The sequence below is a fragment of the Phocoena sinus genome, chromosome 15, assembly GCF_008692025.1.
Source record: "Phocoena sinus isolate mPhoSin1 chromosome 15, mPhoSin1.pri, whole genome shotgun sequence".
NCBI lineage: Eukaryota > Metazoa > Chordata > Mammalia > Artiodactyla > Phocoenidae > Phocoena > Phocoena sinus.
Genome location: NC_045777.1, coordinates 79,474,556 through 79,725,100, shown reverse-complemented (window position 1 = coordinate 79,725,100; position 250,545 = coordinate 79,474,556). Strand labels below are relative to the sequence as shown.

The window sequence follows — 250,545 nt, the reverse complement described above, 5'->3', positions numbered from 1 at the left end:
CCATCTCCACTGTGTCCAAGGAATCTGGGTGTGCCCCTTCCCCACCCCAGTCCCTGCCCTGAAGCCAGGCTGTACTCCTGACAACAGAGGATGTGTCCCCAGAGCACCCTGGGGAGGGGGCTCTCCTGTCAACTCCTCCCTTTCCCGGGAGGACCCTTCTCCAGACCTCCAGCCCATGAACACAAGCGTGGGGAGGTGGCAAAGGTAATCAGGTCATGGCTGGAACAAACTAGAAGCCCTCCCTGTGCTCCCTGCCCAAGGGGGTGCGGCTGGGGAGTAAGGGCCACAGGACTGGGAGATGGCCCCTCAGCTCTAGGGGCAGGTCACTCATTCATGTCACAGCTATTCGGTGAGTGGCCAGTCTGAGGCTCACCAGAGGAGATGCAGGGGGGGAAGCACTGTGAGGTAGCAAGATAAGTGCTGGGATGGGAGACATGCAGCAGAGACATCAACTGAGCTGAAATGTGTTTGGGGAGGATCAAAGCTGGGAGGTCTTCCTGGAGGAAGACTTGAAGCGTAAGTAGGAGCTGGTGGATGTAGAAGGGGAGGAAGGATGTCTTGCACAGAGTGTGGGGCATGTGGGAAGAAGGTTTGGAGAGGAGAGAAGGAAGAGCATGGGCTCATGCACAGGTAGGCAGAGTGGGCCAGGAGGGGCTGGAGGAGCTAGGCCCACACCCTGCAGGCAGTTGGGAGCCAGTGAAGGCTGCTGAGCTGCGGAGGTCACAGTCAGCTTTGCATTTCAAAAAGATCGCTCTTGCTGCCTGGTGCCCTCGATTTTGGTGGCCTCTGCCCTGGAGAAAGGTCTGCCTCTCAGAGATAGCCCGGTCCACATTAACCAAGACAGATCTGTACGGATCAGCAAGTGACAGAAGAGCCAGGCTGGGTTCAAATCAATTACTATGTGCCGTAAAGTGACTTGACCTCTGTGCTCAGTTTCCTCATTTGTAAAGTGGGGTTAATATAAGCACCCCCACCATTAGGGGTGAAGGAATTAACATATGTATGTACACTGCAGCAGTGCCCAGGAATGTAGTAAGTTCTGTGTTAACTGTTGGTACTACTCATAAGCAACGCCAGCTAGTCTAAACCACTACAGGCATGAGTTAACCAGGAAGACGTATAGATCGGTATAAATCAGAACACAGAAGGTAGATAATGTACCAAATCAGTGCCAACTTGTGAAGACTAGTAGATACCAACCCCCACGGACCCATAGAGACCAGTATTCGCGGGTCAGAAGTTGCTGCGGGGAGAGGCCTGGGAGGAAGGCGCTCGGCAGGCCGGCAGAGAGAGGATTAGCAGAGCAAGCGTCCTCCCTCCTTCTTGGAGTCTCTCTCAGGAGGCGCTGGCACTGCTGTTCGTTACCCAACCCTCGAGAAGATGCTGCAGCGGGGAGGGAGAAAGCTGAAAGCCTTCTTTTCAATTATTCAGCAGCTGGAGCTTCCTGCCGCCCGGATGGAGCCGGAGGAAGGCCCTGGCCAGAGCCCCCGGGCTGGGTCTGGCTGGGCTGGGGGGAGAGCTGGTTGCAGGAGGGACGGGCAGCCTGGCCTGCACACAGCCTGGGCCTGCTCCTGCCCTTCCTCCCCGATGCCCCCAGCCCTGGGCTGCGGGGTTTGGCGGGGTGGGGTGGGGGGCAGCCGTGCCTGGGCAGGCTTGGAGCTATCCCCTTCCCTGCGGACTCAGACTGTGCTGTGGAACGGAGGTGGGGGCGGGCTGGCCCAGTTCCCAGAGCCAAGGTGGGGTGTCTGGGGGTAGGCAAGGGAGGGAGGGCCTGTCCACAGGAGAAAGCCAGGCAGCTTAGCTGGCACCTGCGTCCTGGGCAACCTGTCCAGCCCCCTGTACGTCAGAAACACGGCACTCGGCTTCACTCAAGAACATGCTGGCCCAGACTGCTCCCTTTGCCTGGAATGCCCTTCCCCTTCCATTCATCTTGTAGTACGCGGCTCAAGCATCACCTCCTCTGTGAAGCTCTCCCTGACCTCCACTGTGGGATATGCCTCCACGCTGCTTCCAGAGCCTTACCTTCTGGTTACCACTCTCAGTGTTCCCCTTGTCCTGCTGTGACTATTTGCTCCCTAGCCGAGTGAGGGCTCTCCAAGGGCAGCGACTGGGCTGTGTCCATCTTTGTGTCCCTACCGCCTAGCACAGAGCTTGGCACAAAGCAGCCATCTGTGAATATTTATTGAAACCTGGCTTGTGTTTGCACTGACGGGGAGCTCACTACTTATTTTTTTAACCACCTCCATCTCTGGGGGCCTCAGTGGGAAAGGTCCCTGGTTACCACTCTCAATATGCCCAGACTTGATGTGTGTTAATATTTGCAAAGGCCACATTGTCATATACTTTGTAAGCCCTGGAGTCCAGCTCTGTCATTGAATGGATAGGAAGGACTCACCTGGCACCTAGGTTCCTGCCCATCAAGCCAGGGCCCTGTCTTTATTCCTGTTGGCTCTGATTTGGGTTCCCAGAGCAGAGGATCTGGATGGCAGGTCCCCAGGGACAAAGAGGCCTTAGCTGTCTGCTCCCTACAGAGGGGCCCACAGTATAGGCAATATAGCCTAAATGAGACTGGTGCAGCCCACTGCAGCCCAGGACAGGCCATAGAGGAACCAAGAATTCAGACTGGATACATCAGGGAACCCACAGACCAATGCAGACCAGTATTCTAGACCAGTGGAATAGAGCAGAACACACAGTACTGGTCATTGAAAATAATACAGACCAGTTGAACTCAGGAGGCAGCCTGTATAGACCAGTACTGATATCAAACAGCAAGCGGTGTTTTAGTCTCCCCTCCCCTGCGTTCTGGTGGAACAAAGGAATCCCTGCACCCACTCAGCCCACTCTGTTCCTTTTTAGGGCCCTCTGGCCTTCAGGGAGCTGTAGCCTTCCAGCTAGGGAGCAGGCAGCTTCCCTGTGGTTGCCTGAGCTCCAGTGGAGATGTGGGATTGCGGGGAGAAGACTGCGAAAGAACATTTTCATGGCTGAGCTGTCACTGATGGCCTGGGCTGCCAGGGAGGTGGTGATCTCTCTGTCCTGGGGAGGGGCCAAGCCAGATGGCCTTGGGGAGGTGTCTTAGAGAGAGCCACCCAGGTGTCATGCTCTCTGAGGACTCTCCCAAGCTGGCCTTTAGGGCTGAGGCTGGAGTAAAATCAGAGGGGCCCTGTGCTGTCATCAGCTTCATTACATCCTTTACCCACTTCTCCTCCCGGAAAAGATCAGACCCACCCAGGTTCATACCCGGGAGCTGGGCTGAGGAAGGGGAAGATGGGCTAGAAGCTGTATGACCAGATTTCTTTCCCTTTTCAGGTTTCAGTTTCCCCATCTGGACTAAGTGCCAGGGCCTGGTTACTAGTGGGGCCAGGGTAGGGCTGGGCTCTGAGTCCCTGGCAGCCCAACACTTGGAAGAATCCAAGTTGGGTGGTGATGTGCCTGCCCTCCCAGGAGCTATCAGCAGGAAGAGTGTGTGCTGGACAGACAGACAAGCCCCTTCCACCTGCTGGGGAGGGTGAAGTGGGGAGACAGGGCAGCTGCCTCCACTGCCCACACAATCTCATTATGGAAAATTCCCTCTATTGACTCAGCTTTAATCAGGCAGGCTGCCCTGGGCTTCCCCCCCACCAGGTTTCTGCTGGGCTGGGTGAGATCAAAGAGAGAGCCGGGCTGGGGGCTAGAGCCTCATCTGCCATTCCCATCGATCCAGATGCGCCTCTTGTTGCTAGGCAACAGTCTCCAGTCTCTCCTGGTCCTTCCTCCCCCAGGGGCGGCAGGATCGGGCAGTAAAGGGGGAGAGAGACCCCACGTTCATTCTCTAGCTCTCCCCTTACCAAGCTAGAGATCTGTCACCAAGCCGGGAGCCCTCTTCCTGCCCAGGAAGGGCCCCCCATCCTGGGAACTTGAACCTCCCACCAAAACAGACCCCTTTTCTCCCCTCACATTTGTATTCATCTCCAGAATACTCGAAATCCACACCTCCTATGTCCCATGTAAGCACTCTATCAGGAAGACAGGCCAGGGATTCACCAGAGAGGGGAAGGGACCCTTGGGGGTGTGGGGTAGGAGTCAGTGAAAAAGTCCAGATGGGGCTGCAGGCTACCGTCTTCCAGCCCAGCATTGGACTGGATGTGGGAATCATGTAATCTTGAGAGAATGGCACTGAAGACAAATTCACACTCTCAGTTTTGAGTGGGTTGGCTTTTTTTTTTTTTTCTTTTTCCAAAACGTAGGATGCATTTCATAGTAGTTTTTTCTTTTTTGTTTCAAGTGCTATAATTTAAAACTGTAAGTTGTATTTTAAAACAGGCATAAAAATGTACTGTGGGTTTTGGGGGCTGTAATTGACTAAATAATGCAGATCATTTTATCACAGTTTAATATTTTGCATATTTGATCTACCCTATACTGCTCATCTTTCTCTTTTTAAAAAACTGAGTGTGTGCAAGTCATCCCCACAGTTGTTATGTGGTGACCTACTTATATCGTGGCTTATTTAGGATTTTAAGGTCTCTCCCCTCTCTGAGGTCTTTACAGCCCTTGGGGATAGAAAGTATCTCACTCTTACCTCTGGTCCCTCATCAGACCTTTTTTTAAAAAATGCAGCTAAGGGATAGGAAGAGTTGATGCACTTCCCAAAGCATAAAGACCCAGAACTCAGGAGTCTGAGGACCCAGCCCTGAGAGCTGCTGGGAGATGCACAGTCCCTGGGCAGCCGTCCTGGTGCCCTCGGTCCTGCCACTGCCTGCCACCTGCTCCCCCCAGCTCCACAGCGCAATGACAATTCCTCTCTGCCTCCCCTGCCCAGACCCAGTCACACACTCCAACTCTGAGAGGCATAGCTTTCCAGGGTCCTTGACAAATGGTAACCAATTAATGTCAATTAATCTGATTAGCCTAAATAATTAAGCAGTTAATTAACAACATCATTGACAATAACCTATGGCTCCCGAGGGATTGTGGGTGGGCGGTAGGAATGGCAGGGGGCGGGGGCCCTCCTTGCTCTGGGTAGAGGCGAGCCCCTTAAGTTCAGGTTGAGAGTGGGGGGCTACTCGTGCAGCTGTGGCCTCTCTGAGTCTCTGCCTTGCTCTGCCATCAGGCCCAGAATCTTCAGCAGGGCCTCCGACCCCACCCTGGCCACAAACCCTTCCCCGGCCCCTGACCAGGTTTGAGAGGGTCTCATTTCTATGAGAAAGGCTGAATCTCAGCACAGCAGAGGACGGAGAAAGACCTCCTGTTTGGGAAGTTGTTCCACCCCAAAATCCTAGCGAGGAGTCCCTGCCCCTGCTGCCATCCCAACCCCCCGCCCAGACCGCGCACCTCATAGCCTAGCACCCCCACCAGGGCCATGGACTTTCCCAAGCTGCAGAGCAGCCCTGGAGGGGACTTGTCATCCTTAAGCCCCGATGAGGAAACGGCACCTCTCATGCCAGGCCCTGTGCTTGCAGCCCAGGGCGGCTGCCGTCGAGGAGCTCCTCGTCTGGGGCGCCACAGAACACTGCAGCCTGCTGCATCTTAGCTGCATGGTGCCGGCGACGCTAACCACCTCTCTGTGCCTCGACATCCTCTGCTGTGTCCTGGCTCCGTCATAAGGTGCTGTGAGGACTAAATGAGTTAGGACACATGAAGCCCTTGTAGCGGTGCCAGTCACACGGGAGATTCCAAATGTTTGTGATGGTTACCGAGGGAGATGGAAGGGTAAGCGACCATCGGGACAGAGTATAAAAGCGGCTGAGAAAGAGGTGGTCCCAGGCACCTGGGGGCACACAGAGGGAGCTTGGAACGAGGCATCGCACAAAAGACGTGGGAGTAGAGGCTGAAGGTCAAGGAGGTAGAGGAAGAGGGAAGAAGGGCATCTAGGCAAACGGAACAGCATCTGCAAAGCAATGAGGCACCAGTTCTCCCTGCTAGCATGGGTAGTCACTGCGGAGCTTTCAAAAATCCTGACCTCCCAGGCCCTACACTCAGATTCTGAATGGGTGGGTCCCAGGAACCTGCTGTTCATGGACTGTTTTGGAAATACCAAGGCAGGTAGGTACTCTGCACCTAGAGACCGTGGCTGCCGTGGTTCCTGGGTGTCCCAGGCTGGGAGGAGCAGAGCTGCATCAGGAGAGGCCCCAGGCCATGTGACCCATGTCCCGAAAGCATACCGCAGGCCCCCCTGTTCTCTCCATCTGTTCAATCGTGCTCGCCCTTCATGGGTGACCTTCCTGAAACAGCTCTGGCCGTGTGCTTACCTGCTGGAAACATCCCTTGGTTTCTCTGCTGCCTTCAGGAGAAAGGCCAGACTCCCCTGACTGGCGTTAAGGCGCCTCACGAGGCCTCCCTCTCCAGCCTGCTCCTCTGTTCCTTGGACTCTCCAGCCGCACTATTCCCTAAGTGCTGGGGCTCTTTTCTCCTCCGTGACTCTGCTCATGCCGGTTCTGTTCCTTCTGGCCAGAAATTCCCTTCCCCTTTTTCTCCCCCTGGCAAACCTGTACTCATCCTATGAGGACCATCTGTGATGCTGGCTCCAAAGTCAATCAGGCAGGCAACTACCCACCCCCAACCACCAATGCCCAGGCAGCCCCCGGGATGGTCCCACATAACCCACATTCCATCCCTAAACATTCACCAGCTCATGGGCCTTGCTCCCCACTGAACTGAGGGCGGCTTCTCCCTTTCTCCAGCGCTGAGCACAGGGCTTGGGGATGACAAGGATAATTGAGTTTTCAGTTTAGAGGAGCTGCTGAGCAAATGTTTAATGAATGAAGGAATGACCGTCTCTGCTTTCTCATGTATGAGGAGCAGAGGACAGAGGAAGAGAGAATTCGGGAGGCAGATAAGAGAGGTGTTCTGGGGACAATATGGGTCACAGGGACCAAGAAGCATGTGCTAGACTATGCCAGGTAGGGAGGGGGGACAGGGCTGCCCGGAGGCAGGACCTGCTGAGTGTCCCAGCTTCCCTTCCATCCCGGAGGCCCCCTCTGGCCCCCTGTTGGGAGAAGAGGGGGCTGGGCCCCTTTGCCCGTCCTGAAGCCCACTTCCCCAACCTGGTTCTCTGGTGCCGACGGCTGTGCCAAAGCTGCGCTACCTCTCACCCTGCCCCTGCCCCGGGTGAGCCCAGCCTGGAGCACGTGCACATGCCCTGTCAAACCTCCCAGCGGTGCATCTCCGGTACCCGTCTCACCTGCAGCTGTGCCATCACCTCCTCCCTGGCCTCTCGCCCTTGGTCTCTTTCTCTTCATCCTCTTCCTCCCAAAGGCAGCCAGCGTAGGCTTCCTTACGCGCAAATCTGATCATCTCATGACACTGCTCCAATGTCTTTCCATCACTTGGCTCCCATCACTTTCCAAATAAACTCCCAGCACTTACAGTGGCTTTTGAGTCCTTCAAGGCCTGACCTGGCTCACCACTCCGGGGCTGCGCTCTATCCTTGGGCACGCCCTCTTTGCCATGGCTCTGTTAGATCACTGACTATCCCCTTAGTTCACTAGGACTTTTCATACCCCTGTGCCGTGGCCCACGCTGTTGTCTGGAGTGCCCTGCCTCTACCTTCTCTGTCTGGCACCTTTCCTGTCATTCTCCAAAGCCCGGCTTAAAGGTCTCTCTCCCCAGTCTCCTCTGGCTGCCCACGTCACATCTTAGTCCTAGCAGAACCTCAATGGTCATCACTGTCAGTTAACTCACGCCTCCGCTTCCCACTAGTCTGGGAGCTCCTCAAGGTCAGGGTTGGTGTCTGATTCACGTCTATGTCCCCGGTGTTCATACAATGCCCGGAAAATCAATAGATGTTAACGGTGTGACCTCACACATTCAAATGACCGCCACCTCCGGGCAGCGCACTGGGTTTCATCTCTCCTTGGGTGTCTTCACACTCATTACCTGAATCACTTGTCAGCGCACACCTGGAGGTGGGTATTATTATGCCCATTTCACAGGAGGGAGAAACAGATCTGATTGTGGAGGTTGGGGCCTAGCTGTGATCAGAGGCCAGGACATTGGCAATCGCCTGATTCCCAGCTCTGAGCTCCTTCTTCTAAGGTCTGGGTGGGTCCAAGTTCTCACCCTGTCCAGGGGATGTATGACTCTCTCATGCTTCCCCTCCCCTGGCAGCGTTGGCCCTCCCCACCTTGGTCCCTGGTGGAGGGGTGTACTGAGGAAGCAGGCCCACCTCAGTCCCTGGCTAGCCCTGTCACAGGCCTCAGAGCCATCCTCTCCAAGGGAAACCCACAGCCCACAGCAGATCCCCAAGGTGTGCCCTACCCAAGAGGGCAGGGGAGGGGCGAGTTCTCCCCCCAACTCTCGCTGGCTCCCTGGGAAGTTGGTCCACCTGTGCCCAGTGTTCATATGGCCTTGAAAAGTATGCTTTTTGCAGAGTCTTTAAAGACATCAGAGAATTCTCACTATAGAGTAAAAAACAGCATGCCGACTTCCCTCAACAGGGCGTTCCCAGTTATTTAATGCTATGTATCTATGAACGCATGGGCAAAATCCTGGTAGGAAATACCCCTCTGTGTTCACAGTGGCTGTCTCTGGGTGGTGGGACCACACATGACTTTTTTCTCCTTGGTTTTCTATTTCCCAAGTCTAGCACGGTGAGGACGTGCCATTCTTAAAATCAACAGAATTCAATGAACCTCACTTGTCTCCATCCTAGGGAGTTCTGGGGAACGGTGGTGGGAATGGGGTTCAGTACAGGGAGAGGTCTCAGAACCACGGGCTACTCCGAACACTAGAAACAGGCAGGCCAAGAGCGCCCCAGCTCCGTAAGCTGCCTGGCCCTCAGGGCCTGTTTCCCTGGGCTCAGGCCCCCCTCCAGTCCTCACAGGCCCCGGCAGGACGCTGAGCGAGCTGTGGTCCTGCCCGCCAGCTCCAGCTGGCACAGCAGCCTCTGCAGTGGGCAGGAGGCCAGGGCGGGGGCGGCAGGATGCCGAGGCCAGGCTGACTGCCTAGGAAGCAGCGCCACAGACGGATGGGCTGGCGGCTTTTGGCTATAAGCGGGGAGACCCTGGAGGTTGGGGGCTGCTCTGGAGCCCAGGCACACGTGTCCGCTGAAGCCTTTCTCCCAGATCAGCGGGCAGCCTGGGCAGCCTGGGCCTGGCTCACCTGCCCAGGCCCCCTGAGAGCCCCGTTCTGGATGACACAGAGTCAACAAGGGCTTGGCCTCTGGGGATGGAGCTGTCACCCTCCTGTGCTCATGACCCAGAAGAACGTGAAGAGACAGGAACCTAGAGGTGTCAGCAGCACTAAGCCACAGTGAAGACCTGGGCTGGGCCAGGCTGGGGTCTGTAACTGTTGGTAATGGTCCCTCCCTGTCACGGGCTCCTCTGGGCCTCCCACGCTCTCATGCTCCTGTCTCTCCTCTCTAACGGCCTCGGCCTCGTCCTCTCTGAGCTCACTCCCCCCTACTGAGCCCCCATACCCTCTTCTAACTCCATTCCACTCGTCGGTTGCCCTCCCTTCTCTGAGTACCACCTCCCTGAGCTCCTTCCCCTCCCGGAGCCTCTAAGACCCCACGGGGCCCCTTCCTTCAGCGAGTGACCTCTTCCTTTCTTTCCTTAAGCGCTTCCCCCTCTCCCTGAGCCCAGGTGTTAGAATTGAGCAGGAACTTCCCCATTTCTTGCCTGGCTGCTCCTCCCCCAATACAGCCTGGACTAGTGTCCATACCGACCCACTCCCGCGGCAGGGCCCTGCATCTTCTCTTTAGAGCATCAGCTGCAAAAGTCCCCCCTCTCCCCAAGACTCTATGAATAAGTTTCCACCACCGTACCGCTGCTGCTTCCCTGGATGTGGGACCTGAGCATATGTGTCCTGGGGGATTCCTGGACATTGCTGAACAACTCTGGGAGGTGTGTGGAAGGCATCTTCAGTGTCCCTGCAGGTCACCTTAAATCTTGGGCCAGGAGGGCTTACTCCTGACTCTGCCACAGAGTCCTGGGATCTCTGGGTGAGCCACTGGGCCTCTCCAAGCCACATTTTCCCGTTTTGAGTTAAGACCACAAGTTTGTAGTTAGGAGGGATGGGTGAATTTTAAATCTCAGCGGCAATTAATAAACCTACGCTTCAAACATTGGAGGTGAATTCTATCTCTGCTGATGGAAACACAGGCTTCCTGACGCACAGATTTATGGAGCAGAGAGATCTTAAAACCTTAATGCTGGCAGGGCCGTTGGGGGGGTCATCTGATCAAGCCCCATCGTTTTATGGTTGAGAACACTGAGGCCCAGAGACAGGAAGAGACCTGTTCAAGGTTACACAAGGAGCCAGGGTCAGAGATGGGCCCAGAAAGAAGGTCCTGGGACTCCATCTCATGCCACCCTCCAACCCCTACTGGCCCACAGCGCCCTGGCTCATCCTCACTCAGGAGAGCCTGGAGAATCGAGGGCAGAGAGGTGTTGTGGAAGCCACACTGGGGCCCTGAGGCAGAGGGCTAGAGTTGCACCAAGACCTTGCTCTGTGACCTTGGGAAAGTCGTGTCACTTTCAGGCCTGTTTTGCTCCCCTGTGAAAGGGAGACAGTAGCACCTTTGGCACCAGGTCATGTGAGGATGAAATGAGATACTGTATGTGAAGTGACAGGCCCATGGCAGGGGCTCAGAGTGTGTGTAGGAGTTAAGAGAGAGAGGGTGGGCTCTCCCCCGTCTCCTCAGCAGCACCCATGGCTGGCTACTGGGACAGGAGGAGCTGTGATTCTGCCCCACTGGCAGCGAGAAGCAGGCAGAGGAAGAGTCAGTAGGCGAGGCTGACCCCAGCTTTGCTGACAGTTACTTGTGCCCGTGGCCCCATCACAGAGGGTGAGGGCTAACTGCTCAGAAAGGAACAGGCAGTGACCGGCTTGCCAAGGTCAGCAAGAGGCTGGCAGGCAGAGAAGGTGAGAGTGGGTGCGGAGGTGAGCAGGCGGGGCCTGCCAGACCCAGACTCCCCCTCTGGCAGGCGTGATTGTGGCGGGGGTGGGTTGTGATGGGAGCACCCAGCTGGATAATTCAAAGCACATTCCACCTCCAAATATCCCAGTGACCTTGGGGGAGTCAGCGCCTCACTGCACTGCACACCCTCACCCATGTGCTACAGGCTCCTCACCTGGAAAGCTGGCCTCATGAATCAAGAAACTGGCATTTAACTGGGTCTTGATACCAAGGGGCCAGGACAGGTTATCAGCTCCACAGCTGCCCCGGGGAAGACAGCTTGGGTGGCTTCGTGACCTTGGGAAAGTCATTCAAGTCTCATTTCTCAGTTGTGAAATAGGGACATTGATGGCTTCCTTGGCACGTTTTCGTGAGGATGAACTGAGTTAACTGTAGCCTCATATGTGCCTATTATGGAGCCTGGTACGAGGGCCTCAGCCAATGTCCACCTCCTTCTGGGAAGAGAAAGACGTACTTGAAACAGTGCTGGAAACTTTTCCACCTTTGTCTAGCTCCTCCATAAGAAATTCTTACTTGTGTTTGATTTGCTAACACCTGCTCAGCATTTTACAGCTTACAGCTAGTTTCCTATCTAATAGCTGGAGTATTTCTTTGACCGCCAAAGTAGATACTGTTAATGCTATACCTGTTTTACAGATTGGGAAACAGGCTCAGAAAGGTTGAGTGGCTTACCTGAAGTCACATAGCTTGGATATGAACCCATGTCTCTCACACTTCAAAGTCCATGCCTCCTTACCCATTCAACCCCACCTTTTAAAATCCAAACCATTCTTTATTCACTCTTCAAGAATTCCTCTTCCATCCCTCAAGGGAGAGTGGGATGGGGCATAAAGTTAAGGAACCAAAAAGCTGATGTGTGGGAGCAATTTGTTAGCCAGCTTGGTCCTATTTCTGCCTGGGGAACGATCTGGCTGGCACATGCTGGGACCGTGACCTTAAGATGCCCCCTAGACAGAGAAACTCTCCAAACCCTGCCCTGCTCTCCACCAAAGTACCTGCCTTTTCTCTTGTCACAGGATGAAAGACCAGCCCAGGCCCCGTGATGCCAGAAGTGGATGAGTGAGTGAGGTCTTAGGAGAGTGAGAAGTTATGGCTGGGATAGAGAACAGGCGTTAGAGTACCAGGTCAGAGCTGGGTGCATTCCTCTTGTTCCCCCTCCAATCCATCCCCACAGTGGACCTGCTGCCAGAAGCAGGAACTGCAGGAGGCTTCAGCACTGTCCAAGCAGGAGCTCTGGGATGGAGGGGGAGGAGGATACAAGAAAGAGGCTGCGTCTCTTCTCTATCTCTCCTTTTTTTTTTTTTGTAACCAGGAATTTGCTCTGGGGTTGGTTGGGCCCACTCTGAGCTCCAGAAACTCTCCCTGGGCATCCAGAGAGACCACATAGAACCTCCCCCCCCCCCCCCGCTAAATTCCTAGTGGCTATTATCTCTTCTGTGCCCTCCATTCTCTCCCCAGTGAGAGTAAATGCCATCCTGTGTGAGACCCAGTTCTCGTTGCCAGCTTCTGCCTCCCCAGGGGCGTTTGGACAGCTGGGAAAGGGGCCAGACTGTCCCTTATGCTGCCACCCTGTGCTGGACAGAAGCCCAGCATTCAGGTGGGGGCCTGCTCATTCCATCCCTCCCAGTGACCAGCATCTCCGCGGGGTCCTTCATTGGTCTTTCCCTTCCCTAGGGAGCAGGTCCTTCTCCTCAGTTGGGGGAGGGCAATTGGACTGCAGTTGGGTGCCTCTCTAGCATCCTTATGGGCCAGGCCATGGTCATTTATGCTCAGTGGAGTCCTGCCCATGACCCGGCAGGGTTCTCACTTTCTCCATCCCTCTCAGCGAAATGAAAAACATTTCTCATCTCTGTTTCCCAGGTGCCTCGCACCCACGACCAAACACACTAACAGTCCCCCAACCTCTACCCTCTGCTCTGAGATCTGTGGACCGTGGGCCCCGGCCCGTCTGGGGAGGCCCAGGATTCCACCCAGCCCCAGCCCCTCTGGGAAATGCCCCCGCCCCGCCAGGGGCTCTCACCTCCCTGCTGATCGTTGCACTCCGCCGGGCGCTGGAGCCAGGCCCTCTGGCCCCGCTTGTTTGGGCGGCCTCCGGGCCGCCTCCTCGGCTCGGCTCGGCTTGGCAGGGCAGCTCTGCCGTCCCCGCGGCCCCGCGCCCTCCGTCTCCCCGCGGGCGCCGCCGCCGATTGCTGAAATGCTGGACAGCGCACCACCATGGAGGCGGCCTCCCTGCCCGCTTGCCGGCCAGAGCGGCCCGGCATCCACAGCGCCCCCTATAGTCCTGGAGGCCGACGGCAGCCAAGCCAAGGGACTGGGCGTCTGTCGGGGGCCGGAACCTCCACGGCAGTGACCTGCTCCACGACTTACGGGTAGCGGGTGGGGGCAGGTGCCTGGGGCAAGGGATCCCGCTGGAATGCCCTCTTTCATCGTGCATCCTGGTGGCCTGACCGAGGCCAGGCGGGGTGGTGAGAGACATCCCAAAGGGGTGAGGATTTTGAGACTGGAATCTCTGGACCTTCTGCGGTGCTGGGTTGGCTGTCTGGAGTCCTGAGTTCAAGTCAGGACCTTGGTAGCCTGTTGTCCTGCAGCTCCCGCCTCCGTTTCCTTGGCTGGACAGTGTAGCCCGGTGGAGTGAAGGGACCTCGGGTGGGGCGGGCTGTGCAAGGAGCACTGAAAGCACAGAGACCTTTCTGTGGTAGGAAGGAGGCCAGGAACGAGGAGGCCTTTGCGTGGAGCCACCAGTGGCATCCCTGTGCTGTCTCAGGAAGCAGGGCTGAAGTGCCAGAGCAAACCTGAGGCAGGGCAGGGGCTAGGATGAAGCAAGTGAGGCACCTGGGGCACAGATTATAAGAAGGCCTTTGCACGACACTGGGAGTCATTCAAGTGAATGTTTGTTATGAATCTGCACGTGTTTATGCGTGTGTGCACCCAGCTGTATATACGTGTGTCTGTTTCTATATTCCCGTCTGTGTGTGCCCTCCTCCCCTCCTCTCTCCTTTCCCCCAAGTTTCTTCACCTACCTGTGTCCTTGGAGTGTATCTTGGGGTCTGTGTGTGTGTGGTTGGGATATAGCACTGCAGGCCCTTTGAGTCTGCAGAACAAAGCTTGGGGTGGGGGAGAGGGCTGGGCTACAGCTGCTGCTGCCATTACTGCAGCCCCATAGCCCCAGGGGTGAGTCCTCTGCTGGTCTCCTGCCGTCTGGCTGCATGAATATTTCATATGCTGGGGCCTTGAGCTGGCCTAGCACCAGTGTGTTTGCTCCCCCTGCCTGAGAGGGGCTGCCCCCTTTGCCTGGCTGGGCCTCCCGAGGCAGAGGGGTAGTAGGCAGATCAAGGGCTGGAAGAGGGCCCCTCGGAGGGCCTGTGGCCTCGCCTTGCCTGGGGAGCCTTGGCTGGGTGTGCGGAGGGGAGGGCAGGGGTGGGGGAGGAGGCCAGAGGAGGTGCAGGGAGGCGGCATCCTCCCAGAGTGAAGCCCATGCCTTAAATGAAATCAAATTAGTTTTTTGAAACCTCACCGCGTGATTTGGTTCCTGATCAGCCCCCACCTCAACTCTGTTTGGGACTAGTGCCTGGGAACACGTTGCCCCGGCTGGGCACACCTCCTCCTGCCCTCTCCTCATCTGCTCTGCAACCCCTGCTCCCTGGCTTCACAGTGGGAGCTGCTTTAGGGGAGAAGGGGAGAGGGGCCTGCAAGCTGGCTGCAAGCAAACCTCCCCAGCTGCCTTGGGCCCTCTCTTCTACCAGACCTGGGATGGGGGAGCCCTGGAAGCCTAGGCAGGCTCTCAGCCCCAGTAGCCCCCTCACCCCTTGCACTCTTGTGCCCTAGCTCAGAGGGATAGACCTCTATCTTGGTTTCCCTACCAGCCTGCTAATTTTCCAAAAAGAGCTCCTTCCTTTGTGTTACATATTTCAACAAATGGCATCACCATCTGCCCTGGTTTTTCTCCACTTGCCCCTCTGGTCCATTCCCATCCTTCTCTGCCCTGTTCTGGGCCTTGGGAGACTGACCTCTGCAGACTGATTACTCAGGTTCCCCTGCTCTTGGCTTCTGGTTGGGTTCATCCAAGGGGAAGCATCACCAGGAGAATGAAGGGCGGGAGGAGAAAGAAGTTAAGTATTTATTCTCCCGCCGAGTTCCTCTCCAGCTCTGGTCCAGTGTCCCCTCATCCATGGCTCCATTCTTCTAGTCAAGCTCTGGCATTAAGTTTCCTCCCTGTGACACTTCAGGCCCAGAGGTGGTAATGGCTCCTGCTGTTATAAGTCTCTGGGTGCTTCTTTATCCCTTGGTGGTCCATTCTCATATCCCCACCCCATCTCAGTGCATAATCCCTTCATCAGGTTCTCTTCTGTTAAACCTTTGGAGGTGCTGTCGACTTCATTCTGGGTCCCTGGCCCATGCACCCTCCGTCTCAAGTCCAGTCTCCAAGCCAGAGCCCTGTGTGTCCTTGAGCCCTACAATTCCCCCTTCTCCCTGCAGACCTTCCACCTACTGGAACTGTGTTTCTTCTTCACCTCCAGGGTGTCTGCCTGGCCCAAGCCTTGGTCCTGGACCCCAGCTTAGTGCCTGCTCCCTCCCCATTCACTCCCCCCTGAAACATACATCTCTGCTTGGATAGCACTCGATCAACGAACTCTTCCAATGAACCTCATGAAATAACGTCTCCCAGACCAGCACTCTTGTTCCCTCTTATTCTCCTTTAGAAAAATTTACTGTGGTAAAATATTCATGACATAAATTGGCTGTTTTTTGTGTGTGTTTTTTTTGTGGTACGCGGGCCTCTCACCGTTGTGGCCTCTCCCGCTGCGGAGCACAGGCTCCGGACGTGCAGGCTCAGCGGCCATGGCTCACAGGCCCAGCGGCTCCGCGGCATGTGGGATCCTCCTGGACCGGGGCACGAACCCGTGTCCTCTGCATCAGCAGGCGGACTCCCAACCACTGCGCCACCAGGGAAGCCCAATTGGCCGTTTTAACTATTTTAAGTGTTTACAGCTTAGTGGCATTAAGTACATCCACAATGCTGTGCAACCATCACCCAAACCCAAGCTGAAACTCTGTACCCATGAAAGTCCCCCAGCCCCTAGTACCCCCCATTCTACTCTCTACCTCTATGAATCTGACAACTCTGTGGGCCTCGCATAGGTGGAATCATACAGTATTTATCTTTTTGTGTCTGGCTTATTTCACTCAGCAGAATGTCCTTAAGTTTCTTCCGTGTCATAGCATGTGTCAGAATGTCCTTTTTTAAGACTGAATAATATTCCATTGTATGGAAGGACTACATTTTGTTTATCCATTCATCTATCAATGGACCTTTGGGTTGTTTTCACTTTTTGGCTTATATGGTAATTCTATGTTTAATCTTTTTGAGGAACTGCCATACTGTTTTCCACAGCGGCTGCACCATTATAATTCCCACCGCAATGCACAAGAGTTCCAATTTCTCCACAACCCCGTCAATACTTATTATTTTCTGCCGCTGTTGTTGTTTAGGATAGCCATCCCAATGGGTGTGAATTGGTGTCTCATAGTGGTTTTGATGCATTTCCCTGATGATCAGTGATGTGATCTTTTTGTGTGCTTATTGGTTATTTGTCTGTCTTCTGTGGGGTACTCTCTCTTATTTTTTATCTTATCCCCATGCGTCGTATTACTCATCCACTTGTGTTTTTTCGTGTTTTCACACTCTGGACCTTGAGCTCCACGAGGGAAGGCCTTTGCTCACTGCTGTCTTCCCAGCTCCAGCACATAGTAGATGCTCAATAAATATCTGTTGATCAAATGTCTAAATCCTCCCCTTGATGCTTTTCTCCATCCATCTCTGCCGAGCCTCACCAACCAAAATTCTGTCTGTCTTCCATTCTGCCATTTGTATTATGAGAACAATAGTGCCGTGAATAAACTTTTCCAGACACGGGATCCAGGGTCTGATTCAGAGCCCTGCACCTGCAGCAGATTCATATTTTCCCATTCCCCGCATAACCAGACTCCCTGGCCTTCAATCTGTCACTGAATTTGACATTGCCCACCTCCCCAGCAACACTTGTCTCCCCCACTGGCCTTTATACGTGCTGTCCTCCCAACGGTAGCACCTTTCCCTACTTCCCCTGTCCTTCAACACTCAGCTCCAGGGGGAGCTCCCCTTCCAGGCGCCCACCCTCCTACGTGCCTGGTCACCCCTCCTAGGGGCCTCATGCCCAGAGGCAAGAGCAGGAAAGACCCTGTGATGAGAGACCAGCCCGGGCCAGGCTGGGGTGCTTCACTCACCAGAGTTCCCAGGCCCAGAGAGTGGCTTACAGTGGCTTTGACCTCAGAATTGGCCCTTCCCTTTCTCTCTTATTCTGCCCTGTCTCTGATACCCTCTCTCTGTGCCAACCTGTGTCTAGAATGTGAATTCTGTGACAGCGGGGATGCATCGTGCCTACCTCCCATCTCCCACCCTAGCACAGAGGAGGCAAGAATCTTTGCCTGTTGAGTTGGGTTGTCGGGATTTCTGCCTGCCTCCAAGCTCTTCTCCGTTCCCATCTCCCACTTTTTTTTTTTTTTTTTGCCTCTTCACTCCTCAGACAATCGACTCCTCCGTTTCTCTCTGTCTCTGTCTCTTTCCACTTATCCTTCTGTATGATGTGATGTAGACATGCAGCTTGGGGCACTTGGCCTTGGAGTCAGCCCCTCTCTTCTGACACTTCTCAAAGTGTTTCCTCTACCCTCTGCATCAGAACCACCGGAAGTGCTTGTTGAATGTGCTGGTATCTGAGCCTCTCCAGACCTACTCTAAGGGTGACCTACTGCTGCGTGACAGCCACCATTTTGCTGTATTTCACAAGTCTGGGGGTCAGAAATTTGGGCTTGACTACGTGATTCTTCTGCTCCACGAGGCATTAAATGGGGTCACTAGGTGCTTTCCAGCTGATGGATGTGTTGTGGACTGGAAGGTCCAGGATGCCAGGATGCCTTCTTTCACATGTCTCAGGCCCTGGTGGGGATGGCTGGAGGGCCGGGCTCAGCTCCGCTTCTCTCCTTCTCTGGGTCATCTCAGGGCTCTCCACATGGTGTCTCCAGAAGAGTCGTCAGACTTCTTACACAGCAGCTCAGGGCTCCGAGAGCAAGTGTTCCAAAAGAGAGGAAGTAGACATTACCAAACTCCTAAGGCAGGCCGAGGCTCAGAGGCACAGCACTTTCCCCGTTCTCTAGCAGTCAAGGCAGTTACGGAGCCCACTTCATTTAAAGTAGTGCTTCCTCACTCATATCCAGAGGGAGGGGACATAGATCCCCTGCTCTTGATGGGAGGAGGGGCAAGGAGTTGGTGGCCATCTTTTTTTTCTTTTTTAAATAAATTTATTTATTTATTTATCTTTGGCTGCGTTGGGTCTTTGTTGCTGAGTGCAGGCTGTCTCTAGTCGCTACAAGCAGGGGCTACTCTTCGTTGTGGTGAGCGGACTTCTTATTGCGGTGGCTTCTCTTGTTGCAGAGCACAGGCTCTAGGCATGTGGGCTTCAATAGTTGTGGCACGTGGGCTCAGTAGTTGTGGCTTGTGGGCTGTAGAGCACAGGCTCAGTAGCTGTGTCGCACAGGCTTAGTTGCTCCGCGGCATGTGGGATCTTCCCGGACCAGGGCTCGAACCCGTGTCCCCTGCACTGGCAGGCGGATTCTTAACCACTGCACCACCAGGGAAGTCCTGGTGGCCATATTTAATCAGCCATACCTACTGAGTCACATCTTAGGGGTAGACCCACAATCATGGCCCCTGAACTTGAAGAATGCTATGGCCCCCATCTGCCCTAGAACTTGTACTCATCATCCCCTGGGTTGTTCCTTTGCCTCACGGTTACCGAAGCAACCTGGGAGGGAGAATCTTGAGCTGAGTCCAAAGGGTGGGGAAGGTATGACTGACCCAGTGGGAGGAGTGGGTTCTGGAGTCAGGACCCAGGTCTGACGCCCAGATGTGCTGCTGACTGTGGACTTGAGAAAGTGATTTAGGCCTCACTGGGCCTCAGTTTCCTCATCTGTAAAATGGGGCTAGTAATACCTGTCTCTGAGGGTTGTGCTCCTTTTCTAGTTATTATCGATCGTCTCGTGGTCATAGCTTGCAGTGAATTGGTAATGCGGGTGACAGGCCAGTGATGTTCTGCTGTCTTTTATCTGGAAAATGACAAAACCTGGGTGTCGGGGTCCTGAGACCTTAGTGATTCAGTCCTTTCCCCTGGTTCAACCCAAAAGTGTTTTCCTCCTGTTATCCTGTCTGTCTCCTCGCTCCCTTCCCTGTCGCATGGGGGCCCCCTCAGAGCCCAGAACTCTGCTGGGTCCGCTCTGCATTCAGGAACCACCAGGCCTCTTTCTCTCGGTGCCTCTCTGCCTGGCCCACTCCAGGCCTCTTCCTCTCCATTTCCCTCCCCTCCTCGTAGCGCATCACTCTCATTTTCTCTGCAGAGCCTGGGAAGTTGAGGAGTCCCTTGTGGCAGACGGGCAGGGCTGACCTTGAAGCAGATCTTTAATAAAAAATGAGCAGAGACAGCAACCTCCCCCATTCCTCAGCTTGCCTCCCCTGACACCCCTCCTCCCTCCAGCCCCGGCTCTCCTCTCCTTCCCCTGTAAACCTACGGTAAGGGGCTACTGCTCTGGGTTAAGCATCGCCTTCATCAGGGTCCTTTTAGAGGGTGCAAATCCCTGGGCTGTGGGAGTGCGAAGGAGGGAAGTTTTTGTTGGGATGTGGGGTGGGGGGGAGGGGGGCGGGAGGGAGTGGTATAGGAGGGGAGGGGGGTATACTCTGAGGCTGTGGGCCCTGCCTGCCTCTGCCTTAGAGCTTTACACAAGAATCCCCCTCCCACCGAGGCCTCACGATTGTCTCAATGGTTCAGCCCCACCCCTGGCCCAAAGCCATCCTGGGCTGCAGTTGGGGGCATCGGCAGCAGCCTAGGCCTCACCCACTTGGGTACTCGGAATCAAGTCCCCCACAGACCCAGGTCCCACTCAGCCTGAGCGCCGGAGTGAGAGGGACCTGCACCTTGAACACTGCCTTATCCCAGCAATTGCATTCAGCCTCATTACCTCTAATCCTCACAATGAGCTCCTGAGCTGGGGATCACTGTCCCACCTCACAGATGGCAACACTGAGGATCCGAGAAGTTCAGCGCTGCCCACAGCCACCCAGCCCATCGGTGACCTGGGCGATGACTTGAGCCACCATCTGTCTGACGCAAAGCCAAGCTTGTCCCCGAACCACTGACCTCAGAGCTGAGCACAGTCTTATTCCTTCTTCCTGCTCCTGACCGGGGCCCACAGTTCCTCCGCTTCCCTGAGGCTGCACCTCACCCTCCAGTGTGGGCCCTGTGGGAGGGACAGGCCTCCCAGAGCCAGGTTGCCAACTCCCTGGCTCCTCAGTGCGTCCCCCTTTCCCCCTGGACCTTTTGGGACCCCAGAGCCTAAACCCACCCTGAGCTGTCCACATGGTGGGTGTGACTCTGGCTGGCCCAGCTACTTTGCCCCTTGGGGTCTTACAGGTATACAGGAGGTGTAAATATGTGTGTGAACAGATGGGTGGATACAATGTGTGTCAAGGGCCTGGGAAATAGATGAGTGAGTAACTTAGTGAATAAATTTGCAAACGAGTGAATGAATGAGAAGTGATTCAAATGGATCCCTGAATGAGGCACTGAGTCAGTGAACTCCGTCCACCAGGCAAGGTCAGGGCAGGAGCAAAGAGATTGTGTCCTCTCTGGGCTCTGCCTCCCCATGAGGCCCACTGCGACAGAGATGCCCACCAAGTTGTCAATGGGATGTGAATGCCCATCCAGGGACTACATCTCCCAGCATTCCCTGCATACAGATAGACCATGTGACCAATTCTCACCAATGATGTGCAGGCAAAGTGCCATTTTCCTGGAAGAGGCACCTAAGAAGCAGGTGTGCGCTCTCCTTCCTCTCTCCCCTCTCTTCCCCCATCTGCTGGCAGGTTGTACAGGACTCCAAGGCCCTGGGGAGGGGAGAGGGAGCCGCAAGATGGAAGGAGCCTGAGTCCCTGTCTCATCATGGGGAAGAGAGCTGCCTGCTGACCAGGAGCATCAGCCTAGGACTGTTAGAGAATGAGAAGTAAGTAGCGATAAGCTACTGAAATTTTAGGATTTATTTGTTATAGCAGCTAGCGTTTCCTTAAGTGACACACTCACAGAAGCTAATTATTCATTGCCAAGCTATGGAACTCGTCCCTGAAACACTTAGGTGGGGGCTGTGGAGACCCTCGACAGGCATCTGTGACAAGGGCCAGTAGGGGCTCCATCCTTTGCCTGCTGGTGGTAGGGATAGACAGTGTGACCTCACAGCTTTCTTCTCACCTCTCCCATTCAGGGAGGAGTTAATGTTGCTCTGGGGTTGGGGGAGGGACTCAGGCAGGTATTGGGAATAAAAGTGGCCACTTAGACAAAACTATCTTTCTAGAAGTCAGGACAGTGGTTGTCCTTGGGGAGGGCGTGACTAGAAGGGGTATAGGAGGGCTGGTTATGTTGTTTCTTGATCTGGGTGGTGGTCCATGGCTGTGTTCAGTTTGTGAAAATTCATTGAGCTGTATATGTATGATTTCCATACTTTATGTATCATTGTGTTTTAATAAAAAATTTTAAATGCCCAGGAGAAGGGAGGGTTAGGGTGAGGAGACAAAAAGAGTAAAAGAAGACAGGAGAATGTCAGCAGAGGGACAGGAGGGGTGCAGGTGGGCAGAGGGCAGCCCTGCCCCTTCACCCATCACTGTAGCCTGGGATGTACACCTTCCTTCTTTTCTTGGCAAGTCACCATAGACCCTCACCCAACACCCATTGTCTCTCCATCCTACACTGGGCACCTACTGCATCCAGGTCCAGGAATAATCCAGGTTGTCCCAATGGGCAGGTCCCCTGTCCTGGGAACCCCCATCCCCAAGGAGTGTGCAGTGAGCTCTTCTTAAAGGCCTTGAGCGCCACACCTGGGTCCATGTGTTCCGATCAGGACAGGGCGGGCGGGGAGGGGATGCAGAGATGGCAGCTGAGGCTGTCTTGGAGGCTGTGACCCAGTTTCATCTCCAACATTTGTCTGCCAGCAGAAGTGACCCCAGTCACCTGAACCCACCATACACTAAGTCCCATATACAGCCCCATACACATGTCAGATCCACTCATACACACACACACTCAGGAACACACCTGGACAACCCAAACCTCAGACACACACAGCACACACACACTCCTGCATCAACATGGGCCCCACACATGTGCGTCCATGCATAAATACTCCCACCAACACATCAGACTCTGGGACAGAGATGGCTAGAGACAGCTTATAGGAGGCGTGCACCCACACTGAACCTGACCCCCGAGGCACCCAAAGGCGATCAACTGAGGGTCTCTTTAGGGGGGGTCTTAACCTGGGCGCCATCTCTTTCATGGATGCTTTCCTGACTGTTCAGTGGCCCAAGAGAAGCCCCCCAGCCCCACCCCAGCTGGAGTGGCAGCCAGAGAGAGCTGGGGCCAGGGCTGGAAGGCAGAGCCAGGTGGGAGCAGCTGGGGAACTCCAGGGACCTAGACTGGACCAACCTGGGCCTGCCCACTCCGACCGCTCTGGGGAAAGGGCAGCTGGCCTGGGACAGGCTGTCAGGCGGGGACGGTGAAAGAGCAGGCTGCTTGGGAAAGGCCTGCACCTGTGTGTGTACATACACGCAGAGACTGGTATAAATGTGATGCATTTAACTGCACGCTACCAAAAAGCCTCCCTCTTTCTCTCCCCTGGCCGTGTTTAATGATCCCTCCGGGGACCCCAGCAGGCTAAATTTGCTTCCTGAGCTGAGGCCAGCTCAGACATAAGCCCAGGCTGGCCCAGCCCTGCGGGGTGGGAGGGCCCTGCGCATGTGCTCTGCCTGGGGCTGTCCCCAGGACCCTGGCTTCCTTATCTCTGGCCAGAGCCCTCCTCCCAGTAGCCCTCACCCTCAGACCTGGAGCCCCAGCAGGGCCCTGACCTTCAAGTGAGGAACATGGCAAGGATGGTCACTATTTATTGAGTGCCTACTGTGTGCTGGGGACTTTATTTATTTTTTAAATTAAAAAGAGTTTTTGGCCGCACCGCGGGGCACGTGGAATCTTACTTCCCTGACCAGGGATTGAACCTGTGCCCCCTGCCGTGGAAGGGCGGAGTCCCAACCCCTGGACCACCAGGGAAGTCCTTGCTGTGGATTTTAGACACTAAATCCTCTCAGCAAGCCTGGGAATGGGCATAATTTTACTAGTGAGGAAGCCGAGGCCCAGAGAAGTTAAGTAATTTGCTCAAGGCTGCACAGCCTTGGGGGCTTGGGCATGGGGAGGAGGTCTGGGGTCTGGAGTGAGGTGACCCCTTGTTGGCCCTCAGCAGCCTCACCTCCCAGGCTGTCCTTCTAGACTACTCCAGCCCTGTTGGACTCTCCTTCTGGAAGGTTCTGTCGCACTGGGAAGCGTGGAGTCAAATTTGCAACGTAGCACGGTGCCACCGAAACTTCCGCAATTCCTGTCCTGTCTCCACATTTCTGCTCCTCTGTGTACCTTCTGTGCTATTTAACTCCTTCTTGAAATCAGTTCCTGTTTGTACTCAGCCTTGTCTGAGCCGTGCTGCCCAGGGTGTGGCAGGCTTGATGAGCTGGTTTCCGACATTGAGACACTCGTCACAATAAACGTCCCTAAGTCAGGTCAGGGCCCCTGGGAGAGGCCTGGCCTGGGCAGTGGCCTCCTCCTTCAGCCTCTCCCACAGCTGCTGGGACAGTCCCCCCTCCAACAGCTGGTCACCTGACTCGAGCCTCAGTCTGTTAATTATCTTACACGTACCCGTGCCCAGGAGGTGCCTGGGACACAGCAGCCATCCAGTAAAGGCGGTTGAAGCCGCACTGGGCTCGCATCGGGAGGGGGGGAGTGGGGGGTGCTCCTGGGCAGCCCCTCCCTGCTTTCCCGTTTGTAACAGCTGTGAGATGTGAAAGGTTCCAGGTGAGGACAAGATGCTCTGTGATGCAAACAGGCACTGCCTGGTCCGCTCCAAGCGCTCAGTGGGAGGCGCTTGAGGGTCCCATTGCCCCCCACCCCTTTCCTGAGCCAGAGCTTTTCCCTGAGCCCAGGCCAGGTACATCTGGCATCGGTCACCGCTTTCAGAGCTTACAGTCCCCCAAAACATACACCCCACATACACACACTGCCCACACATACACACACATCACGCAGAATCACCCCGGCCCGTGAAAGAAGCACTCCCAATCACCCCTACCCCAGCCGCAACCAGCCGACCTCCATCTCTGGCAGGAAGGGAGTTAACCTAATTACTGGCCTGCGTCTGCCCGGCAAGAGGCTCTCAGCCTGGCTGGGAGAATGTTAGCATCAGCAGGAGCCTGGGAGGGAGAGAGCAGGGCGGGGAGGAGTTATTTTTAGGCAACGGAGGTGGGGTTTGTAGTTGAGCTGGGTTGGTGGCTGAGGGGGCAGGGGGCAGTCTTCACGGAGTGATGGAGGGCTCAGGTCAGGGGGTGAGGCAGCCTGGCTGTGGCCCCTCCTAAGAGGGACCAGGCCAGCTCTTAGGAAGGAGGGGAGGGGACAGCGAGAAGGAAGGAGGGACTTGCCGAGCCTTCCTACCAGAGTTGTCCCACTGGGCTGGGTTGCCAGCTGGGAGAATGTGAAATGGCTCTAAAATGGGGAGAAAGCTTTGCATGAGCTGACAGCCCTTCCCCCACCACAGACAGACACACAGGGTGGGGGCGGGGCTTCTGCATCAGGCCTTGAGAGCAGCTGGGCAGTGGCAGGGTCTGTGACTTCCTGAGGGCACACCAGCTCCTTTGTGACTGGCTGGTCCCCTCCATTCCCGCTCCCTATCTGGGGTCAATGTTCCCCCCATCCTCTGTGGAGTGCCCCGAAGAGCCTGTCTGGCAGGGAGGGGCACACGGGGCAACCCCCCAACTCCCAAAGCACATGAAACATCAGAGCATGGTGAGCCAAGAACCCAAGAAATCCAAGGGTCTGGTTTCACGGCACAGAACCGCCCCGCATTCAGACAGCCCTGCCCGCCCCGAGGCTGCAGGCACCTTGCTGACTGGGGCAGGGGAAGCTCTGCGGCCAGAATGCCTAGGTTCAAGTCCCAGCTCCCTTCACCTGCTGTGTGACCTTGCAAAGTTACTCAACCTCTCTGGGCATCACTTCTCTTGCTAATGTAGCCACCTTAGAGGACTGTGATGAGGATAAAAGGGAATATGTGTGCAAAATGCCTAGGAGGGTGTACCAGTTTCCCGTGGCTGCTGTAACAGATGACTACAAGCTTAGTGGCTTAAAACAACACACATTTATTATCTAACAGTTCTGGAGGTCAGACTTTCTAAAATCAAGGTGTCAGCAGGGCTGCTTTCCTTCTGGAGGCTCTAGGGGAGAATATTTCCTTGCCTGCCTTTCTGGAGGCTGCCTACACTCCTTGGCTTGTGGGCCCTCCCTCGCTCCCTCCCTCCCTCCCTCTTCAAGGCTTGAGACAGTAGCATCTTCAGATCTCTCTCGCTCTGACCACCTCTGTCATCACAGCCACTGCTTTGATTCTGACTTTGATTCCGCTCTTCCTGCCTCCTTCTTAGGAGGACCATTGTGATTACATTAGACCCACGCAGATAATCCAGGAGAATCTCCCCATCTTAAAATCTTTAACTTCATCATATCTACAAAGTCCCTTGGAAGGTAACATATTCACAGGTTTCAGGGACAAGGAAATGGACATTTCTGGGGGCCATTATTCTGCCTCTGCTAGGAGGCCTGGGAAGTAGTGAGTGCTCAGCAAATGTGAGAGAGGGAAAAGTGCTCACGGCCTGGACAGGGGGACACAGCTTGCACACTTGGGGGATGATTTAGTCGATAGGGGTTTCCAGGGGCTGCCAGGAAGAGTTGGCCCTGGTTCTTGGCTTCCCCCGGCAAAGGCTCAGCCAGCTCATCAAGGTCATTAACACCATCCACTCAGTCCCCGGGTTTTTGTTCCTTGCTGAGGCGGACAGGAGTCGTGTGTCAGGAGGCCACCGGAAGGTAGGGATGACAGCCAGTTCACAGACTGGGAGGTATATAATTGGAGCTTGAAAGTGGGGGTGTGGTTAGTTTAACCCACACTGCCAATGGGCTGATGGACTTCTGGGCGGTAGAGGTGGGGCTGGGAGATGCTGGTGTTTTCTCCGTCATCCTTCCCTTCCCACTCACTGCCACCCCGCTTCGGGCCCTTGTCCCTTCTGCTGTCAAAGCGTCCTGAGCAGTCCCCGCTGCCACATCTTTCCTACTTAAGTGTGGCCAGCAGCAAGGACATCACCTGGACCCCTCCCCAGGCTCCTGGGCCACAATCTGTATGTTAACAAGCCCACGCCTAGGATCGTGTCACCTGCCTGCTCAGCGCCTTTACCCTCCCTGTTCCCACCACCCACAGGACGAGGTCCGAGCTCTGCAGCCTGCATGGAAGAGCCCCACCCCCCCACCCCAAATGGCCTCGCTCCCCTCATCGTGTGAACACTGGCCATTCCTCAAACCCTCCGGAGCCCATTCTCCTAAGCCTAGCCTGATTCTGTCACGGCTGCCTGCTTGCCGTGACCACCCTGCCCTCCTGGCCGGCTGGAATCCTACCCCTCCTGCAGGGCCAGCTCAAATGGCCTCTCCTTCTCTTCCCTCCTGGCTATCTTGATGGAGCAGTCTTCTCTGATCCTGGCCTCTGCCAAGATGTCCAGAAGTAACCTAGTCCTCTTCTGAGTCCTGTGGTACTTGATCTGCATTTTTCTGATTCTCTCATCCCTGACTTACCTGTAAGTCCTGAAAGGCAGGAGGTTTATATAGTGAAGAGCTCTGGGGCGGCCAGTGTCCAAAGTGCAGTCACTGACTACCCCATCCCCCCTCAGCATAATCTGGAGGGATCTGGAATATTATAGGTTCTTGGTCCTTCCTCTCAAGACTGCTAGATCAGAACTTCTGAGGGGTGGGCACAGGAACCTGCATTTAAAAAACTTAAAAAAAAATTGAAGTACAATTGATTTACAATGTTGTGTTATTTACTGCTGTACAGCAAGGTGATTCAGTTATACATATGTATGCATTCTTTTTAAAAAGTATTCTTTTCCATTATGGTTTATCATAAGACATTGAATATAGTTCTGTGCTATACAGTAGGACCTTGTTGTTTATCCATTCTATACATAAAAGCTTACATCTGCTAACTTCAACCTCCCACTCCATCTCTCCCCCAACCCCTCCCCCTTGGCAACCACCCGTCTGTTCTGTTTGTGATTCTGTTTGTTTCATAGATAGGTTCATTTGTGTCATATTTTAGATTCCACATATAAGTGATATAATACGGTACTTATCCTTCTCTTACTTCACTTAGTATGACAATCTCTAGGTCCATCCATGCTGCTGCAGACGGCATTATTTTGTTCTTTTTTATGGCTGAGTAGTATTCCATTGTATATATGTACCACATCTTCTTTATCCATTCCTCTGTGGATGGACATTTAGGTTGTTTCCACGTCTTGGCTATCGTGAATAGTGCTGCTATGAACACACGGGTGCATGTATCTTTTGAAACTATAGTTTTGTCTGGATATATCCCAGGAGAGGGATTGCTGGATCATATGGTAATTCTATTTTTAGTTTTCTGAGGAACCTCCATACTGTTTTCCACGGTGGCTGCACCAGTTTACATTCCCATCAACAGTGTAGGAGGGGGCTGCATTTTAAGCAAACCCCTTGGACAGGCCTTATGCGGTAACCGCTGGTGTATGGAGACCGGCACCGACATGACCACCCTAAACCAAGACCACTTGTGGAGTCATTGCACTAGGTCCTGCCTGTCAGGGTTGTGACAAGGACGCCAGGAAGCAGCAAATGCACCCCAGAGCTGGCACAGTGCCTCAAGTACAGAACCTCCAGGAGGCATTAGTCCAACAGCACCGTGCCGTTCAGAGCCATGGTCTTCATAGTAGTGAAAACCTAAACCACCTAATGATACAACAGTGGAATACGTTTTATAGTACATTCACCCTAAGGGGCATCCAGCTATTAAACAAGTGATATGGGAAGACACGGATACACTTAAGGAATTGTGCACGTGTGGTAGAGAATCTCCAGAGCTGGCTCCCAAAGGACCCTTGAGGCCCCTCCAACCACGGACCTGGGCTTGCCTGGTGACTCGCTTTAGCCACGAGGATCTGGCAACCGTGATGCTGTGCCGGTTCTGAGCCTAAGCTTTAACGCCTGGCAGCTTCTGCTTTTGCACTTTTGGAAACCCCAGGCCATCAAGTAAGAAATCTGCGTGCCCTGCTGTAGGGCCTCGTGGAGCCCAGCTGTCCCACCACCCCCTCAACAGCAGCCATGCGCCGGAGCCATCACCTTGAACATGCCTGACTGGCCAGCCCCCCACGCCTGGAGGAACAGAAACTTCCAGCGGAACCCTGCCAACCACAGAATCGTGAGACGTAATAAAATACTGGCTTAAAAGCAACTAACTTGGGCTTCCCTGGTGGCGCAGTGGTTGAGAGTCCGCCTGCCGACGCAGGGGACACGGGTTCGTGCCCCGGTCCGGGAAGATCCCACGTGCCGGGGGGCGGCTGGTCCCGTGAGCCATGGCCGCTGAGCGTCCGGAGCTTGTGCTCCGCGGCGGGAGAGGCCACAGCAGTGAGAGGCCCGCGTACCGCAAAAAAAAAAAAAAAAAAAAAAAAAAAAAAAAAAAAAAAAAAAGCAACTAACTTGTGTGTGTTACACAGTAATTAACCAGGACAGGTTGCAAAACGGCACAAGCAGCTTTATCTCAACTTTTGAAATATGCAAAATCAGGAGCACAAATACTATTATCGGAGATAATTTCCTGTATTTGGCTACATTTTAGTTTTTAAACGATGAACATTATCACTTATATAAGAACGCAATGATGTCATACTTGATAAAATCCACTGCAGTTTAAAAAAAAAAAAAGCTGCAGATAAATGGGTCTCTGTCTACTGGGCGTAGCTCGAGCACCACCTGCCCTTTCACCGGAAGGTCATCACCTGTCGTCAGAAAGTTCTCAGGTATTGAGCTCTCAGTTTCCACTTCAGAGGCCACGGCTTCTGGGGAGCAAACTGTACCCGAAGGGAATCAGGTCTCCCTTTAATTCCCCACATGTATCCTCAGCCCAGCTAATGCAACAAAGTCCCTTCTGGCCACTGATGAAGACACGAAGCCACCTCCCCTGTGTCCTCAGCCCTGTGGCTGCAGCTGGTGTTTTGGTTTGGTTGTTCCTGCCCCTGCCCAGCCCTCCTCACAATTCTGGCTTTGGCTAGTCATTGCCACTGAATATCAGGGCTCGATCAGAAGAGGACGAAGTCCAGCCAGCGGTGCTGTCTGCTTGGCCAGAAAAACCACACAGAAAGAACCTGCGACAGAAGACAGCAGCCCAGCGTCAGCCACTGAGCTGCCACCCGCACAGGCGAGAGGACACCGAGGAATCAGACCCAAGCTGGCCCTTCCTTCAGCTCACACACCTGAGGGACATGATGGTGCAAAGAGCAGGGTTGGGAGAGCAGTTACTGATGAAGATCACAGGCTTGAAGCTACTGATGAGACCATGATGTTTCAGTCTTTTTTTTTTTTCTTTTTTTTAAACTGTACGCGGGCCACTTACTGTTGTGGCCTCTCCCGTTGCGGAGCACAGGCTCCGGACGCGCAGGCTCAGCGGCCATGGCTCACGGGCCCAGCCGCTCCGCGGCACGTGGGATCTTCCCAGACCGGGGCACGAACGCCTGCACCGGCAGGCGGACTCTCAACCACTGCGCCACCAGGGAAGCCCAAGTCTACTTTTTAAACACCTGATTCTAATTCGTGATGGAAGAGATGTCAGACACACACTCTGCAGTCAGCTCCAATGGGGCTCTGAAAGCACAGTATTTAATTGGAGACCTTGGAAAAGAAAATCAAAGCCTGCTTTTATTGATGCACCGACAGACTGACCCGAGATTTGGAAGGGGTAGTTCGCTAATACAATACTCATCATCAAAGCAAACTGAGAAGACCACGGTGTCTGAAGTGGCTTTGCAGCGACACGATGCCTTAATAAGTTATGGAGACGGCCTGCTTGCTAACCGCCTTCTCACTTCATGCTCTTTACAAACTCCTCTCCTTTCTTGATGGAGGCTTTCAGCTCAGGAATGGCCTCGGCAATCATCTTCTCTTCGAAAGGGGAGATTTTGCCAATGCCTAGATTCTTCTCGATGCCCTTTTTCTGAAGGAGAGAGGGGAGGTGGTAAGATTTTACAAGAAAGTTTCCATGAATGGGTTTGTTACAGAAAATCCCACTTGTAACTTCATCAGGCCTGCCTTGCCTGTCTAACCGGTGGCTCCTGGGCAGCCTGCTGAGGGAGCCGCACGCCCTGGGGACGGGGCAGGACGGGGCCGGACGGGTGTGAGCCGTGCCAGGAGCTCAGCTTCTGTCATTCAGCCCTGGGCTGGGAGCCGGGCTCTGGCACTCACTGTGTGTGCACCTGTCACGCACCCACCAAGTGTGTTTCCTTATCGACCCCACAGGAGGCTGTGAGGACACATGTGGGTTGCTTGGCACATAAAGAACTCAATAATTAGTAGCACCTGAGTTATTCTCCCTGACACGGAGCGTACTTTTGGGATCTAGTTTTTTTCCCAAGTTGGTAAAGGACTGAAGAAACACTTTCGTAGCCATCTGAATCCAACGTAATTAAGGAGATACACGTCGGACGTTAGGAAAACACCAGGCTGGCGTCCAGGCTGCCTCCTCGGAGCCTCCCTGACCAGGACTATCAGCCTTGGGGGCCTCTCCTACAGGCCCCACCATGCTGCACACACCTGCACTCAGCTGGCTCTGGAGCTATAACCACAGGTAGCTCTGGAGACCAGTGTCGGTCTCAGGGATTTTGGACACCAGGGTGTCTGTGGGAAGGGCTTCTTTCTGGGCACGAGAGGAAGGCGAGCACACATTTGCCTGATTCCAGCGGGTGCCCACGGCTAAGACGTGGAAACCTGCTCACTGAAGACTCGGTAGGAGTCAAGCAGACCAGAGAGCTGCCCCAAAACCAGCCTGGCTGAAGCCAGCAAGGTGACTAGAAGGGCCCCGTCCCAGTGCATTTCAAGGAGGAAAAGCAGTGAGACGAGGAGCAGGGCCCAGGAACGCCTGAGCTGGAAGGTCTAACACGTGTGCACGCCCCGGCAGGCCCTGAGGTCAGAATGAGAAGGAACCAGCACAGCCTGGTGCGGGGAAGCCTCTTCTGTGAGGGCTGTCCATGGGCCGCCTCGGGACACAGCGAGGGTCTCACTGGGAAACATACCCAGGTGGCCGCTGCTGACCGGCTGCTGGGGCCGTGAGATTCCCGTCAGCCCCCACAGACTGAGGTTTCTCCCCGCCACTGCTTCTGTGATGCTTCTACCCTCAAAAGTCCAAGCACAGGCCAGGCAGTGAGATGCAGTTACTGCACAAGGAAATCTGAACCATGAAGCAAACGCACGGAGTACAGCTGCTGAGTCTCAGCTACGGAAAATGCTCCTTCTTCCGGCCAAGACCTGGCCTCTGGGATACATACCCCCAGCAGCAATGGCGTGGAGAAGTACGGACAGTCCGTTTCTTGGGACTTAACGAAGGAACATTCGACAACTCCTTCCTTTCCGTTCATCGCATCCACGAGGGAGAAGACAAACCGGGCTCCAGCATACGCCATGGATAGGGTGGCGGAGCCTAGGAGGACAAAGGCAGGTCAGCCAAGCTAGCGCTGCGACCGTAAGACCCAGACGAGCTTCCCCGCCAGCTAAAACCCCATCTGCATAACCTCCAGCTTTCCAGTCTCATTAGGAATTTAGGTCAGCATCCCTTGAAGTGACAGACCCGCAGACGGCACGCAATTAGCTCTGCTGACCTCAAACACTACTCCACGCCCCACAGCGAGCTGTGCTGCCCTCTGACCGGGGGGCTGCTTATCGAGCAGATGGACGTGAGACTTAGAAAAGGACCCACTCCTTGCTGGGCCCTCATGAGTCTTCGGCTCTGCCTCTAAAAGCCTGGGGCCGCCTGAGCGCCTACCTGCTCCGGCCTTAGCCTTGACCACCTCCGTGCCGGCCTCCTGGATCCGCCCGATGAGGGTGGTCAGCTGGTCCTGGGGGAAGTCCACCTTGGGGGTGCACTGCAAGTGGAAGTCACAGGGCTCACGTGAGCAGGACCAGGCTCCGGTCACCTCCCAGCCCCACGCCTGGCGGGCCCCGGCATCGCTGCCACGTGGGAAATCAAGACCTTTTCCTTAAAGAAAAAGCCGACTTTGTTGGGAGGTGTAGTGAGTTCTCTACTCGTTAAAAAAAAAAAAAAAACTTTCTCTATTTTGGACTAATTTTAGACTTAGAGAAACGTTGTAAAAATAGCAGAAAGATTTTTCCTCACCCGGCTTACCCTGGTAACACTTTACATAACCACAGTGCAGTTATAAAGAACAGGAAATTAACTAAACCACAGACCTAACTAAACAGTCACCGACTGTTCCACTACCGTCCCTTCTGTTCAGGGTTCTGCCCAGGACCCACCAGCACCCAGGGATCTCGCCTTTGACTGCTTCCTCAGTCCTCCCCTGGCTTTCAGGACATCTGTCAAGGGTACTGAACGCTCGCTTTGTAGGATGTCCATCAACTTAGGTTTAAAAGGTGCTTCCTCAGTATTTTCTCCTGAGGTTATGAGGTGATTCATCTTATTCTCAGTGGTGTTTACCTTGTCTCTCCTCATTTTTAAACAAAGCAGCTTTGCCTGCCCTGACCTAATCGGGAAGGCAGTGATGTTTCCACCAGCAGTTTTCACTGTGTAGGAGCTGGCCCTTTGGAACACCTTCTGACCACACTCACTCCCGCAGCTGTGGACGCTTCAAAGTAACAACAGACGGTGAGATCCGTGTCAGCCTGATCCGAGGGCCCCAAAGTGAACCTCTGAACTGTGTTCGTGGTCTTGAGGCTTCCGGGCAGGGTGACACACGCACCTGAGAGACCAGGGGGATGATGGTCTTCCCAGCATGGCCGCCAATGACAGGAACGCTGACGCGAGCCGGGTCCAAACCCTGGTCACCGAAAGTGGAAAGCCTGATTAACTTTTAACAAGCACTTTGTGTGTAAAACACGTCATATGCACCTAAAGCACCAATACCGGAAAAATCCACAGAACTCGGAAACCAGGTAAGAGGCCGCCTGACTCCAGCTGTGCTCACATGTCCCACTAGGCGCCCCCTGCAGTTTCAACACATGCAGTGAGTAACTCGGTGTCTGGTGAGGTCACTCCGAGGCTTTCCCTTCACAATGCGCTGAAAACTGCCTTCGTGAAGGGTCCCAATTGGTTCCCATCAGTCCGACAGCTTCTTGGAATCAGAGGATGACAAATCCTCTTTCCCACACCTGATGTCATCCCCATGCCTTAGCTCAGACTTACGTGCCTACACTTTGTTACAGAGAACAAACACCTCGTATCAGAGCAAGACTCCAGAACACCCAGGGGTGAGAAGTCTGTCAACTCAAACAGTGATCGGAACAGAAAGAAGGAAACCAAGTTGAAAGGGGTCACAACGCCAAGGTTCATGAAGTGGGGCTTACTGGGACGGCTGATTCATTTGTTAAACCGGGGGCACGATGCCCCCAAGAATCTGCGAACCAGGTATTTCTTAACACAGTCAAAAAAAGAAGCTGGTGGGAGTAACGGGAGGGGGTGAGCAGTCCCCAAATGCTGCAGCTGCTAAAAAGAGACACCGTAAGTTAGGAACCAGCCTTGCCTAGGTCGGGGAGCCCAGCCACGAGGGTGGGCAGACCCAGCAGCACCGTTAACGGACACGCACGGCAGTGTCTACAGGCCAGGGCACCACGCCGGTCACCAGGGACACAGCCACGAACAGAAAGGGCCCCTGCTTTTGAGAAGCTCATTGTCCAAAATGAGACAGATACAAACAGACGCTCCAACGCGAAGGGTGAAGCCAGCCACAGGGTGGCTCTGGAAGGCACCTGAGAGAAGGCCTCCTGGGGCAGACCTAACTTCATCTGGGAAGGAGCAGGACTCCACCAAGGGAAGCGTATTCTAGGCAAAAGGAGCAGAGAGAACAAAGACCTGGGGGTTCACAGGGCAGGTACCATGAGCAGAGCATGAAGTGCAAAGGGCAAGCGCAGTGGAAGGCGGGGGTAGAGACGGCCGAGGGGGGAGCCAGAGGCTGCGAGGTTAAGGGCAGCCTTTCACCCTCCCCGCAATCCAGGAGCTTTTCAGAATGCCAGGCAGCCTGAGGCAAAGGGCGCACTCCTTAACTGGTGGATCCGGGGCGGAGACATGCTTCCCCCCCTCACGTGGCAAAGCTTCAAGGCCAAGCCTCCATGGTCTAACAGAACTCTCTGTGGGAACACAGCAGCCACGTGGGGCTCTGGAGCATCTCGAGTGTGGCTGGTGCAACAGAGGACCACAGTTTCTAATTTAATTCTTTTTTTTTTTTTTTTTTTTTTTGCGGTACGTGGATCTCTCACTGTCGTGGCCTCTCCCATTGCGGAGCACAGGCTCCAGAAGCACAGGCTCAGCGGCCATGGCTCACGGGCCTAGCCGCTCCGCGGCATGTGGGATCTTCCCGGACCGGGGCACGAACCCGTGTCCCCTGCATCGGCAGGCGGACTCTCAACCACTGTGCCACCAGGGAAGCCCTCTAATTTAATTCTAATTAATTCAAATAGCCACAGGTATCTACTGTTGCAGCCGGATTAGGGGCCCAGGGGAAACGCGTGCTTCCCCCTGGAGTTGGCAGCACCACGGGAGCCCTAAGAGAACGAGCACTGCTGCTTCCAGGAACCGGGGGCGTGTGCCTCGGGAAGCTGGAACCCCCGCCTCCCGGCCTGGGTGCGTTCAGACTCGGCTTCACCGAGACCCGCTCCGCAAAGCCTTTCCTGACTCAAAGTCAACCACAGTCTAAACACACGTGCACTGAAACGGTGATTCAGTTGTCTCTGGAATCTCTTTCTGCTTCACTCACAGAGCTCCCAGGCCCCGGGGCCACATCTCAGGGATCCGACCCCACTCGGAGAGCAGAGCCTGAGGAACACGCCAGAGCATGAATCGCAGCGGGGCACCGTACCGTCCACACCCCAGAGGAGAAGTGCTGGGCGCAGGGGAGGAAGAGGAAGGTCAACGGTCCTGCGTGCGCCCTTCTCACTAAGCTGTGTGTGCGACAATTATTCCCGACTTGGGAGGACCCCCTCTTCACAAGTTCACGAAAAATGGCCTGAAGCTCAGGAGGGACACTTATTTGGGCCAGAGGAAGTGGTTCTGCTGGGTCCATAACCCAACAGACTAGACAGCGAGCTGTGAAAGGTACCGAGGACTCCAGACCTGGCGCCGGTGCCAAACCCCCCTCGGGACAAGCCTGGCGGCTCAGGAAGAAGCAGGCAGCCAGCGGGAGCAGAAGTGAGGTAAGTCACTGCAGGCACCCAGGAAGGGAGTCAGAACACAGATCAGGGACAAGAGTTCTGACATGATTTCAGGGACTTTCCCAAGTTCTTCGTGTTTGCTGACTTTATCATTTGTCTAATGGTTAGCGGGTAAAACCTGTTAGGACCAGTTTTCAGAGCCGAGCCGATGAACGTGAAGAGCACAACCCAGTCTAGCCAGTGAGAAACCCAGGGAAAGCCGAACCCTTGCTACAGCAGGGAGAAGAGCGAGCTTGGCCGGTTCCAGCCCGCAGGGGCCTGCTGTCTGCGTTCCCCGCGCAAGCTGCTTCCCACCAAGGAGGCGAGCTATAAAGACACGTAAACCCTCCAGTTACATGTGGCCTGTAAGGGCCCCAGTGTCCTCCAGGCCCGTAAATGAGCCAAGCATAGCCAGAGAGGTTCCAAAAGGGAACCTGAAAGATGCCCGATGCAGCTCTTACCTTCAGTTCTGCAACAAAAGCGTTGGCTCGGACAATGTCCAGGGTTGTCACCCCAAATATTTTATTGGGGTTGTATACTCCGTGTTTCTTGAAAACTTCTGCTGTGATTGGGATGGTGGAGTTAACCTAGTAAATCCAAGAGAGAGGGGCAGAATTTGCCTGTGTTCTGAGAGCAGAGCCTCGCGACAGGAGGAAAAATCTTCTCGTCAGACCGTGAACAAGCTCTAAGCTGTCACAGTAAATTGCCCTGATAAGCGACCCTCACGATGGAAGGCCCCTACTCTAAAAGACTGCTGCTTCTCCCTGCCACGAGAAAGAAGAAACCATTCACTGGGGGAGGCACTCTTCTCCTTGGCGGCCTCCGAGCCCAAAGTTCAAACATGCACGTGACCCTTCAACTATCAACTTAAAAATGTGATGAAGGCTCCACAAGGCACCTTCTGCTCCAGCTGGGACTTAGCCCAAATGGCCATTTAAAAAAAAAAAAAAAAGACAGCCTAGCAAGAAGCTACAAGCTACAAGCTCAGTCCCAGCTCTGTCACTCTGTGTCGTAACCCCGGCCAAGTTACCTCAACTCCTTAGAACTCAGTTTCTTAAAACGGGAGACAACTACCTCATGAGGTGGTTGTGAAGATTTAAGTGATTTAATACATGCCAAGGGTTTAACACATTACCTGGTACATAGAAAGAATAAAAACAAGACAAAACCAGCGAGATTTATATTAGGCACCGGTTAATCTGCCCCCCAAGATCTTCTGACCAGTTGCCCCCGAGGAAAGGTGAGCTGGTTGGAAAGGGCAGGATCCTCTTCTCAGAGGCCACGGGCACAAGCTCTGCGTGTTTATCAGCGGCCACGTTCCTGAGTCCACATCAGTGTCCCTGCACTTTCACCCAGATCCTTCTTGTACTCGCGAGACCAGACCAACCAGCAGGGAGGAACAGAAGGGCTGCTGTCAAATGCAACCTGAGGTCCTGCTAGGGCGGGCGTGGGAGCCACAGCCGACTTCTCAGGAGGGACACAGCACCCGGAGTTTCTGAACTGAAGAACTAGCTTCCTGCAAAAAGCAGCAAGCAGGGCCTGGGGGGCTGCGTACGGGACCATGTGTGAGTGTGAGGAGGGAGGAGGCGCCAGGAAGCAGGAACTGCAAACCCCAAGTAGAACACAGGAAAAGGAGTTAACAGGCTACCACAGTCACGGCTGAAGCAGCCTCAGGAATGGGCTTATTTTCCAGGTGGAAAAACTAAGATACCGAGAGGGGAAGTGATCTGCTCAAAGGCACACAGTCGATGGGAAAACCAGGTTAAAATTCACTTGGTCTATGCCAGAAGGAATCCTTAGGAAATAAATTTAAGGGCCTTTTTCAGCTCACCCACTTTATCCATTTCAGCACACGAACCCGATTATTCCCCCGCTAAGCACAGAAGCACACTTTTGCTAACTGTGGACTTTCATGCGGCATCAGCGGCCGGCACTCACCGGATTTGCAATGATGCAGATCATGGCCTCGGGGCAGTGCTGGGCACAGGCAGCAGTCAGGGTGGCCACAATCGTGGCGTTGGTGTTGAACAGGTCATCCCGGGTCATGCCTGAGAACAATCCAATTCGAGGTGTTCATAAAGCACAAGACAAATTTCCAAACATGTACCACGTTGTGTGTGTTTGTTGTTATGGGAAATTCAAACATGAGTGAGACCGGGTCCCTGTTTCAAGTAAATCCATCTTGTAGGGAAAACGGCCCAGTGTGATAAGTGCCAAGACAGAGGTCTGTGAGGGTGGAGCGTGGGGAGGGGAATGAGGGGGGTTATACCCGAGGAGGATCACCGAGGATCACCAAGGACCAGTACAGCTTCCAAGGTGGAGGCAGGTGGAGGAAAGGGCCTTGCATGCAAAAAAAAAAAAGTGCACACAGAACACAATGAGACTGGGCGAGGGGACCCAGGGACAGGTGGAGGGCTTCATCTGTACCCCACAGGCATTGGGGAGACTTTGGAATTTTTTCTGCAGCAGAGATCTGACCAGATCCATTCTTCATGGAAAACCACATCCTCAGCTGACTTGTGGGGAGATGCTAGGCAAGGAGTTCAACACACACCTGGTTTTCTTGGGACTCCCGCTGGAATCACCACCACGTCGCAGCCCTTCAGGCAGTCTGGCAGCTGCTCAGGTCCGAGGTAACCTGGAAAAAACACCCACGTGAGCAATTTCACCACTTCCGGCTTGGAGAGGCCAGCACGTCTGTGGGGACAGAGCCCGGGTAGGATGGGCCCACCTGAGTCCAAGGCCGGCCACAGGCCTCAAGACAGGCTGGAAGGACCGCCCACGAAGGGGTTCCTCTTCTGGAGAACTACCACTGTGGGCCTGATGACACCGGCTGGCAGGACAGTCTCTTTCACTCCACTTTCCTCCAGCCTCACTGGCCCAGTCCCGATTCGGAACACAGTAACCATCCAGGTTCCCACAGAATCAGCCAAGTCGGCTGCTTTTCCTTATCCAACCCAACTCGCCAGCACTTCTAAGTCCTTCTCGGCTCCCAGTAAGAGCTGCTTATGCCACGTCACGGTCATCCTAACAAAAGCTCTGTCTCGGAGTCAGATCAGAAAGCGTGGTGGAGGCCAGGAGAGAAAAACCCCGTGCTGAGAAGCAGGGATGAAATATTAGCATCCATTCTGTTTACTCCTATCATCCGAGGAATAAAAGGTCCACGTTCAAAGATCTCGGGGAAATCGGCCAAAATCTGCTTTGATTTGACTTCTCCCTTATTGTGGGAGCTTTTGGAAACGCAAATGTACAGCCCAAAAGAAAATGAGCGAACTAATTCAGAGGGACCACGGAAGGCACACGAACAAATGATTTGACAGTCACTCAATCTCCTGTGCTGTCTACACGAGATGAAGATACATGCAAACACCATCCAACAGTCTCACACTGACAGCAGAGACGGAAAGCAGTACAAGTTTTCTGCACAGCAATCTGACACTTTATAGTAAAAGCTTTAAAGTAGTCATACCTACTCATTCTACTTTTAGGATTCTTTTTTTTTTAAGGATTCTAAGAAACAAGATGTAAAGATAAAGATGTTTACACAGCCTAGCTATTTACAGTAGAGCAAAACAGGAAACGGCCCAATGGACAACACTGTGGGTATAAAAATAAATAAGTGATAAATTATAGTACACCTTTAAAAATGATTTTACCAAGAATTTGGTGACATGGAAAAATGCTGCTATAATGTGAAGGTAAGATAAGCAGGATATATATAATTATATGTAATTATGAGTGACTTCTTGGATGACATAGCTAGATGTCCCTTGGATTTTCCTAAGGTGGCCATGCTCTGAAGAAGCTGGCAGAGGAAACCCTGGGGTGGAGGGACGGCCCAAGGTGGGGCGCAGGTGGCAGCATTTCTCACTGCCCCCACGCCCCTGCACGAGGCTGCCTCTTCCCCATCCTCATATTACTTGTTAAATTATAAAAAATTAAAAATGGGAAGGTGAGACCACCGTTGTTATTCTCAAAGACACTGTTTAAATTTTTGTAGACTCAAGTCAAGAAAGGTGCAATAATTTATAAAATTTAATTCTAAAATGAACATGGAAACCCCAAGTCTCTGAACACCTAGTTTCACCTAAGAATCTCACTCTAAACCTGAATCCTGGCCGACGGGGGAGGAGAGATGTAAGTTCTCCAGGGTCGGCGTGCTCAATACCTTTTACTGTCGCTCTGGTCTCTATGTGGCTCAGATCGGCGGCCACTCCGGGTGTATGAGCAATATCGTAGAGGGTCAGGCGGCTCACCAAGGGGCTGTTCTTCAGGAGAAGTGCAAGCGGCTGCCCGATTCCTCCGGAAGCCCCCAGCACGGCTACTTTAGCATTGTTCTAGAAAGAGGCACAGAGAGAGGACTGTGAAGATGGAGTCAGCACTAAAAGGATCCACAGGGTAATGAACTGCAGAGTACCGCACTGGGTCTTTTTAATGTGCAGTTTTATTATTTTTAAAATAAATTTATTTATCTTGGGCTGAATTGGGTCTTTGTTGCTGCACACAGGGCTTTCTCTAGTTGCGGTGAGCGGGGGCTACTCCTTGTTGCGGTGTGCGGGCTTCTCATTGCGGTGGCTTCTCGTTGCGGAGCACGGGCTCTAGGCGCGCAAGCTTCAGTAGTTGTGGCTCGTGGGCTCAGTAGTTGTGGCTCACGGGCTCTAGAATGCAGGCTCAGTAGCTGTGGTGCACAGGCTTAGTCGCTCCGCGGCACGTGGGACCTTCCTGAACCAGGGCTCGAACCTGTGTCCCCTGCATTGGCAGGCGGATTCTTAACCACTGCGAGTGAGGCTGTTTCTAACCTAAACTCGCAAATGAGAAGGGGAGCCTATCCCGGGCAAGCAGGCAGGGAGCTGCCAGGGAAGAAGACAAACCGAGAGAAGAGCAGCCACAAGAACGCAAAGCATGGCGTGTGGTCCGCTAGGGCAGCCGTGTACTCTGGGTCTTTACATTATCACTGCACACTGTGTTCCACAGCAATGGACGCTAGAAATAACGGGCTTCCGTTATCAAAAACAAAAATCAAACCAAACAAACCAAAACTCAAGCCGAACCCAAAACCACCACAAAGTGTAATCTGCTCGAGGAAACTAAAACTCTAAAAAGCATATATTACATCTAAGATTGGAATTCAGGTTTCATTTGTTTGTTTTTAAGTTGGTGCTTTAAAGGTGGACCCTTGACTTCATAGAAAACTAGCTGGACCAACCCAGAACCTGAGGTCTGGCAATCTCACCCATCTCCAGACCTTCAATTATCACTCCCACATCCTGTCCCCAATCCTAAGGACTCCCAAATTCCAACTCCACATTCCCAGTTCTGTTAGGCATACCCACTGGTCCCACAAACCCAACTGTGTAAATAAATCTGTCCTTACTATCTCTCCCATCCCTGTTCCCAAATGGCATCTGTGTTCACCCAAATTCAAGACTCTAGAGCTATCTTCTGCTTCTTCCCTTACTGGAGACACCCAGTTAGGACACGAAAGGACTTGGCATCTCAAGCATCTTCCCGATCTGCCCCCGATTTCCATCCTGATTCCATTATCTAACTTAGGTCCTCAGCTCCATCTCTAAACCACCCTTCCAAAAATTCAAAGTTTTACTCATTTCCTTGGGTAAAAAATCTTCTCAAGTTCCTCACGCCCAGATTACTCAGCCTGGCTCCCAAGGCTGACCAGGGCTCCAATGTGGGGAGCATAAGACAGTTCCCTTGGTGTGCAGGATGTCAGTGTCAAGGCTGTGTCTTTATTTTCACCAATCAGATGAAGAATTAAACTCTACCAAGAAACAGACTGACCTGGTGCTCTCAGTTAGGGTCCTTAAGTGAATCAGTCCCACGTGACACAGAAGATGAACCCAAAACAGGGAGAGGAAAGAGGGGATTGCTCTCAGTGTGACGAGGTGATGTTATTGTTTGTATATTATAAGGTTTCATCAACTTAGTTAATATTTATAAAAACATAACTTGTAAGTGGTGATATCTTTACAGTGAGATGCGAATCTTTGGTACTGCAGGTTAGCTCATGATCTCTTTGTAAACAAGCTGTTTCCAAACTCCATATCTTTTTTTCAAACTCCATATCTTTTTCCACGTTGAGGAGTGGTTGTCAACAGCACACTGTTTAGCAACGGGGCTTTGAAAATGGATGGAGAGTAACACTTCCTTCACTTATAAGTTTGCTTTTTATAATCTGTTATGGTTTTTAAATTTCTGTGTTTTGTGTCATACATATTAGTACATACGGAAAGACATAAGTACACTGAGGTTGAAGTCTCCCTAGGCCAATGTACCATCTGGCTCAAGCTCATCTTTCTGACTTATACACTTATATACTTCAACAACTCCACCTTTATGTCCAATAGGCATTTTAAACTCAACACATCCAAATCTGAGCTCCTGATACCCACCCCCCTACAATCACTCTCTTCTAGCAGTATTTCCCACCTCAGCAAATCTCAACTCCAAAACCCAAAGCCTTGGTTTTCTCCATGTTCCTCTTTCTCTCCATACATCTCATGAAATCGTTATCAGCAAATCCCACTGTCTTACCTGCAGTTAATCTCCCTTCCCCCACTCCTCAGCATCAATCTTCATCACCTCCACCTGTCCTACGTTTGTTTACTCACTGTTGGCTTAAGTGCCACTTCTCACTCATCCTGGTATCACCTGCAGCACCCAGCACAGTTCTGGGCAACACTGATACTCAAATGTACTCATTCGTATATTTATTTTTCGAATGAACTGAATGCACAGGAAACTGATCTGAAGAACAAAAGCTAAGTAAGAAATGTGGAACCTCATTTAATAATCACCTCCCTTTTGGGGTGTGGTACTTCAAGAGGCAATGTGGGCAACTCCTGGATTCTAACTTTGGTTGTATTAGAATCACTTGGGGAACTTGGTAAAAAACACGGAGGCCCAGGTCCTACCTCCTTCGATGAGCCTCGGCCTCTGATCTTTACGAGCTTTCAGGTGATTCTGACACAATAGAGTTTGAGAATCGCTGCCCTAGAAGACGACGGCTAAAAATAGCTTAGGCTTAAGTAGTCTCAGGCCAAGCCGTGCAGTTAACAACAGCCGGGGCCAGTCCGCCCACCGCAGGAAGGAGCCTTCAAAAGGTCCTCAAGAGGAAGCAGAGTCTTCAGGTTCTTAGAGGAAAGGCTTGATGATCCAAAAAAGTCACTGACAGTGGTCAGGAGAGCTGAATTTTAATCCTCTGGCCAAAACACTGTGTAACCTTGGACCAATGCTCTGCCCTCGGTATCTCTGCCTGCCTGCACTATGGAGTTAAAAATTACAGTGTAGGGGCTTCCCTTGTGGCGCAGTGGTTGAGAGTCCGCCTGCCGATGCAGGGGATGCGGGTTCGTGCCCCGGTCCGGGAAGACCCCCACATGCCGCGGAGCGGCTGGGCCCGTGAGCCATGGCCGCTGAGCCTGCGCGTCCGGAGCCTGTGCTCCGCAACGGGAGACGCCACAACAGTGAGAGGCCTGCGTACCGCAAACAAACTAAAAAATTACACAGTGCTTGTACGGACGCGGCAAGAACGAGGTTAGTCTCTCAAAATACTATGGAAAATAAGTTACTTTCGGCTCTAGAGCCCTGGCTTCTCCACCTTGAAGGAGCACAGGTCAAGAGTAGACCCTCTGGGGGGCTCGGGGGCGAACTGGGAGACTCGGAGAAGCGCCCCGGTCCTGGATCCAGCTGGACTACTTCCCCACCCCCGACTCCTGGGCTTTCTCCCCCGCACCTCCTGCCCGGTATCAGGGCCGGCCCAGGACGCCACAGCCGAGGACCAGCACCAGGTGGCCCTGCGGTCCAGGCTGGCCCGGGGGTCAAGGCTGCTCGCGAGCCAGGAGCACACGTGGCCTAGGTCGGGGAGCCTCCACCTGCAGGCAGCCCCTCGCAGGACCTACCTGGGCCGAGGTGCTGAAGCTGCGGCGGAGAGCGGCGCTGGCAGGCCGGGCGAGGGCGGAGAGCATGGCTGAGACGGGCGCGGCGCGGACTGGTCGGCGAAGGAGCTGGCAGTAAGACAGTGACTCCAACGACCTCCACGCTGCACCGGGCCTCCCGGCTCTGCTCCACCTGGCCTCGCGAGAGTGGCCTGGCTTCCGGCACCCCACCTTCTAGATCTCGCGGTATTTCGGCCACATCCGGACTGTCGCGGAGGCCGGCGGAGGGCCGCTCTCCGTACGCAGTCCTGGGGTGGGTCGTTGTGCGGTCGGGCGCCGTGCAGCCTGTCGGGGAGACGCGGTCGGAGTGGGAGGGAGAGTCAGCACCCGAGAGGTGGAAGAAGACAGGCTTTAGGCTGGAAGAGCCCTAGAGGAGCGATTTTGCAGGTGGGGGCCCCAGACAGAGGCTCTGATAGGGAGACCGGCTGAGGTCGCGCCGCAGGACCGAAAGAATGGGTGCGGCCCGAGCCCCCCGAGCTCAGCCCAACCCACCCCTCCTGTCCCTGGAGGCGGGAGGGGCTCCGAACTTTGCAAAGCTCTGGAAAGGAAAGGGGGGAGGGGAGGTTGAGAGTCCGCGGTTGGGGTGGAGGATGAAGGCTTCTCTAATCAGCCCCTCCCGTGCACCCCTCCCCCCCCCGGTCGCACACACCCCGTCCACCCGCCGGTGTCGTCGTCCCTCTTGGTGCCCAGGATCTTCTAGTAGAGTTTACAAAGCTTTAGAGACACCCCTACCAAGAATGGCCGACCCTGAGCACTGACGTGGCGCGAGACACTGTTCTACGAGTTTACAGGAAAGCAGTCTCGCGTTACAGATGAGGAAACAGGTATACAGGTGATAACCTGCGAAGTCACTCAGTCCCTGCCCCTCCGGTCTGCCCAGCCGTGCTGTGAACCCGGCCACACTGTTTCTGCTTTAGGGACCAAGAAACCATGGCTGAGCTCAGTTAAGTGGATTCGTTCAGAGTCTACCAGAAAGAAAGTAAAGATACGGTTTCTCCTCACAAGCGTATTTAAGTTGATCAGTATCCTTATAAGCTTCATTTGCCCCACTGCTGTTTTCTGGGCATACAGAGAATTCCTTGCCCACAAAAAGTTCAGGGTCAAGTGGGACAGGTAGGTGTGTTGCAGGTTGTTAACCTTAGAGGAGTGTACAAACCCAGTGGGGGGGACCAGTGACCGCTTCCCTGGGAACAGTGGTCAGGGAACCAGCGGTGAAAAGAACAGTTAGCACAGGTGCTGAAGAACCTATCCGTAGGAGGGAGTGCATGGTGCCTGACTTACTCTTTCCTCCCTCCTTTCCACTTGTTAATTGAGCTACTAAGATGTGCCAGTCCAATCTTGGAGCTGGGTGTTTAACTATGAACAAGATCCAGACATTTTCTGCCTTCCGGGAGCTCAGAGTCTAGTGGGGAGACAGGTAAACTGCAAGCAGCATGGTATGGCTAACACCAGGAGAATTACGAGGGGCTGTGGGAACACAAAGGAGGTCCATCTACCCCAGATTTGGGGTGGAGGTGGGGGCCACGTGAGAGAGGACTTTGGAGGATGAAACATCTAAGCTGAGATGTAAAGGAAGAGCAGGAGTTTCTCAGTGGGACCATTCACCTCCACAGGAGGGAGAGATCCTTGCCTGGGCTTTGGACCTCTCGAAGCGGGGGCACCAGGAGCTGGGCGTTTAACAATGGGAAGTGTCCAGATGAGAAAGAAAGGGAAAAGAGCCCAAAGAAAAACCTGGAGGAAGGGACAGTGAACAGATAATTTCGGTTGGAGAGGAGACATGAGGACAAACAGTGTTCTTTATCTTATCACTGACTGTGTTCTCTCTAATTGTTTACCCCTCTATCTTACCACTAGAACTAAAAGCATCTTACAGTCAGGTTCTTTCATCTCTTTATTGTCCAGCATCTGACCAGGCTGAGAGTGGGTTTCTGAATTTTGGGAGAGTTGAGTGGTTTTAGATACAAGGCTGGAAAACCCAGACTGTGCAGGACTTAACCGAATGTTAGCTGAGAAGTTTGTATTTTATTCCTCGGGAAGCAGGTGTTTATCAAAGGCTTTTGTGATGCCACCAGAACTGTGTTTGAGGAAGATTAGACTGACTTTGGCGTGTTAAAAGTTCCAAGGGAAAAATGTGCAGGGCAGGGAGATTGTTCAGGAGGCTATCTAATGAGATGATAAATATCTGAGTTACTGTGATGGTTTTAGAAATGGTGAAGTGGGGCCAAATGAGGGAGGGGGAAGAATTGATAAGCGTTTGTGCCCATCTGGGTTTAAGAAACAAATGGAAGTGATGTGGGAAACCAGCCTGAGAGAACTGTATATGTACAGAAATGGAATTCAGGGTGTGTGTGGAAGGAGAGCTGGCTGGAGAAAAAGTAAAGAGTTCTGTTTTAGATGGGCTACATTGGAAGTGATGGTGAGTTTTCCATATAGAAATATCAGTGGACACTTGGGGAATTACTCCAAGGGGAAACATGGGATTGAAACCCCTGAGAGAGGCCAGGGCTGAAGTCATTCCTATAGAGGGGAGAGCTGAGGCCAGGGGAGAGAAACTAGAGTCACATTCTTGTGTGCTCACTCCCACATCTGGGGCTGGAACTCCTCCCCACCCCCCTGGCAAGTCAGTCAGCCCCTGTCAGCATCTCCACGGCGGGGAGTCACTACCTCTACTCGGGCCATCCCAGCCACTTGACTGTTAGAAAAACGTCCTCACATTCAGCTCCTAGTTGCTTCCCTTTAAATCGCAAAATGGTTCATAACACTCTTAGCAGCTACCGTATCAAGCATTGACTTTGTACCAGGCACCATGCCCTGCTTTGCAAGTGTAACTGTTAACAGGGAACATGCACAGCCTCATTCAGGAAGCCTAGTGCAGTCAGAAAATGGCTGTATGTCTTCATCCCCATTCTTCCCCTAAACCTTTGCTTGCCCTTGGATTACATCAAGCCGCCAGGACAGACTTGTTGCAATAGCCTAAATGTCCTGTTCACGTTAATAGTCAAAACTCTGAACTTTAAGTCAGTGTTAAAGCTTCTCCCCTTCCCCTCTTGAGCTTGCTTCAGGCTCCCACCTTGGGAGTGGAGAGTGGTTGACTTCTCCATTTCTCCATCTTACTTCCTCACTACCCCTCATCCCTGAAGACTGAGGCTTCAGGCCCATCAGTGTTGGTGGAGGGGGTTGTGAGAATAAAGATAGGAAGGGTCCATTTGGCATTAGTAAGAATTCTCTCAGCTTGATGGGAGTTTGTGGCTGACACTTCCATGTGGTGCTTTTGTGGGTCTCTCTTACCTGCAGTTCCCTTGACCTGGGTGGTTACACCTCAGCCTTGCTGTTTCCAGTTGCTCCCTCAACCCCTGTTTTCTGGAATCCTCCAGTACCTGAGATTGGTCCATTGTCTGTCCAAGTGGCCCTCTTGGGCAAAGTCCCTTTAAGATTGCTTCTAGTTGGCCCTCTCTCCTGCCTGGCCCACATCTGGTCTACAAGAGACACATAGGTATCCTTCACCCCAACAAATTCTGGGGGTGTAGGCTGTTTCAAATGCAGCTGCTGCTCTTTGCTAACAGCTAACCAGCCTCCGATTTTTCCAGGCAGGGGCCCACCACCAGCCTCTATGCCTGCACAAGCTTCAGAGGGCACAGGCCAAGCTATTCTAGGGGTTTTCTTTCTGGTTTCGTGAACTGCTTCAAGAAAGCTGAGACTTGTGAATATTTGAAATCAGGGAGAAAGAGGCTATAATAGAGGTGAAGAGCTTTGAGATGCTAGAAGTCAAGAGAGAAAAGGATTAGGTGGGAAAAGATGAGGTCAGAGGACACTTATCCCTTTGATTTTGGGAAGAGACTTGAAGGGCACCTAGCGGGCAGTTGGTGAGGTAGGGCAGTTTGCATCCCGTGGCCTTAGCCTTCCCAGGCAAGACCTAGAAAATGAGAGAGGTTGCTGCATGGTGAGGAGGTTTGGTTAACAGTTGTAGCCATTGGGGAAATGCTGGGAAAATCAGGAACGGTGAGAAAGGATTCATTGGCAGCTCTGGGGGCCCAGCTGAAGGTCTGCAGTGTGTCCTTTCTGTGTGCCCAAGCTCATGTGGCTTCTCACAGCCCAGACCCCACACCAAGTTCACGGATGTCCGGGTGGGCCACACAGCCACACATTTGTATCCTTGAACACAAACACATGGTTCTATACGGGGGATTAAAAGCAATTATTGCCATATAGTTTACATACAGTACAGTATACAGATCTTCAGTGTGCAGTTGGATAGTTTTGACAGTTTGCAGTCTTGTAACCACCACCCAAAACAAGCTGTAGAAGCATTTTCATTATTCCAGAAAGTTCCCTTATGCCCCATTCCCCAGACAGCTACTTCCTGACTTCTATCACCATAGATTAATTTCACTAGTTCTTCATTGCATGTTTTTATACACAGTATAGAAATACATTGATGTGCTCCTTGCCACACCCCCACACAAGCAGCACACGTGCGCCTATACTGACCATTTTGTTCCTTACAATAGGCTGAGGCCACAGTCGAGCTGTCAGATTTTTGCTCTTAGGTGCACATATTCTATGCTAACCTACCTTCTCTTCAACCCTAAAATCGTACCTCAAAGTGCAGTGTTTCAAATCTTTCCTTTCAGATCCCTGGAGATAAAATGAAGAATTAGAAAGGTGGCAATCATCCCACCTGCATGAGAGTTTTCTTTATTTTCCTCTAGGGTCTCTAGAATATCGGCAAATGGGGACATAAAGTTTTAAAACAGAACTGTTTAGATATATAGCTTAACTTTCAGTTGTGGCCCAGCTGGAAGTCAAAGGGTGTGGCTTTCCAAGATACAGGCCAGCAGAGCAACTAGGAGACGGTGGACTGGTGACAGCAGAGGCAGCAAGAAACTGCTGGCAAGGAGCTCCCAAGAGCTGAGAGTCGCCGATGGTGGCAGATCTGAGTCGGGAGCAAAGCCTGCAATCCTCCAGGCCAGCCAGAGGTCAGGGAAGTGAGAACAAAGCTGAATCCAGAGGTTGGTCATGTCCAAGAACCCGTGTCAGGTGCAGAAGGTGGGGCGCTAGCCCAGTTGAGCAGAGGAGAAACAAGTGCTGGAGACAGAGTTGGAGGAGGTGAGACCAGACCTGGTGGCCACACAGCCTTTGTGTAGCAGTTCGCCAGCCGCTACCTTTGACATGTGAATTGCTGCATGGGTAGGCCTGTCACCCTCCAGGACCACTAGGGTACCTCTTGGGGGTGTAGTGGGCCTAGGTTTGGGGCGATGGGAATGAAGGTAAGATAGACAAGGGGCAGGGATGTGGTGGCTGAGTCTGGGCCTCTGGAGATACTGCTGCTCACTAGCCACAGGACCTGGAACTTCTCTGAGCTGAGAAATGGTTTCAGGACCACTTCTGCAGCCTCCACAGCTCTGGGGTGCTGCGGCCTGTGTCCTCTAGCTTTGTCAGGGTTCAGGCCACAAGGAAGGTGTCTGGTTGGGATTGAGGAAAGACTATACCAGATCCCTTAGGAGCCTGACCCTTAGGCAGCATCACTGGATCCCCCAGCTTACAAACTTGGCCAGCTCCTGCTCTGGTCTTTGGCCTGAGATTTCTCTGAATGGTGCTTTCTGTCTACTGGACATCCGGAGGCTCCTAGATGAAATTGAAAAGAGAGAGAAAGTAGGAGTAAAGCAGTTTGTTTCCTAAGCTCCTGCTCTGTGCTGGGCCCAGTTCTGGGCAATTTATGTTTGTTATTTCAACATAACATTCCTACAGCCTTTCCAGTGTGTATTATTGCCTCAGTTTACAGGTGAGAGCATTGATGCCTGCCACTGTATTTAAGCCTGGGCCATCCTGGCACAGCCTCAGTTTCCCACACAGAACCAGGGCATAGTGGGGTTGGCTGTGGACCCTGATTCATATCTGTGCAGTCCTCTGGTCCCTGCTCAGCCTGAGCCAGGAACCCAGGGTAAAGCTTACGGTCTGACTTCTCCAGGAGTGTTGAGTGATGCCTCTTTTCCACTAGAAGCAAATGCCCATCAGTTGTGTCCACCTGGACTGTCTGGGCCTGAGCACTAGACCAAGCTCTCAGGACCCTGGAATGCCTGTGAGAAGGATGGGGTCAGGCCCAGCCTCTGACAGTGACGCCATCAGTCAGAATGGAATTGGTCAGGCATAAGGAGGCAAGAAGGCCTGGATCTGGCCAGTTTCCCCTTAGTCTCAGGCTATGATGACCCCTAATGAAACATCCCTTCTCAAAGATAGACACGGTCTTTTACTGGAGCTGAGCTCTCCAGCCCAGCTGTGTCTGGACCGGCGAGAGAGCCCCACACAAGCCCCCTAGGTTGAAGTTCAGGCCAGGTCATTACAGGGAGGGTGAAGAACCTTCCTGCTGGTGGGTGTCTGGTGTGCAGAGATGAGGCCTGTGCTGGCACCCTGCTCTCCTGACGGTAGGTGGCTCCTCGCCACCCAAAAATCTGTGTGGATTTCCCAGATGGGTCAGTTCATAGGAATATTGGTATCCTCTCACCCTATGAAGCCAGATCCCCAGGAGGTGCTCCCTTTGACCTCCCTTCCCACCTGCCTGCCCCATCACCCTTGCAAGAGCTATTGCACTAAATGCCCTGAAAGTCTCTTAAGAGCTGTGCTGTGCTAAAAGAGCCCAAAGGGGGATGTCTTAAACTTGCCATCCTGGCTCCACTGTTTTGAATAGATCACCAGGAAATGAGACTTGGTAGAAATAATCATTACAAATGAAACTCACAGTGGCAGAAGCCATACTCGGTAAAATCCGATACAATAAGAATCTGATTAAAGAATCAGATATTTATTGTAAAATTCACAGGGAAATAAGACTGGATCTTGGGAGAAATAATTTTGGCTAAACAAAATTGAAAGTGAAAAAACTTGGAATTGGTTAACTGAAATATAGAAGATCAATTAAGGGATTAAATTGGCTTAGTGGAATTCATCTAAGAAAAATACTTTTTGCAAAACCTCATTGACATTTGTTTAATGGTTCTATATAAAAGCTCAACATCAGAATATTCTTAGGGCCCAAATGGTGGAGCCAAGAACATCTTCCACCTTTCAGAATTTGGAGTAGTGCTGAAAGGGCTGTTAGCTACATCCAGTCCTCCACCCACCTGGGCTAGTGGCCCTCCTCATCACGGCTCACAGGGATGCGTCTTCTCTCAGAAGTGTGCCGTTAGGTTCAGGACTGTACTTACCCTCCTGAAGTTTACCAGCAGGTGAGGCAGCTCTTTTTTTTAAATAAATTTATTTATTTATTTTTGGCTGCGTTGGGTCTTCGTTGCTGCACGTGGGCTTTTCTCTAGCTGCGGCGAGTGGGGGCTGATCTTTGCTGCGGTGTGCGGGCTTCTCATTGCAGTGGCTTCGCTTGTTGCAGAGCACGAGCTCTAGGCGCGTGGGCTTCAGTAGTTGTGGCACCCGGGCTCAGTAGTTGTGGCGCGTGGGCTTAGTTGCTCCGTGGCATGTGGGATCTTCCTGCACCAGGGCTCAAACCTGTATCCCCTGCATTGGCAGGCGGATTCTTAACCACTGTGCCACCAGGGAAGTCCCAGTGAGGCAGCTCTTGCTTGACAAGGGAGAGTGCCCCCTTTGGGAAGGAGATGTCTGAAGGAGTTGATTGCTGGGGCTGGACTGGGTTTTTACCTGAACGCCCAGAGACAATCCCTTGGCTAGTGAATAAAGAGATGGAGGTTGTAATGGGGAAAGCGGGTGGGAGTGTGAGGATGGGCTCTGAGCAATAGACCAGATAGGTTAGGAGCCAGCTTTTAGGTTGGCTTAGCAAAGTTGTGGGACTAGACACAAAACCCATCCTCTCTCCCCTATGCTCACCACCTCCAGAATGGCCTGAGATCAGGACTTTCAGAGGCAGAGGACCTGAGGGTATGAGTTGGGATGTCCTCAGGAAGGATCTTTATGTAGCATCTAGAAGTATGGCCTCAGGTCAGGATGGCCCCATTGGTGAAGGCAGGAATGGTGGCTAGTAATAATGTAGTCATTCAACACGTGCTTACTGAGCACTAGTCTGCATGAAAAATCCTGGGCACTGGGTGAGGACACAGCAGTGAACAAGAAGGTCAAGGTCCGTACCGTCAGAAGCCGTATATTCCACTGTGGGGAGACTGATGATAAAACAAGCAAACAAATGAGTGCAATAATGCAGGAGAAGACAAACTCGTAGTTTGCAAAGATCACCCTGACTGCCATGGGAAGATCAGACCGTAGGGAGAAAGCAAGAAGCCCAGTTGGGAAGTATTGCATCCTTAGGAGAGAGATGCTAGTACCTTGGTCTAGGATGCTAGCCCTGGACTCAGGTTTGGAACATATTTAGGTAGTAGAGCTAATAGATTGGATGTGAGAGACTGAGGGAAAGAGAGATTAGGGATGTGACCTTGAGTAACTAGGTGGCTAAATGGTGCTGTTTATTGAGACAGGGAAGACTAAAAGACATATTGGAGGTACGTGTAATTTAAACATTCTTTTTTGGCCATGTTTTATTTGAGATGTCCACCAGGTGTCCAAGTGGAGCCTGGAGCTCAGTGGAGAGGTCAAGTAGGGGCCATAGTTGGGGAGTTGTTATTATACAGGGGGTATTCAAGGGACTAGCTGAATCACCTAGACTCTAGGTCTTAGATGCTTGTTCTCAACTGACAGTGACTTTGCCCCTCTTCCAGGGGACATTTGGTGAAGTCTGGAAACATTTTTGGTTGTTATAATTGGAGGGTGGGGTTGCTACTGGCATCCACCCGGTGGAGGCTAGGGATCCTGCTGAACATTCTACAACGCACGGGTCGGCCCCACGACGAAGAATTACCTGGCCCCAAATGTCAGTGGTGCTGAGGTTGAGAAGCTCTGTCCCAGGGTGAGAGTAGATAGAGAAGAAAAGAGATGATTGTGCCAAAGGGCATTCTCATGGAGAGAGTTAGAGCAGGAACTGTCTGAGAGGTAGGAGGGAAGCCTGGAGAGTGGGGTGTCCTGGGAGTGGAGAGTGTTTGGGGAAGGAGGAGCGCTCAACTGGGTTACTGAGGCTCCATGTTTGAGCACAAAGAGAAATGACTAGTGGATTAGGCAAGAGGAGTATTTCTGATGACCTTGATAGGAGCAGTTTCTGTGGTTTGGGGTCAGAAGTTCCAGGGGAGAAGGTTGTACCAATAGCTAACAATTACTGAACACTTCCTCCCTGCTCAGAATGTCTTACATGTGTAATTTCATTATTCCACACACAACAAGTACTATTATCCTTGTTTTACCGAAATGGCAATACTATTTTTACCTCCATTTTACAGAGGTAGAAACTGAGGCACAGAGAGGCTAATTATTCCCCCAAGTCAGGCAGCCAGTAGTAGGTGGCACAGCAGGGGTTTGGACATAGAGTTTGGAGGTGAGGAAATAGAGGCACTGTTAACACCACCTTTTTTTTTTTTTTTTTTTTTTGGTACGCGGGCCTCTCACTGCTGCAGCCTCTCCCGTTGCGGAGCACAGGCTACGGACACGCAGGCTGAGCGGCCATGGCTCACGGGCCCAGCCGCTCTGCGGCATGTGGGATCTTCCCAGACCGGGGCACGAACCCGTGTCCCCTGCATCGGCAGGCGGACTCTCAACCACTGCGCCACCAGGGAAGCCCAACACCACCCTTTTGAGAAGTCTTGGCTGTAAAGGAGAACAGAGACTGGTACAGAGGATGTTTGCGTGCCACTAGGAATGACCTGTATGGAGGATGAAACTGATGATGCTGGAGGGGAGGCTGAGAGCTGAAGTCCTTGAGGAAGTGTGAAGGATCCAGGGCCCAAGTCAAGGGGTTAACCTTTCTGGGGAGCATTGTTCTGGTAATTCTGAAGTGGACCCTAACTGTTTTGAGCAGGATTACCCCTGGACTTGACTGGCCTTCAGAGGTCTTCTGGATGCCCCAACCCCAGCTAAAAGGTAGCCTCCCTGCAGGAAGCTGCTGCACAGGCCCAGCCTTCCCCCTCAGTGTCCATGGGGCACCAGAGACAGTTGTGCCAAGGAGCCAGTCCCAAGAGCAGCCCTGTAATCAGGAGCCAGAGCCCAGGCTGGCTGGGCAGTTCTGTCAGTACAAGTGAGCCATTCTCCTCCTTCCACAGACCGTCATGAGCTTCATCATAACCCTAAAGGCCCCTCACAAGGGCACCTGCGTCGGCCTCCCCAGGTCTTCACTCATTACTCTCTTCCCACTGTTGCCACACCAGGCTCCTTTTGAAATCTCTCAGATACTAAGTTCCCTCCTGTTCTCAGTTCCTATCTCCTCCATCCTCTCCCTCTCCTCCACCTTCCTAGGTCTTGCCTAACCTCCTGTCTCAGCTTAGCAATCACATCTCAGACAGCCCTTCTCTGATCCCAGCTAGGTGAGGCCCTCCCATTAGCACCTCCCATGACACTGGACGCTGACTCTTTTATAACGCTTTTCCTACTTACAATGTATTTTTTTGTCCAGTGTCTGCATTCCATGCTAGGCTGTCACCTTCATGAGGGTAAGTCTAGTTTACCACACTTATTTCCAGTGCCTGGCTTGTGGTAAGTGCTCAGTAGTTATTTACTGAAGGAAAGTGAATTGGTGACTGTTTTACAGCCTGCTTTGTATTTATATGGTTCAGATATGTCGTGTGCAACGATTATCTCCCCTACACGCATTTCAGTATCAATTTTGGAATTTTCCCTGATCACACGCATGATTATTTTCCCCTTTGTTTGAAGGCATGTTAAGAAACAGTTGAATTATCTTACTTTGTGATCATTCATCTAAAATAGAAAGATGCACTAAGCTTTTACATGATTGATTCTTCCCTGTAGGATGAGTGGTTTGGTTTTGTGTGAACCAACAGAGCTTTACAACATCTTGAATCAGGTCACAAAACTATCCAGATTAACTGAACCCAACTATCTCTGTTTATTAGGTAAGTGCTTTAAAAAATGTTGTGAACAGTGTCCTTCAAAGATTATTTTTCATGAATTAACAAACTTTGAAGAGTAATAAATTACTTTAGAAAACTATTAAACTAATTAGGCATAGCTCAAAATGCTACTATTAACTGTCACGTGACTTGGAATATTGCCAGATTAAATAAATCTAGAAGAAAAGTTCCCAGAAGACTCATGTTTGAGTCCTCTTACTATTGTTTTTAGTGAAATATTTTAAACATCTAACAAACACATAGTAATACACATAAGCACTTATGTACACACCATTCAGATTTAACATAATAAAAAGTTACACAAATGTACCCCTCTTTTGTACTCCATCCTGATCCTCTTCCTTTCCCTCCCCGAAGATGACTGCTTCTGTATTTTTACACGTTTACGACATAGGCAGGCATCCCAAAGTAATGTATGGTTCAAACATTTACATAAACAGTACCATAAGGTACAGTGATCCTGCAACTTACTTTTTTTTTTTTTTTTTTGCGGTATGCGGGCCTCTCACTGTTGTGGCCTCTCCCGTTGCGGCATGTGGGATCTTCCCAGACCGGGGCACGAACCCGTGTCCCCTGCATCGACAGGCGGACTCTCAACCACTGTGCCACCAGGGAAGCCCAACTTACTTTTTTTTAATTTAGTTTATTTTTTTTATACAGCAGTTTCTTATTAGTTATCCATTTTATACACATCAGTGTATACATGTCAATCCCAATCTCCCAATTCATCATACCCTCCTGCCCACACTGCTGCTTTCCCCTCTTGGTGTCCATACGTTTGTTCTCTACATCTGTGTCTCAGTTTCTGCCCTGCAAACTGGTTCATCTGTTTCCCCATTTCTGTATATGAAGATCTAGTTTCTTTTAACCGGTAGTTGCAATATATATCCATTCCTAATTGATTGTGATGTGTTGCTTGCATGGTGTTGCTATTATGAACAGTGCTGCAGTGAACAGTTTGTATCTCTCTCCCTATTCATGTGCAAGAATTGTTTCAGGATATATTCCCAGAAATGGAAGTACCAAGTTGCACATTCACCTTCACTACATTATTGTCAAATTGCCCTCCGAAGACATTGCATCAGTTTTATACTCCAATCAGCAGTGTAAGAAACATACCTACCAATACCTGGTTTTGTCACCCTTTAAATTTTTTTCTCTGATTGGCATGAACTTGTATTATGATGTTTTTCCCCACAATTAAAAACATCGTGTTTAAAATACACGTAAAATTTACCATCTTAACCACTTTTAAATGTCCAGTTCGGTGGTACATCATTACCATCATCTCCATAGCTCTTTTCATCTTGTAAAACTGAAACCCTACACCCGTTAAACAATAACTCCCCATTCCCTCCTCCCTGCAACCCTGGTAACCACCATGCTACTTTATGTCTCTGATTTTGACTACTCCAGGTGCCTCATATAAGTGTAATCATACAGTATTTGTCTTTGTGACTGGCTTATTTCACTTAGCATAATGTCCTCCAGGTTCATCCATGTTGTAGTGTATGTCAGGATTTCCTTTATTTTTAAGGCTGAATAATATTCCATTGTATGTATATACCACATTTTGCTTATCCATTCATCCATCGATGGACACTTGGGCTGCTTCCACCTTTTAGCTGTTGTGAATAATGCTGCTATGAACATGGATGTACAAAATATCTCTCTGAGACCCTGCTTTCAATTATTTTCAGTATATACCCAGAAATGTTATTGCTGGATCATGTGGTAATTCTATTTTTAATTTTTTGAGGAACCACCATTGTGTTTTCTGTAGCAGCTGTACAATTTTACATTTGTACCAGTAGTGTACAAGTGTTCCAGTTTTTTGAAATCCTTGTCAACGTTGTTATTTTTCTGGGTTTTTTTTTTTTTTTTTTAGTAACCATCCTAATGGGTGTGAGATGGTATCTCATTGTAGTTTTTTTTTTTTTTTTTTTTGCGGTACGCGGGCCTCTCACTGTTGTGGCCTCACCCGTTGCGGGGCATAGGCTCCGGACGCGCAGGCTCAGCGGCCATGGCTCACGGGCCCAGCCTCTCCGCGGCATGTGGGATCTTCCCGGACCGCGGCACGAACCCGTGTCCCCTGCATCGGCAGGCGAACTCTCAACCACTGCGCCACCAGGGAAGCCCTCATTGTAGTTTTGATTTGCATTTCCCTAATGATTAGGGATGTTGAGCATCTTTTCTTGTGCTTATTGGCCATTTGTGTATCTTCTTTGGAGAAATTACTATTCAAGTTCTTTGCCCATTTTTGAATTGGGTTGTTGCTTTTGAGTTTTAGGAGTTCTCTATATATTCTGGGTATTAATTCCTTACAAGATATATGACTTGTAAATAATTTCTCCCCTTCCGTGGGTTACCTTTTTACTCTGTTAATATTGTCTTTTGATATGCAACATTTAAAATTTTTCACGAAGTTCAATTTGTCTATCTCTTCTTTTGTTGCTTGTCATATCCAGGAAATTGTTGCCAAATCCAGTGTCATGAAGCTTTTGCCTTATGTTTTCTTCTACAATTTTTATACTTTTAGGCCTTACATTTAGGTCCTTGATCCATTTTGAGTTGACTTTTGTATGTGATGTTTAGATAAGCGTGCAATTTCATTCTTTTGCAAGTGGATATCCAGTTTTCCCAGCATCATTTGTTGAAAAGACTGTCTTGTTCATGGTCCCTAGGGAGTCCACATGAATTTTGAATAGATTTTTCTATTTCTGCAAAAAACGTCATTGGAATATTGATGGGATGGCATTGAATCTGTAGATTGCTTTGGGTAGTATTGACATCTTAACAATATTAAGTCTTCCAGTTTGTGAACACAGGATTTTTTTTTGCCTCTAATTCCTTTCAGCAACGTTTTGTAGTTTTCAGAGTACAAATCTTTCACGTCCTTGGTTAAATTTTATTCCCAAGTATATTATTATTTTTAATGCTATTGAAAATGGAATTGTTAATTTCCTTTTCAGATTGTTCATTGATAGTATATAGAAATACAATTGACCCTTGAACGACGTGGGGAATAACCTGTGTATCACTTATAGTCAGCTCTCCGTGTCTGTGGTTCTTTGGCATTCGTGGATTCAACCAACCATGGACCATTTAGCATTGTAGTATTTATTATTGAAAAATATCTGCGTGTAAGTGGACCCATGCAGTTCAAACTCATGTTGTTCAAGGGTCAACTGTACAACTGATTTTTCTGTGTTGGTTTTCTGTCCTGAAGCTCTGCTGAATTCATTTATTAGTTCTAACAGGTTCTTTGTGTGTGGAATCTTGAGGATTTTTTTGCATGTAAGATCGTATCTTCTGTGAACTTAGATGATTTTACTTCTTCCTTTCCAATTTAGATGTGCTTTGTTTCTTTTTCTTTTTTTTGGGGGGGGGTACGCGGGCCTCTCACTGCCGTGGCCTCTCCCGTTGCGGAGCACAGGCTACGGACGTGCAGGCTCAGCGGCCATGGCTCACGGGTGCAGCCGCTCCGTGGCATGTGGGATCTTCCCAGACCGGGGCACGAACCCGTGTCCCCTGCATCGGCAGGCGGACTCTCAACCACTGCACCACCAGGGAAGCCCGCTTTGTTTCTTTTTCTTGCTTAATTGCTCTGTCTAGGACTTCCACCACTCCGTTGAACAGAAGTAATGAAAGTGGGCATCCTTGTCTCGTTCCTTAAAGAAAAGCTTTCAGTCTTTCACCATTGAGTATAATGTTTGCTGTGGGTCTTTCATATATGTTTTTTTTTATTATGTTCAGGTAACTTCCTTCTATTCCTAGTTTGTCAAGTGTTTTTATCTTGAAAAGGTGTGGAATTTTTCCTCCTTTTTCTGCGTTGATTGAGATAATCATGTAGTTTTTTTCCCTCCTTCATTCATTTCAAGTGGTAAATTAAATTGATTTTTGAATGTTGAGCCATTCTTGCCTTGCAGGAATAAATTCCACTTGATCATGGTGTATAATCCTGCTGAATGTGGTTTGCTAGCATTTTGTTGAGGATTTTTGCATCAGTGTTTATAAGGAATATGATCTGTATTTTTCTTGCTGTGTCTTTGTCTCACTTTGGTATCAGGGTCATGCTGGCCTCATACGATGAGTTAGGAAGTGTTCCCTTCTCTTCAATCTTTTGGGAAAAGTTTGAGAAGGATTGATATTAATTCTTCTTTAAATGTTGGGTAGAATTCACCAGTGAATCTATCAGGTTCAGGGCTTTTTTATTTTCAGCCTAAAACATTTATATTTTAGTAAACACATGATAATTCCCTCTGAGAATGAATAGATATCCAGGTCATGAATTACAAGAAGTTTATTATCATTTTTCAAGACAATAAGTGATACACTGAATTCTTAAGTGTTATATTCCCAAGGAGTGGTGGATGAGATCCTTTCCTGAGAGCAGCTATTGGTTAATTAGATGTGGGAAAGGCCCTTTCAGGGTAACAGATTGGGGAGGCTACAGACAAGGGAAAAGCCTCAGTGCCCATACTATATTTGGCTTTTTTTTTTTAATTTTAGTTTATTTTTTTATACAGCAGGTTCTTATTAGTTATCCATTTTATACACATCAGTGTATACATGTCAATCCCAATCTCCCAATTCATCACACACACACCCCCCGCCACTTTCCCCCCTTGGTGTCCATACATTTGTTCTCTACAGCTGTGTCTCTATTTCTGCCCTGCACACCGGTTCATGTGTACCATTTTTCTGGGTTCCACATATATGCGTTAACATACAATATTTGTTTTTCTCTTTCTGCCTTACTTCACTCTGTATGACAGTCTCTAGATCCATCCACGTCTCTACAAATGATCCAATTTCGTTCCTTTTTATGGCTGAGTAATATTCCATTGTATATATGTACCACAACTTCTTTATCCATTCATCTGTCGATGGGCATTTAGTTTGCTTCCATGACCTGGCTACTGTAAATAGTGCTGCAGTGTACGTTGGGGTGCATGTGTCTTTTGGAATTATGTTTTTTTCTGGGTATATGCCCAGTAGTGTGATTGCTGGGTCATATGGTAATTCTGTTTTTAGTTTTTTAAGGAGCCTCCATGCTGTTCTCCATGGTGGCTGTATCAAATTACATTCCCACCAACAGTGCAAGAGGGTTCCCTTTTCTCCACACCCTCTCCAGCATTTGTTGTTTGTAGATTTGCTGATGATGCCCATTCTAACTGGTGTGAGGTGATACCTCATTGTAGTTTTGATTTGCATTTCTCTAATAATTAGTGATGTTGAGCAGTTTTTCATGTGCTTCTTGGCCATCTGTATGTCTTCTTTGGAGAAATGTCTATTTAAGTCTTCTGCCCATTTTTTGATTGGGTTGTTTGTTTTTTTTTTTTTTTTTTTTTTATAAATTTATTTATTTATTTTTGGCTGTGCTGGGTCCTCGCCTCCGCGCGAGGGCCCTCTCCAATCGCGGCGAGCGGGGGCCACTCTTCATCGCGGTGCGCGGGCCCCTCACTGTCGCGGCCTCTCCTGTTGAGGAGCACAGGCTCCAGATGCGCAGGCTCAGTAGTTGTGGCTCACAGGCCCAGCCGCTCCGCGGCATGTGGGATCCTCCCAGACCAGGGCTCGAACCCGCGTCCCCCGCATCGGCAGGCAGACTCTCAACCACCGCGCCACCAGGGAAGCCCTGTTTGTTTTTTTAATATTGAGCTGCATGAGCTGTTTATATATTTTGGAGATTAATCCTTTGTCCATTGATTCATTTGCAAATATTTTCTCCCATTCTGAGGGTTGTCTTTTAGTCTTGTTTGTAGTTTCCTTTGCTTTGCAAAAGCTTTTAAGTTTCGTTAGGTCCCATTTGTTTATTTTTGTTTTTATTTCCATTACTCTAAGAGGTGGATCAAAAAAGATCTTGCTGTGATTTATGTCAAAGAGTGTTCTTCCTATGTTTTCCTCTAAGAGTTTTATAGTGTCTGGTCTTACGCTTAGGTCTCTAATCCATTTTAAGTTTATTTTTGTGTATGATGTTAGGGAGTGTTCTACTTTCATTCTTTTACACGTAGCTGTCCAGTTTTCCCAGCCCCACTTATTGAAGAGACTGTCTTTTCTCCATTGTATATCCTTGCCTCCTTTGTCATAGATTAGTTGACCACAGGTGTGTGGGTTTATCTCTGGGCTTTCTATCCTGTTCCATTGATCTATGTTTCTGTTTTTGTGCTGGTCCCATACTGTCTTGATTACTGTAGCTTTGTAGTACAGTTTGAAGTCAGGGAGGCTGATTCCTCCAGCTCCTTTTTTTCCCCTCAAGACTGCTTTGGCTATTCGGGGTATTTTGGGTCTCCATACAAATTTTAAGATTTTTTTTTCTAGTTCTGTAAAAAATGCCATTGGTAATTTGAAAGGGATTGCATTGAATCTGTAGATTGTTTTGGGTAGTATAGTCATTTTCACAATATTGATCCTTCCAATCCAAGAACATGGTATATCTTTCCAACTGTTGGTATCATCTTTAATTTCTTTCATCAGTGTCTTATAATTTTCTGCATACAGGTCTTTTGTCTCCCTACGTAGGTTTATTCCTAGGTACTTTATTCTTTTTGTTGCAGTGGTAAATGGGAGTGTTTCCTTAATTTCTCTTTCAGATTTTTCATCATTAGTGTATAGGAATGCCAGAGATTTCTGTGCATTAATTTTGTATTCTGCAACTTTACCAAATTCATTGATTAGCTCTAGTAGTTTTCTGGTGTCATCTTTAGGATTCTCTATGTATAGTATCATGTCATCTGCAAACAGTGACAGTTTTCTTCTTCTTTTCCAATTTGTATTCCTTTTATTTCTTCTCTGATTGCTGTGGCTAGGACTTCCAAAACTATGTTGAGTAATAGTGGTGAGAGTGGACATCCTTGTCTTGTTCCTGATCTTAGAGGAAATGCTTTCAGTTTTTCACCATTGAGAATGATGTTTATTGTGGGTTTGTCATATATAGCCTTTATTACGTTGAGGTAGGTTCCCTCTATGCCCACTTTCTGGAGAGTTTTTATCATAAATGGGTGTTGAATTTTGTCAAAAGCTTTTTCTGCATCTATTGAGATGATCATATGGTTTTTATTCTTCAGTTTGTTAATATGGTGTATCACATTGATTGATTTGCATATATTGAAGAATCCTTGCATCCCTGGGATAAATCCCACTTGATCATGGTGTATGATCCTTTAATGTGTTTTTGGGTTCTTTTTGCTAGTATTTTGTTGAGGATTTTTGCATCTATATTCATCAGTGATATTGGTCTGTAATTTTCTGTTTTTGTAGTATCTTTGTATGGTTTTGGTATCAGCGTGATGGTGGCCTCATAGAATGAGTTTGGGAGTGTTCCTTCTTCTGCAATTTTTGGGAAGACTTTGAGAAGGATGGATGTTAGCTCTTCTCTAAATGTTTGATAGAATTCACCTGTGAAGCCATCTGGTCCTGGGCTTTTGTTTGTTGGAAGATTTTTAATCACAGTTTCAATTTCACTACTTGTGATTGGTCTGTTCATATTCTCTATTTCTTCCTGGTTCAGTCTTGGAAGGTTATACCTTTCTAAGAATTTGCCCATTTCTTCCAGGTTGTCCATTTTATTGGCATAGAGTTGCTTGTAGTAGTAGTCTCTTAGGTTGCTTTGTATTTCTGCGATGTCTGTTGTAACCCCTTTCTCATTTCTAATTTTATTGATTTGAGTCCTCTCCCTCTTTTTCTTGATGAGTCTGGCTAAAGGTTTATCAATTTACTACATCTTCTCAAAGAACCAGGTTTTAGTTTTATTGATCTTTGCTATTGTTTTCTTTGTTTCTATTTCATTTATTTCTGCTCTGATATTTATGATTTCTTTCCTTCTACTAACTTTGGGTTCTGTTTGTCCTTCTTTCTCTAGTTCCTTTAGGTTTAAGGTTAGATAATTTGAGATTTTTCTTGTTTCTTGAGGTAGGATTGCATTGCTATAAACTTCCCTCTTATTACTGCTTTTGCTGCATCCCATAGGTTTTGGATTGTTGTGTTTTCATTGTCATTTGTCTCTGGGTTTTTTTTTTTTTTTACTTCTTTATTGGAGTATAATTGCTTTACAATGGTGTGTTAGTTTCTGCTTTATAAAAAAGTGAATCAGTTATACATATACATATGTTCCCACATTTCTTCCCTCTTGCGTCTCCCTCCCTCCCACCCTCTGTATCCCACCCCTCTAGGTGGTCACAAAGCACTGAGCTGATCTCCCTGTGCTATGCGGCTGCTTCCCACTAGCTATCTATTTTACGTTTGGTAATGTATATATGTCCATGCCACTCTCTCACTTTGTCTCAGCTTCACCTTCCCCTTCCCCATATCCTCAAGTGCATTCTCTTGTAGGTCTGTGTCTTTATTCCTGTCTTACCCCTAGGTTCTTCATGACATTTTTTCCCCTTAAATTCCATATATATGTGTTAGCATACGGTATTTGTCTTGATCTTTCTGACTTACTTCACTCTGTATGACAGACTCTAGGTCCATCCACCTCATTACAAATAGCTCAATTTCGTTTCTTTTTATGGCTGAGTAATATTCCATTGTATATATGTGCCACATCTTCTTTATCCATTCATCTGATGATGGACACTTAGGTTGTTTCCATCTCCTGGCTATTGTAAATAGAGCTGCAATGAAGATTTTGGTACATGACTCTTATTATTTTTTTTTTTTTTTACTAAATTTATTTTTTTTAGCATCTTTATTGGAGTATAATTGCTTTACAATGGTGTGTTAGTTTCTGCTTCACAACAAAATTAATCAGTTATATATATACATATGTCCCCATATCTCTTCCCGCTTGCATCTCCTTCCCTCCCACCCTCCCTATCCCACCCCTCCAGGCGGTCACAAAGCACCGAGCTGATCTCCCTGTGCTATGCGGCTGCTTCCCACTAGCTATCTACCTTACGTTTGGTGGTGTATATATGTCCATGCCTCTCTCTCGCTTTGTCACAGTTTACCCTTCCCCCTCCCCATATCCTCAAGTCCATTCTCTAGTAAGTGTGTGTCTTTATTCCTGTTTTACCCCTAGGTTCTTCATGACATTTTTTTTCTTAAATTCCATATATATGTGTTAGCATACGGTATTTGTCTCTCTCTTTCTGACTTACTTCACTCTGTATGACAGACTCTAGGTCTATCCACCTCATTACAAATAGATCAATTTCGTTTCTTTTTATGGCTGAGTAACATTCCATTGTATATATGTGCCACATCTTGTTTATCCATTCATCCGATGATGGACACTTAGGTTGTTTCCATCTCCGGGCTATTGTAAATAGAGCTGCAATGAACAGTTTGGTACATGACTCTTTTTGAATTATGGTTTTCTCAGGGTATATGCCCAGTAGTGGGATTGCTGGGTCATATGGTAGTTCTATTTGTAGTTTTTTAAGGAACCTCCATACTGTTCTCCACAGTGGCTGTACCAATTTACATTCCCACCAACAGTGTAAGAGGGTTCCCTTTTCTCCACACCCTCTCGAGCATTTATTCTTTCTAGATTTTTTTTTTAATTATTTATTTAATTTATTTATTTTTGGCCGTGTTGGGTCTTCGTTGCTGTGCACGGGCTTTCTTTAGCTGCGGTGAGCAGGGGCTGCTCTCCGTTGCAGTGTGTGGGCTTCTCATTGCGGTGGCTTCCCTTGTTGCAGAGCACAGGCTCTAGGCGCGCGGGCTTCAGTAGTTGTGGCACGCGGGCTCAGTAGTTGTGGCGCACGGGCCTAGCTGCTCCGCGGCATGTGGGATCTTCCCGGACCAGGGATCGAACCCATGTCTCCTGCATTGGCAGGCGGATTCTCAACCACTGCACCACCAGGGAAACCCTAGATTTTTTGATGATGGCCATTCTGACTGGTGTGAGATGATATCTCATTGTAGTTTTAATTTGCATTTCTCTAATGATTAGTGATGTTGAACATTCTTTCATGTGTTTGTTGGCAGTCTGTATATCTTCTTTGGAGGAATGTCTGTTTAGGTCTTCTGCCCATTTTTATTGGGTTGTTTGTTTTTTTGTTATGAAGCTGCATGAGCTGCTTATAAATTTTGGAGATTAATCCTTTGTCAGTTGCTTCATTTGCAAATATTTTCTCCCATTCTGAGGGTTGTCTTTTGGTCTTGTTTATGGTTTCCTTTGCTGTGCAAAAGCTTTGAAGTTTCATTAGGTCCCATTTGTTTATTTTTGTTTTTATTTCCATTTCTCTAGGAGGTGGGTCAAAAAGGACCTTGCTGTGATTTATGTCGTAGAGTGTCCTGCCTATGTTTTCCTCTAAGAATTTGATAGTTTCTGGCCTTACATTTAGGTCTTAATCCATTTTGAGCTTATTTTTGTGTATGGTGTTAGGAAGTGATCTAATCTCATACTTTTACATGTAGTTGTCCAGTTTTCCCAGCACCACTTATTGAATAGGCTGTCCTTTCTCCACTGTACATTCCTGCCTCCTTTATCAAAGATAAGGTGACCATATGTGTGTGGGTTTATCTCTGGACATTATGTCCTGTTCCATTGATCTATCTTTCTGTTTTTGTGCCATTACCATACTGTCTTGATTACTGTAACTTTGTAGTATAGTCTGAAGTCAGGGAGCCTGATTCCTCCAGCTCCGTTTTTCATTCTCAAGGTTGCTTTGGCTATTCGGGGTCTTTTGTGTTTCCATACAAATTGTGAAATTTTTTGTTCTAGTTCTGTGAAAAATGCCAGTGGTAGTTTGATAGGGATTGCACTGAACCTGTAGATTGCTTTGGGTAGTAGAGTCATTTTCACAATGTTGATTCTTCCAATCCAAGAACATGGTGTATCTCTCCATCTATTTGTATCATCTCTAATTTCTTTCATCAGTGTCTTATAATTTTCTGCATACAGGTGTTTTGTCTCCTTAGGTATGTTTATTCCTAGATATTTTATTCTTTTTGTTGCAGTGGTAAATGGGAGTGTTTTCTTGATTTCAGTTTCAAATTTTTCATCATTAGTGTATAGGAATGCCAGAGATTTCTGTGCATTAATTTTGTATCCTGCTACTTTACCAGATTCATTGTTTAGCTCTAGTAGTTTTCTGGCAGCATCTTTAGGATTCTCTATGTATAGTATCATGTCATCTGCAAACAGTGACAGTTTTACTTCTTTTCCGATTTGGATTCCTTTTATTTCCTTTTCTTCTCTGATTGCTGTGGCTAAAACTTCCAAAACTGTGTTGAATAAGAGTGGTGAGAGTGGGCAACCTTGTCTTGTTCCTGATCTTAGAGGAAATGCTTTCAGTTTTTCACCATTGAAGATGATGTTGGCTGTGGGTTTGTCATATATGGCCTTCATTATGTTGAGGAAAATTCCGTCTATGCCTACTTTCTGCAGGGTTTTTATCATAAATCGGTGTTGAATTTTGTCAAAAGCTTTCTCTGCATCTATTGCGATGATCATATGGTTTTTCTCCTTCAATTTGTTAATTTGGTGTATCACGTTGATTGATTTGCGTATATTGAAGAATCCTTGCATTCCTGGAATAAACCCCACTTGATCCTTTTAATGTGCTGTTGGATTCTGTTTGCTAGTATTTTGTTGAGGATTTTTGCATCTGTGTTCATCAGTGATATTGGCCTGTAGTTTTCTTTCTTTGTGACATCCTTGTCTCGTTTTGGTATCAGGGTGATGGTGGCCTCGTAGAATGAGTTTGGGAGTGTTCCTCCCTCTGCTATATTTTGGAAGAGTTTGAGAAAGATAGGTGTTAGCTCTTCTCTAAATGTTTGATAGAATTTGCCTGTGAAGCCATCTGGTCCTGGGCTTTTGTTTGTTGGAAGATTTTTAATCACAGTTTCAATTTCAGTGCTTGTGATTGGTCTGTTCATGTTTTCTATTTCTTGTTCAGTCTTGGAAGGTTACACTTTTTTAAGAATTTGCCCGTTTCTTCCAGATTGTCCATTTTATTGGCATAGAGTCGCTTGTAGTAGTAGTCTCTTAGGTTGCTTTGTATTTCTGCGATGTCTGTTGTAACCCCTTTCTCATTTCTAATTTTATTGATTTGAGTCCTCTCCCTCTTTTTCTTGATGAGTCTGGCTAAAGGTTTATCAATTTACTACATCTTCTCAAAGAACCAGGTTTTAGTTTTATTGATCTTTGCTGTTGTTTTCTTTGTTTCTATTTCATTTATTTCTGCTCTGATATTGATGATTTCTTTTCTTCTGCTAACTTTGGGTTTTGTTTGTTCTTCTCTCTCTAGTTCCTTTAGGTTTAAGGTTAGATTGTTTATTTGAGATTTTTCTTGTTTCTTGAGGTAGGATTGTATTGCTATAAACTTCCCTCTTATCACTGCTTTTGCTGCACCCTATAGGTTTTGGATTGTTGTGTTTTCATTGTCATTTGTCTCTAGGTATTTGTTTGATTTCCTCTTTGATTTCTTCAGTGATCTCTTGGTTATTTAGTAATGTATTGTTTAACCTCCATGTGTTTGTGTTTCTTACATTTTTTCCCTGTAATTCATTTCTAATCTCATAGTGTTGTGGTCAGAAAAGATGCTTGATATCATTTCAATTGTCTTAAATTTACTGAGGCTTGATTTGTGACCCAAGACGTGATCTATGCTGGGGAATGTTCTGTGTGCACTTGAGAAGAAAGTGTAATCTGCTGTTTTTTTGGATGGAATGTCCTATAAATATCAATTAAATCTATTTGGTCTATTGTGTCATTTAAAGCTTGTATTTCCTTATTAATTTTCTGTCTGGATGATCTGTGCCTTGGTGTAAGTAAGGTGTTAAAGTCTCCCACTATTATTGTGTTTCTGTTGATTTCTTCTTTTATAGCTGTTAGCAGTTGCTTTATGTACTGAGGTGCTCCTATGTTGAGTGCATATATATTTATAATTGTTATATCTTCTTCTTGGATTGATCCCTTGATCATTATGTAGTGTCCTTCTTTGTCTCTTGTTACATTCTTTATTTTAAAGTCTGTCTTATATGAGTATTGCTACTCCAGCTTTCTTTTGATTTCCATTTGCATGGAATATCTTTTTCCCTCCCCCTCTCTTTCAGTCTGTATGTGTCCCTAGGTCTGAAGTGGGTCTCTTGTAGACAGTATACATATGGGTCTTGTTTTTGTATCCATTCATCAAGCCTGTGTCTTTTGATTGGAGCATTTAATCCATACACGTTTAAGGTAGTTATCAATATGTACGTTCCTATTACCATTTTCTTAATTGTTATGTGTTTGTTTTTGTACGTCCTTTTCTTCTCTTGTGTTTCCCACTTAGAGAAGTTCCTTTAGCATTTGTTGTAGAGCTGGTTTAGTGGTGCTGAATTCTCTTAGCTTTTGCTTGTCTGTAAAGCTTTTGATTTCTCCATTGAATCTGAATGATAGCCTTGCTGGGTAGAGTAATCTTGGCTGTAGGTTCTTCCCTTTCATCACTTTAAATATGTCATGCCTCCCCCTTCTGGCTTGTAGAACTTCTGCTGAGAAATCAGCTGTTAACCCTATGGGAGTTCCCTTGTATGTTATTTGTCGTTTTTCCCTTGTTGCTTTCAGTAATTTTTCTTTGCCTTTAATTTTTGTCAATTTGATTACTATGTGTCTTGGTATGTTTCTCCTTGGGATTCTCCTGCCTGGGACTCTCTGCGCTTCCAGGACTTGGGTGGCTATTTCCTTTCCCATGCTAGGGAAGTTTTCAACTATAATCTCTTCAAATATTTTCTTGGGTCGTTTCTCCCTCTCTTCTTCTGGGACCCCTATAATGTGGATGTTATTGCGTTTAATGTTGTCCCAGAGGTCTCTTAGGCTGTCTTCATTTCTTTTCATTCTTTTGTCTTTATTCTGTTCCATGGCAGTGAATTCCACCATTCTGTCTTCCAGGTCACTTGTCTGTTCTTCTGCCTCAGTTACTCTGCTATTGATTCCTTCTAGTGTATTTTTCATTTCAGTTATTTTATTGTTCATCTCTGTTTGTTCTTTAATTCTTCTAGGTGTTTGTTCTTTAATTCTTCTAGGTCTTTGTTAAACATTTCTTCCATCTTCTTGATGTTTGCCTCCATTCTTTTTCCGAGGTCCTGAATCATCTTCACTATCATTATTCTGGATTCTTTTTCTGGAAGGCTGCCTATCTCTACTTCATTTAGTTGTTTTTCTGGGGGTTTATCTAGTTCCTTCATCTGGTACATAGTCCCTCTGCCTTTTCATCTTGTCTGTCTTTCTGTGAATGTGGTTTTTGTTCCACAGGCTGCAGGATTGTAGTTCTTGCTTCTGCTGTCTGCCCTCTGGTGGATGAGGCTATCTAAGAGGCTTGTGTAAGGTTCCTGATGGGAGGAACTGGTGGTGGGTAGAGCTGGGTGTTGCTCTGGTGGGCAGAGCTCAGTAAAACTTTAATCTGCTTGTCTGCTGATGGGTGGGGCTGGGTTCCCTCCCTGTTGGTTGTTTGGCCTGAGGTGACCCAACACTGGAGCCTACCTGGGCTCTTTGGTAGGGCTAACGGCAGCCTCTGGGAGGGCTCACGCCATGGAGTACTTCCCAGAACTTCCGCTGCCAGTGCCCTTGTCCTCACGGTGAGCCACAGCCACCCCCAGCCTCTGCAGGAGACCCTCTAACACTAGCAGGTAGGTCTGTTTCAGTCTCCCCTGGGGTCACTGCTCCTTCCCCTGGGTCCCAGTGCACACACTACTTTGTGTGTGCCCTCCGAGAGTGGAGTCTCTGTTTCCCCCAGTCCTGTCGAAGTCCTGCAATCAAATCCCACTAGCCTTCAAAGTCTGATTCTCTAGGAATTCTTCCTCCCGTTTCCAGACCCCCAGGTTGGGAAGCCTGACGTGGGGCTCAGAACCTTCACTCCAGTGGGTGGACTTCTGTGGTGTAAGTGTTCTCCAGTCTGTGAGTCACCAACCCAGCAGTTATGGGATTTGATTTTACTGTGATTGCGCCCCTCCTACCGTCTCACTGTGGCTTCTCCTTTGTCTTTGGATGTGGGTATCTTTTCTGGTGAGTTCCAGTGTCTTCCTGTCGATGATTGTCCAGCAGCTAGTTGTGATTCCGTTGCTCTCGCAAGAGGGAGTGAGAGCACGTCCTTCTACTCTGCCATCTTGAACCAATCTTCTATATTTGGCTTATAATTCTGCTTTGTGTCAACTCTGTCAGTAAGAGAGTATGTATTTGAATTATAATAATAAGGTGGTCTGCCCACCCCCTTGGTAGTGCTGTGTGCAGGGTACATGTGTAGCACCCTGCTTTTGCTCTCAGCTCCTCAGAAGTGGCAGTTGGGTTGTTGGTCTTTTTGTATTTTGTTCATAATTTTCCCACCTGGGCATGCATGTAGTTATTTTTAGTCCCTTATAGTTTCTTTGTATTTATTGCTGGAGGAGACTTTTGTCCAGGTGCAAGTACTGCAGCAAAGGGTCCCAGGTTCCAGCCTGTCTCAATGGGACAACCAGGACACGTATTAGTTTGTGGAGATCCCTGGGAAAGTGTGGATTTTTAATCTAGAATGTACTTGAGTTTCACTAGTCTTTTTTATTGTGTTCATAGGAAGTTGCAGCTGGTCTGCCAGCAGTCATACTGTCTCTCTTATCCTGAGTTTGTTGTGAAATTCTGAAGCCATAGGTAGCTATTATACAAGTGAGATTCTGTATAGTTTGAAGGAATAATCATGTCTCCTCATTCCAGGTTTGCACTTTCCAAATATCACTTAGAATTCTTTATTCAGTTCAGTAGCCATATAGACACCAACCGTTTTTCTCAAATATCTGACTTAACACTGTCATTTAGGAAGTAGCTGTACCAAAACAGGCCAAAAAGAAACAAACACAAAAAAGAAATTACTGATGGCTGGTATTTGAGATGAAAATCCTTTCACTATAGAGCCTAGGGGTTGAGTTATTGCAAAATAAAAGCTGAGAGCTGTGAATTTACTACATCCATTCAAAATAAGTAGCATACAAAATACAGACTCTGGCATAGAGAAAAGATGTGAAAATCATCTCAATGGATTGAACTTGCAGATTTTGTGTTTCATTGCTCAAACTCGCACACACTGATATTCTGCAAAAGATAATTGCAGCAAAGAAAAATGACCTTTTGCAAATAGTCTAAAAGCATTCCTCCAAAGAGACCAGAGTAAACATGTGTATATAGGTATAAAGTGTTCAACACATGTTATTTCTAGAAAAAACTACATAGGTTAAAACTATGACAATGTGCAACATCGTTAGCCATTATAGCAGCAGCAACAGCAAAACTGGATCAAAATCACTGTTTTTATGGTGATTAACGTACCCAAATAAGAACTATTGATCAAAACTCAGGAAATAAATGCCTGGACTGATACAATGTCAGTTGTTGGAAAAACTTTTTGACATATTTAAGATCGTTTAAAAGTGAAAATGGAGTTCAGGCATCCAAAATGGATCTGGGTGGCCACTGTGGATGTGGTTTTAGACATGCTCCTACATCACTGAGAGCTTGAATTTTCTGAACCGTATAAAACTCATGGATACCACCAGCCATTTTCAAAACAGTATCTGCTAGCAGCTGCTAGCTTCAACCTTGTAGTATCAAAGTCTGAGCCCCCTCTTCCCGCACTGAAACTATGTAATCATCTCAATCCCCAACCAATCCTTGCTTAACAAGCACCCTTACTTCTTGCCAACTCCAATTCTAATTCTTGACAAACAATGTATGTAACCTTGTGAAGTTTTTTTGCCCTTTATAAGCCTCCCCCATTTTGTAATCTGGCGGAACACAATTCAAGTGCTTCTTGAATGGGTGTCTCTTGGGCTGCGGTCCTAACAAAGCCCAAGTAAACACCTTTTTGTTTCAATCAGGTCTCCATTTCTCACATTTTGGTTTACGTTTACTTCAATTTAAATGTCTTATCATCTCTAAAAATTTTTTAAGTGTTAATATTATAGAAAGCAGGCAAATTCTTCAAATAATTTGCTATTAAGTATGCCAATTTTTATAGAGCTAAACAAGGAACTGAGAATAAGTTAAGGTGAAACAGGAAAAGATAGACATGGGGAAAAACAAGTTGTAGCTGCACAAGGCAATAAAATGCCATCTTGGCCTCCTCATTTCAGTTAAACGCATGAGCTAACAGATTAGATGTCTGCTGGTTTAGCGTACTAACTCCCTTGGATATGCTAAAATTTATACAACAATCAATAGGTATACATAAAGTCCTAAGGAAAAGAGTACCACTTAAAAATCAACATCGGAGGGCTTCCCTGGTGGCGCAGTGGTTGGGAGTCCACCTGCCGATGCAGGGGACACGGGTTCGTGCCCCGGTGTGGGAGGATCCCACATGCCGCGGAGCGGCTGGGCCCGTGAGCCATGGCCACTGAGCCTGCGCGTCCGGAGCCTGTTGCTCCGCAACGGGAGAGGCCACAACAGTGAGAGGCCCGCGTACCGCAAAAAAAAAAAAAAAAAAAAAAAAAAAATCAACATCGGAAACTATCAAAGCAATTTTCAAAATAAAAGATTGTCTATTACTGCGAATGAATATAAAATGTAATAGATATACAAACTAGGAACTAAAGCCTTGTCCAAAGTTTAATTACTTCTCCCTTTAGCTGCTTTTTCAAGGACGTGTACACTAACCAAAGGATGATTGAAATGTTTGCTGGGATCTTTTTCTTTTCTAAAAAAAGAAGCATAGAAGATACAAACAAAATCTCCTTCAGTCCCTTAGACTGCCAAGACTTCCTTTGCCTTTCTTCTACTAGTTTCTTGTGGAACTGGCTGAGCCCTGTGCAGTCCAGAATCATCACTACCCTCTGACATGTTGTCACTTAGGTCACTTCCATCATGACTGTGGATGCATGCATCTTCATCTCAGTATCCTGAGACTCATCTATTGACATGGTAACAGGAGGTGATGCCAGTGTGGTTCTAGACACTGCTCCACATTTTTCTATCGGTGGGAGAAGAAACAGTGGTGAAATTGGTTCTCCACCTGCTGAGTTCTTAGCAGGGAGGTTCTCTGTTGTGTTCTGATCATTTTCCATCTTACAGTGCATAATGTCAGCCTGTTAACTATCTGAAATTTCACCCTCTGGGTGAAATTCAGGTTTTATTCAGAGGATGAAGTACCAGTAGATTCCTTTATGCTGGCAGCAAAACCAGCAAGACTCTTATCTGCCCCTTCTGCTGCTATTTTCTGAAGGGGAGCCTGTTTTCTTCCCTTTGGAGAGTAATTTTTGGTCTTTTGACGCCTCCTCTTTTAAGTTTTCCTTTGGCTGCAGTGGTGATGGTGGTAGGAGATCCTGTGCACCTCCACTTTCCTAGAGATGCTGCATTTTACTTTACATTCACTCTGCATGTTGGACTTTTCCTTTTTGTTATCTTTTTGGAAAGGAGACACTTTTGGGAATTGGCCCCATGTAAAGAAGAAGATCTGTAGAAGGAGTTGTTTTCACCCGAGCAGGCCCCTTCTGAGCAGTCTTGCTGCTTTTTTAACTTGATTTACTTTCCAGAGTTATCATTTTACTTTTTCTTTCTCATGCAGGTACTTTTCTTTTTATTCTCCTCTACTTTGCTGTCACCCTTTGGCACTTCCTGACTATTTTGGTAGAAACCTTTTCTTTTTCTTTTTTGTCATAGGTTTTTCATCATTCACAGGATCATTTATGGAATGGGCTTCAGCTTCTATTTTCTTGTAACTTTTCTTGGTTTTACAGGATTTCTGAATCATTGCTGGTATGCACATCCATCTCTTTAGTCTCTGTTGCTGATTTGCAAGTTTTGGTAGACACTTGGATCATTGAGACATTACTATAAGCCTTTTTCTCTTTTAAAACATTCTCTTTTTTCTCCACTTTCAGACCATTATTGATTTTTAAAATATATTGTATCTAGCAACCTTGATGTACTCTCCTACTAATGCTAATTGTTTGTGATTCTCTTGGATTTTATGTAAAACAATCATTTATCTGCTTATAACAAAAGTTTTATTTCTTCTGTTTCAATTCTTAAGTCTCACTACATTGCTATGCCCTTTGCCCTCCAGTACAGTGTTAAAAAGGAACAGTGTGGGGCTTCCCTGGTGGCACAGTGGTTGAGAATCTGCCTGCCAATGCAGGGGACACGGGTTCGAGCCTTGGTCTGGGAAGATCCCACATGCCGCGGAGCAACTGGGCCCATGAGCCACAATTACTGAGCTTGCGTGTCTGGAGCCTGTGCTCCACAACAAGAGAGGCTGCGATAGTGAGAGGCCCGCACACTGCGATGAAGAGCGGCACCCGCTTGCCACAACTAGAGAAAGCCCGTGCACAGAAACGAAGACCCAACACAGCCATAAATAAATAAATAAATAAATTTAAAACATATGGGCTTCTAAGAAGACCTATGCTTTAAAAAAAAAAAAATGACCTTTAAAAAAAAAAAAAAAGGAACAGTGTGTTGTAAAGCAGAAACTAACACACCATTGTAAAGTAATTATATTCCAATAAATATGTTTAAAAAAAAAAAGGAACAGTGATGATACCAACTCCAAACTCGTACTGCTCACTGCACCACAGGCCAATAAATCAAGAGATGAGTTTTTGGGGCAAGGAATAGTGACTTTATTTGGAAAGCCAGCAGACTGAGAAGATAGTGGACTAGTGTCCCAAAGAACCATCCTACTTGAGTTAGAATTCAGGCCCCTTTTATACTAAAAGGGGAGGGCATGTGGCTGGTTATTGCAAACTTCTTGGTGCTGGCCAGACTGCAGAGGGTATGTAATAATCCTTTCTTCTTGCAGCTGTCCACATAGGTCTGGTCACAATGTTCCTGTAAACCTCCAACAAGACAAATGTTATACCTTTTAAAGGTCAAGCCTGGGAGTCAGAACCTTGAGAAAGGGCTAGTATATATATTTCATGCTATAGGCAACATTCCTTTACAAAGGTGTAGAGCCAGCATGACTAAGCACAGGCAACAGAGCACAAAGATTAGAGATAAAGGAATAGATCCAATATGAAGTCAGGTTTGTTCTTCTCTGTTACAGTAATAGTGAGCATTTTGTCTTGTTTCTCACTTTATCAATCAGTATGATGTTTACTGTAGATACTGAGTAATTTACCTATCACATTAAGGAAGTTACCATATATACCTAATGTACTAAGAATTTTTTTCATGACATGAATTGAAAATTTTCTTAATTTGTTAAAATGAACATAGTTTTTCTCCTTTAATATCTTAAAAAATATATTTATTTATGTTTGGCTGCTTTGGGTCTTTGTTGCTGCACGCAGGCTTTCTCTAGTTGCGGCAAGCGGGGGCTACTCTTCGTTGTGGTGCGTGAGCTTCTCATTGCGGTGGCTTCTCTTGTTGCGGAGCATGGGCTCTAGGAGCGCAGGCTTCAGTAGTTGTGGCACACAGGCTCAGTAGTTGTGGCTCATGAGCTCTAGAGCTCAGGCTCAGTAGTTGTGGCGCACAGGCTTAGTTGTTCCACGGCACGTGGGATCTTCCCGGACCAGGGCTTGAACCCGTGTCCCCTGCACTGGCAGGCAGATTCTTTTTTTTTTTTTTTTTTTAACTTTTTGGCAGCCAGATTCTTAACTACTGCACCACCAGGGAAGTACCTTCTTTAATATCTTAAAGATTTTCTAGTATGATTTTCTAGTATGACAGAGTTCCTACTAGATCATGTTATGTTATTTTTTGTGAACACGGTTAGGTTTAGCTTCCTATTCATTTCAGATTTTCACATCTATATTTATGAGTGAAACAAGCTTATAATATACTGTACTCAGTTTCACTTGTTTTTAAGCCATATAGACCATGTCTCTGACTTCCTTTGCTCAAAATTATATGATTAAGATTCGCTTATGTTGTTGTATGTAGCTATGCTGTAGTTTGTTCATTTTTGTTGTTAAATCATGTTAAAGATAAACAAAGCCAGACACTAGTCAGAGTGGTGAACACAGAGTTTAATCCGTAGTATACTCTTGCCGTAGGGAAGAGTCCAGTGTGAATGGAACTCCACCTCAATTTGCACAGAGGCAGCTGGGCCTTTCAAAGGGAGAGTGAGGGAGTAGGGAGGGAGATGAGTGGAGCTCAGTCAGGGAAGTGAAAAACTGCAAAAAGGGGATGGGAGTTGGACCATGTGAAACCCAGGGGGATTTACTAACTGGTGCTTATCCGAGTTAGGTTCTTACCCTCCACAGGGCCTGGGAGACTAGGGGCCCTATCTTCAGGTGTTGGCTGAAATAAACAGTAAGTTCTTTGGAAGCCTTGAGTTTCCTCAGGCAGGCACTTTACTGGGCTGGAGTCAGCCTAGGGATGTGGTCTTGAGCTGTTTCTAAATGTGTCTCATAATACAGGTATCTTCAGATAAAGATATCTTCAGATGTCTGAATTTTGTAAGTTCTTTATAAATTCTGGATACGAGATTTTCTTAGTTATTTGTATTAGGGATATTTTCTCTCAGTCTCTGGCTTGCCCTTTTGCTTTCTTAATGTTGTATTTTTAAATTTTTTATTTATTTATTTTTTGGCTGCTTTGGGTCTTCGTTGCTGCACGCGGGCTTTCTCTAGTTGCGGTGAGTGGGTGCTACTCTTCATTGTGACGCGCGGGCTCCTCATTGCGGTGGCTTCTCTTGTTGCGGAGTACGGGCTCTAGGCACACGGGCTTCAGTAGTTGTGGCACGTGGGCTCAGTAGTTGTGGCTCACGGGCTCTAGAGTGCAGGCTCAGTAGTTGTGGCGCATGGGCTTAGTTGATCTTCCCGGACCAGGGATTGAACCTGTGTCCCCTGCATTGGCAGGCAGATTCTTAACCACTGTGCCACCAGAGAAGTCCCCTCAATGTCATATTTTAATGAAAAGAGAAGTTTTAAATTTTAATAGGATTAGGTTTATCAATGTTTTCTTTTGTGGTTAGTGCTTGCTTATGTCTTTTTTAAAAAATAGACTTTTTTAGAGAAGTTTTAGGTTCACAGCAAAATTGCACAGAAAGTACAGAGAGTCCCTGTATAACCCCTGACTCCCCGCACACCCCACAGGTACAGCCTCCTCAGCTATCAGCATCCCAAACCAGAGTGGTATAGTTGATACAGTTGATCAACCTACGCTGACACATCATTGTCCCGTAAAGCCCACAGTTTACATTAGGGTTGATGTATTGATACATTCTGTGGGTTTTGACAAATACATGACATATGTCCATCATTATAATATCACACAGAATAGTTTTCCTGACCTAAAAATCCTGTATGTTCTGCCTGTCCATCCCTCTCTGTCACTAATCCCTGGCAGCCACTGATCTTTACAGTTTTGCCTTTTCTAGAATGTCATATAGTTGGAATCGGACAGTGTGAAATGAAGCCTTTTCAGATTGGCTTCTGTCACATATATGCATTAAACTTTCCTCTATATCTTTTCATGACTTGATAGCTCTTTTCTTTTCAGTTTCATTAATATTCCATTGTTTGGATGTACCACAGTTTATTTATCCACTCACCTACTTAAGGACATATTGGCTGCTCTCAAGTTTTGGCAGTTATGAAAAAGCTACTCTAAGCATCTGTGGTCATACGTTTTCCACTCATTTGAGTGAATACCAAGGAGCACAGTTGCTGTTAAGAGAATGGGTTTTTTTTGTTTTTTTTTTTTGCGGTACGCGGGCCTCTCACCGCTGTGGCCTCTCCCGTTGCAGAGCACAGGCTCCGGACGCGCAGGCCCAGCGGCCATGGCCCACGGGCCCAGCTGCTTCGCGGCATGTGGGATCTTCCCAGACCGGGGCACGAACCCGTGTCCCCTGCATCGACAGGCAGACTCTCAACCACTGCGCCACCAGGGAAGCCCAGAATGTTTGGTTTTATTTAAAACCGCCAAACTGTCTTCCAAAATGGCTGTACCATTTTACATCCCCACCGGCGACAAATGACAGTTCCTGTTGCCCTGCATCGGCACCAGCATCTGGTGTCTGTGTTTTGAAGTTTTGCCATTCTGATAGGCAGGTAGTGGTATCTCGTGTTTCAATTTGCATTTCCTTGATGACATATGATGTGGAGCATCTTTCCATATGCTTTTTGCCATTTATCTTTGGTATAGTGTGTCTGTTCATATCTTTTGCCCATTTTAAAGTTGAGCTGATTGTTTTCTTGTTGTATTATAAGAATCCTTGGTGTATTTTGGATAACAGTCCTTTTTAAGATTTATGCATAACGGTTCTTTTTAGGATTTATGTTCCATGTTCCTCCCAACTTAGAGGACATCAATACCACAACTTCTGTCTTCACAGGGGCATTAGAACCTCAACTCCTAGGCTCTAGAGTCTGAATTTGGGTCTAAAATTCCATGGGGCATTTAGTATGAGGCTACCCTGACTTTGATTTCTCCCCTCCCTCTTTTCTCACCTCAGAGAGAACTCCCCCTAAATCATAGATGCGGAGTCTCACTGTTCCTTACGGGGGATATGGGTGTGGATATGAGGGGGCAGGGGAGTTATATGGGCAGCCTAGAATAGGACAGCTACACGCTTTGAATTTTAAATTCACGACAACTTTTGCCTAACTGCCAAACAAATATACGTTAATGCTGATGTAAGTGCTCTAGTTTGGTCATGTGTTCCTTTGCAAGTGCAGTTATTAGTTCAATACTTTTCCTTTTCAGATGTGCGTTCCAAACGGGAGTATGATGAAAGCCATGTGATTACAGCCCGTCTTGTGAAGAAGGTATATGGGCAGAGTCAGAATCTGGGGCTACCTTACAGGAAGATGGGGAGAATGGGAGATTGTGTCCGAGGTCCAGGAGGCAGCACCTACTACTGGACACTGTGGGCGGCAGAGACAGGACTGCCCTTGTGCGTCCACTATGAGGGTCTCCTACACTGTTTCACACTCCTTAAGGTCTCCCCACTGCCCCCCACGGTCAACAGCTTCATTAAGCAAATGTTGCTTTAATTCCTTGACTTGCCAGGCAACGTTCCAGACCCTGGGGATGTAACAGAATACAAGATGCCCTTAATTCATTCTGCCTGCCTCATGGAGCATCTCTTCTACTCGGGCAACAGACAACAAGCCATAGAAATCGTTAGTATAACTCAGAGACGGAAGCTCCTTCCCTCCCCTCCCTTCCATTTCCATCCTGTCTTCTTATTCCCGGTCCAGCTTTTATAATGACTGGGCCCTGCAGGCAGTCACCGGCCTCGCTCCTGCAGTGAAGCCCTTCCCTCCAGCCCCATAGGGAGTCTTCTCTCTCTGGTCACTGCTGAGCCTGGCAGCCTTCACTTGGGCTCCACCTTGACCCCTCCCATCCTGACCACATTCTCTGCCCTTGACTTCCAGGTTCTCCCTTGCTTCCCTGGTTTCTTCTCTACCTCTTTGGTTCAGCTTCATTTTCTCCTGCTGCCGCCTGAAGAAACCACTACCCTGTTCTTGTATATCTGTCGGTCAGTATACTTTCTTCAGAGATTTCATCCAAGCTTACAGCTTCAGCTGTCCACATGCAGTTAGCCATCCTGCCAATTTTACTTCCACAATTCTGTCTTGCAATATGTCCCCCTTCTCCCTGTTCCCATGGCCACGTGCTGCTGCGCGCTCCACCTCTGGCCCTTTCCCACACAACTTGCCAGGGAGCCTGTGCCCTGCCTCAAGTATTTTTCTGGGATAAGCTTGCTCCTAGCACCTCCCTTTCCCCGCCCTAGTGTGTCATTATCTGCTTTTTCCCTCTCTGGAGTTTCAGTTTTCCGGCTCCATACTCTAGCTCTTCATCTCCATTTCAGGCCTTCCTTGGTGTTTTGCAGCTGATTCAGAGCCCCTTCGTCCTGTATGGCTTTCAGCTTCCAACTCACCTCTCAAATCTGTGTGTTCCTTTGATTCTGGCAGTACCCCCGGCTCTGGAAAAGAGGCATTCCCTCTGCCTCAGCCCCTCGGCCAGGCTGACACCTCACACCTCCCCTCCCCTACTTTCTGGCCAGGAGGTTACAGGCCTGAAGGCTGGAAGGGAACCCCAGCATGAGCAGGACACACAGCCACCAAGTCGGTGTTCACACACCGGATCTGGTTCCACCTCCCTCTCTAGCCTCATCCGGCATGCTTCCACTCTCCCCTGACACCTCCACAGCCTTGTCCTGCCGTGTTTCCTGGGTTCTAAGATGCTCATTTGTCCTTGTATTTTAACACTTCTGAGGTTGGAATATATCCTACAATTGATTTGCACCTTAAAGTGACAAAGTCTTTTCCCCCAAAAGTGAATGTGGCCAACATCTGTTGTTTTTCTGCCTGGCACCTCCACTTTTTTGAGGGGAACTCCTCCTCTCTGCTTAAATCATGGGGGTTCTAGTGGTGCTCCTCAGAATAGGATCCAGGCCCTGGCCACGGTGATTGGCCTGGGAAGAAAACAGCAAATCAGAATTGGCATTAGGGAAGGCTGCTCCTTCTACGCTGGTGGTGGGGTTTGGAGGATGGGAGTCTGAGCATCGCTGGTGGTTGTGACTCAGGCTTCAGGACAAAGTGGTCTGAGAAGGTGAACCCAGTGTGCAGGGGACACAGAGAGCAACAGGGCCCAGGAGGGAGGTCTGGGCTTTAGATCACTGATTCGGGTCTTCCCAGGACCACTTGCTCCCCGCCCTGCCTGAAGTAGCGTTATGTGCCAACACACCTCTCCTTCTGTGTACTCTCCTGATTGCAAATGTTATGAAATTGGTGGTGCATCTTACAACCAATGGTCTCTTACAATCTAGGAAATGACAATATGTGTGGTCCCTTGGACACACTGCTCTCTGTGACCCAGGGACGTGTATGCTTTGTTCATCATTGTATCCCGGGTGTTCACTCTGGTCCCTGGCATCTGGTAGGTGCTTGGGACCTATTTGTTAACTAAAAATGAATGACGGGTGTCTGTTCCTTCAGCCTGGAATGCTCCCCCAGCCCTTGTCCATCTGGCAAATTTCCACTTGCCCTCACAGTCTCATCTCAAATGCCTCCTGTCCCATGAGACCCTTCTGAGTCCTCCAGGCCAACTCAGGCATTTCCCTTTTTGTTTTTTTCTTTTTTTTTTTTTGTATCTCCGTATTTCAGAACCTAGCACAGTGTGAGTGCAAAGTGAGTCCTCAACGAATGTTTATTAAGTAAAAGTGGATGTTCGGCCACAACTCTCCTGTGCTCCCACCTGCTCAAGCCTCGAGGGGCTGTTCTCACCTTTCCCCTTTTGCTCGTGCTCTTCTCCATACCCAGAGCCTTCTACCCCCTCATTATCACCTGTCTAAGTCCTGCTTGTCCTCTGAGCACCACCTGTCTCCCAATTCTGTTAGACGAATATGATTTCTCTCCTTAGAATCCTGGAGAACGTCCTGGGTCTGTACTTCCAGGGGCCTTACTGCTCTGCCTTGCAGTACAGTAGATGCACACTCGTCCTATCCCACCTGAATGTCCTCTGTCAGGGCCTCTACGACGGTCAGCTCAGGTCACAAGGGACAGAGCCAGGCTCAGGTTCCCCTGAGTAGTGGGGGCTTTCAGGAAGCATTGCGAACAAGTGAAGACCCACCTCTCTGCTGCTACCAGCTGGGCCTTCCCGAGCTCTGGGACACCCTTTGGAGTCCTGGGCAGTTCTGGTACTGGGAGAGGTCATCACCTCCTTGGCAGAAGGCACCTGTTGTTGCTGCCCTTGTGGTCCAGCATAATGATGACTCAGCCAGTCCCCAGCTCCTCCTCACGACCTCATTGCTGCTGTCTGCCCATTCCTTCCTTTAACCATATTTATGGCCTGCTGTGTGCCAGGCACTGTTCTGGAAGCTCAGGATACATCAGTGGCTATAAAGGGACAAAAGTTCCTGCTCTCACAGAGCTTCCATCTGAGCTTCCAGCCTGCCTCGTGATACCTGCTTGCTTATGACTTCTGTCCTTTTCAAGCCTTCTGCTTACTGCCCTCTTCATGGCAGATTTTGGATTCAGTCCCCAACGCCAACACTGTCCCCCAGACAGAGAATGTTGTTAGTTAAGGTGGCTACGACTGCTCTCATAGCACTCATGCCAGGGCACCTAATGGGCTCTGGGCTGGTCCATAGACCACTGTTCTTTGACCCGGCAGTTATCTCTGGCCCAGTCAGCTGTGGTCAGCTTCCCCCAGGAGGGAATATGGGTGTGGCAGGTCCTTGGAGTTTAGTAGACTCTCTGTCCACTGTCAGTGCTCCCGTGCCTGTGTGTAGTCAGGGAGGTGGACACCGCCCTACCTCCGGCTCCTCCCGGTGCTGGCGTACAGGGAATATGGGTTCAGCTGGACCCACCTGCCAACAGCCTTCTTTTGTGGTTTCTTTAGAGGGCAGGTGAATATCTTATCCCGGAGTCTGTGGATCTGGAGTGTGTGGAATACTGTGTGGTGTATGATAACAACACCAGCTCCCTGAAGGTAATCCTGAAAGGTGACAGCGATGATGACAACACTGATGAAGGCGATCAAGGTGGGTTTTTACGATACAGCAAGAATATGAGTTCAGTTATTGAGCACTTTTGTCACATGCCAGGAGCTCTGCCTGGGTCACCTCATGCAGTCCGCAGAGCAGCCCAATGAGGATGGCAATGCCAGGAACTGGGAAGGGGCTGGGATTTTTCCTTCCTGTGCAAGATGACAGGTGAGCCTGCCGTGGTTCATGGATGCTGGCAAAAGACAGGCTCCTGGGTCAGAGACGAAGGGCTTTATTTCTCAGAGCAGTAAAAGTACCCAGAATGCAGTGGGTGGTATTATGGAGAACCCTGAGCTTAGGGGGCCTGAATCTTTTTTAACAAATGGGCAGAAAGCCTGCCTGCCCTTGGCTCTGGAGGCAGAAACTGTCTCTGTCATCCAAGGCTGTTTGTTATACACATATCCTTGAAAAGCCAGTGCCTTTGTTCAGAGGCTATGTAGAAACACGAAAGACCGTGGAGAATTGTGTCCTAATAGGTAACATCCCCACTTTATTGATGAGGAAACTGGGGTCCAGGAAGATGAAGTAACTCATTCCCCAGGTGTGGGACCATGGGTATCTATTGCTGTGTAACAAATTACCCCAAAACTCTGTAGTATTTTTTTTTTTTTTTTTTGCGGTACACGGGCCTCTCACTATTGTGGCCTCTCCTGTTGCGGAGCACAGGCTCCAGACGCACAGGCTCAGCGGCCATGGCTCACGGGCCCAGCCGCTCCGCAGCATGTGGGATCTTCCCGGACCAGGGCACGAACCCGTGTCCCCTGCATCGGCAGGCGGACTCTCAACCACTGCGCCACCAGGGAAGCCCAACTCTGTAGTTTAATACCATAAACATTAATTATCTATTCGTTTCTGTGGAATTCAGGAGTAGCTTAGCTGGGAGGTTCTAGCCTGTCCTAAGGTTGTAGTCACGACGTTAGCCAGAACTGCTGTCTTGTGAAGGTTTGGCCAGGCCAAGATAATGTGCCTCTGAGATGAGTCACTCACATGGGAATAGCTAGGAGTCCTCAGTTCCTCACTGCATGGACTTCTGCATGGGGCTGCTTAGATGGCCTCACGACAGGGCAGCCGGTATACCCCCGAGCGAGTAATCCAAGGAAGAGGGAGAGAAAGGGACAGCCACGTACCCTTTCTGACCTAGTCTTGGGACTTAAACAGTCACGCTTGCCACTTTCTAGTCATTAGAAGTAAGTCACTGAGTACAGCCTACCCTCAAGGAGAGGGGAATTAAAACTCAACCTTTTTAAAAAAATATATTTAATTATTTATTTATTTGGTTGCACCATCTTAGTTGTGGCAGGCGGACTCCTTAGTTGTGGCATGCGAACTCTTAGTTGCAGCATGCATGTGGGATCTAGTTCCCTGACCAGGGATCGAACCCGGGCCCCCTGCATTGGGAGCACCACCAGGGAAGTCCCTAAACTCAACCTTTTAAAGGGAGGCGTTTGAAAGAATTTGTGGAGAGAGTTTTTTTTTTTTTTATTCAAATGGAAAGTCACAAAAATTATAATCATCCTCATCAGTTCACTCAGTCCCGTGTAATTACTTTTTTTTTCATCTTGATCTTTTGTGAGCACTTTTATGAATTCATCAGTTTTCCATTAGAGTTCTGAAAACGCTTATTCATTCACTTCAGCAGTATAGTCAGTTACCAGAAACCTGTACTTGTCAGAGTCTTTTCCATGAATTCATTGAAGATGAAACCCTTTTACAGGAACGTTTTTGCAAAAGCATCACAGTACACCCAGAACTGTCTGTAAATGGCAAAAGACGTAAAAATGACCACGGTTAAAGATTTGATGAAAGTCCATAATAATGCAATTAACAAGGAAATTTAGTTATTTCTGAGACATACATTTTAAAATAATAACTAGAATTATGACTTATAATATTATACCAGAACATATAAGATTTTTAGGAATTTCATGTAATGTCTGAAACATTTATATTAACATATTTCCATACAAATAACCCAAAGAAAGTTTAGTATCCGTTTTTTTAAAGAACTTTTTTGAATTTTATTTATTTTTTTATACAGCAGGTTCTTATTAGTCATCAATTTTATACACGTCAGTGTACACATGTCGATCCCAATCGCCTGATTCATCACACCACCATCCCCACCCCCCCCGCGGCTTTCCCCCCTTGATGTCCATATGTTTGTTCTCTACATCTGTGTCTGAACTTCTGCCCTGCAAACCGGTTCATCTGTACCATTTTTCTAGGTTTGTGGAGAGAGTTTTTAAACCACCACACCTAGCAAGTGCTGGGGCCAGGATTCAAACCTGGGCAGTTTGGCTCTGTCAGGTCTCCTAAGGCCAGGGTAGTGATGCTGGAGAACAGTGCAGTCACTCCAGCCACACGCTGGAGCGTGGTCAGTTCTAATCTGCTTCACTGAGGCTCCACTGCATTCTCCATTCAGCCCCTGCTTTGGGCTGACCACCCCTTGCTGCTGCTTGTGGCTCAGTGACTAATATATATGCGTGGAGTTCCATGGGTTGGGCATTCACACCAGCGGTCACTGGGTGGCGCTAGGCTTCCACCTTTAATAAAACCAGTCTTCTCAGGAGGTCCTTAGCCAGGAAATTGTCCCCTCTTTCCTAAGCTCATCCTGTTGGTCTCCAGTCTGCAATCCTAGGGTTGTCGGCTGGACCCTGAAATCCTAGGAAATGTTGGTCAGTAAAGACAGCGACGTCTACAGTCTATACCTGACCTCACTTTAGTGCTATGGAGCCCCCGTCCTCACTTGGTAAGAAATCACAACCACAGAACAACAAAAACCAAAAACCAAAAACCACACGCATATAATTTGCCTGCTCATGGAAAATTGCACAGTCAGGGGCAGCTGCAGTGGCTGATGGCTTGATGGCCGCAGCATCCTTTGTTTACTGATATGGCAAGCAACATTCTTTGTCCACAGTGTATACCAAGAGAAATTAAACATGTGCACACAAAACCTTGCACATGGATGTTCATAGCAGCCTTATTCTTAACAGTCACAAAATGGAAACATCCAAATATTCATCAATAGATAAATGGGTAAACAAAAGGTGGAGAGCCACACAGTGGAATATTATTCAGCTACGAAAAAGGATGGAGTGCTGACACTTGCTGCAACATAGATGAACTTTGTAAACGTTATGCTCAGTGAAAGAAAGCAGACACAAAACGCCACATATTGTATAATTCAATGTCTATGAAATGTCCAGAATACGTCAATCCGTAGGAATTAGATTAATGGTTGCCTAGAGGTGGATGTTTGGAGGGATATGAGGAATGAAACCCTCTAACTGGTACATGGTTTCTTTTGGGAGTGATTAACATGTTCTGAAATTGACTGCAGTGATGGTTACACAACTGTGAATATAATAAAAAACATTAATTTATATACTTTAAATAGATGAATTGCATGGTATATAATATGTGATATTGTATACATACATACACATTCCCCTCGTGTTGAATCATCCTTCCTTGCGACAATATGAAAAAAAATGAAATCTCGGAGTTTATAGAAAAAGATCAACTTACTTGGTGGTGAATTGCTTTTTAAATTTTAATTGTAACATTCACCTCTATTTATATTTGCTTCAGCTTTCTAGACAATTGCTTTTCAGAATGGAGTGCCTATCCACTGGGCCTTTAGGCAAATGGTGAGCGCACAGGGGACATTGGTCTCTTTGGTCTCTACTCTTAGGAATTGTGCTTGGAGCTGCCGTTGAGTATGGCAGAACCCTGACTCACCTTGCCCGCCACCCCATCCATATCCTGAGAGGAGGCTACGAGAGCTTCTCGGCCATGTACCACTTCTTCCGGACACAGAAGATCATCTGGATGCCACAGGTAAGGCAGGGTGCTGAGCACAGGCAGGCTTGGATGGGAGCATGGCCTTCCCCTGGGGACCGAGGGCCAGGGAGCAGGGCTGGAGAAAGAGGAGAAGGAGACAGATGACATGGAAAAGATGGAAGAGATGTCAAAGATGGCTTGGGAATGAACCTGGGGCAGCTAGGAGGTCCAGTCCAGTATGATGAATTTATAATCGCCAGGTTCAGGCAAAATCCAGGGCGGTGTTTAATAGATGAGGTTGGTCCAGAGGGCAGGGGGCCGGGGCAGCACGTTCTGGATGGTGGGTCGTGGTCAAAGTCACACGGGCAGGCAGGGCCATCACGATTCGAGGCTGCCTCGCCATCCTTAGCCGTCTGGCCTCACAAACCCTGGCTGGGTCCAGAGGATACAGTAAAAATTGGGAGGCGGGTTTTAATAAGGTGTGGCCAGGGGATGCACCAGATGTCTGGAGCCCAGAGGAGCACTTACTTCCTGGAGCCAAACTGGGTGGCAATGATAGGCAGGCAGGGACTGGTCCCTGGGGGCATTTTATAGTATCTGGTTTCTTGAAGGGTCTGAATGTAGTGGAATGTGAACCTGCAGCAATTGCCTTCGACTGTGCTCTCACTCTTGCCCTTTGCAGCATGATGGGCAGATTCCATACTTTCTGGCCGCTTTCGGTTATGGACAATTTCAGTCTGGTCATATTATAAAACAGCGGGGGAAATGCGCCTATGAACTGGAATTTGATGATATTATATTATTGTTATATATTTCTTTAGGTTGTGATGACATTATTATGGCTATGTTTTTAAAAATATGAGTCCCTATCTTTTAGAGATACATAATGAAATATTTATAATTAAAATGACATGATGTCTGGAATTTCCTTCAAAATAATCTGGGGAGGGTTGGGGAGTCAGGGGTATAGATGAAACAAAATGGGCCATAAGTTGATAATGCTTGCAGAAGGGTGATAGATCCAAGGTTTGTTATACTATTCTCTCTACTTTTGTGTGTTTTTGAAGTAATTTTTTGAAAAGGGCATAAAAACAGTCCAGTACAACCTAGGCTAGCTTAACATTCCAATCTCAACTCAAATCTCCTCTCTTCTCATCTTCCAGAGCTGGGCAGCCTTCCATTTGCTGGGGGCTGAGGGCTGGGAGTGGGGAGGGGTGTGGGGTAGCTTTATGGGCATCTCCTTACGTCCCCTCTTCTGGGTCTGGTCCCTTTGGTGCTGGGGGTCCAGGGTGGGCCCTGTCTTGTGTGACTGCCTGTTTGTCAGTGGTGGGGAAGTGCCTTCTCGTTCTGCCCCAGCCAGCTTCTGTGTGCTGCTGCTGGCCTTTGTTGCTGGTTTTCTTGGGGCTGTGTTCAGGGGGCCCCGTCTGTTACTGAGCATCCTTCAGAGAGAGCCAGCTGAGAATTCCTGACAGGAGTACCCCCAATGCCCTTCCCTTCCCTTGGTAGCTCATGACCTCCCACCACGTCCATATTCTTTCACCTGAATCCCAGAATGAGCCACAGGGGAGTGTGACAGTAGGGAAGGAGGCCCCTTCTTGCCTCGCTGGCTTGGCTGCCCCAGTCAGCCTGTGTGAAAAGCTAGGGACCTGTGTTGGGGGTCATACCTGTTCCCAAATGCAGGGTATATATGTCAAGTTCTCCAAAGGCCTTCTTCTCCTCCTTCCACTGAGCTATGATGTTCAGCTCAACAGGTGTACAGCCAGCCTCCCCGTCCTGCCAGGCACTCCTCCTCGCTCCTAGAGGAGCATCTTACTGGCTTTGCAGTGACGGGAGGGACTCTTTCTGATCTCAAGACGTCACATGCTGATACCTCACCTTCTTTATTTTTCTTTTAAAGCTTTAGGAAGGTGGAATTGGCATAGGATGAACTGCACCTATTTAAAATGTACAGTTTGGTCAGTTTTGACGTGTATACACCTGAGACTTGTCCTTGCCCCCAGTCTTCTTAAGTAGATTGGGAAGAGGGGTAGGGTGGTGGCTGGTGGTATCTAGCAGGGCCTGGATGGGTGAGTTCTACTCTGCTTGTATGTGGCCCTCTTTAGAATGTACGTTCCAAGTATTTGCCACTCCCTACTTTGGGACCTTTGTTATTAATTCAGGGGCAAGAATGAAAGCCCCACTCCTTTCCTGTTACGTGTTCTGACACAGTGTAAAGCAGGAGTGTCCCTACTGCTCCCTAAGGAACTCCTGCGAGGGGAGATGGAGGCACAGAATTTGAGCTCTGAGACTGCCCCTCTCCTTTAGACACAGTGATTTCTAATTTCCCGTTTTATATGTGGTACCCCTTAAATAAGATTTCACTTTGAGCAAAGGGGTTCTGTGACTAGGGCACGTGTGAAGACCACACTAGAGAGAGATGCTGGTGAGCCACCAAGTGGTTTTAAGTCCGGGGAGGGGCACCTGGTTAGATTGCCCTTTAGAAAGATCAACTCTGATTGCAGAGCAGAGCCCAGACCAATGCAGGCAGAGTGGGTCTGGGGAGACCTGCTAGAAGTCAGGGATGAAGAGGAGAGGACAGATTCAAGAAATACATAGGAAACCGCTTTGATTAGACATGGGGCAGGGGGTATGGGAGAGGGAGGAGTCTAGAATAATGCCACAGTTCAGGTGCGGGTGACAGGTGGCCAGTGGTGTGGCTCATTGAGAAGGGGACACAGGAGGAGGCGGTGGCAGTGTCAGGGGAAGGCAGTGGGCTCGGTTTGGGCATGTTAATTTGTGACACCAGTTTCTTTTACATTTGTCGATGTGGTTGTCAAAATCGTGTCCTCTAGAATTAACAGCAGAGCTTGTTTTATCCGTTCCGCACAGCTGTTACAACCACAGGAAAGGAAGCTGGTTCGAAAGCGTCAGGAAGAGTTGACAGATTTGTGGTGGGTATTGCGTGAGATTTTCCGAAAGAAACCAGGAGGATTTCATTTGGCCCCCGGCAAGCTGAGTGTCCTGGGCGGGATCACCCTGAACCCTGGGGAATGCTTTGGGTCACATCCGCAAGTAGTGGGCCTGCCTGCACGTAGAAGGGCCGTGTGTCTCACAAACTTGAGGGTTGGCTCAGCGTGGTGTCTGCTCATTGATAAAGGCTTTTGAGGCTAACAGTTTGGGAGGAATGCGGGCTTGTGGTAGGTTCATGGTGAGGGGAGATGTGCTGAAGCCAGAAGGCTCTGAGAGGCTCAAGTGGACAGCAAAATAGCTTGAGGTACTTAAGATGTTATTTCTGAGTCAGACTTGGAGCCAGAGGCATTTTAGAGCTGGTTTGACCTTTGAAATTATATAGGTTAGCATTTCCCATGGAAAACTGATGGGAACAAAGGGGTCTCTAAACAGATCGTATTAGAAACATCAGTTCATACAATGTTAGTGGATTTCTTTTTTTTTTTCTTTTGGGGTTATGCCTAGGTTTTATTTTACTAAACGTAACAGGTAAGTTTTCAATCCATGACAACAACAAATATGTAGCCACTGCTTTATTACAGACATCTGAACTGTAATAGGTCACCCAAGGAACCGTTAGGGGAATTTCCATTAGTTCTCAGTTTCCTGGAGGCATGCTTTGAGAACAGTCTTCGACTGGCATGCTTTTCTGGCTGTTTTCCAACTTGTTTATAAGATTAGTCTTATTATTTGATGATAATTGTTTCTAAACACCTGATTGGTGCTCTAATAATCTTTCCTTGGAAACAATCAAATTTTGTAATTTTCCCTCTGGCTTTGATATATAATTGACATATAACATTGTGTAAATTTAAGGTTTACAACAAGATGACTTGATACACATATATGCAGAATGATTACCATAAGAGTAACACATCCGTCACCTCATGTAATTACCATTTTTTGTGTGTGTGTGTGAGATGAGAACATTTAAGATGTACTTTCTTAGCAACTTTCAAGTACATAATACTGTATTTAAAAAAAAACATTTATTTGTGGCTGCATTGGGTCTTCGTTGCTGTGCGTGGGCTTTCCCTAGTTGCGGCAAGCGGGGGCTACTCTTCATTGCAGTGCGAGGGCTTCTCATCGCAGTGGCTTCTCATGTTGCAGAGCACTGGCTCTAGGCGCGTGGGCTTCCGTAGTTGTGGTTTGCGGGCTCTAGAGCGCAGGCTCAGCAGTTGTGGTGCAAGGGCTTAGTTGCTCCGCAGCGTATGGGATCTTCCCGGACCAGGGCTTGAACCTGTGTCCCTTGCGTTGGCAGGCGGATTCTTAACCACTGCGCCACCAGGGAAGCCCTGTGTTGTTAACTGTAGTCACCATGCTGTACGTTAGATCCCCAGAACTTATTTGCCTTATATCTGGAAGTTTATAACCGTGACCAACATCTCCCCATTTCCCTCACCCCCACAGCCCCTGGCAACGACCACTCTACTCTGTTTCCATGAGTTTTGCTTTTTAATTTTTATTTTATTTTATTATTATTATGATGATTTTTGGCCATGCTGTGTGGCATGTGGGATCTTAGTTCCCTGACCAGGGATAGAACCTGTGCCCCCTGAATCGAGAGTGTGGAGTCTTAACCACTGGACTGCCATGGAAGTCCCGACTTTCACTTTTTTAGATTCTACATATGAGTAAGATCATGCAATATTTGTTTTTTTCTGACTTATTCTCTTAGCACAATGGCCCCAAGGTCCATTCATGTTGTCACAAATGACAGAATTTCCTTCTTCTTTATGGCTGAACAATATTCCATTGTACATATATGCCATATTTTCTTTATCCATTCATCCATTGGTGGACACTTAGGTCATTTCTATGTCTTTGTGAATAATGCTCAAATGATCCTGGGGCAGGGGGGGCGCGTGCAGATATGTCTTCAAGATGGTGATTTCATTTCCTTCAGATATATACCAAAAGTGGGATTGCTGGATCAAAGGGTAGTTTTGTTTTTAACTTTTTAAAAAAGCTTTATTTATTATTAATTAATTTACTTATTTATTTTGGGCTGTGTCGGGTCTTAGTTGCGGCACGTGGGATCTTTGTTGAGGCATGAGAGGTCTTTCGTTGGGGCGTGGGCTGTTCGTTGCAGCGCACGGGCTTCTCTCTAGTTGTGGCGTGCAGGCTTCAGGGCGTGTGGGCTCTGTAGTTGTGGCTCACAGGTTCCAGAGCGCATAAGCTCTGTAGTTGTGGCCCACAGGCTCTCTCGTTGAGGTGCGTGAGCTCAGTAGTTGTGGTGCTTGGGCTTAGTTGCCCCGCGGCACGTGGGATCTTAGTTCCCTGACCAGGGATTGAACCCGTGTCCCCTGCATTGGAAGGTGGATTCTTTACCACTGGACCACCAGGGAAGTCCCTGTTTTTAATTTTTTTAATTTAATTTTTATTTTATATTGGGATATAGCTGATTTACAATGCTGTGTTAGTCTCAGGTGTACAGCAAAGTGGTTCAGTTATTCATATACATATATCCATTCTTTTTCAAATTGTTTTCCCATATAGGTTATTACAGAATACTGAGCAGAGTTCTCTGTGCTATTCAGTAGGTCCTTGTTGATTATCTGTTTTATATATAGTAGTGTGTATATGTTAATCCCAACGTCCTAATTTATCCTTCCCCCCTCTACCTTTCCCCTTTGGTAACCAGAAGTTTGTTTTCTATGTCTGTGAGTCTGTTTCCATTTTGTAAATAAGTTCATTTGTATCACCTTTTTAGATTCCACATATAAGTGGTATCATATGATATTTGTCTTTCTCTGTCTGACTTACTTCACTTAGTATGGTAATCTCTATGTCCATCCATGTTGCTGCAAAGGGCATTATTTCATTCTTTTTTATGGCTGAGTAATATTCCATGTGTTATATGTACCACATCTTCTTTATCTGTTCCTCTGTCGTTGGACATTTAGGTTGCTTCCATGTTTTGGCTATTATAAATAGTGCCACAATGAACATTGGATTAGTCTCATTCACTGTCCCAGTTTGTCTTTCTAAGCTTGTTTGCTGAGCCACATTTCAAGAGATGAAACAAAAACAACTTCTTCTCTGGGGATTATTATCATAGCAGCCTTTCTCCTTCTCCACCTCAGGAACTGGATGACTTCCAACCGTACCCTGTTGAGATAATGCCAGGCAGGATCTACCTGGGAAATTTCAGGCAAGCCTGCGACCCTAAAATTCAGAAGGATTTGAAAATCAAAGCACATGTCAACGTCTCCATGGAGACAGGGCCGTTGTAAGTAGAAAAACCATTGTTTTTTTATTTTTTTTATATTAGTATTATTTATTTATATAAGATTCCTAGTGGCATGCATTGACAGAATTGAACGGGCTTTTAGAAATCAGCATACACTGGAGTAGGGTCTGCATTTATTTTCATTTATTCCTGGCCTGCACTTCATTGCCTGGCATGGCCATGGCATCCTCTGCCCCTGACTGAGACCCCACACTTGCCCCATACCCCATACTTAAATCTTACCCTAATAATACTTTCTTGGTACTTAACATTCAGATGCAAAATACCCTGGTTTACCCTGCTTCTCCTATCTCAGGCCCTCTGAGAAGTGACCCCTCTCTTGGTCCATCTGGGCTGCTGTAACAGGCACTGTAGACTGGTGGCTTATGAATAACAGGATTTCTCACGGTGTGGAGGCTGGGAAGTCCAAGATTAAGGCAGTGGCAGATTCAGCGTCGGATGACGGCCTGCTTTCTGGTTCATAGATGGCATCCTCACGTGGCAGAAGGGGCAAAGCTCTCTAGGGTCCCTTTTATAAAGGCACTAATCCCACTCATAAGGGTTTTGATTTCTATCCTCATGACCTAATTACCTCCCCAAAGCCCCACCTCCAAATACCATCACTTTGGGGATTAGGTTTCAACATATGAATTTTGAGAGGACAGAAACATTTGATACAGCAACCTTTATGTCGGATTTTCCTTGGTGCTAGGAACATACAGACACACACACACCCTCACTCATCATTGTTCAAAGAGCAGGAAAGTTCTGCACAGCCTTGCTTGTCAGCCTGTGTCTTCCCGGCTGTGTCCACTCATGATCACCAAGGCCCCCGCACTGTACAACCTACCTCTTCTAGCTCCTGATCAAAGCTAATAAAATTCAGCTCAGAGAGAATTTATATAAATAACATGAGAATTCAGTAAGGCATCTGGTAATAAAAAATACTATATAAAAATCAATAAATCTAAAGAAAATTGCGTCTAGGTACTTAGTGAGACTGCTGAAAACCAAAGAAAGAGAGAACATATTAAAAGAAGCAGAGGGCTTCCCTGGTGGCACAGTGGTTAAGAATCCGTCTGCCAATGCAGGGGACACAGGTTTGAGCCCTGGTCCGGGAAGATCCCACATGCTGCGGAGCAACTAAGCCCATGCGCCACAACTACTGAGCCTGCGCTCTAGAGCCCACGAGTGACAGCTACTGAGCCCGTGTGTCACAGCTACTGAAGCCCACGTGCCTAGAGCCCATGCTCCACAACAAGAGAAGCCCCCGCAATGAGAAGCCCGCGCAATGAGAAGCCCATACACCGCAACGAAGAGTAGCCCCCGCTCGCCGCAACCAGAGAAAAGCCCGCATGCAGCAATGAAGACCCAATGCAGCCAAAAAAAAACCTTAATTAATTAAAAAAATAAAAATAGGGCTTCCCTGGTGGCGCAGTGGTTGAGAGTCCGCCTGCCAATGCAGGGGACACGGGTTCGTGCCCCGGTCTGGGAGGACACATGCCGTGGAGCGGCTGGGCCCATGAGCCATGGCCGCTGAGCCTGCGTGTCTGGAGCCTGTGCTCCACAACAGGAGAGGCCACAACAGTGAGAGGCCCGCGTACCGCAAAAAAAATAAAAAATAAAAGAAGCAGAAAAGTAAGACATTACTTTCAAAGGAGCAATAATTAGACTGACAGCTGACTCATCAACAGAAATAAATCACTGCAACTAGAAGGAAATATGGAATGTGTCTTTGTAGTTGGTAACCTTTCTGGTGATTCCCCACCTCCTACCATTCACAGCATTGAATGTGGGCTAGATTTACTGATGTGTGCTAATGGATAGAATAAAGCAAAAGTGATGGGCTGTCACTTCTGATATTGGGTCACAGAAAGACTGTGGCATCAGTATTGCTCACTCTCTCTTGCTCACTCATTCTGAAGGAAGTCAGCTACCATGTGGTGAGCTGTCCTATGGAGAGGTCCACATGGCAAGGACCTGACAGTCTTCAGCCACCAGCTAGCAATGAACTGAGGCCCTCAGTCAAAAAGCCTGTGAGAAACTGAATCCTGCCAACAGTCATGTGAATTAGCTTCTAATTGAGTCTTCAGATGAGACCAGATGACAACAGCTTGTCTATAATTTTATGAGAGATTTTAAGCCAATGGTACCCAAATAAGCTGCTCCCAGATTCCTGATCCATAGAAACTGATAGATAATAATTTTTTATTGTTTTAAGCCACTGAGTGTTAGGACATTTTGTTATCCAGCAATAAATAATAGAACCTTAAAGCACTGAAAGAAAATAACTGCCAACCCACAATTTTGTACCCAGAGAATATATCCTTCAATAATGTAAGTGAGAGGACTTCCCTGGTGGCGCAGTGGTTAAGAATCTGCCTGCCCATTCAGGGGACACAGGTTTGAGCCCTGGTCCAGGAAGATCCCACATGCCATGGAGCAACTAAGCCTGTGCACCACAACTACTGAGCCTGCGCTCTAGAGCCCGTGAGCCACAACTACTGAGTCCACGTGCCACAACTACTGAGTCTGCGTGCCACAACTACTGAAGCCCATGCGCCTAGAGCCTGTGCTCCGCAACAAGAGAAACCACTGCAGTGAGAAGGCCACACACTGCAATGAAGAGTAGCCCCCGCTCACTGCAACTAGAGAAAGCCCACGTGCAGCAATGAAGCCCCAGTGCAGCCAAAAATAAATTTAAGAAAAAGAACGTAAGTGAGAAGAATTTCCATTTCTGGCCATGATAGAGTAAATGGCACCAGATTTACAACCCCACCTTAAACAACTAAAAATACTCAGACAAAGCATCTAAAACAAGGGTTTTTCAGACAATGGCCAACAGACAGCACAGGACAATGATTCCTGAGAGGAAAAAAAATGGTGAGCTCCACAATCGAACCAGCTTATTGCTTGGAAATTGTTTGCAGGTCACAATACAGGGAGGGGGCCAACACGGATCCTATTATTCTTTCTGAGTTGAGGGTACAGAGTTGAGGACTCAGAGCTGTTGAGTTGGCTAGAATTTGCAGGAGACCTGCATGGAGAATAGAGAGCTGAGTACAAAGAAAGACTCTGGACATTTGCAGAGAGTCCTCCCGTGTCTTCAGCTAAGTACTAATAAGCACATGCATGTGAGAAAACTACTCAAGGCAGGGAGAAAAACCAATAGAAATCAACAGGTGGTACAATCCCCAGAGATTATGTGGGGCCAGGAGTAGTTTGTGTTTCCAGTCAGATTAAACAAAACTCACAATATACAGTGCATCAAACAGAGTACTTAGAAGACTACTGCTTCAGTAGTGAGGAAAAACTTAGCCCTATATTAGGGATGAAAAGTACAGTCTGAGATGAAAAATATACTGGATAGAATTAAAAGATTGGACACTGTGGAAGAAAAGATCGCTGAATTTGGAGACATAGCAATAGAAGTATACAAAATGAAACATAGAGAAGAAAAAGACTTAAAAAAGGAAACTAGAGTAGAACTTCAGTGAGACTGAGACAGCTTCAGGTGGCCTAACATATGTGTAATTAGAATCTCCAAAGGAAAGGAGAATGGGGAGACAGGAAACATTGAAGAAACAATGGCCAGAATTTTCCAAATTTGATAAAAACTATAAATGATCACCTACACTGATCTCAATAAAATTTTTAATTAAAAATAGAATAATTTGGAAGATTATGAGCAACTTTATGCCAATACATTTGAAAAATTAAGTTTCCTCAGAAGACTCAAGCTACCAATGCTTACTTAAAAAGAAATAGATTTATAAAAACTGACAATATGATAGTTCCTAAAACAAGATTCAACCAATTTCAGGAGATGCAAATCATATAGAGTTGGCTTTCAACCACTGTGGAGTTAATGTAGAAAGCAATAATTTGCAAATATAGCTAGGAAATTCCTAGAAGCTTAGAAATAAATTTTACAACAGCTCATGGATCAAAAAAGAACTCACAATGGAAATTATGAAATAGTTTCAACTATATGATAATGAAAATAGAATATATCAGAACTTGTGGAGTGTAGCTAAGTTGTGAGGGAAATTTATAGCTTTAAATGCATCTATTAAAAAGGAGAAAGGCTAAAAATCAACTAGTTACGCATTTATCTCAAGAAATTACCAAAGAAACAGCAAACTAAACTCAAATAAGGAAGGAAGGAATAATAAAAGCAGATAAAATGAACTAGAAACAATAAAATAGGATCTAGAAAGTCAAAATAGTTTTACAAAAATAATAAATTCGATAAACCCTTGGCAAAAAAGAGAGAAAGCACAAATAACCATCTGTAAAAGGGGATTCTAGGGCTTCCCTGGTGGCACAGTGGTTGAGAGCCTGCCTGCCGATGCGGGGGACACGGGTTCGTGCCCCAGTCCGGGAAGATTCCACATGCCGCAGAGCGGCTGGGACCGTGAGCCATGGCCGCTGAGCCTGCGTGTCCGGAGCCTGTGCTCCGCAACGGGAGAGGCCACAACAGTGAGAGGCCCGCGTACCGCAAAAAAAAAAAAAAAAAAAAAAATCTTTGCAAACTGAGAATAGAAGGGAAATTCTTTGATCTAAAAATAAAATTCTACAAAAATCTCTATAGCAAACATCACAATGATGAAATGTTGAAAGTTTTCCCTCTGAGCCTGGGAACAAGACAAAGATGCAACTATCACCACTTCCATTTAACATTGTACTGGAGGTTCTAGTTGGTGAAATATGGCAAGTAAAAGAAATAAAATAGGAATCAAAAGGGAACAAAACCTTTCATTATACACAGTCTAATTGTATACACAGAAAAGCCAAAACAACCTGCAGATAAATTATTGGACTTAAATAAGTTTGCTGAAATTTTAAAAGCATATAATTTACAATAGGACAAAAATATTAAATATCTAGGATTATACCTATTGAAAGATGTGCAAGATTTCTACACAGAAAAGTATACAGCATTACTGTGAATTACTAAAGATTATCTAAATAGCTAGAGGATGTTAGTAAAGATCACCGGAATAAACAGAGGATGTACCGTAGTTGTGGATTAGAAGAATCAGTTTTGTAAAGATGTTGATTCTTGCCCGATTGATCTATAGATTCAATGGAATGCCAATAAAATTCCAATGGATTTGTGAAAATTGATACAGTAATTTTAAATTTTATATGGAAATACAAAGGGCAAAAATAGCTGAATAGTGAATAACAACAAATGGGAAAATTGACTTGACCAGTTACGAAGACTTAAAAAGCAAGTAAAGCATTGTGATATTGGTGCAGGATAGAAAAATAAACCAATGGAGCAAAATGGAGTCCAAACACAGACCCATGCGTATACGGACACTTGAATTATGCAAAGATTTTCTCCTATATTTTCTTCTAAAAGTTTTGTAGTTTTAACCTTCACATTTTATGATACATTTAAAAAAAATATTTATTTATTGCTTCAGGTCTTAGTTGTGGCATGTGGACTTCTTCGTTGTGGCATGCATACAGGATCTAGTTCCCCCACCAGGGATTGAACCTGTGCGCCCTGCAATGGGAGCGCAGAGTCTTACCCACTGGACCACCAGGGAAGTCCCCTGTGATACATTTTGTGGTTTTTTTTTTTTTTTTTTTTTTTTTTTTTGCGGTACGCAGGCCTCTCACTGTTGTGGCCTCTCCCGTTGCGGAGCACAGGCTCCGGACGTGCAGGCTCAGCAGCCATGGCTCACGGGCCCAGCCGCTCTGCAGCATGTGGGATCTTCCCAGACCGGGGCACGAACCCGCATCCCCTGCATCAGCAGGCGTACTCTCAACCACTGCACCACCAGGGAAGCCCCCCTGTGATACATTTTGAAATCAGTTTTTGTATATGGTGCCTGATATGGAACAATGTTCATTGTTTTGTATGTGGAAGTCATCACTGTTGAAAAGGTGATCCTTTTCCTGTTGAATTGCTTTGATACCTTTGTTGAAAATCAGTTGACCATACGTGTACAGGATTATATCTGGATTCTTTGTTCTTTTTCATTGATCTATGTTTTTCTTTATACCAGTTTCCCACACTTGTTTTTCTCTTTTAAAAAATTTTTTATTAAAGTATAGTTGATTGGGGCTTCCCTGGTGGCACAGTGGTTGAGAATCCGCCTGCCAGTGCAGGGAACATGGGTTCTTTCTCTGGTCCGGGAAGATCCCACATGCCGCAGAGCAACTAAGCCTGTGTGCCACAACTACTGAGCCTGTGCTCTAGAGCCTGTGATCCACAGCTACTGAGCCCACATGCTGCAACTACCGAAGCCTATGCTCCTAGAGCCTGTGCTCTGCAGCAAGAGAAGCCACTGCAATGAGAAGCCCGCACACTGCAATGAAGAGTGGCCCCCGCTTGCCGCAACTAGAGAAAGCCTGCGCGCAGCAATGAAGACCCAACACGGCCAAGATAAATAAATAAAATAAATTAATTAATTAAAAAAAAAGTATAGTTGATTTACAATGTTGTGTTAATTTCTGCTGTATAGCAAAGTGACTCAGTTATAGATATATATTCTTTTTCATATTCTTTTCTGTTATGGTTTATCACAGGATATTCAATATAGTTCCCTGTGCTATACAGTAGGACCTTATTATCAGTTCCACACTTGATTACTGTAGCTTTATAATAAATCTTGAAGTCAGGTAGTGTTAGTCCTCTAATTTTGTTGTTCTTTTTCAAAGTTGTTTCCTTTGAATTTCCATATAAATTTTAGAATCAACTTGTCAGTTTCTATACAGAAGCTTGTTGGAATTTGGACTGGAACTGAATGGATTCCATAGGGCAATTTGTGAAGAATTGACATCTTAAAAATGTTGAATCTCCCGATTCATTAACATGGTCTATCTCTCCGTTCACTTTGCTCTTTGGTTTCTTTCAGCAATGTTTTATAGTGTTCAGTGTACAGTTCTTACACATCTTGTATCAGATTTCTTCCTAAGTATTTGATATTTTTGATGTGATTATAAATGGTATATTTAAATTACAAATTTCTTGGGAATTCGCTGGTGGTTGGGACTCTGCGCTTTCACTCCTGGGGCCTGGATTCAATCCCTGGTCGGGGAACTAAGATCCCGCAAACTGTGCAGCATAGCCAAGAAAACTCAAATAAAATTTAAATTTCTGATTGTTGCTAGTATATAGAAATCCAGTTGATTTGTATATATTAACCTTGTATCCTTCAGTCTTCTCCGCCCAGATGTCTCCTCCATTTTAAGGCTTTCCCCAGCTCCCTCGACTTTTCCCTGCCCTTCCTCTTCAGGAGCACGTGCAGGTCTCTATCCTAAAACCTAGCCAGTTGGATTGGGGCCATTTGTTTATGTGTCTGCCTCCCCCATCAGACTGGGAGCTCCTTGAAGCTGGGAGGGGCCCTATTTGATTCATCTTGTGTCCACTAGGGTCCAGCTCAAGGTCTGGCACACAGTAGGCATTGAGTGAGTATCTGAGGAAAGAATGAATGGTTGGGGATAGATGGATGAATGGATGGTGGATGGGTGGTCAGGTGTGGAGGGAGAGAGGGATGAGGGGGAAGGGAAGGACGGATAGACGAATGAATGAATGCAGGGTGAATTGCGCTTGTATTTGTCACAGCAAGTGCTCATGCAGAAACTAAACCAGGATATTTTCATTTCTGAATCTGCTGCAGCTTTCTGCATACCACAGTGAATGAATGTCACCAGTAGGCCACAGTCTGCATAAATAACATTTACCAAGTGCGCACTGCACACTAGGCATTGTGCCAAGCTCCTTGCGGGCATTTTCTCATTAAACATGCCACGTACCTCATCTCCCTCCTCTTTCCCCCTTGATCATAAAGCTCTAGCCACTCTGATCTCCCTATTGTTTCTCAAACATATGAAACATACTGCCCTCAGGGCCTTTGCACTTGTATTCTCTACCCGGAACACTCTTTCCTCATATAACTGCCTGGCTTGTTCTGTCACCTCCTTTAAACCTCTGCCCAAATGTTACCTCCTCAGTAAAGCCTTCCATGACCATCCTATCTAAAATAGCAGGCCCACCACTCTCCATCCTTCTCACCTTGCTTTCTCCATTTAACATAGCAGATTCATTACATATTCCTTTCCACCCTCGCTATCTTTGCTGTATTCTAGGAAAGCATCAGGTTTGTTTAATAATAATAATGTCACATTTATTGGGCACTACCTTGTGCCAAGCAGATTGCTGAATGCTTTACATAGATTAATTGACTTAATCTACACAACACCCCTATGAGGTAGGTGCTGTTTTTTTTGAGAGGGGTTCATTTATTTGCCCACATCTCCCTGATGCTAGTTCAGCCTCCTTCCCCTATGATCCCATCGCTGTGGGTGAAGGATGCCACAGTAGGGCTCTGTGTGAGTTTGCCTGATTACCTGTGCTTTTCTTCCATTTAGTTTTGCAGGTGACGCCGACAAGCTTCTGCACATCCAGATAGAAGATTCCCTGGAAGCCAACATTATACCCTTTTTACGCCACATCTGTCACTTCATTGGTAAGGAGCATTCTTTAACCAGGCAACAACTGGTCTGTGCCCAGGGAGCAGAGGGGCTGTGGTACCTCATCCACATGCCTATTGCTGACTGCCACTCCCAGCACTCAGGAGAAAAAGGGCAGGGCCCAGCACATGCCCAGCCAGGTGTGGCCAAGCCCTGGGACAAGCCTGCCCCCCGGGGGGTCCTTGGAAATATGGGCAGCCATGCGTTTACCTTGGGAGCAGTGGGGCCAAATGAGAGCCCCAGACTGTGGATTGAGTGCCCTGTGTTCTGGCCCTGGCTGAATCGCTATGTCCTTTCATGCCTGGCCAAGCTCCAGTCTCGGCATCACTGTGCCTGTTGTGAAATGAGGGTGCTGGCCCATCCTGGGTGCATATGTTCATGAAGGCCTGCTCCAGGCTAGGCTCCGGTGACCTGCAGGTGAATCTCACTCTGTCCCGACCCTCCTCTCTGGTCAGTATGGTGGGGTAGAAGGAAGACTCCAGAGCCCTTCCATCTCTAAATTTCATGGTCCCCAGTGTGTAGGCCCAGTGCCCCTTCTGTTCTCCTACCACACACAGCAGTGCCCACCAGCCGCTTGCCTCACTGAGGGTGGAGTTTTCAGTCATCCTAAGGAGAGCAAGATCCCTGGAGAGAGCAAGGTTGTGTCCGGTTAGAGGCCCACCCCAGGACGGCCTGCTCAGCACCAACACAGTCCCCAGCCTGAGAATGGCATTTTGGCCCAGACATCCTTTATTTTTCTGGGCGGTTGTAACTATCACTTGCCTAGGAGCTGAGACTGAGACCTGCCCTGGGTCCCATCATGGGGTGGCGGAGCCCTGTGGCCCAAAGAAGCCCCCTCTCCAGCTCTACCTCACTGGGTGGCTCTGAGCCAACGCTTAACTTCTCTGTGCCTCAATTTCCTTATCCATACAATGAGGCAGTTGACCTTAATCATTTGAGTCATCCTCCAGCTCTGACAGTCTGTGATTTTGCACTTGGTATATTTATCTTCAGTTCTTGGGGGTTACCAACCAGCCTAAGATGCCAGCTTAGATTTCCTTCCCACCCCTCACTGGGTGAGATTGACAGCCCCAGGGGCGTTATTGAGTGTGGTTAGCTGACACTTGTGTGCCAGGCACTGGGCTAAGCACAGTGCAAAATCTTATCAGGTAGGTAGTGTACTGTTGTCACATTTTCCAGATGAGGAAACTGTGGGTTAGAGTGCCCAAGCCCAACAGCCAGTACTTACTGGTTGTGATTCACATCCAGGCTATACTGCCTCTATCAGCACCCAAGTGCCCTTGGGGTATAGTCCTTTTATCCCTACCTGGGGAGGTCAACTGGTAGCAGACCTTCCTGGGATGGAAGCCTTCATAGCCCAGAAAAGGCCTTTGCATGATAATGCCGAGTGCCCAGGCGTGATTCTCTTGAACTGCCAGCTAAGTCTGAGGATCCCCATTTGCCAGGCAATGAAACAGTATCCTAGAGATGTCATGTGACTTGCCTAGACCATGGTGTGCTGGTTCTGAACCTACTCTTGGACCCACTGAGGCCAGTCATCTTACAGACCCACAAGGAAGGGGGCCACGCACAACCTCACACCTTTCCTTCCTTTTGCAGAAGTTCACCTGGAGCTTGGCTCTGTCATCCTGGTCTTTTCCACCATGGGCATCAGTCGCAGCTGTGCGGCCATCTTGGCCTACCTTATGCACCGAAATGGGCAGACCCTGAAGGTATGTATCCCCTGGCCCAGGAGGTGGGGTCAGAGCTGCGCCTCAGAGGAGTGGGTCTCCAGCACCGACTTGGGGCCTTAATTGGGGGTGGGGGGCTTGGGAGGGAAGGGTCAGGGAGTGGAGCCCCAAGTCCAGGGCTTTACCCAGCATACCATATCCAAGGGAAGGAACCTGAGGTCTGGGTTAGAGACCTGAGGCTGGGCACACAGGGCAGGCCCAGGGACTCAGGCTGGGCAAGGCTGTGGCCAGCAGCACCATCTGTGTGTCCTCCAATGCTGTCAGTCTGTGTACCAGTGTTTGTTCAGGGTTTTCCAAGGGAGGTGCATTTTGGCTGTTGCCATGTACCTGTTGGCCATCTGTATGTCTTCTTTGGAAAAATGTCTATTCAGAATCTTGGCCCTTTTAAAAATCAGATTTTTTGGTTTTTTTGCTATTGAGTTGTATGAGTTCTTTATATATTTTGGGTATTAACCCGTTATCAGTTACATGATTTGCAGATATTTTCTCCCGTTTCTTAGGTTGCCTTTTCATTTTGTTGATGGTTTCCTTTGCTATGCAGAAGCCTTTTAGTTTGATGTAGTCCCACTTGTTTATTTTTGCTTTTGTTGCCTTTGCTTTTGGTGTCAAATCCAAAAAGTTACCACCAGACTGATGTCAAGGAGTTTACCACCTATGTTTTCTTCTAGTAGTTTTATGATTTCAGGTCTTCCACTTGAGCCTTTAATCCATTTTGAGTTGATTTTTGTGTATGGTGTAGGATAGTGGTCCAGTTTCTTTTGTTTTTTGGCTGCACTGTGTGGCTTGTGGGATCTTAGTTCCCCAACCAGGGATTGAACCTGAGCCCCTGGCAGTGGAAGCATGGAGTCCTAACCACTGGACCGCCAGGGAATTCCCACCAGTTTCATTCTTTTGCATGTGACTGTCCAGTTTTCCCAGCACTACTTATTGAAGAGACCGTTCTTTTGTCACTGCATATTATTAACTCCTTTGTCCTAAATTAATTGACCATATATGTATGGGCTTATTTCTGGGATCTCTATTCTATTCCATTGATCTATGTGTATATATATTTTATGCCAATACCATACTGCTTTGATTACTATAGCTTTGTAATATAGTTTGAAATCAGGATGCATGATGCCTCTAGCTTTATTCTTCTTCCTCAAGTTTGCTTTGGCTATTTGGGGTCTTGTCATTCCATACAAGTTTTAGGACTGTTTATTCTATTTCTCTGAAAGATACCTTTGGGATTTTGATAGGGATTGTGTTATTGCTTTAGGTAGTATGGACATTCTAACAATATTCCTCCAATCCATGAGCATGGAGTATCTTTCTATTTATTTGTGTCTTCTTTAATTTCTTTCATCAGTGTCACAGTTTTCAGTGTACAAGTCTTTCACCTCCTTGGTTAAATTTATTCCTAGGTATTTTACTCTTTTTGATGCAATTGGGATTATTTTCTTAATTTCTATTTCTGATAGTTTGTTATCAGTGTATAGAAACATAGCTGATTTTTGTATATTGATTTTGTATCCTGTAACGTCACTGAATTTGTTTATTAGTTCTAACAATTTTTTTGTGAAGTCTTTAGGGTTTTCTATATATATGTTGCATGTAAAGAGAGACAGTTTTACTTCTTCCTTTCTGATTTGGATATCTTTTTCTTACTCTGTCTAGGACTTGAAATACTATGTTGAATAAATGTGGTAAGAGTAGGCATCCTTGTCTTGTTCCTGATCTTAGAGGAAAAGCTTCCAACTTTTCACTGTTGAGTATGATGTTAGCTGTCAGCTTGTCGTATATGGCCTTTATTATGTTGAGGTACATTCCCTCTGTACACACTTAGTTGAGAATTTTTATCATAAATTGATGTTGAATATTGTCAAATGCTTTTTATGCATCTCTTGAGATGATCATATGATTTTTATCTTTCATTTTGTTAATTTGATGTATCACATTGATTGTTTTGCAGATGTTGAACCATCCCTACATCCCTGGAACAAATCCCACTTGACCATGGTGTGTGATCCTTTTAATATATTGTTGAATTCAGTTTGCTAAAATTTTGTTGAGGATTTTGTATTTATGTTCATCAGTGATATTGGCCTGTAATTTTCTTTTCTTGTGGTGTCCTTGTCTGGTTTTGGTGTCAGGGTAATGCTGGCCTCACAGAATGAATTTGGGAGTGTTCCCTCCTCTTCTGTTTTTTGGAAGGGTTTGAGAAGGATTGGTATTAATTCTTGTTCAAATGTTTGGTAGAATTTGCCAGTGAAGCCATCTGGTCCTGGACTTTTGTTTTTTGGGAGGTTTTCGATTACTGATTCCATCTCTTTGCTAGTAACTGGTCTGTTCAGATTTTCTTATTTTTTCATGGCTAAGTCCTGGTAAGCTGTGCATTTCTAGGAATTTATCCATTTCTTCTAGGTTGTCTGATTTCTTACTATCTTTTGTATTTCTGTGGTATCAGTTTAATGTCTCCTTTTTCATTTCTGGTATTATTTATTTGAGTCCTCTCTCTTTTTTTCTTGGTGAATCTAGCTAAAGCTTTGTCTATTTTGTTTTACTTTTCAAAAAACTAGCTGGTAGTTTCATTGATCTTTTCTATTGTCTTTTAAGTCGCTATTTCATTTATTTCCCCGCTGATCTTTGTTATTTCCTTCCTTCTGTTCACTTTAGGCTTAGTTTGTTCTTTTTCTAGTTCCTTGAGGTGTAAGGTTAGGTAATTCATTTGAGATCTTTCTTATTTGTAATGTAGGCACTTATTGCTATGAACTTCCCTTTTAGAACTGCTTTTGTTGCATCTCATAAGTTTTGGTATGTTATATTTCCATTTAATCTCAAGATATTTTTTGAGTTCTTGTTTGAATTCTTCTTTGACCCATTGGTTGTTAAGTAGCATGTTCTTTACTTTTCACATACTTGTGAATTTTTCAGTTTTCTTCTTGTAATTGATTTCTAGTTTCATACCATTGTGATTAGGAGAGATGCTTGATATGATCTAAAAATTTTTTTTGACATTTTAATTAATTAATTAATTAATGGCTGCACTGGGTCCTCATTGCTGTGCGTGGGCTTTCTCTAGTTATGGCAAGCGGGGGCTACTCTTCATCGCTGTGCACAGGCTTCTCATTGCGGTGGCTTCTCTTGTTGCAGAGCATGGGCTCTAGGCGGGCGGACTTCAGTAGTTGTGTCATGCGGTCTCAGTAGTTGTGGCTTGTGGGCTCTAGAGCACAGGCTCAGTAGTTGTGGCACACGGGCTTAGTTGCTCTGTGGCATGTGGGATCTTCCCAGACCAGGGCTTGAACCCATGTCCTCTGCATTGGCAGGTGGATTCTTAGCCACTGTGCCACCAGGGAAGTCTGCTTGATATGATTTTAAACTTAAATTTATTAACACTTGTTTTGTGGTCTAATATATGGTCTATACAGGAGAATGTTCCATCTGCACTTGAGAGAAAGTGTATTCTGCTGCTTTTGGATGGAGTGTTCTGTAAATGTCTGTTAAGTCTATGTGTAGCTTAAGTCCAGTGTTTCCTTACTGATTTTTTCTGAATGATCTATCCATTGATGAAAGTGGGGTATTGCTGTCTACTTCTCCCTTTAGGACTATTAATATTTGCTTTGTATATTTAGATGCTCCTATATTGGGTACATAAATATTTATAAGTGTTATATTCTCTTGTTGGATTGACCCCTTTATAGTGACCTACTTTTGTGTCTACTACAGTCTTTGTCTTAAAGTCTATTTTTGTCTGAATAAATATAGCTAACCCAGCTTTCTTTTGGTTTCCATTTGCCTAGAATATCTTCTTCCATCCTTTCACTTTCAGTCTGTGTGTGTCCATACATCTGAAGTTATTAAACCACCACTTTTACATTAGATTATTTTGAATTTTACTATATATTTACCTTTACCAGTGAGATTTATAGTTTCATATGTTTTCCTGTTACTAATTACTGCCCTTTTATTTCAGCTTAAAGAAGTCCCTTTAACATTTCTTGCAAGGCCTAGTGGTGATGGACTCCTTCAGCTTTTGCGTGTCTGGAAAACTCTCTACCTCTCCTTCAGTTTTGAAGGAGGACAACTTTGCCAGGTGTAAAGCAATTTTTGGTTGGCAATTTTTTTCTTTCAGCTCTTTGAATATATTATGCCACTCCCTCCTGGCCTGCAAAGTTTCTGCTGAGAAATCTGCTGACAGTCTTATGGGGGTTCCCAAGTTGTTTTTCTGTTGTTGCTTTTAAGATTCTTTCCTTGTCTTTAGCTCTGACAATTTAAGTATAATGTCTTGGTGTGGGTTTCTCTGGGTTCATCTTGTTTGGATTCACGGGACTTCCTGAATCTGGAAGTTTGTTTCCTTCCCCAGGATAAGGAGGTTTTCAGCCATTATTTATTCAAATAAGTTTTCTGTCCCTTCCTCTTTCTCTTCTCCTCTGGGATCTCTATAATGTGAATATTGGTCCTTTTGATGTCCCTTAAGTCCCTTAATCTATCTTCACTGATTTTTAAATTTAATTTTAAACTTTTATATTGGAGTATAGTTGATTAACAATGTTGTGCTAGTTTCAGGTGTACAGCAGAGTGATTCAGTTATACATGTATATACTCTTTTTCAATATCTTCACTGTTTTTAATTATTCTTTCCTTTTGCTGCTCTGAATGAATGAGTTCTACTGTCTTTGAGTTTGTCAGCAAACTTTCTTCTGCTTCATCTAGTCTGCTGTTGAATCCTTCTATTGTATTTTTCAGTTCAGTTATTGCATGCTCTGAGACTTCTATTTTGTACTTCCTTATATTTTCTATCTCTTAGTTGAGATTCTCACTTTGTTCAGGCATTCTTCTGACCTTGGTGATCATCTTTATGACTGTTACTTTGAACTTTTGTCAGGTAAATCACTTATCTCCATTTCATTAAAGTGTTCTTGTGAGGGTTTCTCTTTTTGTTTCATTTGGAACATATTCCTATGTTTCTTCATTTTCCTTAACCCTCTGTGTTTGTTTCTATGCATTAGATAAAACAGCCACCTCTCCTAGTGTCTCATGTAAGAGAGGAACCATATTGTCCAACCCTTCCCTATCTCTTTGTTATCTCTCACAGCTTTGTGATTGTTCAAGCAGCCTACTTTGTTCTTAGTGGTTCACAGTAGTTGAGGGTGTGCCAAGACCTGTCAGCCTTCCAAAGGGAAGGATCTCAGTCTGCACCTAGATTCAGGCTGATTGGAAGCCAGATCCTCAGGCAGCAACTTTTAAAGTGTGCAAAAATATCTCTTTAAGGGGAAGAATGGAAAAAGGGTGTTTCTGTATGCTTTCTTTGCACTTAGCCCTGGGCTGATAATCCAGTTAAGAACTGTTTGTTTACTACTGTCCTGTTAAACCCATGAACACAAGCCCCACTGGCCACTTGCTTTCAATTCTTTTGGGTATAGACCCAGAATGGAATTTCTAGATCATATGGTAATTCTCTTTTTACTTTGTTGAGGAACCACTGTTTTCCATAGCAGCTGCACCATTTTACATTCCCATACATAGTACCATAAGGTTCCAAATTCTCCATTTCCTCACCAACACTTATTATTTTCTTTTTTTTTTTTTAATAGTAGCCACCCTAATGGGTGTGAGATGGTATCTCATAGTTATTTTTTCTCTTTTTTATTGCATTAAAATATACATAACAGGGGCTTCCCTGGTGGCGCAGTGGTTGAGGGTCCGCCTGTTGATGCAGGGGACACGGATTTGTGCCCCGGTCTGGGAGGATCCCCCATGCCGTGGAGCGGCTGGGCCCGTGAGCCATGGCTGCTGAGCCTGCGCGTCCGGAGCCTGTGCTCTGCAATGGGAGGGACCACAACAGTGAGAGGCCCGCGTACAGCAAAAAAACAAAAACAAAAAACAACAACAAAATACATAATATAAAATTTACTCTCTTAACCATTTTTTGAAATAATTTAAAAAAAATAAATTTATTTATTTTTTGGCTGCGTTGGGTCTTTGTTGCTGTGCTGCTGGGCATGCAGGCTTTCTCTAGTTGTGGTGAGTGGGGGCTACTCTTTGTTGCAGTACGTGGGCTTCTCATTGTGGTGACTTCTCTTGTTGTGGAGCACAGGCTCTAGGCATGTGGTTTTCAGTAGTTGTGGCACAAGGGCTCAGTAGTTGTGGCTCGTGGGCTCTAGAGCGCAGACTCAGTAGTTGTGGTGCATGGGCTTAGTTGCTCCGTGGCATGTGGGACCTTCCCGGACCAGGGCTTGAACCCATGTCCCCTGCATTGGCAGGCAGATTCTTAACCATTGCACCACCAGGGATGCCCCTGTCTTAACAATTTTTAAGAACATAATTCAGTAGTGTTAAATACATTCATAATGTGCACCCATCACCACCACCTAGCCCCGTAACTCTTTTCATCTTGTAACACTGAAACTCTATATTTATTAAACAATAACTCCTTATTCTCCCCTCCCCCTAGCCCATGGTAACCACCATTCTTCTTTCTGTCTTTATGATTTTGACTACACTAAGTACATTATATAAGTGGAATCATAAAGTATTTGTTTTTTCATGAATGGCTTATTACACTTAAAATAATGTCCTCAAGGTTTAACCATGTTGTAGCATATGTCAAAATTTCCTTCCTTTTTAAGGCTAATAATATTCCCTTGTATGTATATACCACATTTTGCTTATCCATTTATTCATTGATGGACACTTGGATTGCTTCCACGTTTTAGCCATTATGAATAATGCTGCTGTGAACGTGGTTGTGCAAATATCTCTTTGAGACCCTGCCTTCAACTCTTTGGGGTATATGCCCAGTAGACAAATTACTGGGTCATATGGTAGTTCTAATTTTAATTTTTGGGGGGGATCTCCGTACTGTTTTCCACAGTGGCTGTACCATTTAATACATTCCATCAACAGTGCACAAGGGTTCTAATTTCTCCACATCCTTGCCAGCAGTTGTTTTCTTCCTTCCTTCCTTTCTTTCTTTCCTTTTATAGTACCATCGTATCAGTTTGAGGAAGTATAGCATTGTAGTTTTGATTTGCATTTCCCTAATGATTAGTGATGTTGAGCATCTTTTTGCACGCTTATTGGCCATTCATATACCTTTTTAGGAGAAATGTCTATTCAGAGTCCTTTGCCCGTTTATTAGTTGGGTTGTTTTTTGTTGTTGAGTTTTAGAAGTTCCTTATATATTCCTCATATTAACACTTTGTGCATTGAAGAGTTTTGGCACCCTTGTTGGAATCATTTTACTATATATGTGAGCATTTATTTCTGGGCTGTCTATCCTATTCCACTGGTCTTAAATGTCTGTCTTTATGCCAGTACCACATTCTTTTATCATAGTTTTGTAATAACTTAAAAGGTTTGAAATAAGGTTGAAATATAAAACAGGTATATGATTTGCAAATGTTTCCTTCCATTCTGTGTCTTGCCTTTTCACTCTGTTGATTGTGTCTTTTGATGCACAGAAGTTTTTTTTTTGATGTACAGAAGTTTTTTATTTTGATATAAACCAATCTATTTTTTCTTTTATTGCCTGTGCTTTTGGTGTCACATCCAAGAAATATTTGCCAAATCCAGTATCATGAAGCTTTTCCCCTATGTTTTCTTTCAAGGGTTTTATAGTTTTAGCTCTTACTTTATGTCTTCCATCATCTTGAGTTAATTTTTGTACATGGTGTAAGTTTACACTAGTTTCATTCTTTTGCATGTGGATAACCAGTATTCCTAACAACATTTGTTGAAAAGACTCCTTTCTCCACTGAATAGTTTTGGCACCATTGTTGAAATCATTTTACTATATATGTGAGCATTTACTTCTGGGCTGTCTCTTCTATTCCACTGGTCTAAATGTCTGTCTTTATGCCAGTACTATATTCTTTTATCATAGTTGTGTAATAACTTTAAAGGTTTTGAAATAACGAAGTGTGAGAACCCCAACTTTGTCTCTCTTTTTTCACAATTGTTTTGGCTATTCCAGGGTTCCTTGAGATTCAATATGAATTTTAGGATGGATTTTTCTATTTCTGCAAAAAACGCTGTTGGGATTTTGATAGAGATTGCATTAAATCTTCAGATCACTTTGGGTAGTATTTGCATCTTAACAATATTAAATCTTCTATTCCATGTACCTGGGATGTCTTTCCATTTATTTTAGTCTTCATTAATTTCTTTCAACAACACTTTGCATTTTTCAGGGCACATGTCTTTTACCTCCTTGGTTAAGTTTATTCCTGAGTATTTTATTCTCTTGATGCTAGTGTAAATGAAATTTTCTTAATTTCCTTTTCGGATTGTTCATTGTTAGTTAGATACACAACTGATTTTGTATCCTGCAACTTTGTTACATTCGTTTATTCTAACAGTTTTTTGTGTTTAATCTTTAAGGTTTTCAACATACATTAAGTTCATATCATCTGCAAACAGAAATAATTTTACTTCTTCCTTTCCAATTTGGATGCCTTTTCTTTTTTTCCTAATTGCTCTGTCTAGGACAGTGTTGAATAGAAGTGGTGGAAGTGGGCATCCTTGCCTTGTTCCTGATCTTAGAGGAAAAGCTTTCAGTCTTTCACCATTATGATGTTACCTGTGTACTTTTCATATATGACCTTTATTATGTTAAGATAGTTTTCTTCTAATCCATAGTTTGTTGAGGAACTGCTTTTGCCTTTTCCTTTTTCCTCTATCCTCAATCCAGATGGAGACCAGCTGGTCACCTTCCTTCATGTAATAACCTTTCCTGCATTTGGGGGTGGGCACCTAAAAGAAGGCAGCTTCAGTTTTTCTTCTTCAGAGAATTTGCCGAAGTTCTCTTCCCCTTTCCATTCATTTATCCACTTACAATGCAAATCTTTGTTGAGGCAGCAGTGAGTGCCAGGCATGGGCATGGTGCTTTCCTGTCCACAGGAGGTTTCACATATGTTTTCTCAACCTTCACAGGAGCCATCTGACATAAGAATGATTTCTGTCTATATTCAGAATGCAGAGGGGCTTGCCCCAGGCAGAGCCAGCTCCTACAACTCCTTGCCCTAATCTGTTAACCCCAAGCTGCTGCTGTTTCTTTGTCCTGCCCTTAAGCTATGTTTCTGACCCCTGGGCAAGTGCCTCCTGTCCCCTCTGAGCTGGCTGTGATCAAGGTGATCAAGGTGGTAAGGGCCCAGGTCCAATCCTGAAGTCTGCTTTTCTCTTGGGTTCACAGAGGTCCTGGGCCTACGTCAAGAAGTGTAAAACCAACATGCGTCCAAATCGGGCTTTGGTGGCTCAGCTGTCAGAGTGGGAGAAGGTTATCCTTGGAGACATCGTCACAGACATCTTGGATCCACTCTACTGATTTTCTCTGTGGCCCAGCTATGGGTCCAGAAGAACCTGCCTTGGGAGCTTTTTGTGGGTAGTGGGCCAGGGTGTGTAACCAGGAATGAGAAGGCCTTTGCTGCCTGGAGCCTTGTGTCAGCCTCCCGCAGTGCTTCTTCCCAGGTTCCTCATTTGTGCTAGCACAGGAGGTGCTCAGACTCAGCGAGAACCCCCATCCCTGGGGCATCGTGGACCCACCCCCACTGCACTCCTGAGGCTGCCTCTGGAGGAGCATCTGGTGCCAGAGCAGCTGCCCCTCATGCCCCCCATAATGTGGACCCTTTGGAGGCTGCTGGGTGGGAGCTCCAAGGGTTCCCCCAGCCTTGTGTTGTTCCACAGGGGATGTCACAATGCCCACCCATGGACGGAGATCCCCCAGCCCCAGAGATGCCAAGCTCAGCCTTGGCTCAGGCCGCAGGCTACACAGCTTTGAGAGGCTCCTGGCACAAGGGCATACCCTCGCCTCATACCCAGTTTCAGCATCCCTACTGCTCCATCACCTGTACAGATGTCCTTTCCTTGCTCCTCACTCATTTTTGCCTGGCTGTGTTCACCAAGAAGAGACTCTCACCCTCCCATCCCTCACAACCAGGTTTCTAGAAATTCCTCGGGTCTCAAAAGGAATTTTCCTCTGACTGCGCTTCTGAGTGCTGGCAGCACCCACAGAACGGGCCTGGAGTCAGGAGACAAGGGGACTGATGGAGAATTTAACATGTCGGTCCACGTTCATCCAGCAAACATTCCCTGACACCTGGGCAGGGCTGAGGACATACGGGTGAACGCCATGTTGCCTCCTAGGACTCTTTGCCGAGGGTTAGAGTAGCACTCCCCCGTGCCCCAGCAGGAGCCCACGCCCTCAAAGAGTGGGGTTTTGCCAGAGGGGTAAGGGCTTTTCAGGCAGTGCAGCCTTTAGTCGGGACTTGAACTGGAACAGAGCCTGGGATGGCTGCAGAGCGATGGCTTAGGGACCTCCTGGCAGGAAGGGCAGAGCCATTGGAAAGTGTTCAGCAGGGACATGGTGGGGATTCGCCTTGTGTTTTAGTCAGGGCAGTCTGGTGGCTGTGGTAAGGGACACTAACGGTGAACTTGGAGACAGGAAGACAGTAAAGGGGCCCTTGTAAAAATCCAAGCGAGATAAGAGGCTCGTAATTCCCTCCCTGCCAAAGAGCAGCTTCCCAAGGGGGAAAGTGTTTGAGGCAGGTGGCACCTCCTTGGGCCTTGGTTTACTCCCTGCCTGACAGGCAAGGACACTGCTGGCTGCACCACACAGTTGGCGCCACCGGGAGTGCCCCGGTTGGGGGCTGCCACCACCCTCCGAGCTGGGAGCAGCCGAACGTAGGGCCCTCGGAGCACGTGGCCCCGCCCCCGCCCCTGGCCCGGATTGGCTCAGGCAGGGGGCGGGGCCAGCGCGGTCGCCGCTCCAGGCTTTTCCGCATTGGTGGTCGCGGCGGCTCGAGCCCGGAAGCTGACGGGGGCGGAGGCGGCGGAGGCGGAGGCACCTCGAGCCCGCCGGGGTTGCGGCTCTGTCTTCGACTCGGCTCGTCCGGCTCAGGGCACGGCAGCGATGCATCCCCCGCCTCCGGGCCCGTTGGGCGACTGCCTGCGGGACTGGGAGGAGCTCCAGCAGGACTTCCACGGCATCCAGGTAAGTGCTGATGCGGGCCCCCATTGGTTCCGAGCCATGTCTATTTGGCTCTGGGTCAAGGGTCGGTTAGCCCCGGGTCGGGCAGCGGGAGCTCGGGGTCAGGGGTCGGGGACCCTGGTGTCGCTCCCGACGGCGGCGAGACCCCGGGTCCTGGTGTCCTCGGTTGGACCCTCCCCTCGGCCTCAAATGAATGTTCGGCAGCGGGACCTCTTCCCCGCGCGGCCGCCGCGACCCCGGAGTGACCCCACTGACCCAGGCGGACCTCCGGCCTCCCTCTGAGGCCTCGGAAAGAGGCCCCGACTCCGACCCGGTCCCCTTCCAGGAGAGTCCGAGCTGACCGGGGCCAGTCTTGTGTCAGTTACTGAGCAAATGCGCCGCGGGCGCCGGCCGGGCTTATCGGCGAGGAGCGCCTTCCCCGCTCTCGGGCCGCGCGGTCTGGGCTGTGTGTGGCTGGGGAGCAGTCCGGGAGGCAGCCTGGCCTAGGTCGGGGTAAGTGGTGTTTAGGTGAAGTCTCTGGATGGGGGCGGGGCCCATCCAGGGTGAAGGACAGCTCCCACCGAGACAGGACCACGTGGCTGATGCAGAGAGTGAGGGGAAAAGTGGGTGGGCCAGACCCTGCCAAGAGACCTCACGGGCGATGGGGATTGGAATCTGAGACCAGTGGGAAGCCAAGGGAGGAATCGTCTGGATCTGGCTGCTATAGGCCACTGTGCTGTTCTGTGGGAAGGCAGACAGGAGAGTGTGGTGGCTGGGGGTAGGCCGAGGTTGCCCCTCCTGGGCATGAGAAACAAGACCCAGGCAGGGTAGAGCCCAGGTCAGCTGGGCACTTGGTCAGGACTTTGCCTCTCCTGGACTGGTTCCAGCCCTTTCCTGTCCACGTTGAAGCCTGACTGCCCCTGGCCTGGCCAAGCTGCTGCCATTAGTGCTTCCCAGCTTGGTCACCACTGTCCTGGCCTCAGCCCCTGCCTGACTTTCCTCACACTGCTCCTTGCCCCATCTCTAGGCTGTTCCTTCTCAAGACTTACCCATTGGGGCAAAGTGCTCTGGGAAGCCTTGGGTCAAAGGTGTTGGGGGAAGAGTAGAGGAATGGTCTTATAGCAAGAGGTCCAAGGGCTAAAGCCTGATGGCCTTTACTCTGGGAGGAGGATGCTGGGAGTGCCAGAGCAGCAGGTGTCTTGGACAACCTCATCTTCCCCTGCACTTGCAGGCTACCTGGGCAGGAGGATCTGAGCGGGCCAGGGATGGCTTTAGGTAGCCTGCTTGGGCCAGAAGGTAGACCCATGAGCCTAGAATCTGGATTCAGGACAGGCCAGAGAGGGGTGGGAACAACTAGTAGATGGGCTGAGGCTAAGAAAAGCTTCAGAGAACTCCTCTGTTTCTGGGAGAGCGGTACTGTGGGGGCTTCTGGGCTTACAGGGAGACCCCTGCCTCCTTGCCTGCCTTGGAGAGAGAGTACCCTCAGGGAGTTCCCTGGGCTGGCACAGCTGGCCGTCTCTTCTTTCCTGCTGAGACCCTCCCAAGGAGCCCTGGAGGAGTCCATGCCCCACCTCCTTCCCAGCAGGCTCTGGCTCGGGAGCCCGCTAGCCAGCCTGAGCCTTACCCCGACCTGGTTCTCAGGAGACCCACCGGCTGTACCGCCTGAGGCTGGAGGAGCTGACCAAGCTGCAGAACAACTGTACCAGCTCCATCACTCGGCAGAAGCGGCGGCTGCAGGAGCTGGCCCTTGTCCTGAAGAAGTTAGGGCCTGTCCCCATGTCCCCCATGCCCGCCCGTACCTCATCGTACCCGCCCCCATACCCTGTGGCCTCGGACTGCGGGTGCATGTGTCACCCGGGGGGGTGGGGCGCTGGCACTGACTCCCAGATGTCCCTGGGCGTGGCTTCTCCCCTCCCTGGGTTGCCTTTGCTCTCCTGCTGTGCAGGCGTCAGGTGTGATTCACACGTGGGGGTCCCCTGTCCTGACTCTGGCTTCTGTGGCCGCACCTGCAGATGTAAACCCTCCCTCCCGTCAGAGGCCGAGAAAGCTGCGCAGGAGCTGGAGAACCAGATCAAGGAGCGCCAAGGCCTTTTCTTTGATATGGAGGCCTACTTGCCCAAGCAGAACGGGTGAGGTTCCTCCCCCAGCTCAGTTCACAGCCATTTCTGAGAGGGAGGCCTGAAGCGCTGTCCTCCTCTGCTTGGCTTCCTGCACCCGCTCTGGGCTGATCAGTCAGACACAGTCCTAGCTCAGGGACAGACAGTCTGAGTGACAGTGACAGCTCACTGCAATGAGTGCTTTGTGGGGGAAGTATGGGGAATGGGGGGAGCACAGTGAGGGGTACCTAACCACTTGGGAGGTCGGAGAAAGCCTCCTGGAGTAGGTGATGCCCGAGCTGAGTCATAAGGATAAAGAGGAGTGAGCCAGGCAGACACGGGAAGGCGGAAATAGTAGGCGTCACGGCCATAGCTCACAGTAGGAGGTGAGAGGTGGCCATGAGACCAGAGGGGGAGCCAGCCTGCAGAGCTTCCCTCTGGCCCCGTGGGCACGGGAGAGTGACAGGTCAGTCACGCACTTAGATCAGCTGCAGACACAGCAGAGGACACGGCAGAAGCCTAGGCTTAGGGAAAACAATCCCGCAGAGACCCCAGGCAGCAAGACCACCGGGAGAGAGCGTGTTCCAGAAGGCAAGGAAGGGAGGCCCGGCCAGTAGCCTCCGATCAGTCGGCCCGGGGCAGCGTGGGAGGCAGTCAGATGCAATACAGAAGGGGAAATGTTTCCTGGAAGTCAGGGTGACCTTGGAGAGAACCGCTTCACAGGAGCGTAGGGGTGGAAGTTGATACTGGGGATGACAGAAGAGCTGAGGATACAGCCAAGTTTAGGCCTTGCTTCAGAAGCTTGGCTGTGAGTGGAAGGAGAAACTGGCAACGAGAAACCGGTGGCTAGGACTTGGCGTGAGAGTTGAGGAGTGGCTTTTGTTTGAGTGTGTGTGTGTAACTTTGTACATAGGAAAGACTTGAGCATATCTACCTGCTGAGAGGTGGGCCAGCAGAGGGAGGGACCCAGAAGAGGTGCACTGAACAATGGAGGGAAGTCCCTGGGGAGGTGGGAAAGGGTGGGTATAGGCCCTTGTTTTCTGGGATGAGGGGGTGCAGAGATGAGGGTGAGGAGGCAGGCAGGGGAGATGTCACCTGCCCGGACGGAGACAGGATGGAGGATTTGGGAGAGGGTTGGACAAGGCCACTGCTGAGAATGGGAGAGGGAGCCCGTGGCGATGCTGAGAGGCAGCCTGGTCCCAGTCCCCGCTGTGCCCCATAATCTCTTCGCTGCCTCAGGCAAGTCCCTGAACCCCTCTGAGCCTGTGCATACGGCTCGAGTGTGAACAAGAGCCCATGTGGGAACAGCTGCTTAATACGCGACTGTAGCTTTCAGTCACCTCACGGAGTTCCTCTGGCAGAGAAGGACGAGACAAGCTTAGATGGTGGGGTGATGGCAATGCAAGGATTGGCAAGAAAGTGGTTCCGTGTTATGGAGGAGGGCTTGGTGACTCAGCTGGCTCGGGAAGGGAGACCAGGGTCAGGAGGGCCTGGGAGCCTCAGTGAGGGAGAGGGTCCTTGTGGGTGGGAGACTGGGCGCTCAGGGGTCAGAATATAGCCAGGGTTTCCGAGGAGGCCCTTTTGGGTTGGGAGGAGGGTGGTGTGGTCACAGGTGTGGGTTGCTGCGGTGGACTTGGGGCTGAAGGCTACCTCTCCTCACCTGGTGTTCCCTCCCGCAGGTTGTATCTGAGCCTGGTTCTGGGCAATGTCAACGTGACACTCCTGAGCAAGCAGGCTAAGTAATTTGTTGTCGTGGGCGGGGTCTCAACCCTACTCCCCGTCCCCTGCCCCAGGCCCCTTCCAGTCTGCCCCAGCTTCCCCGGCTAAGCTTGGGGTTCAGGGACTGCTCCCCCATGCTGGCCCCATGCCACCACAGCAGTGTGTCCAGAGGCGTGGGTGGGCCCTGCCATCATCCCAGCCTGTCCCATGAGTGTGTACCCCTCGCTCCTCCCCAGGTTTGCCTACAAAGACGAGTACGAGAAGTTCAAGCTCTACCTCACCATCATCCTCATCCTCATCTCCTTCACCTGCCGCTTCCTCCTCAACTCCAGGTGGGTGTCCTGCTGCACGGGGCTGGACCCTGTGCCCTCTCCAGGCTCTGGCACCAACCGTCTGTACCCCTCCCTAGGGTGACAGACGCTGCCTTCAACTTCCTGCTGGTCTGGTATTATTGCACCCTGACCATCCGTGAGAGCATCCTCATCAACAACGGCTCCCGGTGGGCGAGGCCCGGAGCCTGGCTCCTGGGGGTGGGGGTGGGGGAGTGACACTGGAGCTGCCCTAGAAAGCGGGGTGGGGGCGGCGGGTGCCGTGGCCCTCTGAGAAGCGGGAACTGGCTGGGGGACTGGTTTCTTCCCACTTCCTGTCCCGGAGCACTGATCCTGGGGGCTGAGGGGACAGGAGTGACGGTGGCTTCCTGACGCAGGATCAAAGGCTGGTGGGTTTTCCATCATTACGTGTCCACGTTCCTGTCAGGAGTCATGCTGACATGGTGAGTGGCCCAGCTTGGTCCTAGGGTCTCTGGGGGAGCAGGGCAGGGAGAGGTGGCATCCCCGAGCCCTGACCCCTTCCTCTGCTCTCTGCCTTAGGCCCGACGGCCTCATGTACCAGAAGTTCCGGAACCAGTTCCTGTCCTTCTCCATGTACCAGAGTGAGTGTCTCAGAGGTCCTGCTGAGCTTAGGACCGGCCCCCCTAGGAGGGGCGGGAAAGAGACTTGGGACTCCAGCCCAGTCCTGATGTCCCCCCGCCCTCCAGGCTTCGTGCAGTTCCTCCAGTATTACTACCAGAGTGGCTGTCTGTACCGCCTGCGGGCCCTGGGCGAGAGGCACACCATGGACCTCACTGTGGGTGAGTCGGGCGTGGCCGCCCCTCTCTGGAATCCTGACGGGGGAGCTGGAAGGGCAAAGTCCTTTCCTCTTGACCTGGGTCTGAGTGATGGGGTCGTCTCTGTCCTGGTTGTGGTCCCTGCAGAGGGCTTCCAGTCCTGGATGTGGCGGGGCCTCACCTTCCTGCTGCCCTTCCTCTTCTTTGGACACGTAAGTTGTACCTCTGTCCCTGTCCATCGGGCTGTCTGTCCCCGGCTCTGATTCGAGCAGGGACTGTGTGTAAAAACCGCCCTCCCTCCCAGTTCTGGCAGCTTTTCAACGCGCTGACGTTGTTCAACCTGGCCCGGGACCCAGAGTGCAAGGAGTGGCAGGTGAGCTGGGCCCCTGGAGAGGACGCCGGGAGGGCCAGGCCTGGCTTCTGTCCTGACCCCGATTCCTCCCCCAGGTGCTCATGTGTGGCTTCCCCTTCCTCCTCCTCTTCCTCGGCAATTTCTTCACCACCCTGCGGGTTGTACACCAGAAGTTCCACAACCAGCAGCACGGGAGCAAGAAAGAATGAGGCTGGGCCTTCCCTGCCTGCTGGCACAGCTCTCTACGGCACCCCCGGCCTGGAAGGGGCTTCTGAACCCCATGTGTTGAGGGGGTGGGGGCTCCTCTCATCTGGGAGGGTCTGTCTGCTCTTCCCTGGGTTTTGTGGGCTCTGTGGGCCCTGAAGGCGGCGCTGGAGAGGAAGACCCGGGCCTGTGTCCCCGCCTGCGGGAGCCGGGGGCCAGCGGCCTCAATAAAGGGTGAGAGGCTCAGAGTGGCTCGGTGTGTGTCCTCCTGCTGGTAAGACAGGGGTCTGGGGGCTCTGTGCCGCCACAGCATGGGGTCTTGGGGTTCCTGAGGTCTCTCTGGGGTCTGAATTAAGGAGACCCAGGTGGAGGCCCCAGATCTGTGCAAGTAATACCAGGCAAATACAGAAAACAGAACTTTATTCCAAGGGCCAGAGGTTATTAAAAATTATTTACACTCATTGAAAATCACGGGGAGGGGCCAGGCCCCACTCAGCTGAGAGGAGGAGCCCCTCCTGTGCAGCCGCTGAGGGCCCGAGATGTTCACGGAGCGTCAGCCCTTCACCCGTAGCCACGCCCCCTGGGGCTGGCGGGTCCGAGGGTACATCTCAGGCCTGGAGCAGTCTCTGTCAGTCACTGGGCCTGCCTCCTGGGGCAGGGCCAGCAGAACCCACCTAGGCAACTGGCAGAGGGGAGCGAGGAAAGCGATCACGTTGGGGAGCGAGTCTGTAGGGCGTGCGGAGCAGAGCAGGGAGGCCTGGGTGCTCCTAGCTCCACACGTCCAGGGAGTAGCGGCCCTTGGTCATCAGCTTCTTGACATAGTCCACGGCCTGGGCGTGCTCCATGGCCCCCTGCTCGGCCACGATGTCGTAGAAGGTGTTCTGCACGTCCCTCGCCATGTTCCGAGCATCCCTGGGGGCGGGAAGGAGGTGGCACTGGGGGCTGGGCAGGGGCCCCCCTCCCCCCACGGGCAGGTAGGCCCTGTCCCCGCCCCGCCTCTGCCCTCACTCACCCACAGACGTAGATGTGGGCGCCCCCGTCGTGGATCAGCTTCCACAGGTGCTCCCTGTCCCTCTTCAGCAAGTGCTGCACGTAGACCTGGGGGTGGGGGCACCTGTGAGGAGGGCTGGTCACACCACCCTCCGCCCTGCGGGGCCCTGCCCGCGGCCTCACCTTCTGGGGCTGCTCCCGGGAGAAGGCCACGTTGAGCTGGGTGAGGGCGCCGTCCTGGTGGAGCTTGGCCAGCTCCTCGCGGTACAGGTAGTCCTCGTCAGAGCGGCGGCAGCCGTAGTAGAGCAGCGTCTCCCCCACCTCCTTGCCTGGGGCAGCAGCAGTCAGGGGGATGTGGGATGCCGGTCCCGCCCCCGCTGCCCACCCGCCCGCCCGCCCAGGGCCCGTACACTCACCCTGCTGCCTCAGCCAGGCCCGCTCCTGGACGAAGCCTATGAAGGGGGCAACCCCGGTGCCGGGGCCCACCATGATGACAGGCACGGTGGCCTTGAAGGGCAGGCGGAACTGGGACTTGCGCACGAACATGGGCACCAGGGCCCTGCGGCCGTTCTCCCCGGAGGGCTCCTTGGCCCGCAGCCAGCTGGTGGCCACGCCCTTGTTAACGCGGCCAGACTGGGTTTCATACTCCACGGCCACCGCACAGATGTGCACGGAGTTGGGGTGGACCTGGCGGGGCGGCAGGGTCGGAGTAAGCGTGGTGATGCCGGAGGCCCCCTCCCTCCTGCCACCCACCCTACCGCGGGGGTCCCTGCTCAGCGCCTCTTTACACCCTTCGCGGCGCCCAAACCTGTTCAAAGGCCCCTTCCTGGCAGCTCTCCTGACTGGCTCTCGGCACTGGGGCCGGACAGCAGTTTGCAGTCTTACAGTCCAGCCTACTGGACACACAGCCCAGGAGTCTCGAGTGAACTGCCCTGGGCACGGGGGGCAGAGCTGGGGCTGTGGCCCAGGGACCCCAGTCCCTCCAAGGAGCCAACACTACGTCTCCTATAAGCGGGCAGGCCTGGAGCCCACACCTTGGAGGACGAGGCGATGGAGTAGTAGCGGGCCTGGAGACGAGGCAGCAGCTCACACAAGTGGTCGATGGGGGGCCGCAGGGACGAGTAGTCCTGCAGGATGGCCAGGATGTGCCTTCGAGCCTCAACCACCCAGCTCAGGTACAGCTCCTGGGGAGATGCAGACGTAGGTGAGACACGGGGACCTAGGGGACAGGGCTGAAGTGGGGCCCAGGCAGCCTGGGGAATGGCCTGGGGGTGCTGGCTGGGAGCCGCGGTGCAGGGCTGAGGCGGTGGCGGGCGCTGGGGTGTGGGTGGCAGGCCCACCTTGCCCTCGCCCGAGGAGGAGGCCATCTTGCGCAGCTGCTCCTGTTCCGAGGGCTCTGAGGCGTACTGGGCCAGCTCGTAGAGCACGTTGGTGCGGGGCGGGTTGGTGATATCCAGGTAGTAGGTGAGGGCTGTGCGGTAGGAGGTGGGGCAGGGGAACGGGTGCTTCTTGTTGGAGTCTTCTGTAGGTAGAAAGCAGGCAGGGTTCGGGGTTAGTGGCCGCCCCTGGGATGGGCGGGGTGCCACGGGATGGGGTGGGCAAAGCCTCAGGCCTGCTCTCACTAGAAGCAAGACCAGCTCTTTCTGGTCCTTCCTTGACCTTGGGGGCAAAGCCTCGGGCTTCGGCCACCCTCAAGCTTCACGCTGGACAGGTCGTCTTCATCAGAGGCAGGATATTGCCGGGGTAGGCCTGGCAGTCACTGTCCCCACCCAGGAGAATCAGCCCCTTCGGGCACCCTTCCCCTGCCAAGAGCTGCTCAGAGAGAGGGCTGTAGAGGGGGAGCTCCCCAAGTGTGTCCTGCCTGCCTGCGGGCTGGACCTGGTCCACTGTGGTGGGGTGGCGCTCCAGGCTCATGACTGTGCGATGCCAATACCGGGCCTTCAGCTGTGACAGCAGAGCTCCCTCCAGGTCGGTTTTTATGCTTGGACACATGTGGAGGTCTGTGCATGGGTCACCCAAGGGCCAAGCTCTGGGGGCAGCATCCTGTACACTCAGGGGCAGCTGCTGGCACAGACCCCCCCCCCCCACCAGCCCTTGCCAGGGTCCTTCCACTACCACAGTCAACAGGCTGGCTTTACTGACAGCTCCCCACAAGCAGGCTAGAGCTGGACTGGACCCAGGAGCAACTCCATCTCTTAGAGGCATGACTGCAGGGGCGTTTATTCCTGTACACAAATGAGCCCCGTGGAACCGTGAGGCTGCCGAGCCACATGGAGAGGAGAGGGCCTGGCCCAGGACGGCTCAGCCTTTAGGGGTTTGGGTCTATTTTTGGGAGGGGTTTGAACTTGGTACTGAAGTGTGACCTACGTACAGTGTACAAGTCACAGTGCAATGCTTGATGGATTTTCATGAACTGAAAGTCCTCGTGTGCCCAGCACCCACACCAAGCAGCAGGTGTTCCCTGCGCCCAGGCGCCCTCTTGTGTGAGCCCAGAAACCAGGGCTCAGGCCTTGCACTACAGGGGCAGGTGTGGGCACTTCTACAGCCCCACTTCTGCCTCTAGTTGAGCCTCTGCAGCCCTCTCTCTAAGCAGCTCTTGGCAGTGAACGGCTCTTCACAGGGGCCCAGAGTCTCCTGGGGCAGACGGAGCACCAACACCCCTCCTGACCCCCAGCAAGGTCCTGCCTCAGATGGCACAAGAGACATGCCCCCCGGTGCAAGAAAGGCCCGCGCGTGCACTACCGACCGTGAGTGCACTGCCGGCACAATGAGATCTGATACAAATGAGCCCCCTTTCACGCAGCTCCTCTCAAGGCTGACTCGGGAGCTGCTGAGAAGGAGCTGCCCAGGCTCAGGTCACTGAGGACAAGAGTGAGCGGGGCAGGGCCAGGCTGCGCTGGGCCCCAGGTCAGTGGGCAGCCCTGCCCCATGGTAGTGCCCCTTGCACTTTGAGCACCCTGAATGGGCCTGGAGGGCCATCAGGATTGTTGACTCGGATCCCTGGGTTCACAGGTGAGGAGACCCTGGAGCCAGAGAGGGCCTTCAGCAGCCAGTTGTGGCTCTCTTCCCTGTAGGACACGGGCTGGCTCTGTCTCCAGGCACCCACACTCCCTCAAGGGAGTATGGCAGTGAGGGGATGGGGGAACCCCAAAAGGGAGAGTGCCAGACCCTGCAGCTACCTTTTCCCCCAACCCTGAGTTTGTTCTACAACCTGTAACTGGGGTCTTGGTTATGAGGGCTTCTAGGGCACCAGGCTTTAGGCCTAAGCAGAAGTTCAACCTATGGACCTTGCCAAGGGGCCCATTCCCACCAGCCACCTCAGGCCCAGGTAGGTAGGGAGGCCTGGATCCCAGGACTCACCGTCAAGATTGTTCAGGGACATGATAACGTCCAGGTCGGCACCCAGGATCTCGCCGAGCTGGTTGACCAGGGCAGAGTCGTTGGCTGGGTAAACAGCCACGTGGTCTCCAGACTCATACCTGGGGGAGATGCGAGGCTCAGGAGGAGGGTGGGAGACAGCTCTGCACCCGAACAGGAGGCCTGAGTGAAAGGTTTGAGGGGGTGGGGGGCGGCAGCAGCTCATACCTGATTTTGGAGTCTGAGATGTCTAATTCCAGGTGCATGAAGTGTCGCTCGGTTCCCTGGTTCAGCTTCCGGTTGGTGGTGACGACAGCCAAGAAGGGGTTCTTGGCGTCGAAGGGGCTGGGTGGGGAGGGCAGCTCAGTGACTGGCCAGGCCTTCAGTCTGAACCTTCCCACCCCAAGGGACACTTCTGGCCACACAGGACACAGGAAACATCAGAGCTGGCCTCCAAGGGTCACGAGGACACCTCTCCAATTAGGTAGTGGCCTTTCCCAGCCTAATCCACAGCGGTGCTCCTGGCACCCCGCAAGGGGGTAGAACTAGGCTATCAGTGTCCCCACTTACAGACATGGAAACTGAGGCTGGTCCCTAAAAACCTGGGGGACCCTCCACACTCTGCACACGTTGGTGAGCAGAGCACAAGGAGGGCCAGGCCCTTGAAGGTGGCTCCCCAAGATGGAAGGGGCCTGGGTTCCGAGTGACTGTGGGGCAAAGCCCCCTCCGCCCACGTGCCCAGGACTGTACGTGAGCAGGAGAGGCTTTCAGTCTGTGAAGCCACTGAAATGTCGGGCTTTCCGGCCACAGCTGCAGCGGGGCTGCTGGTCTCAAAGCCTGGTGGTTCTAGGAGGTCTTTCCTGGGCGGCTCCAGCAGGATTCTGGGTGGCACCCAGGGGCAAGTCAGGGGCCCCAGAGAAGAACACTATGTTTCTGGACATATGTCCAGACGTCGAGGCAGATTTTTAAGGAAGCGAGCCCTTTTGCCCAAGTTCCACCTAGACCCAGAGCTGAACTCACTGTCCTGGTCCAGGGACTGGTGGGTACCCCCCACCCCAGGGTATTTACAGGGAAAATGAAGTACAAGCTGAGCAAGGGCCAGTCCCCCCAAGGCCACGCCCTGGGCGGAGGGACCGCTGGGAGCGGAGCGGAGGGGTCCCCAGGGCCCCGGGCTCAGAGCAGCCTCCGATCTCTCTCTGCTCCAGGCCTCACGCCCTCCTGTGTGGTGGAGATGGAAACGTAGGTGCCCTCACCCGGGCCCACTCCTGGATGTGGGGGTAAGGAAGCCCCACAGGACAGGGCCTGGGAGGACAGGCCCTGCGGGGACGCACAGGACAGGCAGCTGTCCGGCCCCAGCCACGCTCTCTACTCACGGTTTCTGGTTCTCATAGCTCTTCAGGCGGCCCATTTCGCCCACATACACCTTGGCCGCGTCTATGTCTGTGTGGACCACAAGCTCATACTGGCGAATGCTGCAAAGGGGAGACGCAGGGTGAGGCGGGGGGCGGGAGGAGGCCGGGTCCCAAGGAGGGAGTGAGGCTGTGAGGCGATGGGACGTGCGGCGAGGGCTGCGGGGCCAGACGTGACCCACGAGGAAGGAGACGTGTGAGCATGGGAGACAGATGGGGCCCGCACAGCGTGTCAGCAGGCCCGAGGCTCTGCCCTGAGGAGGCCAGGAAGCCCGCCCTGACTGTCACCTGCAGGCACAGCCCAAGCGCTTGGGCCCGCGCCCCTGCCGCACCCTGACGGAGCCTCCTCCAGCCCCACCACACACGCCAGTCCAGTACCCCCCCTCGGCAAGCAGCACCCGAGGCCCTGGCCCACCTGCACACACTCACCTGGACTCCTCTCCAGTGGCTTCCACCCCTAAGTGCTCGCACACGGCCGGCCAGAACTGCTCTCGCCACGTGATGAAGTCCTCCTCCAGGCTGGGGACAAGAGGGGATGAGCCAGGCTCCAGATGGGGCTGCCGGGAGAGCTCAGACTCTGTCCCATCACCCCTCCAAGCTGGAGGGTTCATTTCACACCAGCCCACCCAGTGACGTAGCCCAGGGCATCAGGAAGTGTCCAGAGGGTCTGCAGTAACCACGGGAGGCCCCATCTGAGCCGGGTGAGCCGGGAGGGTGTGATGAGCACAGAAGGTGGGGACTGGCGATGGGGGGATGGCCTTCCCTCCCCTGTGGTGAGGCGGGTCACGGAGTTGCGCTGACATCATGGCTCTGCCCTCTCCTCCTGTGCCCCGGCCAGCCCTAACCTGTGGCTCCTGACACACGACAGCCCAGGGGGGCGTGCAAGGGCAGGGGCCCTGGAGGGGGGTCACTTACTTCCCGTCGTCGTCGCCCAGCCCCAGATCAAAGATCCGCTGGGCCCCGAGCTGCTCCAGCCGCTTGTCCACATACTTGCCCATGGCGTTGAAGTGCTCATAGGTCTTGTTCCCAAGGCCAAACACCTGTGTGCATGAGGGGCCAGTGGTCAGCGGTCCCCGCCAGACACCTTGCACTGTAAGGCCCCAGAGGCGGCTTGTTTTGGTGACCTGCAGTCCAAGCCCCTCCTCAACCACCTTGGCCTTGACCCTGGCGGCAGCAGGGGGGGTTCACCCTGCCCATTCAAGATTCTCCTTGCCCAGCCGAATCTTGGTCAGCCCACCGCCCTTTTCTTGCCTTCAGTCTCCAGTAGCACATGCTCCCGAGCAAAGTGGGGCTGGGACGTGGGAGGGGGAGCTCTTGGGCCGGGCCCGGGCGCAAGACAGGGTCGCCCCATGAGCGGCCTTCCTGGGATTCCCTGCCACGAGCTCCCTACCAGGCCCTCAGCTCGAAGCCTCTGTCCTGGCACCTGGGCCTGCCCTAGCTGATCAAACGAGGTGAGAACCGGAGGAGTTCCTCTTGGACACGGGGTTCCGGAGGTTGCACAAGCCCACACGGGTGACTCACCGCATACTTGACCCCAGAGAGGTCCACGTCCGTCTCCTGGAGCCAGTCATAGAAGTCCTGGGCATTGTCAGTGGGGTCGCCCTCGCCGTAGGTGGCCATGCAGAACACTGCCAGGGCGTTCTCAATCTCTGACAGGCTGCTCAGGTCGCCCTGGGGAGACAAAGGCAGGGCCAGGCCCAGCAACCAAGACTAAGCCTGCTCCCAACAGGGGTGCAGATGGGCGAGTCAAGGGTTTACGTGGACGGGGTGCATTTCAAGAGCAAAGGGAACAGCAGGTCCAGAAGAGCACAGGTGAGGGCCTGGGGTGTGGACAGAAGTATGCTGGGTTCTAGGCTATGGGCTGGCACTTGGAACACGGTGCCCTGGGCCACCTCCGGAGAACCTCATCACCCCACCAAGCCCCTGGGGCACAGGAGGACCTGGGCTCGCACTGATTCCTAACCAACTGTCCGCCAACCCGAAACCCGGGTCCTAAGACAGATGGGCAGTGGTGCTCGTCCCTAAGACCGAAGGCAGGGGTGTGGAGTAGGTGGGGGATGGTTCGGTTTGGGAGATGGAGTGGCACATGTGGGAAGCAGCTCTAAGGGAAAGTTCATTTATCATGTTGTTGGAGCAGCAAGAGCCCGACATTGCCTCCCCTGCCCGGATGTCTGGCAATGGCCCTTCAGGGGAGAAGCAGGAAGGCAACTCCCTGGGGCATCTTCCCAGGACTACCTGCTCCCTGCCAGCCCTGCCCCTCCTGGGTGCCTAAGGACCACTCCCCACTTCCCTGCCCACTGAGTCCACCTGGGGCCGCTGGCCTGGCTGTCTCAGAAACAGGCAAGCAGACTGCTGGAAGTTTCCTGCCCTTTGGAGAGCCACGACTGGCGAAAGAGCCGATGCGCGGAGGAGAGGTAGCAAGGTGAGCGGGTCCCCACCACCCTCAGAGGCAGGCTGGGTGCAGCTGGGGCCAGGAAGTGGGGACTGCGTCCTGCAGACAGTCCTGTGTTGGCCCGGAGGAGCCACGTGCCAAGGATGGCTGACAGGAGAAGGCTGGGATCCTGCAGCTCCAGATGGGGGCCCTTCCCTCAATTCCTGGGCTCTCTTTGGCCCTCCGCAAGCCCACACATGTGAGTTTACAGCCTCATTTCAAAGCCCAGCTGAAGGGTTCCTGGAGATGGCTCACCCAACATCCTCACTGCCTCTCTGTAGATGAGTTAAGGAAGGCCCTCGGTGGGCGCTCGCTCAGGGTCACACGGGCAGTCAGGGCAGAGCTGCACTAGAGCCCAGACCCCCCCCCCGACGACTCGGTCCAGCTCCCTTGGAACTGCAGTTCTCAGGTGGGGGTTGAGGGGAGATGAGAAACAGTTCCTCTCCTGACTTGCTGAGACCCTTTTCATCTTTTAAGCCACAGCCAATCCACTAGGTGCCCGAGTCCCTTCTGCTGGCACCTGCCCAGCACTTGCAAAGCCTGCAGCGTGGAGAGCTTGGAAGGCTGAGCGTGAGCACTGCTGAGAGCGCACATGCGCACGCCGGGGCCAGGTGTTCTTAATGTCCTTACAACTGGGGCCACCTGGCTGCTGGAACAGATGACGAGACGCCTATTCCTGTCTGTCCCTTTGGCTAACTCAGCCCTTTAAGCGTCTCCACGATCCAGACGTGACTTCCTTAATGCCCTGGGCTGCACTGCATGGGAGGAAGGGGGCAGGGTGTGGCAAGAGCTCACCAGGTCATACTCCTCCGGGTCTGCCGCCATGCCCCGCATCCCGTAGCGATGGGCGTCCTTGGACAAGCGGTTGGCAAACTCCTCGGCGGTCCCCGTCTGGGAGCCATAGAACACGACGATGTTCCTGCCCTAGGGACGGCCAGACACGTGGGATCAGTGAGGGGCAAAGAGCCACAGGCTTCACTGGAGGCTCTAGGTGACCACAGGGGCAGGCAGGTCCCTCAAGGGCACCCTCTTTCCTGCCTGCTTCAGGTCCTTGCTAAGTCGCTCTGGGGCTAGCATCTCACTGCCACAGCCACTGCAGCGGATGGGGTCAGAGGCCGCCTAGCTGACTTCAGCTGGAGCCATCAAGATAATGCTACACACACAAGCTGCTCAGAATCACACTGTGGGCATATTTTTAAAGGACGTGTAAAAATGCAGAAATGACGTTCAGTAAAAAAAAAAAGTGATCAAAGACTGTGTATAGCATAATCCAATTTTGTTACATATCCACTCCACATATATGTGTGTGTTTATACATATAAATGCACAGGGAAAAAGAATGGCGTGAAATATACCAAGAGTCTCTAAATGGAGAATCATGGGTGAGTTTTTCTGGATGTTTACAAAAGTAATGCATATGCTTTATAAAAATCTAGACAATGGGGAAAGGTACCATATAGACTGGCTCACAGGCTCTTCATCCCACCCTCCTCCTACTGTGCCCACTGCAGCAGCTCTGGAAAAGCTGGAACTCCATCCCCCAGACTCCCTCCAGCCAGGGATGCAGCAAATTAGGTCCAGCCAACTGGATGTGCTTTGCAAGATTTGGAAGGTGGAAGCAAGGCACAGGCCACCTCCCCGGTCCCTTTCTGTAGACATGAGGTTTCTCTGCGGCAGCCTTCCAGTGCCCAAAATGCCTGGAGGGGTCTCTGGCCTGGCACAGAGCCTTAACTGACAGGTACAAATGACAAAATAAAACGGAGGGACTACAATTGCTGTAAAGTGTTCTCATACCTTTTACATTTCCTGAATTTTCTACAAATCATTTTAAAATCATTTAAAAAGGTATTTTAAAATAATGCTTATGATGTCAAGGGAACAAAACAGGATATAAAACAGTAGCTAAATATTTATGGTAGCATCAAAATATATAAAGTACCTAGAAATAAGCCATACAAGAAACATGTGAGAAGCTACCGAGTGATAAAGGACTCAACCAAATGGAAAGGCACTCTGATTTTGCACAGGAAAACTCAACGTACAAGATGTCAGCTCTCCCTCTATCAGTACAGAAATGTAACATGATCCTAATAAAAACGTGAACAGCTCTTTTTTCATCACCAATTTGATCCTAAAAATCCTGTGGAAAAATAAGTGCGAATCCATCCACTGGAACATCATCTGGCAATAAAAGGAATGAAGTGCTGACACATGCTATAGCATGGATGAACCTTGAAGACATTACGCTAAGTGAAAGGTGCCACAAAAGGCCATATACTGTATGATTCCACTTACATGAAATGTCCAGTTGCCATATAGGCAACTCTATAGAGATACAAAGTAGATGAATTGTTGCCTAGGGCTCAGGGTGGGGGAATGGGGAGTGACTACATATGGGCGTAGGGTTTCTTTTGGGGATGATGGAAATGTCCTAAAATGGATTGTGGTGATAGTTTGTACAACTGGGAATATACTAAAAATCACTGATGTGATTTTTAGTATATTTATTTTTTAAAATAAACTTTAAATTGGAGAACTGTATGGAATAGGAATTATATCTCGATAAAACTGTTACCTAAAATGAATGAATACGTATGAAGTAATAGCCAGGAAAACTGAAAAATAAGAGTGATGGGGAGGGAGGAAGTGCCTAGTGCTACAGATATTAAAACAAGTTATAATAATTATACAACAATGTTATAATAATTAAACAGTACGATATTGCTTATACACAGAGAGCTAGATCAAAGTACCAGAACAGGAAAATACAGAACTACACTCAAATACCCATGGGAATTACATTTATGATAAAACTAGTGGGGAAAAGATGGACTTTATTACATGGAATTTAGAGAGCTGTGTAAAAAATTGTTGGACCCACACCTTACATCTTACACCAGGATAAATTCCCAACAGATTGAATTTTAAATATGGAAAACAAAATCATAAAAATACTAGAAAAAAATATGGAAGAATTCCTTTATCTCTTTAGAGGGGGGAAGCCTTTCAAATGATGACTCAAAGTCCAGAAGTCAGAGAATAGTTAAATGGACTAGAGAACTTTAACAGGCGAAACGAACAAGTAAACACACAATAAGCCGAATGATACACAAACTGTTAGCTGGGAAAAATATTTTTAACTCATATCACAGACGAGGGGTTAATCACCCTAATAAGTTTAAGGAGTTCCTTGAGGACGATCAATCCCGACAGAAAAGTGGGCAAAAGATTTGAACAAAGAATCTGTAAAAAAAGAGAAAAGAAATGCCAGCATAACACGAAAATTTGCTTAAACTCATTCACAGGAAAAATGCAAATTAGAACTCCACAGAAATATCTTTTTTGTAACCTAGAAAACTGGCAAAATCCCAAACTTGGATAGCAGACTCTGTTGGCAAGGCTTGGGGAGCAGGTGTTCTCACACTGCTAGTGACGGCCCCGCGGCGTGACCTCTACGGGGGTGGGGCACAATCTGGCAGTTTCTATCACAAATGCATATATCTTTTTTTTTTTTTTTTTTTGCGGTACGCGGGCCTCTCACTGTTGTGGCCTCTCCCGTTGCGGAGCACAGGCTCCGGACGCGCAGGCCCAGCGGCCACGGCTCACGGGCCCAGCCGCTCCGCGGCATGTGGGATCTTCCCGGACCGGGGCACGAACCCGTGTCCCCTGCATTGGCAGGCGGACGCTCAACCACTGCGCCACCAGGGAAGCCCTACATGTATCTTTTGATCCAAAAATTCCACTTCTGGGATTTTACTGTATTTTCAAATATGCAAACTGATCTACACAGTCACAGCAGCACTGTCTGTAAGAGCTAAAGATTAGAAATATTCCAAGCGCCCATCAACACGGCAGTATTAAAACAAATTATAGTACTTGTGGCCACACATGGAATCATCACGCAACTATAATAAAGAATGCGGGAGGTATCTTTGAATTGTTGTGAAAGGAGCTCCAAGACATACCATTAAGTGGGAAAAAAATGAAGGTCTATAGCAGTGTATGTAATATGCCACCTTTTGTGTTTAAAAAGTATAAGTCTGTATTTGTTTTTATTATATGTGCATAAAAAAGCTCTAGAAGGATCTATAAAATACTAAGGACAGTGATGGGTGACAGGGATACGAGAGCTTTCCACTAAATAGTTTATGTTTTGGATTTTAACCATGTGAATGAAGCACCTGGTCATAAAATTCAACACTTAAATAAACAAAAATCAAACAGATAAAATTGTAGCTGTGCTAGGATCACAGCTATGTGAGGTTTACATATGCTCACGGACACAGCCTGGTCTGGGAGGGAGGAGATGGGGCGGCATCCGAGTCAGAGGGAGGGTCTGTTCTTACAGTTTGGTTCGTTCAAGAAGTAAACACTCAAAAAGCGGAGTAAACTGTCCCAGCAACAGCAGAGCAGCCTCGAGGCTCTGGTTAGCCCAGAAAGTACGCACACAGGGAGTTGAGCCAGCTTCCCGCCCGCTTCTCCTCCCGTCCAGTGAAGCTGGCCTTCTGCTGGATGCCCCCGCACACCCACCAGGGCCGAGCACAAAGAGAAAACTCACCGTCTTCTTCATCTTTTCCACGAAGGTGCTGTCTTTGACAGAGGAGGTCCTGAAAAATAAAAGTGTCTGCTGGGCACGGAAGGCACATGGCAGCAGCGAGGGGCATTTCCAGCTCCGCCCGCTCCACTCTGTGGTGCCCCCGCCAGCAGCCGCCTTTGGTCCAGTGCCGGGGCTGGAAGAGGCAGGACCCAGGCTCCGGGGCCTGGTAAGTCCAAATACAGCACCTCGCAGGGCCTGGGCTGACCCACCCGGGTACACGAGTTCACGAGAACGAAGGGTCAAGCTCACTCCCCGGCCGCTCACCATCCACAGCCAATGGTCCCCACCTCAAGGCAACCAGGAGTTTCCCAAATAAGATTCTGACCGTGCTACTGCTGCGCTCTGAAACCTTCCATGGCTCCCATGACCCACAGGACCAGGGGTGCACAAGTCCCTTCAGAACCTGTCCCAGCCTCGCCTGCCACTCCCCTCCACACACCAGCCCTCCACGATGGTCCTTAGAATTCTGTCAACACCACCGTCTCCGCCCAGAGTGTCCTCACTCCAGTTCCTTACCTGACAGACCCCTGTTCCCCACCAAGGCCCCACGTGAATAGCAAGTCCCTTGGGATTCCCAAGACACCCCCCCCAGTCCTCCCCTGCCCTGGAGCCACTTTTACTTGCTCCCCTCTCTGTGACCCTGTCACCTTCTAAAGCCCTGAACTGGACCCCATCCCCTCCAGAGAGCAGCCCCACTGCCCCGCATGCCTCTCCACCTCCTAGCTCTGGCCTCCTGCCCCTCCCTCTCCACTTCTGGTCCTTTCCCTTCTCTCTGTCCTTGCCCCAGGCCTGCAGAGCCATCTAAAGCAACCCAGCGAGCCTCCCCAGGGACTCTCAGGCCTAAGACAGCAAGGTGATTTACCTCTGGACGGTAAATATTTAAGATGTTTGAAACACGGCCAGTCTGAACCAAGCGACAAATCTGAACACTAAAATACCGTTGTTTCTGTTTAAAAAGACACCATCAAGGGAATGGAAGGCAAGCCTCAGCACGGGGGAAGGTGTCTGAAATGTACACGTATCTGACTGATGACTAGGGTTGAGAACATAAGAAATCCCTACAAACCGATCAGAAAAGACACATGCTGCGACAGAAACATTGTCAAAAGGCTTGAACGGGTACCTTCTTAAAAAGAGCATCTAAACAGCCAAAGAACATAGGGAAGGGTGCTCGACGTTATTAGATACCAGAGAAAAGGAAGTTAAAACCACAGTGAGATCTATCATACACCCAGTAAGAATGGCTAAAACTGAAAAGACAGACAAGATCTCAAACAAGCGAGGTTGTGGAGCAATGGGAATTCCTACACGCAGCTGGGAGAGGGCGATATGGCACGGTGACTTTGGAACGCGGCTTGGCAGTACCTCCTGTGACTCTACAGCCCAACAATTCACTCTCTGGTACACGCCCCATAGACTGCATTCATACCCGGGGAACGAAAGACATACATTCTTTGCTCTTTCCACTGCCTCCTGTGCACAGTAGGGTGTAACAGAGTGAAGTGCCAGCACGCACGTGCGTGTAGACACACACACACACACACACACACAAACACACACACACACACACACTCATCACAACAGCATGAGGCAGTGTCTGTCAGGGCTACAGGCCTGGAGTCCGTGGAAAAACTTATGTAAGTGAAGGTTTCTTTTTTCAGTACGCGGGCCTCTCACTGCTGTGGCCTCTCCCGCTGCGGAGCACAGGCTCCGGACGCGCAGGCTCAGCGGCCATGGCTCACGGACCCAGCCGCTCCACGGCATGTGGGATCTTCCCGGACCGGGGCATGAACCCGTGTCCCCCGCATCGGCAGGCGGACTCTCAACCACTGCGCCACCAGGGAAGCCCTGAAGGTTTCTTTTAAGGATGCCCCTGCAAAGCTGTTCAGACAGGTATTTCGTAAACATAAGGGTATCAGAAGTTTCATGTCTAAGCCCCTGCTGGGCTTTTCACTAGGTTAGTAGGTGCAGGACTAATGCTATTTTCAGGGTCTTAGCATTAAATAACATCACAGTAGGCAGCAGGGGAAGGTGAGGCCCGGTGCCCGGGTTGGCCACTCCAGCCTCCCTCCTCCGTCCCGAGGTCCCTTTGGTGCAACAGCCCCACAAGGGGCAGCAGGGAGGCAGCGGGGGGCTGGCCACCCAGGCTTTCCCACCCAGCAAGGGCCCAGCTGCACAGGAACCCAGAGCAGGCCATCCCCGACTCCCCAATTATCCCGGCATCCCCGGGCCGGCCCATCCCTAACCTCAGCAGGGCCAGGGCAGGAGCACGAATGAGCAGAGGCGCTCAGGCCTGGCCCCATCTTCCCACGCCCAGCTCCATCTTCCCACGCCCAGCTCCATCTTCCCACGCCCAGCTCCATCTTCCCACGCCCAGCCCCATCTTCCCACGCCCAGCCCCATCTTCCCACGCCCAGCCCCATCTTCCCACGCCCAGCCCCATCTTCCCACGCCCAGCCCCATCTTCCCACGCCCAGCCCCATCTTCCCACGCCCAGCCCCATCTTCCCACGCCCAGCCCCATCTTCCCACGCCCAGCCCCATCTTCCCACGCCCAGCCCCATCTTCCCACGCCCAGCTCCATCTTCCCACGCCCAGCTCCATCTTCCCACGCCCAGCTCCATCTTCCTATGCCCAGCTCCATCTTCCCATGCCCAGCTCCAACCTGCACTTCAAAGGGGTCTTGTGTCTAGCATCTTGGCCACATGTCCAACTTCTGCCCGCGCCCAGCCGCGAATGGCCACGTCTTCACTAACCCTCTAGCTGTGTGCAGACTGAACTACAACACAACCTACAACCTTGTCTTGCTCACCAAGACACACCATCAGGAAAGGAAGCAAGGCACGCGATGACGCGAATTCCACTGAGTGGCTGTGAATTCTGAGTCATGAGAATGTGTTACCCACTAAACATAAAACCAGATGTAAATTTAAACTGATGGTTAAATACCAGCAACCTAGACAAATGTTTCTGATGAAAAATCATGAGAGAAAAAGCAGGTCAAAACTAAATGCAATTCCCATTTATAGGAAACGTCTGGAATAGGCAAATCCATAGTGACGGGAGGTGGACTAGTGGTGCCAGGGGCTGGGGGGAGGGGGTGGGGAGTGACTGTTTCCCTTTGGGGTGACGAAAGGTTTTGAATTAGGCAGTGGTATGCCTGTACAACAGGATGACTGTACTAAAAGCCACTGAATTACACACTGTAAAATGGTGAAAGCCGTGAATTTTAAGGGGTGTGAATTTCACCTCAATTAAAAAAATGAAAACAAAGTAAATGCATTCAGTTGACACCTAAAAGGGGCCAGGCTTGAGTTTTGGAATATTCACTTATATGGAACTCTTCTTCGTCAATTTCTTGACCGTTGCCAGTTCTCCACGTGTGGACGGGCCACAGCAGATGCTCCAGGAGAAATTCAGACGACGCAAAGCCAAGCGAGAAACAAGCCAGCAAGGTAACCAATGCATCTTCCCTCACAATTGCCCTCTTCTAGGAAAAGCAGAATCTGTGTCCTTAGAAGTGGAACGCACATGATTAGTTGTTCATAGAAAAGTGGCCTGAAGAGAAACACACCAGCATCTTAAGACAGAGGACACGGGAGTGTTAGGGTAACGGGTGAGAGGGTTTCCCTAATTTTCCAAATTCTTGTTTTCTGTTACTTTTATAATTAAAAATACATTTTATATTCAAATACACATTCAGACGTCTGAAGACAGGGGAGAGGCTGAACAGCCTAGCGCCTTGTGACGCACGCTGCTCTGTACGGAACAGCACAGACCATCACCTGATGTTCTTGTCAAATGGGAAAGGCAGGCTACAAAGTAACACAGGTGACACAATCCCATGTTTGTGTAAAAGCAAGGTACAGAAGGGTAGATGCCGATGTGTTAAGAGCTGTTCTGTCCTCAGGTTGAGCAATTATGAGTTTGTTGTTTCTTTTTCTTGCTATTTTCTATTCCCAACTCCTCCACTCTTTACAATGAAAATGTAAGGCTTTTGTACTAAGAAGATACAAATTACTTGCTATTTTAAGAAACGCTGTGCCGTGGATATAGATGGGTTAATTTTGAAGGCTCTGGTGAGGATGACTAGAAGAGCTACACCCTGGGTAGAGACCCACATCAGAGAAGCTGTTCTAAGTAAGAGAAAGGGGCCCACCGGTTCAGAATCCACCCCCCTCCACCTTCCAAATGCTCTGGCCACAATGACCAGCCCGCCGCTCCCCGGTTCCGTTGTGCCCTTGGACCCACCACGCCGTGGCCTAGAGTGTCCTTCTTCTAACTCTTTGCCACCGACCCCTGCTTATCCCTGAAGACACTCGGCCTAAGCTCCTCTCCAGAGCCCCTTTCCCTGCCGCTCAGACATAAGGTTGTTTGTCACCGTCTTCAGGAACTCCATCCAGGCACTTGTCTCAGCGTATGCTCATTGCTCAACTTGAGGCCTGGGTTTCACAATCTGGGGGGAGCTATCTGTGTAACTCTTTGCAATCAGCACGGTGCCCAGCACTCAGTACACGACGTTTTATGGGCTTCTCGGGCGGTCAGTCCTGAGTCTCTGCCCAACAGAAGGTTGGCTGAGGCGGCCTGGAGGCCTTTGGAGGCTCCCCTGTCCACCTGAGAGGGTCTGACGTCAGTAGAAAAGCTCTCTTTTCTCAAAGGGCAGAGGTTTCCTCAGAAGCTACATCTGAGCAGATCTGGGGCCTTGCTGAAGAAAGGGACCAGAGGGACCCGCACCGCCCAGGGAGCGCCAGGTTGCCCTTTCTCCATCTCCGGGTGACGTGTGCACTGGGTGGTGCCGAGGGCATGAGACTACATGAGGCAGCCTCTACCTTCCAAGGGCCCATCGCCAGGCTGGAGAAAGAGCCCAGGGTTATCACGGAGGAAGGGGAGGGGCCACACACCATGAGCAGAGACTTGGGTTCAAATTCTGGTTCTGCCACCAAATGGGCCTGTGACTGGACAAGTCGGGCCTCTTGAGGCCTCAGGTTCCTCTATGGAAAACACTGCATCTCGGCGTCTGCGGTCACCCCATGGTCACGCTCAGCGCCTGGAACTTGTTTAACTCTCGAGGATACGGATGGCAGAAGAAAGCTGTCTGGGTCACTCTGTGATTTCAACAGGGTGAGGTGTGCGAAGACCAAATGGACGGAGCGGACGCCATGCCACAGGGTTTCTGAGGGAGCAGGCACTGTGGCCGAAGAACCCAGGAAAGGCCTCGCGGAAGAGCTGGGCTCTATTCTCAGAGAGGAAAAAGGCTCCCAGGAGGGAAAGCCGTGGCAGCCAGCAGCCGAGGGGCTGCTGGATGAGACCCAAGCAGCGGGTGGGAGCTGAGCTCTGGGGAGGAGGTCTGGGGGGCGCCCACGCAGCTGCACGGGGCGGACGATCCAGGCCGGCAGCAAGGGCGGGGGGCGGGGCCTCCACGCAGGTCTCACTGGGGGTGTCAGAGGGCAGGCAGGAGGTGCTAGGGCCCCCCGCCCCCAGGGGAAGGGTGCTCCTGAGAAGGGCGTGCACTTCTGAAGGCAGCACTGGTCCCGTCATTAGCTTCGGCCCACGGGGAAAAGGAGGATCATGCCCATAGCCCCATGAGGGAAAAGGGAAACCCGTGGAGGCGGGGGAAGACACTGTTCGTGCCTCTAGTCACTGCCCGGCGCGGAGCAGCTCCCCACGTTCCCACCGGTTACACCAGGCGGGTTCCGCCGCTGCCCACCGTGACACCCGGCTGCCGGGCCCCGAGCAGGTCCACACATGGGCGCCCTCGGCTGGCTTCACCCCTCCTGACAGCTTCATGCCGGGATCTGCACTCGGAACCCGATCTTTCACAGGCCGAGGAGTGGGTGATGGGGGCCCTTCTGGTTTCCGGTCTAAACCCCTTCCTCTGGAAGCAGAGAAATGCAGCCTGCAAACCAGGACCGAAGGAGCCAGGGTGGCCGTGCCTGGGTGAGCCCCCTGGGACTGCCCCAGAGACTGTGGTCAACTCTACACAGCGCCCTCCTCGTGCCTCCAGGCATCCCTGCCCAGGGAAGAAGTTCCATCCACACTGAGTAGGGGTGCCCACGGGCATCCACACCATCTGCCCGGACACTGTCTGGAACTGACCTTCTCAGGATGGGCTCGTCCTGCAGAGATGAGTACGCGCACCCCATGGTTTCTTACTCTCAACTCTGTTCTGAAGGGAAAAGGAAGCTTGCTGCTCTCCTGGAAACGGACGGGGAGCCAGCAGCTAGCGAGTCGGGCTCTGTCCATTCTCTACCAGTGCTGGCAGCGGGCAGACTGGCCCGCAGACACTGAACATCCTCCCGGACACCCTGGTCCTCTCGGAAGCCCTGCTGAGCCCCTGCCTGCCTCGGTCCCTGCAGCCTGGGAGAGCTGCTGCGTCTGGCGGCTCCAGCAGGGAGGAACCAGGACTCTGGGCTGGAACCTCCCGTGAGCCCCTGCGTCTGGCACACACCCCTCCTCCTTCTGTATGGACCGAGGGAAGGAGGAAACCTCTCCAACCCCGGCTCGGGTCTCCTTGGTAACTGTTTATATCAGAGTCCTTTCTCCCCACATCCTCCTCCTTTCCCATTAAAAAAAAAAAAAAAAAAAAAGTGAGTCGTGCAGGCGGAACAAAGCTCCTCTGGACACCGGAAGGCGGTGGTGCAGGTTGCTATGGCAGGGCCGTTTCCCCATAAAGGCAGCGCAGCGAGCCTGCTGCCGGGGCGCCTCAGGATCATATTAAATTCGACCTGGTTCCCACCTCCCTCCCTACAGAAGAACTGTGGGTAACAGAGCCTACGACGCTGGGTCCAGTCACCTGGGGGCAGAGCGCGCTGTGGAACCAGCACATCTCGGCCTCCTGTCGCGCAGCGCGGGGAATGCCCAGCAAGGTGGGCACCGCATTTGCTGCTGAGACGTTTGCAAGTGAGGAGCCCCCTTCGAAGGCATCCAAGTACAAACGGCCCGTCAGGAGAGGCCGCAGCCGACCCAGGCGCAGAGCCCAGAGCCCACGACGCTCCAGAATGGAGCACAAATGGTTCCAATTAGGGCTCCCGGCCCCCACATTGGGAGCAGGAGTGTCTCCGGTTCAGGCTTCGGAAGTCAACTGCAGCCCGCCGGGTGGGGAAGCGAGAGGGAGGCTGGACAAAAGCACTGAGTCACTTGGACAGAGATGAACCACGATGGCCCAGCACGATTCATTCTGTTTCCAGTCCCAGGCAGGGCTCCTAAGGGTTACTCTGAAATTTAAATTTTCTGCAGAGCGGAACTGATTTCTTCTGAGACATCCCCCTGCCCTTGGCGACACACAGGGCAGTTGCTTTCGAACGGCTCCCTTCCAGAGCCTAGCGTGTGGCGACAAGTTCTCTGGTCCCCAGTGCAGCACAGCAGGAGAGGGGATGAGAGCTGAGCAGGTGGCTGAACCGGGGCAGAGCCAGCCCGGAGCCTCGTGGCAGAAAGCTAATGGTTTGGAAAAGCTGCCTTTGGTGAAGACCAAGTGGTTCGCTGGAGCTTAAACAAAAAACCGCAGCTCTCTCCACGGATGGGGCCAGGAACGGGGACCAGTGCCAACGGAAGGCAGTGAGGACAGGTGGGAGCTTGAAGCAGGTGTGAGGCCACTGGTCAAAGACAAAAAAGGGAACAGGAACTACGACTTACTGAGTACTCCTGTATGCCTTTCATTTTACTTCATTTAATGGTCCCCACCCTGTGAAGTGGCAAAGTGGGATTCTACCCCATTTGACAGCGGAGGGGAGTGAGGCTCAGGGCTGAAGCAGCAACTCCAAGCCTGTGAAAGCCCAGGGCCCCCGCGGCTTCGCATCTGCTCCCGCTGTGCAGAGCAAGGCTGCACCTCCCCTGGCCACCCCATCGCGACCGATGCAGGACACAGCAGCCCCGTTCACACTTCACTGCCCTTCCCAGGGAGCCTCCTCCCTGTCACTTAGGGTGCTCCAAGGCTCGAGGGGGCTGCTGTTCCCCTGGTGGACCCCCTACCCACACAGCCTTCAACACGTATTCACCACTGTGCCTGTCGGGACTCCACAACGTGCCGTGGCCCGGGTGGCCTGCCCTCTCTTGGGCCAGTTGGGTGCCAGGTAGGGCTAGAGCTGCCGTGCAGAGACCGAGGCCCGAGAAACTGCTCAGGGTCACCCAGCCCGTCCAGGACAGAGGAAGAGCCACAGCCTCTGACACGGGGATGACGTGGCTCTAGTCACAGACAAAGTGTCACCCAGCCCGTCCAGGACAGAGGAAGAGCCACAGCCTCTGACACTGGGATGACGTGGCTCTAGTCACAGACAAAGTGTCACCCAGCCTGTCCAGGACAGAGGAAGAGCCACAGCCTCTGACACGGGGATGACGTGGCTCTAGTCACAGACAAAGTGTCACCCAGCCCGTCCAGGATAGAGGAAGAGCCACAGCCTCTGACACTGGGATGACGTGGCTCTAGTCACAGACAAAGTGTCACCCAGCCCGTCCAGGACAGAGGAAGAGCCACAGCCTCTGACACTGGGGTGACGTGGCTCTAGTCACAGACAAAGTGTCACCCAGCCCGTCCAGGACAGAGGAAGAGCCACAGCCTCTGACACTGGGATGACGTGGCTCTAGTCACAGACAAAGTGGCCCTGAAAGGAGAGTGGGGTGGGAGGGGCGGTGACGACGGGGCCGGGGCGGGGGGCTAGCAGGAGTGGCGGCAACGGCATGGGGCGTGAAGTCCTGCTCTGGGGCTTATTCCTTCTCAGCCCTGGGTAAGTTACTCACCTCCCCCCGAATCGGCTTTGCCTCTTGTAAAACAGGGATGCAAGAATTAAAGTGTTAGAAAGCGCCAGCACACATCCTCTCTCTGGGCCACTGGCACGGCTGCTCTCCGTGCCCTGCTTGTCGTCTGTACCACGGGCCCTGGTCAGCGCCAACGCCTCCCGACGACCTTCCTCCAATCTACTCCAAACTGCATTCAGGAATGGCTGGTCTCAGGGCTGCCCTGGCACCAGCCCTCCCGTCGGCTCCCCACGAGGGTCAGATAAAACCCCAAGGCCCTGTAGATCCATCCTCTGGCCTCTGCTCTATCTCAGTTCCCTTCATGACCCCTGACTCCCTTGGCGACTTACACCCAGGCTCTACCAAGACGCGCCCTTCCCAGAGCAGGCCCTTCCTTCCTTGCCCTGGGCTTCTGCACACGCAGCCCTGGCCCAGCTTCCTACTTAGCCTCCCAGACTCAGCTCGGGGGGCACCTCCATCCTGACACAGCGCCCTGCCCGTGGCGCCCTGGGCTGTTCGAGCATCGTCACTGTACCATCCTCACGTGCCCCAACTGCATGTGAGCCCCCGAGGATGCCGCCTGCCCCTGTGCCCTGGTGTCTGGCCCACAGAGATGGAGCCACCAGCACCGAGAGCCCTGGTAATGCCCAGAGAGGTCAGAAGGTCCGATGACACCAGGCTCTGCATCACTTTCCCAGACAGGCCACGTTCAAGGTTTCGAGCACTGGCTAGAACGGCAAAACTACCCCAGTCTCATCAAGGGACAGGAGAGGTCCCTTGGTGGTCAGGTGGCATCAGAAAACCCACGCCTGTGCTTGCAGGGCGGCGTGAATGTCCTGAGCCCACAGCCTCACCGTTTCCACGGATGCAGGACACTTCGGGCACTGTCCACCCTCCACGGCCACAGGGGCCTTTCCCTGCGCTCTTCTCTCTGTAAAACCCATTGATGTTTCTATCGTCGTGCTCGGCAGAGCCAAGGACCCCTCTCTAGAAAGAGTGGCCCTGAGCTGGGTGTGGAAAAAGGAGATAAAGATGGATAGAGATGATGCCGGTAGCCTTGACTCCTGGCTTTCCTGGCCTTTCTGGCAAGAGCAGGCCGTCAAACGAAGGCCACAGAGGAAAATGAGCTCTTTTGTGGCTTCTCAGAAGCAACCCCCAGTGGGATGCAGGCAGCAAAATTCTAGACTGTGGGAAACTTTGGGAAACAAATGATCTGGGTTCTTCAACGAAAATGCCGCGAGGGAATCACAGGGATGGAAGGAAGCCCACGGACTGAGAGAGACCTGACATTATGTTAAGGGGAAGCAGCCTGGCACCAGAGGCTGTGATGACATAACCCCGTTTACATGACAGTCTGGAAAAGGCAAAACTACAGGGACAAAAATCAGATTGGTGGTTGCCAGAGGTGGGGCTGGGGGGTGGCGACTGCAATGGGACCTTGGAGGTGTGTGGGGGGGCGCTTTCTGGGGTGTGGAGTGTCCTGTATCTTGACTGCAACACTGGTTACACAACTGCACACACCTGTCAGGATGCATCAAACTGTACACTTTAAAAAGGTGAATTTTACTGCATGTAAATTACACCTCAATAGACCTGACCTCCGAAAGAGAGAAAAGATTCGGTAGTCAATTGCAATGTGTGGGTTTAGATCCTGAATTAAACAAACAAACAAAAAAAAAGGTTAAAACAAATTGATCAGTCACTCAGGGAGCTACGAACAATGCCGGCTGAGGATCCAATGATACTGAGACGTACTGTGAACTTACGGGGTGGGACGATAGCTCTGTGTTAGGTTTAAAAAGGGGAGTCCCTGCATTGGAGAGGACTGAAAATATTCTCATAGTTCATATTTCCACATAATTTCATAGGAAATATTTCCAATTTCCTATGAAATCATGATTTCTTTATTCATAATTCATATGAATTATAGGATTAATTATGACATTATATGCTTGCTTGAAGATAATCCAGCAACAGTGAGGAAGGGGAAGGAAGCAAGACTGGCCAGGAGCGGATAGTTGTTGAAACTGGGTGACAGGTGCAGGAGTTCCCTCTCCTATGCTCCACGCTTTGGTGTTTGCTTGCAGTGTTCTATAATAAAAAGCTTTGTTTTTCTTTAAAGCACTCAGGCGCTGCAAGTGAAGCAGACTGCAGGGGGGTGGGGGGCTGTGAGCAGAGCCGAGGAGGACAGCTAGGGCTGGCTGGGGGGCACAGGCTGTGGTGCAGGCCCCATCTAGAAGGGTGGCCCCGCTCAGCCTCAGCCCCTGCTGGCAAGTGTCACGGTGGGCTCCGTGGGGTCAGGTCCTCTGTTTTTTTGTTTTTTGTTTTCCAAAAGAAGCTATAAGTGACTTTTATGTGGAATTGCCAGGGTTTTCAATGTTCTAATTTAAAAATTAAAAAATTTTTAACATAAGCCACACCCAGACTGTGAGCTAGTTTGCCTTAGAGGCAGACACACGTGCTGGTTTAGCATTTACTAATTCAACGGCCTTTCTCTGAGTATCTTCACTCCGACAGGCCCTGCGCAGAGCCAGGGACCCAGACAGGAATGGGATGCTCCCTCTGCATTCCGGGAGACAGAAATAGAAACAAATTCCCACCCAGCCAGAAGGGTGTTGCATTACAGGCAGGAACAAAGCGCCTCGGGCCACAGAGAGGCTCCCTGAGCTTCAGACTCCTCTGGGAGCCACCATCCCCCGGGGCTCCCTTCCATCAGGAGCTGCCCTGGCCCCGGTGCTCTGCCCAGAGGTACAAGCTGAGCAAAGGCTGAGAGGCCAGTGGGAGGAGAGATGAAAGAGCGACTTTTAAAATGATTATGACTAAGAGAATGCGCTGCTCGTAACTGCTCCTCTCTAACCAGTGTTTAATTGCTATTATAAACCATTCAAAAGACCTCCCCAGGGGAGAAAATCATGTTCACTGATTAGAAGGCTCACAACTGGAAGATGCCAATTAATTTATAGATTCCACCCAATCTCAACTAAAATCCCAGAAGGTTTTTTTGTTTGTTTTGGTGGACTTTGACAAGCTGATTCTAAAAGGTATATGGAAATGCCCAGGGCCCCAAAAAAGCCCAGAGAATCTTAAAAGAGAAGAACAAAGCTGGAGGACCTAGACTACCAGTTACCAAGTCAAGAGTTACTGTAAAATCACAGAAAGCAGAACCTGTGGTATTGGCGAAAGGACAGAAAACAGATCAACTGAACAAGTAGTCTAGAAATCAACCCCCAGCTATACAGTCACCTGATTTATATCTACAGGGATGCTTCAGTGCAGTGAGAAAATAATAACCCTTTTCAATAAATGGTGCTGGGTCAAGTGGATGGATAACCACAGGAAAAAATGATTTTCGAAGCACCTTGACAATTTGCTGATACCAAAATCAATTTCAGCTGGATGGCAGATCGAAGGATAAGAACTATAAGAGTGAAGCTTCTAGAAGAAAATACAAAAGAAAAGCTTCATGACCATAAGATAACAGTTCTTAAACTGAACACAAGAGCATTAACCATAAAGGTGAAGGCCAACCAAAAGGTTGACAAACTGGGCCAGTTTAAGGCAACAACTTTTGATCACAAGAAGACACTATGAAGAGAGTAAAAAGGCAACTTTACAGAAAGATATTGACAATAACATAGATATCTAACAGGGGACTCAGATCTAGAATATATAAAGAACTGTAACAAATCAACAAGAAGGCCAATAGCCCGACAGGAAAAAAATGGGCCAAGTCTTGAACGTACCATCACAAAAGATACCTCAGTGGCCAATAAACATATGAAAAGGTCACTGGACATAAGAGAAATGCAGTTAAAACAATTACCACCACATGCCCATTAGAATGGCTAAAATTTTATTTCATTTCATTTTAATAAAAAAAAATTTTTTTTGGCTGCACTGCACGGCTTGTGCAATCTTAGTTCCCTGACCAGGGATCGAACCTGGGCCCCTGACAGTGAAAGCATGGGGTCCTAAGCACTGGACCACCAGGGAATTCCCTAGAATGGCTAAAATTTTTTAATTGACAAAAATAAGTGTAGGTGAGGATGGGCAGCAACTGAAACCCCACGTGCTGGGGTGGGACTGGATGCTGGAACACTGGCTATATCTAACAGATCTGCACATGAGCCTTCCCTCTGATCCCCCACTCCACCTCCAACACATACCCAACAGAGCTATGTCCACACGGGAACCACACCCATATGTACCAGGATGTTCCCTGCAGGACTGCTGGTAACAGTGCCCCAGGCTGGAAGCAATCTAAAGGGCCATCACGGTGGGAATAAATAAATTACAGTTCATTCCCACAACAGAACACTATGCAACAAGGAGAACGAGAGAACACACGACATGGAGAAATCTCAGAAAGAACGGCCAAATACTACATATCCCGGGACACAGACAACACTCGTCTATGTCACGAGGGGTCAGGAGAGTGGGTGACCTGGCGGTGGTGGGATTGGAGGGGGAGGAGGGGTCCTTTCTTACATGATTCTATCCGTTTTGTGACAAATAAACTGTGTGCTTATGATCTGTATACTTTTATGTCTGCCTGTTACGTACTTCAGTACTTCAGTAAATAGTTTATGAAAAAAACCCAGGAGGCCTTCCAGAACTGACCTTCCCTCTAAGCCCTCCCTGGGCTCCTGAGGTTCTGAAGCCAAATCTGGCCTAGTGGTGAGGGCCCCAGAGGCCAGCATGCCTGGGAGATTCACTTGTGAACACAGGGACTCCTTCTGAATCTCCTGCACCTGTAAGTCCAGGGTCAGGGGGCTGCAGGTGTGTGTCCTATGCTTGCTGCTCAGACACAATTGTTCCCATTGGCTTGGTTTTTAAAAAACATCCATGCCCCAAGGTTTGGACTCAGCATCCCAGGTGGTGAAGGCCTGAAAAGGCCTTAAAAGACCAACTAGAAGCCACTGGGGGTTGTGGTGAGAACTCCTGATACAACCCTGGGCGCGTACTGTCCCCACACTAATCACCCTCCACTGACCTGGTGGGGTAAGGGAGGCACCGTGCCATGGCCCAAACCACCCGTGTTCACTGAAAGTACAAGTGGGCAGGGACAACAGTGCGGGATTTCCAGCAGGAGGCGGCGGTCACCATCTAGCTGGTGGCCCAGATGTATCAGCTAAGTGACCACTCTGAGTCTCAGTTTTCTCATCTTTGAAATAGGGATATTAACTATCTCTTAAGAGATGGAAGGCAGCATGGCAAACAGGGAAAACAGGGGGTGTGGAGTTTGTAGATCTGGGTTCAAAAGGCAGCTCTGCTACTTGTGAGTTAGGTAGCCTTGGGCAAACTCCTCAATCACTAGTGCCTCAGTTTCCTCCTCTGCAAAATGGGGTAATAATGGTGTTCTTGGAGGGCTCTTGTAAGACTGGGTATGGTATTAGTAATAAGAATAGGTACTTCCCTGGTGGCGCAGTAGTTAAGAATCCACCTGCCAATGCAGGGGACACGGGTTCGATCCCTGGTCCGGGAAGATCCCACGTGCTGTGGAGCAACTAAGCTCGTGAGCCACAACTACTGAGCCCACGTGCCACAACTACTGAAGCCTGTATGCCCTAGAGCCTGTACTCTGCAGCAAGAGAAGCCACCGCAATGAGAAGCCCACGCACCATAAATACATACCATTGGAGGGCTCCAGGACCTGGGCAAAGAGCTCTATGACAGCTTATGCCGTTTAATTTTTACAACCCTACAAGGTAAGTTCTATTATTATCTCCGATTTACAGTTGAGGACACGGACTTCAAAAGATTAATGTCATATTAGGGGCAAATGTCATATGGCTAATACATGGTAGAGTCAGGACTCAAACCTTCATTACCCAGTGTCAGGGCCTAGAACCTAACCACTGCACTATAACAGTTTCCCTGTACAGTGTACACGTAGAACCCCTGGCCATGGGGTATTCAACATGATATAATAAGGGATGAGAAGCGGATTTAAACATATAGGGTTAAAATTTTTAGGATTATGAAGAGGGAAATATCGCTTCAGCATCCTGTCAAGGAGAAACAATTAGAATCCACAAGATACAAGTCCAGGAGTTCTGCTTCAAGTCCATCTTGCAAGGCCAGAGATCTTGGGGACGCGGAGGCTGGCGGCCCCATGCTCTCCCGCGGCTCAACCTCGCTTGGGGATGGGGGTGGGGACACACCTCCATCCTACAGACAAGGAAACGCAGGGCTACCGTAAACTGGGCGCTGGACGCTGGCCCCCTTATCCCGAGTGCCATATCTTTTCAGCAAAACTACTTTGCCACACCAGGAATGGACCTGTCCAGCCCCGAGGGAACAGGCTGGACCCTGCTCACCTGCCCAGCCTCCCAGCCTCTGGCCCTCTGCTGACAAAGCCCTCGAAGCCTCGGGGTGTGGCCCTCCTCCAGCAGCACACCTTCCCGATCCCTCCAAGGGGAAATTCCTTCTTGGAGTCCCCAGAGCCAGTGCGTCCCGGCTGCCTGGCCTCTCCCTCCATCATGAGCGATGAGGCCGTCCCCCCGCACCGAGTGGGCACTGCTGTCGCAGAGGCCCTGATTAGATCACGCACGCGAAAGCATTTCACAAACCATTTTTCAGAAGTATCTTTCAATGTCCTGACTTCTCAGCCTCTTTAACGTAAAGGCCGCCTTTGCATACTTGTAGCGCCCTGCGTAGTGCTTGGTACGAGATCCTTCCTGACACAGGCACTAAGCAGCTGCCTTGAGGCAGGACCAGTGCTGGGTGACGTCACAACCGTCACCCACAAGGGCCCGGTGAGGGCAGGGTCACGGCCTTCATCTAGGGTTACTGACCTCGGGGGAGGGGAGAGGGCCTGGAGGCTGAATTAATCCCCAATGGTCAATGGTTTAATCAATTATGCCTACATAACAAAACCTTCATAAAACCCCAAAAGGATGGGGTTTGGAGAGTTTCGGGGTTGCCGAACACATGGAGGTGCTGGCAGGGTGGCACCCCAGAGGGGGCATGGAAGCTCTGTGCCCCTTCCCCACACCTTGCCCTACGCTGATGACCTTTAATGCCCTGAGCCTCAGGTTACCTGTCTGTGCAAGGTGCCTTCTACTCAGAATGGTTCCTGTGAATCCTGAATAAGAAACAGGTATCAGAGGACCCTGAACACTGTGGAGCACAGTGTAAGCATAAGGGATTATGGAGGTGGGTCCAAAGCGGAGTCCATCAATGAGGCAAAGCCCAAGACGCAGCCCAACACGGCACGAGAGACCCTGCATCTCTCAGCCGGCTCGCTTCTGCCCAGGCACTGCTGGGATGGCAGAGATGTGCTCTAGAGGGAGCCTGAGCGAGTCACTTACGTGGTCTGAATTTTGGTGAACTCGGGGACTTCGTCTTTCTTCTTCCTGAAGAGGAACCAGTATGTCAGGAAACCCACAATGAGGGAAAACATGATCATGTCCGTCGTGCTGAAAAGGGACACTTCTTCAGCCACCGTGTCAGATGCGGTGGCGCCAGCCTCCACACTGGAGTTTCCCATGTTGATCAAGAAACTGTTGGGAGACAGAACGACAGACATCAGCAGGGTCCATCTGAGGCCTGCTGGGAAGCCCCCGAAGGCTTTGGTCTGGGGCTCACGCCCCAAGGGCTGCAGCTGCAGCCTTGGACCAGGACTAAGAGAGCACGTGGTCTGCACGGTGCCTGCACAGCCCTGGGCACACCCGGGTGCAGCCTACGGCCAGAACTAGGACTGGGTCCCCTGCGAACACAGAGAACGGAAGCCACAGACTCCCTATACCAGCATTCTCCGGCCCCACATGGACACAGCAGAGGCACTGCTTCCACACGACAGAGGGGCCGCTTCACAGCAAACCCTTTCCCCAGCTGTGTGGCAGGCCTGGGATGCCCCAAACCCTGCACATTCCAAAGGTCTTCAGGACTGGCCCTTGGATGGCTCCAAGGAAATAACCCCTGAGGCCACGGAATGTGCCGCCTGATAAGATGTCTCCATATGCCTGAGACCTTGGGTCATGCACATAGCTTATGCTAACGATGTGATTTAGGGGAACACCTGGGGCTCTGAATCACATCATACTGGTGTCGCCTCTGGGGTGCTGGAGACTGAGGAGGTAAGCTTAGGCACTTGGGCTCCCGATGCCTCCAAGACTGACCCCCAATAAAAAAACCTGGACACCAAGGCTCAAGTGGGCTTCCACACGTGGCTGCTGGGAGAATCAAGCACCGTCGCGTGACCCCACGGGCAGAGGACAACTGGAAGCTTCTGCCTGGCTCCTGCTAGACTCTGTCCTATGGAGTCTTTCTTTTGCTGATTTCAGTCTGTTTCCCTCTGCCGTAATAAACCGTGACTGAGAGTCAAACAGCTTTTCTGAGTTCTGCAAGTCCTGGTGAATCACTGAGCCAGGGGGTGGTCTTTGGGACCCCAGCACACCAACCTACTTAGCTCCCTTGAAGGGTGCTCAACTGGTCCTTCCACCACTGAAACCTGGCGGGTATGTAGATATGAGTCAACAAAGACCAAGGTGAGAGGAACTAAAACCCCAGCAGCGCATTTCTGCCTCTTATCACCGAGGCCGGGCTCAGCTCTGGAGTCGGCATCGTGCCCTGTCACCAAGTGGGTGGCTCTCACTGAGACCACAGCTCCAGACTCGGTCAGGAATGCCTTAGTCACAGCTCTGCAACTGGGGCAATGGGAGATTACTTCACATCTGACTTCCCTTAGCTGTTACCTCCTCCAGGAAGCCACAGGGTGGGCCCTGCATCCGAGGGCTGGGCATCAGCCCTGCTGACCTGTGCAACCTGCCAGGAACAGGCCATTCAGGACGGCCCTCAGGCCTGGCTCTTGGCTTCGTTATTAATCTGAGGGGCTTTCCTCATGCTGAGTTCCTGAGTCGTCTCAGCTTACGCCCTTTTGTGATATCTGACGTTAAAGGACCATCTTAATTCTAGTGCCCAGAGAGTACTGTCTATGTTTAAGCGTTAACTTATAAACACACTGAATATTTATTCAATGTCAGTCACATCTTTCTATCCAACCCTGGCGGTGGCACTGTCATCTGGCCCACAAGCCTACTGCCATGGAGAAGCAGAGGGGAGGGGACATGTCCCACATGATCTCAGAGCCCGCCTGGAAGCCTGCGGGTTCTGGGCGGGGCTGATGTGCTGACTCCGGAGAGCCCCCAGCTGGCGCCCCTCACATCGCAGCAACGACCGCTGGCTCCCTGTCCAGCCACCTTTCTGATTCAGGCCGCCCGGCCCCCTTACTTTACCGAGGGGTGACTGATGCCCACCAAACGAAATGACTGTTTCTTGACACGCGCGCCAGTCGACCACAGCAATCAGAAGAGAAAGCGCAGCCCTGGAGGAGGCGTCTAAAGCGACGGCGCGCAGAGCAAGGGGAGCTGCATGGCGGCCTTCCCACACGCCCGACCCTGCGAGAGGTGCCTAACAGGCTGTTCTCCACACAGTAGCCAGAGGGAGGCTTTGAAAAAGTCAGTCAGACTCTGTCACCTCCCTAATCAAAACCCTCAAATGACTTCATATCATACTCAGCACAAAATCTAACGTCCTTAACGTGGTCAATTAGTCCCATGCGATCTCGCCCCTGGGTACCACTCCCACCCCGATTCTCACGGCTCCCCTTTCCTCACACTTCACGGTCACGCTGGCCTCCTGACTACTCCTCAAGCCTCCGGGCCTGCTCGTGCCCCAGGGCCTTTGCACATGTTAATACGGCTGCCTGGACCCTCTTCTAGTTACCTGCAGGGTTCTCTCCCTTGCTTCATTCAGGTCTCCGCTCAGAGGTCACCATCTCAGAGAGACCTGGCCTCGCTAGAGTATCTTGTCATTCTCCCTGCCCTTCCCCACTCACAGCCCTGATCACTACCTGATCACTACGTTTTCCCCACTGGCCATCTCCCTGACTACAGGGTCAACCCACAAGGGCAGATAATGAGCATCAGGTATAGCAACTGAATAGAACTGTTCAATGAATGAGCGTCAGATCCTAGAGTAGCTGGGCTGGCAAAGCGTGGCATACAATTATGGAGCGGTTTTAGATTCTGGAAAGCACAACACAGGCACGTGATTACAATGCAGTTTGTGAGGCTATGTTCACTCTTCTCCCCTCTCCCTCTGTCTCGAACACCTGACTTGCTGCTTGCCTTCAGAATCCCAGGCCTCTCCCTTTGAGCTCAGAATCAGGACACCACGAATTCCTGCCCCACTGCAGAGATGACCAGGCGCTGCGCACAGGCAACGTGACTGACCCCCTGCAGCAGGCCCTCACCAGCATGCTAGACACGCCAGCACTCAGACCTGAGGTCTCCACAGACCTGAGAATGTCCCCGGCAGCTTTAACTCTGAGGCCAGACAGACAAAAGCTGAAGAAGGACAGTGGAAAGGACCCTGGAGAGCATCTGATCTACAACCGGGAGTCGGAGGGTCCAAGGGGTAAGCAGCTCACCCAAGCGGCAAACTAGAAAGGAGCGCCAGCTTCCCAGGGGAGGGCTGTGCTCACTACCCATTTAAGTGGGGAGACTGAGTGGACACGTGTATCTGTGTCAGAGGCACCTCTGTATCTGGCACATGGTGGGAAGGAAGGATTGGCAGGCTGGCAAGAAGGAAGTCAACCTGGGAGGAAAAACCTTCACCCTATGCTTCCCACTAGGATCGGAGCAGCGTGCATGGGGGCTGCAGCCGAGAGCAAGCTGTTAAACCATCATCGTCACGTTGAAGTGCACACAAACACGCCTACCCATCTCTCCAGCCGGCGTCACTGCATCCCTGCCCCAGGGCCTTTACATGTGCCCGGCATGCTCCCCCTCTACTTGCTTCCTATTCAGTCTTCAGACCTCGGCTCAACCGTCACTTCCGGGCGTCACACTTTCCCGGCACAGCGCTTGGCACATAATCTAGTGCTCCATAACTCCCCGTGGAATGAAGGAAGGGAGTCAGTGAATTCACTACAACACACAGAATGTAAAATTTGCATGAGCCACTATGTGAAGCCTGCAGATTGAAAAGAACTTCGGGACTGGGAGTGTGCCTGTGTGGCAATCCTCCAGGACACAGGTTCCCAAACTTTCTCAGCTCATGGAATCCCTGACATTTCAGCAAAATTTTCATGGTATCCCTAGGCCAAGAGAAATACCTAATCGTTCCATTTAGGAGTAGTTGGATCCAAACAACCCCTGAAAACCCAGCTTTGCAAAGACACAGAGTATCAAAAGGAATGTAGAAGATCAAAGGAATGCAGACGATCCCATATTGATACTGAGAATCACCCCAAGCTGCACCAATGGCGACAGACGTGGACTCTCCCTGAGCACCTCTGGGCGCCGGCTATGGTGCCTTGAGGCACCTCGGTACGGTCTGGGAAACAAGACTCTGTGACATAAAATCACTCTTCTGCTGTGTGAAATATTCTGATGGGAAATTTTGACCACCCTGCTTGGTGAGTGTCCCTCCATTTCAGGTGTGCTAGGGTGACCATGAGACAGTCTGAGGTCCCCACAGGCCCTCCCAGGAGCCTCTGGGAGCCCTGTGTGATCCTTCTGCCCATTAATCATCCATTCTTTTACACTTAGTGGAAAGGAGGAACGCCAAACACTACAGAGCTCGTGGGGCCCAAAGTAGCATTTGTCAGCAACAGAAAACAAACCAACCAATCAACCCAAAAGGGCCGTGAGCAAGCAAAGTACGTTCTTAACTAGACCAGGCTCTTGCCACAGCTCTGCCTCCAGCTGTGCAAATCCCTTACTTGGCAGTAGGCGTTCATGTCCTCATCTGTAAGGTTAGGCACAGAAAAGGGGGTACATCAAAAGACTAGCCAAGTAGGTCTCGCCCACCCCAAACAGAGCAGGTCTGATTCGATCTTTTATTACAAAGTAGGTCTGTACGTAAGTTTTCACTTTTATCATAAAGACAACGTACATTTGGAAACGGGCATAGATAGATAGATACATAAGATAGGTAGAGAGACAGGGGCTATTCTTCCTGAATTTCACTGATTAGCCAGTTCCCACTGATGCTGAAGGTCAAAAGCAGCCACTCCAGTCCCCAGGCAGCCCGACACCCTGCAGAGCAGGGCGGACAAATTGCTGGTCGCCCAGGCCAAGAGCATGATGGGAGCTTTGCCAGCTTCTGAAAGGGCAAACGAGGCAAGAACAGAAGGGCTCTTTCTCCATCGGATGTTTACAACACCGGGGCGTAAAATCATCCTCCAGGAAGTATTTGTGGCTTTGCCTTCGCTGTACGTAACTTCTGGTCAGTAAATGACTGATCAACCAAGCTGGCACTGACATCACAGCGAGCTGGCCATGGATGCAGCAACAAGAGGGAAGGAAGCCAGCGAGTAAGTCAGTCGGCCCCTTTAGCAAGCACAGAGCCCAGGCGAACAGGCACTGCCACCTCCAGGCAGCCCAGACCCCCCAGCTGCAGCGGGAGCAGGGCCTGCTCAGTCACAAAACTCGTCCGTGGTTCAGTGGCTTTAAGACAGGGGAAACTCCTCAGGGAAACCAAGCCTGCTCTTGCCTAACCGCTCATCCTCCAGGGCCTGAGAGATACTCAGGGGAAAGTGCCTCCCCAAGGCAGCCTGCTGAGAGCACTGCAGCTGGCACACATTCCCCTCTAGCTAGTGTCCACCTCGTCAGTCACCTAAACCGAGACAAGACAGTGCAGCTTTCTTTGAGTTTATCCTGTTTAGAAGTCACTCAGCTTCTTGAATCTGTAGGTTTAGGAACTCTTCAGCCATTATTTCTCCAAATACATTTTCAGCCCCACCCTCTTTCTCTTCTCCTTCTGGGACCACGATGACATAAATGTGTTTTGTTATTAGTCCCACAAGTCCCTGAGGATCTGTTCAGTTTTATCAGTCTAGTTTCTCTCTGTGACTCAGACTGGGTAATTTCTATTGTTCTATCTTCAAGTTCACTGGTGATTCCCTCTGCCGTCTCCATTCTGCCATGGTGCCATATACTGAGTTGTGGTTTTCTTTTCTTTTTTTATGTTATAGTATTTTTCAGTTCTAAGATGTCTGTTTGGCTCTTCTTTATATCTTTTTTTTTTTTTTTTTTTTTTAAATTTATTTATTCATTTATTTATTTTTGGCTGTGTTGGGTCTTCGTTTCTGTGCGAGGGCTTTCTCTAGTTGTGGCAAGCGGGGGCCACTCTTCATCGCGGTGCGCGGGCCTCTCACTGTCGCGGCCTCTCTTGCTGCGGAGCACAGGCTCCAGACGCGCAGAGCTCAGTATTTGTAGCTCACGGGCCCAGCTGCTCCGTGGCACGTGGGATCTTCCCAGACCAGGGCTTGAACCCGTGTCCCCTGCATTGGCAGGCAGACTCTCAACCACTGCGCCACCAGGGAAGCCCGTCTTCTTTATATCTTGTATGATTGTCTCTTCTCACTCAAGTTGAGATTTTCCTAGTTCTCAGTATGGTGATTTTAAAAATTGTATCCTGAACATTTTGGGTATTATAACACTCTAAATCTTATTTAAATTCTCCCTTTTGTCAGGCCTCTTCCACCATTGCGCTGGTGGGAGATGCAGGGCACCAACTCATTGCTGTGATTTGTAGGCATATCCCAATGGTTTCAACACCATGGGGAGGCCAGGCGTAGGGGAAAATGGAGCTCTGAGGAAGAAGAAGGTCAGATAGTCCAAACAGTCAAAGAAGGGTCACCCAGGGGCCAACCTCTGAGCCAGGTGATGAAAAGTGACCAGGTTCCAATAGTCAGGTAAAGGAGGTAAGAGTTGGGACTTCCCTGGTGTTCCAGTGGTAAAGAATCCGCCTTCTAACGCATGGGACGTGGGTTCAATCCCTCGTCAGGGAACTAAGATTCCATAAGCCGCAGGGCAACTAAGCCCGCGAGCCACAACTACGGAGCTCACATGCCTCAGCGAGAGAGCCTGCGTACCACAAACTACAGAGCCCACACACAACTAGAAAGAAGCTCGTGAGCCACAACGAAAAGATCCCGATGCCGCAATGAAGACCCAATGCAGCCAAAAAAAAAAAGAAAAGGAGGTAAGAGTCGTTCCAGACAGAGAAAGCACATGCCAAGGTGTACATGATAAAAGAGCAGTAGTTACAAGAACCTAGTGTGACTCAAGAGTGGTATGAGGAGATGCATGTGTGGGTAAAAGGCTGGTGAGGAAGAGAATGGCCTTTAAAAACAGATTAAGACCAGTTTGCAAAGGGCCCAGGAGCCCTCTACGTGTCTAAGGTCTTTGAGCCCCGGTTGGAGATGATGACAGGGCGAGGGTGTGGCATGATTAGAACCACGTCACAGGGTGGTAACCCTGAACAGTGGTCACACCCAAAGGATCAGTGCAGACATGGAGCTATGACCAAGGCATCCTAGACTAGAACACTCTCAGGCCAACATTCTATGCAGATGCCCAAATGCCCCAGCTGACGACCTCTCCCCCACTTAACAGGGCTTACGGGTGGGATATGGAGACGCATGACTGGCACTGTGTCTGATGCAATGACGTGAAAGAGGAAGGCAGCCAGGCGAGCTGGATCTGTGAAAGCATGACTTGGCGAGAAGCAGGCAGAAGACCTAGCATCACTCAGCACAAATGGAGCTGACAAAGCCCCACAGGCGCTGCCCACAGGAACTGCAGCCGGTCGTGGACAGCCACGTGAGCCTGTTTCTATCAGCCTCTCTGGGGCCCCAGCCACCTGGCCTGAACTCCAAGTGGGGCAAACCCACAGATCCCCTAAGACAATGTACTCTGGGGCATTCTGAGGGTATAACTTAGTAACCCTACTAAAAGTCAGCACAAGGCAATTTATGGATACAAGAGACTGCACAGGAGTTCTGTGAGATAATAGAAAATATATATATATACACACACACATATATATATATGTACACACACACACACACACACACACACACACACACACACACACATGTCTCTGCCCCCAGTCCCTGGCACAGAGCTCCTAAAACTCTTGTAATTTCCTAAGTGATAAGAGCACTTGGAGCATCTTTTGTTCAAATGCAACTCTGGGTGGGCTCCTGCACAGGGGCTGGTTACCAGAAAGCCCAAGCCATGAATAGAAGCTTGGAATTTTCAGTCCCTGCCTCCACCCCTTTCTCTAGAGAGGGGAGAGGGGCTGGAAATGGAGTGAATAACTGATCATGACTACATGAGGAGACCTTCCTAAAACCCCAGAAGTGTGGGGCTCAGAGAGCTTCCAGGTTGGTGAGCACATCCATGTGCCGGGAGAGTGACCCTCACACTACAGGGACAGAAACTCCTGGGTTCTGGACCCTCCCAGACCTCACTCTATGTATCTTTTCATCTGGCTGTTCATCTGTATCCTTCATCATATCCTTCAATAAACTGGTAAACATAAGTGAATGTTTCCCTGAGCTCTGTGAGCTGCTCTAGCAAATTCATCAAACCCGAGCAGCAGGCTGTGGGAACCCACATCTACAGCTGATTGGCCAGAAGCACAGGTGACAACCTGGACCTGTGACTGGCATCTGAAGCGGGGTGTGGGGAGCAGTCTTGAGGGACTGAGCCCTTACCCTGCGCGGTAACGGAGGACAGAGGTTCACACACTCTCCAAGAAGAACTTTCTGACAAAAATATGTAGAAAGAAAATGAGCTGTTGTGAGGCGTGGCCCCCCACCTCCATCACTGGGGATGTGTCAACACAAGGCTAGGTGAACTGTGCTTAATGACAGAGTGCCTGCCACCCCAGGGGCCTGGGACACAGACCTGCCAAATTGATGATCATTAAACTGAACCGGCTGATTGGTGACGATGCCAGGAGGAAAAACCCCTAGTCTCTGACCTGAGTTAATACTTCAACACTGATTCCTGGACCTTCTTTCGCTGAGCGTGTTGAAACACACACACAAACACACACACACACACACACACACACACGCTTCTAGTTCATGTTAAACAAGAGCAGCTATGGAAAGCGAAAGCAGACAATGACGCTGTGACACGTGGTCCGTGGCACATCCTAAGGATTCAGGAAATAGGAAGAGAGACGGGGAGCCACACAGCAGACTCTGAAAAAAGGGGGAAGTACTAACTCTTCCGATTAAGAAACTGGTCCCAAGAACAGTCCGTGCTTCCCACAGAGCCTGGCTTTCGGCTTTTGAGGAGCATCTTCAGGGGTAAATGAGTCTCTTAGCCTCCAAGCACACGGCCATCATGTCTGTATGATATCTTTTCAAACCCAACTCCCTCTGCACAGACACAAGTGCTGCTCCCTGATGGGACTTCACTGCTCCTTCTGGCCCCGAGAGGAAGGACTTGGTAAACCGGGGCAGGGAAGGAATGCCTGCCTCAGGCCTCCTGGACCAGGCACCTCGACAGCCCTTTGTGCCCTGTGATTCCAGTGATTTCTTTTGTGCCTGTACAGCCTCTAGCGACAGGGGACTCAGCACCTCCCATCCCAGTCTCACCCCACTCAAATGGTTATCTTAAAGGATGAAAGGTCAGGCAGAAGCTGACTGCCCACAGAGCTGCTTTCTCTCTAGAGTTTTCTTTCATTTTTTCCATATATAAATACATTATACACACGCATCTACATACACTCATTAACAAAAGTGGATAAAACGTATTCTACTTTGTAACACAGTTTTTCACGTTGCTAAAGAATCCTTTATAATGATATTTTCTTTGGCTGCCTGATGGTCCACTGATTTGACGTACCATTATGTAATGACTTTCCTATTCTGCGTTTATTAAAATATTTTTGAGCACTTAAATCTATATGGGCAACAGAGAGAAAAGATGAGAAAAACATGGCCCGGCTGTGCAGCAGTGCGCAGTCTGGTCAAGGAAGCACAGAAGACACTGCGGTCAAATGTGAGAAATGCTATAAAAATCACTGTTTACGAAGTGCTGTGGGGACAGAGGGGAGAAGTGAGTAGCGGCTCCAGGGAAACGCGGGCACACTGCACACAGGGATGATTTTGGCAGGGTCGTCTCCAACTTCTCACTCTGAGTAACAGATGCACATGTAAGCAGGCACGGGGCCTGGCACTTTTGGGGTGTACATCAATGTCTCAGCCACTCTACATGGAAATTACTATTATCTCCTTATAACGATGACATCAGTACTCAGGTGGGTTTGAGTGGTTTGCCTGAGGTCACACAGCTGGTGAGGGGTGCAGTTTGAATTAAAATGTGTGTCTGTAACTGACGTCCATTCTGATTTCTTCCCTAAATAATATTAAGAAAAGTATCTTTAAACAAAAATCTTTCTCTTAAAAAAAAAAAATCTTTGGGGACTTCCCTGGTGGTCCAGTGGGTAAGACTCTGTGCTCCCAATGCAGGGGCCCAGGTTCGATCCCTGGTCGGGGAACTAGATCCCGCATGCATGCCACAACTAAGAGTCTGCATGCCACAACTAAAGATCCCGCATGCCCCAGTGAAGATCCCGCGTGTCGCAACTAAGACCCGGCGCAGCCAAAATAAATACATTTTAGGACTTCCCTGGTGGCGCAGTGGTTAAGAATCCGCCTGCCAGTGCAGGGGACACAGGTTCGAGCCCTGGTCCAGGAAGATCCCACGTTGCCACGGAGCAACTAAGCCCATGTGCCACAATTACTGAGCCTGTGCTCTAGAGCCCGCGAGCCACAACTACTGAGCCCGCATGCTACAACTACTGAGCCTGCGCTCTAGAGCCTGTGCTTCTCAACAAGAGAAGCCACCACAGTGAGAAGCATGTGCACCACAACAAAGACCCAACACAGCCAAAAATAGATAAATAAAATAAATTTTAAAATTAAAAAAAAAATTAGGGCTTCCTTGGTGGCACAGTGGTTAAGAATCCGCCTACCAATGCAGGGGACACGGGTTCAAGCCCTGGTCTGGGAAGATCCCACAGGCCACGGAGCAACTAAGCCCGTGTGCCACAACTACTGAGCCTGCGCTCTAGAACCTGTGAGCCATAACTACTGAGCCTGTGCTCTAGAGCCCACGAGCCACAACTACTGAGCCTGTGTGCTACAACTACTGAAGCCCACACGCCTAGAACCCAATATCTGCAACAAGAGAAGCCACCAAAATGAGAAGCCCGTGCACCGCAACAAAGAGTAGCCCCCGCTCACCACAACTAGAGAAAGCCCGTGCGCAGCAACTAAGACCCAATGCAGCCAAAAATTAAAAAAAAAAACATTTAAAAAATCCTTAAATTCTCGACTAGATTTGAATTCTTAGAACTCTTGACACATACATTGCTCTCAAATAGATCAATCTCAGGCAGAATGATCAGGAAGAAAAGAAGACATAACTCACCAATATAGGGAATGAAAAAGAGGACATCAGTAGATTCTATAGACATTAAAAGGGTAATATGGGAAATTACGAACAGCTTTATGTCAACATTTGATAACTTAGATGAAATGGACAAATTTCTTAGACACAAACTGTCAGAGCTCATTTGAGAAAAATAGATAAGCTGAAGAGCTCTCTAAAAGAATTCAAATTACTAGTTAAAACCTTCACCAAAAGTGAACTCCAGGGGGCTTCCCTGGTGGCGCAGTGGTTGGGGGTCCGCCTGCCGATGCAGGGGGCGCGGGTTCGTGCCCCGGTCCGGGAGGATCCCACGTGCCACAGAGCGGCTGGGCCCATGAGCCGTGGCCGCTGGGCCTGCGAATCCGGAGCCTGTGCTCCGCAGCAGGAGAGGCCACAGCAGTGAGAGGCCCGCGTACCGCAAAAAAAAAAAAAAAAAAAAAAAAGTGAACTCCAGGAACAGACAGCTTCACTGATGAATTAAATTAAACATTTAAGGAAGAAATTATACCAATTCTGTACAAATCCTTTCAGAAAATAGAAGACTTCCCAACTCTTTTATGAGGGATGTATTACTCTGATACCAAAACCAGACAGCAACAGTACAAAAAAGAAGGCTACAGACCAACATGCTTCGTGAACACAGATGCAAAAATCTAAAATATTAGTCAATCGAATTGAGCAATATGTGAAAAGGATACTATGTCATGATCAAATGGAGTTTTCTCCAGGAATACAAGGTTAGTTCAATATCCGAACATCAATGTAATTCACTATATAAACAGGTTTGTAAAAAACCCACCTGATCATCAATGGATGGAGAAATTCAACATCTATTCATGATGAAAAAATTCAGTAAACCAGGAATAACAGGGAACTTCATCAACCTGATAAAGAGTCATGGACATGTTACTATAATAATAGTAGTACCCACTTCACTGGGTTATTGTGAGGATTAAACAAGCTGAACCTGTAAAGGGTTTAGAACAGTGCCTAGCACAGAGTATGTGCTGTAATAAATGTAGCTGTTACTACTATGAAAAATTCTTTGAACAAGAAGAAGTATTAGGTACCCATAGACATGAAAAAGAATGAACTAGTGCACGCAGTAACACAGATGAATCTCACAGACGTAACGCTGAACAAGGGAAGCTGAACACAGGAGAGCACCTTATTGTAGGATTCCATTTATAGTTGAACATCAAGAAAAGGCAAAAAGTCTATGGTGATAGAGGTCAGAACAGTGGTTACCTTTGGGTCAAGGGTCATAAGTGGAGGAAGAGGTACAAGGGAAGGTTCTGGCATGCTGGATTATGTGCAGTATCTTATCTGTGGTGGTAGTTACAGGGGAGTTTATCTACGTAAGAATTCATCATTAAAGATCGTACTGTATATAAGTATATACACTGTATATAAGTCACACTGCAAAATAAGTATCCACAATACAACAGCATAGGTACTATGGCCCAATGATGTAAAAATATTTATGTATGTACATACATAAATACATAAGATGTATGTATGTACATAAATACATACATAAGATGATATGTGAAAGGATTACCAAAATATTATCTCAGGGGTGAGATTTTAATTTTATCCCCCACTTTATTTTTATTCTATTATTATTATTTTTTAAATAAATTTATTTATTTATTTATTTATTTTTGGCTGCGTTGGGTCTTCGTTGCTGTGCGTGGGGCTTTCTCTACTTGTGGCAAGCGGGGGCTACTCTTCGTTGCAGTGCACACGCTTCTCATTGCAGTGGCTTCTCTTGCTGCAGAGCACGGGCTCTAGGCATGTGGGCTTCAGTAGTTGTGGCACGTGGGCTCAGCAGTTGTGGCTCAAAGTCTCTAGAGCGCAGGTTCAGTAGTTGTGGGCGCACAGGATTAGTTGCTCTGCGGCATGTGGGATCTTCCTGGACCAATGCTTGAACCCGTGTCCCCTGCATTGGCAGGCAAATTCTTAGCCACTGCTCCACCAGGGAAGCCCCCCATTTTATTTTTAATGTATTACTTGCTTCTTTTAAAATAATGGCTATTTATCTAATCAGAAAAATATTTTTAAAGCTGTTTTTTTTTTTTTTTTTTTTTTTTTTTTTTTTTTTTTTTTTTTATGCGTTACGCGGGCCTCTCACTGTCGTGGCCCCTCCCGTTGCGGAGGACAGGCTCCGGACGCGCAGGCCCAGCGGCCATGGCTCGCGGGCCCAGCCGCTCCGCGGCACGTGGGATCTTCCCAGACCGGGGCACGAACCCGCGTCCCCTGCATCGGCAGGCGGACTCTCAACCACTGCGCCACCAGGGAAGCCCTAAAGCTGTTTTTTATGGGGAAAAAAAATGCCCAGATCCTTGGGTCTGGTGACTCTCTTCTTGAACTGTGCCTCTCACTGAGCCCAGCACTGCTTGTACCAGCCCCAAACTGGATGCTTATGTTTTCCATTCCAAGCAATGGAATGCTATGCAACAGTTAAAAAATAGTTACGTGGAGCTAATGGTACTCTCATTGCAAGACTGACAAAATATATTAAATAAAAAAGCAAGTTATATTTTCATTAGGAAACCGTTAATGAAATAAAAGAAAAATTAGGTATTTCTCCAGAAATATGATCCAGGAAGATATATACAATAGTGATTTCCTCTAGGAAACACCTAGAATACGATTGGGGTGTCTAAAGGGACCTTTGCTTTGCCTGTTCTTTATAAGGAGATGGTTGGTATTCATGTGTTACTTCTGAAGTTAAATACATGGGAGATGGATTTCTTACTGCTGAAGGAGGGAGGTACAAATATGGGAAGAGAGACTGGGGAATGAACGCTGTGGGGCTGGACTGAAACTGCAGATATCAGAATACACAATGGTCTCTTAATATATAAAGATGGACATAGAAATGCATATGTTTTGTGTGTATTTCCTAGTTTTGTCTGCTGAGAGGGCATAGAAGTAATGATACCCTAGGAGCAAGGAGCCATCTAGCACCCAAATCTTGGTTTCTAAACATCATTCTCCATCCAAAGAAACCAGGGCTCTTTGGAGAGATGGCTGACTTGAGAATAAGGGCAGGAAAAGTAGTGGATGAACCTGGATCACCTTGCTGTGCGCCAAAGGGTAAGGAAGGGCTTGAAGAATGACAGGTACATGGCTAAAGAACATAGGAGTCTACACGAGGGGGTTCCCACTGGGAAATCTGGGACAACTTGAGCATTAAAATAAACACCGCCAGCGACAGACTATAACCCAAAGGATAGAAGAATAATGCAAGAGTCAATACTGCTATAAACACATAAATGAATAAATAAACACATCGGTGAGAAAGGAAAGTTCTTCCTTAGAGTAGAATGTGAGCTAACAAATGCAGAAAGAATGAAGGGCTTAGAAAATCACCAGCTGGCAACCACCATAGTAATAACTGTTTCAGACAAGAATCATGAGTGCTAAAACCTGTGGGTAAAAGTCTGACGAGAAGCTATTGATTCCATCCGAAAAAACCAGAACTTCCTGGTGGAGAGCCTGGCTAACACCACCATAACCAAGGGATCAAAGTCCAATACTGGGACAAGGACAAAATACCATTTCTGTGATATTCCCTAAAAAACATATAATCTGAATCTTATCATGTGGAAACATCAGACAAATCCACACTGAGGGACATTCTATAAAGAGACGGCCTGACTTTTTGAAAAATGTCAAGGTCATGAAAGATAAAAAAAGACTGAGGAACTGCTCCAGATCAAAGGAAACTGAAAAGTGGTTAGGTTCAGTGCAATCTTGGACCAAGGGAAAAAAAAAAGATTTTTTTTTTTGCTATAAAAGACATTAATGGGAAATCTGAATAACTGTTATGATTAGACAACATAGTATATCAATTTCCTGATATTGATTATTATACTGTGGCTATGTAAGAAAGTGCCCTTGAATTTTAGAAAAGAAACACTGAAGTACTTAAGAGTAATTCCTGTGTCCATATGTGCAACTTATTCTCAAAAAGGTCGGGAAAAGACATGATAAAAAGAGAGAGAGACACGCATTGGCGAGGATGTGGAGAAAACAGAACCCTCGTGCACCGTTGGTGGGAATGTAAACTGGTGCTGCCGCTGTGGAAAACACTACGGAGGTTCCTTAAAAAACTAAAAATAGGACTACCATATGATCCAGCAATCCCACTACTGGGTATTTTCCCAAAGAAAACAAAAACACTAATTTTAAAAAATATATGCACCCCTCTGTTCACTGTAGCATTTTTTACAACAGCCAATATACGGGAGCAACCTAAGCGCCCATCCATAGATGAATGGATAAAGAAGAGACGGTATATGTATAAAATGGACATTACTCAGCCATCAGAAAGAATGAAATCTTGCCATCTGCAACAACATGGATGGACCTAAAGGACACTGTGCCAAGTGAAATAAGTCAGACAGAGAAACAAGTACCATATGATCTCACTTATATGCGGAATCTAAAAAACAAAACAGAAATTGACTCAGATTCAGAGAACAAACAGGTGGCTGCCAGAGGAGAGGGTGGGTGGAGGGGGGATGAATGAAATAGCTGAGGGAAATTAAGAGGAGCAAACTTCCAGTTACAAAATTAACTAGTCACTGGGATGAAATGCACAGCATGCGGAACAGAGCCAATAATATTGTAATGTCTTTGCATGGCGACAGATGGTAATTAGACTTATCATGATGATCATTTTGTAATGTATAGAAATATTATGTAATGTACAGAATATGTCATGCACCTGGAATTGACATAGAGCTATTGGTCAATTACGCTTCAATTTAAAAGACAGAGAGAGAGAGTATAAGGTAAAATGGTAATATTTGAGGAATCTGTGTAAAGAGTATTCAAAAATTCTTTGCACTATTTTTGTAACTTCTCTGTGAATCTGAGACTATTTCAAAATAAAAAAGTTAAAAATAAATACGTGTGGGGCTTCCCTGGTGGCGCAGTGGTTAAGAATCCGCTTGCCAATGCAGGGGACATGGGTTCGAGCCCTGGTCCGGGAAGATCCCACATGCCACAGAGCAACTAAGCCCACGAGCCCCAAGTACTGAGCCCGTGAGCCATAAGTACTGAGCCCACATGCCACAACTACTGAAGCCCACATGCCTAGAGCCTGTGCTCCGCAACAAGAGAAGCCACTGCAATGAGAAGCCGGCACACCACAACAAAGAGTAGCGCCTGCTTGCTCCAACTAGAAAAAGCCCACGCACAGCAACAAAGACCCAACGCAGACAAAAATAAATAAAATAAATAAATTTAAAAATAAATAAATACATGCTTATTGAAGAAAATATGCTAAATTTAAAACCATAAAGTTAAAGAAAACATAACCCAAACACCTATTTGTTTTTGTCCCACCCATTTTTACGTGTATATTGTAAAATATATTTATTTTTAACATTATTGGTTTTATACTACATATAATCTTGTCCTGCTTTTTTCATTTATTAAATTGCGAAGCTTAAAAAATCTCAAATGTTCTTCCAGCCTACGAATATAGAGCAGCTTACTGGATATTTTCACTATTGTAAACAACACCACCATAAACAAGATGACTGATATCTTTTCAAGATAAATCTTTGTGCACCTCTGATTACTGAGTTTCTGAATATATCTTAGAAATATTTCCGAATCAAAGGGAATAAATATTTTTAGGATTCTTGACTCACTGTCAAATTATTTTCCAAAAAGCAAGTTATTTTCAACGTTTCTCTGCAGCCTTCCCTCTGCAAGGCATATTGCTAACCTGGGGAGGTGAGAGTAACTCCACAAAGCACTGCATCCCCAGAAGCCTGGGAGGGAAGCAAGGTAAAAAAACAAAAACATGGGGACTTCCCTGGTGGTGCAGTGGTTAAGAATCCACCTGCCGATGCAGGGGACACGGTTCGAGCCCTGGTCCGGGAAGACCCCACATGCTGCGGAGCAGCTAAGCCCGTGCGCCACAACTACTGAGCCTGTGCTCTAGAGCCCATGAGCCACAACTACTGAAGCCCGTGCGCCTAGAGCCCGTGCTCCACAACAAGAGAAGCCACTGCAATGAGAAGCCCGCCACCGCAATGAAGAGTAGCCCCCACTCAACACAACTAGAGAAAGCCCGCGCGCAGCAATGAAGACCCAACACAACCAAAAATAAATAAAATCGATTCTTTAAAAAACAAAAAACCCCCTACATATAAGAATCAATAAGCACTCCAGGGAGGCCAGAACACCTGTGCCCCAGAAGGACAGGCAGAGAAGAAACTGGAGATATGGATGTATAGACAAGATGGGCCCTCTCGGGCTTCCCTGGTGGCGCAGTGGTTGAGAGTTTGCCTGCCAATGCAGGGGACACGGGTTCGAGCCCTGGTCTGGGAGGATCCCACATGCCGCGGAGCAACTGGGTCCGTGAGCCACAACTACTGAGCGTGCACGTCTGGAGCCTGTGCCCTGCGACGGGAGGGGCCGCAGCGGTGAGGGGCCCACGCACCGCAATGAAGAGTAGCTCCCACTTGCCCCTACTGGAGAGAGCCCTCGCGCAGAAACGAAGACCCAAAACAGCCAAAAATAAATAAATTAATTAATTTTAAAAAAAGGAAACTGCCTACGGGTTCCTGTTCTTAAAAAAAAAAAAAAAAAAAAAAAAAGATGGGCCCTCTCCACCACGGAAACCATACCCAGTAAACGAGACCCTCTGTGGTACTAAGCGGGAAAGGTGTGCAGCGGGAGGTGCTGGCCCAGGGTCACAACCACACACCAACCTGGGGACCACAGCCTGGAGACACACTAGTTCCACCTCTCAGCTCTCCTCCTGCTGTGAGTTACTCATCACCTGCTCCTTAGTCCCCTGAGCCCGCCTCGGTGTGATGGCCGGAGGGGAGACCGTCAAGGCAGAGCAGTGGGTGACTCGGAAAGAAAGAACCAGAGTCCTGGGAAAGCACAGTGTGGGTGACTCCCAGAAACTCCTGGATTTCCTTAAGAGTTTAGTGAAATATGGTCTGGAGACACCCAAAGGCTCTGGAGAAACCCGAACTTTACTGAGAGGAAAGTAAGCATCTGGGTTCTGACGTCTAGAGCTCCCAGAGTCTGTCCCATCCCGCCTTTCAGGGAACCTGAGCCATCAGAGGACTCGTCCAGAGACCTGCCTCAGGCTGGGCTGCAGTGGAAGGACCAGCACCCCTCCCTCCCCCACTGCTCTGCCCCCAGCCCCTGCCAACAGGCGCACACTGAGTTTCAATTCATCATCTTTCAACCATCCTTGATGGGCTCACCTCGACTTACATCTGGGTCCTTATACCTGATGCAATACAAGTCCTCTAACTAAAGGGATGGAAGGCCGGGGGGTGGACACAGGCCCCAGAAACTACTGAGAGGAGACAGGAGACGGTGCCTGGCAGAGGGCAGACCAGAAGAGAGCTCGGAAGGTCTGAAATGACTCAAAAAGGCACAGCAACAGATCTTCTGGGCTTTAAGAACACACACGTTAGGACTTGGAACCCCTGCCAAAGCCCAGTGCTCCTCTGTCCGCATTTTTTTACCATCAGCAGACAAGGTCAGCTCAGTCTTTGTCAACTTCCACCGGCCAGAATGGAAAGGTGATGGCACCTCTATCCAAACTCACCTGTCTGCTCTGGCGTGAAGAGTAACCTGTCCTTGTTCCAAACCATCTTAACAGGAAAATAAAACAAAACAAAATAAATAAAAACCTACCTACCTTTATTTATTTATTCCTTCACAATGATAGTATTACATCAAATTTCAAATTTCCAAATGCCTCCATTTAGTATCCCCTAGAGAAAGGGAGTGACTACTTTTTTTTTTTTATCATCTGTTGACTCTGGAAATATGACTCTACTTTTCAGTCTTATCATAGGAAACCAAGACCACTTTCTGAAAGTAATATTCGAATTTCAACTAAAAATCATGAGTTTTCTAACTAGAAGTGGTTTCACAGAGAAGGGACCATAACATTGAGGGGAACCAAATAGCCCCATCTTTTCTTTGATTTCTCTCCAGTCCACTGGATTATAAAACAGAAAACCTGGAGCAGGGGGACATAGTGAAAAGGGTGTGGGACTTGGCAGCAGTTCAGAGAACCGAATTTGGGGACTGGCTTGACCACTACCTTAGCAAATTACTTCTCACTGAGCCTCAGCCAACAAGGTGGGCTTTTAATCCCTGTTTGGCTTTTGCACAAATGATGCTTGTGGAAGCATTCCGCAAAGTATCCTAGAAATACTGATGGTGATGTTGATTTGAAGACAACTGTCCAAAGTGAAATTGCCTTGAGGAGAAACACTCCACTCATATCAAGAGTGGCTCTTCCACGTTCATCAGGTAGGTCACGTGCCCAGCACGCTGCCACCTAAACGGGCGAAGACAAACTAGGTCAGGGGATGTCCCCTGCCCTTCTATGGAAAGAGACGAGACACACAGTTACTTCCTTGCCAAGATGAACAGTACAGATTCTGGCCAGCGCAGCTCAAGGTTGGGCAGAGGCTGGCTTAGGATGGCTTCTTGATGGGAGAGGGTGCAAAATGGCAGAGATGGGGGTGGGCGGGGGGAGAAGAGGATCCAGAAGGGCCTAAAGGGAAAATGGGGGCATAGGTCTAAAGAAAAATAAAAACGAGTTCAAAATCGCTCTGCCACTTACAGTTCTATGACTTTGGGCAAAACTCAACTTCCCTCAGCTGCTTTCCTATCTAAAATGGAGAATCATCATCACTGATGACTCTGGAAGGGCTGCTGGGAGGATAATACAGGTAAAACTACACAGAATGCAGGGCAGGCACTCAAAGAACCTTGGTGGATTACTTCTCTCTCCCATTCGGGTTCTTCAGGGCAGAAGCAGGTTAAAATAAGCCATGTCAGGACTTCCCTGGCGGTCCAGTGGTTAGGACTCCATGCTCTCATTGCCGAGGGCCTGGGTTCAATCCCTGGTTGGGGAATTAAGATCTCACAAGCTGTGTGGTGTGGCCAAAAAAAAAGCTGTGTCCTCTCTGCTGCATCTACTGCAGGGATGAAGCCCAGTTTTAGCAGACTATTAACACTCCAGAAAACGTGGACATCACTCTGAAGGGACACACGGTTATTGTGAAGGGCCCCGGGGCACCCTGTGGAGGGTCTTCAATCACATTAATGTAGAACTCGGTCTCCTTGGAAAGAGAAAGAGGCTCCGGGGTGACGAATGGTGGGGAAACAGAAAGGACCTCGCTATCGTTGGCACTATCCGTAGCCACATACAGAACACGATCACGGGTGTCACACGGGGCTCCCGTTACAAGGTGCGGCCTCTGAACTCTCACTTCCCCGTCCACACTATCATTCAAAAGAATGGTCTTCTCGTTGAAATCCAAATTTTCTTGGACAAAAAATATATCCGCAGGGTTCGGATGAGGCCAGGCGTTGCTTGTTCACCACCTCGAGCCCAGAAAGATGAGCTAGTTCTTGAAGGAAGTGGCAGTGAACGTGTATCAAACTCAGCTGCTTGGACTCACGAGCCACAACAGTTAAAAACAAGGATATCACGGGCTTCCCTGGTGGCGCAGTGCGTTGAGAGTCCGCCTGCCGATACAGGGGCCACGGGTTCGTGCCCTGGTCCGGGAAGATCCCACATGCCGCGGAGCAGCTGGGCCCGTGAGCCATGGCCACTGAGCCTGCGCGTCCGGAGCCTGTGCTCCGCAGCGGGAGAGGCCACAACAGTGAGAGGCCCGTGTACCGCAAAAAAACACCAAAAACCAAAACCCAGAGAAAACAAGGATATCAGAAAAAATTTTGGATGGTATCTATGTTTCTGAAAAAGGAACAGTTCAGCAGACTGATGAATAGGATCTAAATAATTATCCAGCTACAGAAACAACAAGTCTGTGTCTAAGCTCAGGCTGCCATAACAAATACCACAGACTATGTAGCTTATACAACAAACACTTACATAGTTCTGCAGGCTGGCAAGTCCAGTAGATCTACTGATTAGCCTGTTTAGATAAATAGTTCACCCATTTTTACAGACACGGACTTGAAGACCTAAGGAACCAGAAACTCACTGAAAGCCCCACAGCCAGCAACTCAAAGGGGGAGATTTAAGGGCCATACGAGACCCTCTCTGTCACTTCCTGTCACAGCTCTAGTCATCGTCTACCTGCAGACGAACAAGGGGGTGGCCCAACTCCTGGCTCATCATCGTCCCGGTTGGTTCCCAGGCTGGCCTGTCACCCCAGGTTTGGCCAGCAGGAGTCTCTGCCGGGGGTGGGGGGATGGGATGGCGGGGGGGTGGTGAGGACAGGAGCCGCACAAGGCTGCTGCAGCCAGCAGCTACACACAGTGATGGAGGCGCTGACGGAGGACGGCAGAGAGACACGTGGCCACGCACTTCCCAGGGGCCAGCTTTTATCATGCGGTCAGGCCAGACGGCCGTCAGGCTTGGGCCTTGGATGGCACTGTTTTGATCCCCAGCTCTGCCTACATTTCGCCTTGACATTAGGCCACTGCCATGCGTTAAAGGCTGGTGTCAGTCAAGTGTGTCTGAGCACCAACTGAAGGTCATCTCCGCGATCTCTGCCTGCCGAGTCACACCACGCTTTTAAACGGTAGGATGTGGGCAGTGGGGTTATTGAAGTTCACAACAGAACAGCATGAGCGAGTCGGTAAGAACCAGACCCCATGGGGATAGAGGACTGTCTCATGGCGTCTGTAAAAGTGTCCACGTTTATGACGCCACCCACACTAAACCAGGAGCTACTGAGAGCTTTTGATTGCCTGACCATGTTCTCTTAGGGGGGAGGAAGACAAAATGCTGGCCTGACACTACACCACGCTGTCACTTGAGGCAGGCACACTCAATCACTCGACATGCTCCCAGAGGCTGAGTTTAACGCTCTCGCTGACAGACAGGGCTGTGAACTCGGCTGCAGCCAGCAGTGGGGACACACTCGGGTCCCAGTGCATCGGCTGTGGTTTCGGTTAGAAAAGACCCACGTCACACAGCACGCATGAGGGAGGGGCTCTGAGGACATAGGCCACAGCACTGGGGAAAGGTGTCTTCCTCCCAGCCCTGCCTTATGCCCCAAGTGATGTAATGCATAAGTTTACACGATGTCCAGTGGAGGCCAGGTGTCTCTGCCAGGCTCTTGGCCTCCTTAAGGGGACTTGGCGCTTCAAGCAGCTTTTTCCTTGTGATGCCACCAACTCAACATGTAACTTGCAGGGCTTCTGTGATGAGGAGAAGACTGGGAGGGATTGGTCCCAGACCTTAAACGCTTCAGGGCAGAGGGGACACACCGTGCTCCCACTCACAGGGCGTTAGCTGAGGTTAACTTCCAGAGGGCTAAGGGATGGGAGGGTGGGGACAGAAATACGCCGTGAGCAGTGAATGTGTCTGCCGCAGGTGTGCACAACTTGCTCGAGGTGATGGGGACTCAGTAGCAGAACTAGTGAGAGTCTAGCTGCTCAAGGACTTGAGACCGATAAACCTGATTTTAAGAAATCGAGATATATTGGGACTTCCCTGGGGGCGCAGTGGTTAAGAATCCGCCTGCCAAGGCAGGGGACACAGGTTCGAGCCCTGGTCCGGGAAGATCCCACGTGCCACAGAGCAACAGAGCCCGTGTGCCACAACTACTGAGCCTGCACTCTAGAGCCCACGAGCCACAACTACTGAGCCAGCGTGCCACAACTACTGAAGCCTGCGCGTCTAGAGCCCGTGCTCCGCAACAAGAGAAGCCACCCAAATGAGAAGCCCGTGCACTGCAACGAAGAGTAGCCCCTGCTCGCCGCAACTAGAGAAAGCCCGTGCGCAGCAATGAAGACCCAACGCAGCCAAAAAAAATAAATATTAAAAAAAAATCGAGATATAATTCATGCCCCCCCACGCCAAATTCACCACTTTAAAGTGCACGATTCAGTGGTCTTCAGTATGTTCACCCATTGCACAAGCAGCACCACTCGCTAACCCCAGGACATTTTCATCACCCCCGCCCCCCAAAGGAAATCTCTGTACCCATCAGCAGCCCCTCCCACCCCTGATGTGCCCCACCCCCTCTTTGCTCTGGACATCAGGAAACTCCGGACAAATCCAAACAGCCTTGAGCAGCCATATGCTATCTTATCCCTAGGTCCTCACCTGCCATCGTATCTATTTTTTTCTAAATAAATACTAATTGTAACAGCCGTTAGCAGGTATGAAGCATTCACACTACGACTTTCTACTACTTAATGCTCTCCTTACAGCAGCGCCCTGAGGTACAGGAGCTGTAATTAGCACAGAGATTAGAGTGCCTTGTCCAAAGTCGGGGAGCTGCCAGGCGTTAGAAGCAGGAGTCAAACCCAGACCCACTGGCGTCAGAGCCACTCAATCATCCATTTGCATGCCCTTCGACACCTTTTTAGAACAAGGCCAAGCTGTAGACAGAAGCCGCCTCACTGCCTGGCCTGGGATTCATCTGGCAGTTTAAGATCCTGACTATACCATCAGGTGACAGCATTGTTGGGCTGGTGTCTGGCTGGGGCTGCCCTGCATTTCAGTAGCCCTCATGCTCAGGAGGCCTGGCATGACACAGTGCTCACCACGTACCTGCGGCATGACTGAATCCACAAAAGCTCCAGAATCTCTCTCGCTCCCCACTCGCTGGTACAGAATGCTGGCCGGGAGCACTGAACCATAACCAGCGCTGCCTTCTGAGAACTCCCGGCTCTGCCTACAGTCACCCGATAAGGGGCAAGAAGCCAAGCCAGGCTTTCCAACTTTCACGGCAAAATAGCCGGACACAGCGTGGAGGACGCGCTGAGAGCCTCGGGGCCTCCACTGTGGACTGCCTGCCTTCCACCTCTGGCAAAGGGTCTCTCCGCGCTCGCTCTCCCAGATTCCCCTGCTCTACCCCTGCCTGATAAAATAGACCACTCTGGGTCTATTCTCTGGCTCCCATCCCCCAAAGAGCTGCCCTGACACTATTATAAGGGAGTCTGAAGTTCGCTGCCTTTACCCCAGTGGGCTCCAGAAAGGGTGGCCTGTGTCACAGTCCTCTGTTCTTTAGAACATTCCCTCCACCCTGGCCTAAGCCACCTAGCTAATCCTGTCGATCCTGTCCACACACAGGGCAGTCCCAGCACCTCACAGGGGGCCTGGTACACAGGAGGGGCTCTTCAAATGCCTGTTGAGTATGGAGGCTGCTGCCCCCTGCCTTACTCAGTGACCGTTATACGAAGCCCCAAGGAAAAGCGCTTCCTTTTTTCCATCACGTTTGCTGTGAATCCTGTCCTTCTTTCCTTGCCTTCCACGAGGCTCTGAAATGAATTCTGTGCTCCATCACAGTGACTTCCCTTGACTGTCTTTTGGTACAATTACCTGCCTCCTGGGGCCTTCTCTCAATTACTAGGTTCTTGGTTTTGCTGAGGAGGGTGTGGGCCTTGAAATTCAACCTAAAATAAAACCCAGTTGAGCCATGAAAAGAACATGGGCCTTGTAGGTAGACAGACCTTGGTTCAAACCCCAGATGTGCCACCTCCACACCACGGGTCCCTGGGCACGTCGCTTACTCAGCCTCGGTCTCCTTGCTGACCATCCTCTCACAGTGTTATATGATCACCACATGAGATATGAAATACCTGACATACAACAGACACTCAAAGGTCAGATTAGATCCCTTTTATTCATTTCATTAGAATTTTTTAAATAAACAAATTTATTCATGCTTTTGGCATCCAGGTAACTGATCTAGAACTATCCAGAAAGACATAATATACTATGATGGAGGGGCAGTACACAAGTTCTTGCTCTCCTTCAATTAAAAAATAATTATTGAATAAACTATCAGTGGCAGGAGGAACTTGAAACATTTAAAATTTCACACCTAGATGGAAACTAAAATCCTACAAAAAGTTCATATTGTATCTTAGAATAATCTTAAAAAACATAGATCAGACCCGATATTGGCACCTCAGTCAATATGCAGGAGAAAGCTCGCCAGTACACCTGGGAGAAGAAACCATAAGCACCCACGCGCCACTCATCCAGCTAGTGTTTCTGAGGGCCTGCTTCCTGCCCAGCACTATTCTATGTGCTGGCCTACACTCGCGGAAATGAAGGGACTTCTCTGTTCTCAACGAATCCACATTCCTCTCCAACCCCCATATTGCCATTAGAGATGGGGAGAATAAGACTCCTTTTATTTTTTTTTATTTTTATTTTTTTAAGACTCCTTTTATTATAAGCCACTTCCATATTCTTGGTGGAAGCAGATGGAGAAGAAGGAAAAATAAACAGAAAACAGTAAGAGTGACTGTAAATTCTTTTTTTTTTTTTTTTTTTTGCGGTACGCGGGCCTCTTACTGTTGTGGCCTCTCCCGCTGCGGAGCACAGGCTCCGGACGCGCAGGCTCAGTGGCCATGGCTCATGGGCCCAGCCGCTCCGCGGCATGTGGGACCTTCCCAGACCGGGGCACAAACCTACGTCCCCTGCATCGGCAGGCGGACTCTCAACCACTGCGCCACCAGGGAAGCCTGACTGTAAATTCTTGAGCAAAGGAGGGTTGATAAGAGTTGGGCTTCATGAGCAATGGTACCATGGACAGATCACGAGAAGTGATGGGTTGGGGCAGGGAGGGAGAAATTTGGACTCAGGGAGGCCAATTCGAGAGCTGGCACAGCAGAAAATGACAGGGGCCACAATAAGACCACAGCAGTGGAAGGAGATTCAAAGACTAAACACTTTTGGGACTATGTGGTGGAGGCACCCCAGCGTGAAGACAAGGGGAAAGTGCAAAATGTCTTCTGTCCTTAGAGCTTCGGGGACCAGGGCACGGCGAGGTCACTAGCAGGGGCAGAGACCTTGCTGGTGGGGGTTTCAGATAGGCGGGACGGTCTTGCTCAATGACCTTTCAGAGTTTGCAAATCACATTACATAAGGGACAGTGTCCAACATGTCCAGGTAATGCCATGTGGTTTCTTAACCGCAAAGGTTCTGAAACCAACAAACGCCCTTCTTCAAAAGACCACAGTCCCACCCGAAACCCCACTTCTGAAAGAAGCCGGGCACAGCTGGCTGATCCATTCTCCTGTGTTTTCAAGAACTGCCAGCCCTGTTTTCAGTGTTGAAAACTGACCCTAAGTGACCTATAGATACAGAGTCAGCACGTCGGGTTCAGGGAAGGTGAGCATGAGTTCGTGTGTTCCTACCCAGTCCTCCAACCTTTGTACAGACCCAGCCTACCTGGCGCAGCGATGGTGTGTGCCGTGAGGATCAAAGTTATCTCGGTCACAGTGCTCTTACCTAAGTGTCAAAGGAAGAAGTGATATGAAAGGCTGCTCTGGCAAAAGGAATGGGGTGCACAGGGCCACAGGAAAAGGCACTGAAGACAAGACTAGGGGAGATTTTTTTTAAAAAATGACTAAACATCATTCTTGATTTTCACCTAGAAGCAGATTACACAACCCCACATCAGAGTATCCTCACAGAGTCCATCTTCTCCGTGATTACAACCAGGGGACAAAACTCAGCTTTTTCCATCCTATTTTCCTACTACAGGTCATCTCCCGAAGAATCCAGTTCTCTGAGAAACAGTCTACGGCTGATGGCACCACAGTTTGGCTCACCATTTTATTCTAGTTTAGCCTTGAAACATTAATTTCAGGGAAGCACGTGTACAGCTCTCTCAGCTGTGTACAGACCAGAATGCCTCACCCTCCAGCACTCCAATTAAAGGATAATTCTGAGATGTTCCCCCACCACATCACCTCTTTATAAGTAAAATAAGTAAGCCCCTATGTCAGCAGCTTTCCTCAAGCCACCCAGAAGAAGGACCAGGTCCCCCAGCTGCTTTGTTCACAACATCCCCGAGCGTGTTGCCATGCCAAAGAGCAACAGGCATAACACAGGCTGATGAATTTGGCTCCAGTGGACCCAACCAACAGGAGCCACCAGTCCGCAAAGAGCCATGGTTTGCGCCACGGGACTCCTCCGCCACCTTCACACACACACATCCCAGCAGGCACACAACTAATGTAAACACCTCACTTGGGGAGGGGGTTGGGGAAGGAAAAACACTTTCAGGATGTAGAGCTCTAAAATGGTATGACACAGATTTAGGCAGAGTAAGGTTCCTAAATGATGAATTCATCCAGAGAGAAGTAAGAAAGTCCAAAAACCTAAGAAAAGAATACACTGTTCTGTACCATATATATATATATACCTAATACAAATTTAGCTCAGAGTCTCACATAAATTTTCCTGAAATAAAAGCATCTCTGGGCTTCCCTTGCAGTCCAGTGGTTAAACTCTGTGCTTCCACTGCAGGGGGTGAAGGTTCGATTCCCTGGTCCAGGAACTAAGGTCACATGGCACTCATGGTGTGGCCAAAAAAAAAAAGCATCTCTGCCCTTAGCAGTTAGCAACTGGCCCTAGAATTATGAATTAAAAAATGATGAGTCTTGGGCTTCCCTGGTGGTGCAGTGGTTAAGAACCCACCTGTCGATGCAAGGGACACGGATTCAAGGCCTGGTCCGGGAAGGTCCCACATGCTGCAGAGCAACTAAGCCCGCGAGCCACAACTACTGAAGCCCGCGCACCTAGAGCTAGTGCTCTGCAACAAGAGAAGCCACCGCAACGAGAAGCCCATGCACCGCAACAAAGCGTAGCCCCCGCTCGCCGCAACTAGAGAAAGCCTGCGTGCAGCAACGAAGACCCAACGCAGCCAAAAATAAAATAAAAATAATTAATTAAAAAAAAATGATGAGTCTCTGCTGGTGGGAACATAATATTATCATTTTTGGAGGGAAGTTTGGCAATATCGATTGACATTTAAAGTCACCCCATTTTTACAAGCACACATACTCCTCTGTACTATTTTTCTCCATCTGGAAACTGTCTCAGTGTAAGGCTATGAAGGACTTTTTATAATGAGCATTTAATAATTTTGTAAACAGAAAAAATACATTTTTATAAAAAACAGTCGTTTTTCAATTTTCAAATGAATCTGACATATAGTAAAAAGTTAAATCTGAAATTATATCATCATTTGACAAACCACGTGTCACAGCCATGGAGGACTTGTGTGTTATGTTCACTGCTATAGGCCTAACACCTCAAATAGTGCCTGATATATCACAGGTAATCAACATCTGTTAAATGAATACATTTAAAAGCTCGAAAATGTTCCAGTTCTTCCACTTCTAAGAATTCATTATGCAAAAATATTTGTCTAATTGCTGAAAGATAAAGAACAAGGCTAATCATTGCGGCAGAATTCAAAACAGTAAAAGGCTGCAAACAACAATTTTTTTTTCAATAATATTGGATACTGGGGTATTGTCATTTTTAAAAAGAATGAGGTTTTAAAAAAGGAATGAGGTAGATCTTTACATAGTGCTATAGAAAGACATAATGTTAAGTAATAAAAAGCAAGACTCAGAACAGCATGACTAGTTTCATCTTAATTCTGTGTTTTAAATTTAAATAGTAAAAAATTCCTGCTGTTCTAAGTAAAAAAAAAAAATCTAGGTAATAAATGTTTTTATATGTGAAGAAAAATATCTGGAGAATATATACTACACCACTAGCAGTAATTTTTTTGTCTCAGTGTAAGGCTATGAGGAATGTTCACTATTATATTGACTATTTCTATAAGAGTTTTTTTTTTAACATCTCTATTGAAGTATAATTGCTTTACAATGGTGTGTTAGTTTCTGCAGTATAACAAAGTGAATCAGCTATACGTATTATGTATCCCCATATCCCCTCCCTCTTGTGTCTCCCTCCCACCCTCCTTATCCCAGCTCTCTAGGTGGTCACAGAGCACCGAGCTGATCTCCCTGTGCCATGCAGCTGCTTCCCACTAGCTATCTATTTTACATTTGGTAGCATATATAAGTCCATGCCACCCAGCTTACCCTTCCCCCTCCCCGTGTCCTCAAGTCCATTCTCTACATCTGTGTCTTTATTCCTGTCCTGCCCCTAGGTTCTTCAGAATCTTTTTTTTAATTTAGATTCCATATATATGTGTTAGCATACGGTATCTGTTTTTCTCCTTCTGATATAAGAGTATTTTTAAAAATAATGAGCACTTAGTAATTTTGTAAACAGAATAAAATCTATTTTTATAAAAAGTCATTTCTCCATTTCACTTTTTTCTCATTTTAATTTTTAAATGAATCTGACATGTAAGTTAACTCCCACAGCACTAACCTGAGGTCCCCGGGCCTGGGGTGCTTTGGTGAAAGGCACACAGTGCTAGTGCCTGAGCCGGGACTCAGGTCCCCTGACACCACACCCTCCACCCCATCCAGGGCTCTCCTCCTTCCTAAAGCATGAGGAAGCAGATGTTGCCAGGGCAGCTGGGCCCTCTGGAACCATGAAAAGTCCCACAATTACGGAAGCCTCTATTGGGGGGGGAAAAAAAGTTGCTTAAGAGCTACATTTTTATGAACTTGAAATGTTCCATGAGTTTAACAAGTAAATGTTCTGGATTTGCCAAGCAGTTCTGATTTCAAATAGTCTATCTCCTAAGAACGCGTGAACTTTATTGAACTCGGATCCTAATGTTCAAAGGGTTAAGGAAGGATCAATTCAAAGTCACCGGCATGTCCTAAAATGTAAGGCTTGTCTGGCAACAAGCACCTCATACATCTCATGAGTTGTTTACAAACTCATACCACTCAGGAGTTTCACCTGCCTTACTCATGCTGACTGCAGTCAAGGTTGCTACTTCCAGGTGCTGAAGTACATTCCTTTCACCTCAAACCTACCTGTAACGTTTTCAAGTGCTAGACACGAAGGATCTGGGAGAGTTACGATCACTCTGAAGTTTTCAACACTACAACCCAACTGGAAGCCAATATTCTGTTCTCTGAAATGCAGACCACGTTTTTAGACCTGATTAAACTAGGGGGTATGAAAATCATGAGAAGCTCCAGAACTGACCATTCTCTCGAAAGGAAAATGAGAACTCCATAGAGGGACACAAAGAAAAGAAAGTGGTTTCTTCTGGGTGCACTGCTTTACTAACCGGGACGTTTGGACTTTTTTCCTGATCAAGCCAAGCCCACAACCACTCAAAGGGGACTTGTGTGGACAGAACTTGTCAGTGGTTGATGAATCAATGCTTTCTCCCCAAACAGGTAGGCCTGTGAATTACAGCATTGCACAGTGAGGACACTGGATCCCAGAGGGTTAGTTAACTGCTCAGCTTACGTGGAATGGCACAGTTCTCAATATCACCCTCCGAGACCCTCTCTTCTGAACCTCTGAACCTCAACCCTGTGGGGGCCTACAGGGTGGGCTGTATCACTATCTGGGCTACTGAGTAGGAAACAGAGGCTCCAAGAAGTTGTGTCCTGCCAAGATGCCAAGGTTCCAACCGAGGACTACCCATTCCAGACCTGTCTCCCTTGGACTTGGCACTATTCCCTACTTCGGCCAAGCTCAGAAGGAAGGCTGTATTTTGTCGGTCTAAGAGAGGAGGCAGCCACGTTCTTTGAAATGGCCCCAAACTTCTCAGTACTGGTCACCGGCTCACGCAATGGTGACTCTCATCGAGAAATGAAAAGCAAAAAGTCGAGGTCAAGTGCCCCCGCCGCCCAGAAGACCTCCACCTCTTTCCCAATTGCTCCCACGAGCTAAGGGTGTCACGGTTGCCCAGCAGAGCCCGGCAAAGCACCTGCCAAGGCACCTGCCCGCGAGGAGCATTATCCCCCAGGGATGCCGCCGGCACGCAGAACGTTTCCCAGGAGAGGCCGGGCTGGCGGGCTCCACTGAGCCCACCTGATGCTGCGAGATCAGATTCGGGTCCCACCCACACTCATCGAGCGCGTCCTACGTGAGTGAACCCAATAAGTGGCCGCCTCCTGAGGCCCACTGTACAGACGGGGAACCTGAGGCTCGGAGAGGAAAAGTGGCTTAGCCCAAGGGTGGCGGCGTGGGGTCTGGAGCCCTCTCACGCCGAGACCCGATCCTCCGCCGAAGGGCCGGTAGGGCGCCTTCGGCCGTGGAAACGGCGACCCTCAAGCCTCCGCGAGAGGTCAGCTCGAGGGGAAGGGCCACCCTAAGAAGGGCCGAAATGGGAGCCGCGCTTTCCGCGTCTGGCGAATTGGGCAGTGACCCGGCCAAAGAGCCCGCCCCCATGCCGAGGGCCCGGGCGACCGAGGCGGCCAGAAGGCGTCGGGGCCCGGAGCCCGGGCACCCAGAGTCCTGGCGACCGGACCCCGCCAACCCAGCACCAGCGAACGCACGTACTCACCACGGTCGGCCGGCTGCAGTACGGACACCTGAGCAGGACGCAGGCCCACACCACTGAGGCGCTACCACCGCCCGCGCCGGCTGCGGGGGTGGGAGCGTGGCCGACGGCGGCGCCGCTCCGCCTAACCCGGCCGTGCGCTTGTTTCTGGGGCCAGGCTTCCCCCCTGCGAATCCGCGCTCTTGGTACGGCCCTGAAGGCCACGCCCCCTTAGAGTCCCAGCTCAGCAGTGGGACCCCGGAGCTCCGCGCTTAGGCCCGGAGGGGGCGGCAGTCCCCTCACGCCTTTGACAGTTCCGTGGGGGCAGTAGCCGTGAGCCGCGCCTTCTGGCCTCCTGCTGCCGGCCGCCGCTCGCGTGTGTTCGCGACTCTTTCTCCTCCACGAACCTCAGTGCCCTCGCCTGAAAATGGCGAACCTGCATGAACAGAGTGTCGGGGTCCCTCCAGCCTGGGACTGGAATGCTGGCCTGCTTGGGTCGGGGGGGCAGGAAGTGAGCAGGCAGGGGACAAGGACTGGACCGAAGAGGCAGGAGGGGGCAGAGGGCACTTCGGGTTTGGAAAGATAGGCTGTCTTGGTCGGGGATAAGAAGCCCACCTTTTCCTCCTGCCGTGGTTCCTATATTACAGGGTTATGAGGATTAGATGATATAACTCATGTTCATAAATAATTTAGCTCAGTGCGATAGTAAGTGCTCTAGAAATGTAAGTTGTTGTTACTATTATTACAGGCTCTGCTGCGAATTCCTTTTGGAACAGTGGGCAACTCACTTTGTTCAGAACCCGTTCTCCATCTTTAAAAATGGGAGCCACCAACGACAACCAATTACTTTGAAAATACTAAAGGCCTGTATAAGGAGAGGATTATTCCCGTGGCCCCAGTTTTAGGGTTCCATCGTTCCAGTCTGTCAGGAACATGTCTGATTCACCCCATTGAATCAGTCCCTCCGACAGGTTGAATGCAGTAGCCCTCAGGGTGGGGCGTACCCCTGTCTAACTAAGGGACTGAATGTGTAACTCCTATGCTAGGCCCTCAAGAGAGCAGTAGGGAAATTCATCCCCCAGATCTCTGACACTCCCTGTCACCTTTTCACCACCTCGCTGAACAATCTTCCCTGCGTGTCCCAGAGAGGCTTCAAACGTTGCCTCTGAATCCTTGCACCCTGCTTCTGTGAAGCCAGAACACATACCACTGAATTCTCTCTCTCTGCTAATAGCATCTCTGAGGCAGGAGACAGGCATCTTCTTTTACTTTTTACCATTAAACCAGTAGCTGAGTCCTAGGGATTCTATCTCCAGGACCACCCTCCCCCTTTCTCATCTTCCTTGCTCTCCCTACCCTAGTTTAGGCCTACCTGGGTTCACCTTTCACCTGGATGATTTCAGCAGTTCCTGACTCGAATGCCACCTCCAGTTTCTTCTATACCTATACCAGGGAAACTTCCTCTTATACTGCTCTGCTCAGTGCCCTACCTTCCTGTCCCTTAAGCTTTCCTCCTCAAAACATACTCTCACTAGCCAGCTGGGGAAAAAAATGTAAGTTGGAGACACATCTCACACCTTACATTAATATAAACTCCTGATAGATAAAAGATGTAAACAATTTTTAAAAAGAGAAGAAAAGGGAAAAGTCCTACAAGAAACCATGGGAGAATTGTGTTAATCTCCAAGAGGACTTTCTGAGTTAGAAGCCATAAATGACTGAGAAAACTACATAAAAATCAAAACTTGGGCCTTCCCTGGTGGCACAGTTGTTAAGAATCCGCCTGCCAATGCAGGGGACAAGGGTTCGATCCCTGGTCCGGGAAGATCCCACATGCCGCAGAGCAACTAAGCCCGTGTGCCACAACTACTGAGCCTGAGCTCTAGAGCCCACATGCCACAACTACTGAGCCTGCGTGCCGCAACTACTGAAGCCCACGTGCCTAGAAGCCTATGCACCACAACAAGAGAAGCCACCGCGATGAGAAGCCTGCACACTGCAACAAAGGATAGCCCCCGCTCGCCACAACTAGAGAAAGCTCGCACACAGCAACGAAGACCCAAAGCGGCCAAAATTTTTTAAAAAAGGTAAACTGATTAAAAATCAAAATTTGATGTGTAAAAAAAAAAAAACGATGTGTGACAAAGATCTACAGGCAAAGTCCAAAGGCAAAGGACAAACCCAGGAGGAAATATTTGCCTAATAAACAGCCTCTACTAATTAATAAGAAAAAGACATTAATATAAAGGGGCAAAAGATAGGAATCATCCGTTCACAGAAGAAAACATACAAATGGCTCTTAACCATATGAAAAGTTATTCAACCCCACACGTAGAAAAAATGCAAATTAAAAGTTGACCAAGGGCTTCCCTGGTGGCGCAGTGGTTGAGAGTCCGCCTGCCGATGCAGGGGACACGGGTTCGTGCCCCGGTCCGGGAAGATCCCACATGCCGCGGAGCGGCTGGGCCCGTGAGCCATGGCCGCTGAGCCTGCGCGTCCGGAGGCTGTGCTCCGCAACGGGAGAGGCCACAACAGTGAGAGGCCCGCGTACTGCAAAAAAAAAAAAAAAAAAATGTTGACCAAGATACTGGTTTTCACCTACAATGATGACAAAATCTGAAAGTTTGATGACACAGGGTCGGTGGAGCTGTGTGGAAAAAGACACTGTCATTCATTGTTTCCCCATCCAAACATGAATATCATCCAGCTATAAAGAAGACAAATAAGGAAGCTCATTGCTGATACAGAACAATCTCTCAGATAAATTGATGAACGAAAAATACAAGATGATGGCCAATACAAGGCAGAGAATGCTACTGTTGGTGTTTTTAAAAGCATTGCAGTGGGGGAAAGTGGAGGAAAAAGTGTACATATTGTGTATATATATTTGGTTGTATGTGTATGACCTCTGTGGAAAGAAAAAAAGAGATAGCATTGGTTGTCTCTAGAGGACTGGGAGAACTGGGACCAAGGGCAAAGGAAGCGTCACTGTACACCCTTTGTATCTTTCACATTTTGTGCCTTATGAATGTTTTATTCATTCTAAGTCAAATACATAAATACTTTTAAAAATACTCAAACAACCTTGTCACTGGCCAAAGAACCAACTCTTTTACTGGCTCCCAATAGGTAAAGAACAGTGACTATCCACTTCATTTTTCTTAAATCAAAATTCAGCACGTGTGGGGTTACAGACAACAGTTTCCTGCCAGCTCTCCTCTGTTACGCCTCGTCTTCACTGCCCGGAAAGAATCACTTCTTACCTCGTTTCGCACTTGCTTCTGGTCCTTATTTCCATGCTGGTAAAGAAATGTTTGCGTGGCTGCCTGTTGTCCGAAATTTTAGGTGTTACCTCTAGAGTCCTGCTAATGATGAGTTAGGTTATTAAAACCACAGCCCGCCTCCCCTGCCCACATGTCAACATAATTATTTATATACCTATTTTACTTCCTCTGTTAATCATTTTTATAATTGAAATAATAGCCTTGGACCTTTATTTCTTGAGCCATCCACTGCAAGCAGTATCTTTTCACACCATACCATGAAGCTCTCAGCATCCTTGCCCTTCCCTTTGCTCTGTACCTCCGCCTCTGTCTCCCCACTTAGCTGTCTGAACTTCCATATTTTCATTATTGAGCTTGACAGCATTTGCATTGTACGTATGTTCTTTGCTTTGTCCCTTGAGCCTAAAAGTCCAGCCATCAAGCAGCACCGACTGTTGTCACATTGTACAGGGGATGCACAGCCAAACCAACCACCCCTATGATTACAGGGCTCATGCTGTGTGTCCTCTTTCTGAAAGTTCATTTTTTTCCCCCCGGCACAATTTAAAAGAAACAGATCCTCAATCTCTCCAGGGATCTGGTGTATCAAGCTTTCTCCCTGAGACTCCCTCCAAGGTTCTCAGGCACACCCCAGCCCCCATCCACACTGGTTACTGTAAAGGATGAGGCTGATTCCTATCTGTGTTTCGGTTCTCATAAAGGGGCACAGCAGTTTGTGGAATGAGTGGATTGCCTTAGTCTGGAATGCAGGAAGAGCGTTCAAAATCTGGCCCCAATGTATCTTTCCAGCTCAATCTTTATAACTTTCTTACACAAATTCTACACTGTAGCAAAACTGGATGAATCCAGTTTTGTACATGCTGTGCATTTTTATTCCTCTGAGCCACTAGGAATGTCGTTCTCTTCCATGTTTATATGTCCATCTCCTACCAATGCTTCCACCTCTGGAAGATGCCCTGATCCCTCCAGAAGTGATGGCTCCCTCACTACTGTCCAGCTCTCCAAGGCCCAGAATATTTCCTACTTTAAATCATGTCTCGTCAGTCTTAAGTGTCTCCGGGGCAGGTCTGTCTCAGAAGCCTCTTCTCTCTCTGCCTCCCAAGCCCCAGGTTCTTCCAGATGCAGGCAGCATGGAGGCATTTGCGGGATGAGCCACAGAGGATTCAGGAAAGGCAGCCTGGAGTCGAGGGGCTTGGGCTTGGGTGAACGAGAATGAGGGTCCAAGGGGCAGGGATGCCAGAGCCGGGGCAGGGATGCCAGAGCCAGGGCTGGAATGAGAGGGAGAGAAGGGAAATGGACTGTGGTCTGGGCAGAACAAGGACTTTGTGACTTGTCCAGGCCGCTGCTTTGTTGCTTGTGGAAGGGCTGTGTCCTTCCCCTGAACAGAATGGAAGAAGGTTTGTCCTGGTGAAGGTGCGGGTACCACTGCATTAAGGGCTCATCAGGAAGATGTAGTTTTCTAAGGGAGGGATGGGGGCCATCAGGATACGGCCTTTCTCTGCCGTCCCGCACCCTCTTCCCACAAGGTTCTTCTGAATGTGAACAACCTGAAAGCTCAGAGCACCTACAACAGACAGAAAGCTCAGGGGCTGGGGGGGGCCAGAAAGTGACCCCTAAAGCAAAGCTCCTCTCCACAGCAGAAGCTTTTACACGTATAACATCCCACAAAGCTAAGGACTGTACCCTGTATCAATACCTCTTGATTGCCATGATCCCTTGAAGCCTCTCCCTGCTCTATAGAACCAAACGTTCACTGAGCACTTGCAATGGGCTCCCACTTGCTATGGGACAGAAGGGAGGAGCTAATTACCATTTATTGAGCACCAACTAGATCCCGGGCGCTGTGCTAAGCAGTCTACAGGTGTTACTGCAAATCTTCTCTCAAAAGTATATTCTATGAGTCCCATTTGACAGATGAGTAAATAGAGGCTCAGAGAGGTGAGGGGATGTGTCCCAAGCTCCCCAAGATCCCACAACTAGTAAGTGTTTAAACTGTGACTGGGGCCTGGTACCCACCGGTCAGCGTGTCAAGCACATCCAAACCCTTCCCACTTCACCCCAACCCTGGGAGCCGTCCTTTCCCCCGGGGGAACTCACCCAGCCTAGGAGGGGGGCTTTGTGCCACTCTTGCTTCGGAGTGGTACCATTTCTCATGCTGATGGAGGCTCCCCCCAGCCCCACCCAGGGCAGTTCTGCCTCGGAGGGTTCAGCCTCTCAGGGCCCCTGTCCCAGTCAGCCTGACTCTTCCCTGCTCCCTCTGACTCCGGCTTCCTCCTTCTCGGGTGCATAGTCTCCAAGATCCACTTCACAACCCCTTGCCTTGAGCAGGAACTCACTCCAGGTGTGTTGAAAGGGGCTGCCCTGTCTACTTATAGAGCCAGGGATGTGGCAGTCACCAGAGCACAGAGGCACAGGACCTCCATCTGGAAATCAGGAGCCAAATTCTGCTTTGACTGCTAACCAGATGCACAGCCTCCCTGGATAAGAAATCAGTTTCTTTATCAGCAAAATGGGGAGAAAAACCCTGCCCCGCCACCCCCTCTTCTCCCAGGTGTTCTGAGGTTCGTGGTGATGACCAAAGGATGGATTTGTGACGGCAGGGCCGAAGGCAAGGACCCAGGTGAGACTTATTGTCAAAGAGGAGCAGAGGGAGGGAGCCTGAAGACACACTTCCCCGACCTCTAAGCCTCTGGCCAAACCTCATGCCTGACCTCGTGCCTAGGGGGACTCTGAACTTCCTGAAGTTCTCCGATGAGCACTTGGTCTTGCCCCCGTTTTACACATGAGGAAACTAAGGCAGCGAAATAAAGCAGCTCCATCTCGCTGGTGCACCCAAAGTCTGTTCTTTCTCCATTGATGGGATGGTTCTCTGCCCAAACCTCTTTTACAAAGGGCAGACATCCTAGTTCCCTCTGATGTCAGGGGCAGCTGGCTCAGCCTGCCCAAAGGCTCCCCGGCTGGTCAGGAGCCAGGTCCTTATGAGAAAGAGCAGAGGCCCTGGCTGCGGGGCTTACTAAGCCAGTTGGGTGTGTGTGGGCCTGCTGGCTGCAGGGTGAGCTGGCCAGCGGGGGGCAGCTGTGGATATCCTGTCTGGAGACAGTGTCTGGCGACAACGTGAATTGTTCCCAGGGAACAGCTGAGAGGATGAGAGGGCAGGGGCAGCGGGGAGCTAGAACGAGAAGTCACTGAGACCTGGGGCCTTCCAGAAGGGACAGTGAAAGTACAGGAGAGAGCGGAGGCCCTGGCTGGATGTCTCAAAGGGCAGTTCACGGGTCCCCTACATCAGAATCATCCTGGGGCCTATTAAAACTGCCAATTCCTAGGTCGTCCCTACCCCCAGCTGTTGGACCAGACTCTCCAGAGGCAAGGCAGAAACTGACATTTTAAACAAGCTTCACTCTTAGCCACACTGGAATATGAGAACCACTGCCTTATGGGGTTACCTTGGCCAGAACAGGGGTGAGGGTGGCATGTCCACGGCAAGGCACACCTCAGGTGGATCCAAACACAAAAACAGATAAAGAGGAGGGGGTGGTTGCTTTGAAGGAGAAGCTCAGATGATGACTGGCCTGGCCCCCCCGCCGGGGTGTTAAAATGTCCCCAGACCTTCCTCACAGCCCCCCTGCCACCCTACACTCCTAGTGCTCTAACCTCGTCCAAAGTTCAACAGTTTCAAAGAGGCAGCCCTGAAATGAAAGAACAAACATAGCTCTTGGCAACAGCAGATTGGATTTCCAATCTGGACACCGCCAAGGCCCAGACAGCTGTGTAACCTTGGACGGGTACTGTGGGTCCTTGTAATGCGGCCCCTTGGGGTCTGGGTGAGGATTAAATGGGTTAATGGGCATGAAGTAGCCAAGCGTCTGTTGGCTCTCAGGGACCAGGGTTCCTTCCTCTTTCCTGTTTCCTACATATGAGCCCCTCCCCCACCCAGCCCCCTTCCCTTTGTTCCTTTCTCTGTTATGCAACGAAAGTTTAAATTATTCCTGGGTTTGGGGCCGCTGCAAAGCCAATGGGAGGGTGGCTCTGTAATGGGAGGTTTCGGAAGCCCCGTCTTCCCTTCCTACCTCCGCATTCTTGTCCACGTGCTGCTAGGTCAGGCCCTCCGCCCCTCTCCTCACTATTGCAAAGAGCCGCATGACTAGTTCCCCATATCGCCTGCCTGCTGCTCCAGCTGTTGACACAGCAACCAGAACCCAGTGACAGCCATTGAGAGACAGCCTCTGAGGAGGAGCCTGCTTGGCTTCCATTTACATTCAGTGCAACAGCACTTCCTGAGAGCACCTACCATGGGCCTTAGCAGAAATGGAAATAAGTTAGAGCTGGTCCCTGGCTTTAAGGGGCTGGTGGTCTCCTGGCCAAGATAGAGAATCTACTGGTCTAGTTGAATGATTCTCAAAGTATGGTCCCCAAACCAGGAGCATCAGTATTACCTTTGAATTTGTTCAAAATGCCACATTTCAGGCTCCTTCCAAAGTCTGCTGAATCAGAAATTCTGGGGGAGAGGGGATCCTGAGATCTGGCTTTTAACAAAAGCCCCCCTCGTGATGCTGATGCAGGCTGAAGTTTGAGGACCACAGATCTAATTATAACCTCACCCAATCCCAAGAGCTGGGGTCTATTGTTCCTGTATCACAGATGAGGGAACGGAGGCTCTGTCCTGCTCTGTGTGCAGACTAGCTGAGAGCTTATGAAGGGTTTGGATTCTCAGGTCCCTCCCGGTGTCAAATTCTACCTGTGCAGCACCTGTGATAAGGTAATGAGCAGATATACTTTTTCCTGGATCCTGGCTGGAGAAACATAGAGGTATCTTACACTGTGTCCGGCAGGGTCGGGGTAGAGTGACGATGCAGACAGAAATGAAAACCTCACAGCGGGAGCAGAGAAGAGCTGGGAGTAAAGTCAGAAAGAGCAGCAGCCCTGGCGACAACCACCTGCCCCAACTGTGGGGACACTGGGCTGACATAATGCCCCCCAGCCGAGGCCATCCAGGCTTCTAAGCCCGACCCCAATCCTGAGACCTCCTCTCCTGTGTTCACTCACCGGCACGCTAGGTTGGTTTCTTTCCTCGCTTTCGCCCCCTGCAGACTCTCAGGGTCCCCTCTTACACAGCATCTGCCTCCCTAAATTTGCAATCACCTCTTCAGCAACGAATGACTTCCAGCCTTTCTTTGCCCACATTCCGTGACTGGGCACTCACTGCTTTTTCAGGCAGCCCATCCATCTGTGAAAGCTCTGACGGGCTTAAGTTTCCCTTTGAATGAGCTGACATCCATCCCCGTGTAATTTCCACCTTTTACAATATGAGTTAGTCTAATCCCCCGTAACAGAGATGACAGGCTTATTTTAACGTAAGAATATCTATCCCAGTTATTTCCCATGAATCTACCACCCACCTTTGCGGATAAACAAGGCAAGTAGAACATACCAACACATTACCTTGAAAACAGTAGGAACAACAAGATGAGGTGAAAGTAGAAAGGGGCAGGAGGAAGGACAGGAGGTGGTGGAGGGAAAGATCGCTGACTTGGAGCCTCCGTCTTGCCACTTCCTCCCCAAGAGACACTGGCAGGACCTCAGCAGTTTTCACAGGAGTCCCCTTCAAGAAAAAGAATACGATTTTCCAGAGCTTGTTTCATTTTGTTGAATAAATTCACAGTTGGATGGTTTGTAATGACAGAAAGGTAAAACTCACTTAGTGCATCTTCAGTGATCATTTCACTGTTTTCAGCAAATGGGGATCTTGAAAGTTAAGTGACTTAGCTTCGTGGAAATCTGCCTCTGACTCTGGGCCTCAGTTTCTCATCTGTAAAATGGGGTTGAACCTAGCCACCTTCCAAAGTTGGTCTGAGAATTAAACAAGCTAACGGGAGGGGAAATCATCTGCTGAGATATTATTATGTTCTCTGATTTCTAAAGATGGATGCTTGGAGTCTGGGTATGAGGGAAACTGGTTGATTGTTTCTGTTGAGGGGGAGAGGGGCAGAAGTGAATCCCAGCTTAGCATTCTGCCTGGGGGAGACCACAGCTGGAGCTCTGGGGCAGAACCAGTAGAACCAGTGAGTTTGGAGGACAGCTCTCTAGAAAAAGACAATGGAACAATCCTCTTGTCGCCCATCACTGTTTTGGGGTTTTGCTTTTCAGGCTTACTTTTCACAGGATTCTTTGCAAAGTGGGCCTCAGTGCAATTCCTTGGGTGAGGGGCTTTGTCCACATTTGGGATCAGAGAGACTTTTCAACCCCAGAGGTAGCTCTCCAGGGCCTGTGAGAGACCCTTCTCTTCTGGGGGGTAGTGTCCCACAAGGAAGGAAAGCCTCTTGTGCGGAGCCAGGGGGGTGATAACAGGATTATTTTAATCATTTTAGCGACACTGGCTCTGCCAAGTCTGCCAAGAGAAAAGGATGTGGTAGGTCAGGAAATTAAAACAACTCTGGCCTCATTCCCCAGAACGTGTTTTTCAAGGGGGATGAGTGTCTAGCAGGAAAAGGAAGGAGCCCTAGAAACTCCCTCCTTGCCTTGGGCTGCCTAGCCTGCACGTGGCCACTGGCCCTGCTTTGCAGAGGGTGCCTCCTTTGTCGAGGTCATCCTCCCCCCCCTTTACTTTTTATTTATTTATCTTTTTCGATCAATATTTATTGAGCACTTATTCCCCTTTATTTTTATTTTAAAAATATTTTTTCCTTCGGCCATGCCACGCAGCATGTGGGATCTTAGTTTCTTGACTAGGGATTGAACCTGCGCCCCTTGCAGTGGAAGTGCGGAGATTTAACCACTGGACCGCCAGGGAAGTTCCCTCCTCCCCTTTTTGAAAGGTCTCCAGAGAACACCCTAACTCCCGGCCTAAGCCGGGTACCTGGGGGCCCCCAGTTCCAGACGCTGCTGGTGCCCACCTCCCGGAGAGTCCAGGAGCCTCCCAGGCTGCAAGTGGCACCCCCATCCATCTCTGTAGGGCTGCTTGCAAAGGAGACTCAGTCTCACTACCTACCCCATCCTGGGTCTTCCAGAGCAGTGGCTTCCAAACTATTCGGCAGAGGAATCCCCCAGGCACTGTTCATGCCAAGGAGTCCCATTCAGGAGGCCAGGCGCCGGGGAGGTGCACATATCTGCATGCTGCTGGTGGTCCAGGAAGCACAGAGCTAGAGAAATTCGGGGTGGTTCTCCAGGGACTCAGCCCCATGCCCTTCACAGGCCAGTCCTCGGCCTCCCCAGCCGTGCAGCCTTGGGCATTCCACTCCCCTTCTCTCCGATAAAAATGCCTGCTCAGCCTGCCTCTGGGGAAGAGAGAAGATGACCATGAAGATCTGGGCCCCACAAGGCCCTGAAAAGTTATCCAAAGTCTCCAGTCCTTGGCCTGGAGGCCCAAGGCTGGAAGTCAGAAATGGCTGCAGGATGGGATGAGGGTGAGAGCAGATGGGGCGGAAGGTAGAGGAGGGCGGGGCACCCACACCCAGTCCCACCACGAACTTAAAGCAGAGATGGTCAGCCCTGAAGAGGCTTCAAGATCATCACAGGCAACCTCCCCATGGTACAGATGAGAAAACTCAGCCCAGAGAGGTTGAAGCACTTGCCCAATGTCACAGAGTAAATGAATGGCAGGGCTGTGACTAGAGCCTTCGGTTCAGCATCCGTATCCAGGGCGTTCCCTGCTGCACCCCTAGGTCTGGACACAGGTGGGGGATAGGCCCCCCACCCCCAGACTGGGACAGGACAGAGGGCAGGGCAGAGCCCAGCCAGCGGCTCTGCATCCTCACGCCTCCTGCCTTCAGCCGCTCTCACTCGCAGTTTTGGTTGACCTTCCAGGAGCAGGCAGCCTGCTCTCTGCCCTACTTGACCTGAACCTGGCTTCCCAGGAGGGCCAAGGAGGGGTGGAGCAGCAAGCCTGCCGCCTCTGGGGCTTAGCCTCTGGCCCCCTCCCCCTCCATCCTACCCTGCCCCATGCTGAGAAAGCACCTACCTGGGCAGCTGGAGGTGTGGGTGCCCTGGGCAGGGCCAACCACCTGGGGCAGGTCCTGGGCTGAGGACCGTCCTGCCTTCCCAGGGCTTGAGCCCATGGTGGTCTTTTATGGGACAGAGAGGTATGCTGTGAGGGATTAGGGGTGGAGCCTGGTGTATCTGTATCTTATCTGAGAAACGCCCCCCCCCCCCCCGCCCCCGCCAAGTGCCCCCGTGAGGAGCAGCTGAGGCTGGAGCTGATTCCCAGACAGCTTCTGCCCTGGCTGAGGCCCTGGCCCCTTACAAACAGCATAGAAGCCCCATCCAGCCAGGCCCGGGCTTCCTGGGGGGCTGGTCAAGGCCCCGGGGAGTGAGGCCCATTCGGGACACACACCCTCCCCAGCCCCCTGCGGTCCTGTCTTCGGGGGACTCAGACCTTTGCATCAGGAGCCAGACAGATATGACAATTCCCACATACTCTGGGAACTTGAACAAGTTATGCCATCTCTGGGCCCAGTTTCTTCACTCTAAGATAAAAATAATAATACGCACTTCATAGGATTGACCCAGGACCTAGCACCTAGCTACTCAATCACTATTTGAAGGAATGAATGAATGAATAGAAAGATGACTAAGTTGGGAGGGGTCTGGAGACCCATCCCTAGCAACTTTATTTCCTCAACATCTCACCTTGCTTGATCTAAACATGCCAAAGTCTCTCCCCATTTCCCAGCTCCATCCATAACTGTCCCCCACATCCTCTCATGGTCAGGCTGTGACTCCCTCTCGCTCTGGCTGGTTGCCTCCCAATAGCCCCTGTGCCCAGGTGGTTTCCCTGATGGCAACTGGCTTAGGAGCGACACATGACCTGGCTCTGGCCAATGAAGCAGGAGGGGAGGTCTTTTGGGAGGCTGCAGGGAGGGAGTTCCTGGCTCCCAAGAGAAAGATACTAGAGGAAATGGCCCCTTTCTGCCTCTGGATATTGTCATGTCCACTGGTGACATAGGAACTCGTGCAGCCTTCTTGTGGCCGTGAGGGGAACTGGCCCGAGGACAAAGCCAATGATGGGGACCGCACAGCAGACAGTTCCTGAACTGCTGGTCATACCACACCAACTGCCCACCTGCCTCTGGACTTCTCTCTGTGTGAGATAATGAAGGTCCTCATATGTTAAGCCAATTTGAGTTGGGTTTTCTTACTCACAGCTAAACGTGTCCTGTCTGATCTTCTCTCCAGCCCCTACCTGCATCATTCCCAGCACTAGTCAGCAGATGTGCCCAGTCCTGGGCTTTGTTGTAAGGACCCTGAGATGAGCCAGACTCTGTGCCTCCCCTGGGGAAGCTCATAGTTGTGAAGGGAGAGCCTGGCAGGTAATTATCAATAGATGGTTGCAGGCTTGTGAGCAGAGGCTGAGGGTATCTGGGGAGGGACAGACTAACTGTCCTGGGCAGTTAGAGAAGGGTTATGGGATATGGGTTTTGAAGGATGCCTAGGGGGTTTACAGACAGACAAAAAGAATGTGTTCCAGGCAGAGCTAACAAGGTCAATGAAGGGGTACAACTTTGCTTAGAGAACATTGGTGAAGCTCAAGTTAGGTCCATCGAGGAGTGGTGAGCAGGGGCTGAGTGTCTCGCCCAGGAATCTGTGTATCCTGGGGAGCCAACAAAAGTTTTATGCAATACGTACATTTTGGATTAGAAGAGCCTGGGTGTTCAGGATCGAAGTGACAAGGATCTTACCTGGGTGGGAACAGAGGGGAGAAATGGGGAAACTGGTGAAAGAGGTATTGTAGAGGCCCAATCCTGGGCTTTGGTGACTGAAGGAGAGAGTGAGGGTGAAGGGGGAGAGGAATGTGATGGCCAGATTCCTGGTATACGAGGGAGAAGGGGTGGTTGTATAAATCTTGGAGCAGGGGACTGTGGTAGCCAGTCTCCAGGATGGCCCCCAATGATCCAGCGTCCTGATAGTCACGTCGTCATGTAGTCCCCACCTACACTGTACCAGGACTGGCCTACGTGACCAGTAGAATATGCAGAAAGAATGATTTGTGACTCCCAAAACTGGATCATAAAAGACATCATAGCTTCTGCCTTACTCTCTCTTCCATCACCAGCTCTGGGGGAAAAGCCAGCCGGCACATCGTGGGTACGTTCAAGCAGCCTCATGGAGAGACCTATGTGCTACGGGATGGAGCCCTCTGCCAACAGCCAGCAAGGCACTGGGCTCTCCCACCAACAGCCATATGAGTGGGAAATGGAAACAGATCCTCCAGCCCCAGTCAAACCTTCCGATGACACCTTGGCTATAACCTCAAGAGAGGCCTTGAGCAGAACCACACTGTAAAGTTGCTCTCAAATTTCTGACCCACAAAAACTGTGAGATAATAAATATTTGTTATTTTAAGCTGCTAGATCTGGGAGTAATTTGTTATACAGCAATAGATAATATTGGGACTTAAGCCATCGAGATCTTATTTTCCTACCTGTCCTTCCTAGAGTGAGGGAAGACTATTATTATCAATGGGAGAGGCACTCCCCAGCCCACATGGTCCACGCCTTCATCCACCTCTCTTTACAGCTTACAGACTATTTTTACATGAGCAAATCTTTCGCTGTGGCAACCAACCCCAGGAGGTAGTTATAAGCCCTGTTTTACAGAGGGGGAAACTGAGGCTCAGAGAGTTGGAGTGACTTGCTGAAGATTATACAGGTTGTCAGTGGCAGGGCCTGGACCACAACCAGGTCTGTTCCCAGGCTCTGAGTGGATCCACATCCTACCTGATGTCAAACAAAGAATGTTGCCCACCATCCAGTTCTTCAAGGATCAAGTCATTAGCCACTGCAGTCGCTGACCTACAGTGAAGCCCAAAAGGAATTCAACACCAAGAACAGGATGAGGCACTCTGTTCTTTGCAAAAACAGGCCACTTAGATAGTTAGATACATCTCAGGAAGAATTTTAATGGACCCAGATTCTTGCACGTTCCCAGACATAGAAAAAGCACTAAAACCATTAACTGAGATACCTGTTTCTTGTGACTAGCAGTGACCTTTTACCAAAAGGTATACTTGATTGTATGTATTCTGTAGCCAAAATCATATATACATGTATCCTGGCTTCTTCCCCACTACCTGTTCAGAGCAGTCTCCTCAAAACTACTGAGAGGCTGTTTCCCGGGCTATAGTCTTCAGTAAGCCCCCTGAATAAAAACTGAAACTTACAACTCTTAGGTTGTGTGTTTTTCTTTTGGTCAACAGTGAGCACACAGTAGGCCCTCAGCACAGCCTGGGACCTGACTGGCCAGGTGAAAAGTCTGGAGAGCCCAGCCACAGGAGCCTGTGCTGAGGGAGCTGCTCCAGCCTCCCAGGACATTTCCAGGATGGTGGCTCTGTTAGTGGTAGTCCTGGCATTTACAATGATCTTGGAAGGCCTGCCTGGGTCAGATGGCACCCCCTGTATTATTAGGTGGCTCTTCAAGGAACCCAGCTTCCTCTCCTTTCTGAGACTCAGCTCCAGGCCTAGGAGCCCTTGAGGCCAGGGACTGAGGGGCTGGTCGCACCCTTTGAGAACCGCATGAGCAATGAAGGAGTCAGGGAGGGAGCCCAGGAGCATCCTTAGCTGAGGCTGAAGGAAGCTGGCACTGCATCCCTTGCCTTGGCCTCAAGTTCCACATTTCATCACGGAGCCCTTTATTTTGCACCAGATGGGGGGCCATGAAGAAAGAATCCTCAAGGGACTGGCCGGTACACAGGGAGACAGGCAGACATCCGGCAGCCTGCCAAGCAGGACAGGAGGTGCTGTGGGTTGTATGAGAGGCCCTGGAGTGGGAGAAGCAGGGTGGACCCGACACCAACTCGTCAGTACTTCCAACCCACAGGCCAGTGTGGGGAGGGCTCCGTGCTTGCCTCTGCCAGGGGACATGAAGGGCTTGGTCTCAGCACTGCCCTTCTGGAAAGTCTGATCCATTGTTCCCAACATCTCCATATATCCCACTGGTCCTCCTGGTAATGGCTGTTACTCACAGTGGGGCTTCTCTCCAGCCTCACTCTTACACATTCTGCAGCCAGAAAGCCGGTGAGGCTCCCAGAGTCATCTCATCCCATTTTGTCCAAGCTCTGGCCCCAGGAATAGCCTCTCCCCTTGTGGATAAGGCCCCGCCACCCACGCCCACTGAAGAGCCCCTGAACACAGGTGAGGGTGCTTTGTGGAAAATAGCCCTAAGTAGATTTAGCAAATAAAAATACAGGCTACTCAGTTAAATGTGAATTTTAGATAAACAATAAATAGCTTTTAGTATATCACAAATATTACAAGGGACTTACTTATACTTAAAAATTATTCATGATTTATCTGAAATTCAGTTTAACTGAGTATCCTGTATTTTACCTGGCAACTCTAGTACTAAGACTCTGAAGTCACTGCTGTTTCCACCTCCACCTGGGAGTGGCCTTGGTCCTCAGAAATCTTAAGTTAATGGACCCTTACTGGGCCCCGCCTCACTGCCAAACACCCTACTAAATGCGAAGGCCCTGAAGACAAATGGGGCAGGATCCCTTCTCTCAAGTAGGGAAAGGAGACATGCAACCAAATAAATTGTAAAGTACTGGCTATTAGGGAGGCACTCAGCTGCCAGCAACCGAAAACCCAATCAACAATGGCTTAAATGAAGAAGGCTTTGTTTCTCACACAAAACAAGAAGTCCAAGTATGTCTGCTGCTAGCTTTGGCTCAGCAGTTCAATAGTATCAGAACCAAGATTTCTGTAATGTCCTTGACTTTTCCCTCATGGCCTCAAGATGGCTGCCATGGCTCCAGCCATCATATCTGTGTTCAAGATGGAATAAAGAGTGGAAGGCAAAGGTTTTCCAACCCTGCCTGCTGCAATAGATTTATATTCATGTCTTATTGGGCAGAATTGGGTCATACGGCCACCTCTAACTGCAAGGGAGGCTGGAAAAGTAGACCATAGGATTATCATAATCGGATTAGATCCATCCCAATGTACTGCTGGGCCTGGGACAATTGCTTCCCCGCAGGAAGATGAGGGGAGAGGGCATTGGGCAGGCCCAACTGGTCTGCCATGTATTCCAACAGAGGTTTGCACTAAGTGCTAAGGGAACACCCAAGGATGTAGTGACATGCTGTACCAGAGGGGTGGTAGTCAGGGAAGGCTTCATGGAGGAGGTGGCTTTTGAGCTGAGACTTGTGGGATCATTGGGTATTTGCCAGGAGGAGAAGGGAATTCCAGGCAGGGAGGACAGTGCAAATAACTGCAAGGTAGGCACGGTGACTGCTGCGGCCAGGGGTGGGTGGAGCTCTCAGTGAGGCCATCCTGAAGGGTCTTGATGGCCATACTAAGAAGTTTGTGCTTTACCCCAAGAACAGTTTTCTGTCATCTTACTCAATGTCTCAGCGGCATTTGGCCCCTTTGAATGCCCCTCCACCCTCTCCTTCTGTGGCTTGTGACCCTCTGGTGCTCTCTTCCTCATGTCCTGCTCAGGGTCCTCTGTGAACTCCTGCTCCTCTACCTGGCCAGCCAGGGTCCTCGGTTTAAACCCCCCACTGAACCATGTTCATTTACCCCAGAGCACTTGCCGCGGTTGGTAGTTAGATATTCATTTGTGTGGCTGTGTGATTACTGGCTTTCTCCCCTCCAGCCTATAAGCTGATCCTGTGCACCCGCGCCTGGCACATAGCAGACCCTTCCTAAACATCTGTTGAATGAGCTGATGAACAAAGGGTAACGTGTGTGACGGCGGGGGGAGGGGGGAGGGGGGTGGCATCAAAGGGGTGAGAGCTGGGAAGAGCTGTGGCTTGTTTCCTTGTGTTCTGGTCACTCCGTTGTCCACTGATCAGAGGGGACAGGAATGGGGGATGAAGTACAGGCAGACTGGAAAGGGGAGACCAGATAGGATACTTTCGGGTCTTTGGTTCTGCCTCTGAGGACCCCAGACCAGTACGGGTGGGCCCCCAATGAGTCAAAAACAGATCTGATTCCCCCCTGGTGTTTCTCATCTCTGGGCATCTGGCTTCTTCCTTGCAGGAAGAGGATGGTAACACGCAGCCGCCCCCTCCCCCGCCAGCTTGGGGCAAAGGCGGCCGAGAAAGGGAGAGCATGGTTTTCGAGTGGGCCTTCTTCCTGTGTACACAGCTTTCTCACTGCACCGGCGGGTCCAGGGTGGGGTCCACTTTCCATCCTCAGAGACCCAGCAATTCCCAGCAAAGCCCTGAACAAGGGACCAGAGCCTGAAGAAGGGTGGCATCTTGCAGCTGTGTTTGCTTCCGACCAGTGATCCAGACCCCAGGAGAGGTGAGGTCTGTTGACACCACTGCCCCCATTACCCACCACCCTCCCAGAGCCCTCAGGGAGTACAGCCAGCAAAGGATGACTCGGGTGGTGTTGTCCGAGCGGGGGTTGGAAAAGAATTTCCAGGCACAAGGCAGAATGTAAGGAAGGCAGAGTATATTAAAGAGAAGGGTCGCTGCAAGAACAGTGGGCCGACTTCCTGGTAGCCAGGGAAAGTCGACAGTGAGCATGGGTTGCTGGTCTGGCTTTATAGCCAGGGAACCTCCAAGTCATCTGCTGACTGGACAGAGTATGTATACTTTCAGTGTGCTGAGCGGGAGAAAAACACAGCAAATGTCTTTCCTTATATGGGATGGGAAAGGAACAGGGCATGCTGCTTGGGAGGGCTCTGGGACACTGCGGTGGTCATACTGTGACAGAGTGATAGGAGTCCTGTAAATCTTTGTTCAGGCAATATTGGCCCCTTGAGTTTATCTTGTTCTTTGTCCTTGGAGCTCACCACATCGGGTGTAGGGCGGGGAGGGAGGAGAGGAGAGACAGGCTGGCTCTAGGTGTAGTTCACACAGTAGGGAATAGAGAGAAGCCGAGCAACGGGGAGAAATGCCCATTATGTGAACGAGGCCCAGGTAGACTGTGATCTGCCCCAATTCTGCCCCAATTCTCAGAGAGTTAATGGTCTTCAGGACGCTACAGCACATCACATTCAGCCTTCACAGCACCCCTTGTCTGCTCACCTCGGTGACGGGACCACACCACCTTCCAAGGCAGCCGGTTCATCCTCAGCTGGGCGCCCCCGGCCGCTGTACCAGTCCACGCAGCTCCCAGAGCAGGCTCCGCGGTGGGCAACGTGACCTTCGTTTTGCAGTTGAGTGACCTGAACTGGGAGGCCAAGGGCACACAGTGAAGCCAGCCTCCTGACGACCATGCTGGTGCCCCCCACACCCGAGAGCGGGCAGCACCCCTGTGGTCCCTCCCTCTCCAGAGCTCAGCCCCGCCTGGGCAGCCCCTCCTCCACCTCTCCCAACAGAAGACACACACACACACACACACACACACACACACACACACACACACACACTTCCAGCACCAAGTTCTGCTGCGGAAGGAGCAGATACCCTGGCATACCTTTCTGGTTCTCCCTGTCCTGTACTAGAAGCTGGCCCTTTGCCTTCCACAGGCTTGCAAGGAACCTTCTGGACTTCTCCCCAGGACTTTTCCTTTTGTCTCTCTGTGTCCCCATCTGGGCGCAGCCCTATCCACTCTAAGGGGGCTCACAGCTAGGCTCTCGCTGCAGAGGAGGGGTGAGACCAGGAGGGGCCAGCGGACCCGCAAGAGAGGCTCAGCTGGCTGGGCACCAGCCAGGAATTGTGTCCCCAGCTGATGACGACACTCCCAGCGCCGCCACGTTGCAGCCGAGTGGACCTTGGCCGTACCCAGCGGGCTGGCACGGAGGTTAGAACCCAGAGCTTTGGCATCTGTCTCCTGGGTTCAATCCTCGCTTCTTAACTGTGTGACTTGCGATGATTTACTTTACTTCTCTGCGCGTCGGTTTTACTATATGACGACAGCGATGAGTCATTCCTACCTCACAGGATCGCTGCAATGATTAAACGAGTTACTACATTTATCCAGCAAATATTTGTTGAGTGCCTGCCGTGTGCGAGGACTGGCAGAACAAGAACAGTTTTGGGCACGGCGGATAACGTTGTGAATGAAACCAAGGCTCTGATCTCATGGAACTTAATTTTTGTTGTTGTTGTTGTTGTTTTTTGGCTATGTTGCACAGCTTACGGGATCTTAGTTCCCCGACCAGAGATGGAACCCACGCCCTTGGCAGTGAAAGCATGGAGTCCTAACCACTGGACCACCAGAGAAGTCCCTCATGGAACTTTATATATATGTTGGGAAGGGGTTCGGTGCAAGGGAGGGGCTCCGTGCAAGGGAGGGGCTCCTGAGGGGGGGAGGGGAGGGAGTTCTCTGACCGGGGGGGGGCGGAGCGAGGTTCTGTGAGGGGAAGGGGGAGAGTGGGCTCCATGCAGGGGAGGGGTTCATGGAGGAATCTGGTCCCCCACCCCATTCACACGCATACACACATGTACACAAATGCACACAGAAACACGCGTACATGCAGACGCATGCCTGCACATACACACACACACACACAGAGCTCTGAGAAGACCCAGGTCCGTTCTGCCACATCCAGCAGGCATTTTGGCCACCCTCTCTGCAAGCCCCCTTCCTGGCTGTGAGCAGGGCAGGATCAGTGGGCTGAAGACCTGGGTGCTCAGCAAGACTCTGCTTTTACTGGCCAAGTGGCTTCCTTCCCAGAGCCTCCATATGCTCATCCGTAAAATGGGAGTGAGAGTCCCCGCCTCCCAGTGTGGGGTGCCAGGCTCAGGGACCCTGCAGGGCGGCGGGGGAAAAAGAAGCCAGGTCTCACCATCCTCTGCCCTCATTCTGACCTAGCTCAGCCTCTCAGGACAGGTGAAGGGGGATGGGCCAGCTCCCGAAGGCTGGAGAGGGCTGGAACTGTTACCTAATACCACCCGGAGCCTCCCAGTGAAAGTCGGAACCTGACCCCATCAGACCTTGGTTCTCAGGAAAATTGACCCTCTCCCAGGTGCAGAAGCCACCAGAAGGGCCTGGCACCCTTGAGAAGGGAGGGGTCCAGGCCCTACGGAGAGACCCGGGCTTCTTCCATCAGGACTTGGGACTGCAGCATGAAGGCTTAAGGCTAGACTCCAAGCAGAGAGTTCCACCTCAAACATCCCAGAGGGCTGGCTGAACACCAAGGGGGACTGAGCCACACTGACTGGAGAGGTCTGGGTGGAGGCCGACGCAGGGCAGGGCAGGACCCGGGCAGTTCTCACTCATGGGAGAAAGTCTCTGGGGATGAATGGGATGCTGGGGTGTGGGATTTGCTTCTACTCCCTGTGAAGCCCTGGGAAAGGGTTCTTTCCTCTCAGGACCAGAGGGGATCTAAGGGCCTTTCCCGCACAGCCATCAGTGCCCCTAGGCCGAACCAGCCTGGGAAAGGACCTTTTCCACTGGAGAAATGTCTAATAGGCAGTGTCACCCGCACCTTCAAACTTACCCACCTGCTCCCACGTTGAACACACACAACGATGCATCCACCTTCCACCTGCCCGAGCCGCCATACTCATACACTTGCTCCTCCGCCCATCCCTGGGTTCCTCCAGGGAAGGAAGAGTGACGGGGACGGGATGCTGTTACTGGGGCCAGCGCCCTCTCCTTCAGGCCCCAGGGGAGGTCCTGGTCTCTCCTGTCCCTCCTCACATCCCAGATAAGGAGAAGGGATACTGGATTAGCAGGATTTGACACCTGCAGTTGAGGCCAGCTGATTTCTCGAGGGACGTGGGCTCGGGGCTGTCCCAGCAGCCACAGCCAAGATGGCGGAGAGTTTGCCTCACCCTGGCAGAGCCCTCAGGAAGTGAGGGCTGAAAAACCCTCCTTTTCTCCATTTGCCCACTTCCTCAGACAGCGGAGAGGGGAGGAACTTGGGGCAGGTGGGATCTGGGGAGTGGGACACCTGGGCTCCATCCTTCCATGTGGGGAGTTCGGCTCTGCCCTACCTCACCTGTAATGGCAGGTAACACTTCTGTGCACCTGGAGCCCTGGGAGTTAACAGAAGAGGGACCACAGCTGGGAGTGAACAACGAAGAACAGACAAGAAGGCTCAGGGGTTTTAGATTTCTTCTCTGCCAGCCACAGGAATGTCCTGACGGCATGGGGGGTGGGACGGGGGAGGGGCCGCCCCATCACATGGCCAGGGAGATCCAGAGAGCCAGCTTCGGCAGAGAGCTCAGGCACGTGGAAGGGCCAGCTCTGCCCACCCTTAAATGTCCTCCTCCAGCCCCGTGAGCCCTGGGTACACGAGGAAGGCAGGGGCAGCCCCAGGGGAGAAGCCCGGCTTCAGCCACGTGAATGTGTGCAGCTCCCTTCAGACCCCCGCACAGTGACCCAAGCAGGGAAACCCACGGAGGTCTCCACCACCCACAGGATCCAGTCCAGACTCCTTAGGCTGGCCCTCAGGGCCCTTCTCACCCTGGCCACCACGGCCTCTCCACATCAATCTCTCGGCGCTGGCCCCATGGGCCCTTCCATACCACGCTTTCTGGGCTGGCCAAGTATCTGGGCCCAGGCTGTCCTCTCCTCCTGGAATGCCCTTCTCCACATTCTCTTCTGGGGAGTCCTGCCCTCCAGGCCAGGTTCGGGGATCACCTCCTCTGGGACACCTTCCCTGGGTGCTGTAGGGCTGGCTGCTCCCTTGTCTGTGCTCTGCCAGGGGTGAGCAGATGTCTCTCCCAGAGCTGGGGCCTCCCGGGGTTACTGTGGTTTCTGTCTCCCTCATCAGACCTCGATGGGAGGGGACCGTGGTCCTCTTTGTGCTCCAGCCCCTGGGATGAGGCCCAGGATGTAGCAGATGCTCAGTAACTATTTGGTAAGGGAATGAATGAATGAATGAATGAAACAAATGAGTGAGGGTGGGCACTGTGAAGGCTCAGGCTCCCAGGATCTATGGCCCTTGACAATGAGCTCTCTGTGGGCCAGGTGGACAGGTCATCTGGGCTCAGAGAACCAAGCCGTGAGCATGGGTGTGGCCTCCTCAGCCCAGGATGCCCACATGCAGATTCCCAGGGCAACAAGCATCGATTGAGCACCTACTGTGTGCATCACCCCAGGCCATTCTCCTCCATGCTCCACCCTTCCCACCTGGCCCTCTGCTCTTGTCCCTCTGTCCACCTGGAATGCTTGCACCCTGATCCTCTCATGGCTGCTCCTTGGATTCCATCAAGTCTCAGCAGAAAAGTCACCTCCTCCAGGAGGCCTTCCCTGATCTAAGGTTACCCCTCTCTATGCCTCATTGTCCTGTCTTAATGCTCTGCACCACCCTATCACTAGCTACTATTTTCTGTTTATTTTTGTTTGCTAATTGTCTTTCTCTCCCTCCCTGTCCCTGACACACAGATTATTACACTCTTTGAAGGCAGGCATTTGGCCACCTTGCTCTCTGCTGCATCTCCGCACCTGGAATAGAGCCTGGCACCTAGTAGGTACTCAGTAGATGTTCAGTGAATGAGTGAATGCAGACTTTGGGGATGAGAGCCCAAGCCAGATAGTTCCCGTTTTCATGGAGTCTGAGGTGCAATACACAGGCACCTGCTTGGAGAAGGCCACCTGAATTGGTGCAATTTGCCACAGTTGATAAAAGCCTTTCCCCCACCCCTCGAAGCTGCATTCACATCACGTCAGGTGCCTCTGACAACCTCCCTGAAGATAGGGATGACTGTTTCCACTTGGCAGGTGAGGGAAGGAAGCTCAGGTGAGGATGTGTGCCTTGCCCCCAGGTCAAACACTAGCAAGAAGCATGGTTTGAACCCCCCTCCCTCTTTATTACCTATATAATCTCCCTGTGTGGCGCAGGCAAGTCTCCCTGAGCTCAGGGAAGGCAGGTGACTTGCCCAAGGCCTCATAGCCAGGAGAGGCAGCTGGAGCCTGGAGGCCCCCCTCTGCCTTCTGATCAGAGCTCCTTCCTTGGGCTCAATTTATAATTCCAGCTCTCCCTTCCCTCTCCCTGGGGCCCGGGGCTGAAGTCTATATTCTTCAGAATCTGGGTTCTAGCACCATCTCTTTCCAAGGCCTCAAGCAGTCTCTGCCTCGTGACTGCAAAATCACACGGCCCTAAATGGCACATCCACTCGCACCCCTGCCTGCAGTCCACCTCCCTCTTCCGGCCTCCCTATTTCCAGTAGGGACTCAGTCACCTGAGTTCAAAATGTCATTTCTCTTCTACTCACCTCCCCCCGTTCCTTGCCACCGAATGAGCACAGGATGTTGTGGAACTGACCACGTTGTTGGTGGAGAGATGGCGAGGGGCGGGGTCCGGGGGCCGGGGTAGGGGTGGGGGAGCCGGCTGTGATGGGCTCCTGGGATTCTGAGCGGGATGGTGATGTACTGAATGTAGCCGTCTGGGGAGACGACCTTGCCCGTATTAGCTTCCTAGGGCCACTGTGACAAAATGCCCCAAACTGGGTGGCTTCAAACAACAGACATTTTTCTTTCACAGTTCTGGAGACTGGAAGTCCAAAATCAAGGTGTCCAGGGGGCCATGCTTCCCCTGAATGCTCTAGGAAGGAACACTTTCTCCCATCTTCTCAGCTTCTGGTGGCTTCCAGTGATCTTTGACGCCCCTAGGTTGATAGACAAATCCACCCCCTCTCCGCCTCCGGCTTCACACAGCTGTCTTCTCCCTGTGGGTCTCTGTGTCCCTGTGTCTTTACGTGGCCTTCTTATAAGGACAACAGTCGTTGGGTTTAGGACCCGCCTGAATCCAGTATGGCCTCATCTTAACTAACTACATCTGCAAAGACCCTATTTCCAAATGATGTCACATTCACAGGTACCGAGGTTAGGACTTCAACATATTTTGGTGGGGAGGACACATTACAACCCATGACCCTAACCAAAGGGTGCGCGACGGAGTGGGAGGCCCTGCGGATGACCGAAGTTGGGCCGGGAGGCTGCCGCCCCCGACGGGGTAGGGGCCGAGGTGCGAGCCCTGGGGAGGGGCGATCGCTCTCCAAGCTGCGCTCCGGGGTGCAGCACAGGTGGTGGGCTCGCTGCTGTGGCCACGTGTGTGGGTGCTGTGGGGCACCACCTTGCTGGGGGCTTTCCTCGTCACCCTGACCCGCTTCTTCCCAGGTGAGGCCCGGCGAGGCCTGGCCACTGCAGAGGGTAAGGGGGCAAGGGGCCGCACTGGGGTTCGTGGGGGGGAGCGTTTCTCCTGTGCCCTAAAAGCCTCCCCCGAAATCTCCCTTCAGAAGGATGAGTGTAGGGGGGTGTGGTCCCGGCGAGGGGAGCTAGATGTGGGGATGGTAAGCTTTTTTTTTTTTTTGCGGCTTGCGGGATCTTAGTCCCCCAACCAGGGATCGAACCCAGGCCCGTGGCAGTGTAAGAACCAAGTCCTAACCACTGGACCGCCAGGGAATCCCCTAGAGGTGCGGATGGGATTGCAGGAGAGGTGGAGGTCCGTCCCGTCCAGCCCTGGTAGGGGCGGGTGGGGACTCTCTGCTCTCCTCTCCCCAGGGAGACCCCAGGCTGCAGATGAGGCTGGGAAGGGGTCCTGCATGTCCTGCCTCCAGGGCCTGGCCCAGCCTGATGGGAGAAGGGGTCTCACCTGCTCTTCTGAGCGCCTGATCTCTCCGGAGAGGTGCCACCGTCCTGGAAGGGTTCGGAGCGCTCTCGTACACCGAGGCCACCCCGCCTCAGCAGCAGAGTCTGACTGAAGGGCTTCAGGACACCCTGTGAGGACCAAGACCCCCTGCCACCACTCCTGGCATCAGCACAGCCGAGTGGGCTCAGCTGGGCCAGGTGAGAGCCGCTGCCCGGGCCTGCCTGTGATCCCAGCTGCCCGCCAGCCCATTCCATCCACCGACCAGAACGGCGGAGCAAACAGGAGTGAGGAGACCCGGGTTCGGTGCTGGCCCTGTCATGGATTCACTGGGTGTCCTTAGCCAGGTAACTTGCCCTCTCTGGGCCTCACGTTCCCAAGTGCAATGTGAGGGTTGGCCTCAGGATCTTTTCCAGGGTTACCTAAATGTCGGAGGAGCCTAATCCACAGGAGTGGCTTTGATGGTGGAATTCCGGGCAGTGTGTGATGGGCGCTTGGAAGGGAGGTTCAGCCCGCTGGGCTTTTCCTGCTGCCCTGCTGCTAAAGATGTCACTCATCTCCAGAAGCTTCCTGCCAGCTGTCTGGTCATCGCACGTCGTGCCAGCAGCAGTCTGTTTGCGGAAAGCAGGAGGGTGGTGGGAGATGAGATTGGGGAGGGAGGCTAGGGTCACGTCGGGTAAGGTCGAAGAGTGGAGGTTAGGGGTTCCCACCCGAGGGCTTGCCTTGCTCTGTGACATGTCAGGCGCACGTGCATGTCTGTACAGCATGTACCGGGGCACAGACCAGCCTATGCACGATTTTGTGCGTGTACGGGTGCGAATACATATAGGTGTGTGACTTAACCACATATGTGTGCATTTTTGTGGGTGGGCACCTACCTATTTGAACTTGAATTTATGTGTGGGTAAGGGCCCAGGTTTGTGAGCTCAAAGTGTCGTGTCCGTGTCTACATGTGCCTGTGTTGGTATGTGTGTGTGTTTGCGTGTGTGCGTATTTGTGTGGGCCCTCTGTGTCCCAACTGCCCCGGGCCCTGGGAAGGCCTGAGCTGTCCCAGTGTCGCCTCTATGGGTAGCCCACCAGATCCTTGGCTCTGGGGGTGCTGAAGCCAGGCCCCCAGGAGGAGTTCCGTTAAGGAAGCAGCCTTGGGATGTGACTTGGACAGGCAAGCTTTCTTGGGGAGGGGCTCCAGGCTCAAAACAGAGCAAGATCCTGGGTGGCCTGGGATCTGGAGAAGGTGTGGAGGCGCCTCAGGAGCCGAGCTTTGGGTCCAGGTGGGGCTCCTGCAGCTGGCGGTTGTCCAGGCACAGATGGGCAGAGCAGAGGCCAGGGAGCATCCTGGGATGCAGACTAGGGGAGGTGCCCCTGCGGGTCTCAGGAGTCCAAGGTCCAGTACCCAACTCCGAGGCCAGCCCTGCCCTTCCCCAGTCCCCTCATTCCACGCTTGGGGGAAACTCATCCTACAGGATTGTCCTGCCTCCACCCCTACCCGGGGCACTCCCCCATCCCACCACCTGAGGGCGAGCGGGCGCCTTCAGGCAGGGCAGGAGCTCTGGACTTCGGATGGGAGAGCTGTGCACACGCTCTCAGCTCGGCCACACGCTTGGTGTGACCCCGGAAAGTCACTTTGCGTTCTAGGCTCTGTTTCTGCCTGTCCCACCCCTCGGCCAGGGCCTCAGGACAGGCTCCCATCATGTCCAGCTCTTTCCTACCTGCCCTCCCAGCCTCCGGGCTCACGTCTCCGCCCTGCCTACTGGATCCCCGCCTTCCTGTCTCGGCTCACACCGTCACCCTGCGTCCTCCGGGCCCTGCCCTTGCTGGGTAACTCTCTCCTCCCGGAAGTCTCCTCTCTGACACCCTCGCCGCAAGGTGGGCTCACCTCACCTCTGCACCTGGCTGCTCTCTCTCACTCCATAGAGCACGTCTCCCCTAATGGACTGTGAGTGCGTTGAAGGCTCAACTCCTTCTTCTCCATCTTCACGTCCCCAGAGCCAAGCACAGGCCTGGAACTCAGCAGTTGCTCACAAAGCATTTGTTAAATGGAAGAATGAAGGAGCAGGTGTGTGAAGGATGGAGGCCTCGCAGGGCAGGGCGGCCATGCCTCTCAAGGCCCTTAACTTGAGTCGCGGTTAACCACAAAGCTGGTTCCCTCCCGGGAGGGGCCTCCTCAGAGGACGGGAGCGATCCCTCTTCCTCCTGTTCCCCCAGCGCCGGCCCCAGGGAAGGTTTCAGAGGCAGCCAAGGGGCTGCTTCTCTGCTGCCCCCTGCTGACGAAAAAGGGGAAACTGGATGAAGTCTGGAAGCTTCTCTGGCTACAGTGGCTCCCTCCTGGCCTGGGGATAAGAGAGAGGTTTCTGGCGCGCGGGGAATAATGGCCTTCCCTTTGCCAAACGTGCTGTATTCTTCATCCTCCTAACAGCCAGTGGTTAGGTCTTCCTCTTTCCCTCCCTCCAAAGTCCCCCCTTCGCCCCCGTGGAAGGGTGTGTGCTGGGTATCCAAGACTGACCCCCAGCTCTCCAGGCTGGTCTAGGCGTCTCCTGGGAGCGCCTGAACAGCGTTGCTGAATTACAGTTCTTTAATCATCCACTCCCCCCACCCCCATACTGAGCTCCCCAAGGGCAGGGATCCCAGTTCATTCAATTGCTCAACAGATCTTTACTGCGTGTCAGCCCCGTGTAGGAGGTTCTCTGCCCCCACGGAGCTCACCTTTCCGTTTCCAGGCCCAGCCTGAGGCTTGACACACACTTGGTGTTTGCGGAAGGGGGCACACTGGCGGATCATTCAACAGCAAGTTGGGGAGGGGCTTGGGAGCCCCTCCAGGTCCTGTCATATGCATGTTCAGGGGAGAAATGCCCCCTCTGACCTGGCTCCAGGCTGCCTGCTGTGGCCCAAGCAAAGTCCAGGGGAACGGACTAAGGACCAGTCTCAGCGTAGCAGCTGTGGCCGCAGCCCAAGGTAGCCGCTGCTGTCAGCTGCTCTGCCAGACCCATCCTGCCTCCCTGGAACCCCGTTAAGGAAAGCAGGGGTGGAGGAGACGGCTGAACAGAATGACCCCTGAGGGCCCTTCGGCTTTCTACTCGGGATCGCATGAGGGCCCTGGAGCCTGACCATCCCCAAGGCCCAAGGCCTCCACAGCTCCAGCCAGACGACCCAGCAGGAAGGCCAGACGTGAGGGAGGTGACTGTGCCACACTGGGAGCAGGTGGCCTCCTCACCTGCCTCTGTACACAGGCCGGGACGGGAGGGAAAATGTCTAAGGGACAGGCAGCAGCCTGCACTCAGCGACTGAACATGATGGGAAAGGTGCTGGGTGTGGCTGGAGACACCAGGCTCCGGGACCGCAGACAGGTCTCAGCTGCAGCCTGGGCCCCAGCTCCTCGGCTGGTGAATCCTCTTCACAGTCCCGCTCAGGAGCCACCGTCTCAGCTTCATGCCCTGCCCCCCGCCCCAGCGCAGGCCACTCACTGCCCTGTCCACTGCTGCGGATTTGTGGGTGTGTCTTATCCACCTCTAATACCCAGGGCCTCCCAAAAGGCCAGCCCCGAGCAGGCCATCCAGCTCCAGGAGTAAACGAAGGCCGCGTGTGCTGGTATCTGAGGACACCTGCACGTGGCGTGTTTTCTCAACGTGAGCCCACTTCAAAGAGCTCAGCTGAAGGCTGATCAGGAGCCAGGAGCTCCCCTCGGCCTGGTCGGGCGCCCATAGGCTCCGTCACATCCCTGTCCCTGTCCCATCCTGCGTGGTGTGGGGGGGGGGCCTGACCCCTGCAAACTACATTTCCTGGGCTCACTTGCCAAAGGTTTCCTGGTTTATATGGCCCACAGGACACCCTGCGGGTAGATCAGGCGACAAAGAAGCCAGGGCTCTCCTCCCTGCCTCTTGCTTCAGAGGCCACCGCGGCCGGTGCCTGTGTCACTCCCTGGCGTAAGGTCCCGCGGGCAGCCCTTCTCGTGGTGACCCAGCCTGGAGCCCTGGGAACACCACAGCGGCTCCCTGCTGTTGCCAATCTCAGGGTTGCCAAACTCTCCCGTTTGTCCTTTCAGCTCTCTGGGGACCTTCTCAACTCACGCCCTCACGTCAGATGCCCGCTGGGGAGTCGTCTGCCCGACTTGACCTGGGTGTGCTTCTCTTCGCTGCCCTCTGTGTTCCTCGGCCAGACCACAAAGACACCACACACCGAGGGCAGGTTGGAGGCTGTTTCTTTATACAAAGGTAATCGACACTATGGATCCGGAAGCAGGCTGCTGTGGCTCACGCTGGCCCGGCTCACCACTTCCGGGGCAGAAGTCTGGGTGTGGGGCGGGGGGGGTCACCGCAAGGGAGGAACACCGCACAGGCCTGGGGACTGGCGAGCACACCAGCCGGGAGCTCCCAAAGGGCACGCGCAGTCACACGAACACGGCATAACCACGAGCACGACGTACGAGGACAGGAAGGAAACGGAAAGCTGAAACGAGTCACTGACCGCCAATGCCCTCTTCTCCCAGGTGTCCTGTGGGGGGCGGGACAGTGGGGGGGCGGGGCCTGGGCCTGGAGCCAAGCGCCCCAGCTGTGCCACTACAAGGCCACGTGACCTCACTGCACGCTTTCTGCATCTGTAAACTGGGGACGACAAGCTGTACTTCACCAAGTTGTCATGAGGATGAATGAGAATGAAATAGAGACACATCAAAATACTCAACACAGAGCCTGGCACATAGAGGTGTTCAGTAAGTAACTTTTTGTCAAGAACATCTCAGCTCAGAGAGGACCTTCCTCGGAAGGCCGAGATGGGAGATCGCTTCCCTGGAAACTCTCTCTCAGGGGATCAGGACCCTTGAGCACTCCTTGGAGCCTGTAGTCGCTGAACTGGCCAGGGCCCCGGAATGCACTGTGCCGGGGCAGTTGAGGGGGGCGGGAGGCTGGACCCCCAGGGAGGCACCCGCAGAAGCCGGGTAGACACCAGAGGAGCTGGGAACTGTGCCAAAATGGTTCTGCACGTAACACAGGCCGGACGTGGGCTGGTACGGAGGCAGGCTGGCCGTGTGCCCAGGGACCCAGGACGGCCAGGGGGCCAGTTTCTGGCCACTGGTGTGCTGCATCTGGGCCACAGGGTGGTTCGGGGCCAGGTGAGGGTGGCCGCTCTGTGTGGGGTAGGAGCCAGGCACAGGGTTCAGCCTGGAAAGGAACAGAGAGGAAATGGTCACTCAGCCACTCATGCCGGGGCACGCAGGTGCGAAGCGTCGGTCACTATACTGCTTTCTATTACAACGTGCTGTGGACGGTTCCTATAACCAGCTGTAAAAGTGCCAAGTGGGGAGGAAGGTCAATCTCAACTGGACAGAAAACATATGCCCAGAGGGGGCAGGGCCCACTCACGGTCCTGCAGTAAGTCAGCAGGAAGAAGGGGTATCGGGCCCATGCCTGAGACACCCTGAGGTGTAAGAGCAGCTTGCAAACTGGATGGACCGGATGGAGATGGGGACAGATCACAGCAGTCAGTTTGTGGTCGGCTCAGCAACTGGACCCAGAGAGAATGGATCCACCTCTGTGGGAGGGAGGAGGGGAAGGCTCTAACGGGTAACACAGGGCTTGGGCCCAGGCCTTGTCTGCTGGGAAATATTCTACCTACGTCTTCAGGAATAAAGACTCACAACTCAAAGTCCTGGCAGGCAGGAACCGACATGACAGACGTGGGGAGCTATCTGTGCTGAGGCTGGAGACCCCACCACAGACGCGTGCAGCTGAGGCCACAAAGGGGGACACATTCTACGGGTTTTAGCCTGTGACCTTCGTGCAGAGTTCCAAATATGAAGAACAAATGTCAACACCACTGATACCTGTGTTAGGTAACTAGACTAAACCTGTATACATTTCAATTCAAACCTAAGCTTACAAATCAGCTGCTTCAGTGCAGATACAGGACGCTTAACAGCACCTCTGGCATTTTAAAAATATAGAGGTTTTGGCCGATAAGAAACTTGGCAAGAGCCTCCAGGGAGGCAAGGCTGTCCGGGCAGTCAGGTCCGCTGCCGAAACAAACACGCGTGTTCTAATACTACCTGTGTCCCATTGTCAGGTCATCCGAAACATCACGTTCTGTTCCGGGTGCCTACAGCAGGCCAGGATAACGAGGGATCGAGCACCACGCCATGCAAGGGACACAGAAGGAGCTGAGAGGGTCACCATGGCCCCTGGCCAGATCAGTGCGTCATGAAGCAGGATCACCCGGCACCACGGTGTCACAGTTACAGAGAAGTAACTGCGATTCAGCATGGAAGACCTTTCTCATTAGGGGCTGCCTTGGAGAGCCAGCCCCCAGCCGCCAGGGGTGAACATCGTCAGCTGTCTTAGAGGGGATTCCTTCACGGGAGAGGGCGAGGGAGAGAGCATTTGCAAACGTGGACCCTTAAGTTCTCTCTAGATTCTGTGAGAACAGGAATTAAGAGCCAAAAAGCTACAATACACCTAATTCTAAATTTAAACACTTCCCACCCATTTAGACTCCAGGAATTACTTGCCTGAAACAAAATGGGTGAGTGTGCGTTTCTATTTCTCCCAGTACCCGTCCCTGCCTTTAAGAAATGGTCAGAGTGGGGAATTCCCTGGCGGTCCAGTGGTTAGGACTCAGCGCTTTCACTGTGGGGACCTGGGTTCGATCCCTGGTCAGAGAACTAAGATCATCCTGCAAGCCATGCGGCCTGGTGAAAAAAATAAAAATAAAAAAGAAATGGTCAGAGGGTTCTGAGCTGCTGAAGGCTGGAGTGTCCACCTCCTAAAATAAAGTACAAGGAGCAGACTCCAATTCAGCCAAAGTCCTGCCTCCAGGGCAGCGCAGGGGCAAGATGTACTGCACAGCTGAAGCAGAAAAGGGCCACTGACAAAGCACCTTGACTTTGTGCTCAATCCGTTCTTTGGGAGGGACTTGAAGGAAAGGAAACCTCCTCCATTGTGAACTCTCAGCATCGGCAAAAACCAGTGGAGGCCACCCGAGGCCAGCAGTGTGCGCCCCAGCGACAGGGAGTCAGGAGGACCCGGAAGCAGGAGCCCCTGGCTCTAGACTGGGCTCTTCTGACTCTGTGTTACCTGGAGACAGACTCTTGTCCCCTTTGGGCCCTCTCTCTGAAAGGAGGGAGTCAGGCTACGTGAGCTCTGGTGGCTTGCCCAGGACTTTCCATTGAGAGTTAACGTGCCTGGACTGGAAAACAGTAAGCTTCGCCTTCTCCAGCCAGGTGGCCAAGAAAACCCTCTCAGGTTCGGGCTGTGCCACCTCCTAAGGCTCCCAGTCAGCTGCGTGGACTGTGCTTCTTACCAGCGTCACACGCAGGAGCCCAATCCCACCTGCACAGGGTGCTTGTCAGCGCTGAGGGCTGTTAGTGCCACTGGATGGGGCCACAAGTCACTCGGGATTATGCACAAGAGCCCCTTCCTGCTCAGTCCCTACTTCAGATGCAGCTGGGCAGACGCTAGGGTGCTCGGGAGAAATCTGTGCACAGATTTTTTTGGGCCCAGGCTGCCCACACCCTCTTGCCTATTCCCCAGGACAGTGAACGAGTCACATCCTCGAGAGGCCCAGGAATTGCTTTAGGAATAAAGCACAGAGTTCTATAACTTACTTCCGGCTTTGGGCTGCCCTTCTTTCAGCTGAAGAGCCGGAGATGTACTTGAACATCGAAATCTTCCTCATCAGGCTGAAGGGGAACTTCTGGTCGAGCTTCAGTGCAACTCGCTCTGGAAGGTCGATGGAGTAGCAGTAGGTGAAGCCATCTGAGGTTGGCATATTAAGGAAAACTGGAGGCAGCTAAAGGGAGGAGGGCTGAACGCTCCTCATAGGACACAGGTGCCCACATTGATTGTGCAGGGGAGTTAAGTGCTTATCCCACCATAATATCTGACTGGAGTTTCAAGCTCAGGGGAGACCAAGAGTTGAGTTTCTATGCCCTGTACCTCAGAGGGAACATGACCCAGCAACAGGAGAGGGCAGACAGGTGCTAACATTTCACCTTCCCCTAGACACACCCATCCTGTCTCCTGAGCCCCTCTGGCCCCTTCAATCACAGTCAGAAGCCAGCACACATCTCTGTCTTTCCAGTGGGATGAAGCAGGAGGCTATCCTAATACCCTCTGGGAGGACTGACATCTTCTTGTACTTTGTCCCAACTAGGAGGAACCTTGTCTCAACGTGACCAACTGAGCTTCCTGTGGGCCTCTGTGGCAGCCCTGGGAGGTCCCAGGGATGTGATGGTACTCTGGTCATCCGACCTGTGTCAGCCCATCACTGCCTAGACAGCCAAAGAGTCAGCCTTTATCCAACCATCCACCCGTCCTCTCGCCAAATATTCATTGAACATCTAGTATGTACCAAGTACTGGGGTAGAATAAGTGGCCACGAGCAAAAGCTTATCTATGGATGACCACGCTGGGGACCTTAAGCTAGCCTAGGTAGATCTGAGAAATTTTTCTCTAAGGATGTGATGAGGATGTTGAAGCCTAAATTGTGAGTAGCAATAGCTAGAAGAGGGGTGCTGGCAGACAGAAGACTGTACAGAAGCACCAAAAGAACACTGTTCCTCGCGGCAGTGTTCTTAACTAGAATACTACTGGCGAGATAATTCTCTGCTGGGCTAGACTGTTCCACTCATTATAGGACATTTAGCATTCCTGGCCACCAGCCACCAAATGGTAGCAGTACCTAGTCATTGTGATAAACAAATACACCCTTGCTATTTCTAAATTCTTTCAGGGATGACAGTATGCTTCCAAATACTGATTCCAGGTGGTAACCAATGCTGTCAGGAAGTCAAGAGTTGTCATGGCTGATGACTTCAGAATGGTCTCAAGAATTTGTTCTGCTTCTGACTCTGATGAAGTAATAATACTAGACTAGTCCTCCCACATATATAACTATAAACCAGGATACAATATTTCACACAATTGTTTTCAGACTTTGGACCACAAACACTACCAAACTGTGATACCTAAGAAAAGGGAAACAAATTAAGTGAGCCTCAAGATCAAGCTGGCTTTCTGCCTGGAGGCACTTTCTAAACCACAGCACAGGAATGGGAATCCAAGTATCATTCCAACTTTAGTATATGTGCTGCCAAAGCGAGCACGGGGAATCCAAGCAGAGTACAGTATTTTTTCCTGAGCCGGAGAGACAAAGAGTTCAGGGAGGAAAAAATGCCTGGGATTTACAGGTCAGTAATGGAGAGGAGGGAGAAGCAGCTCCTCCTCTTCTTCTGGATGGGGCCACAAGTCCCTTGGGCCCGAAGAGGTTCCCCGAGTCTTTAGCTAAACACTAATGTAGACGTACATAGGCTGAGACTCCTCCAGTCAGGCAAAGAACAGCTACTGAAGAAACAACAACTATCAAAGAGCTGTAAGATTAACAACTCCTGGAGCTCCCACAGGACAGGGACATGCTCAAGTTCTAACCAGAGTAAAGAGACTTCACTGAACACCCAGGACATTCAGAAGAGACCCCCAAAAGGCAATGCCTTAACAAGTAAATTAACTACCTATTAGGAAAATAAATACTCTTTAAAGGAAGACAACAATATTCACCCCTTGATAACACAGTATTCACAATGTTTATCAAAAAATAAAAAAATTACAAGACAAGGGACAAAGCAAGAAAATAGGGTCCATAATCAAGAGGAAAAACAGTCAAAAGAAACAGGTCCAGAAAGGACAAAGATGATGGTATTAAGAGACAAGTATTTTAAAACAGCTATTATAAATGTGTAAGTGAATGTGTTTAAAGGAAAACATAAACATAACAAACAGATAAAGAATCGCAATACAGAAATGAAAACCACAAAGAAGAACCTCTTGAACTGAAATATACAACACAAGGAATGAAAAACTAACTGGGTAGGTTTAACAGCAGAGTAGACGCTGCGGAAGATGAGACTGCTGAACTTGAAGGCAGTGGGATAGAAATTATCCAAACTGAAATGTAGAAGGGAAAAAAGGCAAAAATTAAAAAAAAAACACAAACAGCCTTAGTGACCCACTGAACAATACCATGTGGCTTATATATATGTAATTGGTAACCCACAAGGAGAAGAGAAAAGAGGATAGAAAAAAAAATACTTCAAGGCATAATGACGATAATTTTTTTAGACTTGATGAAAATTCTAAACTCACACATCCAAGATCAACAAACTCCAAGTAAATAAGGTAAACACAAAAACACCACCTCAAGGCACAAGATAATAGCTAAAAACCAATGATAAAGAAAAAATTGTGACATGAGCCAGAGAAAAACAATGAATTATACAGGGAAACAATAAAAATGATTACTGATTTCTTATCAGAAACAATACAAATCAGAAGTAATGCAAGGACATCTTCAGAAGTGAAAGGAGATCATAGAAGGCTAGAATTCTATATTTAGAGAACTAAAGGCATTTTCAAAGAACCAAAGATGGAGAGAATTTTTCACCAGCATACCTACTGTAATGTTAAAGGAAGTTCTTTAGGCTAAAGGAAAATGATACCAGATGGGAATTTGGATCTACACAAAAGAATGAAGAAAAATAAAGATGATAAATACGTGAGTAAGTGTTGCTTTTTAAAAAAATATAATTGACTGTTTAAAGAGTAGCAAGAGAAGCAGCAATGTATTGTGAGGTTTACAACATACGCAGAAGTAAAACACATAACAACAGTAACATAAAGGACGGAAAGGAGGAAAACAGAAATACAATGGAATAAGATTCTTACATACAAAGTGGTATACTATCTGAATGTAGCCTGTGATAAACTAAAAATGCATATTTAAACTCTAGAGCAACCACTAAAAAATAAAACAAAGAGGCATGGTTAATAAGCAAAGAAGATAAAATGAAATACTAAAAAGAAAAATGCAATTGAAGGCAGGAAAAGAGGTAAAAAGGAACAAAGAACATTTGAGACAAAGAGAACACAAAAAGCTAGCTGGTAGACTTAACCCCACCATATCAATAATTACACTAAATGCAAATGGGCTAAACAAGCCTTTAAAAGGCAGACTGTCAGATAGAGACCACCTATATGCTATCTACAAGAAAGATGCTTTAAATGTAGACATAAACATGTTAAAAATATAAAGATGGGAAAATATATACCTTGTAAATCCTAATTCTAAGAAAGGAGAAAGCTGGAATAAGTAAATTAATATCAGACAATGAAGAATTTAGGGCAAAGAATATTACCAGAGATTTAAAGGGTCAATTTCGTAACAGTAAAGGGTAAATTCATTAAGATGATATAACAATCCCAAATGTGTATGTATCCAATAAACGGAACTTCAAAAACACTTGAAGCCAAAAACTGATAAGAAGTGAAAGCAAAAAAGAGAGATCTACAGTATTAGCTGGAGATGTCAACAGTGTTCTCCCAGTAATAAATAGAATAACTATAAGAATATAGAAGATTTGAACAATACAATACCTTGACCTAACTGACATATACTGAACACTATACCCACCAATTGCAGAATGCACATTCAAGTACACACAGAATACTCACCTAGATGTAACAAATGCTGGGCCAGAAATAATTTTAAAGGACTGTAATCTTACAAAGAATTTTCTCTGACCACATGAAATAAAATAAGAAATCAATAACAAAAAGAAATATGGAAATCACCAAATATTTAGAAATTAAGCAACTCCCTTATAAATAACTCTTGGATCAAAAAAGAAATCCCAAGGAAAATTAGAAAATACTTTTAACTGAGTGATAATGAAAACACAACATATCAAAATTTGTGGGATACAGCTAAAGTAGGGCTTACATGGGGAGTGTATAGCTTTAAATTTTCATGTTAGGAAAAAAAGTTTAAAACCAATGAAATTAAACTAGAATTTAAAAATAAGATACATAAGAACAATGTTATCAATGTGGATTTATACACTACCCACACTAACAGTTCATAGAATCACAAATTGTAAGATATGTCAGGAATGCACCTTGTCCAACTCCAAACACTACCATTCTGATGTTTAAAGAAAACCCACTTTGTATTTTAGAATACTTTCCCCTAATTGCCAGAATATTTATACAAGGAATATGAGGCTTATCCTAAGTTTTTAACTACCCATATGGTAAAAGCCTACCATAAAAAAAATTTTTTTTTCTTCTGAGAAATAGATTAAGCCAAACAAAAACAAACAAACCTGTTTCCTATTCCTTTCATGGAACATCTCCAGCCCATGGGTAGTTCAGGTTCCTCCAATAAAAAAAATTAGTCAAATGTAGGTTTACACCTTGGAAAAAATCAATACAGAATATTTTACTAACTGGCAGTGCTGAGCCAGTGTGAGGAGTGAGCTGTGGTAATCTTTTCCAGATGAGAAAACTCTGGCCTAAAGAAGGGAAGTGACCTGCCCAAGGCCACACGGTTTTCAAAGCTGAAGCTAGCACACAGATTACCTACATCTGAGCTCACAGCTCTATCTACTTGACACCCCCAGGCCCTACAACTTGGTTCACCCTTTGGCATGTCATTGTTCTACAGTTACCTTCTAGGAAGGATACATGTTAGCCCAATTCCAAGTCCACAGACGTTACTGAGGAAAGAGGTCTGGGGAATGAGCCAGGAGGCACAGAGCAGAAGCCATGGCACCAGCATCGAGGGCACAACCATGCCAAACACCAGGGCCCTCCTCATCCGAGAGCGGACGGAATTGACTCCCAGCATGGCAAAAGCCACTGGGGTGAAACCTCTGGCATCCTCTACCTCCCCCAGCTTTGACAGCGATGACACAGCTTCAAAAGACAGGAAGATGATGGCGCAGATGATGGCGAAGATCACGGTGAAGAAGCAGTGGCGGACGGTGCCCACGGTTCTCTCAAAATTGCCAGCAAAGCGCCAAATGATGATGGCACCGCAGAGCAGGGAGACTGGATTCTCATAGACAAAGATGTAAGTCACCAGCCTGTAAACTGCAGAGGGAACTGAGTTAGAGGCCCAATGGTGGGTTGTTCCAAGAAGGGAAAGCCAGGTTACAACCCACCTAGGAAACGGGGAGTAGCTGGCTCTCATTGCCAGTGAAAATCAGCCCGGAGCCAGTGGGATAAGCAGAGGGAGGCAACAACGAAGGACCCAGGACTCAAAGTAGAGGCGTGGATGTCTAATCTTTGCTCTTTCCCAGACCTGGAGCAAGTCTTATCTGTGACTGGCTTCCACGTGGGGAAAAAAATAACACTTTTTAGCATGGGATGGTCTTTAAATTTGTAACGTGCTTTATAATCCTTTTTTAGGTTTTAATACTGACCTATCTCACCGGGCAGTTTGAGGGTTAATTAATTGTAACGGCTTCAGGTGGATTGAGTGGGTGTCACTTAACACTCTTTGTGCCCGTCTCCTCGGCTGTAATCCTGACCTCTCCTTCCATAGTGGCTGTTCAGAGGAAGAAAAAAGGGACCATGAATTATTTTGCACCTGTAAAGATTAGAAAACTATCACTGATAATGTAGATACAAAACTCAGAAGTCTTTCTTGAAAGTGCTGATCTAGTCTCCAAGGCAGAGCCACGCTTTATATGCAATAAGACAGCAAAGAATCTCACTTTTATTTTTCTAGAACCAGTCCTCTCTCTTATGTACTTTTACATCCCCACAGGTCAAAATACTAAACTGGAGGAGGGGGACTGGTGAAGTGGCAGTAACATTGGTCTTGGGAGCCTAAAGGCTTGGAGTGGAATCTTGGCTCTATCACATCCAGGCCGGTTGAGCTCAGTCAAGTCACAGGCCCTATCGGCTTCAGTTCTCTCTTTGTACAATAACAGGCATACACTCGAGGCCCTCAAAGGTCTCTTACGTGTCTAATACTCACATTGCCTGTGAGCCCCAGAGAAGCCGTGAAGTAAAGAAAAAAAAAGGGAGCTCAGTTTAGGCTGGCATTTTGCATCTGTCTCTGAAGACAGATGTGCTGTGTGTACCTCAGGTGGGGTTGGGAGGGACCAGTTTTAGATTTGAGCAGGGAGGCAGGCTATGAACCATGTACCTCAGTCAGGCCATCTCTGTAAGGCTTCATTATCTGAAGAGTACTTCATTGCTTGCTGAGTACTTCTGACACTGAAATCCCAAGTATAAATGTGAAGATTCTAGAAGCAATTCTATATAATTTGGGGATCATAACCCCCAAGGTTCCAGTCCCAACACATCACACGATAAAAAGAAAAATCTGGGTTCCTGTGGCAATTATATAACTCAATAGCTCTGCGAGTCTTCGCATTAAGCCTCAGTTTCATCTAAATAATGGGCAACAATAAAGCCTACATTACGTCATGGGATCACCGTGAGTATTAAATGAGATTAATGCATGTGAATGTGCTTTGTAAAACAACAAGTCATACAAATTTCCCATTTTCCTCCCCAGAAAAGAATGGGGAAGAAACAGAGACTAAGAACATCTTTTATGAGCCGATGTTTATACTTAATTGGTCTGCAAAATCTCTCACCCTCCCCGAGAAAACAAACACCTCTCCCAAAGGTACAAGATACCCCCTCCCGCCATGAGCAGGGAATCGGAGTGAGGATTAAGATAAAAACGAAGAAGCACCATAAATTCTAAACCCCAGGAAGCCAGGATCTTATAGGGGTGGCCACAGATAAAGCTCAAGTGTCTTGACGAAGGCGAAAGAAAAAAATTTTTCAGTGGGGGGTTGGGCCCTTAAAGCAGACATAGGTGTGAATGTGACAAGGGAAGGGAACAGAAAAATCCTCCTTGGTGATGATGGAGCAGGGGTGAATGAAACCTATTTGCTACGAATGGATATGGGGGCCTTGACCAGTCGGATGGCGACAGGAAAGGGAACAAATCTGGGTAGGGAAGCATTACAGTGGTGACGAAGATGGGGCTCTGCACAAAGACGTGGAATATGGGGCTGGTCTTCCAGGTGGGCAGAATGATGATGCGGACGGAGGCGGGGTGACGCGGATGCTGGGAGGCCAGAGCCCAGGGCCTGGCGAGGTCGGAGGAAAAGGGCTGGCACCCGGGGCCCGGTCCCGTCCTGCTCACCTTGCCAGTTGCGCAGTGCCTCGGACCGCAGCGAGAGGCCCGAGGGCGCCAGGGGAGGCTGCAACAGGAACAGGCGAGGCCCAGACACCAGCAGCGAGAGCAGCGCGGTGAAGAAGGTGGCGGATGGCACCTCGGGCCACAAGGACCAGCTCCGGTACCCGGGCTCCGAGACCGCCATGGCCGCCAAGGCTCCCGCTCCCCTAGGCGGCTCCGGCAGGTTCTCGGCTCCTTCCGCCTCCTTGCGGCTGTCTCCCAGGGCAACAGCGGAGGAGGTGGCCGGAAGCCCCGCCTCCCCGACGCCCCGCCCCGTGCAGAGTTGCCCAATCCGGTCGCGCTGGCCAGTCTCCCCCGCGCGTAGGACAGCGCCCTCTGGCGGCAGCACCCCCCTTTTCTGTGTTTACCCCCATTATACCCATGAAGAAACTGATGTCAGGGTAATGCAGTTAAATGGCAAAGACAATTAGAACTCAGGTTCCCCCCAGTTGCTATGGCCTGGAATTGGCTACTGGCAAGGTGCCTGGGTTAGAGAAACAGGGGTGGGAGAGGAAGGAGGGATTCTACTGAAGTCCCCGAAGGGATGTAATGTAGCAACAGTGATAACCAAGGTCTATTTCAGCCCTTAAAGTCTGAAAAGCACTTTCACCAGAGAACAGCTGTTTAAAGTAGCCAATTGGAATATGGTTTCCCTGATTACAGATACTTTGGAAGGTGACTTGCCCAAGGTCACAAGTGGGAAGCAGTAGGACTAGGATCTGAATTCCTGTTTGCTAGGCCCCGATTTTCTTCCGTTTTCACTACTTCCCTCTAATATCCTGCCTACTGCTACATGTATGTAAATTCGACTACTGAAAAATAAACAAATGCTTCACTGTCTGTGCTGGACATTCAGATCCGTTCCCAGCCCTAGTCTGCCCCCCTCAGTAGTTCTGGCAATGTCTGTGTGCCCATGAACCTCAGGAAGAGAACCTAAGATTCTTTTCGTCTTTTGTGTTTAGTACTAAAATATAACCATGTAATTTTCTGGATATAAATATACAGCAATGGGACATATTTCAATGAATGCTATGTATATTTAAACTAATGCTGCTCACGACGCAGCAGTGGGCATGAAAATTAAGGTTTTACTCAACAGGAAGCAAAACGGGAATCAGAAGTGTGGTGGAGCAGCTAAAAATAGCGAGTGGGGACTTGGGCTGCTGGAACCAAAGTCTGGGCCTTGGAAAGAGGAAGGGGGTGATGGTCCCATCTCCTCTGTGCCCATCAGACCACTCCAGGAGTTCTGGGTCTACTTTCAGACATATATTCTGAAAAAGGATGTAGAAAATTAGAGCTTGTCCAACACAAAGTGGCTAGGACTGGGAGGAAAGGGGGAAATTTCAAATCATATCTTGATGAGGGACAATTAAAGGGACCAGGGAGACTTCCGTGGAGAAGCTTCAGTGGTCCAGACCACTGGCTCTAACTATGTGAAGGGCTTTCCTGAAGAGGGGGAGTAGACTTATCCTGTGTTACTCCAGAGGGGAGACCTGGAAATGATAGGGCGACACACTTGACTTAAGAAAGAACTTTCTGACTTCCCTGGTAGTGCAGTGGTTAAGAATCCGCCTGCTGATGCACAGGACAAGGGTTCGAGCCCTGGTCCAGAAGATCCCACATGCCGCAGAGCAACTAAGCCTGTGCACCACAACTACTGAGCCTGTGCTCTAGAGCCTGTGAGCCGCAACTACTGAGCCCGAGTGCCACAACTACTGAAGCCCACGCACCGCAGCAAGAGAAGCCACCGCAATAAGAAGCCTGTGCACCACAACAAAGACTAGCCCCTGCTCACCGCAACTAGAGAGAAAGCCCGTGTGCAGCAACGAAGACCCAATGCAGCCAAAAAATAATAAATAGATAAGTAAATTTTTTTAAAAAAGAAAGAACTTTCTGACAGTTTGGATTGTCTATCCGTGGCATGAGCTGCCTTAATGGGTAGTGAGCTCCCTGTGACTACAATGTGCAAGCAGAGGCAATCTGGGGACTTGATGAGAAAACTGAAGTGATTCAAGCATCAGTTTGGAGGTGGAACTAGATGCCTTTTAAAATCTTTTTGGACCTTCAGTTCTAAGACTCCATAAACAAACAAACGCATATGGAGTGTTGATACATTCGCCACTTACCGGGGGGTTGGGGATAATTGCATTTGGATTCCTGGCAGGATGAGAGTTGTGGTGACATCACATATCCTACAGCCAAGGGCTGTGTAGTCTAATGCAGGGAGCACCCAATGGTCTCCCTTCTCTCTGATTCTGCCTCCCTCTTCTCATTTTTTCCAATTATGCCCCCAGAAAACCCCAAGACCTTCTCTTCAGCTCAGGGGACAGAGGACTGTCACGAGCAAAGCAGAGCCTTCTTCAGCAGATGGGCGTAGGAAGGGGACAACCCAGTACCATGAATCTTTTTTGTCCTGTCTTTTCACTCTTGGTCTGCAAACATTTCCAGGCCTCAGATGTGCTACCTGGAGATGGCTTTGTTTACGGTTCCACCAAGCATCCTCCTCCTTGGAGAGCGTCTAGTTTTCCACGTGCCAGACTTGGAGGCTGGGGGACAGGTGACTTCTCAGGGGACACACATACCAGTGTGGACATTTCTAGATGAAACCCACAAGCAATGCTGTCCATGTCCAAATCCCCAGATTCTATGTATATGCTACCTTATGTAGCAAAAGGGACTTTGTGGGTATGATTAAGTTAAACATCTTGAGATGGGAAGATTATCCTGGATTATCTGAGTGGGCCTAATGGAATTGTGAAGGTCCTTTTAAGGCAACAGGAGGGTCAGAGGGAGAGACAGCAATGTGATGACAGAAGCAGAGGGTGGAGCTATGAGGCTTGAAAATGGAGGTGGGGGCCACGAGTCAAGGAATGAAGGTACCGCTAGAGGCTGGAAAAGGCTAGGAAACAGATTCTCCCTTAGATCCTCCAGAAGGAACACAGTTCTGCTGACACCTTGCAGTAGCCCTGTAAAGCCCGTTTCAGACGTCTAGCCTCCAGAACTGTAAGGTTATAAATGCATGTGGGTTTTTTTCCCAATGTTTTTTCATTGTGGGAAAGTACACACCACATTTACTATCTTAACCACTTTTTTTTTTTTTTTTTTTTTTTTGCGGTAGGCGGGCCTCTCACTGTTGTGGCCTCTCCCGTTGCGGAGCACAGGCTCTGGATGCGCAGGCTCAGCGGCCATGGCTCACGGGCCCAGCCTCTCCGCGGCACGTGGGATCTTCCCGGACCGGGGCACGAACCCGTGTCCCCTGCATCGGCAGGCGGACTCTCAACCACTGCGCCACCAGGGAAGCCCTATCTTAACCATTTTTAAGTGTACAGTTCAGTAGTGTTAAGTGCATTCGTAATGTGCAACCATCAACACCATCCATCTCTGTAATTCTTTGGATCTTGTACACACTAAATGATAACTCCCCACTCCCTACTCGCCCCAGTCCCTGGCAACCACTATGTGTCTTTCTGTCTCTATGAATTTGACCACTCTAGGTGCCCTGACCACTCTAGGTGCCCCATATAAGTGGAATCATGCAGTGTTTGGCTTTTTGTGACTGGCTTCTTTCACTTAGCATAATGCCCTCAAGGCTTATCCATGTTGTAGCAGGTGTCACAATGTGCTTCCTTTTTAAGGCTGCATAATATTCCATTGTATGGATGGACCACACGTTCTTTATCCATTTATCTGTTGATGGACACTTGGGTTGTTTCCACCTTTTAGCTATTGTGAATAATGCTGCTCTTTGAGACTTAGCTTTCAATTCTTTGGGGTATATACCCAGAAGTAAGATTGCTGGATCATATGGTCATGCTATTTTTAATTTTTTTAGGAGTCTCCATACTGTTTTACAGTGGCTGCACCATTTTACATTCCATCCAACAATGCACAAGGGTTCCAATTTCTCCACATCCTTGTCAACACTTGTTATTTTCTGTTTCTTGGATAGTAACCATCCTAATGGGTGCGAAGTGGTAATTTGTATTGTCTTAAGCCACTACGTTTTTTTTTTTTAATTTTATTGATTGATTTTTGGCTGCATTGGGTCTTCATTGCTTTGCGTGGGCTTTCTCTAGTTGCGGTGAGCAGGGGCTATTCCTTGATGCGGTGCGAGGGCTTCTCATTATTGAAGCCACTAAGTTTGTAGTAATTTGTTATGACAACGATAAGAAATGAATTCATTCCTTCACTCACTACACTGGTCTCTGTTTTTCAAACAAGCCAAGGTCGTTCTCACTTCAGGGCCTTTGCACATGCTCTTTCATGTGCTGAAATGCTCTCCTGGCTCTTAGTATAGTGGCCACGTTCTTAGCCATCAGGTCTCCAGCTCAGATGCTGCTCCTCATAAGGGCCTTCCCAGGTCACCTGTTCCTGTTACTTCTTTCAGTGCACTCCCCTGTTTGTGTCTTTACTTATCTAGCTGTCACTCTTACTAGACTACAAGCTCCCTGAGGGCAGGGACCTGCCATATCCCAGCACTTAGGATAGAGCCTGGCACACAGTTGGTACCCAGAAATACTTGTTAAGTCCCTGCTCTCCACAGCTGGTGTCTCTGGTGTGGGGAAGGAAAGGCTGTGGAGGGTTTGAGGAGGTGCTAAACAAACACCAGCTGTCTCACTTCGCACAGCTGAGGCAGCACTGGGACCAGTGCTAACCACCCAACTTGATGGGGCAGGGGTGTTCCTGGATTTACCACCCCCCACGCCCAGTGCACGTCTGCAGAAGGTACAGGATAACCGAAGGGCTCTGGGGGGCTAGGGGTAGGGTGGGGACTGGACCTCATCCATCCCCAAGGGCAGTTCCAGAGGCGCAGGAGAGCAGGTCCCTCTTGGGCGGACCCCACTGAGCGGCGCTGCTCCTTCCTGGCCCTTAAGTCCCTCTCTTTCCTCCTCATTTCCACCGAGGATGGCAGCGGTGCATAATGACTATTCTTAACTATTTCCCAACTCCAGCTTCAATAAGCTGCTGTGAAGCCTCCAAGGCACGTCCTTACTGGCCCCTGGTGGACAACCCTGTGTAGGGTTCCTCTAGTCTGTTGGCGAAGAGGCCACGTCCCAGAGCAGAATACTGTCCCCCTGCTAGCTGTCCTGGGAAACAGCCCACATCTAGACGGATGGTTTTAATTAGGGGACAGCTGAGTAGGTCCAAAATCCTGGATGGCTACCCGCAAAGCAATGTAACTTCAGTCCTCCGTGGCATTCGGGTGCCATGCCATCTCGCCCCAGTTCTCTTTTCCCACACTCATAGCATGGGGTGCACGGCAGCAAGCTCGCTGCCTAAACACACATCCCCCCAGGGAAAGGAATGCCGGTTCCCTGACCCCTTCTGGCTGGCATCCTATTTTCTACAATGATCCTCCTTGGATCTCCCCCAACACTTGGCTTCAGTGGGGCCTGGGAAGAAAGGGTGGCAGCGGCCAAACAGTGGAAGCCCTTGCATGCTGTGGCGAAGAATGCAGATGTTATTCCAAGAAAGTGGGAAGAGGGGTTATGCCAGAGTGTCATCAACCATTTACGGTTTCGAAAGTGGAGGAAATGAGCACCCTCAGACATTGCTGAGAGGACGGAATATTGGTACAATTTCTGTAGAAGGAAGTTTGGCAACATCTTTCAAAATGACTACTGCACATATCTTTGATGCAGCAATCCTACTTCTAGGAATTTAACCTACTGACATACTTGCATCCATGGAAAATGTCTTATGTAAAAAGCTATTTATTGCAGTGTTGATTTCAATAGTAAATACTGGAAACAGCCCAGGTGTCCTTCATTGCGGGGATGATTAATAAATGATAGTACATCCCTTCAAAGGAATACTCCACAGTCATAAAAAGAAACAAAAAACTGAGAAAGCTATGTATCAGTATGGAATGATACCTAAAATATTTTGTTGAGTGGAGAATCAAGGTTATTGTCAGTGGATATAGTGTGCTACAATAAATATAAAGAGGTGGGGAGAAAATAATACTTTACTCTGCGTGGAATAATTCTGAGGCTTCCAGGGAGAGGAACTGAGTGACTGGGGAGTAGGTCTGGGAAGGCTTGCTCTTTCGTAATCCCTTTGGTACATTTAAAATTTTGTTATGGCCTGAATGTTTGTGTCCCTCCCAAATCCATATGTTAAAGCCCTAACCCCTAAGGTGATGGTATTCGGAGGTGGGACGTTTGGGAGGTAATTAGGTTTATATGAGGTCATGAGAGTGGTCGCCCCATGATAGGATTACTGTTATAAAAAGAGGAAGAGACCAGAATCATGTGAAGACATAGCAAGAAGGTGGCCTTCTGCAAGCCAGGAAGAGGGTCCTCACCAGGAACCAAATCTGCCAGCAATTTGATATTGGACTTCCCAGCCTCTAGAACTTTAAGAAAGAAGTGTCTGGGTTTTTTTGTTTGTTTGTTTTTGGGCGCGCCCCGAGGGATGCGGGATCTTAGTTCCCTGACCAGGGATTGAACTCGAGCCCCCTGCATTCAAAGCACGGAATCTTAACCGCTGGACCTCCAGGGAAGTCCCATGAAGTGTCTGTTGTTTAAGCCCCGTGGTGTATGGTATTTTGTTACAGCAGCCCAAGTGGACGAAGACATATGTGCAAGTAATACTATTTTTAAAAGTAAATAAAATTAAGGAAATGTGTTTACTCAATTATTTTTTTATGAAAGCATCTCTAACTTACAGTAAAAAGTTAATCTTAAGTATAATTGGCAAGTTTAACACACATATATATGTATGTATATCTCTCATGTGACTTTCACCCAGATGAAGAGAATTTCTAGCATCCCTTCAGGTCCTCTCCTGCCCTTTCTCAGTTTCCACCTTGCCCCACCCCAAGCCATTCCCCTCCCTCCTACCCCCCCATAACCTTTATTCTGACAGCTGTTATCATGAATTCATTTCGACCATTCTTGAACTTCATAAAAATGGAATCATATAGTAGTAAGCTTTTATGTATGGCTTCCCTCATTCAATATATTATCTATGAGATTCATTGACATTGTTTTAAGTAGCAGTAGTTTGTCCTGTTGTTGTTATTACTGCTGTGTGTAACATTGGGTTGTATAAATAAATCATAATTTATGTTTCCATGTTCCTGTTGATTAACATTTGGTTGTTTTCCTTTTTTTTTTTTTGTTCTTTTCCTTTGGTTATTATAAATGAAACATCAATGCACATTCTTATACATGATTTGTATGTGTGTGTGTGTGTGTGTGTGTGTGTGTGTGTGTGTGTATACATCTGCATTGGGTATTTACATCTAGGAGTGGAGGACAGGTGTGTGTGGTGGACACAGTGATGCACCGTTCAGATCGCCCTTTAGAAACAAAGGCCTATTTTCCCAGCTGCTAGGCATGCTACCTGCAGAAAGCCCTCCCCTATGGGTGCTCTATGGAGATTGGCTCGGCTAAAGAGAGCTGCCTTGCTTGAGGTCACAACACTTTCCTGGGTGGCCCACATTCAATGACATAAACTGGGAGCATAAAGGTGCATCCCTCACCCCAACTTGTGACAATTCTGAAGGATCATGGCAGCTTCAAACTGCCCAGGGGTCGACTTGTAAGCAGCTCCTTTGCCTCTTTTCTGTTTGATCATCCCTGTTTTCTTTAGACATTAATCAAGGAAATGAGAGCATTAGAAAACATTTAATTTAGCTCCTGACTTCTGCTTTACTGGGTATATACAACATTTTAGGCAGTCCAGTGGTTAGGACTCGGCCCTTTCACAGCTGTGGCCCAGGGTCAATCCCTGGTTGGGGAACTAAGATCCCACAAGCCATGCAGCGTGGCCAAAAGAAAAAATATATATATAACACTTTTCCTGTTTCCTGAAAGGAACCTGTTGAGTCCTTTCCTGAATTAGAAGGAGTAAGAATAAAGAATTAAGCAGTTAAAGAATGACTGACCCTCTGCCCCTAGCTTACCCTTAGTAAACTTGCAGGCAGACCACGTGAACAAGACCGCATCCCAAGTAAGACCAAGAGAAGTCAGCAGGTCTGCACGCAATGGAAAGATGACAAAGAATCTGACCTGTTGCCTTAATGATTAACTGAGATCGTTCCCCTTTTTCCCTTCAAATATTGTCATGACTGAGCAAAATCTTCGGAGTTGGTCTCTCAACATTAAGTCCACCATCTCCCCAGATTGCCGGCTTTTCTGAATAAAGTACCTTTCTTCTCTACCAAAGCTTGTCCCTCGATTAATTGGCTGTTTAGTGACGCGAGGGGCTGAACCTGCATTCGGTTACAGAGGCCTTCACCGAGAAGAAGACTAGGGTACGGCATAAGGACAGGCATGTGGACAAGTGGTGTAAAACAGAGATCCCATAATAGATAAACCCTCACATATGTGGTCAATTGATTTTTGACAGAGTGCCAATGCCATTCAATGGGGAAAGAATAATCTTTTCAACAAATAATGCTGGGAAAGCTGGATGTCACATGCAAAAGAATGAAGTTGGATGCTTATACAAAAAACCATATCCAAAAGTTAACCCAAACTGCATTATACCCCAGTTTTTCTCTCCAGTCCTGCTTCCTTCCCTTCCCTAGGTGCTGATCCTGTGGGGCCTTTAGGGACTTTCCACCCCCTCACTTGTTCCCGTAAACCAATTCTTCTCCCTATCGTGCGCCACTCCTTCTCCCTATCGAAACCAATTCTTGGAGTTTTTCAGTTGACGGGGACTTGCCAGACAGCGGGTAATTTTCCAGTTGCCCGTAACAGGTATACGCCCTAACCGCCACAATGAACAAACAACTATAACGGCCAGAAGGTGGGACAAAAGTTCCTAAGCCAATGAATTCAAAAGTCACCACATTTACCCAATCATTGTGAGAATATACCCGCCCTATGAGTAAATAAACCTATAAAAAGTATGTGATTCCGCTTTTAGGGGCTCCCCATCGGCCTCCTGCTTGAGGTTCAGGGAACCCCGGTGCATCGGCTCCTAATAAACCTCTTGCGTGTTGCAACGGCTCTCGACTCTTGGCGGTTCTTGGGCGAGTTGGAATCCCTCGTAGACCGTTTGGGTCTAACATTTGGGGGCTCGTCCGGGATCCCCACTCGCCCCCGGGTCACAAGAACATCGGGAGTCGGAGGTATCAGGTAGGCTCGAGCCCAATTGTCTGTTTGTTTGTCGTTTGTTTGTTGCTAGCCGCCATTAGGAAAAAGCCGTGCGAACCGGCTTGCTGTGAAATCTGTATTGGACTCCTGGCTAGGCAGACGTGCCGAAAGCTGGTGTCCATGGGCCCCGGGGGACGCCCTGGTGGTCCATCTGGAAGGAGAAACAAATTTTGTCTCCCCTTCAGCTGGTTCTGGCAGGTTATATAAGCTGCCATCTGAATTTGAGTTGGTTTCGGGTTTAAGTTCGCGGCGGCAATATCAATGTGTGTCTTTTGAAATTTTATTGTTTTTCTGTACTATTATCTTTCTTTTGACGGACGACAATGGGACAAACTATGACGACTCCTCTTTCTCTTACCCTAAGCCACTGGACCGAAGTTAGGGCTAGGGCCCACAACCTTTCGGTAGAAGTAAGGAAAGGAAAATGGCAAACGCTGTGTACCTCTGAGTGGCCTACATTTCAGACAGGGTGGCCACCCGAAGGATCTTTTCTGTTAGATAAGGTTGGGCTAGTCAAGTCTAGGTTCTTTAACACAGGACCCCACGGACACCCAGACCAGATACCATATATCCTGGTCTGGGAAGATCTAGTTCTCTCCCCGCCTCCGTGGGTCCGGCCCTTTGTTTCCTCAACAGGCACGTCTGCATGCGCTCCAGCACAATCGGAGATATTGGCCCTGAAGAAAACCCCAGACACGGAAAAGTCATCTGCTGCCCCGGACCCGCCAAAGGCGATATATCCTGACCTGCAGTCTGATTTGCTTCTTCTAGATTCCCCACCTCCTTATCCTCTGGCCCTAAATCCCATGTCGCCCCTAGGACCCCCAGCTTCACAACCCTCCGCACCAGTAGGGCCACCTGTTATGGCGGAAAGCGGGGGGTCCCTCGGCGGGCACCAGAAGCCGGAGGGCTGTTTCCCCGGATTCTACTGCTTTACCCCTTAGAGAATATGGCCCCCCCGATAACCACGGGAATAGACCCCTTCAATACTGGCCCTTTTCCTCTGCAGATCTTTATAATTGGAAGATGCATAACCTTACTTTCTCTGAAAACCCACAGGCTCTTACTGCTCTAATAGAGTCTCTTGTCTTCTCCCACCAACCCACCTGGGATGATTGTCAACAGCTCCTCCAGACTCTCCTCACAACTGAGGAGAGGCAACGGGTTCTCCTGGAGGCTAGAAAGAATGTGTTAGGCGCCAATGGACAGCCTACCCAGTTGCCTAATGAGATTGATGCCGGTTTTCCACTCGTCAGGCCGAATTGGGACTTTAATACCCCGGAAGGTAAGGAGCACCTGAAAATGTATCGCCAGGCTCTGGTGGCGGGTCTCCATGGAGCGGCCAGGTGCCCCACGAATTTGGCTAAGGTAAGAGAGGTAACTCAGGGGCCCCAGGAATCGCCAACCGTGTTCCTAGAACGCTTAATGGAGGCTTTTAGACGATTCACTCCTTATGATCCAACCTCTGAGGAACATAAGGCCACCATAGCAATGGCCTTTATTGACCAGGCGGCCCCTGATATTAGAAAGAAGTTACAAAGGCTGGATGGCCTACAAGGTTTCTCCCTTCAGGACTTAGTAAAAGAGGCAGATAAGGTATATAATAAGAGGGAGACAGAAGAAGAAAGGGAAGAAGGAAAGCAGAAGGAACAAGAGGCTCGTGAGGTAAGACGAGATAAGAGGCAAGAAAGACATTTGAGTAAGATACTGGCCACTGTAGTCAGAGGAGGAAACAGTAGAGACAGAAATAGACAGGAAGGGCGAACAACGGATAGAAGGCGGCCATTAGACAAGGACCAATGTGCCTACTGTAAAGAAAAAGGTCATTGGGCAAGAGAATGCCCTAAAAAAAGGAACGGGGGAAGGCCAACCAGAGATAAAATTTTAACATTGGAAGAGGAAGATTAGGGAAGTCAGGGCTCGGACCCTCTCCCCGAGCCCAGGGTAACTCTTAAAGTGGAGGGGGAACCCGTCCAGTTCTTGGTGGACACCGGAGCCCAGCACTCAGTCCTCCTCCATTCAAAGGGCCCCCTTTCAACTAAAAGGTCATGGGTCCAGGGGGCCACTGGAAATAAGCAGTACTCATGGACCACCCGAAGGACAGTAGATCTTGGGGTGGGACGAGTAACCCACTCATTCTTGGTCATACCTGAGTGCCCATACCCTCTGCTAGGTAGAGACTTACTCTCTAAGGTGGGGGCCCAAATCCACTTTCAACCAGAAGGGCCCACCATAACTGACAACCAAGGGAGATTACTCCAAATCTTGACCATGAAACTGGAAGATGAACACAGGATATATGAAACACCCTCGCCTCCACAAGCTGACATGCAGGATTGGATGACTAGGTTTCCACAGGCTTGGGCAGAAACTGCCGGTATGGGAATGGCAAAATATCGGCCCCCCATGGTGGTAGAACTTAAAACAACCGCCACCCCAGTGACGGTCCGCCAATACCCCATGAGTAAAGAAGCCCGAGATGGCATCCGTCCTCAAATACAAAGGTTGCTGGAATTAGGGATCCTGGTAAGGTGCCAATCTGCATGGAATACCCCTCTTTTGCCAGTTAAAAAGCCAGGAACTAATAATTACCGACCGGTACAAGACCTACGAGAGGTAAATAAGTGGGTGATGGACCTCCACCCCACGGTACCCAACCCCTACAATCTCTTAAGTACTCTTCCACCTCAGCACACTTGGTACACTGTTTTGGATCTTAAAGATGCTTTCTTCTGCCTGAGACTTTCTTCTCTCAGTCAGCCTTACTTTGCCTTCGAGTGGAAGGATCCAGCCTCTGGGATGTCAGGCCAGCTGACATGGACTCGCCTGCCACAAGGATTCAAGAACTCCCCCACCATTTTTGATGAGGCTCTCCACCAGGATTTGGCATCTTATAGAGAATCCAATCCCCAGGTAACTCTACTTCAATATGTCGATGATATTCTTTTAGCTGCTGAAACCCAAGAGGACTGCATCAAGGGAACTGAGAGGCTGTTAACAGAACTGGGAACATTGGGATATCGGGCTTCAGCAAAGAAAGCACAAATATGTCAACGACAGGTTAGTTACCTGGGGTACTTGTTAAAAGGAGGACAGAGGTGGCTTTCGGAAAGCAGGAAAGACACCGTTGCCCGGATACCGGCCCCCAAGAGTCCCAAACAAGTTAGGGAATTTTTGGGGACGGCCGGATTTTGTAGGCTATGGATTCCGGGGTTTGCTGAATTAGCAGCCCCTTTATATCCCCTGACCAAAAATGGCATCCCTTTTGCTTGGGGTGATAAAGAAAAACGGGCTTTTGACCGAATTAAACGAGCCCTACTATCAGCCCCGGCTCTGGGGCTACCAGATGTTACTAAGCCTTTTCATCTGTACGTGGCCGAGAATAAAGGCATCGCAAAGGGAGTACTAACTCAGAAACTGGGCCCCTGGAATCGCCCGGTTGCGTACCTATCAAAGAAATTGGATCCTGTGGCAGCAGGATGGCCCGCCTGTTTAAAAATAATCGCCGCGGTGGCCGCTTTGGTCAAAGATGCTGACAAACTGACTTTGGGGCAGAACCTAACGATAACAGCCCCCCATGCATTAGAAAGTGTAATTCGCCAGCCACCCGACAGATGGCTAACAAATGCCAGGATGACTCATTACCAAGCCCTGCTGTTAAACTCAGATCGTATTAAGTTTACCTCAGCCACAGGACTCAACCCGGCCACCTTGCTACCCGACCCTGACCTGGAAAGCACTACCGTCATCCATGATTGTCAGGAAGTACTGGCTGCAGCACACGGTAGCAGACCAGACTTGATGGATCAGCCCCTCCCCAACGCCGACGTTACCTGGTTTACTGACAGAAGCAGTTTCCTAGAGGAAGGTAAGCGTCGGGCGGGAGCTGCCGTGGTAGACGGGAAAGAGGTCATCTGGGCAGCCGCATTACCGCAAGGGACATCGGCCCAACGGGCTGAACTAATCGCCATGACTAGAGCATTGGAACTAGCAGAAAACAAAAAGGTAAACATCTATACGGACAGTAGGTACGCATTTGCTACCGCCCATGTCCATGGGGCCATTTACCAACAAAGAGGGTTGCTCACCTCGGCGGGCAAAGAAATTAAAAACAAAGAAGAAATAGTGGCACTGCTAGCTGCCCTCATGCTCCCCACTAAAGTCAGCATCATTCATTGCCCCGGACACCAGAAGGACAATACCCCGGTGACAAGAGGCAACAACATGGCAGATAGGGTGGCACGAGAAGTGGCTCTACGGGAAATCATACTAGAACTATCAGATGAGAGTCCTGGGAAACCAAATGATAGGGGAACAATTACCCCAGCCATAACTAAAGTAACATTATCTCCTCAACAAGCAAAATCCATGCTACAACAGATTCACAGATGGACACACTTGGGAACCAAGAAGATGGTGTCCCTACTACACAAGACAGGTTATGATACCCTTGGACTAACTAAGTTAGCTGAACAGATTGCACGAGAGTGCATTCCATGCCAACAGGTAAACTCCCATAAAGGAAAACTTGAGGTCGGAAAAAGGCTCAGAGGAGACCGCCCAGGAGCCTACTGGGAGGTCGACTTCACTGAAATACGCCCTGGAAGGTACGGTAACAGGTATCTTCTAGTTTTTATAGATACCTTCTCAGGATGGGTAGAAGCTTTCCCGACGAAGAAGGAGACAGCTACTGTGGTGGCCAAAAAGATCTTAGAAGAAAATTTCCCCCGGTTCGGGGCACCAAAGGTAATAGGATCAGATAATGGTCCCGCCTTCGTCGCCCAGGTAAGTCAGGGTGTGGCCAAATACCTGGGGACTGACTGGAAATTACATTGTGCCTATAGACCCCAGAGTTCAGGACAGGTAGAGAGAATGAATAGAACTCTAAAAGAGACCCTAATTAAATTGTCCATAGAGACTGGCGGTACAGATTGGACGGTGCTCCTTCCCTTAGCCCTGTTCCGGGCTAGAAATACCCCCTCCCGCTATTATCTTACTCCATTTGAAATACTATACGGGGCCCCACCTCCTCTTTTTACGCTAAGGGAAAAATTAAGTCCTGACTGCCAGAATAACACTGACTTATATGCTAGGCTGTTGGGACTCCAGTTGGTCCAAAAGGAGGTGTGGTCCCAGCTGGCAGAGGCTTGCCGACCAGGAACACCAGCAGAGGCTCATCCCTTCCAAGTCGGAGATTCCGTGTACGTCCGTCGGCACCGAACCCAGACTCTAGAACCTCGGTGGAAAGGACCATACATCGTCCTGCTCACCACCCCCACGGCTATAAAGGTAGACGGCATCGCTGCGGGGATCCACGCTTCACACGTGAAGGCCGCACCAGCATCTGCAACATCGGAATGGCGAGCCCAAAAGACCAGCAACCCGCTCAAGCTCAAGCTTCTGCAATCATCAGATTTATAACTTTAACTTTGTTACCCCTACTGACTGTGAGTAATTTTAGTCCTCACCTGCCCCAGCGTTTAACCTGGCAGGTAATTTCCCAAACTGGAGATGTAATATGGTCTGTTAGCCATACCGCTGCCCCTTGGACCTGGTGGCCAGACCTTTTTCCCGATGTTTGTAAATTGGCCCTGGGAGCCCCCTCTAACTGGGATCTAGAAGGATACTATAATCAACACGCTGTCCCGGCCCAACCTTCCCCGCCCGGGCGCCAAGGATTAGACCCTTGGGGGGGTTGTTCCACCAAAGATCGGAGAAGCATGCTCAGGGCCCTCTCCTTTTATGTATGCCCTGGGTTCCATCGTCACCGATCTCTAAATTATCAATGCGGGGGAAAGGAACATTTCTATTGCAAAAGCTGGGGATGTGAAACCACAGGAGACACCTACTGGAAACCCACCTCTGGCTGGGACTTTATCAAGGTAATGGCCAACTACACTCATCAGAAAACCAGAAGCCAGGGAAATCCCCAATGGGCCAATGTGCCCGAATGTTCAAAATGGTGCCATCCCCTTAAAATTTCTTTTAGTGAACCAGGAAAAAAAGATAAAAATTGGATAAATGGCCATTCATGGGGAATCAGGTTTTATAAAGAAGGATATGATGATGGATTACTAATGACCATCAAACTAAAAATTGAAACCCCTACTCCAGTTCCTATAGGCCCCAACCCTGAGATAGGGCACTCTTTGCTACCTTTGGCCCCTCCCACAGCGTTACCAGAGATAAGAAACCAAACTTTTGAGCCAAAAGGAATGACAATCAAGCCCAAGACCCCCGGGACCGAATGCTCTCATTGGTCCAGGCGGCTTTTGAGGTTTTAAATGCCACAAACCTGGAGGCTACCAAATCATGTTGGCTTTGCTATGCTGCTCCTCCCCCTTATTATGATGCTATAGGATATAATTCTAATTATAATAATGTTAACACTCCAGATCAATGTCGATGGAAACAAGAAGGAAATAGTAAATTGACCCTGGCCTCAGTATTAGGAAACGGTACATGTGTAGGAACGCCCCCCTCGTCCCACCGACATCTTTGTGCCAATTTAAGCCTCCCACAGGGCTCAGGGTATCTCCTCCCTCCTCCGGATGGATGGTGGGCATGTAACACAGGATTGACCCCCTGCATTTCTTTAGAGGTCCTTAAAGCTTCAACCGATTTTTGTGTGTTAGTTCAGCTGGTCCCCAGACTCATTTATCATTCAGATTCATCCTTTCTAGATGAATATGAGGGCAGAGGAAGGTTTAAGAGGGAACCCATAACACTCACCCTGGCTGTACTCCTAGGACTAGGAATGGCAGCCGGGGTAGGAACGGGTACAACAGCCCTCATCCAACAACCCCACTATTATGATGCCTTAAGACAAGCTGTAGATGTTGACCTCCGGGCATTAGAAAGTTCCATAACTCAGTTAAAAGAATCTCTCACCTCGCTTTCAGAGGTGGTAATGCAAAACAGGAGGGGATTAGATCTGCTGTTCCTTAAGGAGGGCGGACTATGTGCTGCACTAAAAGAAGAATGCTGTTTTTATATTGATCATTCTGGGACTATTACCAAAATTATGGACAAACTTAGGGAGCGCCTGGACAAAAGACAACAGGAAAGGGAAAATCAAAAAGGATGGTTTCAATCATGGTTTGATAAATCTCCCTGGCTTACTACTTTAGTTTCCACCTTGTTAGGGCCCCTCATTATTTTATTGTTGCTTTTAACTTTTGGACCATGCATTCTGAATCGCCTGATAGCCTTTATTAGAGAACGCATTAGTACGGTACAAGTTTTAATGCTAAGGCAACAATACCAAAACTCGCAAAAAGAAACTGAAATTCCATGATTGAAATTAGTTACAAAAAAAAAAGGGGGGGAATGTGGGGCCTTTAGGGACTTTCCACCCCCTCACTTGTTCCCGTAAACCAATTCTTCTCCCTATCGTGCGCCACTCCTTCTCCCTATCGAAACCAATTCTTGGAGTTTTTCAGTTGACGGGGACTTGCCAGACAGCGGGTAATTTTCCAGTTGCCCGTAACAGGTATACGCCCTAACCGCCACAATGAACAAACAACTATAACGGCCAGAAGGTGGGACAAAAGTTCCTAAGCCAATGAATTCAAAAGTCACCACATTTACCCAATCATTGTGAGAATATACCCGCCCTATGAGTAAATAAACCTATAAAAAGTATGTGATTCCGCTTTTAGGGGTTCCCCATCGGCCTCCTGCGTGAGGTTCAGGGAACCCCGGTGCATCGGCTCCTAATAAACCTCTTGCGTGTTGCAACGGCTCTCGACTCTTGGCGGTTCTTGGGCGAGTTGGAATCCCTCGTAGACCGTTTGGGTCTAACAATCCCAAGAGCGCTCTCCCAATGAATGATCACCTCTCTCTCAGAATGTGCTTCCCAGAAAACCCAGCCTGCACCAGCATAAAATTAATTTTAGTAGAAGCTGCCAAACCATTTTCCAAAGTGGTTGGGCTATTTTATACTCCCCCCAGCAGTAAATAAGAGTTCCAGTTGCTTCACATCTTTGTCAATATAGGGGAGTATTTGTTTTGGTTTAATTTGCATTTCCATGATGACTAATGATCATGGTCATTTTGTGAAATGCTTGAATACAAATAAAATGTTAAAAATGAAACCAAACAAAGATGTCCTGGAGAGAGATGACCATGGCTGGACACAGCAGCTGAGGTGGAGAGAAATAAGTGGATCTGGAATATAATTTGCAGGTGGCACCTATGATTTAGCTGATGGAGTGCATATGCAGAGTAAGAGAAAGAGAAAAGTCAAGGGGAATGCCTACATGAATTGTGGTACCCCTTGAAGATCTGGGGAAAACTAGGGGGGAGAAGAAGACTAGGGTAACAACAGAAATCATTTTGAAGGAGGGGAAGGATTGGGAGAATCTGAAAGGGCAAGGAAGGCATTAGAAACAGGGAAGCAGGATGAATGAGGAATGATCTGTACAAAGCTATAGTAATTAAAGCAGTGTGGTACTGCATAAGGACAGGCATATGGACAAGTGGTGTAAAACAGAGAGCCCATAATAGATAAACCCTCACATATGCGGTCAATTGATTTTTGACAGAGTGCCAATGCCATTCAATGGGGAAAGAATAATCTTTTCAACAAATAATGCTGGGAAAGCTGGATGTCACGTGCAAAAGAATGAAGTTGGATCCTTATACAAAAAACCATATCCAAAAGTTAACCCAAACTGGGTTAAAACCCTAAAACTACAAAACTCTTAGAAGAAAACACGGGGGAAATCTTCATGACATTGGATTTGGCAGTTATTTTTGGATATGGCACCAAAAGCACGGGCAATTAAAAAAAAAAAGATACGCTGAACCTCATCAAAATATAAAACTTTTGTGTAACAAAGGACACTGTAAAGAGAGTGAAAAGACAGCCCACAGAATGGGAGAAAACTCTTTGAAGGAAATATAGGTGTAAATCTTTGTGAACTTTGATTTGACACTAATTTCTTAGTTTTCATATCAAAAGCACAAGCAACCAAAGAAAATATAGATATGTTGAAAGTCATCAAAACTAAGAACTTTTATTTAAAATTAATTAATTTATTTATTTATTTAGTTTTGGCTGCGTTGGGTCTTCGTTGCTGCGTGCAGGCTTTCTCTAGCTGCAGTGAGCGGGGGCTACTCTTCGTTGTGGTGTGCAGGCTTCTCATTGCAGTGGCTTCTCTTGTTGTGGAGCACGGGCTCTAGGCCCGTGGGTTTCAGTAGTTGTGGCATGTGGGCTCAGTAGTTGCGGCTCCTGGGCTCTAGAGCAGAGGCTCAGTAGCTGTGGCGCACGGGCATAGTTGCTCCGCGGCATGTGGGATCTTCCCGGACCAGGGCTCAAACCCACGTCCCCTGCATTGGCAGGAGGATTCTTTACCACTGCGCCACCAGGGAAGTCCAAAACTAAGAGCTTTCATGTGTCAAAGGACACCATCAAGGAAATGAAATGACAATACACAGAATGGGAAAAAAATGTTTGTAAACCACGTATCTGACAAGGGTCTAGTATCCAGAATATATAAATAACTCAACAATAAAAGAAAACACAATTAAAAAACTGGGCAAAGTGTCTGAATGGACATTTCTCCAAAGAAGATATACAAATGGACGATAAGAAAATGCTTAACATCATTAACCATTTGGGAAATGCAAATCAAAACCATAATGAGATACCACTTTACACTCCCCAAGATGGTTATAATTTAAAAAAAAAAAAAAGAAAGAAAAAAGAGGAAATCACAGTGTTAGTGAGGGTGAAGTCAGAACCCTCATACACTGCTGGGGAGAATGTAAAATACTGAAGCCACTGCAGAAAACAGCAGTAGTTTTTCAAAAAGCTACACGTAGAATTACCATATGACTCAGAAATTCTAATCCTATGTACAAACCTGAGAGAATTGGAAAACTGGCATTCAAACAAGAACTTGCACAGGAATGTATATAGCAGCATTATTCATAATAGCTAAAAAGTGGAAACAACCCAAATGTCCATCAACTGATGGATGGATAGACAAAATGTGGTGTATACACACAGTGAAATTTTCAGCCATAAAAAAGAATGAAGTACTGGGACTTCCCTGGTGGTGCAGTGGTTGAGATTCTGCCTGCCAATGCAGGGGACACAGGTTTAAGTCCTGGTCTGGGAAGATCCCACATGACACGGAGCAACGAAGCCCGTGTGCCACAGCTACTGAGCCCACATGTCCCAACCACTGAAGCCCGCGCACCTAGAGCCTGTGCTCCACAACAAGAGAAGCCACCGCAACGAGAAGCCCGCACACCTCAATGAAGAGTAGCTCCCGTTTGCCACAACTAGAGAAAGCCCGTGTGCAGCAATGAAGACCCAACACAGCAAAAAAAAAAAAAAAAAAGAATGAAGTACTGAAACGTGCTATAACATGGATGAACCTTGAAAACATAATGCTCAGTGAAAGAAACAAGTCCAAAAGGAGGGCATATTGTATGATTCCATTTTTATGAAGAGCCCAAAGTAGGCAAATCCAGAGGCAGAAAATACACTAGAGGTTGCAAAGGGGTGGCAGAGGCGGAAGGGAATGGAGAGTGAGTACTAACAGGCAGGTGTCTCTTTTTGGGGATGATAAAAATGTTCTAGAATTAGTGGTGATGGCTGCATAACTCCAAATATACTAAAAATGATTGAGGGAGTTCCCTGGTGGTCCAGTGGTTAGGACTCTGTGCTTTCACTGCTGTGGGCCTGGGTTCTAGCCCTGGTCAGGGAACTAAGATCACAAGCCGCACAGCGTAGCCAAAAAAATAAAAATTAAAATAATTACAAAATAAAAATGACTGAAATGGGTACTTTAAAATGGTGAATTTGGGACTTCCCTGGTGGTGCAGTGGTTGGGAGTCTGCCTGCCAATGCAGGGGACAGGGATTTGAGCCCTGGTCCGGGAGGATCCCACATGCCGCGGAGCGGCTGGGCCCGTGCGCCACAGCAGCTGGGCCTGCGCTCTGGAGACAGGAGCCACAACTACGGGCCTGGGGCCCGTGCTCCGCAACGGGAGAGGCCCCCACAATGAGAGGCCACCGCAGTGAGAAGCCCGTGTACCGCGGCGAGGAGTGGCCCCCACTTGCCGCAGCTGGGGAGGGCTTGTGCGCAGCGGCGAAGACCCAACGCAGCCAAGAAATGGATAAATAAATAAATTTATAAAATGGTGAATTTTCTGGTATGTGAATTATATCGCAATGAAAATATGTGCAAAAGAATACAAATCTTAAAATAAACTAAAAACCTGATGGGATTGTAGGCCAAAAAGAATGAATTTTCCTGTGTGTAAATTTTAAAATAAATTTTAAGTGTGAAGAAACTTCAAGTTTCTTGAGGGTAGACCCTATGTCTGCACCAAATTGATAACTCCCAGGGAGGTGAGTACATTGCTTTATGCTTAGAAGTTGCAGATTAAAGTAAATGATTATTAAATCAAAGTTATTTTCTTTGAGCAAACATCGGCACCTTTAGGGCAATTACTCCTTCATTTCCACAGCTTAATGCTGACAAGAGGTTCCTATTTCTCTGTGATTGACAAACCTTCATTCCAGTGAATGCACATTGACCGGCAAAGTCACTTTCTGAGCTATTGCCAAACGTCAAGTTGGGTCAGCATGCCCTAAGCCTTTCAGAGAAACAAACCCTCCACCCACAACTTTTCTTCTATACTGTCTAACCCAACTTCCTCCATCTCCTTCCCAGAGTTCCTATACATGTGTACACATACACAGACCCGCAATGGATTGTGACATGATCAAGAAATAACCTTTCATTGGGTCAAGCCACTGAGATTTGCAGGTCTATCTTTCTTATTAAGGCCCTGGAGTAAAAGGATGGTAGACGCACTCAAAATGGGGTCCTTGAGGGAAACTTAGTAAAGGGACTCTTTGTAAAGGTGTGGGTCAGGTAGGCTGGTAGGTACCCCAGGGCTGGGAATGACTAAGAGTCATTACACCTCCAGGGCCTGAGGGGTAAGAGGAGGGTGTCATTCCCGGGCCTGATGAGGGCAGCTGTACCAGGAGAGGGATGAGCTAACTTCCTGGCGCCCCCCATTGGTCAACGCCCCTGAAGCCAGACGGCCACGGAGCCTCCTGATATGACGCATAAAGGTCAGCCTACTCCACAGAGAAGGATGGAGAAGGGTGGAGGGTGTGTCTGGGGGATGGAAAATATCCTGCCCACCCTGTTATAGCTGCCACTGCTCTTACCCAAAATTACACCACAGCTAAGAGTCAAATCTCCTTTATAGGAGTTTATTCCCTAGAGTTTGTGCTGCTGGTACTGGGTGGGAGGGTGAGAAGGTGGGAATACATGCATCAGCTTTTGAATCAGAATACCTGAATTTAAGGGGATAATAGGATTTACTTCCCAAATCTGTGAAGAGCAACAAACAAGTTAATATCTGTGGAAGTGTTTTATAACATGCTATCCAAAAATAATTTACTGGAGTTATGCCCCTCCCCCGTGTGTCCCTCCTGAGGATCACCAGCCAACCCAGACTGCATTCCTGACGACTTACATCTTGCCCCCTCCACATGCACTAAATTCCCACTGTGCTGTCCTCAGTTAGGTCTCCATTTTCCCCAGGAGCTTCCCCTCTGGAGAGGACACAGGAAGGACACAGATGCTGGAGCCAAATAGAAGTGGGGTTGAATCCTGGTTTTGCCACTCATCAGCTGGGGACCTGGCTTAATCCTCTTCACTTTAACTTTCTCATCTGTAAAATGGGTACAATAAAGCTTTCCTCAAAACATTAGAAGTAATATATGTAAGACACATGACAAAGCAAGTGGCCAATAAATCGTAGCTGTGATTTTTGACCCTCCACTAGTGCCAGACCAATCTCCTCCCAGAACAGATAGGGCTCAAATCCCACCTGTGAATTCCTCACCACCGGAAGTGAAGTATAAACTCCTCACTGCGGGGAGGTAGGAACCTAAAGGAGAAATCCGAGAGAGAGCCTGTTTACAGGAGATGGTAAAGGCACCCACCGGCTGGAGGAATTAAAAGATGTAAGCGAGTATGCTGGGGGAGGTGACAGAGGTCAATCTGATCTTTTAGGGAGATTCAGACCTTGGAAAGAGAAGCAAAGTAGGGAGAGAAAGGAAGCAGAAGGATGGCCTGGTTTGCATTCTTTTGTCAAAAAGAGTGAGGAAAGCCAAGAATGAAGAGGGAATCCATACTTACACACAAAACAAACCCAGGAGAATCCCCCTCCGGTTGCCATGGCAACGGGGATGCGTCAGATGTGGCAATAAGAATCCAGAGGGGTCACGATTCACAAATAGTCTCTTAGCTCGGTTTTGGGGCAGATATAGGGAGAATTCTGAAAAGAGTTTGTGACTCTGGCCTGCTCCTGGGCTGCCGCTGCTGGCGGTAAATCCTGGAATTGCACGTCCGTGATGTCTTGCCTCCGCGGTGTCTGCTTTGCTGCTTGGAAGGAATCACAGTCTGGTGAAAGGCAAAGACCCCTCTTCGGGGCCGCTGCGTGGGTCAGCCTGGCACTGGCTTGGGATCCCATACTCGCATCAGCAGGCAGCCATCCCCTGGGGATTGGGGAGTGGCACACGTGCACTGAGACATTCAAGCCCCCTCATCGGGGGAGACAGGCAGGGTGACGCAGGGGAAGGAACACAGTATGGGAATCAGAAGACCAGGGCTTACGTCCCAGCCCTGCCTCCTCTGATCTGGGTTTCAGGCACCATTTCAGCCTCTCTGGGCCTGTAAAATAGGCCTAATAAGTCCCAATAAAGCTGTTTTTATTCAGAATCAACCAATTTTCACTGATTCTATGGTTTCTTGAACGGTCATCCTGGGGAGTGGACTGGGAAGGAGGTTTAAAACCATATATCCTCAGAACTTCGCTGGTGGTGTAGTGGTTAAGACTCTGTGCTCCCAATGCAGGGGGCCTGGGTTCCATCCCTCGTCAGGGAAATAGATCCCACATGTGTGTCACAATTAAGGAGCCCGCATGCTGCAACTAAGACCTGGCACAACAAAATAAATAAATAAAATATTTTAAAAAGATAAAACTATTAAAAAATTTTATGCTCATCAAACACAAAGAGAAGATTTATATGAAATCAGCAGATACAAATTTGGATACATGAAGAAAATGTTCCTCAAATCTTAACCTTTCTACCCAAATGGCAAATTCCTCTCCATGAAGCACAGTCTGATCTCTCTTAAGTAGAAATCGATCCCTCCCTCCCCTGGAGTTGGGTGACACTCAGCTGCCCGCTTGGGACTTGAGCGAGTTACTGGTCTTCACCGACATGTTACCTACTTTGTAAGTGTTTCTTCCCCACTCCGGATGTTTCCTTCCATGTGGCGGGAGTTTGTTGGCAATACATTCCTGGCCTTTCTCTGTCTGTCCGCTTACTCTGTTCCAGAGAAGTTGGAATAACTTACTTGCCTGGAAAGTTCGGAAGGAGAAATCAGGTGTCTCCCCTCACCTCCCACCATCTTCCCCTTTGCTTATGAGCTGGTTCCTTCCCTCGGAGTATATTTTCTGTTGGCTTCCAGGAACAGGTTCTCCCTACAGACCTGCCCTACCCAGCAAACTCTGGGCTTGTATATCAGGGATCCCATTTTGGCTCTTATACCAAGCTGCTATCCTCCGATCTAGCCTATATTAGCAATAAAAGAGTCATTTTGATTGTCTGTATGTTGCCTCCTTTGTTTTATGTCTTAGTTCAGAACTCAGGTAGAAAGAGGGTTCTGTTACTTACAAAACAGAAACAGACTCACAGGCTTCAAAAACAAACTTATGGTTACCAAAGGGGAAAGGAGAGAGGGGAGAGATAAATTAGGAGGTTGGGATTAACATATACACACTACTATATATAAAATAGATAATCAACAAGGACCTACTGTATAGCACGGGGAACTCTACTCAATATTCTGTAATAACCTATACGGGAAAGGAACCTGAAAAAGAATGGATATATGTATATGTATAACTGAACCACTTTGTTGTACATCTGAAACTAACACAATATTGTAAATCAACTATACCCCAATATAAAATAAAAATTAAATTTAAAAAGAGGATTCTGTTCATTGGCCCTGTGGTAGATAGTATTATTGTTCCAAATATTCACTGTTCTTCCCTAGAGAAGATTATTCCCCCCACACTCCTGAAGTCATTTAGGAGCATTTACTGAATGTAGCTAACGGACAATGTGAGTAGAAGTATCCTTCTACTTCAGGCTTCCACCATTGCTCTTTGTACTTTTTCTCTGCCATGAGGCTGGTTTGTTCCAGATAAGAGCTGCTCTTGCAGCCCGGGACATGGAACATAGCTGGGGCTGACCATAGAATAACATGTAAAGTGAGCAAGAAATAACCTTTACTTCTTTTGGTAGGCTACTGAGATTTGTGGGTGGTTATTGTAACATTATAGTGAATACTGACCTATACGAGAATTGGTACCTGGAAGTATGAAAATCTAAAAATAAGTGGCATTGTCTTTGGGGCCATTAGAGATTGGGAAAAAATGGCAGTCCATGTTTCACAGTGGCAAAACCTTTGTCAAAACTATCACCTGAGCTAACCGGGAAGGAAGGTGATTTAGCTAATGAATTTTTGGCTTTAGATAAAGAAATGAGAAATTTGGTAGCATGAGTTGGTTTCACTCGGTTGTATCTGACAAATATTCATGAAACCAACGAAATTTTTGAGAAAGTTGTAGTATCAAAAGAACCATTAATCTGAACTAAAAGAAAGAGTGACTATTTCAGTACTTGAAATCATCCTTGGACCCTCCAACATTCTACAGGAAGGAAGCAAATTGAGAAAGTTACTCAGCCCCCATGGAGAACTTATTGTCCAATGTCTACTTCAGATATGGCCGCTGGGTATAATGATGTAGTCAGAGCTTCGTAAAGAGTGAATCCAAGAGCCACAGGGAACGATGGACTAGGGAGACACTTCCAGAGACAGAATCTAGACCCAGTCAAGAAATTTTCCCCAGTCCCAGGTAAGCGGCCTTCCATCTTCCCCTGTCTGAGTGGGAGTGTTTACTATGGTTAACCTTTCCTGTTCCACCATTGCATGTTGGTGAATATTGGGGTGGAGGGAGGCCTGGAAGTCAAGGAATTTCCCCCAATCCAAAGTAGGGAACTTTTGCCAGGAGGAGTTTGGAAACGGCTTATTAAAACATTATTTAATTATAAAATGAAATAAAACATCATCTTCTTGGGACTTCCCTGGTGGTGCAGTGGTTAAGAATCCGCCTGCCAGGGCTCCCCTGGTGGTGCAGTGGTTGAGAGTCCGCCTGCCGATGCAGGGGACACGGGTTCATGCCCCGGTCCGGGAAGATTCCACATACCGCAGAGCGGCAGGGCCCGTGAGCCATGGCCGCTGAGCCTGCGCGTCCCGAGCCTGTGCCCCGCAACGGGAGAGGCCACAACAGTGAGAGGCCCGCGTACCGCCAAAAAAAAAAAAGAATCCGCCTGCCAATACAGGGGAGATGGGTTCGAGCCCTGGTCCAGGAAGATCCCACATGCTGTGGAGCAACTAAGCCCGTGAGCCACAACTACTGAGCCTGCGCACAGCAACTACTGAAGCCCGTGCTCCTAGAGCCTGTGCTCAGCAACAAGAGAAGCCACCGCAATGAGGAGTCTACGCACCACAATGAAGAGTAGCCCCCGCTCGCCACAACTAGAGAAGGCCTGCACACAGCAATGAAGACCCAACGCAGCCAAAGATAAAATAAATAAATAAATAAAAAATTTAAAAATCATCTTGTTTCGGCAAACACGAGCAACTTTAGGGCAAATATTCTTCCATTCTCATGGCCCAGTGCTGACAAGAAGTTCATATTTCTCAGTGTTACCCTCACTGACACAAACACGCGTTGACCTGGATCCCTTTCTGAGATGCTGCCCACTGCCAGCCTAGGTTAACGTGCCTCCCCGAGAAACAAACTCAGTCTGACTGTGTCCCAACCACAACTTCTTCTACACATTGTAACCCAAATTCCCTTGCCTCCTCTCCATCTGCAGCTGAATCTCTCAACACACGCACACACCCCTATCTCAATCCCTTGACAACTCCCCAGAACAAAAAGTTCCCTTCCTTCCGGAAGTCAACTCTTTGGTAAACCTCGATTCTGCTGACAGCCTAAATTTACATTAATCTCGTTCTTGCTAAAGAGTTGAGAATTCCTTTTCACAGATAAAACCCACCTGTATTTCACAGGAAGTCACCTCTGAGTCACAGGCGGAAGCACCAGGCTATTTAAAGGCTGCCCTCTATAGGGAAGGGCTGGGAGAAAACATTCGATCCCAGCAGGCTTGACCAATAGTGAGCAGAGCTTGTTCTTTGGAATCATATGAAATTAGTCTCTTCCATTTCAAATGGTGCCATTTGGAGATTTACAGGTGGCGATTATGACCCTCTAAGTCTCCTGTTCTTCAGGTTAAATAGCCCCACGTTTTCACATATCTGCAAAAGGGAGGAAGAGTTAAGTGTTTCATAAAATGTAAAGTGCCACATACCCTGAAGTTATCCCATTGCATGGATTCAAACCTCAATCTCCATCCTGTTCAACCTCCTCTAAACACAATCCACTTTGTGAATAGCTTTCACACAGAAAATAACCCAAAATATCAGCAAGGCTTCACGTGCAAAATTATTCACCACAGCATTATTTGTAATGGCAAAAAGAATCCAAAAATCAACTTCAGTGAGAGGTTCAGTAACTTCTCAGCCTCTTTCTCCTCCAATGTAGTGTGTTTCAAAATAAGAAACCAGCTCTTGGGGCCAATCACCGTCAATCGTCAGCTCGAAAAAGCCATCAGTCACATCACTAAGTAGAAGAAATGCTAACACATTTAACCAGTTGAAACCAAACCGTCAAACCAAAGTGTCAACCAGTTATCTCATCTTTCACGGCAAAAATGCGTTATGGCCAATTAGCTACGTGGTGAAAACGTGTCTGGCAAGAATGCTTGTGGCAAAGATGCCGACAGCAAAGATGCTTGAAGGTGAAAGTACCTGGAATTGTTTCGAGGGTTAAATAGAATGCTTACCGTTTCTGGCAGGTGGTGACATTTGTCAGTGATAAGTTCTCCTTACTAGGAAGGGAGACTAACTTGCCACTGTGAGCCCAAGCTGCAAACAATGAATACTGTTCTTTGGGCCAAAACATGGGCACTGAGACACAAAGCTGAGGGGCAAAAGGGGAGGGAAGGCTAGCCTGGGGAAATAAAGCTATTTTCTGATCAGATAAGGCTTCCTAAAGCTGAGACAACGTAACAAATATCTGCTGAACATCTACTTTGTTCCACAGGGTTCTTCTGTGTATTGGGTTCAGCAGGAGGTCCCACAACAGGTTAGCAGCAGAGTTGGAACTAGAATTTGGGTCCCATCATCTTGACTCAGTACTAAGGAAGTGTGGGTGGGAGTTGTGTTTCCCTGGAAGGAGTAGAGATTTCACTTTAAGTCAACCTGGAAAGAGGCCAGTCCTTGGACAGTAAATGGCGGGGTGGGGGAGTGGAGGGTGGGAACTCCTCCGACTGGGCTCGGACTGGACTCGAGGAAAGCAAAGGTCTCTCTCTCTCTCCTGGCCTCAGGCCCATTGAACATGTGATCTGAGGCACAGGCAAAAGGATGGTTCATTTGATGCATCAAGCTGCCTAGGATAAGATGCCCAGGTGTTGGTTGAACACCAGTCTAGATGTGGCTGTGGAGGTACTTTTTAGATGTGATTAACATTTGAATCAGTAGACGTTGAATAAAGCAGATCACTATAATGTGATGGGCCTCATCCAATCAGTTGAAGGCCTTAAAAGCAAAAGCCTGAGGGTTCCTGAAAAGAAGCAATTCTCCTCCTGCAGACTGTAACATAAACATCCTCCCTGAGCATCCAGTCAGCTGCCCTGTGGAATTTGGACTTGACACTGTGACATCATCCTGAATTTCCAGCCTGTCATCTTGCCCTACGGATTTTGGACTCGTCATCAACCATAATCCTGTGAGCCACTTCCTTCAAATAAATCTCTATGTATAGCTCTAGCTCTAGCTATACACCCTAATGGTTCTGTTTCTCTGAGGATCCTCACTAACACAAACAATTTCTCCAGAAACCGACTCCTGCGAGAGCTGAGGCTGGGAGTGGGGCAAGGGCAGTGCTGGAAGGGGTCCTGTGGGGGGATTGGCACTCGTGGACTCCGGCTGCAGCCCCTCCCAAGACTCAGCTGGGAGGGTGTGCACCAGGGTCAGCAGATGTTGGGCTTGCGAGCCAAATCCACGCCAGCCCATCGTGTGCAGCTCACAGAGTTAAGACTGGGTTTTGTACATTTCAAGGGCTGTCAAAACAAACAAACAAACAATCAAAAAGAATAAGTGACAGAGACTGTATATGGCCCACAATGTCTAAAATGTTTATGATTTGGCCCTTTATGAAAACAAGTTTGCAGATCCTGCTATGGATTATTATCCATTGACGTCCAGTAGACTTTCATCAGATGTTATAGTCTGATTGCAGCGGCTCTGCGGGGAATTAAGGGATTACATGGTGTTAGAGGAAAATTCGTGCCCTCTCTGGAAGTCAAGGGAGGTGAGAGCCGTGGAGATCACCGTCAGAAAAGGTGTGTACCCAGGGCATGGTTATCTCACAAGGGACAGATGTGGTCAGAAGGCCAGAGGGGAAGAAACTGTCAAATTCACCTCGAGTCCATGAGAAGCAGCCCCTTGGGGACACACAGAAATGACAGATGAATAATATGAGGGGACCTGGGTCTCAGTATGGGTAAAGCAGGCTCTAGGTAAATCTCATTTGGGGGGTTTAATGAAAATAATGAGACTTTGTTGGGGAAGGTGTGGACTTAACATTTTTGTGGATGGACCAGCAGAATTATTCAACACGGAAACTGAGTTGGTAAAGTGAGGTGGTTGGTGGACGTGGCCGGTCTCGTGTCACCCAGGCTCTGCTGAAGCATTGGGACCTAGTTCTTCTCCAGGAATGAGGATGCCTTTCTAATTACAGGATCCTCTCGTTCATCACAGAAATATGCCATAAACGCTAGAATATAAAAAGACCACAAAGACAAAGCTCCTTCTAAAGAAGTCTAAAATAAAGGGTCTTTTCCCCAACTTGAATATATAAACTTTTAGGGAGAATGATGCCTATTTATAATATTATATTTGTACTATTTATAAAATGTATGGTCATGAAGAACCTAGGTAAAGGACGGGAATAAAGACACAGACCTACCAGAGAATGGACTTGAGGACACAGGGAGGGGGAAGGGTAAGCTGGGACAAAGTGAGAGAGTGGCGTGGACATATATACACTACCAAACGTAAAATAGATAGCTAGTGGGAAGCGGCTGCATAGCACAGGGAGATCAGCTCGGTGCTTTGTGACCACCTAGAGTGGGATAGGGAGGGTGGGAGGGAGGGAGACGCAAGAGGGAAGAGATATGGGGATATATGTATATGTATAGCTGATTCACTTTGTTATAAAGCAGAAACTAACACACCATTGTAAAGCAATTATACTCCAATAAAGATGTTAAAAAATGTAATTTATTAATTTAGGTATATGCTCAGTTTTTAAAATGCATGTTATATATAACAATGTATTAATTTGCAAATATTGGATTTTCCACTTTCTGATTTCATGAAACTATTTGTTTCTAATCTTTCCCTGAATTTTGACACCAGTGTCTTTATTATCACTAGAACCCTCCTCTTTTTTTTTTTTTTTTTTTTTTTTAAACATCTTTATTGGGGTATAATTGCTTTACAATGGTGTGTTAGTTTCTGATTTACAACAAAGTGAATCAGCTATACATATACATATGTTCCCATATGTCTTCCCTCTTGCGTCTCCCTCCCTCCCACTCTCCCCATCCCACCCTTCCAGGCTGTCACAAAGCACCGAGCTAATATCCCTGTGCCTTGCGGCTGCTTCCCCCCAGCTATCTACCTTACTACGTTTGTTAGTGTGTATATGTCCATGACTCTCTCTCGCCCTGTCAAAACTCACCCTTCCCCCTCCCCATATCCTTAAGTCCGTTCTCCAGTAGGTCTGCGTCTTTATTCCTATCTTACCCCTAGGTCCTTCATGACATTTTTTTCCCTTAAATTCCATATATATGTGTTAGCATACGGTATTTGTCTTTTTCTTTCTGACTTACTTCACTCTGTATGACAGATTCTAGGTCTATCCATCTCATTACAAATAGCTCAATTTCATTTCTTTTTAAGGCTGAGTAATATTCCATTGTGTATATGTGCCACATCTTCTTTATCCATTCATCCGATGATGGGCGCTTAGGTTGTTTCCATGTCCTGGCTATTGTAAATAGAGCTGCAATGAACATTTTGGTACATGACTCTCTTTGAATTTTGGTTTTCTCAGGGTATATGCCAAGTAGTGGGATTGCTGGGTCATATGGTAATTCTATTTGTAGTTTTTTAAGGAACCTCCATACTGTTCTCCACAGTGGCTGAACCAATTCACATTCCCACCAGCAGTGCAAGAGTGTCCCCTTTTCTCCACACCCTCTCCAGCATTTATTGTTTCTTGATTTTTTGATGATGGCCATTCTGACTGGTGTGAGATGATATCTCATTGTAGTTTTGATTTGCATTTCTCTAATGATTAATGATGTTGAGCATTCTTTCATGTGTTTGTTGGCATTCTGTATATCTTCTTTGGAGAAATGTCTATTTAGGTCTTCTGCCCATTTTTGGATGGGGTTGTTTGTATTTTTGTTATTGAGCTGCATGAGCTGCTTGTAAATTTTGGAGATTAATCCTTTGTCAGTTGCTTCATTTGCAAATGTTTTCTCCCATTCTGAGGGTTGTCTTTTGGTCTTGGTTATGGTTTCCTTTGCTGTGCAAAAGCTTTGAAGTTTCATTAGGTCCCATTTGTTTATTTTTGTTTTTATTTCCATTACTCTAGGAGGTGGGTCAGAAAGGATCTTGCTGTGATTTATGTCATAGAGTGTTCTTCCTATGTTTTCTTCTAAGAGTTTGATAGTTTCTGGCCTTACATTTAGGTCTTTAATCCATTTTGAGCTTATTTTTGTGTATGGTGTTAGGGAGTGATCTAATCTCATACTTTTACATGTACCTGTCCAGTTTTCCCAGCACCATTTATTGAAGAGGCTGTCCTTTCTCCACTGTACATTCCTGCCTCCTTTATCAAAGATAAGGTGTCCATATGTGCGTGGGTTTATCTCTGGGCTTTCTATCCTGTTCCACTGATCTATCTTTCTGTTTTTGTGCCAGTACCATACTGTCTTGATTACTGTTGCTTTGTAATATAGTCTGAAGTCAGGGAGCCTTATTCCTCCAGCTCCTTTTTTCGTTCTCAAGATTGCTTTGGCTATTCGGGGTCTTTTGTGTTTCCATACAAATTGTGAAATTTTTTGTTCTAGTTCTGTGAAAAATGCCAGTGGTAGTTTGATAGGGATTGCATTGAATCTGTAGATTGCTTTGGGTAGTAGAGTCTAGAACCCTCCTCTTAAACACACACACACACACACACAAATACACACAGCTTTCTATTACAGAATGTTTTAAACATATATACACATCAAGAGAGTAGTATAGTGAAACCCCAAGTACCCGTTACCAGCTTCAGTAATTATCAATGCCTGGCCAATCTTGTTTTCTTTATGTCCACCCTGTTCATCTCTCCCACATATTTTTTTTCTCTTTTAAAAATTGAGGTAGGGGGAATTCCCTGGCAGTCCAGTGGTTAGGACTCCACTCTCTCACTGCCGAGGGCCCGGGTTCAATCCCTGGTTCAGGGAACTAAGATCCCACAAGTCATGTGGTGTGGCCGAAAAAAAAAAAAAAAAATTGAGGTAAAATTCACGTAAGATTAACCATTTAAAGGGTATACAATTTAGTGACATTAAGTATATTCATGATGTTGTACAATCACCCCCTCTGTCTAGTTTCAAAACATTTTCTTCAGCCTCAAAGAAACCCATACAGCCATTAAGCAGTCACTCCTACCCCCGACCCCTGGCAACCGCGAATCAGCTGTCTGTCTCTTTGGGTTTACTTTTCTGGGTATTTCATACAATATGTGACCTTTTGTGTTTGGCTCCTTTCACTACAGTTTATGTCTCTAATAAATAAGGCTTTTTGGCAGATAATATAATCATAATGACATCCTTCATTATGATATAGTCATAGTGACTATTATGACATCCTTCAAAATCAACAATTTTTTAGTATCACCTACTACCCAATCTGTGTTCAATTTCCCCAGTTATCTCAAAAATGTCTTTTCGGTTTGTTCCAACGAGACGCCAACTAGGACCACACAGTACACTCGGTCGCAATGCTTCTTAGGTCTCTCTTTCTCTCTTTTTCTTACAATATTTAATTTTCATGTAGTTTCACCTATCATAGAAAATAATATACTGATTAAGAATACTGTTTCCCCCACTTTCACATTTCATGCAACAATTTTATTCCAACGCGTGTATGTCTCAGGTTTTAAATAGAGCACTTTTGGAAACCATATATGATGTCATCATTGGAAATCTGTAAAATATTTTTTTAATTTATTTATTTTATTTATTCTTTGTTTTTTTTTTTT

General features: G+C 49.3%; 5 protein-coding genes and 2 pseudogenes across 17 annotated transcripts; 3 read left to right on the top strand and 4 right to left on the bottom strand.

Annotated features, from left to right (window-relative positions):
- Window positions 1–29,806: 29,806 nt before the first annotated feature.
- Window positions 29,807–43,417, bottom strand: MDH2 (malate dehydrogenase 2). The gene is made up of 9 exons (XM_032606669.1): window positions 43,236–43,417; window positions 39,491–39,659; window positions 37,877–37,960; window positions 37,261–37,370; window positions 35,784–35,909; window positions 32,880–32,957; window positions 31,946–32,045; window positions 31,452–31,603; window positions 29,807–30,124 (listed from the first exon to the last, which is right to left on the bottom strand). The coding sequence occupies exons 1-9, from the start codon at window positions 43,299–43,301 to the stop codon at window positions 29,993–29,995; spliced, it is 1,017 nt and encodes a 338-aa protein (XP_032462560.1). The 5' UTR covers window positions 43,302–43,417; the 3' UTR covers window positions 29,807–29,992.
- A 10,664-nt stretch (window positions 43,418–54,081) lies between these two features.
- STYXL1 (serine/threonine/tyrosine interacting like 1) lies at window positions 54,082–111,387 on the top strand. 3 transcript variants are annotated; one of them, XM_032606059.1, is made up of 8 exons: window positions 54,082–54,184; window positions 77,748–77,809; window positions 81,393–81,534; window positions 85,235–85,380; window positions 91,398–91,543; window positions 99,935–100,032; window positions 101,636–101,748; window positions 110,942–111,387. In XM_032606059.1, exons 1-8 carry the CDS (start codon window positions 54,082–54,084, stop codon window positions 111,071–111,073), a joined length of 942 nt encoding a protein of 313 aa, XP_032461950.1. In that variant the 3' UTR covers window positions 111,074–111,387. The 3 variants fall into 3 exon arrangements, with proteins under 3 accessions (XP_032461950.1, XP_032461952.1, XP_032461951.1); XM_032606060.1 differs by lacking the exons at window positions 54,082–54,184; window positions 77,748–77,809 and adding an exon at window positions 78,065–78,166; XM_032606061.1 differs by lacking the exons at window positions 81,393–81,534; window positions 85,235–85,380.
- On the bottom strand, window positions 71,703–76,215 carry LOC116739792 (annotated as a pseudogene).
- A 1,125-nt stretch (window positions 111,388–112,512) lies between the features above and the next one.
- On the top strand, window positions 112,513–118,441 carry TMEM120A (transmembrane protein 120A). Of its 2 annotated transcripts, none has more exons than XM_032604908.1 (12): window positions 112,513–112,738; window positions 114,356–114,474; window positions 114,727–114,843; window positions 116,490–116,549; window positions 116,766–116,861; window positions 116,939–117,028; window positions 117,236–117,301; window positions 117,399–117,460; window positions 117,566–117,658; window positions 117,782–117,846; window positions 117,939–118,007; window positions 118,157–118,441. In XM_032604908.1, exons 1-12 carry the CDS (start codon window positions 112,658–112,660, stop codon window positions 118,193–118,195), a joined length of 957 nt encoding a protein of 318 aa, XP_032460799.1. In that variant the 5' UTR covers window positions 112,513–112,657; the 3' UTR covers window positions 118,196–118,441. The 2 variants fall into 2 exon arrangements, with proteins under 2 accessions (XP_032460799.1, XP_032460798.1); XM_032604907.1 differs by having other exon boundaries at window positions 112,514–112,738; window positions 118,082–118,441.
- A 152-nt stretch (window positions 118,442–118,593) lies between these two features.
- LOC116739947 (NADPH--cytochrome P450 reductase) lies at window positions 118,594–178,271 on the bottom strand. 5 transcript variants are annotated; one of them, XM_032604901.1, is made up of 17 exons: window positions 178,156–178,177; window positions 158,754–158,838; window positions 147,017–147,208; window positions 130,936–130,984; window positions 127,173–127,301; window positions 125,468–125,617; window positions 124,862–124,986; window positions 124,376–124,465; window positions 123,911–124,009; window positions 122,766–122,882; window positions 122,541–122,659; window positions 120,521–120,702; window positions 120,215–120,364; window positions 119,597–119,867; window positions 119,364–119,509; window positions 119,203–119,288; window positions 118,594–119,102 (listed from the first exon to the last, which is right to left on the bottom strand). In XM_032604901.1, the coding sequence occupies exons 2-17, from the start codon at window positions 158,759–158,761 to the stop codon at window positions 118,958–118,960; spliced, it is 2,058 nt and encodes a 685-aa protein (XP_032460792.1). In that variant the 5' UTR covers window positions 158,762–158,838; window positions 178,156–178,177; the 3' UTR covers window positions 118,594–118,957. The 5 variants fall into 5 exon arrangements, with proteins under 5 accessions (XP_032460792.1, XP_032460794.1, XP_032460795.1 ...); XM_032604903.1 differs by lacking the exon at window positions 158,754–158,838 and adding an exon at window positions 173,136–173,195 and having other exon boundaries at window positions 178,156–178,172; XM_032604904.1 differs by lacking the exon at window positions 158,754–158,838 and having other exon boundaries at window positions 178,156–178,271.
- Window positions 159,265–168,023, top strand: LOC116739950 (annotated as a pseudogene).
- Window positions 178,272–207,022: 28,751 nt separating the features above from the next.
- Window positions 207,023–218,095, bottom strand: RHBDD2 (rhomboid domain containing 2). Of its 6 annotated transcripts, XM_032606654.1 has the most exons (7): window positions 217,836–217,973; window positions 216,819–216,889; window positions 216,088–216,212; window positions 215,827–215,988; window positions 215,348–215,755; window positions 210,436–210,586; window positions 207,023–207,997 (listed from the first exon to the last, which is right to left on the bottom strand). In XM_032606654.1, the coding sequence occupies exons 5-7, from the start codon at window positions 215,508–215,510 to the stop codon at window positions 207,640–207,642; spliced, it is 672 nt and encodes a 223-aa protein (XP_032462545.1). In that variant the 5' UTR covers window positions 215,511–215,755; window positions 215,827–215,988; window positions 216,088–216,212; window positions 216,819–216,889; window positions 217,836–217,973; the 3' UTR covers window positions 207,023–207,639. The 6 variants fall into 6 exon arrangements, with proteins under 6 accessions (XP_032462545.1, XP_032462543.1, XP_032462542.1 ...); XM_032606652.1 differs by lacking the exon at window positions 216,819–216,889 and having other exon boundaries at window positions 215,827–215,992; XM_032606651.1 differs by lacking the exon at window positions 216,819–216,889.
- Window positions 218,096–250,545: the final 32,450 nt, after the last annotated feature.

What these genes read in the sequence shown, in the direction of transcription:
- MDH2 (XM_032606669.1), bottom strand. Translation starts at nt 43,301, where the DNA reads ATGCTCTCCGCCCTCGCCCGGCCTGCCAGCGCCGCTCTCCGCCGCAGC. An exon ending in GCTTCAGCACCTCGGCCCAG is followed by an intron (nt 39,660 to 43,235) that starts GTAGGTCCTGCG and finishes GCCTCTTTCTAG; the next exon opens with AACAATGCTAAAGTAGCCGT. An exon ending in GACCAGAGCGACAGTAAAAG is followed by an intron (nt 37,961 to 39,490) that starts GTATTGAGCACG and finishes TGTTTTTTCCAG; the next exon opens with GTTACCTCGGACCTGAGCAG.
- LOC116739947 (XM_032604901.1), bottom strand. An exon ending in CCATCGCCTCGTCCTCCAAG is followed by an intron (nt 119,868 to 120,214) that starts GTGTGGGCTCCA and finishes CCGCCCCGCCAG; the next exon opens with GTCCACCCCAACTCCGTGCA. An exon ending in CCCGGGAGCAGCCCCAGAAG is followed by an intron (nt 119,289 to 119,363) that starts GTGAGGCCGCGG and finishes CCCCACCCCCAG; the next exon opens with GTCTACGTGCAGCACTTGCT.
- RHBDD2 (XM_032606655.1), bottom strand. Translation starts at nt 218,013, where the DNA reads ATGGCGGTCTCGGAGCCCGGGTACCGGAGCTGGTCCTTGTGGCCCGAG. An exon ending in ACTTGGAATTGGGCTAACAT is followed by an intron (nt 210,587 to 215,347) that starts GTATCCTTCCTA and finishes TGCCAACCTCAG; the next exon opens with ATGGCTTCACCTACTGCTAC. An exon ending in AGGGCAGCCCAAAGCCGGAA is followed by an intron (nt 207,998 to 210,435) that starts GTAAGTTATAGA and finishes GTTCCTTTCCAG; the next exon opens with GCTGAACCCTGTGCCTGGCT.
- TMEM120A (XM_032604907.1), top strand. Translation starts at nt 112,658, where the DNA reads ATGCATCCCCCGCCTCCGGGCCCGTTGGGCGACTGCCTGCGGGACTGG. An exon ending in TCAGGAGTCATGCTGACATG is followed by an intron (nt 117,302 to 117,398) that starts GTGAGTGGCCCA and finishes TCTCTGCCTTAG; the next exon opens with GCCCGACGGCCTCATGTACC. An exon ending in GTCCTTCTCCATGTACCAGA is followed by an intron (nt 117,461 to 117,565) that starts GTGAGTGTCTCA and finishes CCCGCCCTCCAG; the next exon opens with GCTTCGTGCAGTTCCTCCAG.
- STYXL1 (XM_032606059.1), top strand. Translation starts at nt 54,082, where the DNA reads ATGAGTGGTTTGGTTTTGTGTGAACCAACAGAGCTTTACAACATCTTG. An exon ending in CACTGATGAAGGCGATCAAG is followed by an intron (nt 81,535 to 85,234) that starts GTGGGTTTTTAC and finishes CTCTACTCTTAG; the next exon opens with GAATTGTGCTTGGAGCTGCC. An exon ending in TCCATGGAGACAGGGCCGTT is followed by an intron (nt 91,544 to 99,934) that starts GTAAGTAGAAAA and finishes TCTTCCATTTAG; the next exon opens with TTTTGCAGGTGACGCCGACA.